Source organism: Schistocerca gregaria, chromosome 11 (genome assembly GCF_023897955.1).
Source record: "Schistocerca gregaria isolate iqSchGreg1 chromosome 11, iqSchGreg1.2, whole genome shotgun sequence".
In the NCBI taxonomy this organism is placed as follows: domain Eukaryota; kingdom Metazoa; phylum Arthropoda; class Insecta; order Orthoptera; family Acrididae; genus Schistocerca; species Schistocerca gregaria.
In genome coordinates, this window is record NC_064930.1 from 5,059,411 (window position 1) to 5,343,506 (window position 284,096).

At 49.4% G+C, this 284,096-nt stretch overlaps 111 non-coding genes across 111 annotated transcripts; all 111 read right to left on the reverse strand.

Moving 5' to 3' along the window:
• Positions 1–3,700: 3,700 nt before the first annotated feature.
• On the reverse strand, positions 3,701–3,774 carry Trnaa-agc (transfer RNA alanine (anticodon AGC)). Its single transcript has one exon. It is a non-coding gene; the product is annotated as a tRNA-Ala (tRNA).
• A 3,080-nt stretch (positions 3,775–6,854) lies between these two features.
• On the reverse strand, positions 6,855–6,928 carry Trnaa-agc (transfer RNA alanine (anticodon AGC)). Its single transcript has one exon. It is a non-coding gene; the product is annotated as a tRNA-Ala (tRNA).
• A 6,227-nt stretch (positions 6,929–13,155) lies between these two features.
• Trnaa-agc (transfer RNA alanine (anticodon AGC)) lies at positions 13,156–13,231 on the reverse strand. Its single transcript has one exon. It is a non-coding gene; the product is annotated as a tRNA-Ala (tRNA).
• Positions 13,232–17,908: 4,677 nt separating this feature from the next.
• Positions 17,909–17,982, reverse strand: Trnaa-agc (transfer RNA alanine (anticodon AGC)). Its single transcript has one exon. It is a non-coding gene; the product is annotated as a tRNA-Ala (tRNA).
• A 1,516-nt stretch (positions 17,983–19,498) lies between these two features.
• Trnaa-agc (transfer RNA alanine (anticodon AGC)) lies at positions 19,499–19,573 on the reverse strand. The gene has a single exon. It is a non-coding gene; the product is annotated as a tRNA-Ala (tRNA).
• A 1,502-nt stretch (positions 19,574–21,075) lies between these two features.
• On the reverse strand, positions 21,076–21,149 carry Trnaa-agc (transfer RNA alanine (anticodon AGC)). Its single transcript has one exon. It is a non-coding gene; the product is annotated as a tRNA-Ala (tRNA).
• Positions 21,150–22,665: 1,516 nt separating this feature from the next.
• Positions 22,666–22,739, reverse strand: Trnaa-agc (transfer RNA alanine (anticodon AGC)). Its single transcript has one exon. It is a non-coding gene; the product is annotated as a tRNA-Ala (tRNA).
• Positions 22,740–24,254: 1,515 nt separating this feature from the next.
• Positions 24,255–24,328, reverse strand: Trnaa-agc (transfer RNA alanine (anticodon AGC)). Its single transcript has one exon. It is a non-coding gene; the product is annotated as a tRNA-Ala (tRNA).
• A 1,514-nt stretch (positions 24,329–25,842) lies between these two features.
• On the reverse strand, positions 25,843–25,916 carry Trnaa-agc (transfer RNA alanine (anticodon AGC)). The gene has a single exon. It is a non-coding gene; the product is annotated as a tRNA-Ala (tRNA).
• A 1,514-nt stretch (positions 25,917–27,430) lies between these two features.
• Positions 27,431–27,504, reverse strand: Trnaa-agc (transfer RNA alanine (anticodon AGC)). Its single transcript has one exon. It is a non-coding gene; the product is annotated as a tRNA-Ala (tRNA).
• A 1,397-nt stretch (positions 27,505–28,901) lies between these two features.
• Positions 28,902–28,975, reverse strand: Trnaa-agc (transfer RNA alanine (anticodon AGC)). The gene has a single exon. It is a non-coding gene; the product is annotated as a tRNA-Ala (tRNA).
• A 3,101-nt stretch (positions 28,976–32,076) lies between these two features.
• Trnaa-agc (transfer RNA alanine (anticodon AGC)) lies at positions 32,077–32,150 on the reverse strand. Its single transcript has one exon. It is a non-coding gene; the product is annotated as a tRNA-Ala (tRNA).
• Positions 32,151–35,241: 3,091 nt separating this feature from the next.
• Positions 35,242–35,315, reverse strand: Trnaa-agc (transfer RNA alanine (anticodon AGC)). Its single transcript has one exon. It is a non-coding gene; the product is annotated as a tRNA-Ala (tRNA).
• A 1,514-nt stretch (positions 35,316–36,829) lies between these two features.
• Trnaa-agc (transfer RNA alanine (anticodon AGC)) lies at positions 36,830–36,903 on the reverse strand. Its single transcript has one exon. It is a non-coding gene; the product is annotated as a tRNA-Ala (tRNA).
• Positions 36,904–38,406: 1,503 nt separating this feature from the next.
• Trnaa-agc (transfer RNA alanine (anticodon AGC)) lies at positions 38,407–38,483 on the reverse strand. The gene has a single exon. It is a non-coding gene; the product is annotated as a tRNA-Ala (tRNA).
• A 1,500-nt stretch (positions 38,484–39,983) lies between these two features.
• Trnaa-agc (transfer RNA alanine (anticodon AGC)) lies at positions 39,984–40,057 on the reverse strand. Its single transcript has one exon. It is a non-coding gene; the product is annotated as a tRNA-Ala (tRNA).
• Positions 40,058–41,560: 1,503 nt separating this feature from the next.
• On the reverse strand, positions 41,561–41,634 carry Trnaa-agc (transfer RNA alanine (anticodon AGC)). Its single transcript has one exon. It is a non-coding gene; the product is annotated as a tRNA-Ala (tRNA).
• A 1,503-nt stretch (positions 41,635–43,137) lies between these two features.
• Positions 43,138–43,211, reverse strand: Trnaa-agc (transfer RNA alanine (anticodon AGC)). The gene has a single exon. It is a non-coding gene; the product is annotated as a tRNA-Ala (tRNA).
• Positions 43,212–44,714: 1,503 nt separating this feature from the next.
• On the reverse strand, positions 44,715–44,788 carry Trnaa-agc (transfer RNA alanine (anticodon AGC)). Its single transcript has one exon. It is a non-coding gene; the product is annotated as a tRNA-Ala (tRNA).
• A 1,503-nt stretch (positions 44,789–46,291) lies between these two features.
• Positions 46,292–46,365, reverse strand: Trnaa-agc (transfer RNA alanine (anticodon AGC)). The gene has a single exon. It is a non-coding gene; the product is annotated as a tRNA-Ala (tRNA).
• A 1,503-nt stretch (positions 46,366–47,868) lies between these two features.
• Positions 47,869–47,942, reverse strand: Trnaa-agc (transfer RNA alanine (anticodon AGC)). The gene has a single exon. It is a non-coding gene; the product is annotated as a tRNA-Ala (tRNA).
• Positions 47,943–49,445: 1,503 nt separating this feature from the next.
• Positions 49,446–49,519, reverse strand: Trnaa-agc (transfer RNA alanine (anticodon AGC)). The gene has a single exon. It is a non-coding gene; the product is annotated as a tRNA-Ala (tRNA).
• Positions 49,520–51,022: 1,503 nt separating this feature from the next.
• Trnaa-agc (transfer RNA alanine (anticodon AGC)) lies at positions 51,023–51,097 on the reverse strand. Its single transcript has one exon. It is a non-coding gene; the product is annotated as a tRNA-Ala (tRNA).
• A 1,502-nt stretch (positions 51,098–52,599) lies between these two features.
• Positions 52,600–52,673, reverse strand: Trnaa-agc (transfer RNA alanine (anticodon AGC)). The gene has a single exon. It is a non-coding gene; the product is annotated as a tRNA-Ala (tRNA).
• Positions 52,674–54,170: 1,497 nt separating this feature from the next.
• Trnaa-agc (transfer RNA alanine (anticodon AGC)) lies at positions 54,171–54,244 on the reverse strand. Its single transcript has one exon. It is a non-coding gene; the product is annotated as a tRNA-Ala (tRNA).
• A 1,503-nt stretch (positions 54,245–55,747) lies between these two features.
• Trnaa-agc (transfer RNA alanine (anticodon AGC)) lies at positions 55,748–55,821 on the reverse strand. Its single transcript has one exon. It is a non-coding gene; the product is annotated as a tRNA-Ala (tRNA).
• Positions 55,822–57,335: 1,514 nt separating this feature from the next.
• Trnaa-agc (transfer RNA alanine (anticodon AGC)) lies at positions 57,336–57,409 on the reverse strand. Its single transcript has one exon. It is a non-coding gene; the product is annotated as a tRNA-Ala (tRNA).
• Positions 57,410–58,912: 1,503 nt separating this feature from the next.
• On the reverse strand, positions 58,913–58,986 carry Trnaa-agc (transfer RNA alanine (anticodon AGC)). The gene has a single exon. It is a non-coding gene; the product is annotated as a tRNA-Ala (tRNA).
• A 1,514-nt stretch (positions 58,987–60,500) lies between these two features.
• Positions 60,501–60,574, reverse strand: Trnaa-agc (transfer RNA alanine (anticodon AGC)). Its single transcript has one exon. It is a non-coding gene; the product is annotated as a tRNA-Ala (tRNA).
• Positions 60,575–62,088: 1,514 nt separating this feature from the next.
• Trnaa-agc (transfer RNA alanine (anticodon AGC)) lies at positions 62,089–62,162 on the reverse strand. Its single transcript has one exon. It is a non-coding gene; the product is annotated as a tRNA-Ala (tRNA).
• A 1,514-nt stretch (positions 62,163–63,676) lies between these two features.
• Trnaa-agc (transfer RNA alanine (anticodon AGC)) lies at positions 63,677–63,750 on the reverse strand. Its single transcript has one exon. It is a non-coding gene; the product is annotated as a tRNA-Ala (tRNA).
• A 4,690-nt stretch (positions 63,751–68,440) lies between these two features.
• Trnaa-agc (transfer RNA alanine (anticodon AGC)) lies at positions 68,441–68,514 on the reverse strand. The gene has a single exon. It is a non-coding gene; the product is annotated as a tRNA-Ala (tRNA).
• Positions 68,515–74,792: 6,278 nt separating this feature from the next.
• On the reverse strand, positions 74,793–74,866 carry Trnaa-agc (transfer RNA alanine (anticodon AGC)). Its single transcript has one exon. It is a non-coding gene; the product is annotated as a tRNA-Ala (tRNA).
• A 3,102-nt stretch (positions 74,867–77,968) lies between these two features.
• Positions 77,969–78,042, reverse strand: Trnaa-agc (transfer RNA alanine (anticodon AGC)). Its single transcript has one exon. It is a non-coding gene; the product is annotated as a tRNA-Ala (tRNA).
• A 1,514-nt stretch (positions 78,043–79,556) lies between these two features.
• Positions 79,557–79,630, reverse strand: Trnaa-agc (transfer RNA alanine (anticodon AGC)). The gene has a single exon. It is a non-coding gene; the product is annotated as a tRNA-Ala (tRNA).
• Positions 79,631–82,732: 3,102 nt separating this feature from the next.
• Trnaa-agc (transfer RNA alanine (anticodon AGC)) lies at positions 82,733–82,806 on the reverse strand. Its single transcript has one exon. It is a non-coding gene; the product is annotated as a tRNA-Ala (tRNA).
• Positions 82,807–89,171: 6,365 nt separating this feature from the next.
• On the reverse strand, positions 89,172–89,245 carry Trnaa-agc (transfer RNA alanine (anticodon AGC)). Its single transcript has one exon. It is a non-coding gene; the product is annotated as a tRNA-Ala (tRNA).
• A 6,279-nt stretch (positions 89,246–95,524) lies between these two features.
• Positions 95,525–95,598, reverse strand: Trnaa-agc (transfer RNA alanine (anticodon AGC)). The gene has a single exon. It is a non-coding gene; the product is annotated as a tRNA-Ala (tRNA).
• A 1,524-nt stretch (positions 95,599–97,122) lies between these two features.
• On the reverse strand, positions 97,123–97,196 carry Trnaa-agc (transfer RNA alanine (anticodon AGC)). The gene has a single exon. It is a non-coding gene; the product is annotated as a tRNA-Ala (tRNA).
• A 1,513-nt stretch (positions 97,197–98,709) lies between these two features.
• Positions 98,710–98,783, reverse strand: Trnaa-agc (transfer RNA alanine (anticodon AGC)). Its single transcript has one exon. It is a non-coding gene; the product is annotated as a tRNA-Ala (tRNA).
• A 1,514-nt stretch (positions 98,784–100,297) lies between these two features.
• On the reverse strand, positions 100,298–100,371 carry Trnaa-agc (transfer RNA alanine (anticodon AGC)). The gene has a single exon. It is a non-coding gene; the product is annotated as a tRNA-Ala (tRNA).
• Positions 100,372–101,884: 1,513 nt separating this feature from the next.
• On the reverse strand, positions 101,885–101,958 carry Trnaa-agc (transfer RNA alanine (anticodon AGC)). The gene has a single exon. It is a non-coding gene; the product is annotated as a tRNA-Ala (tRNA).
• A 1,515-nt stretch (positions 101,959–103,473) lies between these two features.
• Positions 103,474–103,547, reverse strand: Trnaa-agc (transfer RNA alanine (anticodon AGC)). Its single transcript has one exon. It is a non-coding gene; the product is annotated as a tRNA-Ala (tRNA).
• A 1,514-nt stretch (positions 103,548–105,061) lies between these two features.
• Positions 105,062–105,135, reverse strand: Trnaa-agc (transfer RNA alanine (anticodon AGC)). Its single transcript has one exon. It is a non-coding gene; the product is annotated as a tRNA-Ala (tRNA).
• A 1,514-nt stretch (positions 105,136–106,649) lies between these two features.
• On the reverse strand, positions 106,650–106,723 carry Trnaa-agc (transfer RNA alanine (anticodon AGC)). Its single transcript has one exon. It is a non-coding gene; the product is annotated as a tRNA-Ala (tRNA).
• A 1,514-nt stretch (positions 106,724–108,237) lies between these two features.
• On the reverse strand, positions 108,238–108,311 carry Trnaa-agc (transfer RNA alanine (anticodon AGC)). The gene has a single exon. It is a non-coding gene; the product is annotated as a tRNA-Ala (tRNA).
• Positions 108,312–109,825: 1,514 nt separating this feature from the next.
• Positions 109,826–109,899, reverse strand: Trnaa-agc (transfer RNA alanine (anticodon AGC)). The gene has a single exon. It is a non-coding gene; the product is annotated as a tRNA-Ala (tRNA).
• Positions 109,900–111,413: 1,514 nt separating this feature from the next.
• Trnaa-agc (transfer RNA alanine (anticodon AGC)) lies at positions 111,414–111,487 on the reverse strand. Its single transcript has one exon. It is a non-coding gene; the product is annotated as a tRNA-Ala (tRNA).
• A 1,514-nt stretch (positions 111,488–113,001) lies between these two features.
• Positions 113,002–113,075, reverse strand: Trnaa-agc (transfer RNA alanine (anticodon AGC)). Its single transcript has one exon. It is a non-coding gene; the product is annotated as a tRNA-Ala (tRNA).
• Positions 113,076–114,588: 1,513 nt separating this feature from the next.
• On the reverse strand, positions 114,589–114,662 carry Trnaa-agc (transfer RNA alanine (anticodon AGC)). The gene has a single exon. It is a non-coding gene; the product is annotated as a tRNA-Ala (tRNA).
• A 1,513-nt stretch (positions 114,663–116,175) lies between these two features.
• Trnaa-agc (transfer RNA alanine (anticodon AGC)) lies at positions 116,176–116,249 on the reverse strand. Its single transcript has one exon. It is a non-coding gene; the product is annotated as a tRNA-Ala (tRNA).
• A 1,514-nt stretch (positions 116,250–117,763) lies between these two features.
• Positions 117,764–117,837, reverse strand: Trnaa-agc (transfer RNA alanine (anticodon AGC)). Its single transcript has one exon. It is a non-coding gene; the product is annotated as a tRNA-Ala (tRNA).
• A 1,513-nt stretch (positions 117,838–119,350) lies between these two features.
• Positions 119,351–119,424, reverse strand: Trnaa-agc (transfer RNA alanine (anticodon AGC)). The gene has a single exon. It is a non-coding gene; the product is annotated as a tRNA-Ala (tRNA).
• Positions 119,425–120,937: 1,513 nt separating this feature from the next.
• Positions 120,938–121,011, reverse strand: Trnaa-agc (transfer RNA alanine (anticodon AGC)). The gene has a single exon. It is a non-coding gene; the product is annotated as a tRNA-Ala (tRNA).
• Positions 121,012–122,513: 1,502 nt separating this feature from the next.
• Positions 122,514–122,587, reverse strand: Trnaa-agc (transfer RNA alanine (anticodon AGC)). Its single transcript has one exon. It is a non-coding gene; the product is annotated as a tRNA-Ala (tRNA).
• Positions 122,588–124,101: 1,514 nt separating this feature from the next.
• Positions 124,102–124,175, reverse strand: Trnaa-agc (transfer RNA alanine (anticodon AGC)). Its single transcript has one exon. It is a non-coding gene; the product is annotated as a tRNA-Ala (tRNA).
• A 1,503-nt stretch (positions 124,176–125,678) lies between these two features.
• Positions 125,679–125,752, reverse strand: Trnaa-agc (transfer RNA alanine (anticodon AGC)). The gene has a single exon. It is a non-coding gene; the product is annotated as a tRNA-Ala (tRNA).
• Positions 125,753–127,254: 1,502 nt separating this feature from the next.
• Positions 127,255–127,328, reverse strand: Trnaa-agc (transfer RNA alanine (anticodon AGC)). The gene has a single exon. It is a non-coding gene; the product is annotated as a tRNA-Ala (tRNA).
• Positions 127,329–128,842: 1,514 nt separating this feature from the next.
• Trnaa-agc (transfer RNA alanine (anticodon AGC)) lies at positions 128,843–128,916 on the reverse strand. Its single transcript has one exon. It is a non-coding gene; the product is annotated as a tRNA-Ala (tRNA).
• Positions 128,917–130,419: 1,503 nt separating this feature from the next.
• On the reverse strand, positions 130,420–130,493 carry Trnaa-agc (transfer RNA alanine (anticodon AGC)). Its single transcript has one exon. It is a non-coding gene; the product is annotated as a tRNA-Ala (tRNA).
• Positions 130,494–132,007: 1,514 nt separating this feature from the next.
• On the reverse strand, positions 132,008–132,081 carry Trnaa-agc (transfer RNA alanine (anticodon AGC)). Its single transcript has one exon. It is a non-coding gene; the product is annotated as a tRNA-Ala (tRNA).
• Positions 132,082–133,595: 1,514 nt separating this feature from the next.
• Positions 133,596–133,669, reverse strand: Trnaa-agc (transfer RNA alanine (anticodon AGC)). The gene has a single exon. It is a non-coding gene; the product is annotated as a tRNA-Ala (tRNA).
• Positions 133,670–135,172: 1,503 nt separating this feature from the next.
• Trnaa-agc (transfer RNA alanine (anticodon AGC)) lies at positions 135,173–135,246 on the reverse strand. The gene has a single exon. It is a non-coding gene; the product is annotated as a tRNA-Ala (tRNA).
• Positions 135,247–136,772: 1,526 nt separating this feature from the next.
• Trnaa-agc (transfer RNA alanine (anticodon AGC)) lies at positions 136,773–136,846 on the reverse strand. Its single transcript has one exon. It is a non-coding gene; the product is annotated as a tRNA-Ala (tRNA).
• Positions 136,847–138,349: 1,503 nt separating this feature from the next.
• On the reverse strand, positions 138,350–138,423 carry Trnaa-agc (transfer RNA alanine (anticodon AGC)). The gene has a single exon. It is a non-coding gene; the product is annotated as a tRNA-Ala (tRNA).
• A 1,503-nt stretch (positions 138,424–139,926) lies between these two features.
• Trnaa-agc (transfer RNA alanine (anticodon AGC)) lies at positions 139,927–140,000 on the reverse strand. Its single transcript has one exon. It is a non-coding gene; the product is annotated as a tRNA-Ala (tRNA).
• Positions 140,001–141,514: 1,514 nt separating this feature from the next.
• Trnaa-agc (transfer RNA alanine (anticodon AGC)) lies at positions 141,515–141,588 on the reverse strand. The gene has a single exon. It is a non-coding gene; the product is annotated as a tRNA-Ala (tRNA).
• Positions 141,589–143,092: 1,504 nt separating this feature from the next.
• Positions 143,093–143,166, reverse strand: Trnaa-agc (transfer RNA alanine (anticodon AGC)). Its single transcript has one exon. It is a non-coding gene; the product is annotated as a tRNA-Ala (tRNA).
• Positions 143,167–146,268: 3,102 nt separating this feature from the next.
• On the reverse strand, positions 146,269–146,342 carry Trnaa-agc (transfer RNA alanine (anticodon AGC)). The gene has a single exon. It is a non-coding gene; the product is annotated as a tRNA-Ala (tRNA).
• A 1,514-nt stretch (positions 146,343–147,856) lies between these two features.
• Positions 147,857–147,930, reverse strand: Trnaa-agc (transfer RNA alanine (anticodon AGC)). The gene has a single exon. It is a non-coding gene; the product is annotated as a tRNA-Ala (tRNA).
• Positions 147,931–149,444: 1,514 nt separating this feature from the next.
• Positions 149,445–149,518, reverse strand: Trnaa-agc (transfer RNA alanine (anticodon AGC)). The gene has a single exon. It is a non-coding gene; the product is annotated as a tRNA-Ala (tRNA).
• Positions 149,519–151,033: 1,515 nt separating this feature from the next.
• Trnaa-agc (transfer RNA alanine (anticodon AGC)) lies at positions 151,034–151,107 on the reverse strand. The gene has a single exon. It is a non-coding gene; the product is annotated as a tRNA-Ala (tRNA).
• A 1,514-nt stretch (positions 151,108–152,621) lies between these two features.
• On the reverse strand, positions 152,622–152,695 carry Trnaa-agc (transfer RNA alanine (anticodon AGC)). The gene has a single exon. It is a non-coding gene; the product is annotated as a tRNA-Ala (tRNA).
• A 1,514-nt stretch (positions 152,696–154,209) lies between these two features.
• Trnaa-agc (transfer RNA alanine (anticodon AGC)) lies at positions 154,210–154,283 on the reverse strand. Its single transcript has one exon. It is a non-coding gene; the product is annotated as a tRNA-Ala (tRNA).
• Positions 154,284–155,798: 1,515 nt separating this feature from the next.
• On the reverse strand, positions 155,799–155,872 carry Trnaa-agc (transfer RNA alanine (anticodon AGC)). Its single transcript has one exon. It is a non-coding gene; the product is annotated as a tRNA-Ala (tRNA).
• A 3,102-nt stretch (positions 155,873–158,974) lies between these two features.
• On the reverse strand, positions 158,975–159,048 carry Trnaa-agc (transfer RNA alanine (anticodon AGC)). The gene has a single exon. It is a non-coding gene; the product is annotated as a tRNA-Ala (tRNA).
• Positions 159,049–170,082: 11,034 nt separating this feature from the next.
• Positions 170,083–170,156, reverse strand: Trnaa-agc (transfer RNA alanine (anticodon AGC)). Its single transcript has one exon. It is a non-coding gene; the product is annotated as a tRNA-Ala (tRNA).
• Positions 170,157–171,673: 1,517 nt separating this feature from the next.
• Positions 171,674–171,747, reverse strand: Trnaa-agc (transfer RNA alanine (anticodon AGC)). Its single transcript has one exon. It is a non-coding gene; the product is annotated as a tRNA-Ala (tRNA).
• Positions 171,748–174,839: 3,092 nt separating this feature from the next.
• Trnaa-agc (transfer RNA alanine (anticodon AGC)) lies at positions 174,840–174,913 on the reverse strand. The gene has a single exon. It is a non-coding gene; the product is annotated as a tRNA-Ala (tRNA).
• A 4,681-nt stretch (positions 174,914–179,594) lies between these two features.
• Trnaa-agc (transfer RNA alanine (anticodon AGC)) lies at positions 179,595–179,668 on the reverse strand. The gene has a single exon. It is a non-coding gene; the product is annotated as a tRNA-Ala (tRNA).
• A 25,280-nt stretch (positions 179,669–204,948) lies between these two features.
• Trnaa-agc (transfer RNA alanine (anticodon AGC)) lies at positions 204,949–205,022 on the reverse strand. Its single transcript has one exon. It is a non-coding gene; the product is annotated as a tRNA-Ala (tRNA).
• Positions 205,023–206,537: 1,515 nt separating this feature from the next.
• Positions 206,538–206,611, reverse strand: Trnaa-agc (transfer RNA alanine (anticodon AGC)). Its single transcript has one exon. It is a non-coding gene; the product is annotated as a tRNA-Ala (tRNA).
• A 4,671-nt stretch (positions 206,612–211,282) lies between these two features.
• Positions 211,283–211,356, reverse strand: Trnaa-agc (transfer RNA alanine (anticodon AGC)). The gene has a single exon. It is a non-coding gene; the product is annotated as a tRNA-Ala (tRNA).
• Positions 211,357–212,871: 1,515 nt separating this feature from the next.
• Positions 212,872–212,945, reverse strand: Trnaa-agc (transfer RNA alanine (anticodon AGC)). The gene has a single exon. It is a non-coding gene; the product is annotated as a tRNA-Ala (tRNA).
• Positions 212,946–216,030: 3,085 nt separating this feature from the next.
• On the reverse strand, positions 216,031–216,104 carry Trnaa-agc (transfer RNA alanine (anticodon AGC)). Its single transcript has one exon. It is a non-coding gene; the product is annotated as a tRNA-Ala (tRNA).
• A 1,516-nt stretch (positions 216,105–217,620) lies between these two features.
• Positions 217,621–217,694, reverse strand: Trnaa-agc (transfer RNA alanine (anticodon AGC)). The gene has a single exon. It is a non-coding gene; the product is annotated as a tRNA-Ala (tRNA).
• Positions 217,695–219,258: 1,564 nt separating this feature from the next.
• Positions 219,259–219,334, reverse strand: Trnaa-agc (transfer RNA alanine (anticodon AGC)). Its single transcript has one exon. It is a non-coding gene; the product is annotated as a tRNA-Ala (tRNA).
• A 3,080-nt stretch (positions 219,335–222,414) lies between these two features.
• On the reverse strand, positions 222,415–222,488 carry Trnaa-agc (transfer RNA alanine (anticodon AGC)). Its single transcript has one exon. It is a non-coding gene; the product is annotated as a tRNA-Ala (tRNA).
• A 4,662-nt stretch (positions 222,489–227,150) lies between these two features.
• Positions 227,151–227,224, reverse strand: Trnaa-agc (transfer RNA alanine (anticodon AGC)). The gene has a single exon. It is a non-coding gene; the product is annotated as a tRNA-Ala (tRNA).
• A 3,083-nt stretch (positions 227,225–230,307) lies between these two features.
• On the reverse strand, positions 230,308–230,381 carry Trnaa-agc (transfer RNA alanine (anticodon AGC)). The gene has a single exon. It is a non-coding gene; the product is annotated as a tRNA-Ala (tRNA).
• A 1,505-nt stretch (positions 230,382–231,886) lies between these two features.
• Positions 231,887–231,960, reverse strand: Trnaa-agc (transfer RNA alanine (anticodon AGC)). Its single transcript has one exon. It is a non-coding gene; the product is annotated as a tRNA-Ala (tRNA).
• A 1,505-nt stretch (positions 231,961–233,465) lies between these two features.
• Positions 233,466–233,539, reverse strand: Trnaa-agc (transfer RNA alanine (anticodon AGC)). Its single transcript has one exon. It is a non-coding gene; the product is annotated as a tRNA-Ala (tRNA).
• A 1,504-nt stretch (positions 233,540–235,043) lies between these two features.
• Trnaa-agc (transfer RNA alanine (anticodon AGC)) lies at positions 235,044–235,117 on the reverse strand. The gene has a single exon. It is a non-coding gene; the product is annotated as a tRNA-Ala (tRNA).
• A 1,505-nt stretch (positions 235,118–236,622) lies between these two features.
• Positions 236,623–236,696, reverse strand: Trnaa-agc (transfer RNA alanine (anticodon AGC)). Its single transcript has one exon. It is a non-coding gene; the product is annotated as a tRNA-Ala (tRNA).
• Positions 236,697–238,200: 1,504 nt separating this feature from the next.
• On the reverse strand, positions 238,201–238,274 carry Trnaa-agc (transfer RNA alanine (anticodon AGC)). Its single transcript has one exon. It is a non-coding gene; the product is annotated as a tRNA-Ala (tRNA).
• Positions 238,275–239,778: 1,504 nt separating this feature from the next.
• Trnaa-agc (transfer RNA alanine (anticodon AGC)) lies at positions 239,779–239,852 on the reverse strand. The gene has a single exon. It is a non-coding gene; the product is annotated as a tRNA-Ala (tRNA).
• Positions 239,853–246,072: 6,220 nt separating this feature from the next.
• Positions 246,073–246,146, reverse strand: Trnaa-agc (transfer RNA alanine (anticodon AGC)). The gene has a single exon. It is a non-coding gene; the product is annotated as a tRNA-Ala (tRNA).
• Positions 246,147–247,651: 1,505 nt separating this feature from the next.
• On the reverse strand, positions 247,652–247,725 carry Trnaa-agc (transfer RNA alanine (anticodon AGC)). Its single transcript has one exon. It is a non-coding gene; the product is annotated as a tRNA-Ala (tRNA).
• A 1,516-nt stretch (positions 247,726–249,241) lies between these two features.
• Trnaa-agc (transfer RNA alanine (anticodon AGC)) lies at positions 249,242–249,315 on the reverse strand. The gene has a single exon. It is a non-coding gene; the product is annotated as a tRNA-Ala (tRNA).
• Positions 249,316–250,820: 1,505 nt separating this feature from the next.
• Trnaa-agc (transfer RNA alanine (anticodon AGC)) lies at positions 250,821–250,894 on the reverse strand. The gene has a single exon. It is a non-coding gene; the product is annotated as a tRNA-Ala (tRNA).
• Positions 250,895–252,399: 1,505 nt separating this feature from the next.
• On the reverse strand, positions 252,400–252,473 carry Trnaa-agc (transfer RNA alanine (anticodon AGC)). Its single transcript has one exon. It is a non-coding gene; the product is annotated as a tRNA-Ala (tRNA).
• Positions 252,474–253,989: 1,516 nt separating this feature from the next.
• Positions 253,990–254,063, reverse strand: Trnaa-agc (transfer RNA alanine (anticodon AGC)). Its single transcript has one exon. It is a non-coding gene; the product is annotated as a tRNA-Ala (tRNA).
• A 1,516-nt stretch (positions 254,064–255,579) lies between these two features.
• Trnaa-agc (transfer RNA alanine (anticodon AGC)) lies at positions 255,580–255,653 on the reverse strand. Its single transcript has one exon. It is a non-coding gene; the product is annotated as a tRNA-Ala (tRNA).
• Positions 255,654–257,169: 1,516 nt separating this feature from the next.
• Positions 257,170–257,243, reverse strand: Trnaa-agc (transfer RNA alanine (anticodon AGC)). The gene has a single exon. It is a non-coding gene; the product is annotated as a tRNA-Ala (tRNA).
• A 3,095-nt stretch (positions 257,244–260,338) lies between these two features.
• On the reverse strand, positions 260,339–260,412 carry Trnaa-agc (transfer RNA alanine (anticodon AGC)). The gene has a single exon. It is a non-coding gene; the product is annotated as a tRNA-Ala (tRNA).
• Positions 260,413–263,496: 3,084 nt separating this feature from the next.
• Trnaa-agc (transfer RNA alanine (anticodon AGC)) lies at positions 263,497–263,570 on the reverse strand. Its single transcript has one exon. It is a non-coding gene; the product is annotated as a tRNA-Ala (tRNA).
• A 1,505-nt stretch (positions 263,571–265,075) lies between these two features.
• On the reverse strand, positions 265,076–265,149 carry Trnaa-agc (transfer RNA alanine (anticodon AGC)). The gene has a single exon. It is a non-coding gene; the product is annotated as a tRNA-Ala (tRNA).
• A 1,505-nt stretch (positions 265,150–266,654) lies between these two features.
• Positions 266,655–266,728, reverse strand: Trnaa-agc (transfer RNA alanine (anticodon AGC)). Its single transcript has one exon. It is a non-coding gene; the product is annotated as a tRNA-Ala (tRNA).
• A 7,830-nt stretch (positions 266,729–274,558) lies between these two features.
• Trnaa-agc (transfer RNA alanine (anticodon AGC)) lies at positions 274,559–274,632 on the reverse strand. Its single transcript has one exon. It is a non-coding gene; the product is annotated as a tRNA-Ala (tRNA).
• Positions 274,633–279,506: 4,874 nt separating this feature from the next.
• On the reverse strand, positions 279,507–279,580 carry Trnaa-agc (transfer RNA alanine (anticodon AGC)). Its single transcript has one exon. It is a non-coding gene; the product is annotated as a tRNA-Ala (tRNA).
• Positions 279,581–282,685: 3,105 nt separating this feature from the next.
• Positions 282,686–282,759, reverse strand: Trnaa-agc (transfer RNA alanine (anticodon AGC)). Its single transcript has one exon. It is a non-coding gene; the product is annotated as a tRNA-Ala (tRNA).
• Between the last annotated feature and the right edge of the window lie 1,337 nt (positions 282,760–284,096).

Sequence of the window (284,096 nt, forward strand, 5' to 3'; positions counted from 1 at the left end):
ACACGACGCTCACGCTAGTGACAGCCTTATTTACAGTTCGACGTCGCGCCAAAGCGAATGAGCACATTTCGCCTACGGCTTAGGCCGCTCTTCTAGTGTGGCTGCTCTGTGTCTGCAGGCAGCGAGGGGCTGCAAGCTTCCTGTGTTCGCACCTATATCACCTGTGCTTCCTTGTCAGAGACAGACTATCGCAAAACATACAACTCACTCCATGAATTGATTGCTACGGCATCTGTTATCAGCAGTCACAACCAGCAACACCAGTAGCAGCCGACTGACGCAAAGAATGGGAACGTGCAGTGGGATTTACGTGAAATCGGCGCAAGGCAGATCTTTCCGACGTAGGCTTGAGAATCTTATGGGAACATTTGTACTGTTTCTAAATTAAGTGTAGGTGTGGGAGGAGGGTGCTTCCTGCGCACGAATAAAAGCACGCTCGCCAATTGTGGATGCTAATCGTTCGCTTGTATCTGCCTACACACCTCTGCCGGTTGGGAATTATTCCACTTGCATGGCAAGGTGCGCATGTAGGTGTGTTAAAAATTCTGGAGGCGCTGGGTATCGATCCCAGTACCTCTCGCACGCTAAGCGAGCGCTCTACCATCTGAGTTACGCCCACCCCCCCGATAACTTGTAGTGCTACATACAGTCATATCAACGTCACAGACCCTTGCACTCCCATTATTCCGCAGACAAACACTACTCTCTATGTATCAGTGAGGGTGTCTTTCAGGTTTCGTGCATTCTGTATCGAATCGTAGTTGGCCACAATGAAAGTGGCACGCATAACGTCGAAAATAGAGTTCAGACACCGCTCTGAGTAAGACAAACGTGTTGTCCACCTCTAGACTTCAATGACGTTAAGCCGTGATACCTAAGACAGATCTGCACTCGATGACACCACGATAACAGCCGGTCCTCACACTTACATCTTGCTCTCCTTATGACAGTATACATCATATCAGTCTGTGACGCTGGTTTTGCAACTTCTTGCGTGCGTTTATGTTCACCGCGACCAACACTTACCATGCACTGACCACAAAACATGGAGGAGCCGGGGCTTGAACCCGAGACCGTTCACACGCTAAGCGAACGATCTGCCAACTGAGCTACAGCTACACACACGACCAAGCCTGGCTATTCTCCATTCTTTGCGACTCTGATGTGCACGGACACGATGGTTGGTTGGTTTGTAGCGGCGAAGGTACCAGAATACAAAGGCGCGGACACGTTCATATACACAAGAGTTCCAAGTAGTTTCGATGCTCTGGTATTACGAATGCAAATTCCGTCTGTTTTGAACGTCTTAAATTGAAAGGGCGGTCACAAATTGGTCCATTTCACTCCTTGTCGACAATCACACAGCACCTGAGGTAACAAGCACATCTCGAGCCCCATTGTGCTCTCCATTGTTCATGCCAACTCAGTGCCTCGCTCTTTGCTACTGTGTAAAACTCTTGTCGTCCAACTGAAAAACACTGGGACACAACAAGTTTCCGCGTCTCCATTGCACTGATCGTACTACGAAACGCTCCCCAAACTTGGCAATCACCCATGCAGATGACTTTTCCGACTTTACACGACGCTCACGCTAGTGACAGCCTTATTTACAGTTCGACGTCGCGCCAAAGCGAATGAGCACATTTCGCCTACGGCTTAGGCCGCTCTTCTAGTGTGGCTGCTCTGTGTCTGCAGGCAGCGAGGGGCTGCAAGCTTCCTGTGTTCGCACCTATATCACCTGTGCTTCCTTGTCAGAGACAGACTATCGCAAAACATACAACTCACTCCATGAATTGATTGCTACGGCATCTGTTATCAGCAGTCACAACCAGCAACACCAGTAGCAGCCGACTGACGCAAAGAATGGGAACGTGCAGTGGGATTTACGTGAAATCGGCGCAAGGCAGATCTTTCCGACGTAGGCTTGAGAATCTTATGGGAACATTTGTACTGTTTCTAAATTAAGTGTAGGTGTGGGAGGAGGGTGCTTCCTGCGCACGAATAAAAGCACGCTCGCCAATTGTGGATGCTAATCGTTCGCTTGTATCTGCCTACACACCTCTGCCGGTTGGGAATTATTCCACTTGCATGGCAAGGTGCGCATGTAGGTGTGTTAAAAATTCTGGAGGCGCTGGGTATCGATCCCAGTACCTCTCGCACGCTAAGCGAGCGCTCTACCATCTGAGTTACGCCCACCCCCCCGATAACTTGTAGTGCTACATACAGTCATATCAACGTCACAGACCCTTGCACTCCCATTATTCCGCAGACAAACACTACTCTCTATGTATCAGTGAGGGTGTCTTTCAGGTTTCGTGCATTCTGTATCGAATCGTAGTTGGCCACAATGAAAGTGGCACGCATAACGTCGAAAATAGAGTTCAGACACCGCTCTGAGTAAGACAAACGTGTTGTCCACCTCTAGACTTCAATGACGTTAAGCCGTGATACCTAAGACAGATCTGCACTCGATGACACCACGATAACAGCCGGTCCTCACACTTACATCTTGCTCTCCTTATGACAGTATACATCATATCAGTCTGTGACGCTGGTTTTGCAACTTCTTGCGTGCGTTTATGTTCACCGCGACCAACACTTACCATGCACTGACCACAAAACATGGAGGAGCCGGGGCTTGAACCCGAGACCGTTCACACGCTAAGCGAACGATCTGCCAACTGAGCTACAGCTACACACACGACCAAGCCTGGCTATTCTCCATTCTTTGCGACTCTGATGTGCACGGACACGATGGTTGGTTGGTTTGTAGCGGCGAAGGTACCAGAATACAAAGGCGCGGACACGTTCATATACAGAAGAGTTCCTAGTAGTTTCGATGCTCTGGTATTACGAATGCAAATTCCGTCTGTTTTGAACGTCTTAAATTGAAAGGGCGGTCACAAATTGGTCCATTTCACTCCTTGTCGACAATCACACAGCACCTGAGGTAACAAGCACATCTCGAGCCCCATTGTGCTCTCCATTGTTCATGCCAACTCAGTGCCTCGCTCTTTGCTACTGTGTAAAACTCTTGTCGTCCAACTGAAAAACACTGGGACACAACAAGTTTCCGCGTCTCCATTGCACTGATCGTACTACGAAACGCTCCCCAAACTTGGCAATCACCCATGCAGATGACTTTTCCGACTTTACACGACGCTCACGCTAGTGACAGCCTTATTTACAGTTCGACGTCGCGCCAAAGCGAATGAGCACATTTCGCCTACGGCTTAGGCCGCTCTTCTAGTGTGGCTGCTCTGTGTCTGCAGGCAGCGAGGGGCTGCAAGCTTCCTGTGTTCGCACCTATATCACCTGTGCTTCCTTGTCAGAGACAGACTATCGCAAAACATACAACTCACTCCATGAATTGATTGCTACGGCATCTGTTATCAGCAGTCACAACCAGCAACACCAGTAGCAGCCGACTGACGCAAAGAATGGGAACGTGCAGTGGGATTTACGTGAAATCGGCGCAAGGCAGATCTTTCCGACGTAGGCTTGAGAATCTTATGGGAACATTTGTACTGTTTCTAAATTAAGTGTAGGTGTGGGAGGAGGGTGCTTCCTGCGCACGAATAAAAGCACGCTCGCCAATTGTGGATGCTAATCGTTCGCTTGTATCTGCCTACACACCTCTGCCGGTTGGGAATTATTCCACTTGCATGGCAAGGTGCGCATGTAGGTGTGTTAAAAATTCTGGAGGCGCTGGGTATCGATCCCAGTACCTCTCGCACGCTAAGCGAGCGCTCTACCATCTGAGCTACGCCCACCCCCCCGATAACTTGTAGTGCTACATACAGTCATATCAACGTCACAGACCCTAGCACTCCCATTATTCCGCAGACAAACACTACTCTCTATGTATCAGTGAGGGTGTCTTTCAGGTTTCGTGCATTCTGTATCGAATCGTAGTTGGCCACAATGAAAGTGGCACGCATAACGTCGAAAATAGAGTTCAGACACCGCTCTGAGTAAGACGAACGTGTTGTCCACCTCTAGACTTCAATGACGTTAAGCCGTGATACCTAAGACAGATCTGCACACGATGACACCACGATAACAGCCGGTCCTCACACTTACATCTTGCTCTCCTTATGACAGTATACATCATATCAGTCTGTGACGCTGGTTTTGCAACTTCTTGCGTGCGTTTATGTTCGCCGCGACCAACACTTACCATGCACTGATTACAAAACATGGAGGAGCCGGGGCTTGAACCCGAGACCGTTCACACGCTAAGCGAACGATCTGCCAACTGAGCTACAGCTACACACACGACCAAGCCTGGCTATTCTCCATTATTTGCGACTCTGATGTGCACGGACACGATGGTTGGTTGGTTTGTAGCGGCGAAGGTACCAGAATACAAAGGCGCGGACACGTTCATATACACAAGAGTTCCAAGTAGTTTCGATGCTCTGGTATTACGAATGCAAATTCCGTCTGTTTTGAACGTCTTAAATTGAAAGGGCGGTCACAAATTGGTCCATTTCACTCCTTGTCGACAATCACACAGCACCTGAGGTAACAAGCACATCTCGAGCCCCATTGTGCTCTCCATTGTTCATGCCAACTCAGTGCCTCGCTCTTTGCTACTGTGTAAAACTCTTGTCGTCCAACTGAAAAACACTGGGACACAACAAGTTTCCGCGTCTCCATTGCACTGATCGTACTACGAAACGCTCCCCAAACTTGGCAATCACCCATGCAGATGACTTTTCCGACTTTACACGACGCTCACGCTAGTGACAGCCTTATTTACAGTTCGACGTCGCGCCAAAGCGAATGAGCACATTTCGCCTACGGCTTAGGCCGCTCTTCTAGTGTGGCTGCTCTGTGTCTGCAGGCAGCGAGGGGCTGCAAGCATCCTGTGTTCGCACCTATATCACCTGTGCTTCCTTGTCAGAGACAGACTATCGCAAAACATACAACTCACTCCATGAATTGATTGCTACGGCATCTGTTATCAGCAGTCACAACCAGCAACACCAGTAGCAGCCGACTGACGCAAAGAATGGGAACGTGCAGTGGGATTTACGTGAAATCGGCGCAAGGCAGATCTTTCCGACGTAGGCTTGAGAATCTTATGGGAACATTTGTACTGTTTCTAAATTAAGTGTAGGTGTGGGAGGAGGGTGCTTCCTGCGCACGAATAAAAGCACGCTCGCCAATTGTGGATGCTAATCGTTCGCTTGTATCTGCCTACACACCTCTGCCGGTTGGGAATTATTCCACTTGCATGGCAAGGTGCGCATGTGGGTGTGTTAAAAATTCTGGAGGCGCTGGGTATCGATCCCAGTACCTCTCGCACGCTAAGCGAGCGCTCTACCATCTGAGTTACGCCCACCCCCCCGATAACTTGTAGTGCTACATACAGTCATATCAACGTCACAGACCCTTGCACTCCCATTATTCCGCAGACAAACACTACTCTCTATGTATCAGTGAGGGTGTCTTTCAGGTTTCCTGCATTCTGTATCGAATCGTAGTTGGCCACAATGAAAGTGGCACGCATAACGTCGAAAATAGAGTTCAGACACCGCTCTGAGTAAGACAAACGTGTTGTCCACCTCTAGACTTCAATGACGTTAAGCCGTGATACCTAAGACAGATCTGCACTCGATGACACCACGATAACAGCCGGTCCTCACACTTACATCTTGCTCTCCTTATGACAGTATACATCATATCAGTCTGTGACGCTGGTTTTGCAACTTCTTGCGTGCGTTTATGTTCACCGCGACCAACACTTACCATGCACTGACCACAAAACATGGAGGAGCCGGGGCTTGAACCCGAGACCGTTCACACGCTAAGCGAACGATCTGCCAACTGAGCTACAGCTACACACACGACCAAGCCTGGCTATTCTCCATTCTTTGCGACTCTGATGTGCACGGACACGATGGTTGGTTGGTTTGTAGCGGCGAAGGTACCAGAATACAAAGGCGCGGACACGTTCATATACAGAAGAGTTCCTAGTAGTTTCGATGCTCTGGTATTACGAATGCAAATTCCGTCTGTTTTGAACGTCTTAAATTGAAAGGGCGGTCACAAATTGGTCCATTTCACTCCTTGTCGACAATCACACAGCACCTGAGGTAACAAGCACATCTCGAGCCCCATTGTGCTCTCCATTGTTCATGCCAACTCAGTGCCTCGCTCTTTGCTACTGTGTAAAACTCTTGTCGTCCAACTGAAAAACACTGGGACACAACAAGTTTCCGCGTCTCCATTGCACTGATCGTACTACGAAACGCTCCCCAAACTTGGCAATCACCCATGCAGATGACTTTTCCGACTTTACACGACGCTCACGCTAGTGACAGCCTTATTTACAGTTCGACGTCGCGCCAAAGCGAATGAGCACATTTCGCCTACGGCTTAGGCCGCTCTTCTAGTGTGGCTGCTCTGTGTCTGCAGGCAGCGAGGGGCTGCAAGCTTCCTGTGTTCGCACCTATATCACCTGTGCTTCCTTGTCAGAGACAGACTATCGCAAAACATACAACTCACTCCATGAATTGATTGCTACGGCATCTGTTATCAGCAGTCACAACCAGCAACACCAGTAGCAGCCGACTGACGCAAAGAATGGGAACGTGCAGTGGGATTTACGTGAAATCGGCGCAAGGCAGATCTTTCCGACGTAGGCTTGAGAATCTTATGGGAACATTTGTACTGTTTCTAAATTAAGTGTAGGTGTGGGAGGAGGGTGCTTCCTGCGCACGAATAAAAGCACGTTCGCCAATTGTGGATGCTAATCGTTCGCTTGTATCTGCCTACACACCTCTGCCGGTTGGGAATTATTCCACTTGCATGGCAAGGTGCGCATGTAGGTGTGTTAAAAATTCTGGAGGCGCTGGGTATCGATCCCAGTACCTCTCGCACGCTAAGCGAGCGCTCTACCATCTGAGCTACGCCCACCCCCCCGATAACTAGTAGTGCTACATACAGTCATATCAACGTCACAGACCCTTGCACTCCCATTATTCCGCAGACAAACACTACTCTCTATGTATCAGTGTGGGTGTCTTTCAGGTTTCGTGCATTCTGTATCGAATCGTAGTTGGCCACAATGAAAGTGGCACGCATAACGTCGAAAATAGAGTTCAGACACCGCTCTGAGTAAGACGAACGTGTTGTCCACCTCTAGACTTCAATGACGTTAAGCCGTGATACCTAAGACAGATCTGCACTCGATGACACACCAATAACAGCCGGTCCTCACACTTACATCTTGCTCTCCTTATGACAGTATACATCATATCAGTCTGTGACGCTGGTTTTGCAACTTCTTGCGTGCGTTTATGTTCGCCGCGACCAACACTTACCATGCACTGACCACAAAACATGGAGGAGCCGGGCTTGAACCCGAGACCGTTCACACGCTAAGCGAACGATCTGCCAACTGAGCTACAGCTACACACACGACCAAGCCTGGCTATTCTCCATTCTTTGCGACCCTGATGTGCACGGACACGATGGTTGGTTGGTTTGTAGCGGCGAAGGTACCAGAATACAAAGGCGCGGACACGTTCATATACACAAGAGTTCCAAGTAGTTTCGATGCTCTGGTATTACGAATGCAAATTCCGTCTGTTTTGAACGTCTTAAATTGAAAGGGCGGTCACAAATTGGTCCATTTCACTCCTTGTCGACAATCACACAGCACCTGAGGTAACAAGCACATCTCGAGCCCCATTGTGCTCTCCATTGTTCATGCCAACTCAGTGCCTCGCTCTTTGCTACTGTGTAAAACTCTTGTCGTCCAACTGAAGAACACTGGGACACAACAAGTTTCCGCGTCTCCATTGCACTGATCGTACTACGAAACGGTCCCCAAACTTGGCAATCACCCATGCAGATGACTTTTCCGACTTTACACGACGCTCACGCTAGTGACAGCCTTATTTACAGTTCGACGTCGCGCCAAAGCGAATGAGCACATTTCGCCTACGGCTTAGGCCGCTCTTCTAGTGTGGCTGCTCTGTGTCTGCAGGCAGCGAGGGGCTGCAAGCTTCCTGTGTTCGCACCTATATCACCTGTGCTTCCTTGTCAGAGACAGACTATCGCAAAACACACAACTCACTCCATGAATTGATTGCTACGGCATCTGTTATCAGCAGTCACAACCAGCAACACCAGTAGCAGCCGACTGACGCAAAGAATGGGAACGTGCAGTGGGATTTACGTGAAATCGGCGCAAGGCAGATCTTTCCGACGTAGGCTTGACAATCTTATGGGAACATTTGTACTGTTTCTAAATTAAGTGTAGGTGTGGGAGGAGGGTGCTTCCTGCGCACGAATAAAAGCACGCTCGCCAATTGTGGATGCTAATCGTTCGCTTGTATCTGCCTACACACTTCTGCCGGTTGGGAATTATTCCACTTGCATGGCAAGGTGCGCATGTAGGTGTGTTAAAAATTCTGGAGGCGCTCGGTATCGATCCCAGTACCTCTCGCACGCTAAGCGAGCGCTCTACCATCTGAGCTAACTAGTAGTGCTACATACAGTCATATCAACGTCACAGACCCTTGCACTCCCATTATTCCGCAGACAAACACTACTCTCTATGTATCAGTGAGGGTGTCTTTCAGGTTTCGTGCATTCTGTATCGAATCGTAGTTGGCCACAATGAAAGTGGCACGCATAACGTCGAAAATAGAGTTCAGACACCGCTCTGAGTAAGACGAACGTGTTGTCCACCTCTAGACTTCAATGACGTTAAGCCGTGATACCTAAGACAGATCTGCACTCGATGACACCACGATAACAGCCGGTCCTCACACTTACATCTTGCTCTCCTTATGACAGTATACATCATATCAGTCTGTGACGCTGGTTTTGCAACTTCTTGCGTGCGTTTATGTTCGCCGCGACCAACACTTACCATGCACTGACCACAAAACATGGAGGAGCCGGGGCTTGAACCCGAGACCGTTCACACGCTAAGCGAACGATCTGCCAACTGAGCTACAGCTACACACACGACCAAGCCTGGCTATTCTCCATTCTTTGCGACTCTGATGTGCACGGACACGATGGTTGGTTGGTTTGTAGCGGCGAAGGTACCAGAATACAAAGGCGCGGACACGTTCATATACACAAGAGTTCCAAGTAGTTTCGATGCTCTGGTATTACGAATGCAAATTCCGTCTGTTTTGAACGTCTTAAATTGAAAGGGCGGTCACAAATTGGTCCATTTCACTCCTTGTCGACAATCACACAGCACCTGAGGTAACAAGCACATCTCGAGCCCCATTGTGCTCTCCATTGTTCATGCCAACTCAGTGCCTCGCTCTTTGCTACTGTGTAAAACTCTTGTCGTCCAACTGAAAAACACTGGGACACAACAAGTTTCCGCGTCTCCATTGCACTGATCGTACTACGAAACGCTCCCCAAACTTGGCAATCACCCATGCAGATGACTTTTCCGACTTTACACGACGCTCACGCTAGTGACAGCCTTATTTACAGTTCGACGTCGCGCCAAAGCGAATGAGCACATTTCGCCTACGGCTTAGGCCGCTCTTCTAGTGTGGCTGCTCTGTGTCTGCAGGCAGCGAGGGGCTGCAAGCTTCCTGTGTTCGCACCTATATCACCTGTGCTTCCTTGTCAGAGACAGACTATCGCAAAACACACAACTCACTCCATGAATTGATTGCTACGGCATCTGTTATCAGCAGTCACAACCAGCAACACCAGTAGCAGCCGACTGACGCAAAGAATGGGAACGTGCAGTGGGATTTACGTGAAATCGGCGCAAGGCAGATCTTTCCGACGTAGGCTTGACAATCTTATGGGAACATTTGTACTGTTTCTAAATTAAGTGTAGGTGTGGGAGGAGGGTGCTTCCTGCGCACGAATAAAAGCACGCTCGCCAATTGTGGATGCTAATCGTTCGCTTGTATCTGCCTACACACCTCTGCCGGTTGGGAATTATTCCACTTGCATGGCAAGGTGCGCATGTAGGTGTGTTAAAAATTCTGGAGGCGCTCGGTATCGATCCCAGTACCTCTCGCACGCTAAGCGAGCGCTCTACCATCTGAGCTACGCCCACCCCCCCGACAACTAGTAGTGCTACATACAGTCATATCAACGTCACAGACCCTTGCACTCCCATTACTCCGCAGACAAACACTACTCTCTATGTATCAGTGAGGGTGTCTTTCAGGTTTCGTGCATTCTGTATCGAATCGTAGTTGGCCACAATGAAAGTGGCACGCATAACGTCGAAAATAGAGTTCACACACCGCTCTGAGTAAGACGAACGTGTTGTCCACCTCTAGACTTCAATGACGTTAAGCCGTGATACCTAAGACAGATCTGCACTCGATGACACCACGATAACAGCCGGTCCTCACACTTACATCTTGCTCTCCTTATGACAGTATACATCATATCAGTCTGTGACGCTGGTTTTGCAACTTCTTGCGTGCGTTTATGTTCGCCGCGACCAACACTTACCATGCACTGATTACAAAACATGGAGGAGCCGGGGCTTGAACCCGAGACCGTTCACACGCTAAGCGAACGATCTGCCAACTGAGCTACAGCTACACACACGACCAAGCCTGGCTATTCTCCATTATTTGCGACTCTGATGTGCACGGACACGATGGTTGGTTGGTTTGTAGCGGCGAAGGTACCAGAATACAAAGGCGCGGACACGTTCATATACACAAGGGTTCCAAGTAGTTTCGATGCTCTGGTATTACGAATGCAAATTCCGTCTGTTTTGAACGTCTTAAATTGAAAGGGCGGTCACAAATTGGTCCATTTCACTCCTTGTCGACAATCACACAGCACCTGAGGTAACAAGCACATCTCGAGCCCCATTGTGCTCTCCATTGTTCATGCCAACTCAGTGCCTCGCTCTTTGCTACTGTGTAAAACTCTTGTCGTCCAACTGAAAAACCCTGGGACACAACAAGTTTCCGCGTCTCCATTGCACTGATCGTACTACGAAACGCTCCCCAAACTTGGCAATCACCCATGCAGATGACTTTTCCGACTCTACACGACGCTCACGCAACTCTCACGCTAGTGACAGCCTTATTTACAGTTTGACGTCGCGCCAAAGCGAATGAGTACATTTCGCCTACGGCTTAGGCCGCTCTTCTAGTGTGGCTGCTCTGTGTCTGCAGGCAGCGAGGGGCTGCAAGCTTCCTGTGTTCGCACCTATATCACCTGTGCTTCCTTGTCAGAGACAGACTATCGCAAAACATACAACTCACTCCATGAATTGATTGCTACGGCATCTGTTATCAGCAGTCACAACCAGCAACACCAGTAGCAGCCGACTGACGCAAAGAATGGGAACGTGCAGTGGGATTTACGTGAAATCGGCGCAAGGCAGATCTTTCCGACGTAGGCTTGAGAATCTTATGGGAACATTTGTACTGTTTCTAAATTAAGTGTAGGTGTGGGAGGAGGGTGCTTCCTGCGCACGAATAAAAGCACGCTCGCCAATTGTGGATGCTAATCGTTCGCTTGCATCTGCCTACACACCTCTGCCGGTTGGGAATTATTCCACTTGCATGGCAAGGTGCGCGTGTAGGTGTGTTAAAAATTCTGGAGGCGCTGGATATCGATCCCAGTACCTCTCGCACGCTAAGCGAGCGCTATACCATCTGAGCTACGCCCACCCCTCCGATAACTTGTAGTGCTACATACAGTCATATCAACGTCACAGACCCTTGCACTCCCATTATTCCGCAGACAAACACTACTCTCTATGTATCAGTGAGGGTGTCTTTAGGGTTTCGTGCATTCTGTATCGAATCGTAGTTGGCCACAATGAAAGTGGCACGCATAACGTCGAAAATAGAGTTCAGACACCGCTCTGAGTAAGACGAACGTGTTGTCCACCTATAGACTTCAATGACGTTAAGCCGTGATACCTAAGACAGATCTGCACTCGATGACACCACGATCACAGCCGGTCCTCACACTTACATCTTGCTCTCCTTATGACAGTATACATCATATCAGTCTGTGACGCTGGTTTTGCAACTTCTTGCGTGCGTTTATGTTCGCCGCGACCAACACTTACCATGCACTGACCACAAATCATGGAGGAGCCGGGGCTTGAACCCGAGACCGTTCACACGCTAAGCGAACGATCTGCTAACTGAGCTACAGCTACACACACGACCAAGCCTGGCTATTCTCCATTCTTTGCGACTCTGATGTGCACGGACACGATGGTTGGTTGGTTTGTAGCGGCGAAGGTACCAGAATACAAAGGCGCGGACACGTTCATATACACAAGAGTTCCTAGTAGTTTCGATGCTCTGGTATTACGAATGCAAATTCCGTCTGTTTTGAACGTCTTAAATTGAAAGGGCGGTCACAAATTGGTCCATTTCACTCCTTGTCGACAATCACACAGCACCTGAGGTAACAAGCACATCTCGAGCCCCATTGTGCTCTCCATTGTTCATGCCAACTCAGTGCCTCGCTCTTTGCTACTGTGTAAAACTCTTGTCGTCCAACTGAAAAACACTGGGACACAACAAGTTTCCGCGTCTCCATTGCACTGATCGTACTACGAAACGCTCCCCAAACTTGGCAATCACCCATGCAGATTACTTTTCCGACTTTACACGACGCTCACGCTAGTGACAGCCTTATTTACAGTTCGCCGTCGCGCCAAAGCGAATGAGCACATTTCGCCTACGGCTTAGGCCGCTCTTCTAGTGTGGCTGCTCTGTGTCTGCAGGCAGCGAGGGGCTGCAAGCTTCCTGTGTTCGCACCTATATCACCTGTGCTTCCTTGTCAGAGACAGACTATCGCAAAACATACAACTCACTCCATGAATTGATTGCTACGGCATCTGTTATCAGCAGTCACAACCAGCAACACCAGTAGCAGCCGACTGACGCAAAGAATGGGAACGTGCAGTGGGATTTACGTGAAATCGGCGCAAGGCAGATCTTTCCGACGTAGGCTTGAGAATCTTATGGGAACATTTGTACTGTTTCTAAATTAAGTGTAGGTGTGGGAGGAGGGTGCTTCCTGCGCACGAATAAAAGCACGCTCGCCAATTGTGGATGCTAATCGTTCGCTTGTATCTGCCTACACACCTCTGCCGGTTGGGAATTATTCCACTTGCATGGCAAGGTGCGCGTGTAGGTGTGTTAAAAATTCTGGAGGCGCTGGGTATCGATCCCAGTACCTCTCGCACGCTAAGCGAGCGCTCTACCATCTGAGCTACGCCCACTCCCCCGATAACTTGTAGTGCTACATACAGTCATATCAACGTCACAGACCCTTGCACTCCCATTATTCCGCAGACAAACACTACTCTCTATGTATCAGTGAGGGTGTCTTTAGGGTTTCGTGCATTCTGTATCGAATCGTAGTTGGCCACAATGAAAGTGGCACGCATAACGTCGAAAATAGAGTTCAGACACCGCTCTGAGTAAGACGAACGTGTTGTCCACCTCTAGACTTCAATGACGTTAAGCCGTGATACCTAAGACAGATCTGCACTCGATGACACCACGATAACAGCCGGTCCTCACACTTACATCTTGCTCTCCTTATGACAGTATACATCATATCAGTCTGTGACGCTGGTTTTGCAACTTCTTGCGTGCGTTTATGTTCGCCGCGACCAACACTTACCATGCACTGACCACAAAACATGGAGGAGCCGGCGCTTGAACCCGAGACCGTTCACACGCTAAGCGAACGATCTGCCAACTGAGCTACAGCTACACACACGACCAAGCCTGGCTATTCTCCATTGTTTGCGACTCTGATGTGCACGGACACGATGGTTGGTTGGTTTGTAGCGGCGAAGGTACCAGAATACAAAGGCGCGGACACGTTCATATACACAAGAGTTCCTAGTAGTTTCGATGCTCTGGTATCACGAATGCAAATTCCGTCTGTTTTGAACGTCTTAAATTGAAAGGGCGGTCACAAATTGGTCCATTTCACTCCTTGTCGACAATCACACAGCACCTGAGGTAACAAGCACATCTCGAGCCCCATTGTGCTCTCCATTGTTCATGCCAACTCAGTGCCTCGCTCTTTGCTACTGTGTAAAACTCTTGTCGTCCAACTGAAAAACACTGGGACACAACAAGTTTCCGCGTCTCCATTGCACTGATCGTACTACGAAACGCTCCCCAAACTTGGCAATCACCCATGCAGATTACTTTTCCGACTTTACACGACGCTCACGCAACGCTCACGCTAGTGACAGCCTTATTTACAGTTCGACGTCGCGCCAAAGCGAATGAGCACATTTCGCCTACGGCTTAGGCCGCTCTTCTAGTGTGGCTGCTCTGTGTCTGCAGGCAGCGAGGGGCTGCAAGCTTCCTGTGTTCGCACCTATATCACCTGTGCTTCCTTGTCAGAGACAGACTATCGCAAAACATACAACTCACTCCATGAATTGATTGCTACGGCATCTGTTATCAGCAGTCACAACCAGCAACACCAGTAGCAGCCGACTGACGCAAAGAATGGGAACGTGCAGTGGGATTTACGTGAAATCGGCGCAAGGCAGATCTTTCCGACGTAGGCTTGAGAATCTTATGGGAACATTTGTACTGTTTCTAAATTAAGTGTAGGTGTGGGAGGAGGGTGCTTCCTGCGCACGAATAAAAGCACGCTCGCCAATTGTGGATGCTAATCGTTCGCTTGTATCTGCCTACACACCTCTGCCGGTTGGGAATTATTCCACTTGCATGGCAAGGTGCGCGTGTAGGTGTGTTAAAAATTCTGGAGGCGCTCGGTATCGATCCCAGTACTTCTCGCACGCTAAGCGAGCGCTCTACCATCTGAGCTACGCCCACCCCCCCGATAACTTGTAGTGCTACATACAGTCATATCAACGTCACAGACCCTTGCACTCCCATTATTCTGCAGACAAACACTACTCTCTATGTATCAGTGAGGGTGTCTTTCAGGTTTCGTGCATTCTGTATCGAATCGTAGTTGGCCACAATGAAAGTGGCACGCATAACGTCGAAAATAGAGTTCAGACACCGCTCTGAGTAAGACGAACGTGTTGTCCACCTCTAGACTTCAATGACGTTAAGCCGTGATACCTAAGACAGATCTGCACTCGATGACACCACGATAACAGCCGGTCCTCACACTTACATCTTGCTCTCCTTATGACAGTATACATCATATCAGTCTGTGACGCTGGTTTTGCAACTTCTTGCGTGCGTTTATGTTCGCCGCGACCAACACTTACCATGCACTGACCACAAAACATGGAGGAGCCGGCGCTTGAACCCGAGACCGTTCACACGCTAAGCGAACGATCTGCCAACTGAGCTACAGCTACACACACGACCAAGCCTGGCTATTCTCCATTGTTTGCGACTCTGATGTGCACGGACACGATGGTTGGTTGGTTTGTAGCGGCGAAGGTACCAGAATACAAAGGCGCGGACACGTTCATATACACAAGAGTTCCTAGTAGTTTCGATGCTCTGGTATCACGAATGCAAATTCCGTCTGTTTTGAACGTCTTAAATTGAAAGGGCGGTCACAAATTGGTCCATTTCACTCCTTGTCGACAATCACACAGCACCTGAGGTAACAAGCACATCTCGAGCCCCATTGTGCTCTCCATTGTTCATGCCAACTCAGTGCCTCGCTCTTTGCTACTGTGTAAAACTCTTGTCGTCCAACTGAAAAACACTGGGACACAACAAGTTTCCGCGTCTCCATTGCACTGATCGTACTACGAAACGCTCCCCAAACTTGGCAATCACCCATGCAGATTACTTTTCCGACTTTACACGACGCTCACGCAACGCTCACGCTAGTGACAGCCTTATTTACAGTTCGACGTCGCGCCAAAGCGAATGAGCACATTTCGCCTACGGCTTAGGCCGCTCTTCTAGTGTGGCTGCTCTGTGTCTGCAGGCAGCGAGGGGCTGCAAGCTTCCTGTGTTCGCACCTATATCACCTGTGCTTCCTTGTCAGAGACAGACTATCGCAAAACATACAACTCACTCCATGAATTGATTGCTACGGCATCTGTTATCAGCAGTCACAACCAGCAACACCAGTAGCAGCCGACTGACGCAAAGAAGGGGATCGTGCAGTGGGATTTACGTGAAATCGGCGCAAGGCAGATCTTTCCGACGTAGGCTTGAGAATCTTATGGGAACATTTGTACTGTTTCTAAATTAAGTGTAGGTGTGGGAGGAGGGTGCTTCCTGCGCACGAATAAAAGCACGCTCGCCAATTGTGGATGCTAATCGTTCGCTTGTATCTGCCTACACACCTCTGCCGGTTGGGAATTATTCCACTTGCATGGCAAGGTGCGCGTGTAGGTGTGTTAAAATTTCTGGAGGCGCTCGGTATCGATCCCAGTACCTCTCGCACGCTAAGCGTGCGCTCTACTATCTGAGCTACGCCCACCCCCCCGATAACTTGTAGTGCTACATACAGTCATATCAACGTCACAGACCCTTGCACTCCCATTATTCTGCAGACAAACACTACTCTCTATGTATCAGTGAGGGTGTCTTTCAGGTTTCGTGCATTCTGTATCGAATCGTAGTTGGCCACAATGAAAGTGGCACGCATAACGTCGAAAATAGAGTTCAGACACCGCTCTGAGTAAGACGAACGTGTTGTCCACCTCTAGACTTCAATGACGTTAAGCCGTGATACCTAAGACAGATCTGCACACGATGACACCACGATAACAGCCGGTCCTCACACTTACATCTTGCTCTCCTTATGACAGTATACATCATATCAGTCTGTGACGCTGGTTTTGCAACTTCTTGCGTGCGTTTATGTTCGCCGCGACCAACACTTACCATGCACTGACCACAAAACATGGAGGAGCCGGGGCTTGAACCCGAGACCGTTCACACGCTAAGCGAACGATCTGCCAACTGAGCTACAGCTACACACAAAACCAAGCCTGGCTATTCTCCATTCTTTGTGACTCTGATGTGCACGGACACGATGGTTGGTTGGTTTGTAGCGGCGAAGGTACCAGAATACAAAGGCGCGGACACGTTCATATACACAAGAGTTCCAAGTAGTTTCGATGCTCTGGTATTACGAATGCAAATTCCGTCTGTTTTGAACGTCTTAAATTGAAAGGGCGGTCACAAATTGGTCCATTTCACTCCTTGTCGACAATCACACAGCACCTGAGGTAACAAGCACATCTCGAGCCCCATTGTGCTCTCCATTGTTCATGCCAACTCAGTGCCTCGCTCTTTGCTACTGTGTAAAACTCTTGTCGTCCAACTGAAAAACACTGGGACACAACAAGTTTCCGCGTCTCCATTGCACTGATCGTACTACGAAACGCTCCCCAAACTTGGCAATCACCCATGCAGATGACTTTTCCGACTTTACACGACGCTCACGCTAGTGACAGCCTTATTTACAGTTCGACGTCGCGCCAAAGCGAATGAGCACATTTCGCCTACGGCTTAGGCCGCTCTTCTAGTGTGGCTGCTCTGTGTCTGCAGGCAGCGAGGGGCTGCAAGCTTCCTGTGTTCGCACCTATATCACCTGTGCTTCCTTGTCAGAGACAGACTATCGCAAAACATACAACTCACTCCATGAATTGATTGCTACGGCATCTGTTATCAGCAGTCACAACCAGCAACACCAGTAGCAGCCGACTGACGCAAAGAATGGGAACGTGCAGTGGGAATTACGTGAAATCGGCGCAAGGCAGATCTTTCCGACGTAGGCTTGAGAATCTTATGGGAACATTTGTACTGTTTCTAAATTAAGTGTAGGTGTGGGAGGAGGGTGCTTCCTGCGCACGAATAAAAGCACGCTCGCCAATTGTGGATGCTAATCGTTCGCTTGTATCTGCCTACACACCTCTGCCGGATGGGAATTATTCCACTTGCATGGCAAGGTGCGCATGTAGGTGTGTTAAAAATTCTGGAGGCACTGGGTATCGATCCCAGTACCTCTCGCACGCTAAGCGAGCGCTCTACCATCTGAGCTACGCCCACCCCCCCCCGATAACTAGTAGTGCTACATACAGTCATATCAACGTCACAGACCCTTGCACTCCCATTATTCCGCAGACAAACACTACTCTCTATGTATCAGTGAGGGTGTCTTTCAGGTTTCGTGCATTCTGTATCGAATCGTAGTTGGCCACAATGAAAGTGGCACACATAACGTCGAAAATAGAGTTCAGACACCGCTCTGAGTAAGACGAACGTGTTGTCCACCTCTAGACTTCAATGACGTTAAGCCGTGATACCTAAGACAGATCCGCACTCGATGACACCACGATAACAGCCGGTCCTCACACTTACATCTTGCTCTCCTTATGACAGTATACATCATATCAGTCTGTGACGCTGGTTTTGCAACTTCATGCGTGCGTTTATGTTCGCCGCGAACAACACTTACCATGCACTGACCACAAAACATGGAGGAGCCGGGGCTTGAACCCGAGACCGTTCACACGCTAAGCGAACGATCTGCCAACTGAGCTACAGCTACACACACGACCAAGCCTGGCTATTCTCCATTCTTTGCGACTCTGATGTGCACGGACACGATGGTTGGTTGGTTTGTAGCGGCGAAGGTACCAGAATACAAAGGCGCGGACACGTTCATATACACAAGAGTTCCTAGTAGTTTCGATGCTCTGGTATTACGAATGCAAATTCCGTCTGTTTTGAACGTCTTAAATTGAAAGGGCGGTCACAAATTGGTCGATTTCACTCCTTGTCGACAATCACACAGCACCTGAGGTAACAAGCACATCTCGAGCCCCATTGTGCTCTCCATTGTTCATGCCAACTCAGTGCCTCGCTCTTTGCTACTGTGTAAAACTCTTGTCGTCCAACTGAAAAACACTGGGACACAACAAGTTTCCGCGTCTCCATTGCACTGATCGTACTACGAAACGCTCCCCAAACTTGGCAATCACCCATGCAGATGACTTTTCCGACTTTACACGACGCTCACGCAACGCTCACGCTAGTGACAGCCTTATTTACAGTTCGACGTCGCGCCAAAGCGAATGAGCACATTTCGCCTACGGCTTAGGCCGCTCTTCTAGTGTGGCTGCTCTGTGTCTGCAGGCAGCGAGGGGCTGCAAGCTTCCTGTGTTCGCACCTATATCACCTGTGCTTCCTTGTCAGAGACAGACTATCGCAAAACATACAACTCACTCCATGAATTGATTGCTACGGCATCTGTTATCAGCAGTCACAACCAGCAACACCAGTAGCAGCCGACTGACGCAAAGAATGGGAACGTGCAGTGGGATTTACGTGAAATCGGCGCAAGGCAGATCTTTCCGACGTAGGCTTGAGAATCTTATGGGAACATTTGTACTGTTTCTAAATTAAGTGTAGGTGTGGGAGGAGGGTGCTTCCTGCGCACGAATAAAAGCACGCTCGCCAATTGTGGATGCTAATCGTTCGCTTGTATCTGCCTACACACCTCTGCCGGTTGGGAATTATTCCACTTGCATGGCAAGGTGCGCATGTAGGTGTGTTAAAAATTCTGGAGGCACTGGGTATCGATCCCAGTACCTCTCGCACGCTAAGCGAGCGCTCTACCATCTGAGCTACGCCCATCCCCCCGATAACTAGTAGTGCTACATACAGTCATATCAACGTCACAGACCCTTGCACTCCCATTATTCCGCAGACAAACACTACTCTCTATGTATCAGTGAGGGTGTCTTTCAGGTTTCGTGCATTCTGTATCGAATCGTAGTTGGCCACAATGAAAGTGGCACGCATAACGTCGAAAATAGAGTTCAGACACCGCTCTGAGTAAGACGAACGTGTTGTCCACCTCTAGACTTCAATGACGTTAAGCCGTGATACCTAAGACAGATCTGCATTCGATGACACCACGATAACAGCCGGTCCTCACACTTACATCTTGCTCTCCTTATGACAGTATACATCATATCAGTCTGTGACGCTGGTTTTGCAACTTCTTGCGTGCGTTTATGTTCGCCGCGACCAACACTTACCATGCACTGACCACAAAACATGGAGGAGCCGGGGCTTGAACCCGAGACCGTTCACACGCTAAGCGAACGATCTGCCAACTGAGCTACAGCTACACACACGACCAAGCCTGGCTATTCTCCATTCTTTGTGACTCTGATGTGCACGGACACGATGGTTGGTTGGTTTGTAGCGGCGAAGGTACCAGAATACAAAGGCGCGGACACGTTCATATACACAAGAGTTCCTAGTAGTTTCGATGCTCTGGTATTACGAATGCAAATTCCGTCTGTTTTGAACGTCTTAAATTGAAAGGGCGGTCACAAATTGGTCCATTTCACTCCTTGTCGACAATCACACAGCACCTGAGGTAACAAGCACATCTCGAGCCCCATTGTGCTCTCCATTGTTCATGCCAACTCAGTGCCTCGCTCTTTGCTACTGTGTAAAACTCTTGTCGTCCAACTGAAAAACACTGGGACACAACAAGTTTCCGCGTCTCCATTGCACTGATCGTACTACGAAACGCTCCCCAAACTTGGCAATCACCCATGCAGATGACTTTTCCGACTTTACACGACGCTCACGCTAGTGACAGCCTTATTTACAGTTCGACGTCGCGCCAAAGCGAATGAGCACATTTCGCCTACGGCTTAGGCCGCTCTTCTAGTGTGGCTGCTCTGTGTCTGCAGGCAGCGAGGGGCTGCAAGCTTCCTGTGTTCGCACCTATATCACCTGTGCTTCCTTGTCAGAGACAGACTATCGCAAAACATACAACTCACTCCATGAATTGATTGCTACGGCATCTGTTATCAGCAGTCACAACCAGCAACACCAGTAGCAGCCGACTGACGCAAAGAATGGGAACGTGCAGTGGGAATTACGTGAAATCGGCGCAAGGCAGATCTTTCCGACGTAGGCTTGAGAATCTTATGGGAACATTTGTACTGTTTCTAAATTAAGTGTAGGTGTGGGAGGAGGGTGCTTCCTGCGCACGAATAAAAGCACGCTCGCCAATTGTGGATGCTAATCGTTCGCTTGTATCTGCCTACACACCTCTGCCGGATGGGAATTATTCCACTTGCATGGCAAGGTGCGCATGTAGGTGTGTTAAAAATTCTGGAGGCACTGGGTATCGATCCCAGTACCTCTCGCACGCTAAGCGAGCGCTCTACCATCTGAGCTACGCCCACCCCCCCCCGATAACTAGTAGTGCTACATACAGTCATATCAACGTCACAGACCCTTGCACTCCCATTATTCCGCAGACAAACACTACTCTCTATGTATCAGTGAGGGTGTCTTTCAGGTTTCGTGCATTCTGTATCGAATCGTAGTTGGCCACAATGAAAGTGGCACACATAACGTCGAAAATAGAGTTCAGACACCGCTCTGAGTAAGACGAACGTGTTGTCCACCTCTAGACTTCAATGACGTTAAGCCGTGATACCTAAGACAGATCCGCACTCGATGACACCACGATAACAGCCGGTCCTCACACTTACATCTTGCTCTCCTTATGACAGTATACATCATATCAGTCTGTGACGCTGGTTTTGCAACTTCATGCGTGCGTTTATGTTCGCCGCGAACAACACTTACCATGCACTGACCACAAAACATGGAGGAGCCGGGGCTTGAACCCGAGACCGTTCACACGCTAAGCGAACGATCTGCCAACTGAGCTACAGCTACACACACGACCAAGCCTGGCTATTCTCCATTCTTTGCGACTCTGATGTGCACGGACACGATGGTTGGTTGGTTTGTAGCGGCGAAGGTACCAGAATACAAAGGCGCGGACACGTTCATATACACAAGAGTTCCTAGTAGTTTCGATGCTCTGGTATTACGAATGCAAATTCCGTCTGTTTTGAACGTCTTAAATTGAAAGGGCGGTCACAAATTGGTCGATTTCACTCCTTGTCGACAATCACACAGCACCTGAGGTAACAAGCACATCTCGAGCCCCATTGTGCTCTCCATTGTTCATGCCAACTCAGTGCCTCGCTCTTTGCTACTGTGTAAAACTCTTGTCGTCCAACTGAAAAACACTGGGACACAACAAGTTTCCGCGTCTCCATTGCACTGATCGTACTACGAAACGCTCCCCAAACTTGGCAATCACCCATGCAGATGACTTTTCCGACTTTACACGACGCTCACGCAACGCTCACGCTAGTGACAGCCTTATTTACAGTTCGACGTCGCGCCAAAGCGAATGAGCACATTTCGCCTACGGCTTAGGCCGCTCTTCTAGTGTGGCTGCTCTGTGTCTGCAGGCAGCGAGGGGCTGCAAGCTTCCTGTGTTCGCACCTATATCACCTGTGCTTCCTTGTCAGAGACAGACTATCGCAAAACATACAACTCACTCCATGAATTGATTGCTACGGCATCTGTTATCAGCAGTCACAACCAGCAACACCAGTAGCAGCCGACTGACGCAAAGAATGGGAACGTGCAGTGGGATTTACGTGAAATCGGCGCAAGGCAGATCTTTCCGACGTAGGCTTGAGAATCTTATGGGAACATTTGTACTGTTTCTAAATTAAGTGTAGGTGTGGGAGGAGGGTGCTTCCTGCGCACGAATAAAAGCACGCTCGCCAATTGTGGATGCTAATCGTTCGCTTGTATCTGCCTACACACCTCTGCCGGTTGGGAATTATTCCACTTGCATGGCAAGGTGCGCATGTAGGTGTGTTAAAAATTCTGGAGGCGCTGGGTATCGATCCCAGTACCTCTCGCACGCTAAGCGAGTGCTCTACCATCTGAGCTACGCCCACCCTCCCCGATAACTAGTAGTGCTACATACAGTCATATCAACGTCACAGACCCTTGCACTCCCATTATTCCGCAGACAAACACTACTCTCTATGTATCAGTGAGGGTGTCTTTCAGGTTTCGTGCATTCTGTATCGAATCGTAGTTGGCCACAATGAAAGTGGCACGCATAACGTCGAAAATAGAGTTCAGACACCGCTCTGAGTAAGACGAACGTGTTGTCCACCTCTAGACTTCAATGACGTTAAGCCGTGATACCTAAGACAGATCTGCATTCGATGACGCCACGATAACAGCCGGTCCTCACACTTACATCTTGCTCTCCTTATGACAGTATACATCATATCAGTCTGTGACGCTGGTTTTGCAACTTCTTGCGTGCGTTTATGTTCGCCGCGACCAACACTTACCATGCACTGACCACAAAACATGGAGGAGCCGGGGCTTGAACCCGAGACCGTTCACACGCTAAGCGAACGATCTGCCAACTGAGCTGCAGCTACACACACGACCAAGCCTGGCTATTCTCCATTCTTTGCGACTCTGATGTGCACGGACACGATGGTTGGTTGGTTTGTAGCGGCGAAGGTACCAGAATACAAAGGCGCGGACACGTTCATATACACAAGAGTTCCTAGTAGTTTCGATGCTCTGGTATTACGAATGCAAATTCCGTCTGTTTTGAACGTCTTAAATTGAAAGGGCGGTCACAAATTGGTCCATTTCACTCCTTGTCGACAATCACACAGCACCTGAGGTAACAAGCACATCTCGAGCCCCATTGTGCTCTCCATTGTTCATGCCAACTCAGTGCCTCGCTCTTTGCTACTGTGTAAAACTCTTGTCGTCCAACTGAAAAACACTGGGACACAACAAGTTTCCGCGTCTCCATTGCACTGATCGTACTACGAAACGCTCCCCAAACTTGGCAATCACCCATGCAGATGACTTTTCCGACTTTGCACGACGCTCACGCAACGCTCACGCTAGTGACAGCCTTATTTACAGTTCGACGTCGCGCCAAAGCGAATGAGCACATTTCGCCTACGGCTTAGGCCGCTCTTCTAGTGTGGCTGCTCTGTGTCTGCAGGCAGCGAGGGGCTGCAAGCTTCCTGTGTTCGCACCTATATCACCTGTGCTTCCTTGTCAGAGACAGACTATCGCAAAACATACAACTCACTCCATGAATTGATTGCTACGGCATCTGTTATCAGCAGTCACAACCAGCAACACCAGTAGCAGCCGACTGACGCAAAGAATGGGAACGTGCAGTGGGATTTACGTGAAATCGGCGCAAGGCAGATCTTTCCGACGTAGGCTTGAGAATCTTATGGGAACATTTGTACTGTTTCTAAATTAAGTGTAGGTGTGGGAGGAGGGTGCTTCCTGCGCACGAATAAAAGCACGCTCGCCAATTGTGGATGCTAATCGTTCGCTTGTATCTGCCTACACACCTCTGCCGGTTGGGAATTATTCCACTTGCATGGCAAGGTGCGCATGTAGGTGTGTTAAAAATTCTGGAGGCGCTGGGTATCGATCCCAGTACCTCTCGCACGCTAAGCGAGCGCTCTACCATCTGAGCTACGCCCACCCCCCCGATAACTAGTAGTGCTACATACAGTCATATCAACGTCACAGACCCTTGCACTCCCATTATTCCGCAGACAAACACTACTCTCTATGTATCAGTGAGGGTGTCTTTCAGGTTTCGTGCATTCTGTATCGAATCGTAGTTGGCCACAATGAAAGTGGCACGCATAACGTCGAAAATAGAGTTCAGACACCGCTCTGAGTAAGACGAACGTGTTGTCCACCTCTAGACTTCAATGACGTTAAGCCGTGATACCTAAGACAGATCTGCATTCGATGACACCACGATAACAGCCGGTCCTCACACTTACATCTTGCTCTCCTTATGACAGTATACATCATATCAGTCTGTGACGCTGGTTTTGCAACTTCTTGCGTGCGTTTATGTTCGCCGCGACCAACACTTACCATGCACTGACCACAAAACATGGAGGAGCCGGGGCTTGAACCCGAGACCGTTCACACGCTAAGCGAACGATCTGCCAACTGAGCTACAGCTACACACACGACCAAGCCTGGCTATTCTCCATTCTTTGCGACTCTGATGTGCACGGACACGATGGTTGGTTGGTTTGTAGCGGCGAAGGTACCAGAATACAAAGACGCGGACACGTTCATATACACAAGAGTTCCTAGTAGTTTCGATGCTTTGGTATTACGAATGCAAATTCCGTCTGTTTTGAACGTCTTAAATTGAAAGGGCGGTCACAAATTGGTCCATTTCACTCCTTGTCGACAATCACACAGCACCTGAGGTAACAAGCACATCTCGAGCCCCATTGTGCTCTCCATTGTTCATGCCAACTCAGTGCCTCGCTCTTTGGTACTGTGTAAAACTCTTGTCGTCCAACTGAAAAACACTGGGACACAACAAGTTTCCGCGTCTCCATTGCACTGATCGTACTACGAAACGCTCCCCAAACTTGGCAATCACCCATGCAGATGACTTTTCCGACTTTGCACGACGCTCACGCAACGCTCACGCTAGTGACAGCCTTATTTACAGTTCGACGTCGCGCCAAAGCGAATGAGCACATTTCGCCTACGGCTTAGGCCGCTCTTCTAGTGTGGCTGCTCTGTGTCTGCAGGCAGCGAGGGGCTGCAAGCTTCCTGTGTTCGCACCTATATCACCTGTGCTTCCTTGTCAGAGACAGACTATCGCAAAACATACAACTCACTCCAAGAATTGATTGCTACGGCATCTGTTATCAGCAGTCACAACCAGCAACACCAGTAGCAGCCGACTGACGCAAAGAATGGGAACGTGCAGTGGGATTTACGTGAAATCGGCGCAAGGCAGATCTTTCCGACGTAGGCTTGAGAATCTTATGGGAACATTTGTACTGTTTCTAAATTAAGTGTAGGTGTGGGAGGAGGGTGCTTCCTGCGCACGAATAAAAGCACGCTCGCCAATTGTGGATGCTAATCGTTCGCTTGTATCTGCCTACACACCTCTGCCGGTTGGGAATTATTCCACTTGCATGGCAAGGTGCGCATGTAGGTGTGTTAAAAATTCTGGAGGCGCTGGGTATCGATCCCAGTACCTCTCGCACGCTAAGCGAGCGCTCTACCATCTGAGCTACGCCCACCCCCCCGATAACTAGTAGTGCTACATACAGTCATATCAACGTCACAGACCCTTGCACTCCCATTATTCCGCAGACAAACACTACTCTCTATGTATCAGTGAGGGTGTCTTTCAGGTTTCGTGCATTCTGTATCGAATCGTAGTTGGCCACAATGAAAGTGGCACGCATAACGTCGAAAATAGAGTTCAGACACCGCTCTGAGTAAGACGAACGTGTTGTCCACCTCTAGACTTCAATGACGTTAAGCCGTGATACCTAAGACAGATCTGCATTCGATGACACCACGATAACAGCCGGTCCTCACACTTACATCTTGCTCTCCTTATGACAGTATACATCATATCAGTCTGTGACGCTGGTTTTGCAACTTCTTGCGTGCGTTTATGTTCGCCGCGACCAACACTTACCATGCACTGACCACAAAACATGGAGGAGCCGGGGCTTGAACCCGAGACCGTTCACACGCTAAGCGAACGATCTGCCAACTGAGCTACAGCTACACACACGACCAAGCCTGGCTATTCTCCATTCTTTGCGACTCTGATGTGCACGGACACGATGGTTGGTTGGTTTGTAGCGGCGAAGGTACCAGGATACAAAGACGCGGACACGTTCATATACACAAGAGTTCCTAGTAGTTTCGATGCTTTGGTATTACGAATGCAAATTCCGTCTGTTTTGAACGTCTTAAATTGAAAGGGCGGTCACAAATTGGTCCATTTCACTCCTTGTCGACAATCACACAGCACCTGAGGTAACAAGCACATCTCGAGCCCCATTGTGCTCTCCATTGTTCATGCCAACTCAGTGCCTCGCTCTTTGCTACTGTGTAAAACTCTTGTCGTCCAACTGAAAAACACTGGGACACAACAAGTTTCCGCGTCTCCATTGCACTGATCGTACTACGAAACGCTCCCCAAACTTGGCAATCACCCATGGAGATGACTTTTCCGACTTTACATGACGCTCACGCAACGCTCACGCTAGTGACAGCCTTATTTACAGTTCGACGTCGCGCCAAAGCGAATGAGCACATTTCGCCTACGGCTTAGGCCGCTCTTCTAGTGTGGCTGCTCTGTGTCTGCAGGCAGCGAGGGGCTGCAAGCTTCCTGTGTTCGCACCTATATCACCTGTGCTTCCTTGTCAGAGACAGACTATCGCAAAACATACAACTCACTCCATGAATTGATTGCTACGGCATCTGTTATCAGCAGTCACAACCAGCAACACCAGTAGCAGCCGACTGACGCAAAGAATGGGAACGTGCAGTGGGATTTACGTGAAATCGGCGCAAGGCAGATCTTTCCGACGTAGGCTTGAGAATCTTATGGGAACATTTGTACTGTTTCTAAATTAAGTGTAGGCGTGGGAGGAGGGTGCTTCCTGCGCACGAATAAAAGCACGCTCGCCAATTGTGGATGCTAATCGTTCGCTTGTATCTGCCTACACACCTCTGCCGGTTGGGAATTATTCCACTTGCATGGCAAGGTGCGCATGTAGGTGTGTTAAAAATTCTGGAGGCGCTGGGTATCGATCCCAGTACCTCTCGCACGCTAAGCGAGCGCTCTACCATCTGAGCTACGCCCACCCCCCCGATAACTAGTAGTGCTACATACAGTCATATCAACGTCACAGACCCTTGCACTCCCATTATTCCGCAGACAAACACTACTCTCTATGTATCAGTGAGGGTGTCTTTCAGGTTTCGTGCATTCTGTATCGAATCGTAGTTGGCCACAATGAAAGTGGCACGCATAACGTCGAAAATAGAGTTCAGACACCGCTCTGAGTAAGACGAACGTGTTGTCCACCTCTAGACTTCAATGACGTTAAGCCGTGATACCTAAGACAGATCTGCATTCGATGACACCACGATAACAGCCGGTCCTCACACTTACATCTTGCTCTCCTTATGACAGTATACATCATATCAGTCTGTGACGCTGGTTTTGCAACTTCTTGCGTGCGTTTATGTTCGCCGCGACCAACACTTACCATGCACTGACCACAAAACATGGAGGAGCCGGGGCTTGAACCCGAGACCGTTCACACGCTAAGCGAACGATCTGCCAACTGAGCTGCAGCTACACACACGACCAAGCCTGGCTATTCTCCATTCTTTGCGACTCTGATGTGCACGGACACGATGGTTGGTTGGTTTGTAGCGGCGAAGGTACCAGAATACAAAGGCGCGGACACGTTCATATACACAAGAGTTCCTAGTAGTTTCGATGCTCTGGTATTACGAATGCAAATTCCGTCTGTTTTGAACGTCTTAAATTGAAAGGGCGGTCACAAATTGGTCCATTTCACTCCTTGTCGACAATCACACAGCACCTGAGGTAACAAGCACATCTCGAGCCCCATTGTGCTCTCCATTGTTCATGCCAACTCAGTGCCTCGCTCTTTGGTACTGTGTAAAACTCTTGTCGTCCAACTGAAAAACACTGGGACACAACAAGTTTCCGCGTCTCCATTGCACTGATCGTACTACGAAACGCTCCCCAAACTTGGCAATCACCCATGCAGATGACTTTTCCGACTTTGCACGACGCTCACGCAACGCTCACGCTAGTGACAGCCTTATTTACAGTTCGACGTCGCGCCAAAGCGAATGAGCACATTTCGCCTACGGCTTAGGCCGCTCTTCTAGTGTGGCTGCTCTGTGTCTGCAGGCAGCGAGGGGCTGCAAGCTTCCTGTGTTCGCACCTATATCACCTGTGCTTCCTTGTCAGAGACAGACTATCGCAAAACATACAACTCACTCCATGAATTGATTGCTACGGCATCTGTTATCAGCAGTCACAACCAGCAACACCAGTAGCAGCCGACTGACGCAAAGAATGGGAACGTGCAGTGGGATTTACGTGAAATCGGCGCAAGGCAGATCTTTCCGACGTAGGCTTGTATCTGCCTACACACCTCTGCCGGTTGGGAATTATTCCACTTGCATGGCAAGGTGCGCATGTAGGTGTGTTAAAAATTCTGGAGGCGCTGGGTATCGATCCCAGTACCTCTCGCACGCTAAGCGAGCGCTCTACCATCTGAGCTACGCCCACCCCCCCGATAACTAGTAGTGCTACATACAGTCATATCAACGTCACAGACCCTTGCACTCCCATTATTCCGCAGACAAACACTACTCTCTATGTATCAGTGAGGGTGTCTTTCAGGTTTCGTGCATTCTGTATCGAATCGTAGTTGGCCACAATGAAAGTGGCACGCATAACGTCGAAAATAGAGTTCAGACACCGCTCTGAGTAAGACGAACGTGTTGTCCACCTCTAGACTTCAATGACGTTAAGCCGTGATACCTAAGACAGATCTGCATTCGATGACACCACGATAACAGCCGGTCCTCACACTTACATCTTGCTCTCCTTATGACAGTATACATCATATCAGTCTGTGACGCTGGTTTTGCAACTTCTTGCGTGCGTTTATGTTCGCCGCGACCAACACTTACCATGCACTGACCACAAAACATGGAGGAGCCGGGGCTTGAACCCGAGACCGTTCACACGCTAAGCGAACGATCTGCCAACTGAGCTACAGCTACACACACGACCAAGCCTGGCTATTCTCCATTCTTTGCGACTCTGATGTGCACGGACACGATGGTTGGTTGGTTTGTAGCGGCGAAGGTACCAGAATACAAAGACGCGGACACGTTCATATACACAAGAGTTCCTAGTAGTTTCGATGCTTTGGTATTACGAATGCAAATTCCGTCTGTTTTGAACGTCTTAAATTGAAAGGGCGGTCACAAATTGGTCCATTTCACTCCTTGTCGACAATCACACAGCACCTGAGGTAACAAGCACATCTCGAGCCCCATTGTGCTCTCCATTGTTCATGCCAACTCAGTGCCTCGCTCTTTGCTACTGTGTAAAACTCTTGTCGTCCAACTGAAAAACACTGGGACACAACAAGTTTCCGCGTCTCCATTGCACTGATCGTACTACGAAACGCTCCCCAAACTTGGCAATCACCCATGGAGATGACTTTTCCGACTTTACATGACGCTCACGCAACGCTCACGCTAGTGACAGCCTTATTTACAGTTCGACGTCGCGCCAAAGCGAATGAGCACATTTCGCCTACGGCTTAGGCCGCTCTTCTAGTGTGGCTGCTCTGTGTCTGCAGGCAGCGAGGGGCTGCAAGCTTCCTGCGTTCGCACCTATATCACCTGTGCTTCCTTGTCAGAGACAGACTATCGCAAAACATACAACTCACTACATGAATTGATTGCTACGGCATCTGTTATCAGCAGTCACAACCAGCAACACCAGTAGCAGCCGACTGACGCAAAGAATGGGAACGTGCAGTGGGATTTACGTGAAATCGGCGCAAGGCAGATCTTTCCGACGTAGGCTTCAGAATCTTATGGGAACATTTGTACTGTTCCTAAATTAAGGGTAGGTGTGGGAGGAGGGTGCTTCCTGCGCACGAATAAAAGCACGCTCGCCAATTGTGGATGCTAATCGTTCGCTTGTATCTGCCTACACACCTCTGCCGGTTGGGAATTATTCCACTTGCATGGCAAGGTGCGCATGTAGGTGTGTTAAAAATTCTGGAGGCGCTGGGTATCGATCCCAGTACCTCTCGACGCTAAGCGAGCGCTCTACCATCTGAGCTACGCCCACCCCTCCGATAACTAGTAGTGCTACATACAGTCATATCAACGTCACAGACCCTTGCACTCCCATTATTCCGCAGACAAACACTACTCTCTATGTATCAGTGAGGGTGTCTTTCAGGTTTCGTGCATTCTGTATCGAATCGTAGTTGGCCATAATGAAAGTGGCACGCATAACGTCGAAAATAGAGTTCAGACACCGTTCTGAGTAAGACGAACGTGTTGTCCACCTCTAGACTTCAATGACGTTAAGCCGTGATACCTAAGACAGATCTGCATTCGATGACACCACGATAACAGCCGGTCCTCACACTTACATCTTGCTCTCCTTATGACAGTATACATCATATCAGTCTGTGACGCTGGTTTTGCAACTTCATGCGTGCGTTTATGTTCGCCGCGACCAACACTTACCATGCACTGACCACAAAACATGGAGGAGCCGGGGCTTGAACCCGAGACCGTTCATACGCTAAGCGAACGATGTGCCAACTGAGCTGCAGCTACACACACGACCAAGCCTGGCTATTCTCCATTCTTTGCGACTCTGATGTGCACGGACACGATGGTTGGTTGGTTTGTAGCGGCGAAGGTACCAGAATACAAAGGCGCGGACACGTTCATATACACAAGAGTTCCTAGTAGTTTCGATGCTCTGGTATTACGAATGCAAATTCCGTCTGTTTTGAACGTCTTAAATTGAAAGGGCGGTCACAAATTGGTCCATTTCACTCCTTGTCGACAATCACACAGCACCTGAGGTAACAAGCACATCTCGAGCCCCATTGTGCTCTCCATTGTTCATGCCAACTCAGTGCCTCGCTCTTTGCTACTGTGTAAAACTCTTGTCGTCCAACTGAAAAACACTGGGACACAACAAGTTTCCGCGTCTCCATTGCACTGATCGTACTACGAAACGCTCCCCAAACTTGGCAATCACCCATGCAGATGACTTTTCCGACTTTGCACGACGCTCACGCAACGCTCACGCTAGTGACAGCCTTATTTACAGTTCGACGTCGCGCCAAAGCGAATGAGCACATTTCGCCTACGGCTTAGGCCGCTCTTCTAGTGTGGCTGCTCTGTGTCTGCAGGCAGCGAGGGGCTGCAAGCTTCCTGTGTTCGCACCTATATCACCTGTGCTTCCTTGTCAGAGACAGACTATCGCAAAACATACAACTCACTCCATGAATTGATTGCTACGGCATCTGTTATCAGCAGTCACAACCAGCAACACCAGTAGCAGCCGACTGACGCAAAGAATGGGAACGTGCAGTGGGATTTACGTGAAATCGGCGCAAGGCAGATCTTTCCGACGTAGGCTTGAGAATCTTATGGGAACATTTGTACTGTTTCTAAATTAAGTGTAGGTGTGGGAGGAGGGTGCTTCCTGCGCACGAATAAAAGCACGCTCGCCAATTGTGGATGCTAATCGTTCGCTTGTATCTGCCTACACACCTCTGCCGGTTGGGAATTATTCCACTTGCATGGCAAGGTGCGCATGTAGGTGTGTTAAAAATTCTGGAGGCGCTGGGTATCGATCCCAGTACCTCTCGCACGCTAAGCGAGCGCTCTACCATCTGAGCTACGCCCACCCCTCCGATAACTAGTAGTGCTACATACAGTCATATCAACGTCACAGACCCTTGCACTCCCATTATTCCGCAGACAAACACTACTCTCTATGTATCAGTGAGGGTGTCTTTCAGGTTTCGTGCATTCTGTATCGAATCGTAGTTGGCCATAATGAAAGTGGCACGCATAACGTCGAAAATAGAGTTCAGACACCGTTCTGAGTAAGACGAACGTGTTGTCCACCTCTAGACTTCAATGACGTTAAGCCGTGATACCTAAGACAGATCTGCATTCGATGACACCACGATAACAGCCGGTCCTCACACTTACATCTTGCTCTCCTTATGACAGTATACATCATATCAGTCTGTGACGCTGGTTTTGCAACTTCATGCGTGCGTTTATGTTCGCCGCGACCAACACTTACCATGCACTGACCACAAAACATGGAGGAGCCGGGGCTTGAACCCGAGACCGTTCACACGCTAAGCGAACGATCTGCCAACTGAGCTACAGCTACACACACGACCAAGCCTGGCTATTCTCCATTCTTTGCGACTCTGATGTGCACGGACACGATGGTTGGTTGGTTTGTAGCGGCGAAGGTACCAGAATACAAAGGCGCGGACACGTTCATATACACAAGAGTTCCTAGTAGTTTCGATGCTCTGGTATTACGAATGCAAATTCCGTCTGTTTTGAACGTCTTAAATTGAAAGGGCGGTCACAAATTGGTCCATTTCACTCCTTGTCGACAATCACACAGCACCTGAGGTAACAAGCACATCTCGAGCCCCATTGTGCTCTCCATTGTTCATGCCAACTCAGTGCCTCGCTCTTTGGTACTGTGTAAAACTCTTGTCGTCCAACTGAAAAACACTGGGACACAACAAGTTTCCGCGTCTCCATTGCACTGATCGTACTACGAAACGCTCCCCAAACTTGGCAATCACCCATGCAGATGACTTTTCCGACTTTACACGACGCTCACGCAACGCTCACGCTAGTGACAGCCTTATTTACAGTTCGACGTCGCGCCAAAGCGGATGAGCACATTTCGCCTACGGCTTAGGCCGCTCTTCTAGTGTGGCTGCTCTGTGTCTGCAGGCAGCGAGGGGCTGCAAGCTTCCTGTGTTCGCACCTATATCACCTGTGCTTCCTTGTCAGAGACAGACTATCGCAAAACATACAACTCACTCCATGAATTGATTGCTACGGCATCTGTTATCAGCAGTCACAACCAGCAACACCAGTAGCAGCCGACTGACGCAAAGAATGGGAACGTGCAGTGGGATTTACGTGAAATCGGCGCAAGGCAGATCTTTCCGATGTAGGCTTGAGAATCTTATGGGAACATTTGTACTGTTTCTAAATTAAGTGTAGGTGTGGGAGGAGGGTGCTTCCTGCGCACGAATAAAAGCACGCTCGCCAATTGTGGATGCTAATCGTTCGCTTGTATCTGCCTACACACCTCTGCCGGTTGGGAATTATTCCACTTGCATGGCAAGGTGCGCATGTAGGTGTGTTAAAAATTCTGGAGGCGCTGGGTATCGATCCCAGTACCTCTCGCACGCTAAGTGAGCGCTCTACCATCTGAGCTACGCCCACCCCCCCGATAACTTGTAGTGCTACATACAGTCATATCAACGTCACAGACCCTTGCACTCCCATTATTCCGCAGACAAACACTACTCTCTATGTATCAGTGATGGTGTCTTTCAGGTTTCGTGCATTCTGTATCGAATCGTAGTTGGCCACAATGAAAGTGGCACGCATAACGTCGAAAATAGAGTTCAGACACCGCTCTGAGTAAGACGAACGTGTTGTCCACCTCTAGACTTCAATGACGTTAAGCCGTGATACCTAAGACAGATCTGCATTCGATGACACCACGATAACAGCCGGTCCTCACACTTACATCTTGCTCTCCTTATGACAGTATACATCATATCAGTCTGTGACGCTGGTTTTGCAACTTCTTGCGTGCGTTTATGTTCGCCGCGACCAACACTTACCATGCACTGACCACAAAACATGGAGGAGCCGGGGCTTGAACCCGAGACCGTTCACACGCTAAGCGAACGATGTGCCAACTGAGCTACAGCTACACACACGACCAAGCCTGGCTATTCTCCATTCTTTGCGACTCTGATGTGCACGGACACGATGGTTGGTTGGTTTGTAGCGGCGAAGGTACCAGAATACAAAGGCGCGGACACGTTCATATACACAAGAGTTCCTAGTAGTTTCGATGCTCTGGTATTACGAATGCAAATTCCGTCTGTTTTGAACGTCTTAAATTGAAAGGGCGGTCACAAATTGGTCCATTTCACTCCTTGTCGACAATCACACAGCACCTGAGGTAACAAGCACATCTCGAGCCCCATTGTGCTCTCCATTGTTCATGCCAACTCAGTGCCTCGCTCTTTGCTACTGTGTAAAACTCTTGTCGTCCAACTGAAAAACACTGGGACACAACAAGTTTCCGCGTCTCCATTGCACTGATCGTACTACGAAACGCTCCCCAAACTTGGCAATCACCCATGCAGATGACTTTTCCGACCTTACACGACGCTCACGCTAGTGACAGCCTTATTTACAGTTCGACGTCGCGCCAAAGCGAATGAGCACATTTCGCCTACGGCTTAGGCCGCTCTTCTAGTGTGGCTGCTCTGTGTCTGCAGGCAGCGAGGGGCTGCAAGCTTCCTGTGTTCGCACCTATATCACCTGTGCTTCCTTGTCAGAGACAGACTATCGCAAAACATACAACTCACTCCATGAATTGATTGCTACGGCATCTGTTATCAGCAGTCACAACCAGCAACACCAGTAGCAGCCGACTGACGCAAAGAATGGGAACGTGCAGTGGGATTTACGTGAAATCGGCGCAAGGCAGATCTTTCCGATGTAGGCTTGAGAATCTTATGGGAACATTTGTACTGTTTCTAAATTAAGTGTAGGTGTGGGAGGAGGGTGCTTCCTGCGCACGAATAAAAGCACGCTCGCCAATTGTGGATGCTAATCGTTCGCTTGTATCTGCCTACACACCTCTGCCGGTTGGGAATTATTCCACTTGCATGGCAAGGTGCGCATGTAGGTGTGTTAAAAATTCTGGAGGCGCTGGGTATCGATCCCAGTACCTCTCGCACGCTAAGCGAGCGCTCTACCATCTGAGCTACGCCCACCCCCCCGATAACTTGTAGTGCTACATACAGTCATATCAACGTCACAGACCCTTGCACTCCCATTATTCCGCAGACAAACACTACTCTCTATGTATCAGTGAGGGTGTCTTTCAGGTTTCGTGCATTCTGTATCGAATCGTAGTTGGCCACAATGAAAGTGGCACGCATAACGTCGAAAATAGAGTTCAGACACCGCTCTGAGTAAGACGAACGTGTTGTCCACCTCTAGACTTCAATGACGTTAAGCCGTGATACCTAAGACAGATCTGCATTCGATGACACCACGATAACAGCCGGTCCTCACACTTACATCTTGCTCTCCTTATGACAGTATACATCATATCAGTCTGTGACGCTGGTTTTGCAACTTCTTGCGTGCGTTTATGTTCGCCGCGACCAACACTTACCATGCACTGACCACAAAACATGGAGGAGCCGGGGCTTGAACCCGAGACCGTTCACACGCTAAGCGAACGATGTGCCAACTGAGCTACAGCTACACACACGACCAAGCCTGGCTATTCTCCATTCTTTGCGACTCTGATGTGCACGGACACGATGGTTGGTTGGTTTGTAGCGGCGAAGGTACCAGAATACAAAGGCGCGGACACGTTCATATACACAAGAGTTCCTAGTAGTTTCGATGCTCTGGTATTACGAATGCAAATTCCGTCTGTTTTGAACGTCTTAAATTGAAAGGGCGGTCACAAATTGGTCCATTTCACTCCTTGTCGACAATCACACAGCACCTGAGGTAACAAGCACATCTCGAGCCCCATTGTGCTCTCCATTGTTCATGCCAACTCAGTGCCTCGCTCTTTGCTACTGTGTAAAACTCTTGTCGTCCAACTGAAAAACACTGGGACACAACAAGTTTCCGCGTCTCCATTGCACTGATCGTACTACGAAACGCTCCCCAAACTTGGCAATCACCCATGCAGATGACTTTTCCGACTTTACACGACGCTCACGCAACGCTCACGCTAGTGACAGCCTTATTTACAGTTCGACGTCGCGCCAAAGCGAATGAGCACATTTCGCCTACGGCTTAGGCCGCTCTTCTAGTGTGGCTGCTCTGTGTCTGCAGGCAGCGAGGGGCTGCAAGCTTCCTGTGTTCGCACCTATATCACCTGTGCTTCCTTGTCAGAGACAGACTATCGCAAAACATACAACTCACTCCATGAATTGATTGCTACGGCATCTGTTATCAGCAGTCACAACCAGCAACACCAGTAGCAGCCGACTGACGCAAAGAATGGGAACGTGCAGTGGGATTTACGTGAAATCGGCGCAAGGCAGATCTTTCCGACGTAGGCTTGAGAATCTTATGGGAACATTTGTACTGTTTCTAAATTAAGTGTAGGTGTGGGAGGAGGGTGCTTCCTGCGCACGAATAAAAGCACGCTCGCCAATTGTGGATGCTAATCGTTCGCTTGTATCTGCCTACACACCTCTGCCGGTTGGGAATTATTCCACTTGCAGGGCAAGGTGCGCATGTAGGTGTGTTAAAAATTCTGGAGGCGCTGGGTATCGATCCCAGTACCTCTCGCACGCTAAGCGAGCGCTCTACCATCTGAGCTACGCCCACCCCCCCGATAACTGGTAGTGCTACATACAGTCATATCAACGTCACAGACCCTTGCACTCCCATTATTCCGCAGACAAACACTACTCTCTATGTATCAGTGAGGGTGTCTTTCAGGTTTCGTGCATTCTGTATCGAATCGTAGTTGGCCACAATGAAAGTGGCACGCATAACGTCGAAAATAGAGTTCAGACACAGCTCTGAGTAAGACGAACGTGTTGTCCACCTCTAGACTTCAATGACGTTAAGCCGTGATACCTAAGACAGATCTGCATTCGATGACACCACGATAACAGCCGGTCCTCACACTTACATCTTGCTCTCCTTATGACAGTATACATCATATCAGTCTGTGACGCTGGTTTTGCAACTTCATGCGTGCGTTTATGTTCGCCGCGACCAACACTTACCATGCACTGACCACAAAACATGGAGGAGCCGGGGCTTGAACCCGAGACCGTTCACACGCTAAGCGAACGATCTGCCAACTGAGCTACAGCTACACACACGACCAAGCCTGGCTATTCTCCATTCTTTGCGACTCTGATGTGCACGGACACGATGGTTGGTTGGTTTGTAGCGGCGAAGGTACCAGAATACAAAGGCGCGGACACGTTCATATACACAAGAGTTCCTAGTAGTTTCGATGCTCTGGTATTACGAATGCAAATTCCGTCTGTTTTGAACGTCTTAAATTGAAAGGGCGGTCACAAATTGGTCCATTTCACTCCTTGTCGACAATCACACAGCACCTGAGGTAACAAGCACATCTCGAGCCCCATTGTGCTCTCCATTGTTCATGCCAACTCAGTGCCTCGCTCTTTGCTACTGTGTAAAACTCTTGTCGTCCAACTGAAAAACACTGGGACACAACAAGTTTCCGCGTCTCCATTGCACTGATCGTACTACGAAACGCTCCCCAAACTTGGCAATCACCCATGCAGATGACTTTTCCGACCTTACACGACGCTCACGCTAGTGACAGCCTTATTTACAGTTCGACGTCGCGCCAAAGCGAATGAGCACATTTCGCCTACGGCTTAGGCCGCTCTTCTAGTGTGGCTGCTCTGTGTCTGCAGGCAGCGAGGGGCTGCAAGCTTCCTGTGTTCGCACCTATATCACCTGTGCTTCCTTGTCAGAGACAGACTATCGCAAAACATACAACTCACTCCATGAATTGATTGCTACGGCATCTGTTATCAGCAGTCACAACCAGCAACACCAGTAGCAGCCGACTGACGCAAAGAATGGGAACGTGCAGTGGGATTTACGTGAAATCGGCGCAAGGCAGATCTTTCCGACGTAGGCTTGAGAATCTTATGGGAACATTTGTACTGTTTCTAAATTAAGTGTAGGTGTGGGAGGAGGGTGCTTCCTGCGCACGAATAAAAGCACGCTCGCCAATTGTGGATGCTATTCGTTCGCTTGTATCTGCCTACACACCTCTGCCGGTTGGAAATTATTCCACTTGCATGGCAAGGTGCGCATGTAGGTGTGTTAAAAATTCTGGAGGTGCTGGGTATCGATCCCAGTACCTCTCGCACGCTAAGCGAGCGCTCTACCATCTGAGCTACGCCCACCCCCCCGATAACTAGTAGTGCTACATACAGTCATATCAACGTCACACACCCTTGCACTCCCATTATTCCGCAGACAAACACTACTCTCTATGTATCAGTGAGGGTGTCTTTCAGGTTTCGTGCATTCTGTATCGAATCGTAGTTGGCCACAATGAAAGTGGCACGCATAACGTCGAAAATAGAGTTCAGACACCGCTCTGAGTAAGACGAACGTGTTGTCCACCTCTAGACTTCAATGACGTTAAGCCGTGATACCTAAGACAGATCTGCATTCGATGACACCACGATAACAGCCGGTCCTCACACTTACATCTTGCTCTCCTTATGACAGTATACATCATATCAGTCTGTGACGCTGGTTTTGCAACTTCTTGCGTGCGTTTATGTTCGCCGCGACCAACACTTACCATGCACTGACCACAAAACATGGAGGAGCCGGGGCTTGAACCCGAGACCGTTCACACGCTAAGCGAACGATCTGCCAACTGAGCTACAGCTACACACACGACCAAGCCTGGCTATTCTCCATTCTTTGCGACTCTGATGTGCACGGACACGATGGTTGGTTGGTTTGTAGCGGCGAAGGTACCAGAATACAAAGGCGCGGACACGTTCATATACACAAGAGTTCCAAGTAGTTTCGATGCTCTGGTATTACGAATGCAAATTCCGTCTGTTTTGAACGTCTTAAATTGAAAGGGCGGTCACAAATTGGTCCATTTCACTCCTTGTCGACAATCACACAGCACCTGAGGTAACAAGCACATCTCGAGCCCCATTGTGCTCTCCATTGTTCATGCCAACTCAGTGCCTCGCTCTTTGCTACTGTGTAAAACTCTTGTCGTCCAACTGAAAAACACTGGGACACAACAAGTTTCCGCGTCTCCATTGCACTGATCGTACTACGAAACGCTCCCCAAACTTGGCAATCACCCATGCAGATGACTTTTCCGACTTTACACGACGCTCACGCTAGTGACAGCCTTATTTACAGTTCGACGTCGCGCCAAAGCGAATGAGCACATTTCGCCTACGGCTTAGGCCGCTCTTCTAGTGTGGCTGCTCTGTGTCTGCAGGCAGCGAGGGGCTGCAAGCTTCCTGTGTTCGCACCTATATCACCTGTGCTTCCTTGTCAGAGACAGACTATCGCAAAACATACAACTCACTCCATGAATTGATTGCTACGGCATCTGTTATCAGCAGTGACAACCAGCAACACCAGTAGCAGCCGACTGACGCAAAGAATGGGAACGTGCAGTGGGATTTACGTGAAATCGGCGCAAGGCAGATCTTTCCGACGTAGGCTTCAGAATCTTATGGGAACATTTGTACTGTTTCTAAATTAAGTGTAGGTGTGGGAGGAGGGTGCTTCCTGCGCACGAATAAAAGCACGCTCGCCAATTGTGGATGCTAATCGTTCGCTTGTATCTGCCTACACACCTCTGCCGGTTGGGAATTATTCCACTTGCATGGCAAGGTGCGCATGTAGGTGTGTTAAAAATTCTGGAGGCGCTGGGTATCGATCCCAGTACCTCTCGCACGCTAAGCGAGCGCTCTACCATCTGAGCTACGCCCACCCCCCCGATAACTAGTAGTGCTACATACAGTCATATCAACGTCACACACCCTTGCACTCCCATTATTCCGCAGACAAACACTACTCTCTATGTATCAGTGAGGGTGTCTTTCAGGTTTCGTGCATTCTGTATCGAATCGTAGTTGGCCACAATGAAAGTGGCACGCATAACGTCGAAAATAGAGTTCAGACACCGCTCTGAGTAAGACGAACGTGTTGTTCACCTCTAGACTTCAATGACGTTAAGCCGTGATACCTAAGACAGATCCGCACTCGATGACACCACGATAACAGCCGGTCCTCACACTTACATCTTGCTCTCCTTATGACAGTATACATCATATCAGTCTGTGACGCTGGTTTTGCAACTTCTTGCGTGCGTTTATGTTCGCCGCGACCAACACTTACCATGCACTGACCACAAAACATGGAGGAGCCGGGGCTTGAACCCGAGACCGTTCACACGCTAAGCGAACGATCTGCCAACTGAGCTACAGCTACACACACGACCAAGCCTGGCTATTCTCCATTCTTTGCGACTCTGATGTGCACGGACACGATGGTTGGTTGGTTTGTAGCGGCGAAGGTACCAGAATACAAAGGCGCGGACACGTTCATATACACAAGAGTTCCAAGTAGTTTCGATGCTCTGGTATTACGAATGCAAATTCCGTCTGTTTTGAACGTCTTAAATTGAAAGGGCGGTCACAAATTGGTCCATTTCACTCCTTGTCGACAATCACACAGCACCTGAGGTAACAAGCACATCTCGAGCCCCATTGTGCTCTCCATTGTTCATGCCAACTCAGTGCCTCGCTCTTTGCTACTGTGTAAAACTCTTGTCGTCCAACTGAAAAACACTGGGACACAACAAGTTTCCGCGTCTCCATTGCACTGATCGTACTACGAAACGCTCCCCAAACTTGGCAATCACCCATGCAGATGACTTTTCCGACTTTACACGACGCTCACGCTAGTGACAGCCTTATTTACAGTTCGACGTCGCGCCAAAGCGAATGAGCACATTTCGCCTACGGCTTAGGCCGCTCTTCTAGTGTGGCTGCTCTGTGTCTGCAGGCAGCGAGGGGCTGCAAGCTTCCTGTGTTCGCACCTATATCACCTGTGCTTCCTTGTCAGAGACAGACTATCGCAAAACATACAACTCACTCCATGAATTGATTGCTACGGCATCTGTTATCAGCAGTGACAACCAGCAACACCAGTAGCAGCCGACTGACGCAAAGAATGGGAACGTGCAGTGGGATTTACGTGAAATCGGCGCAAGGCAGATCTTTCCGACGTAGGCTTCAGAATCTTATGGGAACATTTGTACTGTTTCTAAATTAAGTGTAGGTGTGGGAGGAGGGTGCTTCCTGCGCACGAATAAAAGCACGCTCGCCAATTGTGGATGCTAATCGTTCGCTTGTATCTGCCTACACACCTCTGCCGGTTGGGAATTATTCCACTTGCATGGCAAGGTGCGCATGTAGGTGTGTTAAAAATTCTGGAGGCGCTGGGTATCGATCCCAGTACCTCTCGCACGCTAAGCGAGCGCTCTACCATCTGAGCTACGCCCACCCCCCCGATAACTAGTAGTGCTACATACAGTCATATCAACGTCACACACCCTTGCACTCCCATTATTCCGCAGACAAACACTACTCTCTATGTATCAGTGAGGGTGTCTTTCAGGTTTCGTGCATTCTGTATCGAATCGTAGTTGGCCACAATGAAAGTGGCACGCATAACGTCGAAAATAGAGTTCAGACACCGCTCTGAGTAAGACGAACGTGTTGTCCACCTCTAGACTTCAATGACGTTAAGCCGTGATACCTAAGACAGATCCGCACTCGATGACACCACGATAACAGCCGGTCCTCACACTTACATCTTGCTCTCCTTATGACAGTATACATCATATCAGTCTGTGACGCTGGTTTTGCAACTTCATGCGTGCGTTTATGTTCGCCGCGACCAACACTTACCATGCACTGACCACAAAACATGGAGGAGCCGGGGCTTGAACCCGAGACCGTTCACACGCTAAGCGAACGATCTGCCAACTGAGCTACAGCTACACACACGACCAAGCCTGGCTATTCTCCATTCTTTGCGACTCTGATGTGCACGGACACGATGGTTGGTTGGTTTGTAGCGGCGAAGGTACCAGAATACAAAGGCGCGGACACGTTCATATACACAAGAGTTCCTAGTAGTTTCGATGCTCTGGTATTACGAATGCAAATTCCGTCTGTTTTGAACGTCTTAAATTGAAAGGGCGGTCACAAATTGGTCCATTTCACTCCTTGTCGACAATCACACAGCACCTGAGGTAACAAGCACATCTCGAGCCCCATTGTGCTCTCCATTGTTCATGCCAACTCAGTGCCTCGCTCTTTGCTACTGTGTAAAACTCTTGTCGTCCAACTGAAAAACACTGGGACACAACAAGTTTCCGCGTCTCCATTGCACTGATCGTACTACGAAACGCTCCCCAAACTTGGCAATCACCCATGCAGATGACTTTTCCGACTTTACACGACGCTCACGCTAGTGACAGCCTTATTTACAGTTCGACGTCGCGCCAAAGCGAATGAGCACATTTCGCCTACGGCTTAGGCCGCTCTTCTAGTGTGGCTGCTCTGTGTCTGCAGGCAGCGAGGGGCTGCAAGCTTCCTGTGTTCGCACCTATATCACCTGTGCTTCCTTGTCAGAGACAGACTATCGCAAAACATACAACTCACTCCATGAATTGATTGCTACGGCATCTGTTATCAGCAGTCACAACCAGCAACACCAGTAGCAGCCGACTGACGCAAAGAATGGGAACGTGCAGTGGGATTTACGTGAAATCGGCGCAAGGCAGATCTTTCCGACGTAGGCTTGACAATCTTATGGGAACATTTGTACTGTTTCTAAATTAAGTGTAGGTGTGGGAGGAGGGTGCTTCCTGCGCACGAATAAAAGCACGCTCGCCAATTGTGGATGCTAATCGTTCGCTTGTATCTGCCTACACACCTCTGCCGGTTGGGAATTATTCCACTTGCATGGCAAGGTGCGCATGTAGGTGTGTTAAAAATTCTGGAGGCGCTGGGTATCGATCCCAGTACCTCTCGCACGCTAAGCGAGCGCTCTACCATCTGAGCTACGCCCACCCCCCCGATAACTAGTAGTGCTACATACAGTCATATCAACGTCACACACCCTTGCACTCCCATTATTCCGCAGACAAACACTACTCTCTATGTATCAGTGAGGGTGTCTTTCAGGTTTCGTGCATTCTGTATCGAATCGTAGTTGGCCACAATTAAAGTGGCACGCATAACGTCGAAAATAGAGTTCAGACACCGCTCTGAGTAAGACGAACGTGTTGTCCACCTCTAGACTTCAATGACGTTAAGCCGTGATACCTAAGACAGATCCGCACTCGATGACACCACGATAACAGCCGGTCCTCACACTTACATCTTGCTCTCCTTATGACAGTATACATCATATCAGTCTGTGACGCTGGTTTTGCAACTTCATGCGTGCGTTTATGTTCGCCGCGACCAACACTTACCATGCACTGACCACAAAACATGGAGGAGCCGGGGCTTGAACCCGAGACCGTTCACACGCTAAGCGAACGATCTGCCAACTGAGCTACAGCTACACACACGACCAAGCCTGGCTATTCTCCATTCTTTGCGACTCTGATGTGCACGGACACGATGGTTGGTTGGTTTGTAGCGGCGAAGGTACCAGAATACAAAGGCGCGGACACGTTCATATACACAAGAGTTCCTAGTAGTTTCGATGCTCTGGTATTACGAATGCAAATTCCGTCTGTTTTGAACGTCTTAAATTGAAAGGGCGGTCACAAATTGGTCCATTTCACTCCTTGTCGACAATCACACAGCACCTGAGGTAACAAGCACATCTCGAGACCCATTGTGCTCTCCATTGTTCATGCCAACTCAGTGCCTCGCTCTTTGCTACTGTGTAAAACTCTTGTCGTCCAACTGAAAAACACTGGGACACAACAAGTTTCCGCGTCTCCATTGCACTGATCGTACTACGAAACGCTCCCCAAACTTGGCAATCACCCATGCAGATGACTTTTCCGACTTTACACGACGCTCACGCTAGTGACAGCCTTATTTACAGTTCGACGTCGCGCCAAAGCGAATGAGCACATTTCGCCTACGGCTTAGGCCGCTCTTCTAGTGTGGCTGCTCTGTGTCTGCAGGCAGCGAGGGGCTGCAAGCTTCCTGTGTTCGCACCTATATCACCTGTGCTTCCTTGTCAGAGACAGACTATCGCAAAACATACAACTCACTCCATGAATTGATTGCTACGGCATCTGTTATCAGCAGTGACAACCAGCAACACCAGTAGCAGCCGACTGGCGCAAAGAATGGGAACGTGCAGTGGGATTTACGTGAAATCGGCGCAAGGCAGATCTTTCCGACGTAGGCTTCAGAATCTTATGGGAACATTTGTACTGTTTCTAAATTAAGTGTAGGTGTGGGAGGAGGGTGCTTCCTGCGCACGAATAAAAGCACGCTCGCCAATTGTGGATGCTAATCGTTCGCTTGTATCTGCCTACACACCTCTGCCGGTTGGGAATTATTCCACTTGCATGGCAAGGTGCGCATGTAGGTGTGTTAAAAATTCTGGAGGCGCTGGGTATCGATCCCAGTACCTCTCGCACGCTAAGCGAGCGCTCTACCATCTGAGCTACGCCCACCCCCCCGATAACTAGTAGTGCTACATACAGTCATATCAACGTCACACACCCTTGCACTCCCATTATTCCGCAGACAAACACTACTCTCTATGTATCAGTGAGGGTGTCTTTCAGGTTTCGTGCATTCTGTATCGAATCGTAGTTGGCCACAATGAAAGTGGCACGCATAACGTCGAAAATAGAGTTCAGACACCGCTCTGAGTAAGACGAACGTGTTGTCCACCTCTAGACTTCAATGACGTTAAGCCGTGATACCTAAGACAGATCCGCACTCGATGACACCACGATAACAGCCGGTCCTCACACTTACATCTTGCTCTCCTTATGACAGTATACATCATATCAGTCTGTGACGCTGGTTTTGCAACTTCATGCGTGCGTTTATGTTCGCCGCGACCAACACTTACCATGCACTGACCACAAAACATGGAGGAGCCGGGGCTTGAACCCGAGACCGTTCACACGCTAAGCGAACGATCTGCCAACTGAGCTACAGCTACAGACACGACCAAGCCTGGCTATTCTCCATTCTTTGCGACTCTGATGTGCACGGACACGATGGTTGGTTGGTTTGTAGCGGCGAAGGTACCAGAATACAAAGGCGCGGACACGTTCATATACACAAGAGTTCCTAGTAGTTTCGATGCTCTGGTATTACGAATGCAAATTCCGTCTGTTTTGAACGTCTTAAATTGAAAGGGCGGTCACAAATTGGTCCATTTCACTCCTTGTCGACAATCACACAGCACCTGAGGTAACAAGCACATCTCGAGCCCCATTGTGCTCTCCATTGTTCATGCCAACTCAGTGCCTCGCTCTTTTCTACTGTGTAAAACTCTTGTCGTCCAACTGAAAAACACTGGGACACAACAAGTTTCCGCGTCTCCATTGCACTGATCGTACTACGAAACGCTCCCCAAACTTGGCAATCACCCATGCAGATGACTTTTCCGACTTTACACGACGCTCACGCTAGTGACAGCCTTATTTACAGTTCGACGTCGCGCCAAAGCGAATGAGCACATTTCGCCTACGGCTTAGGCCGCTCTTCTAGTGTGGCTGCTCTGTGTCTGCAGGCAGCGAGGGGCTGCAAGCTTCCTGTGTTCGCACCTATATCACCTGTGCTTCCTTGTCAGAGACAGACTATCGCAAAACATACAACTCACTCCATGAATTGATTGCTACGGCATCTGTTATCAGCAGTGACAACCAGCAACACCAGTAGCAGCCGACTGACGCAAAGAATGGGAACGTGCAGTGGGATTTACGTGAAATCGGCGCAAGGCAGATCTTTCCGACGTAGGCTTCAGAATCTTATGGGAACATTTGTACTGTTTCTAAATTAAGTGTAGGTGTGGGAGGAGGGTGCTTCCTGCGCACGAATAAAAGCACGCTCGCCAATTGTGGATGCTAATCGTTCGCTTGTATCTGCCTACACACCTCTGCCGGTTGGGAATTATTCCACTTGCATGGCAAGGTGCGCATGTAGGTGTGTTAAAAATTCTGGAAGCGCTGGGTATCGATCCCAGTACCTCTCGCACGCTAAGCGAGCGCTCTACCATCTGAGCTACGCCCACCCCCCCGATAACTAGTAGTGCTACATACAGTCATATCAACGTCACACACCCTTGCACTCCCATTATTCCGCAGACAAACACTACTCTCTATGTATCAGTGAGGGTGTCTTTCAGGTTTCGTGCATTCTGTATCGAATCGTAGTTGGCCACAATGAAAGTGGCACGCATAACGTCGAAAATAGAGTTCAGACACCGCTCTGAGTAAGACGAACGTGTTGTCCACCTCTAGACTTCAATGACGTTAAGCCGTGATACCTAAGACAGATCCGCACTCGATGACACCACGATAACAGCCGGTCCTCACACTTACATCTTGCTCTCCTTATGACAGTATACATCATATCAGTCTGTGACGCTGGTTTTGCAACTTCATGCGTGCGTTTATGTTCGCCGCGACCAACACTTACCATGCACTGACCACAAAACATGGAGGAGCCGGGGCTTGAACCCGAGACCGTTCACACGCTAAGCGAACGATCTGCCAACTGAGCTACAGCTACACACACGACCAAGCCTGGCTATTCTCCATTCTTTGCGACTCTGATGTGCACGGACACGATGGTTGGTTGGTTTGTAGCGGCGAAGGTACCAGAATACAAAGGCGCGGACACGTTCATATACACAAGAGTTCCTAGTAGTTTCGATGCTCTGGTATTACGAATGCAAATTCCGTCTGTTTTGAACGTCTTAAATTGAAAGGGCGGTCACAAATTGGTCCATTTCACTCCTTGTCGACAATCACACAGCACCTGAGGTAACAAGCACATCTCGAGCCCCATTGTGCTCTCCATTGTTCATGCCAACTCAGTGCCTCGCTCTTTGCTACTGTGTAAAACTCTTGTCGTCCAACTGAAAAACACTGGGACACAACAAGTTTCCGCATCTCCATTGCACTGATCGTACTACGAAACGCTCCCCAAACTTGGCAATCACCCATGCAGATGACTTTTCCGACTTTACACGACGCTCACGCTAGTGACAGCCTTATTTACAGTTCGACGTCGCGCCAAAGCGAATGAGCACATTTCGCCTACGGCTTAGGCCGCTCTTCTAGTGTGGCTGCTCTGTGTCTGCAGGCAGCGAGGGGCTGCAAGCTTCCTGTGTTCGCACCTATATCACCTGTGCTTCCTTGTCAGAGACAGACTATCGCAAAACATACAACTCACTCCATGAATTGATTGCTACGGCATCTGTTATCAGCAGTGACAACCAGCAACACCAGTAGCAGCCGACTGACGCAAAGAATGGGAACGTGCAGTGGGATTTACGTGAAATCGGCGCAAGGCAGATCTTTCCGACGTAGGCTTCAGAATCTTATGGGAACATTTGTACTGTTTCTAAATTAAGTGTAGGTGTGGGAGGAGGGTGCTTCCTGCGCACGAATAAAAGCACGCTCGCCAATTGTGGATGCTAATCGTTCGCTTGTATCTGCCTACACACCTCTGCCGGTTGGGAATTATTCCACTTGCATGGCAAGGTGCGCATGTAGGTGTGTTAAAAATTCTGGAGGCGCTGGGTATCGATCCCAGTACCTCTCGCACGCTAAGCGAGCGCTCTACCATCTGAGCTACGCCCACCCCCCCGATAACTAGTAGTGCTACATACAGTCATATCAACGTCACACACCCTTGCACTCCCATTATTCCGCAGACAAACACTACTCTCTATGTATCAGTGAGGGTGTCTTTCAGGTTTCGTGCATTCTGTATCGAATCGTAGTTGGCCACAATGAAAGTGGCACGCATAACGTCGAAAATAGAGTTCAGACACCGCTCTGAGTAAGACGAACGTGTTGTCCACCTCTAGACTTCAATGACGTTAAGCCGTGATACCTAAGACAGATCCGCACTCGATGACACCACGATAACAGCCGGTCCTCACACTTACATCTTGCTCTCCTTATGACAGTATACATCATATCAGTCTGTGACGCTGGTTTTGCAACTTCATGCGTGCGTTTATGTTCGCCGCGACCAACACTTACCATGCACTGACCACAAAACATGGAGGAGCCGGGGCTTGAACCCGAGACCGTTCACACGCTAAGCGAACGATCTGCCAACTGAGCTACAGCTACACACACGACCAAGCCTGGCTATTCTCCATTGTTTGCGACTCTGATGTGCACGGACACGATGGTTGGTTGGTTTGTAGCGGCGAAGGTACCAGAATACAAAGGCGCGGACACGTTCATATACACAAGAGTTCCTAGTAGTTTCGATGCTCTGGTATTACGAATGCAAATTCCGTCTGTTTTGAACGTCTTAAATTGAAAGGGCGGTCACAAATTGGTCCATTTCACTCCTTGTCGACAATCACACAGCACCTGAGGTAACAAGCACATCTCGAGCCCCATTGTGCTCTCCATTGTTCATGCCAACTCAGTGCCTCGCTCTTTGCTACTGTGTAAAACTCTTGTCGTCCAACTGAAAAACACTGGGACACAACAAGTTTCCGCGTCTCCATTGCACTGATCGTACTACGAAACGCTCCCCAAACTTGGCAATCACCCATGCAGATGACTTTTCCGACTTTACACGACGCTCACGCTAGTGACAGCCTTATTTACAGTTCGACGTCGCGCCAAAGCGAATGAGCACATTTCGCCTACGGCTTAGGCCGCTCTTCTAGTGTGGCTGCTCTGTGTCTGCAGGCAGCGAGGGGCTGCAAGCTTCCTGTGTTCGCACCTATATCACCTGTGCTTCCTTGTCAGAGACAGACTATCGCAAAACATACAACTCACTCCATGTATTGATTGCTACGGCATCTGTTATCAGCAGTCACAACCAGCAACACCAGTAGCAGCCGACTGACGCAAAGAATGGGAACGTGCAGTGGGATTTACGTGAAATCGGCGCAAGGCAGATCTTTCCGACGTAGGCTTGACAATCTTATGGGAACATTTGTACTGTTTCTAAATTAAGTGTAGGTGTGGGAGGAGGGTGCTTCCTGCGCACGAATAAAAGCACGCTCGCCAATTGTGGATGCTAATCGTTCGCTTGTATCTGCCTACACACCTCTGCCGGTTGGGAATTATTCCACTTGCATGGCAAGGTGCGCATGTAGGTGTGTTAAAAATTCTGGAGGCGCTGGGTATCGATCCCAGTACCTCTCGCACGCTAAGCGAGCGCTCTACCATCTGAGCTACGCCCACCCCCCCGGTAACTAGTAGTGCTACATACAGTCATATCAACGTCACACACCCTTGCACTCCCATTATTCCGCAGACAAACACTACTCTCTATGTATCAGTGAGGGTGTCTTTCAGGTTTCGTGCATTCTGTATCGAATCGTAGTTGGCCACAATGAAAGTGGCACGCATAACGTCGAAAATAGAGTTCAGACACCGCTCTGAGTAAGACAAACGTGTTGTCCACCTCTAGACTTCAATGACGTTAAGCCGTGATACCTAAGACAGATCTGCATTCGATGACACCACGATAACAGCCGGTCCTCACACTTACATCTTGCTCTCCTTATGACAGTATACATCATATCAGTCTGTGACGCTGGTTTTGCAACTTCTTGCGTGCGTTTATGTTCGCCGCGACCAACACTTACCATGCACTGACCACAAAACATGGAGGAGCCGGGGCTTGAACACGAGACCGTTCACACGCTAAGCGAACGATCTGCCAACTGAGCTACAGCTACACACACGACCAAGCCTGGCTATTCTCCATTGTTTGCGACTCTGATGTGCACGGACACGATGGTTGGTTGGTTTGTAGCGGCGAAGGTACCAGAATACAAAGGCGCGGACACGTTCATATACACAAGAGTTCCTAGTAGTTTCGATGCTCTGGTATTACGAATGCAAATTCCGTCTGTTTTGAACGTCTTAAATTGAAAGGGCGGTCACAAATTGGTCCATTTCACTCCTTGTCGACAATCACACAGCACCTGAGGTAACAAGCACATCTCGAGCCCCATTGTGCTCTCCATTGTTCATGCCAACTCAGTGCCTCGCTCTTTGCTACTGTGTAAAACTCTTGTCGTCCAACTGAAAAACACTGGGACACAACAAGTTTCCGCGTCTCCATTGCACTGATCGTACTACGAAACGCTCCCCAAACTTGGCAATCACCCATGCAGATGACTTTTCCGACTTTACACGACGCTCACGCTAGTGACAGCCTTATTTACAGTTCGACGTCGCGCCAAAGCGAATGAGCACATTTCGCCTACGGCTTAGGCCGCTCTTCTAGTGTGGCTGCTCTGTGTCTGCAGGCAGCGAGGGGCTGCAAGCTTCCTGTGTTCGCACCTATATCACCTGTGCTTCCTTGTCAGAGACAGACTATCGCAAAACATACAACTCACTCCATGAATTGATTGCTACGGCATCTGTTATCAGCAGTCACAACCAGCAACACCAGTAGCAGCCGACTGACGCAAAGAATGGGAACGTGCAGTGGGATTTACGTGAAATCGGCGCAAGGCAGATCTTTCCGACGTAGGCTTGACAATCTTATGGGAACATTTGTACTGTTTCTAAATTAAGTGTAGGTGTGGGAGGAGGGTGCTTCCTGCGCACGAATAAAAGCACGCTCGCCAATTGTGGATGCTAATCGTTCGCTTGTATCTGCCTACACACCTCTGCCGGTTGGGAATTATTCCACTTGCATGGCAAGGTGCGCATGTAGGTGTGTTAAAAATTCTGGAGGCGCTGGGTATCGATCCCAGTACCTCTCGCACGCTAAGCGAGCGCTCTACCATCTGAGCTACGCCCATCCCCCCGGTAACTAGTAGTGCTACATACAGTCATATCAACGTCACAGACCCTTGCACTCCCATTATTCCGCAGACAAACACTACTCTCTATGTATCAGTGAGGGTGTCTTTCAGGTTTCGTGCATTCTGTATCGAATCGTAGTTGGCCACAATGAAAGTGGCACGCATAACGTCGAAAATAGAGTTCAGACACCGCTCTGAGTAAGACAAACGTGTTGTCCACCTCTAGACTTCAATGACGTTAAGCCGTGATACCTAAGACAGATCTGCATTCGATGACACCACGATAACAGCCGGTCCTCACACTTACATCTTGCTCTCCTTATGACAGTATACATCATATCAGTCTGTGACGCTGGTTTTGCAACTTCTTGCGTGCGTTTATGTTCGCCGCGACCAACACTTACCATGCACTGACCACAAAACATGGAAGAGCCGGGGCTTGAACCCGAGACCGTTCACACGCTAAGCGAACGATCTGCCAACTGAGCTACAGCTACAGACACGACCAAGCCTGGCTATTCTCCATTCTTTGCGACTCTGATGTGCACGGACACGATGGTTGGTTGGTTTGTAGCGGCGAAGGTACCAGAATACAAAGGCGCGGACACGTTCATATACACAAGAGTTCCTAGTAGTTTCGATGCTCTGGTATTACGAATGCAAATTCCGTCTGTTTTGAACGTCTTAAATTGAAAGGGCGGTCACAAATTGGTCCATTTCACTCCTTGTCGACAATCACACAGCACCTGAGGTAACAAGCACATCTCGAGCCCCATTGTGCTCTCCATTGTTCATGCCAACTCAGTGCCTCGCTCTTTGCTACTGTGTAAAACTCTTGTCGTCCAACTGAAAAACACTGGGACACAACAAGTTTCCGCGTCTCCATTGCACTGATCGTACTACGAAACGCTCCCCAAACTTGGCAATCACCCATGCAGATGACTTTTCCGACTTTACACGACGCTCACGCTAGTGACAGCCTTATTTACAGTTCGACGTCGCGCCAAAGCGAATGAGCACATTTCGCCTACGGCTTAGGCCGCTCTTCTAGTGTGGCTGCTCTGTGTCTGCAGGCAGCGAGGGGCTGCAAGCTTCCTGTGTTCGCACCTATATCACCTGTGCTTCCTTGTCAGAGACAGACTATCGCAAAACATACAACTCACTCCATGAATTGATTGCTACGGCATCTGTTATCAGCAGTCACAACCAGCAACACCAGTAGCAGCCGACTGACGCAAAGAATGGGAACGTGCAGTGGGATTTACGTGAAATCGGCGCAAGGCAGATCTTTCCGACGTAGGCTTGAGAATCTTATGGGAACATTTGTACTGTTTCTAAATTAAGTGTAGGTGTGGGAGGAGGGTGCTTCCTGCGCACGAATAAAAGCACGCTCGCCAATTGTGGATGCTAATCGTTCGCTTGTATCTGCCTACACACCTCTGCCGGTTGGGAATTATTCCACTTGCATGGCAAGGTGCGCATGTAGGTGTGTTAAAAATTCTGGAGGCGCTGGGTATCGATCCCAGTACCTCTCGCACGCTAAGCGAGCGCTCTACCATCTGAGCTACGCCCACCCCCCCGGTAACTAGTAGTGCTACATACAGTCATATCAACGTCACAGACCCTTGCACTCCCATTATTCCGCAGACAAACACTACTCTCTATGTATCAGTGAGGGTGTCTTTCAGGTTTCGTGCATTCTGTATCGAATCGTAGTTGGCCACAATGAAAGTGGCACGCATAACGTCGAAAATAGAGTTCAGACACCGCTCTGAGTAAGACAAACGTGTTGTCCACCTCTAGACTTCAATGACGTTAAGCCGTGATACCTAAGACAGATCTGCATTCGATGACACCACGATAACAGCCGGTCCTCACACTTACATCTTGCTCTCCTTATGACAGTATACATCATATCAGTCTGTGACGCTGGTTTTGCAACTTCTTGCGTGCGTTTATGTTCGCCGCGACCAACACTTACCATGCACTGACCACAAAACATGGAGGAGCCGGGGCTTGAACCCGAGACCGTTCACACGCTAAGCGAACGATCTGCCAACTGAGCTACAGCTACACACACGACCAAGCCTGGCTATTCTCCATTGTTTGCGACTCTGATGTGCACGGACACGATGGTTGGTTGGTTTGTAGCGGCGAAGGTACCAGAATACAAAGGCGCGGACACGTTCATATACACAAGAGTTCCTAGTAGTTTCGATGCTCTGGTATTACGAATGCAAATTCCGTCTGTTTTGAACGTCTTAAATTGAAAGGGCGGTCACAAATTGGTCCATTTCACTCCTTGTCGACAATCACACAGCACCTGAGGTAACAAGCACATCTCGAGCCCCATTGTGCTCTCCATTGTTCATGCCAACTCAGTGCCTCGCTCTTTGCTACTGTGTAAAACTCTTGTCGTCCAACTGAAAAACACTGGGACACAACAAGTTTCCGCGTCTCCATTGCACTGATCGTACTACGAAACGCTCCCCAAACTTGGCAATCACCCATGCAGATGACTTTTCCGACTTTACACGACGCTCACGCTAGTGACAGCCTTATTTACAGTTCGACGTCGCGCCAAAGCGAATGAGCACATTTCGCCTACGGCTTAGGCCGCTCTTCTAGTGTGGCTGCTCTGTGTCTGCAGGCAGCGAGGGGCTGCAAGCTTCCTGTGTTCGCACCTATATCACCTGTGCTTCCTTGTCAGAGACAGACTATCGCAAAACATACAACTCACTCCATGAATTGATTGCTACGGCATCTGTTATCAGCAGTCACAACCAGCAACACCAGTAGCAGCCGACTGACGCAAAGAATGGGAACGTGCAGTGGGATTTACGTGAAATCGGCGCAAGGCAGATCTTTCCGACGTAGGCTTGACAATCTTATGGGAACATTTGTACTGTTTCTAAATTAAGTGTAGGTGTGGGAGGAGGGTGCTTCCTGCGCACGAATAAAAGCACGCTCGCCAATTGTGGATCGTTCGCTTGTATCTGCCTACACACCTCTGCCGGTTGGGAATTATTCCACTTGCATGGCAAGGTGCGCATGTAGGTGTGTTAAAAATTCTGGAGGCGCTGGGTATCGATCCCAGTACCTCTCGCACGCTAAGCGAGCGCTCTACCATCTGAGCTACGCCCACCCCCCCGGTAACTAGTAGTGCTACATACAGTCATATCAACGTCACACACCCTTGCACTCCCATTATTCCGCAGACAAACACTACTCTCTATGTATCAGTGAGGGTGTCTTTCAGGTTTCGTGCATTCTGTATCGAATCGTAGTTGGCCACAATGAAAGTGGCACGCATAACGTCGAAAATAGAGTTCAGACACCGCTCTGAGTAAGACAAACGTGTTGTCCACCTCTAGACTTCAATGACGTTAAGCCGTGATACCTAAGACAGATCTGCACTCGATGACACCACGATAACAGCCGGTCCTCACACTTACATCTTGCTCTCCTTATGACAGTATACATCATATCAGTCTGTGACGCTGGTTTTGCAACTTCTTGCGTGCGTTTATGTTCGCCGCGACCAACACTTACCATGCACTGACCACAAAACATGGAGGAGCCGGGGCTTGAACACGAGACCGTTCACACGCTAAGCGAACGATCTGCCAACTGAGCTACAGCTACACACACGACCAAGCCTGGCTATTCTCCATTCTTTGCGACTCTGATGTGCACGGACACGATGGTTGGTTGGTTTGTAGCGGCGAAGGTACCAGAATACAAAGGCGCGGACACGTTCATATACACAAGAGTTCCTAGTAGTTTCGATGCTCTGGTATTACGAATGCAAATTCCGTCTGTTTTGAACGTCTTAAATTGAAAGGGCGGTCACAGATTGGTCCATTTCACTCCTTGTCGACAATCACACAGCACCTGAGGTAACAAGCACATCTCGAGCCCCATTGTGCTCTCCATTGTTCATGCCAACTCAGTGCCTCGCTCTTTGCTACTGTGTAAAACTCTTGTCGTCCAACTGAAAAACACTGGGACACAACAAGTTTCCGCGTCTCCATTGCACTGATCGTACTACGAAACGCTCCCCAAACTTGGCAATCACCCATGCAGATGACTTTTCCGACTTTACACGACGCTCACGCTAGTGACAGCCTTATTTACAGTTCGACGTCGCGCCAAAGCGAATGAGCACATTTCGCCTACGGCTTAGGCCGCTCTTCTAGTGTGGCTGCTCTGTGTCTGCAGGCAGCGAGGGGCTGCAAGCTTCCTGTGTTCGCACCTATATCACCTGTGCTTCCTTGTCAGAGACAGACTATCGCAAAACATACAACTCACTCCATGAATTGATTGCTACGGCATCTGTTATCAGCAGTCACAACCAGCAACACCAGTAGCAGCCGACTGACGCAAAGAATGGGAACGTGCAGTGGGATTTACGTGAAATCGGCGCAAGGCAGATCTTTCCGACGTAGGCTTGACAATCTTATGGGAACATTTGTACTGTTTCTAAATTAAGTGTAGGTGTGGGAGGAGGGTGCTTCCTGCGCACGAATAAAAGCACGCTCGCCAATTGTGGATGCTAATCGTTCGCTTGTATCTGCCTACACACCTCTGCCGGTTGGGAATTATTCCACTTGCATGGCAAGGTGCGCATGTAGGTGTGTTAAAAATTCTGGAGGCGCTGGGTATCGATCCCAGTACCTCTCGCACGCTAAGCGAGCGCTCTACCATCTGAGCTACGCCCACCCCCCCGGTAACTAGTAGTGCTACATACAGTCATATCAACGTCACACACCCTTGCACTCCCATTATGCCGCAGACAAACACTACTCTCTATGTATCAGTGAGGGTGTCTTTCAGGTTTCGTGCATTCTGTATCGAATCGTAGTTGGCCACAATGAAAGTGGCACGCATAACGTCGAAAATAGAGTTCAGACACCGCTCTGAGTAAGACAAACGTGTTGTCCACCTCTAGACTTCAATGACGTTAAGCCGTGATACCTAAGACAGATCTGCACTCGATGACACCACGATAACAGCCGGTCCTCACACTTACATCTTGCTCTCCTTATGACAGTATACATCATATCAGTCTGTGACGCTGGTTTTGCAACTTCTTGCGTGCGTTTATGTTCGCCGCGACCAACACTTACCATGCACTGACCACAAAACATGGAGGAGCCGGGGCTTGAACCCGAGACCGTTCACACGCTAAGCGAACGATCTGCCAACTGAGCTACAGCTACACACACTACCAAGCCTGGCTATTCTCCATTCTTTGCGACTCTGATGTGCACGGACACGATGGTTGGTTGGTTTGTAGCGGCGAAGGTACCAGAATACAAAGGCGCGGACACGTTCATATACACAAGAGTTCCTAGTAGTTTCGATGCTCTGGTATTACGAATGCAAATTCCGTCTGTTTTGAACGTCTTAAATTGAAAGGGCGGTCACAAATTGGTCCATTTCACTCCTTGTCGACAATCACACAGCACCTGAGGTAACAAGCACATCTCGAGCCCCATTGTGCTCTCCATTGTTCATGCCAACTCAGTGCCTCGCTCTTTGCTACTGTGTAAAACTCTTGTCGTCCAACTGAAAAACACTGGGACACAACAAGTTTCCGCGTCTCCATTGCACTGATCGTAGTACGAAACGCTCCCCAAACTTGGCAATCACCCATGCAGATGACTTTTCCGACTTTACACGACGCTCACGCAACGCTCACGCTAGTGACAGCCTTATTTACAGTTCGACGTCGCGCCAAAGCGAATGAGCACATTTCGCCTACGGCTTAGGCCGCTCTTCTAGTGTGGCTGCTCTGTGTCTGCAGGCAGCGAGGGGCTGCAAGCTTCCTGTGTTCGCACCTATATCACCTGTGCTTCCTTGTCAGAGACAGACTATCGCAAAACATACAACTCACTCCATGAATTGATTGCTACGGCATCTGTTATCAGCAGTGACAACCAGCAACACCAGTAGCAGCCGACTGACGCAAAGAATGGGAACGTGCAGTGGGATTTACGTGAAATCGGCGCAAGGCAGATCTTTCCGACGTAGGCTTCAGAATCTTATGGGAACATTTGTACTGTTTCTAAATTAAGTGTAGGTGTGGGAGGAGGGTGCTTCCTGCGCACGAATAAAAGCACGCTCGCCAATTGTGGATGCTAATCGTTCGCTTGTATCTGCCTACACACCTCTGCCGGTTGGGAATTATTCCACTTGCATGGCAAGGTGCGCATGTAGGTGTGTTAAAAATTCTGGAGGCGCTGGGTATCGATCCCAGTACCTCTCGCACGCTAAGCGAGCGCTCTACCATCTGAGCTACGTCCACCACCCCGGTAACTAGTAGTGCTACATACAGTCATATCAACGTCACAGACCCTTGCACTCCCATTATTCCGCAGACAAACACTACTCTCTATGTATCAGTGAGGGTGTCTTTCAGGTTTCGTGCATTCTGTATCGAATCGTAGTTGGCCACAATGAAAGTGGCACGCATAACGTCGAAAATAGAGTTCAGACACCGCTCTGAGTAAGACAAACGTGTTGTCCACCTCTAGACTTCAATGACGTTAAGCCGTGATACCTAAGACAGATCTGCATTCGATGACACCACGATAACAGCCGGTCCTCACACTTACATCTTGCTCTCCTTATGACAGTATACATCATATCAGTCTGTGACGCTGGTTTTGCAACTTCTTGCGTGCGTTTATGTTCGCCGCGACCAACACTTACCATGCACTGACCACAAAACATGGAGGAGCCGGGGCTTGAACCCGAGACCGTTCACACGCTAAGCGAACGATCTGCCAACTGAGCTACAGCTACACACACGACCAAGCCTGGCTATTCTCCATTCTTTGCGACTCTGATGTGCACGGACACGATGGTTGGTTGGTTTGTAGCGGCGAAGGTACCAGAATACAAAGGCGCGGACACGTTCATATACACAAGAGTTCCTAGTAGTTTCGATGCTCTGGTATTACGAATGCAAATTCCGTCTGTTTTGAACGTCTTAAATTGAAAGGGCGGTCACAAATTGGTCCATTTCACTCCTTGTCGACAATCACACAGCACCTGAGGTAACAAGCACATCTCGAGCCCCATTGTGCTCTCCATTGTTCATGCCAACTCAGTGCCTCGCTCTTTGCTACTGTGTAAAACTCTTGTCGTCCAACTGAAAAACACTGGGACACAACAAGTTTCCGCGTCTCCATTGCACTGATCGTACTACGAAACGCTCCCCAAACTTGGCAATCACCCATGCAGATGACTTTTCCGACTTTACACGACGCTCACGCTAGTGACAGCCTTATTTACAGTTCGACGTCGCGCCAAAGCGAATGAGCACATTTCGCCTACGGCTTAGGCCGCTCTTCTAGTGTGGCTGCTCTGTGTCTGCAGGCAGCGAGGGGCTGCAAGCTTCCTGTGTTCGCACCTATATCACCTGTGCTTCCTTGTCAGAGACAGACTATCGCAAAACATACAACTCACTCCATGAATTGATTGCTACGGCATCTGTTATCAGCAGTCACAACCAGCAACACCAGTAGCAGCCGACTGACGCAAAGAATGGGAACGTGCAGTGGGATTTACGTGAAATCGGCGCAAGGCAGATCTTTCCGACGTAGGCTTGACAATCTTATGGGAACATTTGTACTGTTTCTAAATTAAGTGTAGGTGTGGGAGGAGGGTGCTTCCTGCGCACGAATAAAAGCACGCTCGCCAATTGTGGATGCTAATCGTTCGCTTGTATCTGCCTACACACCTCTGCCGGATGGGAATTATTCCACTTGCATGGCAAGGTGCGCATGTAGGTGTGTTAAAAATTCTGGAGGCGCTGGGTATCGATCCCAGTACCTCTCGCACGCTAAGCGAGCGCTCTACCATCTGAGCTACGCCCACCCCCCCGGTAACTAGTAGTGCTACATACAGTCATATCAACGTCACAGACCCTTGCACTCCCATTATTCCGCAGACAAACACTACTCTCTATGTATCAGTGAGGGTGTCTTTCAGGTTTCGTGCATTCTGTATCGAAGCGTAGTTGGCCACAATGAAAGTGGCACGCATAACGTCGAAAATAGAGTTCAGACACCGCTCTGAGTAAGACGAACGTGTTGTCCACCTCTAGACTTCAATGACGTTAAGCCGTGATACCTAAGACAGATCTGCACACGATGACACCACGATAACAGCCGGTCCTCACACTTACATCTTGCTCTCCTTATGACAGTATACATCATATCAGTCTGTGACGCTGGTTTTGCAACTTCTTGCGTGCGTTTATGTTCGCCGCGACCAACACTTACCATGCACTGACCACAAAACATGGAGGAGCCGGGGCTTGAACCCGAGACCGTTCACACGCTAAGCGAACGATCTGCCAACTGAGCTACAGCTACACACACGACCAAGCCTGGCTATTCTCCATTCTTTGCGACTCTGATGTGCACGGACACGATGGTTGGTTGGTTTGTAGCGGCGAATGTACCAGAATACAAAGGCGCGGACACGTTCATATACACAAGAGTTCCTAGTAGTTTCGATGCTCTGGTATTACGAATGCAAATTCCGTCTGTTTTGAACGTCTTAAATTGAAAGGGCGGTCACAAATTGGTCCATTTCACTCCTTGTCGACAATCACACAGCACCTGAGGTAACAAGCACATCTCGAGCCCCATTGTGCTCTCCATTGTTCATGCCAACTCAGGGCCTCGCTCTTTGCTACTGTGTAAAACTCTTGTCGTCCAACTGAAAAACACTGGGACACAACAAGTTTCCGCGTCTCCATTGCACTGATCGTACTACGAAACGCTCCCCAAACTTGGCAATCACCCATGCAGATGACTTTTCCGACTTTACACGACGCTCACGCAACGCTCACGCTAGTGACAGCCTTATTTACAGTTCGACGTCGCGCCAAAGCGAATGAGCACATTTCGCCTACGGCTTAGGCCGCTCTTCTAGTGTGGCTGCTCTGTGTCTGCAGGCAGCGAGGGGCTGCAAGCTTCCTGTGTTCGCACCTATATCACCTGTGCTTCCTTGTCAGAGACAGACTATCGCAAAACATACAACTCACTCCATGAATTGATTGCTACGGCATCTGTTATCAGCAGTCACAACCAGCAACACCAGTAGCAGCCGACTGACGCAAAGAATGGGAACGTGCAGTGGGATTTACGTGAAATCGGCGCAAGGCAGATCTTTCCGACGTAGGCTTGAGAATCTTATGGGAACATTTGTACTGTTTCTAAATTAAGTGTAGGTGTGGGAGGAGGGTGCTTCCTGCGCACGAATAAAAGCACGCTCGCCAATTGTGGATGCTAATCGTTCGCTTGTATCTGCCTACACACCTCTGCCGGTTGGGAATTATTCCACTTGCATGGCAAGGTGCGCATGTAGGTGTGTTAAAAATTCTGGAGGCGCTGGGTATCGATCCCAGCACCTCTCGCACGCTAAGCGAGCGCTCTACCATCTGAGCTACGCCCACCCCCCCGATAACTAGTAGTGCTACATACAGTCATATCAACGTCACAGACCCTTGCACTCCCATTATTACGCAGACAAACACTACTCTCTATGTATCAGTGAGGGAGTCTTTCAGGTTTCGTGCATTCTGTATCGAATCGTAGTTGGCCACAATGAAAGTGGCACGCATAACGTCGAAAATAGAGTTCAGACACCGCTCTGAGTAAGACGAACGTGTTGTCCACCTCTAGACTTCAATGACGTTAAGCCGTGATACCTAAGACAGATCCGCACTCGATGACACCACGATAACAGCCGGTCCTCACACTTACATCTTGCTCTCCTTATGACAGTATACATCATATCAGTCTGTGACGCTGGTTTTGCAACTTCTTGCGTGCGTTTATGTTCGCCGCGACCAACACTTACCATGCACTGACCACAAAACATGGAGGAGCCGGGGCTTGAACCCGAGACCGTTCATACGCTAAGCGAACGGTCTGCCAACTGAGCTACAGCTACACACACGACCAAGCCTGGCTATTCTCCATTCTTTGCGACTCTGATGTGCACGGACACGATGGTTGGTTGGTTTGTAGCGGCGAATGTACCAGAATACAATGGCGCGGACACGTTCATATACACAAGAGTTCCTAGTAGTTTCGATGCTCTGGTATTACGAATGCAAATTCCGTCTGTTTTGAACGTCTTAAATTGAAAGGGCGGTCACAAATTGGTCCATTTCACTCCTTGTCGACAATCACACAGCACCTGAGGTAACAAGCACATCTCGAGCCCCATTGTGCTCTCCATTGTTCATGCCAACTCAGGGCCTCGCTCTTTGCTACTGTGTAAAACTCTTGTCGTCCAACTGAAAAACACTGGGACACAACAAGTTTCCGCGTCTCCATTGCACTGATCGTACTACGAAACGCTCCCCAAACTTGGCAATCACCCATGCAGATGACTTTTCCGACTTTACACGACGCTCACGCAACGCTCACGCTAGTGACAGCCTTATTTACAGTTCGACGTCGCGCCAAAGCGAATGAGCACATTTCGCCTACGGCTTAGGCCGCTCTTCTAGTGTGGCTGCTCTGTGTCTGCAGGCAGCGAGGGGCTGCAAGCTTCCTGTGTTCGCACCTATATCACCTGTGCTTCCTTGTCAGAGACAGACTATCGCAAAACATACAACTCACTCCATGAATTGATTGCTACGGCATCTGTTATCAGCAGTCACAACCAGCAACACCAGTAGCAGCCGACTGACGCAAAGAATGGGAACGTGCAGTGGGATTTACGTGAAATCGGCGCAAGGCAGATCTTTCCGACGTAGGCTTGAGAATCTTATGGGAACATTTGTACTGTTTCTAAATTAAGTGTAGGTGTGGGAGGAGGGTGCTTCCTGCGCACGAATAAAAGCACGCTCGCCAATTGTGGATGCTAATCGTTCGCTTGTATCTGCCTACACACCTCTGCCGGTTGGGAATTATTCCACTTGCATGGCAAGGTGCGCATGTAGGTGTGTTAAAAATTCTGGAGGCGCTGGGTATCGATCCCAGCACCTCTCGCACGCTAAGCGAGCGCTCTACCATCTGAGCTACGCCCACCCCCCCGATAACTAGTAGTGCTACATACAGTCATATCAACGTCACAGACCCTTGCACTCCCATTATTCCGCAGACAAACACTACTCTCTATGTATCAGTGAGGGAGTCTTTCAGGTTTCGTGCATTCTGTATCGAATCGTAGTTGGCCACAATGAAAGTGGCACGCATAACGTCGAAAATAGAGTTCAGACACCGCTCTGAGTAAGACGAACGTGTTGTCCACCTCTAGACTTCAATGACGTTAAGCCGTGATACCTAAGACAGATCCGCACTCGATGACACCACGATAACAGCCGGTCCTCACACTTACATCTTGCTCTCCTTATGACAGTATACATCATATCAGTCTGTGACGCTGGTTTTGCAACTTCTTGCGTGCGTTTATGTTCGCCGCGACCAACACTTACCATGCACTGACCACAAAACATGGAGGAGCCGGGGCTTGAACCCGAGACCGTTCATACGCTAAGCGAACGGTCTGCCAACTGAGCTACAGCTACACACACGACCAAGCCTGGCTATTCTCCATTCTTTGCGACTCTGATGTGCACGGACACGATGGTTGGTTGGTTTGTAGCGGCGAATGTACCAGAATACAAAGGCGCGGACACGTTCATATACACAAGAGTTCCTAGTAGTTTCGATGCTCTGGTATTACGAATGCAAATTCCGTCTGTTTTGAACGTCTTAAATTGAAAGGGCGGTCACAAATTGGTCCATTTCACTCCTTGTCGACAATCACACAGCACCTGAGGTAACAAGCACGTCTCGAGCCCCATTGTGCTCTCCATTGTTCATGCCAACTCAGGGCCTCGCTCTTTGCTACTGTGTAAAACTCTTGTCGTCCAACTGAAAAACACTGGGACACAACAAGTTTCCGCGTCTCCATTGCACTGATCGTACTACGAAACGCTCCCCAAACTTGGCAATCACCCATGCAGATGACTTTTCCGACTTTACACGACGCTCACGCAACGCTCACGCTAGTGACAGCCTTATTTACAGTTCGACGTCGCGCCAAAGCGAATGAGCACATTTCGCCTACGGCTTAGGCCGCTCTTCTAGTGTGGCTGCTCTGTGTCTGCAGGCAGCGAGGGGCTGCAAGCTTCCTGTGTTCGCACCTATATCACCTGTGCTTCCTTGTCAGAGACAGACTATCGCAAAACATACAACTCACTCCATGAATTGATTGCTACGGCATCTGTTATCAGCAGTCACAACCAGCAACACCAGTAGCAGCCGACTGACGCAAAGAATGGGAACGTGCAGTGGGATTTACGTGAAATCGGCGCAAGGCAGATCTTTCCGACGTAGGCTTGAAAATCTTATGGGAACATTTGTACTGTTTCTAAATTAAGTGTAGGTGTGGGAGGAGGGTGCTTCCTGCGCACGAATAAAAGCACGCTCGCCAATTGTGGATGCTAATCGTTCGCTTGTATCTGCCTACACACCTCTGCCGGTTGGGAATTATTCCACTTGCATGGCAAGGTGCGCATGTAGGTGTGTTAAAAATTCTGGAGGCGCTGGGTATCGATCCCAGCACCTCTCGCACGCTAAGCGAGCGCTCTACCATCTGAGCTACGCCCACCCCCCCGATAACTAGTAGTGCTACATACAGTCATATCAACGTCACAGACCCTTGCACTCCCATTATTCCGCAGACAAACACTACTCTCTATGTATCAGTGAGGGAGTCTTTCAGGTTTCGTGCATTCTGTATCGAATCGTAGTTGGCCACAATGAAAGTGGCACGCATAACGTCGAAAATAGAGTTCAGACACCGCTCTGAGTAAGACGAACGTGTTGTCCACCTCTAGACTTCAATGACGTTAAGCCGTGATACCTAAGACAGATCCGCACTCGATGACACCACGATAACAGCCGGTCCTCACACTTACATCTTGCTCTCCTTATGACAGTATGCATCATATCAGTCTGTGATGCTGGTTTTGCAACTTCTTGCGTGCGTTTATGTTCGCCGCGACCAACACTTACCATGCACTGACCACAAAACATGGAGGAGCCGGGGCTTGAACCCGAGACCGTTCACACGCTAAGCGAACGATCTGCCAACTGAGCTACAGCTACACACACGACCAAGCCTGGCTATTCTCCATTCTTTGCGACTCTGATGTGCACGGACACGATGGTTGGTTGGTTTGTAGCGGCGAAGGTACCAGAATACAAAGGCGCGGACACGTTCATATACACAAGAGTTCCTAGTAGTTTCGATGCTCTGGTATTACGAATGCAAATTCCGTCTGTTTTGAACGTCTTAAATTGAAAGGGCGGTCACAAATTGGTCCATTTCACTCCTTGTCGACAATCACACAGCACCTGAGGTAACAAGCACATCTCGAGCCCCATTGTGCTCTCCATTGTTCATGCCAACTCAGTGCCTCGCTCTTTGCTACTGTGTAAAACTCTTGTCGTCCAACTGAAAAACACTGGGACACAACAAGTTTCCGCGTCTCCATTGCACTGATCGTACTACGAAACGCTCCCCAAACTTGGCAATCACCCATGCAGATGACTGTTCCGACTTTACACGACGCTCACGCAACGCTCACGCTAGTGACAGCCTTATTTACAGTTCGACGTCGCGCCAAAGCGAATGAGCCCATTTCGCCTACGGCTTAGGCCGCTCTTCTAGTGTGGCTGCTCTGTGTCTGCAGGCAGCGAGGGGCTGCAAGCTTCCTGTGTTCGCACCTATATCACCTGTGCTTCCTTGTCAGAGACAGACTATCGCAAAACATACAACTCACTCCATGAATTGATTGCTACGGCATCTGTTATCAGCAGTCACAACCAGCAACACCAGTAGCAGCCGACTGACGCAAAGAATGGGAACGTGCAGTGGGATTTACGTGAAATCGGCGCAAGGCAGATCTTTCCGACGTAGGCTTGAAAATCTTATGGGAACATTTGTACTGTTTCTAAATTAAGTGTAGGTGTGGGAGGAGGGTGCTTCCTGCGCACGAATAAAAGCACGCTCGCCAATTGTGGATGCTAATCGTTCGCTTGTATCTGCCTACACACCTCTGCCGGTTGGGAATTATTCCACTTGCATGGCAAGGTGCGCATGTAGGTGTGTTAAAAATTCTGGAGGCGCTGGGTATCGATCCCAGCACCTCTCGCACGCTAAGCAAGCGCTCTACCATCTGAGCTACGCCCACCCCCCCGATAACTAGTAGTGCTACATACAGTCATATCAACGTCACAGACCCTTGCACTCCCATTATTCCGCAGACAAACACTACTCTCTATGTATCAGTGAGGGAGTCTTTCAGGTTTCGTGCATTCTGTATCGAATCGTAGTTGGCCACAATGAAAGTGGCACGCATAACGTCGAAAATAGAGTTCAGACACCGCTCTGAGTAAGACGAACGTGTTGTCCACCTCTAGACTTCAATGACGTTAAGCCGTGATACCTAAGACAGATCCGCACTCGATGACACCACGATAACAGCCGGTCCTCACACTTACATCTTGCTCTCCTTATGACAGTATGCATCATATCAGTCTGTGATGCTGGTTTTGCAACTTCTTGCGTGCGTTTATGTTCGCCGCGACCAACACTTACCATGCACTGACCACAAAACATGGAGGAGCCGGGGCTTGAACCCGAGACCGTTCACACGCTAAGCGAACGATCTGCCAACTGAGCTACAGCTACACACACGACCAAGCCTGGCTATTCTCCATTCTTTGCGACTCTGATGTGCACGGACACGATGGTTGGTTGGTTTGTAGCGGCGAAGGTACCAGAATACAAAGGCGCGGACACGTTCATATACACAAGAGTTCCTAGTAGTTTCGATGCTCTGGTATTACGAATGCAAATTCCGTCTGTTTTGAACGTCTTAAATTGAAAGGGCGGTCACAAATTGGTCCATTTCACTCCTTGTCGACAATCACACAGCACCTGAGGTAACAAGCACATCTCGAGCCCCATTGTGCTCTCCATTGTTCATGCCAACTCAGTGCCTCGCTCTTTGCTACTGTGTAAAACTCTTGTCGTCCAACTGAAAAACACTGGGACACAACAAGTTTCCGCGTCTCCATTGCACTGATCGTACTACGAAACGCTCCCCAAACTTGGCAATCACCCATGCAGATGACTGTTCCGACTTTACACGACGCTCACGCAACGCTCACGCTAGTGACAGCCTTATTTACAGTTCGACGTCGCGCCAAAGCGAATGAGCCCATTTCGCCTACGGCTTAGGCCGCTCTTCTAGTGTGGCTGCTCTGTGTCTGCAGGCAGCGAGGGGCTGCAAGCTTCCTGTGTTCGCACCTATATCACCTGTGCTTCCTTGTCAGAGACAGACTATCGCAAAACATACAACTCACTCCATGAATTGATTGCTACGGCATCTGTTATCAGCAGTCACAACCAGCAACACCAGTAGCAGCCTACTGACGCAAAGAATGGGAACGTGCAGTGGGATTTACGTGAAATCGGCGCAAGGCAGATCTTTCCGACGTAGGCTTGAGAATCTTATGGGAACATTTGTACTGTTTCTAAATTAAGTGTAGGTGTGGGAGGAGGGTGCTTCCTGCGCACGAATAAAAGCACGCTCGCCAATTGTGGATGCTAATCGTTCGCTTGTATCTGCCTACACACCTCTGCCGGTTGGGAATTATTCCACTTGCATGGCAAGGTGCGCATGTAGGTGTGTTAAAAATTCTGGAGGCGCTGGGTATCGATCCCAGTACCTCTCGCACGCTAAGCGAGCGCTCTATCATCTGAGCTACGCCCACCCCCCCGATAACTAGTAGTGCTACATACAGTCATATCAACGTCACAGACCCTTGCACTCCCATTATTCCGCAGACAAACACTACTCTCTATGTATCAGTGAGGGTGTCTTTCAGGTTTCGTGCATTCTGTATCGAATCGTAGTTGGCCACAATGAAAGTGGCACGCATAACGTCGAAAATAGAGTTCAGACACCGCTCTGAGTAAGACGAACGTGTTGTCCACCTCTAGACTTCAATGACGTTAAGCCGTGATACCTAAGACAGATCTGCACTCGATGACACCACGATAACAGCCGGTCCTCACACTTACATCTTGCTCTCCTTATGACAGTATACATCATATCAGTCTGTGACGCTGGTTTTGCAACTTCTTGCGTGCGTTTATGTTCGCCGCGACCAACACTTACCATGCACTGACCACAAAACATGGAGGAGCCGGGGCTTGAACCCGAGACCGTTCACACGCTAAGCGAACGATCTGCCAACTGAGCTACAGCTACACACACGACCAAGCCTGGCTATTCTCCATTCTTTGCGACTCTGATGTGCACGGACACGATGGTTGGTTGGTTTGTAGCGGCGAAGGTACCAGAATACAAAGGCGCGGACACGTTCATATACACAAGAGTTCCAAGTAGTTTCGATGCTCTGGTATTACGAATGCAAATTCCGTCTGTTTTGAACGTCTTAAATTGAAAGGGCGGTCACAAATTGGTCCATTTCACTCCTTGTCGACAATCACACAGCACCTGAGGTAACAAGCACGTCTCGAGCCCCATTGTGCTCTCCATTGTTCATGCCAACTCAGGGCCTCGCTCTTTGCTACTGTGTAAAACTCTTGTCGTCCAACTGAAAAACACTGGGACACAACAAGTTTCCGCGTCTCCATTGCACTGATCGTACTACGAAACGCTCCCCAAACTTGGCAATCACCCATGCAGATGACTTTTCCGACTTTACACGACGCTCACGCAACGCTCACGCTAGTGACAGCCTTATTTACAGTTCGACGTCGCGCCAAAGCGAATGAGCACATTTCGCCTACGGCTTAGGCCGCTCTTCTAGTGTGGCTGCTCTGTGTCTGCAGGCAGCGAGGGGCTGCAAGCTTCCTGTGTTCGCACCTATATCACCTGTGCTTCCTTGTCAGAGACAGACTATCGTAAAACATACAACTCACTCCATGAATTGATTGCTACGGCATCTGTTATCAGCAGTCACAACCAGCAACACCAGTAGCAGCCGACTGACGCAAAGAATGGGAACGTGCAGTGGGATTTACGTGAAATCGGCGCAAGGCAGATCTTTCCGACGTAGGCTTGAAAATCTTATGGGAACATTTGTACTGTTTCTAAATTAAGTGTAGGTGTGGGAGGAGGGTGCTTCCTGCGCACGAATAAAAGCACGCTCGCCAATTGTGGATGCTAATCGTTCGCTTGTATCTGCCTACACACCTCTGCCGGTTGGGAATTATTCCACTTGCATGGCAAGGTGCGCATGTAGGTGTGTTAAAAATTCTGGAGGCGCTGGGTATCGATCCCAGCACCTCTCGCACGCTAAGCGATCGCTCTACCATCTGAGCTACGCCCACCCCCCCGATAACTAGTAGTGCTACATACAGTCATATCAACGTCACAGACCCTTGCACTCCCATTATTCCGCAGACAAACACTACTCTCTATGTATCAGTGAGGGAGTCTTTCAGGTTTCGTGCATTCTGTATCGAATCGTAGTTGGCCACAATGAAAGTGGCACGCATAACGTCGAAAATAGAGTTCAGACACCGCTCTGAGTAAGACGAACGTGTTGTCCACCTCTAGACTTCAATGACGTTAAGCCGTGATACCTAAGACAGATCCGCACTCGATGACACCACGATAACAGCCGGTCCTCACACTTACATCTTGCTCTCCTTATGACAGTATGCATCATATCAGTCTGTGATGCTGGTTTTGCAACTTCTTGCGTGCGTTTATGTTCGCCGCGACCAACACTTACCATGCACTGACCACAAAACATGGAGGAGCCGGGGCTTGAACCCGAGACCGTTCACACGCTAAGCGAACGATCTGCCAACTGAGCTACAGCTACACACACGACCAAGCCTGGCTATTCTCCATTCTTTGCGACTCTGATGTGCACGGACACGATGGTTGGTTGGTTTGTAGCGGCGAAGGTACCAGAATACAAAGGCGCGGACACGTTCATATACACAAGAGTTCCTAGTAGTTTCGATGCTCTGGTATTACGAATGCAAATTCCGTCTGTTTTGAACGTCTTAAATTGAAAGGGCGGTCACAAATTGGTCCATTTCACTCCTTGTCGACAATCACACAGCACCTGAGGTAACAAGCACATCTCGAGCCCCATTGTGCTCTCCATTGTTCATGCCAACTCAGTGCCTCGCTCTTTGCTACTGTGTAAAACTCTTGTCGTCCAACTGAAAAACACTGGGACACAACAAGTTTCCGCGTCTCCATTGCACTGATCGTACTACGAAACGCTCCCCAAACTTGGCAATCACCCATGCAGATGACTGTTCCGACTTTACACGACGCTCACGCAACGCTCACGCTAGTGACAGCCTTATTTACAGTTCGACGTCGCGCCAAAGCGAATGAGCCCATTTCGCCTACGGCTTAGGCCGCTCTTCTAGTGTGGCTGCTCTGTGTCTGCAGGCAGCGAGGGGCTGCAAGCTTCCTGTGTTCGCACCTATATCACCTGTGCTTCCTTGTCAGAGACAGACTATCGCAAAACATACAACTCACTCCATGAATTGATTGCTACGGCATCTGTTATCAGCAGTCACAACCAGCAACACCAGTAGCAGCCTACTGACGCAAAGAATGGGAACGTGCAGTGGGATTTACGTGAAATCGGCGCAAGGCAGATCTTTCCGACGTAGGCTTGAGAATCTTATGGGAACATTTGTACTGTTTCTAAATTAAGTGTAGGTGTGGGAGGAGGGTGCTTCCTGCGCACGAATAAAAGCACGCTCGCCAATTGTGGATGCTAATCGTTCGCTTGTATCTGCCTACACACCTCTGCCGGTTGGGAATTATTCCACTTGCATGGCAAGGTGCGCATGTAGGTGTGTTAAAAATTCTGGAGGCGCTGGGTATCGATCCCAGTACCTCTCGCACGCTAAGCGAGCGCTCTATCATCTGAGCTACGCCCACCCCCCCGATAACTAGTAGTGCTACATACAGTCATATCAACGTCACAGACCCTTGCACTCCCATTATTCCGCAGACAGACACTACTCTCTATGTATCAGTGAGGGTGTCTTTCAGGTTTCGTGCATTCTGTATCGAATCGTAGTTGGCCACAATGAAAGTGGCACGCATAACGTCGAAAATAGAGTTCAGACACCGCTCTGAGTAAGACGAACGTGTTGTCCACCTCTAGACTTCAATGACGTTAAGCCGTGATACCTAAGACAGATCTGCACTCGATGACACCACGATAACAGCCGGTCCTCACACTTACATCTTGCTCTCCTTATGACAGTATACATCATATCAGTCTGTGACGCTGGTTTTGCAACTTCTTGCGTGCGTTTATGTTCGCCGCGACCAACACTTACCATGCACTGACCACAAAACATGGAGGAGCCGGGGCTTGAACCCGAGACCGTTCACACGCTAAGCGAACGATCTGCCAACTGAGCTACAGCTACACACACGACCAAGCCTGGCTATTCTCCATTCTTTGCGACTCTGATGTGCACGGACACGATGGTTGGTTGGTTTGTAGCGGCGAAGGTACCAGAATACAAAGGCGCGGACACGTTCATATACACAAGAGTTCCTAGTAGTTTCGATGCTCTGGTATTACGAATGCAAATTCCGTCTGTTTTGAACGTCTTAAATTGAAAGGGCGGTCACAAATTGGTCCATTTCACTCCTTGTCGACAATCACACAGCACCTGAGGTAACAAGCACATCTCGAGCCCCATTGTGCTCTCCATTGTTCATGCCAACTCAGTGCCTCGCTCTTTGCTACTGTGTAAAACTCTTGTCGTCCAACTGAAAAACACTGGGACACAACAAGTTTCCGCGTCTCCATTGCACTGATCGTACTACGAAACGCTCCCCAAACTTGGCAATCACCCATGCAGATGACTGTTCCGACTTTACACGACGCTCACGCAACGCTCACGCTAGTGACAGCCTTATTTACAGTTCGACGTCGCGCCAAAGCGAATGAGCCCATTTCGCCTACGGCTTAGGCCGCTCTTCTAGTGTGGCTGCTCTGTGTCTGCAGGCAGCGAGGGGCTGCAAGCTTCCTGTGTTCGCACCTATATCACCTGTGCTTCCTTGTCAGAGACAGACTATCGCAAAACATACAACTCACTCCATGAATTGATTGCTACGGCATCTGTTATCAGCAGTCACAACCAGCAACACCAGTAGCAGCCTACTGACGCAAAGAATGGGAACGTGCAGTGGGATTTACGTGAAATCGGCGCAAGGCAGATCTTTCCGACGTAGGCTTGAGAATCTTATGGGAACATTTGTACTGTTTCTAAATTAAGTGTAGGTGTGGGAGGAGGGTGCTTCCTGCGCACGAATAAAAGCACGCTCGCCAATTGTGGATGCTAATCGTTCGCTTGTATCTGCCTACACACCTCTGCCGGTTGGGAATTATTCCACTTGCATGGCAAGGTGCGCATGTAGGTGTGTTAAAAATTCTGGAGGCGCTGGGTATCGATCCCAGTACCTCTCGCACGCTAAGCGAGCGCTCTATCATCTGAGCTACGCCCACCCCCCCGATAACTAGTAGTGCTACATACAGTCATATCAACGTCACAGACCCTTGCACTCCCATTATTCCGCAGACAAACACTACTCTCTATGTATCAGTGAGGGTGTCTTTCAGGTTTCGTGCATTCTGTATCGAATCGTAGTTGGCCACAATGAAAGTGGCACGCATAACGTCGAAAATAGAGTTCAGACACCGCTCTGAGTAAGACGAACGTGTTGTCCACCTCTAGACTTCAATGACGTTAAGCCGTGATACCTAAGACAGATCTGCACTCGATGACACCACGATAACAGCCGGTCCTCACACTTACATCTTGCTCTCCTTATGACAGTATACATCATATCAGTCTGTGACGCTGGTTTTGCAACTTCTTGCGTGCGTTTATGTTCGCCGCGACCAACACTTACCATGCACTGACCACAAAACATGGAGGAGCCGGGGCTTGAACCCGAGACCGTTCACACGCTAAGCGAACGATCTGCCAACTGAGCTACAGCTACACACACGACCAAGCCTGGCTATTCTCCATTCTTTGCGACTCTGATGTGCACGGACACGATGGTTGGTTGGTTTGTAGCGGCGAAGGTACCAGAATACAAAGGCGCGGACACGTTCATATACACAAGAGTTCCAAGTAGTTTCGATGCTCTGGTATTACGAATGCAAATTCCGTCTGTTTTGAACGTCTTAAATTGAAAGGGCGGTCACAAATTGGTCCATTTCACTCCTTGTCGACAATCACACAGCACCTGAGGTAACAAGCACGTCTCGAGCCCCATTGTGCTCTCCATTGTTCATGCCAACTCAGGGCCTCGCTCTTTGCTACTGTGTAAAACTCTTGTCGTCCAACTGAAAAACACTGGGACACAACAAGTTTCCGCGTCTCCATTGCACTGATCGTACTACGAAACGCTCCCCAAACTTGGCAATCACCCATGCAGATGACTGTTCCGACTTTACACGACGCTCACGCAACGCTCACGCTAGTGACAGCCTTATTTACAGTTCGACGTCGCGCCAAAGCGAATGAGCCCATTTCGCCTACGGCTTAGGCCGCTCTTCTAGTGTGGCTGCTCTGTGTCTGCAGGCAGCGAGGGGCTGCAAGCTTCCTGTGTTCGCACCTATATCACCTGTGCTTCCTTGTCAGAGACAGACTATCGCAAAACATACAACTCACTCCATGAATTGATTGCTACGGCATCTGTTATCAGCAGTCACAACCAGCAACACCAGTAGCAGCCTACTGACGCAAAGAATGGGAACGTGCAGTGGGATTTACGTGAAATCGGCGCAAGGCAGATCTTTCCGACGTAGGCTTGAGAATCTTATGGGAACATTTGTACTGTTTCTAAATTAAGTGTAGGTGTGGGAGGAGGGTGCTTCCAGCGCACGAATAAAAGCACGCTCGCCAATTGTGGATGCTAATCGTTCGCTTGTATCTGCCTACACACCTCTGCCGGTTGGGAATTATTCCACTTGCATGGCAAGGTGCGCATGTAGGTGTGTTAAAAATTCTGGAGGCGCTGGGTATCGATCCCAGTACCTCTCGCACGCTAAGCGAGCGCTCTATCATCTGAGCTACGCCCACCCCCCCGATAACTAGTAGTGCTACATACAGTCATATCAACGTCACAGACCCTTGCACTCCCATTATTCCGCAGACAAACACTACTCTCTATGTATCAGTGAGGGTGTCTTTCAGATTTCGTGCATTCTGTATCGAATCGTAGTTGGCCACAATGAAAGTGGCACGCATAACGTCGAAAATAGAGTTCAGACACCGCTCTGAGTAAGACGAACGTGTTGTCCACCTCTAGACTTCAATGACGTTAAGCCGTGATACCTAAGACAGATCTGCACTCGATGACACCACGATAACAGCCGGTCCTCACACTTACATCTTGCTCTCCTTATGACAGTATACATCATATCAGTCTGTGACGCTGGTTTTGCAACTTCTTGCGTGCGTTTATGTTCGCCGCGACCAACACTTACCATGCACTGACCACAAAACATGGAGGAGCCGGGGCTTGAACCCGAGACCGTTCACACGCTAAGCGAACGATCTGCCAACTGAGCTACAGCTACACACACGACCAAGCCTGGCTATTCTCCATTCTTTGCGACTCTGATGTGCACGGACACGATGGTTGGTTGGTTTGTAGCGGCGAAGGTACCAGAATACAAAGGCGCGGACACGTTCATATACACAAGAGTTCCAAGTAGTTTCGATGCTCTGGTATTACGAATGCAAATTCCGTCTGTTTTGAACGTCTTAAATTGAAAGGGCGGTCACAAATTGGTCCATTTCACTCCTTGTCGACAATCACACAGCACCTGAGGTAACAAGCACGTCTCGAGCCCCATTGTGCTCTCCATTGTTCATGCCAACTCAGGGCCTCGCTCTTTGCTACTGTGTAAAACTCTTGTCGTCCAACTGAAAAACACTGGGACACAACAAGTTTCCGCGTCTCCATTGCACTGATCGTACTACGAAACGCTCCCCAAACTTGGCAATCACCCATGCAGATGACTTTTCCGACTTTACACGACGCTCACGCAACGCTCACGCTAGTGACAGCCTTATTTACAGTTCGACGTCGCGCCAAAGCGAATGAGCACATTTCGCCTACGGCTTAGGCCGCTCTTCTAGTGTGGCTGCTCTGTGTCTGCAGGCAGCGAGGGGCTGCAAGCTTCCTGTGTTCGCACCTATATCACCTGTGCTTCCTTGTCAGAGACAGACTATCGCAAAACATACAACTCACTCCATGAATTGATTGCTACGGCATCTGTTATCAGCAGTCACAACCAGCAACACCAGTAGCAGCCGACTGACGCAAAGAATGGGAACGTGCAGTGGGATTTACGTGAAATCGGCGCAAGGCAGATCTTTCCGACGTAGGCTTGAAAATCTTATGGGAACATTTGTACTGTTTCTAAATTAAGTGTAGGTGTGGGAGGAGGGTGCTTCCTGCGCACGAATAAAAGCACGCTCGCCAATTGTGGATGCTAATCGTTCGCTTGTATCTGCCTACACACCTCTGCCGGTTGGGAATTATTCCACTTGCATGGCAAGGTGCGCATGTAGGTGTGTTAAAAATTCTGGAGGCGCTGGGTATCGATCCCAGCACCTCTCGCACGCTAAGCGAGCGCTCTACCATCTGAGCTACGCCCACCCCCCCGATAACTAGTAGTGCTACATACAGTCATATCAACGTCACAGACCCTTGCACTCCCATTATTCCGCAGACAAACACTACTCTCTATGTATCAGTGAGGGAGTCTTTCAGGTTTCGTGCATTCTGTATCGAATCGTAGTTGGCCACAATGAAAGTGGCACGCATAACGTCGAAAATAGAGTTCAGACACCGCTCTGAGTAAGACGAACGTGTTGTCCACCTCTAGACTTCAATGACGTTAAGCCGTGATACCTAAGACAGATCCGCACTCGATGACACCACGATAACAGCCGGTCCTCACACTTACATCTTGCTCTCCTTATGACAGTATGCATCATATCAGTCTGTGATGCTGGTTTTGCAACTTCTTGCGTGCGTTTATGTTCGCCGCGACCAACACTTACCATGCACTGACCACAAAACATGGAGGAGCCGGGGCTTGAACCCGAGACCGTTCACACGCTAAGCGAACGATCTGCCAACTGAGCTACAGCTACACACACGACCAAGCCTGGCTATTCTCCATTCTTTGCGACTCTGATGTGCACGGACACGATGGTTGGTTGGTTTGTAGCGGCGAAGGTACCAGAATACAAAGGCGCGGACACGTTCATATACACAAGAGTTCCTAGTAGTTTCGATGCTCTGGTATTACGAATGCAAATTCCGTCTGTTTTGAACGTCTTAAATTGAAAGGGCGGTCACAAATTGGTCCATTTCACTCCTTGTCGACAATCACACAGCACCTGAGGTAACAAGCACATCTCGAGCCCCATTGTGCTCTCCATTGTTCATGCCAACTCAGTGCCTCGCTCTTTGCTACTGTGTAAAACTCTTGTCGTCCAACTGAAAAACACTGGGACACAACAAGTTTCCGCGTCTCCATTGCACTGATCGTACTACGAAACGCTCCCCAAACTTGGCAATCACCCATGCAGATGACTGTTCCGACTTTACACGACGCTCACGCAACGCTCACGCTAGTGACAGCCTTATTTACAGTTCGACGTCGCGCCAAAGCGAATGAGCCCATTTCGCCTACGGCTTAGGCCGCTCTTCTAGTGTGGCTGCTCTGTGTCTGCAGGCAGCGAGGGGCTGCAAGCTTCCTGTGTTCGCACCTATATCACCTGTGCTTCCTTGTCAGAGACAGACTATCGCAAAACATACAACTCACTCCATGAATTGATTGCTACGGCATCTGTTATCAGCAGTCACAACCAGCAACACCAGTAGCAGCCTACTGACGCAAAGAATGGGAACGTGCAGTGGGATTTACGTGAAATCGGCGCAAGGCAGATCTTTCCGACGTAGGCTTGAGAATCTTATGGGAACATTTGTACTGTTTCTAAATTAAGTGTAGGTGTGGGAGGAGGGTGCTTCCTGCGCACGAATAAAAGCACGCTCGCCAATTGTGGATGCTAATCGTTCGCTTGTATCTGCCTACACACCTCTGCCGGTTGGGAATTATTCCACTTGCATGGCAAGGTGCGCATGTAGGTGTGTTAAAAATTCTGGAGGCGCTGGGTATCGATCCCAGTACCTCTCGCACGCTAAGCGAGCGCTCTATCATCTGAGCTACGCCCACCCCCCCGATAACTAGTAGTGCTACATACAGTCATATCAACGTCACAGACCCTTGCACTCCCATTATTCCGCAGACAGACACTACTCTCTATGTATCAGTGAGGGTGTCTTTCAGGTTTCGTGCATTCTGTATCGAATCGTAGTTGGCCACAATGAAAGTGGCACGCATAACGTCGAAAATAGAGTTCAGACACCGCTCTGAGTAAGACGAACGTGTTGTCCACCTCTAGACTTCAATGACGTTAAGCCGTGATACCTAAGACAGATCTGCACTCGATGACACCACGATAACAGCCGGTCCTCACACTTACATCTTGCTCTCCTTATGACAGTATACATCATATCAGTCTGTGACGCTGGTTTTGCAACTTCTTGCGTGCGTTTATGTTCGCCGCGACCAACACTTACCATGCACTGACCACAAAACATGGAGGAGCCGGGGCTTGAACCCGAGACCGTTCACACGCTAAGCGAACGATCTGCCAACTGAGCTACAGCTACACACACGACCAAGCCTGGCTATTCTCCATTCTTTGCGACTCTGATGTGCACGGACACGATGGTTGGTTGGTTTGTAGCGGCGAAGGTACCAGAATACAAAGGCGCGGACACGTTCATATACACAAGAGTTCCTAGTAGTTTCGATGCTCTGGTATTACGAATGCAAATTCCGTCTGTTTTGAACGTCTTAAATTGAAAGGGCGGTCACAAATTGGTCCATTTCACTCCTTGTCGACAATCACACAGCACCTGAGGTAACAAGCACATCTCGAGCCCCATTGTGCTCTCCATTGTTCATGCCAACTCAGTGCCTCGCTCTTTGCTACTGTGTAAAACTCTTGTCGTCCAACTGAAAAACACTGGGACACAACAAGTTTCCGCGTCTCCATTGCACTGATCGTACTACGAAACGCTCCCCAAACTTGGCAATCACCCATGCAGATGACTGTTCCGACTTTACACGACGCTCACGCAACGCTCACGCTAGTGACAGCCTTATTTACAGTTCGACGTCGCGCCAAAGCGAATGAGCCCATTTCGCCTACGGCTTAGGCCGCTCTTCTAGTGTGGCTGCTCTGTGTCTGCAGGCAGCGAGGGGCTGCAAGCTTCCTGTGTTCGCACCTATATCACCTGTGCTTCCTTGTCAGAGACAGACTATCGCAAAACATACAACTCACTCCATGAATTGATTGCTACGGCATCTGTTATCAGCAGTCACAACCAGCAACACCAGTAGCAGCCTACTGACGCAAAGAATGGGAACGTGCAGTGGGATTTACGTGAAATCGGCGCAAGGCAGATCTTTCCGACGTAGGCTTGAGAATCTTATGGGAACATTTGTACTGTTTCTAAATTAAGTGTAGGTGTGGGAGGAGGGTGCTTCCTGCGCACGAATAAAAGCACGCTCGCCAATTGCGGATGCTAATCGTTCGCATGTATCTGCCTACACACCTCTGCCGGTTGGGAATTATTCCACTTGCATGGCAAGGTGCGCATGTAGGTGTGTTAAAAACTCTGGAGGCGCTGGGTATCGATCCCAGCACCTCTCGCACGCTAAGCGAGCGCTCTACCATCTGAGCTACGCCCACCCCCCCGATAACTAGTAGTGCTACATACAGTCATATCAACGTCACAGACCCTTGCACTCCCATTATTCCGCAGACAAACACTACTCTCTATGTATCAGTGAGGGAGTCTTTCAGGTTTCGTGCATTCTGTATCGAATCGTAGTTGGCCACAATGAAAGTGGCACGCATAACGTCGAAAATAGAGTTCAGACACCGCTCTGAGTAAGACGAACGTGTTGTCCACCTCTAGACTTCAATGACGTTAAGCCGTGATACCTAAGACAGATCCGCACTCGATGACACCACGATAACAGCCGGTCCTCACACTTACATCTTGCTCTCCTTATGACAGTATGCATCATATCAGTCTGTGATGCTGGTTTTGCAACTTCTTGCGTGCGTTTATGTTCGCCGCGACCAACACTTACCATGCACTGACCACAAAACATGGAGGAGCCGGGGCTTGAACCCGAGACCGTTCACACGCTAAGCGAACGATCTGCCAACTGAGCTACAGCTACACACACGACCAAGCCTGGCTATTCTCCATTCTTTGCGACTCTGATGTGCACGGACACGATGGTTGGTTGGTTTGTAGCGCCGAAGGTACCAGAATACAAAGGCGCGGACACGTTCATATACACAAGAGTTCCTAGTAGTTTCGATGCTCTGGTATTACGAATGCAAATTCCGTCTGTTTTGAACGTCTTAAATTGAAAGGGCGGTCACAAATTGGTCCATTTCACTCCTTGTCGACAATCACACAGCACCTGAGGTAACAAGCACATCTCGAGCCCCATTGTGCTCTCCATTGTTCATGCCAACTCAGTGCCTCGCTCTTTGCTACTGTGTAAAACTCTTGTCGTCCAACTGAAAAACACTGGGACACAACAAGTTTCCGCGTCTCCATTGCACTGATCGTACTACGAAACGCTCCCCAAACTTGGCAATCACCCATGCAGATGACTGTTCCGACTTTACACGACGCTCACGCAACGCTCACGCTAGTGACAGCCTTATTTACAGTTCGACGTCGCGCCAAAGCGAATGAGCACATTTCGCCTACGGCTTAGGCCGCTCTTCTAGTGTGGCTGCTCTGTGTCTGCAGGCAGCGAGGGGCTGCAAGCTTCCTGTGTTCGCACCTATATCACCTGTGCTTCCTTGTCAGAGACAGACTATCGCAAAACATACAACTCACTCCATGAATTGATTGCTACGGCATCTGTTATCAGCAGTCACAACCAGCAACACCAGTAGCAGCCGACTGACGCAAAGAATGGGAACGTGCAGTGGGATTTACGTGAAATCGGCGCAAGGCAGATCTTTCCGACGTAGGCTTGAAAATCTTATGGGAACATTTGTACTGTTTCTAAATTAAGTGTAGGTGTGGGAGGAGGGTGCTTCCTGCGCACGAATAAAAGCACGCTCGCCAATTGTGGATGCTAATCGTTCGCTTGTATCTGCCTACACACCTCTGCCGGTTGGGAATTATTCCACTTGCATGGCAAGGTGCGCATGTAGGTGTGTTAAAAATTCTGGAGGCGCTGGGTATCGATCCCAGCACCTCTCGCACGCTAAGCGAGCGCTCTACCATCTGAGCTACGCCCACCCCCCCGATAACTAGTAGTGCTACATACAGTCATATCAACGTCACAGACCCTTGCACTCCCATTATTCCGCAGACAAACACTACTCTCTATGTATCAGTGAGGGAGTCTTTCAGGTTTCGTGCATTCTGTATCGAATCGTAGTTGGCCACAATGAAAGTGGCACGCATAACGTCGAAAATAGAGTTCAGACACCGCTCTGAGTAAGACGAACGTGTTGTCCACCTCTAGACTTCAATGACGTTAAGCCGTGATACCTAAGACAGATCCGCACTCGATGACACCACGATAACAGCCGGTCCTCACACTTACATCTTGCTCTCCTTATGACAGTATGCATCATATCAGTCTGTGATGCTGGTTTTGCAACTTCTTGCGTGCGTTTATGTTCGCCGCGACCAACACTTACCATGCACTGACCACAAAACATGGAGGAGCCGGGGCTTGAACCCGAGACCGTTCACACGCTAAGCGAACGATCTGCCAACTGAGCTACAGCTACACACACGACCAAGCCTGGCTATTCTCCATTCTTTGCGACTCTGATGTGCACGGACACGATGGTTGGTTGGTTTGTAGCGGCGAAGGTACCAGAATACAAAGGCGCGGACACGTTCATATACACAAGAGTTCCTAGTAGTTTCGATGCTCTGGTATTACGAATGCAAATTCCGTCTGTTTTGAACGTCTTAAATTGAAAGGGCGGTCACAAATTGGTCCATTTCACTCCTTGTCGACAATCACACAGCACCTGAGGTAACAAGCACATCTCGAGCCCCATTGTGCTCTCCATTGTTCATGCCAACTCAGTGCCTCGCTCTTTGCTACTGTGTAAAACTCTTGTCGTCCAACTGAAAAACACTGGGACACAACAAGTTTCCGCGTCTCCATTGCACTGATCGTACTACGAAACGCTCCCCAAACTTGGCAATCACCCATGCAGATGACTGTTCCGACTTTACACGACGCTCACGCAACGCTCACGCTAGTGACAGCCTTATTTACAGTTCGACGTCGCGCCAAAGCGAATGAGCCCATTTCGCCTACGGCTTAGGCCGCTCTTCTAGTGTGGCTGCTCTGTGTCTGCAGGCAGCGAGGGGCTGCAAGCTTCCTGTGTTCGCACCTATATCACCTGTGCTTCCTTGTCAGAGACAGACTATCGCAAAACATACAACTCACTCCATGAATTGATTGCTACGGCATCTGTTATCAGCAGTCACAACCAGCAACACCAGTAGCAGCCTACTGACGCAAAGAATGGGAACGTGCAGTGGGATTTACGTGAAATCGGCGCAAGGCAGATCTTTCCGACGTAGGCTTGAGAATCTTATGGGAACATTTGTACTGTTTCTAAATTAAGTGTAGGTGTGGGAGGAGGGTGCTTCCTGCGCACGAATAAAAGCACGCTCGCCAATTGTGGATGCTAATCGTTCGCTTGTATCTGCCTACACACCTCTGCCGGTTGGGAATTATTCCACTTGCATGGCAAGGTGCGCATGTAGGTGTGTTAAAAATTCTGGAGGCGCTGGGTATCGATCCCAGTACCTCTCGCACGCTAAGCGAGCGCTCTATCATCTGAGCTACGCCCACCCCCCCGATAACTAGTAGTGCTACATACAGTCATATCAACGTCACAGACCCTTGCACTCCCATTATTCCGCAGACAGACACTACTCTCTATGTATCAGTGAGGGTGTCTTTCAGGTTTCGTGCATTCTGTATCGAATCGTAGTTGGCCACAATGAAAGTGGCACGCATAACGTCGAAAATAGAGTTCAGACACCGCTCTGAGTAAGACGAACGTGTTGTCCACCTCTAGACTTCAATGACGTTAAGCCGTGATACCTAAGACAGATCTGCACTCGATGACACCACGATAACAGCCGGTCCTCACACTTACATCTTGCTCTCCTTATGACAGTATACATCATATCAGTCTGTGACGCTGGTTTTGCAACTTCTTGCGTGCGTTTATGTTCGCCGCGACCAACACTTACCATGCACTGACCACAAAACATGGAGGAGCCGGGGCTTGAACCCGAGACCGTTCACACGCTAAGCGAACGATCTGCCAACTGAGCTACAGCTACACACACGACCAAGCCTGGCTATTCTCCATTCTTTGCGACTCTGATGTGCACGGACACGATGGTTGGTTGGTTTGTAGCGGCGAAGGTACCAGAATACAAAGGCGCGGACACGTTCATATACACAAGAGTTCCTAGTAGTTTCGATGCTCTGGTATTACGAATGCAAATTCCGTCTGTTTTGAACGTCTTAAATTGAAAGGGCGGTCACAAATTGGTCCATTTCACTCCTTGTCGACAATCACACAGCACCTGAGGTAACAAGCACATCTCGAGCCCCATTGTGCTCTCCATTGTTCATGCCAACTCAGTGCCTCGCTCTTTGCTACTGTGTAAAACTCTTGTCGTCCAACTGAAAAACACTGGGACACAACAAGTTTCCGCGTCTCCATTGCACTGATCGTACTACGAAACGCTCCCCAAACTTGGCAATCACCCATGCAGATGACTGTTCCGACTTTACACGACGCTCACGCAACGCTCACGCTAGTGACAGCCTTATTTACAGTTCGACGTCGCGCCAAAGCGAATGAGCCCATTTCGCCTACGGCTTAGGCCGCTCTTCTAGTGTGGCTGCTCTGTGTCTGCAGGCAGCGAGGGGCTGCAAGCTTCCTGTGTTCGCACCTATATCACCTGTGCTTCCTTGTCAGAGACAGACTATCGCAAAACATACAACTCACTCCATGAATTGATTGCTACGGCATCTGTTATCAGCAGTCACAACCAGCAACACCAGTAGCAGCCTACTGACGCAAAGAATGGGAACGTGCAGTGGGATTTACGTGAAATCGGCGCAAGGCAGATCTTTCCGACGTAGGCTTGAGAATCTTATGGGAACATTTGTACTGTTTCTAAATTAAGTGTAGGTGTGGGAGGAGGGTGCTTCCTGCGCACGAATAAAAGCACGCTCGCCAATTGTGGATGCTAATCGTTCGCTTGTATCTGCCTACACACCTCTGCCGGTTGGGAATTATTCCACTTGCATGGCAAGGTGCGCATGTAGGTGTGTTAAAAATTCTGGAGGCGCTGGGTATCGATCCCAGCACCTCTCGCACGCTAAGCGAGCGCTCTACCATCTGAGCTACGCCCACCCCCCCGATAACTAGTAGTGCTACATACAGTCATATCAACGTCACAGACCCTTGCACTCCCATTATTCCGCAGACAAACACTACTCTCTATGTATCAGTGAGGGAGTCTTTCAGGTTTCGTGCATTCTGTATCGAATCGTAGTTGGCCACAATGAAAGTGGCACGCATAACGTCGAAAATAGAGTTCAGACACCGCTCTGAGTAAGACGAACGTGTTGTCCACCTCTAGACTTCAATGACGTTAAGCCGTGATACCTAAGACAGATCCGCACTCGATGACACCACGATAACAGCCGGTCCTCACACTTACATCTTGCTCTCCTTATGACAGTATGCATCATATCAGTCTGTGATGCTGGTTTTGCAACTTCTTGCGTGCGTTTATGTTCGCCGCGACCAACACTTACCATGCACTGACCACAAAACATGGAGGAGCCGGGGCTTGAACCCGAGACCGTTCACACGCTAAGCGAACGATCTGCCAACTGAGCTACAGCTACACACACGACCAAGCCTGGCTATTCTCCATTCTTTGCGACTCTGATGTGCACGGACACGATGGTTGGTTGGTTTGTAGCGGCGAAGGTACCAGAATACAAAGGCGCGGACACGTTCATATACACAAGAGTTCCTAGTAGTTTCGATGCTCTGGTATTACGAATGCAAATTCCGTCTGTTTTGAACGTCTTAAATTGAAAGGGCGGTCACAAATTGGTCCATTTCACTCCTTGTCGACAATCACACAGCACCTGAGGTAACAAGCACATCTCGAGCCCCATTGTGCTCTCCATTGTTCATGCCAACTCAGTGCCTCGCTCTTTGCTACTGTGTAAAACTCTTGTCGTCCAACTGAAAAACACTGGGACACAACAAGTTTCCGCGTCTCCATTGCACTGATCGTACTACGAAACGCTCCCCAAACTTGGCAATCACCCATGCAGATGACTGTTCCGACTTTACACGACGCTCACGCAACGCTCACGCTAGTGACAGCCTTATTTACAGTTCGACGTCGCGCCAAAGCGAATGAGCCCATTTCGCCTACGGCTTAGGCCGCTCTTCTAGTGTGGCTGCTCTGTGTCTGCAGGCAGCGAGGGGCTGCAAGCTTCCTGTGTTCGCACCTATATCACCTGTGCTTCCTTGTCAGAGACAGACTATCGCAAAACATACAACTCACTCCATGAATTGATTGCTACGGCATCTGTTATCAGCAGTCACAACCAGCAACACCAGTAGCAGCCGACTGACGCAAAGAATGGGAACGTGCAGTGGGATTTACGTGAAATCGGCGCAAGGCAGATCTTTCCGACGTAGGCTTGAGAATCTTATGGGAACATTTGTACTGTTTCTAAATTAAGTGTAGGTGTGGGAGGAGGGTGCTTCCTGCGCACGAATAAAAGCACGCTCGCCAATTGTGGATGCTAATCGTTCGCTTGTATCTGCCTACACACCTCTGCCGGTTGGGAATTATTCCACTTGCATGGCAAGGTGCGCATGTAGGTGTGTTAAAAATTCTGGAGGCGCTGGGTATCGATCCCAGTACCTCTCGCACGCTAAGCGAGCGCTCTATCATCTGAGCTACGCCCAGATGTGTTAAAAATTCTGGAGGCGCTGGGTATCGATCCCAGTACCTCTCGCACGCTAAGCGAGCGCTCTATCATCTGAGCTACGCCCACCCCCCCGATAACTAGTAGTGCTACATACAGTCATATCAACGTCACAGACCCTTGCACTCCCATTATTCCGCAGACAGACACTACTCTCTATGTATCAGTGAGGGTGTCTTTCAGGTTTCGTGCATTCTGTATCGAATCGTAGTTGGCCACAATGAAAGTGGCACGCATAACGTCGAAAATAGAGTTCAGACACCGCTCTGAGTAAGACGAACGTGTTGTCCACCTCTAGACTTCAATGACGTTAAGCCGTGATACCTAAGACAGATCTGCACTCGATGACACCACGATAACAGCCGGTCCTCACACTTACATCTTGCTCTCCTTATGACAGTATACATCATATCAGTCTGTGACGCTGGTTTTGCAACTTCTTGCGTGCGTTTATGTTCGCCGCGACCAACACTTACCATGCACTGACCACAAAACATGGAGGAGCCGGGGCTTGAACCCGAGACCGTTCACACGCTAAGCGAACGATCTGCCAACTGAGCTACAGCTACACACACGACCAAGCCTGGCTATTCTCCATTCTTTGCGACTCTGATGTGCACGGACACGATGGTTGGTTGGTTTGTAGCGGCGAAGGTACCAGAATACAAAGGCGCGGACACGTTCATATACACAAAAGTTCCTAGTAGTTTCGATGCTCTGGTATTACGAATGCAAATTCCGTCTGTTTTGAACGTCTTAAATTGAAAGGGCGGTCACAAATTGGTCCATTTCACTCCTTGTCGACAATCACACAGCACCTGAGGTAACAAGCACATCTCGAGCCCCATTGTGCTCTCCATTGTTCATGCCAACTCAGTGCCTCGCTCTTTGCTACTGTGTAAAACTCTTGTCGTCCAACTGAAAAACACTGGGACACAACAAGTTTCCGCGTCTCCATTGCACTGATCGTACTACGAAACGCTCCCCAAACTTGGCAATCACCCATGCAGATGACTGTTCCGACTTTACACGACGCTCACGCAACGCTCACGCTAGTGACAGCCTTATTTACAGTTCGACGTCGCGCCAAAGCGAATGAGCCCATTTCGCCTACGGCTTAGGCCGCTCTTCTAGTGTGGCTGCTCTGTGTCTGCAGGCAGCGAGGGGCTGCAAGCTTCCTGTGTTCGCACCTATATCACCTGTGCTTCCTTGTCAGAGACAGACTATCGCAAAACATACAACTCACTCCATGAACTGATTGCTACGGCATCTGTTATCAGCAGTCACAACCAGCAACACCAGTAGCAGCCTACTGACGCAAAGAATGGGAACGTGCAGTGTGATTTACGTGAAATCGGCGCAAGGCAGATCTTTCCGACGTAGGCTTGAGAATCTTATGGGAACATTTGTACTGTTTCTAAATTAAGTGTAGGTGTGGGAGGAGGGTGCTTCCTGCGCACGAATAAAAGCACGCTCGCCAATTGTGGATGCTAATCGTTCGCTTGTATCTGCCTACACACCTCTGCCGGTTGGGAATTATTCCACTTGCATGGCAAGGTGCGCATGTAGGTGTGTTAAAAATTCTGGAGGCGCTGGGTATCGATCCCAGTACCTCTCGCACGCTAAGCGAGCGCTCTATCATCTGAGCTACGCCCACCCCCCCGATAACTAGTAGTGCTACATACAGTCATATCAACGTCACAGACCCTTGCACTCCCATTATTCCGCAGACAAACACTACTCTCTATGTATCAGTGAGGGTGTCTTTCAGGTTTCGTGCATTCTGTATCGAATCGTAGTTGGCCACAATGAAAGTGGCACGCATAACGTCGAAAATAGAGTTCAGACACCGCTCTGAGTAAGACGAACGTGTTGTCCACCTCTAGACTTCAATGACGTTAAGCCGTGATACCTAAGACAGATCTGCACTCGATGACACCACGATAACAGCCGGTCCTCACACTTACATCTTGCTCTCCTTATGACAGTATACATCATATCAGTCTGTGACGCTGGTTTTGCAACTTCTTGCGTGCGTTTATGTTCGCCGCGACCAACACTTACCATGCACTGACCACAAAACATGGAGGAGCCGGGGCTTGAACCCGAGACCGTTCACACGCTAAGCGAACGATCTGCCAACTGAGCTACAGCTACACACACGACCAAGCCTGGCTATTCTCCATTCTTTGCGACTCTGATGTGCACGGACACGATGGTTGGTTGGTTTGTAGCGGCGAAGGTACCAGAATACAAAGGCGCGGACACGTTCATATACACAAGAGTTCCAAGTAGTTTCGATGCTCTGGTATTACGAATGCAAATTCCGTCTGTTTTGAACGTCTTAAATTGAAAGGGCGGTCACAAATTGGTCCATTTCACTCCTTGTCGACAATCACACAGCACCTGAGGTAACAAGCACATCTCGAGCCCCATTGTGCTCTCCATTGTTCATGCCAACTCAGTGCCTCGCTCTTTGCTACTGTGTAAAACTCTTGTCGTCCAACTGAAAAACACTGGGACACAACAAGTTTCCGCGTCTCCATTGCACTGATCGTACTACGAAACGCTCCCCAAACTTGGCAATCACCCATGCAGATGACTGTTCCGACTTTACACGACGCTCACGCAACGCTCACGCTAGTGACAGCCTTATTTACAGTTCGACGTCGCGCCAAAGCGAATGAGCCCATTTCGCCTACGGCTTAGGCCGCTCTTCTAGTGTGGCTGCTCTGTGTCTGCAGCAGCGAGGGGCTGCAAGCTTCCTGTGTTCGCACCTATATCACCTGTGCTTCCTTGTCAGAGACAGACTATCGCAAAACATACAACTCACTCCATGAATTGATTGCTACGGCATCTGTTATCAGCAGTCACAACCAGCAACACCAGTAGCAGCCTACTGACGCAAAGAATGGGAACGTGCAGTGGGATTTACGTGAAATCGGCGCAAGGCAGATCTTTCCGACGTAGGCTTGAGAATCTTATGGGAACATTTGTACTGTTTCTAAATTAAGTGTAGGTGTGGGAGGAGGGTGCTTCCTGCGCACGAATAAAAGCACGCTCGCCAATTGTGGATGCTAATCGTTCGCTTGTATCTGCCTACACACCTCTGCCGGTTGGGAATTATTCCACTTGCATGGCAAGGTGCGCATGTAGGTGTGTTAAAAATTCTGGAGGCGCTGGGTATCGATCCCAGTACCTCTCGCACGCTAAGCGAGCGCTCTATCATCTGAGCTACGCCCACCCCCCCGATAACTAGTAGTGCTACATACAGTCATATCAACGTCACAGACCCTTGCACTCCCATTATTCCGCAGACAGACACTACTCTCTATGTATCAGTGAGGGTGTCTTTCAGGTTTCGTGCATTCTGTATCGAATCGTAGTTGGCCACAATGAAAGTGGCACGCATAACGTCGAAAATAGAGTTCAGACACCGCTCTGAGTAAGACGAACGTGTTGTCCACCTCTAGACTTCAATGACGTTAAGCCGTGATACCTAAGACAGATCTGCACTCGATGACACCACGATAACAGCCGGTCCTCACACTTACATCTTGCTCTCCTTATGACAGTATACATCATATCAGTCTGTGACGCTGGTTTTGCAACTTCTTGCGTGCGTTTATGTTCGCCGCGACCAACACTTACCATACACTGACCACAAAACATGGAGGAGCCGGGGCTTGAACCCGAGACCGTTCACACGCTAAGCGAACGATCTGCCAACTGAGCTACAGCTACACACACGACCAAGCCTGGCTATTCTCCATTCTTTGCGACTCTGATGTGCACGGACACGATGGTTGGTTGGTTTGTAGCGGCGAAGGTACCAGAATACAAAGGCGCGGACACGTTCATATACACAAGAGTTCCTAGTAGTTTCGATGCTCTGGTATTATGAATGCAGATTCCGTCTGTTTTGAACGTCTTAAATTGAAAGGGCGGTCACAAATTGGTCCATTTCACTCCTTGTCGACAATCACACAGCACCTGAGGTAACAAGCACATCTCGAGCCCCATTGTGCTCTCCATTGTTCATGCCAACTCAGTGCCTCTCTCTTTGCTACTGTGTAAAACTCTTGTCGTCCAACTGAAAAACACTGGGACACAACAAGTTTCCGCGTCTCCATTGCACTGATCGTACTACGAAACGCTCCCCAAACTTGGCAATCACCCATGCAGATGACTGTTCCGACTTTACACGACGCTCACGCAACGCTCACGCTAGTGACAGCCTTATTTACAGTTCGACGTCGCGCCAAAGCGAATGAGCCCATTTCGCCTACGGCTTAGGCCGCTCTTCTAGTGTGGCTGCTCTGTGTCTGCAGGCAGCGAGGGGCTGCAAGCTTCCTGTGTTCGCACCTATATCACCTGTGCTTCCTTGTCAGAGACAGACTATCGCAAAACATACAACTCACTCCATGAATTGATTGCTACGGCATCTGTTATCAGCAGTCACAACCAGCAACACCAGTAGCAGCCTACTGACGCAAAGAATGGGAACGTGCAGTGGGATTTACGTGAAATCGGCGCAAGGCAGATCTTTCCGACGTAGGCTTGAGAATCTTATGGGAACATTTGTACTGTTTCTAAATTAAGTGTAGGTGTGGGAGGAGGGTGCTTCCTGCGCACGAATAAAAGCACGCTCGCCAATTGTGGATGCTAATCGTTCGCTTGTATCTGCCTACACACCTCTGCCGGTTGGGAATTATTCCACTTGCATGGCAAGGTGCGCATGTAGGTGTGTTAAAAATTCTGGAGGCGCTGGGTATCGATCCCAGGACCTCTCGCACGCTAAGCGAGCGCTCTATCATCTGAGCTACGCCCACCCCCCCGATAACTAGTAGTGCTACATACAGTCATATCAACGTCACAGACCCTTGCACTCCCATTATTCCGCAGACAAACACTACTCTCTATGTATCAGTGAGGGTGTCTTTCAGGTTTCGTGCATTCTGTATCGAATCGTAGTTGGCCACAATGAAAGTGGCACGCATAACGTCGAAAATAGAGTTCAGACACCGCTCTGAGTAAGACGAACGTGTTGTCCACCTCTAGACTTCAATGACGTTAAGCCGTGATACCTAAGACAGATCTGCACTCGATGACACCACGATAACAGCCGGTCCTCACACTTACATCTTGCTCTCCTTATGACAGTATACATCATATCAGTCTGTGACGCTGGTTTTGCAACTTCTTGCGTGCGTTTATGTTCGCCGCGACCAACACTTACCCATACACTGACCACAAAACATGGAGGAGCCGGGGCTTGAACCCGAGACCGTTCACACGCTAAGCGAACGATCTGCCAACTGAGCTACAGCTACACACACGACCAAGCCTGGCTATTCTCCATTCTTTGCGACTCTGATGTGCACGGACACGATGGTTGGTTGGTTTGTAGCGGCGAAGGTACCAGAGTACAAAGGCGCGGACACGTTCATATACACAAGAGTTCCTAGTAGTTTCGATGCTCTGGTATTATGAATGCAAATTCCGTCTGTTTTGAACGTCTTAAATTGAAAGGGCGGTCACAAATTGGTCCATTTCACTCCTTGTCGACAATCACACAGCACCTGAGGTAACAAGCACATCTCGAGCCCCATTGTGCTCTCCATTGTTCATGCCAACTCAGTGCCTCGCTCTTTGCTACTGTGTAAAACTCTTGTCGTCCAACTGAAAAACACTGGGACACAACAAGTTTCCGCGTCTCCATTGCACTGATCGTACTACGAAACGCTCCCCAAACTTGGCAATCACCCATGCAGATGACTTTTCCGACTTTACACGACGCTCACGCAACGCTCACGCTAGTGACAGCCTTATTTACAGTTCGACGTCGCGCCAAAGCGAATGAGCACATTTCGCCTACGGCTTAGGCCGCTCTTCTAGTGTGGCTGCTCTGTGTCTGCAGGCAGCGAGGGGCTGCAAGCTTCCTGTGTTCGCACCTATATCACCTGTGCTTCCTTGTCAGAGACAGACTATCGCAAAACATACAACTCACTCCATGAATTGATTGCTACGGCATCTGTTATCAGCAGTCACAACCAGCAACACCAGTAGCAGCCGACTGACGCAAAGAATGGGAACGTGCAGTGGGATTTACATGAAATCGGCGCAAGGCAGATCTTTCCGACGTAGGCTTGAGAATCTTATGGGAACATTTGTACTGTTTCTAAATTAAGTGTAGGTGTGGGAGGAGGGTGCTTCCTGCGCACGAATAAAAGCACGCTCGCCAATTGTGGATGCTAATCGTTCGCTTGTATCTGCCTACACACCTCTGCCGGTTGGGAATTATTCCACTTGCATGGCAAGGTGCGCGTGTAGGTGTGTTAAAAATTCTGGAGGCGCTGGGTATCGATCCCAGTACCTCCCGCACGCTAAGCGAGCGCTCTACCATCTGAGCTACGCCCACCCCCCCGATAACTTGTAGTGCTACATACAGTCATATCAACGTCACAGACCCTTGCACTCCCATTATTCCGCAGACAAACACTACTCTCTATGTATCAGTGAGGGTGTCTTTCAGGTTTCGTGCATTCTGTATCGAATCGTAGTTGGCCACAATGAAAGTGGCACGCATAACGTCGAAAATAGAGTTCAGACACCGCTCTGAGTAAGACGAACGTGTTGTCCACCTCTAGACTTCAATGACGTTAAGCCGTGATACCTAAGACAGATCCGCACTCGATGACACCACGATAACAGCCGGTCCTCACACTTACATCTTGCTCTCCTTATGACAGTATACATCATATCAGTCTGTGACGCTGGTTTTGCAACTTCTTGCGTGCGTTTATGTTCGCCGCGACCAACACTTACCATGCACTGACCACAAAACATGGAGGAGCCGGGGCTTGAACCCGAGACCGTTCACACGCTAAGCGAACGATCTGCCAACTGAGCTACAGCTACACACACGACCAAGCCTGGCTATTCTCCATTCTTTGCGACTCTGATGTGCACGGACACGATGGTTGGTTGGTTTGTAGCGGCGAAGGTACCAGAATACAAAGGCGCGGACACGTTCATATACACAAGAGTTCCTAGTAGTTTCGATGCTCTGGTATTACGAATGCAAATTCCGTCTGTTTTGAACGTCTTAAATTGAAAGGGCGGTCACAAATTGGTCCATTTCACTCCTTGTCGACAATCACACAGCACCTGAGGTAACAAGCACATCTCGAGCCCCATTGTGCTCTCCATTGTTCATGCCAACTCAGTGCCTCGCTCTTTGCTACTGTGTAAAACTCTTGTCGTCCAACTGAAAAACACTGGGACACAACAAGTTTCCGCGTCTCCATTGCACTGATCGTACTACGAAACGCTCCCCAAACTTGGCAATCACCCATGCAGATGACTGTTCCGACTTTACACGACGCTCACGCAACGCTCACGCTAGTGACAGCCTTATTTACAGTTCGACGTCGCGCCAAAGCGAATGAGCCCATTTCGCCTACGGCTTAGGCCGCTCTTCTAGTGTGGCTGCTCTGTGTCTGCAGGCAGCGAGGGGCTGCAAGCTTCCTGTGTTCGCACCTATATCACCTGTGCTTCCTTGTCAGAGACAGACTATCGCAAAACATACAACTCACTCCATGAATTGATTGCTACGGCATCTGTTATCAGCAGTCACAACCAGCAACACCAGTAGCAGCCTACTGACGCAAAGAATGGGAACGTGCAGTGGGATTTACGTGAAATCGGCGCAAGGCAGATCTTTCCGACGTAGGCTTGAGAATCTTATGGGAACATTTGTACTGTTTCTAAATTAAGTGTAGGTGTGGGAGGAGGGTGCTTCCTGCGCACGAATAAAAGCACGCTCGCCAATTGTGGATGCTAATCGTTCGCTTGTATCTGCCTACACACCTCTGCCGGTTGGGAATTATTCCACTTGCATGGCAAGGTGCGCATGTAGGTGTGTTAAAAATTCTGGAGGCGCTGGGTATAGATCCCAGTACCTCTCGCACGCTAAGCGAGCGCTCTATCATCTGAGCTACGCCCACCCCCCCGATAACTAGTAGTGCTACATACAGTCATATCAACGTCACAGACCCTTGCACTCCCATTATTCCGCAGACAAACACTACTCTCTATGTATCAGTGAGGGTGTCTTTCAGGTTTCGTGCATTCTGTATCGAATCGTAGTTGGCCACAATGAAAGTGGCACGCATAACGTCGAAAATAGAGTTCAGACACCGCTCTGAGTAAGACGAACGTGTTGTCCACCTCTAGACTTCAATGACGTTAAGCCGTGATACCTAAGACAGATCTGCACTCGATGACACCACGATAACAGCCGGTCCTCACACTTACATCTTGCTCTCCTTATGACAGTATACATCATATCAGTCTGTGACGCTGGTTTTGCAACTTCTTGCGTGCGTTTATGTTCGCCGCGACCAACACTTACCATACACTGACCACAAAACATGGAGGAGCCGGGGCTTGAACCCGAGACCGTTCACACGCTAAGCGAACGATCTGCCAACTGAGCTACAGCTACACACACGACCAAGCCTGGCTATTCTCCATTCTTTGCGACTCTGATGTGCACGGACACGATGGTTGGTTGGTTTGTAGCGCCGAAGGTACCAGAATACAAAGGCGCGGACACGTTCATATACACAAGAGTTCCAAGTAGTTTCGATGCTCTGGTATTATGAATGCAAATTCCGTCTGTTTTGAACGTCTTAAATTGAAAGGGCGGTCACAAATTGGTCCATTTCACTCCTTGTCGACAATCACACAGCACCTGAGGTAACAAGCACATCTCGAGCCCCATTGTGCTCTCCATTGTTCATGCCAACTCAGTGCCTCGCTCTTTGCTACTGTGTAAAACTCTTGTCGTCCAACTGAAAAACACTGGGACACAACAAGTTTCCGCGTCTCCATTGCACTGATCGTACTACGAAACGCTCCCCAAACTTGGCAATCACCCATGCAGATGACTGTTCCGACTTTACACGACGCTCACGCAACGCTCACGCTAGTGACAGCCTTATTTACAGTTCGACGTCGCGCCAAAGCGAATGAGCCCATTTCGCCTACGGCTTAGGCCGCTCTTCTAGTGTGGCTGCTCTGTGTCTGCAGGCAGCGAGGGGCTGCAAGCTTCCTGTGTTCGCACCTATATCACCTGTGCTTCCTTGTCAGAGACAGACTATCGCAAAACATACAACTCACTCCATGAATTGATTGCTACGGCATCTGTTATCAGCAGTCACAACCAGCAACACCAGTAGCAGCCTACTGACGCAAAGAATGGGAACGTGCAGTGGGATTTACGTGAAATCGGCGCAAGGCAGATCTTTCCGACGTAGGCTTGAGAATCTTATGGGAACATTTGTACTGTTTCTAAATTAAGTGTAGGTGTGGGAGGAGGGTGCTTCCTGCGCACGAATAAAAGCACGCTCGCCAATTGTGGATGCTAATCGTTCGCTTGTATCTGCCTACACACCTCTGCCGGTTGGGAATTATTCCACTTGCATGGCAAGGTGCGCATGTAGGTGTGTTAAAAATTCTGGAGGCGCTGGGTATAGATCCCAGTACCTCTCGCACGCTAAGCGAGCGCTCTATCATCTGAGCTACGCCCACCCCCCCGATAACTAGTAGTGCTACATACAGTCATATCAACGTCACAGACCCTTGCACTCCCATTATTCCGCAGACAAACACTACTCTCTATGTATCAGTGAGGGTGTCTTTCAGGTTTCGTGCATTCTGTATCGAATCGTAGTTGGCCACAATGAAAGTGGCACGCATAACGTCGAAAATAGAGTTCAGACACCGCTCTGAGTAAGACGAACGTGTTGTCCACCTCTAGACTTCAATGACGTTAAGCCGTGATACCTAAGACAGATCTGCACTCGATGACACCACGATAACAGCCGGTCCTCACACTTACATCTTGCTCTCCTTATGACAGTATACATCATATCAGTCTGTGACGCTGGTTTTGCAACTTCTTGCGTGCGTTTATGTTCGCCGCGACCAACACTTACCATACACTGACCACAAAACATGGAGGAGCCGGGGCTTGAACCCGAGACCGTTCACACGCTAAGCGAACGATCTGCCAACTGAGCTACAGCTACACACACGACCAAGCCTGGCTATTCTCCATTCTTTGCGACTCTGATGTGCACGGACACGATGGTTGGTTGGTTTGTAGCGCCGAAGGTACCAGAATACAAAGGCGCGGACACGTTCATATACACAAGAGTTCCAAGTAGTTTCGATGCTCTGGTATTATGAATGCAAATTCCGTCTGTTTTGAACGTCTTAAATTGAAAGGGCGGTCACAAATTGGTCCATTTCACTCCTTGTCGACAATCACACAGCACCTGAGGTAACAAGCACATCTCGAGCCCCATTGTGCTCTCCATTGTTCATGCCAACTCAGTGCCTCGCTCTTTGCTACTGTGTAAAATTCTTGTCGTCCAACTGAAAAACACTGGGACACAACAAGTTTCCGCGTCTCCATTGCACTGATCGTACTACGAAACGCTCCCCAAACTTGGCAATCACCCATGCAGATGACTTTTCCGACTTTACACGACGCTCACGCAACGCTCACGCTAGTGACAGCCTTATTTACAGTTCGACGTCGCGCCAAAGCGAATGAGCACATTTCGCCTACGGCTTAGGCCGCTCTTCTAGTGTGGCTGCTCTGTGTCTGCAGGCAGCGAGGGGCTGCAAGCTTCCTGTGTTCGCACCTATATCACCTGTGCTTCCTTGTCAGAGACAGACTATCGCAAAACATACAACTCACTCCATGAATTGATTGCTACGGCATCTGTTATCAGCAGTCACAACCAGCAACACCAGTAGCAGCCGACTGACGCAAAGAATGGGAACGTGCAGTGGGATTTACGTGAAATCGGCGCAAGGCAGATCTTTCCGACGTAGGCTTGAGAATCTTATGGGAACATTTGTACTGTTTCTAAATTAAGTGTAGGTGTGGGAGGAGGGTGCTTCCTGCGCACGAATAAAAGCACGCTCGCCAATTGTGGATGCTAATCGTTCGCTTGTATCTGCCTACACACCTCTGCCGGTTGGGAATTATTCCACTTGCATGGCAAGGTGCGCGTGTAGGTGTGTTAAAAATTCTGGAGGCGCTGGGTATCGATCCCAGTACCTCTCGCACGCTAAGCGAGCGCTCTACCATCTGAGCTACGCCCACCCCCCCCCCCCCCCCCGATAACTTGTAGTGCTACATACAGTCATATCAACGTCACAGACCCTTGCACGCCCATTATTCCGCAGACAAACACTACTCCCTATGTATCAGTGAGGGTGTCTTTCAGGTTTCGTGCATTCTGTATCGAATCGTAGTTGGCCACAATGAAAGTGGCACGCATAACGTCGAAAATAGAGTTCAGACACCGCTCTGAGTAAGACGAACGTGTTGTCCACCTCTAGACTTCAATGACGTTAAGCCGTGATACCTAAGACAGATCTGCACACGATGACACCACGATAACAGCCGGTCCTCACACTTACATCTTGCTCTCCTTGAGACAGTATACATCATATCAGTCTGTGACGCTGGTTTTGCAACTTCTTGCGTGCGTTTATGTTCGCCGCGACCAACACTTACCATGCACTGACCACAAAACATGGAGGAGCCGGGGCTTGAACCCGAGACCGTTCACACGCTAAGCGAACGATCTGCCAACTGAGCTACAGCTACACACACGACCAAGCCTGGCTATTCTCCATTCTTTGCGACTCTGATGTGCACGGACACGATGATTGGTTGGTTTGTAGCGGCGAAGGTACCAGAATACAAAGGCGCGGACACGTTCATATACACAAGAGTTCCTAGTAGTTTCGATGCTCTGGTATTACGAATGCAAATTCCGTCTGTTTTGAACGTCTTAAATTGAAAGGGCGGTCACAAATTGGTCCATTTCACTCCTTGTCGACAATCACACAGCACCTGAGGTAACAAGCACATCTCGAGCCCCATTGTGCTCTCCATTGTTCATGCCAACTCAGTGCCTCGCTCTTTGCTACTGTGTAAAACTCTTGTCGTCCAACTGAAAAACACTGGGACACAACAAGTTTCCGCGTCTCCATTGCACTGATCGTACTACGAAACGCTCCCCAAACTTGGCAATCACCCATGCAGATGACTTTTCCGACTTTACACGACGCTCACGCAACGCTCACGCTAGTGACAGCCTTATTTACAGTTCGACGTCGCGCCAAAGCGAATGAGCACATTTCGCCTACGGCTTAGGCCGCTCTTCTAGTGTGGCTGCTCTGTGTCTGCAGGCAGCGAGGGGCTGCAAGCTTCCTGTGTTCGCACCTATATCACCTGTGCTTCCTTGTCAGAGACAGACTATCGCAAAACATACAACTCACTCCATGAATTGATTGCTACGGCATCTGTTATCAGCAGTCACAACCAGCAACACCAGTAGCAGACGACTGACGCAAAGAATGGGAACGTGCAGTGGGATTTACGTGAAATCGGCGCAAGGCAGATCTTTCCGACGTAGGCTTGAGAATCTTATGGGAACATTTGTACTGTTTCTAAATTAAGTGTAGGTGTGGGAGGAGGGTGCTTCCTGCGCACGAATAAAAGCACGCTCGCCAATTGTGGATGCTAATCGTTCGCTTGTATCTGCCTACACACCTCTGCCGGTTGGGAATTATTCCACTTGCATGGCAAGGTGCGCGTGTAGGTGTGTTAAAAATTCTGGAGGCGCTGGGTATCGATCCCAGTACCTCTCGCACGCTAAGCGAGCGCTCTACCATCTGAGCTACGCCCACCCCCCGATAACTTGTAGTGCTACATACAGTCATATCAACGTCACAGACCCTTGCACTCCCATTATTCCGCAGACAAACACTACTCCCTATGTATCAGTGAGGGTGTCTTTCAGGTTTCGTGCATTCTGTATCGAATCGTAGTTGGCCACAATGAAAGTGGCACGCATAACGTCGAAAATAGAGTTAAGACACCGCTCTGAGTAAGACGAACGTGTTGTCCACCTCTAGACTTCAATGACGTTAAGCCGTGATACCTAAGACAGATCTGCACACGATGACACCACGATAACAGCCGGTCCTCACACTTACATCTTGCTCTCCTTGAGACAGTATACATCATATCAGTCTGTGACGCTGGTTTTGCAACTTCTTGCGTGCGTTTATGTTCGCCGCGACCAACACTTACCATGCACTGACCACAAAACATGGAGGAGCCGGGGCTTGAACCCGAGACCGTTCACACGCTAAGCGAACGATCTGCCAACTGAGCTACAGCTACACACACGACCAAGCCTGGCTATTCTCCATTCTTTGCGACTCTGATGTGCACGGACACGATGATTGGTTGGTTTGTAGCGGCGAAGGTACCAGAATACAAAGGCGCGGACACGTTCATATACACAAGAGTTCCTAGTAGTTTCGATGCTCTGGTATTACGAATGCAAATTCCGTCTGTTTTGAACGTCTTAAATTGAAAGGGCGGTCACAAATTGGTCCATTTCACTCCTTGTCGACAATCACACAGCACCTGAGGTAACAAGCACATCTCGAGCCCCATTGTGCTCTCCATTGTTCATGCCAACTCAGTGCCTCGCTCTTTGCTACTGTGTAAAACTCTTGTCGTCCAACTGAAAAACACTGGGACACAACAAGTTTCCGCGTCTCCATTGCACTGATCGTACTACGAAACGCTCCCCAAACTTGGCAATCACCCATGCAGATGACTTTTCCGACTTTACACGACGCTCACGCAACGCTCACGCTAGTGACAGCCTTATTTACAGTTCGACGTCGCGCCAAAGCGAATGAGCACATTTCGCCTACGGCTTAGGCCGCTCTTCTAGTGTGGCTGCTCTGTGTCTGCAGGCAGCGAGGGGCTGCAAGCTTCCTGTGTTCGCACCTATATCACCTGTGCTTCCTTGTCAGAGACAGACTATCGCAAAACATACAACTCACTCCATGAATTGATTGCTACGGCATCTGTTATCAGCAGTCACAACCAGCAACACCAGTAGCAGCCGACTGACGCAAAGAATGGGAACGTGCAGTGGGATTTACGTGAAATCGGCGCAAGGCAGATCTTTCCGACGTAGGCTTGAGAATCTTATGGGAACATTTGTACTGTTTCTAAATTAAGTGTAGGTGTGGGAGGAGGGTGCTTCCTGCGCACGAATAAAAGCACGCTCGCCAATTGTGGATGCTAATCGTTCGCTTGTATCTGCCTACACACCTCTGCCGGTTGGGAATTATTCCACTTGCATGGCAAGGTGCGCGTGTAGGTGTGTTAAAAATTCTGGAGGCGCTGGGTATCGATCCCAGTTCCTCTCGCACGCTAAGCGAGCGCTCTACCATCTGAGCTACGCCCACCCCCCCGATAACTTGTAGTGCTACATACAGTCATATCAACGTCACAGACCCTTGCACTCCCATTATTCCGCAGACAAACACTACTCCCTATGTATCAGTGAGGGTGTCTTTCAGGTTTCGTGCATTCTGTATCGAATCGTAGTTGGCCACAATGAAAGTGGCACGCATAACGTCGAAAATAGAGTTCAGACACCGCTCTGAGTAAGACGAACGTGTTGTCCACCTCTAGACTTCAATGACGTTAAGCCGTGATACCTAAGACAGATCTGCACACGATGACACCACGATAACAGCCGGTCCTCACACTTACATCTTGCTCTCCTTGTGACAGTATACATCATATCAGTCTGTGACGCTGGTTTTGCAACTTCTTGCGTGCGTTTATGTTCGCCGCGACCAACACTTACCATGCACTGACCACAAAACATGGAGGAGCCGGGGCTTGAACCCGAGACCGTTCACACGCTAAGCGAACGATCTGCCAACTGAGCTACAGCTACACACACGACCAAGCCTGGCTATTCTCCATTCTTTGCGACTCTGATGTGCACGGACACGATGATTGGTTGGTTTGTAGCGGCGAAGGTACCAGAATACAAAGGCGCGGACACGTTCATATACACAAGAGTTCCTAGTAGTTTCGATGCTCTGGTATTACGAATGCAAATTCCGTCTGTTTTGAACGTCTTAAATTGAAAGGGCGGTCACAAATTGGTCCATTTCACTCCTTGTCGACAATCACACAGCACCTGAGGTAACAAGCACATCTCGAGCCCCATTGTGCTCTCCATTGTTCATGCCAACTCAGTGCCTCGCTCTTTGCTACTGTGTAAAACTCTTGTCGTCCAACTGAAAAACACTGGGACACAACAAGTTTCCGCGTCTCCATTGCACTGATCGTACTACGAAACGCTCCCCAAACTTGGCAATCACCCATGCAGATGACTTTTCCGACTTTACACGACGCTCACGCAACGCTCACGCTAGTGACAGCCTTATTTACAGTTCGACGTCGCGCCAAAGCGAATGAGCACATTTCGCCTACGGCTTAGGCCGCTCTTCTAGTGTGGCTGCTCTGTGTCTGCAGGCAGCGAGGGGCTGCAAGCTTCCTGTGTTCGCACCTATATCACCTGTGCTTCCTTGTCAGAGACAGACTATCGCAAAACATACAACTCACTCCATGAATTGATTGCTACGGCATCTGTTATCAGCAGTCACAACCAGCAACACCAGTAGCAGCCGACTGACGCAAAGAATGGGAACGTGCAGTGGGATTTACGTGAAATCGGCGCAAGGCAGATCTTTCCGACGTAGGCTTGAGAATCTTATGGGAACATTTGTACTGTTTCTAAATTAAGTGTAGGTGTGGGAGGAGGGTGCTTCCTGCGCACGAATAAAAGCACGCTCGCCAATTGTGGATGCTAATCGTTCGCTTGTATCTGCCTACACACCTCTGCCGGTTGGGAATTATTCCACTTGCATGGCAAGGTGCGCGTGTAGGTGTGTTAAAAATTCTGGAGGCGCTGGGTATCGATCCCAGTTCCTCTCGCACGCTAAGCGAGCGCTCTACCATCTGAGCTACGCCCACCCCCCCGATAACTTGTAGTGCTACATACAGTCATATCAACGTCACAGACCCTTGCACTCCCATTATTCCGCAGACAAACACTACTCCCTATGTATCAGTGAGGGTGTCTTTCAGGTTTCGTGCATTCTGTATCGAATCGTAGTTGGCCACAATGAAAGTGGCACGCATAACGTCGAAAATAGAGTTCAGACACCGCTCTGAGTAAGACGAACGTGTTGTCCACCTCTAGACTTCAATGACGTTAAGCCGTGATACCTAAGACAGATCTGCACACGATGACACCACGATAACAGCCGGTCCTCACACTTACATCTTGCTCTCCTTGTGACAGTATACATCATATCAGTCTGTGACGCTGGTTTTGCAACTTCACACTAGATCGCGTGTTCGCCGCGACCAACACTTACCATGCACTGACCACAAAACATGGAGGAGCCGGGGCTTGAACCCGAGACCGTTCACACGCTAAGCGAACGATCTGCCAACTGAGCTACAGCTACACACACGACCAAGCCTGGCTATTCTCCATTCTTTGCGACTCTGATGTGCACGGACACGATGATTGGTTGGTTTGTAGCGGCGAAGGTACCAGAATACAAAGGCGCGGACACGTTCATATACACAAGAGTTCCTAGTAGTTTCGATGCTCTGGTATTACGAATGCAAATTCCGTCTGTTTTGAACGTCTTAAATTGAAAGGGCGGTCACAAATTGGTCCATTTCACTCCTTGTCGACAATCACACAGCACCTGAGGTAACAAGCACATCTCGAGCCCCATTGTGCTCTCCATTGTTCATGCCAACTCAGTGCCTCGCTCTTTGCTACTGTGTAAAACTCTTGTCGTCCAACTGAAAAACACTGGGACACAACAAGTTTCCGCGTCTCCATTGCACTGATCGTACTACGAAACGCTCCCCAAACTTGGCAATCACCCATGCAGATGACTTTTCCGACTTTACACGACGCTCACGCAACGCTCACGCTAGTGACAGCCTTATTTACAGTTCGACGTCGCGCCAAAGCGAATGAGCACATTTCGCCTACGGCTTAGGCCGCTCTTCTAGTGTGGCTGCTCTGTGTCTGCAGGCAGCGAGGGGCTGCAAGCTTCCTGTGTTCGCACCTATATCACCTGTGCTTCCTTGTCAGAGACAGACTATCGCAAAACATACAACTCACTCCATGAATTGATTGCTACGGCATCTGTTATCAGCAGTCACAACCAGCAACACCAGTAGCAGCCGACTGACGCAAAGAATGGGAACGTGCAGTGGGATTTACGTGAAATCGGCGCAAGGCAGATCTTTCCGACGTAGGCTTGAGAATCTTATGGGAACATTTGTACTGTTTCTAAATTAGTGTAGGTGTGGGAGGAGGGTGCTTCCTGCGCACGAATAAAAGCACGCTCGCCAATTGTGGATGCTAATCGTTCGCTTGTATCTGCCTACACACCTCTGCCGGTTGGGAATTATTCCACTTGCATGGCAAGGTGCGCGTGTAGGTGTGTTAAAAATTCTGGAGGCGCTGGGTATCGATCCCAGTTCCTCTCGCACGCTAAGCGAGCGCTCTACCATCTGAGCTACGCCCACCCCCCCGATAACTTGTAGTGCTACATACAGTCATATCAACGTCACAGACCCTTGCACTCCCATTATTCCGCAGACAAACACTACTCCCTATGTATCAGTGAGGGTGTCTTTCAGGTTTCGTGCATTCTGTATCGAATCGTAGTTGGCCACAATGAAAGTGGCACGCATAACGTCGAAAATAGAGTTCAGACACCGCTCTGAGTAAGACGACGTGTTGTCCACCTCTAGACTTCAATGACGTTAAGCCGTGATACCTAAGACAGATCTGCACACGATGACACCACGATAAACAGCCGGTCCTCACACTTACATCTTGCTCTCCTTGTGACAGTATACATCATATCAGTCTGTGACGCTGGTTTTGCAACTTCTTGCGTGCGTTTATGTTCGCCGCGACCAACACTTACCATGCACTGACCACAAAACATGGAGGAGCCGGGGCTTGAACCCGAGACCGTTCACACGCTAAGCGAACGATCTGCCAACTGAGCTACAGCTACACACACGACCAAGCCTGGCTATTCTCCATTCTTTGCGACTCTGATGTGCACGGACACGATGATTGGTTGGTTTTGTAGCGGCGAAGGTACCAGAATACAAAGGCGCGGACACGTTCATATACACAAGAGTTCCTAGTAGTTTCGATGCTCTGGTATTACGAATGCAAATTCCGTCTGTTTTGAACGTCTTAAATTGAAAGGGCGGTCACAAATTGGTCCATTTCACTCCTTGTCGACAATCACACAGCACCTGAGGTAACAAGCACATCTCGAGCCCCATTGTGCTCTCCATTGTTCATGCCAACTCAGTGCCTCGCTCTTTGCTACTGTGTAAAACTCTTGTCGTCCAACTGAAAAACACTGGGACACAACAAGTTTCCGCGTCTCCATTGCACTGATCGTACTACGAAACGCTCCCCAAACTTGGCAATCACCCATGCAGATGACTTTTCCGACTTTACACGACGCTCACGCAACGCTCACGCTAGTGACAGCCTTATTTACAGTTCGACGTCGCGCCAAAGCGAATGAGCACATTTCGCCTACGGCTTAGGCCGCTCTTCTAGTGTGGCTGCTCTGTGTCTGCAGGCAGCGAGGGGCTGCAAGCTTCCTGTGTTCGCACCTATATCACCTGTGCTTCCTTGTCAGAGACAGACTATCGCAAAACATACAACTCACTCCATGAATTGATTGCTACGGCATCTGTTATCAGCAGTCACAACCAGCAACACCAGTAGCAGCCGACTGACGCAAAGAATGGGAACGTGCAGTGGGATTTACGTGAAATCGGCGCAAGGCAGATCTTTCCGACGTAGGCTTGAGAATCTTATGGGAACATTTGTACTGTTTCTAAATTAAGTGTAGGTGTGGGAGGAGGGTGCTTCCTGCGCACGAATAAAAGCACGCTCGCCAATTGTGGATGCTAATCGTTCGCTTGTATCTGCCTACACACCTCTGCCGGTTGGGAATTATTCCACTTGCATGGCAAGGTGCGCGTGTAGGTGTGTTAAAAATTCTGGAGGCGCTGGGTATCGATCCCAGTTCCTCTCGCACGCTAAGCGAGCGCTCTACCATCTGAGCTACGCCCACCCCCCCGATAACTTGTAGTGCTACATACAGTCATATCAACGTCACAGACCCTTGCACTCCCATTATTCCGCAGACAAACACTACTCCCTATGTATCAGTGAGGGTGTCTTTCAGGTTTCGTGCATTCTGTATCGAATCGTAGTTGGCCACAATGAAAGTGGCACGCATAACGTCGAAAATAGAGTTCAGACACCGCTCTGAGTAAGACGAACGTGTTGTCCACCTCTAGACTTCAATGACGTTAAGCCGTGATACCTAAGACAGATCTGCACACGATGACACCACGATAACAGCCGGTCCTCACACTTACATCTTGCTCTCCTTGTGACAGTATACATCATATCAGTCTGTGACGCTGGTTTTGCAACTTCTTGCGTGCGTTTATGTTCGCCGCGACCAACACTTACCATGCACTGACCACAAAACATGGAGGAGCCGGGGCTTGAACCCGAGACCGTTCACACGCTAAGCGAACGATCTGCCAACTGAGCTACAGCTACACACACGACCAAGCCTGGCTATTCTCCATTCTTTGCGACTCTGATGTGCACGGACACGATGATTGGTTGGTTTGTAGCGGCGAAGGTACCAGAATACAAAGGCGCGGACACGTTCATATACACAAGAGTTCCTAGTAGTTTCGATGCTCTGGTATTACGAATGCAAATTCCGTCTGTTTTGAACGTCTTAAATTGAAAGGGCGGTCACAAATTGGTCCATTTCACTCCTTGTCGACAATCACACAGCACCTGAGGTAACAAGCACATCTCGAGCCCCATTGTGCTCTCCATTGTTCATGCCAACTCAGTGCCTCGCTCTTTGCTACTGTGTAAAACTCTTGTCGTCCAACTGAAAAACACTGGGACACAACAAGTTTCCGCGTCTCCATTGCACTGATCGTACTACGAAACGCTCCCCAAACTTGGCAATCACCCATGCAGATGACTTTTCCGACTTTACACGACGCTCACGCAACGCTCACGCTAGTGACAGCCTTATTTACAGTTCGACGTCGCGCCAAAGCGAATGAGCACATTTCGCCTACGGCTTAGGCCGCTCTTCTAGTGTGGCTGCTCTGTGTCTGCAGGCAGCGAGGGGCTGCAAGCTTCCTGTGTTCGCACCTATATCACCTGTGCTTCCTTGTCAGAGACAGACTATCGCAAAACATACAACTCACTCCATGAATTGATTGCTACGGCATCTGTTATCAGCAGTCACAACCAGCAACACCAGTAGCAGCCGACTGACGCAAAGAATGGGAACGTGCAGTGGGATTTACGTGAAATCGGCGCAAGGCAGATCTTTCCGACGTAGGCTTGAGAATCTTATGGGAACATTTGTACTGTTTCTAAATTAAGTGTAGGTGTGGGAGGAGGGTGCTTCCTGCGCACGAATAAAAGCACGCTCGCCAATTGTGGATGCTAATCGTTCGCTTGTATCTGCCTACACACCTCTGCCGGTTGGGAATTATTCCACTTGCATGGCAAGGTGCGCGTGTAGGTGTGTTAAAAATTCTGGAGGCGCTGGGTATCGATCCCAGTTCCTCTCGCACGCTAAGCGAGCGCTCTACCATCTGAGCTACGCCCACCCCCCCGATAACTTGTAGTGCTACATACAGTCATATCAACGTCACAGACCCTTGCACTCCCATTATTCCGCAGACAAACACTACTCCCTATGTATCAGTGAGGGTGTCTTTCAGGTTTCGTGCATTCTGTATCGAATCGTAGTTGGCCACAATGAAAGTGGCACGCATAACGTCGAAAATAGAGTTCAGACACCGCTCTGAGTAAGACGAACGTGTTGTCCACCTCTAGACTTCAATGACGTTAAGCCGTGATACCTAAGACAGATCTGCACACGATGACACCACGATAACAGCCGGTCCTCACACTTACATCTTGCTCTCCTTGTGACAGTATACATCATATCAGTCTGTGACGCTGGTTTTGCAACTTCTTGCGTGCGTTTATGTTCGCCGCGACCAACACTTACCATGCACTGACCACAAAACATGGAGGAGCCGGGGCTTGAACCCGAGACCGTTCACACGCTAAGCGAACGATCTGCCAACTGAGCTACAGCTACACACACGACCAAGCCTGGCTATTCTCCATTCTTTGCGACTCTGATGTGCACGGACACGATGATTGGTTGGTTTGTAGCGGCGAAGGTACCAGAATACAAAGGCGCGGACACGTTCATATACACAAGAGTTCCTAGTAGTTTCGATGCTCTGGTATTACGAATGCAAATTCCGTCTGTTTTGAACGTCTTAAATTGAAAGGGCGGTCACAAATTGGTCCATTTCACTCCTTGTCGACAATCACACAGCACCTGAGGTAACAAGCACATCTCGAGCCCCATTGTGCTCTCCATTGTTCATGCCAACTCAGTGCCTCGCTCTTTGCTACTGTGTAAAACTCTTGTCGTCCAACTGAAAAACACTGGGACACAACAAGTTTCCGCGTCTCCATTGCACTGATCGTACTACGAAACGCTCCCCAAACTTGGCAATCACCCATGCAGATGACTTTTCCGACTTTACACGACGCTCACGCAACGCTCACGCTAGTGACAGCCTTATTTACAGTTCGACGTCGCGCCAAAGCGAATGAGCACATTTCGCCTACGGCTTAGGCCGCTCTTCTAGTGTGGCTGCTCTGTGTCTGCAGGCAGCGAGGGGCTGCAAGCTTCCTGTGTTCGCACCTATATCACCTGTGCTTCCTTGTCAGAGACAGACTATCGCAAAACATACAACTCACTCCATGAATTGATTGCTACGGCATCTGTTATCAGCAGTCACAACCAGCAACACCAGTAGCAGCCGACTGACGCAAAGAATGGGAACGTGCAGTGGGATTTACGTGAAATCGGCGCAAGGCAGATCTTTCCGACGTAGGCTTGAGAATCTTATGGGAACATTTGTACTGTTTCTAAATTAAGTGTAGGTGTGGGAGGAGGGTGCTTCCTGCGCACGAATAAAAGCACGCTCGCCAATTGTGGATGCTAATCGTTCGCTTGTATCTGCCTACACACCTCTGCCGGTTGGGAATTATTCCACTTGCATGGCAAGGTGCGCGTGTAGGTGTGTTAAAAATTCTGGAGGCGCTGGGTATCGATCCCAGTTCCTCTCGCACGCTAAGCGAGCGCTCTACCATCTGAGCTACGCCCACCCCCCCGATAACTTGTAGTGCTACATACAGTCATATCAACGTCACAGACCCTTGCACTCCCATTATTCCGCAGACAAACACTACTCCCTATGTATCAGTGAGGGTGTCTTTCAGGTTTCGTGCATTCTGTATCGAATCGTAGTTGGCCACAATGAAAGTGGCACGCATAACGTCGAAAATAGAGTTCAGACACCGCTCTGAGTAAGACGAACGTGTTGTCCACCTCTAGACTTCAATGACGTTAAGCCGTGATACCTAAGACAGATCTGCACACGATGACACCACGATAACAGCCGGTCCTCACACTTACATCTTGCTCTCCTTGTGACAGTATACATCATATCAGTCTGTGACGCTGGTTTTGCAACTTCTTGCGTGCGTTTATGTTCGCCGCGACCAACACTTACCATGCACTGACCACAAAACATGGAGGAGCCGGGGCTTGAACCCGAGACCGTTCACACGCTAAGCGAACGATCTGCCAACTGAGCTACAGCTACACACACGACCAAGCCTGGCTATTCTCCATTCTTTGCGACTCTGATGTGCACGGACACGATGATTGGTTGGTTTGTAGCGGCGAAGGTACCAGAATACAAAGGCGCGGACACGTTCATATACACAAGAGTTCCTAGTAGTTTCGATGCTCTGGTATTACGAATGCAAATTCCGTCTGTTTTGAACGTCTTAAATTGAAAGGGCGGTCACAAATTGGTCCATTTCACTCCTTGTCGACAATCACACAGCACCTGAGGTAACAAGCACATCTCGAGCCCCATTGTGCTCTCCATTGTTCATGCCAACTCAGTGCCTCGCTCTTTGCTACTGTGTAAAACTCTTGTCGTCCAACTGAAAAACACTGGGACACAACAAGTTTCCGCGTCTCCATTGCACTGATCGTACTACGAAACGCTCCCCAAACTTGGCAATCACCCATGCAGATGACTTTTCCGACTTTACACGACGCTCACGCAACGCTCACGCTAGTGACAGCCTTATTTACAGTTCGACGTCGCGCCAAAGCGAATGAGCACATTTCGCCTACGGCTTAGGCCGCTCTTCTAGTGTGGCTGCTCTGTGTCTGCAGGCAGCGAGGGGCTGCAAGCTTCCTGTGTTCGCACCTATATCACCTGTGCTTCCTTGTCAGAGACAGACTATCGCAAAACATACAACTCACTCCATGAATTGATTGCTACGGCATCTGTTATCAGCAGTCACAACCAGCAACACCAGTAGCAGCCGACTGACGCAAAGAATGGGAACGTGCAGTGGGATTTACGTGAAATCGGCGCAAGGCAGATCTTTCCGACGTAGGCTTGAGAATCTTATGGGAACATTTGTACTGTTTCTAAATTAAGTGTAGGTGTGGGAGGAGGGTGCTTCCTGCGCACGAATAAAAGCACGCTCGCCAATTGTGGATGCTAATCGTTCGCTTGTATCTGCCTACACACCTCTGCCGGTTGGGAATTATTCCACTTGCATGGCAAGGTGCGCGTGTAGGTGTGTTAAAAATTCTGGAGGCGCTGGGTATCGATCCCAGTTCCTCTCGCACGCTAAGCGAGCGCTCTACCATCTGAGCTACGCCCACCCCCCCGATAACTTGTAGTGCTACATACAGTCATATCAACGTCACAGACCCTTGCACTCCCATTATTCCGCAGACAAACACTACTCCCTATGTATCAGTGAGGGTGTCTTTCAGGTTTCGTGCATTCTGTATCGAATCGTAGTTGGCCACAATGAAAGTGGCACGCATAACGTCGAAAATAGAGTTCAGACACCGCTCTGAGTAAGACGAACGTGTTGTCCACCTCTAGACTTCAATGACGTTAAGCCGTGATACCTAAGACAGATCTGCACACGATGACACCACGATAACAGCCGGTCCTCACACTTACATCTTGCTCTCCTTGTGACAGTATACATCATATCAGTCTGTGACGCTGGTTTTGCAACTTCTTGCGTGCGTTTATGTTCGCCGCGACCAACACTTACCATGCACTGACCACAAAACATGGAGGAGCCGGGGCTTGAACCCGAGACCGTTCACACGCTAAGCGAACGATCTGCCAACTGAGCTACAGCTACACACACGACCAAGCCTGGCTATTCTCCATTCTTTGCGACTCTGATGTGCACGGACACGATGATTGGTTGGTTTGTAGCGGCGAAGGTACCAGAATACAAAGGCGCGGACACGTTCATATACACAAGAGTTCCTAGTAGTTTCGATGCTCTGGTATTACGAATGCAAATTCCGTCTGTTTTGAACGTCTTAAATTGAAAGGGCGGTCACAAATTGGTCCATTTCACTCCTTGTCGACAATCACACAGCACCTGAGGTAACAAGCACATCTCGAGCCCCATTGTGCTCTCCATTGTTCATGCCAACTCAGTGCCTCGCTCTTTGCTACTGTGTAAAACTCTTGTCGTCCAACTGAAAAACACTGGGACACAACAAGTTTCCGCGTCTCCATTGCACTGATCGTACTACGAAACGCTCCCCAAACTTGGCAATCACCCATGCAGATGACTTTTCCGACTTTACACGACGCTCACGCAACGCTCACGCTAGTGACAGCCTTATTTACAGTTCGACGTCGCGCCAAAGCGAATGAGCACATTTCGCCTACGGCTTAGGCCGCTCTTCTAGTGTGGCTGCTCTGTGTCTGCAGGCAGCGAGGGGCTGCAAGCTTCCTGTGTTCGCACCTATATCACCTGTGCTTCCTTGTCAGAGACAGACTATCGCAAAACATACAACTCACTCCATGAATTGATTGCTACGGCATCTGTTATCAGCAGTCACAACCAGCAACACCAGTAGCAGCCGACTGACGCAAAGAATGGGAACGTGCAGTGGGATTTACGTGAAATCGGCGCAAGGCAGATCTTTCCGACGTAGGCTTGAGAATCTTATGGGAACATTTGTACTGTTTCTAAATTAAGTGTAGGTGTGGGAGGAGGGTGCTTCCTGCGCACGAATAAAAGCACGCTCGCCAATTGTGGATGCTAATCGTTCGCTTGTATCTGCCTACACACCTCTGCCGGTTGGGAATTATTCCACTTGCATGGCAAGGTGCGCGTGTAGGTGTGTTAAAAATTCTGGAGGCGCTGGGTATCGATCCCAGTTCCTCTCGCACGCTAAGCGAGCGCTCTACCATCTGAGCTACGCCCACCCCCCCGATAACTTGTAGTGCTACATACAGTCATATCAACGTCACAGACCCTTGCACTCCCATTATTCCGCAGACAAACACTACTCCCTATGTATCAGTGAGGGTGTCTTTCAGGTTTCGTGCATTCTGTATCGAATCGTAGTTGGCCACAATGAAAGTGGCACGCATAACGTCGAAAATAGAGTTCAGACACCGCTCTGAGTAAGACGAACGTGTTGTCCACCTCTAGACTTCAATGACGTTAAGCCGTGATACCTAAGACAGATCTGCACACGATGACACCACGATAACAGCCGGTCCTCACACTTACATCTTGCTCTCCTTGTGACAGTATACATCATATCAGTCTGTGACGCTGGTTTTGCAACTTCTTGCGTGCGTTTATGTTCGCCGCGACCAACACTTACCATGCACTGACCACAAAACATGGAGGAGCCGGGGCTTGAACCCGAGACCGTTCACACGCTAAGCGAACGATCTGCCAACTGAGCTACAGCTACACACACGACCAAGCCTGGCTATTCTCCATTCTTTGCGACTCTGATGTGCACGGACACGATGATTGGTTGGTTTGTAGCGGCGAAGGTACCAGAATACAAAGGCGCGGACACGTTCATATACACAAGAGTTCCTAGTAGTTTCGATGCTCTGGTATTACGAATGCAAATTCCGTCTGTTTTGAACGTCTTAAATTGAAAGGGCGGTCACAAATTGGTCCATTTCACTCCTTGTCGACAATCACACAGCACCTGAGGTAACAAGCACATCTCGAGCCCCATTGTGCTCTCCATTGTTCATGCCAACTCAGTGCCTCGCTCTTTGCTACTGTGTAAAACTCTTGTCGTCCAACTGAAAAACACTGGGACACAACAAGTTTCCGCGTCTCCATTGCACTGATCGTACTACGAAACGCTCCCCAAACTTGGCAATCACCCATGCAGATGACTTTTCCGACTTTACACGACGCTCACGCAACGCTCACGCTAGTGACAGCCTTATTTACAGTTCGACGTCGCGCCAAAGCGAATGAGCACATTTCGCCTACGGCTTAGGCCGCTCTTCTAGTGTGGCTGCTCTGTGTCTGCAGGCAGCGAGGGGCTGCAAGCTTCCTGTGTTCGCACCTATATCACCTGTGCTTCCTTGTCAGAGACAGACTATCGCAAAACATACAACTCACTCCATGAATTGATTGCTACGGCATCTGTTATCAGCAGTCACAACCAGCAACACCAGTAGCAGCCGACTGACGCAAAGAATGGGAACGTGCAGTGGGATTTACGTGAAATCGGCGCAAGGCAGATCTTTCCGACGTAGGCTTGAGAATCTTATGGGAACATTTGTACTGTTTCTAAATTAAGTGTAGGTGTGGGAGGAGGGTGCTTCCTGCGCACGAATAAAAGCACGCTCGCCAATTGTGGATGCTAATCGTTCGCTTGTATCTGCCTACACACCTCTGCCGGTTGGGAATTATTCCACTTGCATGGCAAGGTGCGCGTGTAGGTGTGTTAAAAATTCTGGAGGCGCTGGGTATCGATCCCAGTTCCTCTCGCACGCTAAGCGAGCGCTCTACCATCTGAGCTACGCCCACCCCCCCGATAACTTGTAGTGCTACATACAGTCATATCAACGTCACAGACCCTTGCACTCCCATTATTCCGCAGACAAACACTACTCCCTATGTATCAGTGAGGGTGTCTTTCAGGTTTCGTGCATTCTGTATCGAATCGTAGTTGGCCACAATGAAAGTGGCACGCATAACGTCGAAAATAGAGTTCAGACACCGCTCTGAGTAAGACGAACGTGTTGTCCACCTCTAGACTTCAATGACGTTAAGCCGTGATACCTAAGACAGATCTGCACACGATGACACCACGATAACAGCCGGTCCTCACACTTACATCTTGCTCTCCTTGTGACAGTATACATCATATCAGTCTGTGACGCTGGTTTTGCAACTTCTTGCGTGCGTTTATGTTCGCCGCGACCAACACTTACCATGCACTGACCACAAAACATGGAGGAGCCGGGGCTTGAACCCGAGACCGTTCACACGCTAAGCGAACGATCTGCCAACTGAGCTACAGCTACACACACGACCAAGCCTGGCTATTCTCCATTCTTTGCGACTCTGATGTGCACGGACACGATGATTGGTTGGTTTGTAGCGGCGAAGGTACCAGAATACAAAGGCGCGGACACGTTCATATACACAAGAGTTCCTAGTAGTTTCGATGCTCTGGTATTACGAATGCAAATTCCGTCTGTTTTGAACGTCTTAAATTGAAAGGGCGGTCACAAATTGGTCCATTTCACTCCTTGTCGACAATCACACAGCACCTGAGGTAACAAGCACATCTCGAGCCCCATTGTGCTCTCCATTGTTCATGCCAACTCAGTGCCTCGCTCTTTGCTACTGTGTAAAACTCTTGTCGTCCAACTGAAAAACACTGGGACACAACAAGTTTCCGCGTCTCCATTGCACTGATCGTACTACGAAACGCTCCCCAAACTTGGCAATCACCCATGCAGATGACTTTTCCGACTTTACACGACGCTCACGCAACGCTCACGCTAGTGACAGCCTTATTTACAGTTCGACGTCGCGCCAAAGCGAATGAGCACATTTCGCCTACGGCTTAGGCCGCTCTTCTAGTGTGGCTGCTCTGTGTCTGCAGGCAGCGAGGGGCTGCAAGCTTCCTGTGTTCGCACCTATATCACCTGTGCTTCCTTGTCAGAGACAGACTATCGCAAAACATACAACTCACTCCATGAATTGATTGCTACGGCATCTGTTATCAGCAGTCACAACCAGCAACACCAGTAGCAGCCGACTGACGCAAAGAATGGGAACGTGCAGTGGGATTTACGTGAAATCGGCGCAAGGCAGATCTTTCCGACGTAGGCTTGAGAATCTTATGGGAACATTTGTACTGTTTCTAAATTAAGTGTAGGTGTGGGAGGAGGGTGCTTCCTGCGCACGAATAAAAGCACGCTCGCCAATTGTGGATGCTAATCGTTCGCTTGTATCTGCCTACACACCTCTGCCGGTTGGGAATTATTCCACTTGCATGGCAAGGTGCGCGTGTAGGTGTGTTAAAAATTCTGGAGGCGCTGGGTATCGATCCCAGTACCTCTCGCACGCTAAGCGAGCGCTCTACCATCTGAGCTACGCCCACCCCCCGATAACTTGTTGTGCTACATACAGTCATATCAACGTCACAGACCCTTGCACTCCCATTATTCCGCAGACAAACACTACTCCCTATGTATCAGTGAGGGTGTCTTTCAGGTTTCGTGCATTCTGTATCGAATCGTAGTTGGCCACAATGAAAGTGGCACGCATAACGTCGAAAATAGAGTTCAGACACCGCTCTGAGTAAGACGAACGTGTTGTCCACCTCTAGACTTCAATGACGTTAAGCCGTGATACCTAAGACAGATCTGCACACGATGACACCACGATAACAGCCGGTCCTCACACTTACAACTTGCTCTCCTTGAGACAGTATACATCATATCAGTCTGTGACGCTGGTTTTGCAACTTCTTGCGTGCGTTTATGTTCGCCGCGACCAACACTTACCATGCACTGACCACAAAACATGGAGGAGCCGGGGCTTGAACCCGAGACCGTTCACACGCTAAGCGAACGATCTGCCAACTGAGCTACAGCTACACACACGACCAAGCCTGGCTATTCTCCATTCTTTGCGACTCTGATGTGCACGGACACGATGATTGGTTGGTTTGTAGCGGCGAAGGTACCAGAATACAAAGGCGCGGACACGTTCATATACACAAGAGTTCCTAGTAGTTTCGATGCTCTGGTATTACGAATGCAAATTCCGTCTGTTTTGAACGTCTTAAATTGAAAGGGCGGTCACAAATTGGTCCATTTCACTCCTTGTCGACAATCACACAGCACCTGAGGTAACAAGCACATCTCGAGCCCCATTGTGCTCTCCATTGTTCATGCCAACTCAGTGCCTCGCTCTTTGCTACTGTGTAAAACTCTTGTCGTCCAACTGAAAAACACTGGGACACAACAAGTTTCCGCGTCTCCATTGCACTGATCGTACTACGAAACGCTCCCCAAACTTGGCAATCACCCATGCAGATGACTTTTCCGACTTTACACGACGCTCACGCAACGCTCACGCTAGTGACAGCCTTATTTACAGTTCGACGTCGCGCCAAAGCGAATGAGCACATTTCGCCTACGGCTTAGGCCGCTCTTCTAGTGTGGCTGCTCTGTGTCTGCAGGCAGCGAGGGGCTGCAAGCTTCCTGTGTTCGCACCTATATCACCTGTGCTTCCTTGTCAGAGACAGACTATCGCAAAACATACAACTCACTCCATGAATTGATTGCTACGGCATCTGTTATCAGCAGTCACAACCAGCAACACCAGTAGCAGACGACTGACGCAAAGAATGGGAACGTGCAGTGGGATTTACGTGAAATCGGCGCAAGGCAGATCTTTCCGACGTAGGCTTGAGAATCTTATGGGAACATTTGTACTGTTTCTAAATTAAGTGTAGGTGTGGGAGGAGGGTGCTTCCTGCGCACGAATAAAAGCACGCTCGCCAATTGTGGATGCTAATCGTTCGCTTGTATCTGCCTACACACCTCTGCCGGTTGGGAATTATTCCACTTGCATGGCAAGGTGCGCGTGTAGGTGTGTTAAAAATTCTGGAGGCGCTGGGTATCGATCCCAGTACCTCTCGCACGCTAAGCGAGCGCTCTACCATCTGAGCTACGCCCACCCCCCGATAACTTGTAGTGCTACATACAGTCATATCAACGTCACAGACCCTTGCACTCCCATTATTCCGCAGACAAACACTACTCCCTATGTATCAGTGAGGGTGTCTTTCAGGTTTCGTGCATTCTGTATCGAATCGTAGTTGGCCACAATGAAAGTGGCACGCATAACGTCGAAAATAGAGTTAAGACACCGCTCTGAGTAAGACGAACGTGTTGTCCACCTCTAGACTTCAATGACGTTAAGCCGTGATACCTAAGACAGATCTGCACACGATGACACCACGATAACAGCCGGTCCTCACACTTACATCTTGCTCTCCTTGAGACAGTATACATCATATCAGTCTGTGACGCTGGTTTTGCAACTTCTTGCGTGCGTTTATGTTCGCCGCGACCAACACTTACCATGCACTGACCACAAAACATGGAGGAGCCGGGGCTTGAACCCGAGACCGTTCACACGCTAAGCGAACGATCTGCCAACTGAGCTACAGCTACACACACGACCAAGCCTGGCTATTCTCCATTCTTTGCGACTCTGATGTGCACGGACACGATGATTGGTTGGTTTGTAGCGGCGAAGGTACCAGAATACAAAGGCGCGGACACGTTCATATACACAAGAGTTCCTAGTAGTTTCGATGCTCTGGTATTACGAATGCAAATTCCGTCTGTTTTGAACGTCTTAAATTGAAAGGGCGGTCACAAATTGGTCCATTTCACTCCTTGTCGACAATCACACAGCACCTGAGGTAACAAGCACATCTCGAGCCCCATTGTGCTCTCCATTGTTCATGCCAACTCAGTGCCTCGCTCTTTGCTACTGTGTAAAACTCTTGTCGTCCAACTGAAAAACACTGGGACACAACAAGTTTCCGCGTCTCCATTGCACTGATCGTACTACGAAACGCTCCCCAAACTTGGCAATCACCCATGCAGATGACTTTTCCGACTTTACACGACGCTCACGCAACGCTCACGCTAGTGACAGCCTTATTTACAGTTCGACGTCGCGCCAAAGCGAATGAGCACATTTCGCCTACGGCTTAGGCCGCTCTTCTAGTGTGGCTGCTCTGTGTCTGCAGGCAGCGAGGGGCTGCAAGCTTCCTGTGTTCGCACCTATATCACCTGTGCTTCCTTGTCAGAGACAGACTATCGCAAAACATACAACTCACTCCATGAATTGATTGCTACGGCATCTGTTATCAGCAGTCACAACCACCAACACCAGTAGCAGCCGACTGACGCAAAGAATGGGAACGTGCAGTGGGATTTACGTGAAATCGGCGCAAGGCAGATCTTTCCGACGTAGGCTTGAGAATCTTATGGGAACATTTGTACTGTTTCTAAATTAAGTGTAGGTGTGGGAGGAGGGTGCTTCCTGCGCACGAATAAAAGCACGCTCGCCAATTGTGGATGCTAATCGTTCGCTTGTATCTGCCTACACACCTCTGCCGGTTGGGAATTATTCCACTTGCATGGCAAGGTGCGCGTGTAGGTGTGTTAAAAATTCTGGAGGCGCTGGGTATCGATCCCAGTTCCTCTCGCACGCTAAGCGAGCGCTCTACCATCTGAGCTACGCCCACCCCCCCGATAACTTGTAGTGCTACATACAGTCATATCAACGTCACAGACCCTTGCACTCCCATTATTCCGCAGACAAACACTACTCCCTATGTATCAGTGAGGGTGTCTTTCAGGTTTCGTGCATTCTGTATCGAATCGTAGTTGGCCACAATGAAAGTGGCACGCATAACGTCGAAAATAGAGTTCAGACACCGCTCTGAGTAAGACGAACGTGTTGTCCACCTCTAGACTTCAATGACGTTAAGCCGTGATACCTAAGACAGATCTGCACACGATGACACCACGATAACAGCCGGTCCTCACACTTACATCTTGCTCTCCTTGTGACAGTATACATCATATCAGTCTGTGACGCTGGTTTTGCAACTTCTTGCGTGCGTTTATGTTCGCCGCGACCAACACTTACCATGCACTGACCACAAAACATGGAGGAGCCGGGGCTTGAACCCGAGACCGTTCACACGCTAAGCGAACGATCTGCCAACTGAGCTACAGCTACACACACGACCAAGCCTGGCTATTCTCCATTCTTTGCGACTCTGATGTGCACGGACACGATGATTGGTTGGTTTGTAGCGGCGAAGGTACCAGAATACAAAGGCGCGGACACGTTCATATACACAAGAGTTCCTAGTAGTTTCGATGCTCTGGTATTACGAATGCAAATTCCGTCTGTTTTGAACGTCTTAAATTGAAAGGGCGGTCACAAATTGGTCCATTTCACTCCTTGTCGACAATCACACAGCACCTGAGGTAACAAGCACATCTCGAGCCCCATTGTGCTCTCCATTGTTCATGCCAACTCAGTGCCTCGCTCTTTGCTACTGTGTAAAACTCTTGTCGTCCAACTGAAAAACACTGGGACACAACAAGTTTCCGCGTCTCCATTGCACTGATCGTACTACGAAACGCTCCCCAAACTTGGCAATCACCCATGCAGATGACTTTTCCGACTTTACACGACGCTCACGCAACGCTCACGCTAGTGACAGCCTTATTTACAGTTCGACGTCGCGCCAAAGCGAATGAGCACATTTCGCCTACGGCTTAGGCCGCTCTTCTAGTGTGGCTGCTCTGTGTCTGCAGGCAGCGAGGGGCTGCAAGCTTCCTGTGTTCGCACCTATATCACCTGTGCTTCCTTGTCAGAGACAGACTATCGCAAAACATACAACTCACTCCATGAATTGATTGCTACGGCATCTGTTATCAGCAGTCACAACCAGCAACACCAGTAGCAGCCGACTGACGCAAAGAATGGGAACGTGCAGTGGGATTTACGTGAAATCGGCGCAAGGCAGATCTTTCCGACGTAGGCTTGAGAATCTTATGGGAACATTTGTACTGTTTCTAAATTAAGTGTAGGTGTGGGAGGAGGGTGCTTCCTGCGCACGAATAAAAGCACGCTCGCCAATTGTGGATGCTAATCGTTCGCTTGTATCTGCCTACACACCTCTGCCGGTTGGGAATTATTCCACTTGCATGGCAAGGTGCGCGTGTAGGTGTGTTAAAAATTCTGGAGGCGCTGGGTATCGATCCCAGTACCTCTCGCACGCTAAGCGAGCGCTCTACCATCTGAGCTACGCCCACCCCCCGATAACTTGTTGTGCTACATACAGTCATATCAACGTCACAGACCCTTGCACTCCCATTATTCCGCAGACAAACACTACTCCCTATGTATCAGTGAGGGTGTCTTTCAGGTTTCGTGCATTCTGTATCGAATCGTAGTTGGCCACAATGAAAGTGGCACGCATAACGTCGAAAATAGAGTTCAGACACCGCTCTGAGTAAGACGAACGTGTTGTCCACCTCTAGACTTCAATGACGTTAAGCCGTGATACCTAAGACAGATCTGCACACGATGACACCACGATAACAGCCGGTCCTCACACTTACATCTTGCTCTCCTTGAGACAGTATACATCATATCAGTCTGTGACGCTGGTTTTGCAACTTCTTGCGTGCGTTTATGTTCGCCGCGACCAACACTTACCATGCACTGACCACAAAACATGGAGGAGCCGGGGCTTGAACCCGAGACCGTTCACACGCTAAGCGAACGATCTGCCAACTGAGCTACAGCTACACACACGACCAAGCCTGGCTATTCTCCATTCTTTGCGACTCTGATGTGCACGGACACGATGATTGGTTGGTTTGTAGCGGCGAAGGTACCAGAATACAAAGGCGCGGACACGTTCATATACACAAGAGTTCCTAGTAGTTTCGATGCTCTGGTATTACGAATGCAAATTCCGTCTGTTTTGAACGTCTTAAATTGAAAGGGCGGTCACAAATTGGTCCATTTCACTCCTTGTCGACAATCACACAGCACCTGAGGTAACAAGCACATCTCGAGCCCCATTGTGCTCTCCATTGTTCATGCCAACTCAGTGCCTCGCTCTTTGCTACTGTGTAAAACTCTTGTCGTCCAACTGAAAAACACTGGGACACAACAAGTTTCCGCGTCTCCATTGCACTGATCGTACTACGAAACGCTCCCCAAACTTGGCAATCACCCATGCAGATGACTTTTCCGACTTTACACGACGCTCACGCAACGCTCACGCTAGTGACAGCCTTATTTACAGTTCGACGTCGCGCCAAAGCGAATGAGCACATTTCGCCTACGGCTTAGGCCGCTCTTCTAGTGTGGCTGCTCTGTGTCTGCAGGCAGCGAGGGGCTGCAAGCTTCCTGTGTTCGCACCTATATCACCTGTGCTTCCTTGTCAGAGACAGACTATCGCAAAACATACAACTCACTCCATGAATTGATTGCTACGGCATCTGTTATCAGCAGTCACAACCAGCAACACCAGTAGCAGACGACTGACGCAAAGAATGGGAACGTGCAGTGGGATTTACGTGAAATCGGCGCAAGGCAGATCTTTCCGACGTAGGCTTGAGAATCTTATGGGAACATTTGTACTGTTTCTAAATTAAGTGTAGGTGTGGGAGGAGGGTGCTTCCTGCGCACGAATAAAAGCACGCTCGCCAATTGTGGATGCTAATCGTTCGCTTGTATATGCCTACACACCTCTGCCGGTTGGGAATTATTCCACTTGCATGGCAAGGTGCGCGTGTAGGTGTGTTAAAAATTCTGGAGGCGCTGGGTATCGATCCCAGTACCTCTCGCACGCTAAGCGAGCGCTCTACCATCTGAGCTACGCCCACCCCCCGATAACTTGTAGTGCTACATACAGTCATATCAACGTCACAGACCCTTGCACTCCCATTATTCCGCAGACAAACACTACTCCCTATGTATCAGTGAGGGTGTCTTTCAGGTTTCGTGCATTCTGTATCGAATCGTAGTTGGCCACAATGAAAGTGGCACGCATAACGTCGAAAATAGAGTTAAGACACCGCTCTGAGTAAGACGAACGTGTTGTCCACCTCTAGACTTCAATGACGTTAAGCCGTGATACCTAAGACAGATCTGCACACGATGACACCACGATAACAGCCGGTCCTCACACTTACATCTTGCTCTCCTTGAGACAGTATACATCATATCAGTCTGTGACGCTGGTTTTGCAACTTCTTGCGTGCGTTTATGTTCGCCGCGACCAACACTTACCATGCACTGACCACAAAACATGGAGGAGCCGGGGCTTGAACCCGAGACCGTTCACACGCTAAGCGAACGATCTGCCAACTGAGCTACAGCTACACACACGACCAAGCCTGGCTATTCTCCATTCTTTGCGACTCTGATGTGCACGGACACGATGATTGGTTGGTTTGTAGCGGCGAAGGTACCAGAATACAAAGGCGCGGACACGTTCATATACACAAGAGTTCCTAGTAGTTTCGATGCTCTGGTATTACGAATGCAAATTCCGTCTGTTTTGAACGTCTTAAATTGAAAGGGCGGTCACAAATTGGTCCATTTCACTCCTTGTCGACAATCACACAGCACCTGAGGTAACAAGCACATCTCGAGCCCCATTGTGCTCTCCATTGTTCATGCCAACTCAGTGCCTCGCTCTTTGCTACTGTGTAAAACTCTTGTCGTCCAACTGAAAAACACTGGGACACAACAAGTTTCCGCGTCTCCATTGCACTGATCGTACTACGAAACGCTCCCCAAACTTGGCAATCACCCATGCAGATGACTTTTCCGACTTTACACGACGCTCACGCAACGCTCACGCTAGTGACAGCCTTATTTACAGTTCGACGTCGCGCCAAAGCGAATGAGCACATTTCGCCTACGGCTTAGGCCGCTCTTCTAGTGTGGCTGCTCTGTGTCTGCAGGCAGCGAGGGGCTGCAAGCTTCCTGTGTTCGCACCTATATCACCTGTGCTTCCTTGTCAGAGACAGACTATCGCAAAACATACAACTCACTCCATGAATTGATTGCTACGGCATCTGTTATCAGCAGTCACAACCAGCAACACCAGTAGCAGCCGACTGACGCAAAGAATGGGAACGTGCAGTGGGATTTACGTGAAATCGGCGCAAGGCAGATCTTTCCGACGTAGGCTTGAGAATCTTATGGGAACATTTGTACTGTTTCTAAATTAAGTGTAGGTGTGGGAGGAGGGTGCTTCCTGCGCACGAATAAAAGCACGCTCGCCAATTGTGGATGCTAATCGTTCGCTTGTATCTGCCTACACACCTCTGCCGGTTGGGAATTATTCCACTTGCATGGCAAGGTGCGCGTGTAGGTGTGTTAAAAATTCTGGAGGCGCTGGGTATCGATCCCAGTTCCTCTCGCACGCTAAGCGAGCGCTCTACCATCTGAGCTACGCCCACCCCCCCGATAACTTGTAGTGCTACATACAGTCATATCAACGTCACAGACCCTTGCACTCCCATTATTCCGCAGACAAACACTACTCCCTATGTATCAGTGAGGGTGTCTTTCAGGTTTCGTGCATTCTGTATCGAATCGTAGTTGGCCACAATGAAAGTGGCACGCATAACGTCGAAAATAGAGTTCAGACACCGCTCTGAGTAAGACGAACGTGTTGTCCACCTCTAGACTTCAATGACGTTAAGCCGTGATACCTAAGACAGATCTGCACACGATGACACCACGATAACAGCCGGTCCTCACACTTACATCTTGCTCTCCTTGTGACAGTATACATCATATCAGTCTGTGACGCTGGTTTTGCAACTTCTTGCGTGCGTTTATGTTCGCCGCGACCAACACTTACCATGCACTGACCACAAAACATGGAGGAGCCGGGGCTTGAACCCGAGACCGTTCACACGCTAAGCGAACGATCTGCCAACTGAGCTACAGCTACACACACGACCAAGCCTGGCTATTCTCCATTCTTTGCGACTCTGATGTGCACGGACACGATGATTGGTTGGTTTGTAGCGGCGAAGGTACCAGAATACAAAGGCGCGGACACGTTCATATACACAAGAGTTCCTAGTAGTTTCGATGCTCTGGTATTACGAATGCAAATTCCGTCTGTTTTGAACGTCTTAAATTGAAAGGGCGGTCACAAATTGGTCCATTTCACTCCTTGTCGACAATCACACAGCACCTGAGGTAACAAGCACATCTCGAGCCCCATTGTGCTCTCCATTGTTCATGCCAACTCAGTGCCTCGCTCTTTGCTACTGTGTAAAACTCTTGTCGTCCAACTGAAAAACACTGGGACACAACAAGTTTCCGCGTCTCCATTGCACTGATCGTACTACGAAACGCTCCCCAAACTTGGCAATCACCCATGCAGATGACTTTTCCGACTTTACACGACGCTCACGCTAGTGACAGCCTTATTTATAGTTCGACGTCGCGCCAAAGCGAATGAGCACATTTCGCCTACGGCTTAGGCCGCTCTTCTAGTGTGGCTGCTCTGTGTCTGCAGGCAGCGAGGGGCTGCAAGCTTCCTGTGTTCGCACCTATATCACCTGTGCTTCCTTGTCAGAGACAGACTATCGCAAAACATACAACTCACTCCATGAATTGATTGCTACGGCATCTGTTATCAGCAGTCACAACCAGCAACACCAGTAGCAGCCGACTGCACGCAAAGAATGGGAACGTGCAGTGGGATTTACGTGAAATCGGCGCAAGGCAGATCTTTCCGACGTAGGCTTGAGAATCTTATGGGAACATTTGTACTGTTTCTAAATTAAGTGTCGGTGTGGGAGGAGGGTGCTTCCTGCGCACGAATAAACACGCTCGCCAATTGTGGATGCTAATCGTTCGCTTGTATCTGCCTACACACCTCTGCCGGTTGGGAATTATTCCACTTGCATGGCAAGGTGCGCGTGTAGGTGTGTTAAAAATTCTGGAGGCGCTGGGTATCGATCCCAGTACCTCTCGCACGCTAAGCGAGCGCTCTACCATCTGAGCTACGCCCACCCCCCCGATAACTTGTTGTGCTACATACAGTCATATCAACGTCACAGACCCTTGCACTCCCATTATTCCGCAGACAAACACTACTCCCTATGTATCAGTGAGGGTGTCTTTCAGGTTTCGTGCATTCTGTATCGAATCGTAGTTGGCCACAATGAAAGTGGCACGCATAACGTCGAAAATAGAGTTCAGACACCGCTCTGAGTAAGACGAACGTGTTGTCCACCTCTAGACTTCAATGACGTTAAGCCGTGATACCTAAGACAGATCTGCACACGATGACACCACGATAACAGCCGGTCCTCACACTTACATCTTGCTCTCCTTGTGACAGTATACATCATATCAGTCTGTGACGCTGGTTTTGCAACTTCTTGCGTGCGTTTATGTTCGCCGCGACCAACACTTACCATGCACTGACCACAAAACATGGAGGAGCCGGGGCTTGAACCCGAGACCGTTCACACGCTAAGCGAACGATCTGCCAACTGAGCTACAGCTACACACACGACCAAGCCTGGCTATTCTCCATTCTTTGCGACTCTGATGTGCACGGACACGATGATTGGTTGGTTTGTAGCGGCGAAGGTACCAGAATACAAAGGCGCGGACACGTTCATATACACAAGAGTTCCTAGTAGTTTCGATGCTCTGGTATTACGAATGCAAATTCCGTCTGTTTTGAACGTCTTAAATTGAAAGGGCGGTCACAAATTGGTCCATTTCACTCCTTGTCGACAATCACACAGCACCTGAGGTAACAAGCACATCTCGAGCCCCATTGTGCTCTCCATTGTTCATGCCAACTCAGTGCCTCGCTCTTTGCTACTGTGTAAAACTCTTGTCGTCCAACTGAAAAACACTGGGACACAACAAGTTTCCGCGTCTCCATTGCACTGATCGTACTACGAAACGCTCCCCAAACTTGGCAATCACCCATGCAGATGACTTTTCCGACTTTACACGACGCTCACGCAACGCTCACGCTAGTGACAGCCTTATTTACAGTTCGACGTCGCGCCAAAGCGAATGAGCACATTTCGCCTACGGCTTAGGCCGCTCTTCTAGTGTGGCTGCTCTGTGTCTGCAGGCAGCGAGGGGCTGCAAGCTTCCTGTGTTCGCACCTATATCACCTGTGCTTCCTTGTCAGAGACAGACTATCGCAAAACATACAACTCACTCCATGAATTGATTGCTACGGCATCTGTTATCAGCAGTCACAACCAGCAACACCAGTAGCAGCCGACTGACGCAAAGAATGGGAACGTGCAGTGGGATTTACGTGAAATCGGCGCAAGGCAGATCTTTCCGACGTAGGCTTGAGAATCTTATGGGAACATTTGTACTGTTTCTAAATTAAGTGTAGGTGTGGGAGGAGGGTGCTTCCTGCGCACGAATAAAAGCACGCTCGCCAATTGTGGATGCTAATCGTTCGCTTGTATCTGCCTACACACCTCTGCCGGTTGGGAATTATTCCACTTGCATGGCAAGGTGCGCGTGTAGGTGTGTTAAAAATTCTGGAGGCGCTGGGTATCGATCCCAGTACCTCTCGCACGCTAAGCGAGCGCTCTACCATCTGAGCTACGCCCACCCCTCCGATAACTTGTAGTGCTACATACAGTCATATCAACGTCACAGACCCTTGCACTCCCATTATTCCGCAGACAAACACTACTCCCTATGTATCAGTGAGGGTGTCTTTCAGGTTTCGTGCATTCTGTATCGAATCGTAGTTGGCCACAATGAAAGTGGCACGCATAACGTCGAAAATAGAGTTCAGACACCGCTCTGAGTAAGACGAACGTGTTGTCCACCTCTAGACTTCAATGACGTTAAGCCGTGATACCTAAGACAGATCTGCACACGATGACACCACGATAACAGCCGGTCCTCACACTTACATCTTGCTCTCCTTATGACAGTATACATCATATCAGTCTGTGACGCTGGTTTTGCAACTTCTTGCGTGCGTTTATGTTCGCCGCGACCAACACTTACCATGCACTGACCACAAAACATGGAGGAGCCGGGGCTTGAACCCGAGACCGTTCACACGCTAAGCGAACGATCTGCCAACTGAGCTACAGCTACACACACGACCAAGCCTGGCTATTCTCCATTCTTTGCGACTCTGATGTGCACGGACACGATGATTGGTTGGTTTGTAGCGGCGAAGGTACCAGAATACAAAGGCGCGGACACGTTCATATACACAAGAGTTCCTAGTAGTTTCGATGCTCTGGTATTACGAATGCAAATTCCGTCTGTTTTGAACGTCTTAAATTGAAAGGGCGGTCACAAATTGGTCCATTTCACTCCTTGTCGACAATCACACAGCACCTGAGGTAACAAGCACATCTCGAGCCCCATTGTGCTCTCCATTGTTCATGCCAACTCAGTGCCTCGCTCTTTGCTACTGTGTAAAACTCTTGTCGTCCAACTGAAAAACACTGGGACACAACAAGTTTCCGCGTCTCCATTGCACTGATCGTACTACGAAACGCTCCCCAAACTTGGCAATCACCCATGCAGATGACTTTTCCGACTTTACACGACGCTCACGCTAGTGACAGCCTTATTTACAGTTCGACGTCGCGCCAAAGCGAATGAGCACATTTCGCCTACGGCTTAGGCCGCTCTTCTAGTGTGGCTGCTCTGTGTCTGCAGGCAGCGAGGGGCTGCAAGCTTCCTGTGTTCGCACCTATATCACCTGTGCTTCCTTGTCAGAGACAGACTATCGCAAAACATACAACTCACTCCATGAATTGATTGCTACGGCATCTGTTATCAGCAGTCACAACCAGCAACACCAGTAGCAGCCGACTGACGCAAAGAATGGGAACGTGCAGTGGGATTTACGTGAAATCGGCGCAAGGCAGATCTTTCCGACGTAGGCTTGAGAATCTTATGGGAACATTTGTACTGTTTCTAAATTAAGTGTAGGTGTGGGAGGAGGGTGCTTCCTGCGCACGAATAAAAGCACGCTCGCCAATTGTGGATGCTAATCGTTCGCTTGTATCTGCCTACACACCTCTGCCGGTTGGGAATTATTCCACTTGCATGGCAAGGTGCGCGTGTAGGTGTGTTAAAAATTCTGGAGGCGCTGGGTATCGATCCCAGTACCTCTCGCACGCTAAGCGAGCGCTCTACCATCTGAGCTACGCCCACCCCCCCGATAACTTGTAGTGCTACATACAGTCATATCAACGTCACAGACCCTTGCACTCCCATTATTCCGCAGACAAACACTACTCCCTATGTATCAGTGAGGGTGTCTTTCAGGTTTCGTGCATTCTGTATCGAATCGTAGTTGGCCACAATGAAAGTGGCACGCATAACGTCGAAAATAGAGTTCAGACACCGCTCTGAGTAAGACGAACGTGTTGTCCACCTCTAGACTTCAATGACGTTAAGCCGTGATACCTAAGACAGATCTGCACACGATGACACCACGATAACAGCCGGTCCTCACACTTACATCTTGCTCTCCTTATGACAGTATACATCATATCAGTCTGTGACGCTGGTTTTGCAACTTCTTGCGTGCGTTTATGTTCGCCGCGACCAACACTTACCATGCACTGACCACAAAACATGGAGGAGCCGGGGCTTGAACCCGAGACCGTTCACACGCTAAGCGAACGATCTGCCAACTGAGCTACAGCTACACACACGACCAAGCCTGGCTATTCTCCATTCTTTGCGACTCTGATGTGCACGGACACGATGATTGGTTGGTTTGTAGCGGCGAAGGTACCAGAATACAAAGGCGCGGACACGTTCATATACACAAGAGTTCCTAGTAGTTTCGATGCTCTGGTATTACGAATGCAAATTCCGTCTGTTTTGAACGTCTTAAATTGAAAGGGCGGTCACAAATTGGTCCATTTCACTCCTTGTCGACAATCACACAGCACCTGAGGTAACAAGCACATCTCGAGCCCCATTGTGCTCTCCATTGTTCATGCCAACTACACACGCGAGACAGATCTACTGTGTAAAACTCTTGTCGTCCAACTGAAAAACACTGGGACACAACAAGTTTCCGCGTCTCCATTGCACTGATCGTACTACGAAACGCTCCCCAAACTTGGCAATCACCCATGCAGATGACTTTTCCGACTTTACACGACGCTCACGCTAGTGACAGCCTTATTTATAGTTCGACGTCGCGCCAAAGCGAATGAGCACATTTCGCCTACGGCTTAGGCCGCTCTTCTAGTGTGGCTGCTCTGTGTCTGCAGGCAGCGAGGGGCTGCAAGCTTCCTGTGTTCGCACCTATATCACCTGTGCTTCCTTGTCAGAGACAGACTATCGCAAAACATACAACTCACTCCATGAATTGATTGCTACGGCATCTGTTATCAGCAGTCACAACCAGCAACACCAGTAGCAGCCGACTGCACGCAAAGAATGGGAACGTGCAGTGGGATTTACGTGAAATCGGCGCAAGGCAGATCTTTCCGACGTAGGCTTGAGAATCTTATGGGAACATTTGTACTGTTTCTAAATTAAGTGTAGGTGTGGGAGGAGGGTGCTTCCTGCGCACGAATAAACACGCTCGCCAATTGTGGATGCTAATCGTTCGCTTGTATCTGCCTACACACCTCTGCCGGTTGGGAATTATTCCACTTGCATGGCAAGGTGCGCGTGTAGGTGTGTTAAAAATTCTGGAGGCGCTGGGTATCGATCCCAGTACCTCTCGCACGCTAAGCGAGCGCTCTACCATCTGAGCTACGCCCACCCCCCCGATAACTTGTAGTGCTACATACAGTCATATCAACGTCACAGACCCTTGCACTCCCATTATTCCGCAGACAAACACTACTCCCTATGTATCAGTGAGGGTGTCTTTCAGGTTTCGTGCATTCTGTATCGAATCGTAGTTGGCCACAATGAAAGTGGCACGCATAACGTCGAAAATAGAGTTCAGACACCGCTCTGAGTAAGACGAACGTGTTGTCCACCTCTAGACTTCAATGACGTTAAGCCGTGATACCTAAGACAGATCTGCACACGATGACACCACGATAACAGCCGGTCCTCACACTTACATCTTGCTCTCCTTGTGACAGTATACATCATATCAGTCTGTGACGCTGGTTTTGCAACTTCTTGCGTGCGTTTATGTTCGCCGCGACCAACACTTACCATGCACTGACCACAAAACATGGAGGAGCCGGGGCTTGAACCCGAGACCGTTCACACGCTAAGCGAACGATCTGCCAACTGAGCTACAGCTACACACACGACCAAGCCTGGCTATTCTCCATTCTTTGCGACTCTGATGTGCACGGACACGATGATTGGTTGGTTTGTAGCGGCGAAGGTACCAGAATACAAAGGCGCGGACACGTTCATATACACAAGAGTTCCTAGTAGTTTCGATGCTCTGGTATTACGAATGCAAATTCCGTCTGTTTTGAACGTCTTAAATTGAAAGGGCGGTCACAAATTGGTCCATTTCACTCCTTGTCGACAATCACACAGCACCTGAGGTAACAAGCACATCTCGAGCCCCATTGTGCTCTCCATTGTTCATGCCAACTCAGTGCCTCGCTCTTTGCTACTGTGTAAAACTCTTGTCGTCCAACTGAAAAACACTGGGACACAACAAGTTTCCGCGTCTCCATTGCACTGATCGTACTACGAAACGCTCCCCAAACTTGGCAATCACCCATGCAGATGACTTTTCCGACTTTACACGACGCTCACGCAACGCTCACGCTAGTGACAGCCTTATTTACAGTTCGACGTCGCGCCAAAGCGAATGAGCACATTTCGCCTACGGCTTAGGCCGCTCTTCTAGTGTGGCTGCTCTGTGTCTGCAGGCAGCGAGGGGCTGCAAGCTTCCTGTGTTCGCACCTATATCACCTGTGCTTCCTTGTCAGAGACAGACTATCGCAAAACATACAACTCACTCCATGAATTGATTGCTACGGCATCTGTTATCAGCAGTCACAACCAGCAACACCAGTAGCAGCCGACTGACGCAAAGAATGGGAACGTGCAGTGGGATTTACGTGAAATCGGCGCAAGGCAGATCTTTCCGACGTAGGCTTGAGAATCTTATGGGAACATTTGTACTGTTTCTAAATTAAGTGTAGGTGTGGGAGGAGGGTGCTTCCTGCGCACGAATAAAAGCACGCTCGCCAATTGTGGATGCTAATCGTTCGCTTGTATCTGCCTACACACCTCTGCCGGTTGGGAATTATTCCACTTGCATGGCAAGGTGCGCGTGTAGGTGTGTTAAAAATTCTGGAGGCGCTGGGTATCGATCCCAGTACCTCTCGCACGCTAAGCGAGCGCTCTACCATCTGAGCTACGCCCACCCCCCCGATAACTTGTAGTGCTACATACAGTCATATCAACGTCACAGACCCTTGCACTCCCATTATTCCGCAGACAAACACTACTCCCTATGTATCAGTGAGGGTGTCTTTCAGGTTTCGTGCATTCTGTATCGAATCGTAGTTGGCCACAATGAAAGTGGCACGCATAACGTCGAAAATAGAGTTCAGACACCGCTCTGAGTAAGACGAACGTGTTGTCCACCTCTAGACTTCAATGACGTTAAGCCGTGATACCTAAGACAGATCTGCACACGATGACACCACGATAACAGCCGGTCCTCACACTTACATCTTGCTCTCCTTATGACAGTATACATCATATCAGTCTGTGACGCTGGTTTTGCAACTTCTTGCGTGCGTTTATGTTCGCCGCGACCAACACTTACCATGCACTGACCACAAAACATGGAGGAGCCGGGGCTTGAACCCGAGACCGTTCACACGCTAAGCGAACGATCTGCCAACTGAGCTACAGCTACACACACGACCAAGCCTGGCTATTCTCCATTCTTTGCGACTCTGATGTGCACGGACACGATGATTGGTTGGTTTGTAGCGGCGAAGGTACCAGAATACAAAGGCGCGGACACGTTCATATACACAAGAGTTCCTAGTAGTTTCGATGCTCTGGTATTACGAATGCAAATTCCGTCTGTTTTGAACGTCTTAAATTGAAAGGGCGGTCACAAATTGGTCCATTTCACTCCTTGTCGACAATCACACAGCACCTGAGGTAACAAGCACATCTCGAGCCCCATTGTGCTCTCCATTGTTCATGCCAACTCAGTGCCTCGCTCTTTGCTACTGTGTAAAACTCTTGTCGTCCAACTGAAAAACACTGGGACACAACAAGTTTCCGCGTCTCCATTGCACTGATCGTACTACGAAACGCTCCCCAAACTTGGCAATCACCCATGCAGATGACTTTTCCGACTTTACACGACGCTCACGCTAGTGACAGCCTTATTTACAGTTCGACGTCGCGCCAAAGCGAATGAGCACATTTCGCCTACGGCTTAGGCCGCTCTTCTAGTGTGGCTGCTCTGTGTCTGCAGGCAGCGAGGGGCTGCAAGCTTCCTGTGTTCGCACCTATATCACCTGTGCTTCCTTGTCAGAGACAGACTATCGCAAAACATACAACTCACTCCATGAATTGATTGCTACGGCATCTGTTATCAGCAGTCACAACCAGCAACACCAGTAGCAGCCGACTGACGCAAAGAATGGGAACGTGCAGTGGGATTTACGTGAAATCGGCGCAAGGCAGATCTTTCCGACGTAGGCTTGAGAATCTTATGGGAACATTTGTACTGTTTCTAAATTAAGTGTAGGTGTGGGAGGAGGGTGCTTCCTGCGCACGAATAAAAGCACGCTCGCCAATTGTGGATGCTAATCGTTCGCTTGTATCTGCCTACACACCTCTGCCGGTTGGGAATTATTCCACTTGCATGGCAAGGTGCGCGTGTAGGTGTGTTAAAAATTCTGGAGGCGCTGGGTATCGATCCCAGTACCTCTCGCACGCTAAGCGAGCGCTCTACCATCTGAGCTACGCCCACCCCCCCGATAACTTGTAGTGCTACATACAGTCATATCAACGTCACAGACCCTTGCACTCCCATTATTCCGCAGACAAACACTACTCCCTATGTATCAGTGAGGGTGTCTTTCAGGTTTCGTGCATTCTGTATCGAATCGTAGTTGGCCACAATGAAAGTGGCACGCATAACGTCGAAAATAGAGTTCAGACACCGCTCTGAGTAAGACGAACGTGTTGTCCACCTCTAGACTTCAATGACGTTAAGCCGTGATACCTAAGACAGATCTGCACACGATGACACCACGATAACAGCCGGTCCTCACACTTACATCTTGCTCTCCTTATGACAGTATACATCATATCAGTCTGTGACGCTGGTTTTGCAACTTCTTGCGTGCGTTTATGTTCGCCGCGACCAACACTTACCATGCACTGACCACAAAACATGGAGGAGCCGGGGCTTGAACCCGAGACCGTTCACACGCTAAGCGAACGATCTGCCAACTGAGCTACAGCTACACACACGACCAAGCCTGGCTATTCTCCATTCTTTGCGACTCTGATGTGCACGGACACGATGATTGGTTGGTTTGTAGCGGCGAAGGTACCAGAATACAAAGGCGCGGACACGTTCATATACACAAGAGTTCCTAGTAGTTTCGATGCTCTGGTATTACGAATGCAAATTCCGTCTGTTTTGAACGTCTTAAATTGAAAGGGCGGTCACAAATTGGTCCATTTCACTCCTTGTCGACAATCACACAGCACCTGAGGTAACAAGCACATCTCGAGCCCCATTGTGCTCTCCATTGTTCATGCCAACTCAGTGCCTCGCTCTTTGCTACTGTGTAAAACTCTTGTCGTCCAACTGAAAAACACTGGGACACAACAAGTTTCCGCGTCTCCATTGCACTGATCGTACTACGAAACGCTCCCCAAACTTGGCAATCACCCATGCAGATGACTTTTCCGACTTTACACGACGCTCACGCAACGCTCACGCTAGTGACAGCCTTATTTACAGTTCGACGTCGCGCCAAAGCGAATGAGCACATTTCGCCTACGGCTTAGGCCGCTCTTCTAGTGTGGCTGCTCTGTGTCTGCAGGCAGCGAGGGGCTGCAAGCTTCCTGTGTTCGCACCTATATCACCTGTGCTTCCTTGTCAGAGACAGACTATCGCAAAACATACAACTCACTCCATGAATTGATTGCTACGGCATCTGTTATCAGCAGTCACAACCAGCAACACCAGTAGCAGCCGACTGACGCAAAGAATGGGAACGTGCAGTGGGATTTACGTGAAATCGGCGCAAGGCAGATCTTTCCGACGTAGGCTTGAGAATCTTATGGGAACATTTGTACTGTTTCTAAATTAAGTGTAGGTGTGGGAGGAGGGTGCTTCCTGCGCACGAATAAAAGCACGCTCGCCAATTGTGGATGCTAATCGTTCGCTTGTATCTGCCTACACACCTCTGCCGGTTGGGAATTATTCCACTTGCATGGCAAGGTGCGCGTGTAGGTGTGTTAAAAATTCTGGAGGCGCTGGGTATCGATCCCAGTACCTCTCGCACGCTAAGCGAGCGCTCTACCATCTGAGCTACGCCCACCCCCCCGATAACTTGTAGTGCTACATACAGTCATATCAACGTCACAGACCCTTGCACTCCCATTATTCCGCAGACAAACACTACTCCCTATGTATCAGTGAGGGTGTCTTTCAGGTTTCGTGCATTCTGTATCGAATCGTAGTTGGCCACAATGAAAGTGGCACGCATAACGTCGAAAATAGAGTTCAGACACCGCTCTGAGTAAGACGAACGTGTTGTCCACCTCTAGACTTCAATGACGTTAAGCCGTGATACCTAAGACAGATCTGCACACGATGACACCACGATAACAGCCGGTCCTCACACTTACATCTTGCTCTCCTTATGACAGTATACATCATATCAGTCTGTGACGCTGGTTTTGCAACTTCTTGCGTGCGTTTATGTTCGCCGCGACCAACACTTACCATGCACTGACCACAAAACATGGAGGAGCCGGGGCTTGAACCCGAGACCGTTCACACGCTAAGCGAACGATCTGCCAACTGAGCTACAGCTACACACACGACCAAGCCTGGCTATTCTCCATTCTTTGCGACTCTGATGTGCACGGACACGATGATTGGTTGGTTTGTAGCGGCGAAGGTACCAGAATACAAAGGCGCGGACACGTTCATATACACAAGAGTTCCTAGTAGTTTCGATGCTCTGGTATTACGAATGCAAATTCCGTCTGTTTTGAACGTCTTAAATTGAAAGGGCGGTCACAAATTGGTCCATTTCACTCCTTGTCGACAATCACACAGCACCTGAGGTAACAAGCACATCTCGAGCCCCATTGTGCTCTCCATTGTTCATGCCAACTCAGTGCCTCGCTCTTTGCTACTGTGTAAAACTCTTGTCGTCCAACTGAAAAACACTGGGACACAACAAGTTTCCGCGTCTCCATTGCACTGATCGTACTACGAAACGCTCCCCAAACTTGGCAATCACCCATGCAGATGACTTTTCCGACTTTACACGACGCTCACGCAACGCTCACGCTAGTGACAGCCTTATTTACAGTTCGACGTCGCGCCAAAGCGAATGAGCACATTTCGCCTACGGCTTAGGCCGCTCTTCTAGTGTGGCTGCTCTGTGTCTGCAGGCAGCGAGGGGCTGCAAGCTTCCTGTGTTCGCACCTATATCACCTGTGCTTCCTTGTCAGAGACAGACTATCGCAAAACATACAACTCACTCCATGAATTGATTGCTACGGCATCTGTTATCAGCAGTCACAACCAGCAACACCAGTAGCAGCCGACTGACGCAAAGAATGGGAACGTGCAGTGGGATTTACGTGAAATCGGCGCAAGGCAGATCTTTCCGACGTAGGCTTGAGAATCTTATGGGAACATTTGTACTGTTTCTAAATTAAGTGTAGGTGTGGGAGGAGGGTGCTTCCTGCGCACGAATAAAAGCACGCTCGCCAATTGTGGATGCTAATCGTTCGCTTGTATCTGCCTACACACCTCTGCCGGTTGGGAATTATTCCACTTGCATGGCAAGGTGGGCGTGTAGGTGTGTTAAAAATTCTGGAGGCGCTGGGTATCGATCCCAGTACCTCTCGCACGCTAAGCGAGCGCTCTACCATCTGAGCTACGCCCACCCCCCCGATAACTTGTAGTGCTACATACAGTCATATCAACGTCACAGACCCTTGCACTCCCATTATTCCGCAGACAAACACTACTCCCTATGTATCAGTGAGGGTGTCTTTCAGGTTTCGTGCATTCTGTATCGAATCGTAGTTGGCCACAATGAAAGTGGCACGCATAACGTCGAAAATAGAGTTCAGACACCGCTCTGAGTAAGACGAACGTGTTGTCCACCTCTAGACTTCAATGACGTTAAGCCGTGATACCTAAGACAGATCTGCACACGATGACACCACGATAACAGCCGGTCCTCACACTTACATCTTGCTCTCCTTATGACAGTATACATCATATCAGTCTGTGACGCTGGTTTTGCAACTTCTTGCGTGCGTTTATGTTCGCCGCGACCAACACTTACCATGCACTGACCACAAAACATGGAGGAGCCGGGGCTTGAACCCGAGACCGTTCACACGCTAAGCGAACGATCTGCCAACTGAGCTACAGCTACACACACGACCAAGCCTGGCTATTCTCCATTCTTTGCGACTCTGATGTGCACGGACACGATGATTGGTTGGTTTGTAGCGGCGAAGGTACCAGAATACAAAGGCGCGGACACGTTCATATACACAAGAGTTCCTAGTAGTTTCGATGCTCTGGTATTACGAATGCAAATTCCGTCTGTTTTGAACGTCTTAAATTGAAAGGGCGGTCACAAATTGGTCCATTTCACTCCTTGTCGACAATCACACAGCACCTGAGGTAACAAGCACATCTCGAGCCCCATTGTGCTCTCCATTGTTCATGCCAACTCAGTGCCTCGCTCTTTGCTACTGTGTAAAACTCTTGTCGTCCAACTGAAAAACACTGGGACACAACAAGTTTCCGCGTCTCCATTGCACTGATCGTACTACGAAACGCTCCCCAAACTTGGCAATCACCCATGCAGATGACTTTTCCGACTTTACACGACGCTCACGCTAGTGACAGCCTTATTTACAGTTCGACGTCGCGCCAAAGCGAATGAGCACATTTCGCCTACGGCTTAGGCCGCTCTTCTAGTGTGGCTGCTCTGTGTCTGCAGGCAGCGAGGGGCTGCAAGCTTCCTGTGTTCGCACCTATATCACCTGTGCTTCCTTGTCAGAGACAGACTATCGCAAAACATACAACTCACTCCATGAATTGATTGCTACGGCATCTGTTATCAGCAGTCACAACCAGCAACACCAGTAGCAGCCGACTGACGCAAAGAATGGGAACGTGCAGTGGGATTTACGTGAAATCGGCGCAAGGCAGATCTTTCCGACGTAGGCTTGAGAATCTTATGGGAACATTTGTACTGTTTCTAAATTAAGTGTAGGTGTGGGAGGAGGGTGCTTCCTGCGCACGAATAAAAGCACGCTCGCCAATTGTGGATGCTAATCGTTCGCTTGTATCTGCCTACACACCTCTGCCGGTTGGGAATTATTCCACTTGCATGGCAAGGTGCGCGTGTAGGTGTGTTAAAAATTCTGGAGGCGCTGGGTATCGATCCCAGTACCTCTCGCACGCTAAGCGAGCGCTCTACCATCTGAGCTACGCCCACCCCCCCGATAACTTGTAGTGCTACATACAGTCATATCAACGTCACAGACCCTTGCACTCCCATTATTCCGCAGACAAACACTACTCCCTATGTATCAGTGAGGGTGTCTTTCAGGTTTCGTGCATTCTGTATCGAATCGTAGTTGGCCACAATGAAAGTGGCACGCATAACGTCGAAAATAGAGTTCAGACACCGCTCTGAGTAAGACGAACGTGTTGTCCACCTCTAGACTTCAATGACGTTAAGCCGTGATACCTAAGACAGACCTGCACACGATGACACCACGATAACAGCCGGTCCTCACACTTACATCTTGCTCTCCTTATGACAGTATACATCATATCAGTCTGTGACGCTGGTTTTGCAACTTCTTGCGTGCGTTTATGTTCGCCGCGACCAACACTTACCATGCACTGACCACAAAACATGGAGGAGCCGGGGCTTGAACCCGAGCTTGAACCCGAGACCGTTCACACGCTAAGCGAACGATCTGCCAACTGAGCTACAGCTACACACACGACCAAGCCTGGCTATTCTCCATTCTTTGCGACTCTGATGTGCACGGACACGATGGTTGGTTGGTTTGTAGCGGCGAAGGTACCAGAATACAAAGGCGCGGACACGTTCATATACACAAGAGTTCCTAGTAGTTTCGATGCTCTGGTATTACGAATGCAAATTCCGTCTGTTTTGAACGTCTTAAATTGAAAGGGCGGTCACAAATTGGTCCATTTCACTCCTTGTCGACAATCACACAGCACCTGAGGTAACAAGCACATCTCGAGCCCCATTGTGCTCTCCATTGTTCATGCCAACTCAGTGCCTCGCTCTTTGCTACTGTGTAAAACTCTTGTCGTCCAACTGAAAAACACTGGGACACAACAAGTTTCCGCGTCTCCATTGCACTGATCGTACTACGAAACGCTCCCCAAACTTGGCAATCACCCATGCAGATGACTTTTCCGACTTTACACGACGCTCACGCAACGCTCACGCTAGTGACAGCCTTATTTACAGTTCGACGTCGCGCCAAAGCGAATGAGCACATTTCGCCTACGGCTTAGGCCGCTCTTCTAGTGTGGCTGCTCTGTGTCTGCAGGCAGCGAGGGGCTGCAAGCTTCCTGTGTTCGCACCTATATCACCTGTGCTTCCTTGTCAGAGACAGACTATCGCAAAACATACAACTCACTCCATGAATTGATTGCTACGGCATCTGTTATCAGCAGTCACAACCAGCAACACCAGTAGCAGCCGACTGACGCAAAGAATGGGAACGTGCAGTGGGATTTACGTGAAATCGGCGCAAGGCAGATCTTTCCGACGTAGGCTTGAGAATCTTATGGGAACATTTGTACTGTTTCTAAATTAAGTGTAGGTGTGGGAGGAGGGTGCTTCCTGCGCACGAATAAAAGCACGCTCGCCAATTGTGGATGCTAATCGTTCGCTTGTATCTGCCTACACACCTCTGCCGGTTGGGAATTATTCCACTTGCATGGCAAGGTGCGCGTGTAGGTGTGTTAAAAATTCTGGAGGCGCTGGGTATCGATCCCAGTACCTCTCGCACGCTAAGCGAGCGCTCTACCATCTGAGCTACGCCCACCCCCCCGATAACTTGTAGTGCTACATACAGTCATATCAACGTCACAGACCCTTGCACTCCCATTATTCCGCAGACAAACACTACTCCCTATGTATCAGTGAGGGTGTCTTTCAGGTTTCGTGCATTCTGTATCGAATCGTAGTTGGCCACAATGAAAGTGGCACGCATAACGTCGAAAATAGAGTTCAGACACCGCTCTGAGTAAGACGAACGTGTTGTCCACCTCTAGACTTCAATGACGTTAAGCCGTGATACCTAAGACAGATCTGCACACGATGACACCACGATAACAGCCGGTCCTCACACTTACATCTTGCTCTCCTTATGACAGTATACATCATATCAGTCTGTGACGCTGGTTTTGCAACTTCTTGCGTGCGTTTATGTTCGCCGCGACCAACACTTACCATGCACTGACCACAAAACATGGAGGAGCCGGGGCTTGAACCCGAGACCGTTCACACGCTAAGCGAACGATCTGCCAACTGAGCTACAGCTACACACACGACCAAGCCTGGCTATTCTCCATTCTTTGCGACTCTGATGTGCACGGACACGATGATTGGTTGGTTTGTAGCGGCGAAGGTACCAGAATACAAAGGCGCGGACACGTTCATATACACAAGAGTTCCTAGTAGTTTCGATGCTCTGGTATTACGAATGCAAATTCCGTCTGTTTTGAACGTCTTAAATTGAAAGGGCGGTCACAAATTGGTCCATTTCACTCCTTGTCGACAATCACACAGCACCTGAGGTAACAAGCACATCTCGAGCCCCATTGTGCTCTCCATTGTTCATGCCAACTCAGTGCCTCGCTCTTTGCTACTGTGTAAAACTCTTGTCGTCCAACTGAAAAACACTGGGACACAACAAGTTTCCGCGTCTCCATTGCACTGATCGTACTACGAAACGCTCCCCAAACTTGGCAATCACCCATGCAGATGACTTTTCCGACTTTACACGACGCTCACGCTAGTGACAGCCTTATTTACAGTTCGACGTCGCGCCAAAGCGAATGAGCACATTTCGCCTACGGCTTAGGCCGCTCTTCTAGTGTGGCTGCTCTGTGTCTGCAGGCAGCGAGGGGCTGCAAGCTTCCTGTGTTCGCACCTATATCACCTGTGCTTCCTTGTCAGAGACAGACTATCGCAAAACATACAACTCACTCCATGAATTGATTGCTACGGCATCTGTTATCAGCAGTCACAACCAGCAACACCAGTAGCAGCCGACTGACGCAAAGAATGGGAACGTGCAGTGGGATTTACGTGAAATCGGCGCAAGGCAGATCTTTCCGACGTAGGCTTGAGAATCTTATGGGAACATTTGTACTGTTTCTAAATTAAGTGTAGGTGTGGGAGGAGGGTGCTTCCTGCGCACGAATAAAAGCACGCTCGCCAATTGTGGATGCTAATCGTTCGCTTGTATCTGCCTACACACCTCTGCCGGTTGGGAATTATTCCACTTGCATGGCAAGGTGCGCGTGTAGGTGTGTTAAAAATTCTGGAGGCGCTGGGTATCGATCCCAGTACCTCTCGCACGCTAAGCGAGCGCTCTACCATCTGAGCTACGCCCACCCCCCCGATAACTTGTAGTGCTACATACAGTCATATCAACGTCACAGACCCTTGCACTCCCATTATTCCGCAGACAAACACTACTCCCTATGTATCAGTGAGGGTGTCTTTCAGGTTTCGTGCATTCTGTATCGAATCGTAGTTGGCCACAATGAAAGTGGCACGCATAACGTCGAAAATAGAGTTCAGACACCGCTCTGAGTAAGACGAACGTGTTGTCCACCTCTAGACTTCAATGACGTTAAGCCGTGATACCTAAGACAGATCTGCACACGATGACACCACGATAACAGCCGGTCCTCACACTTACATCTTGCTCTCCTTATGACAGTATACATCATATCAGTCTGTGACGCTGGTTTTGCAACTTCTTGCGTGCGTTTATGTTCGCCGCGACCAACACTTACCATGCACTGACCACAAAACATGGAGGAGCCGGGGCTTGAACCCGAGACCGTTCACACGCTAAGCGAACGATCTGCCAACTGAGCTACAGCTACACACACGACCAAGCCTGGCTATTCTCCATTCTTTGCGACTCTGATGTGCACGGACACGATGATTGGTTGGTTTGTAGCGGCGAAGGTACCAGAATACAAAGGCGCGGACACGTTCATATACACAAGAGTTCCTAGTAGTTTCGATGCTCTGGTATTACGAATGCAAATTCCGTCTGTTTTGAACGTCTTAAATTGAAAGGGCGGTCACAAATTGGTCCATTTCACTCCTTGTCGACAATCACACAGCACCTGAGGTAACAAGCACATCTCGAGCCCCATTGTGCTCTCCATTGTTCATGCCAACTCAGTGCCTCGCTCTTTGCTACTGTGTAAAACTCTTGTCGTCCAACTGAAAAACACTGGGACACAACAAGTTTCCGCGTCTCCATTGCACTGATCGTACTACGAAACGCTCCCCAAACTTGGCAATCACCCATGCAGATGACTTTTCCGACTTTACACGACGCTCACGCTAGTGACAGCCTTATTTACAGTTCGACGTCGCGCCAAAGCGAATGAGCACATTTCGCCTACGGCTTAGGCCGCTCTTCTAGTGTGGCTGCTCTGTGTCTGCAGGCAGCGAGGGGCTGCAAGCTTCCTGTGTTCGCACCTATATCACCTGTGCTTCCTTGTCAGAGACAGACTATCGCAAAACATACAACTCACTCCATGAATTGATTGCTACGGCATCTGTTATCAGCAGTCACAACCAGCAACACCAGTAGCAGCCGACTGACGCAAAGAATGGGAACGTGCAGTGGGATTTACGTGAAATCGGCGCAAGGCAGATCTTTCCGACGTAGGCTTGAGAATCTTATGGGAACATTTGTACTGTTTCTAAATTAAGTGTAGGTGTGGGAGGAGGGTGCTTCCTGCGCACGAATAAAAGCACGCTCGCCAATTGTGGATGCTAATCGTTCGCTTGTATCTGCCTACACACCTCTGCCGGTTGGGAATTATTCCACTTGCATGGCAAGGTGCGCGTGTAGGTGTGTTAAAAATTCTGGAGGCGCTGGGTATCGATCCCAGTACCTCTCGCACGCTAAGCGAGCGCTCTACCATCTGAGCTACGCCCACCCCCCCGATAACTTGTAGTGCTACATACAGTCATATCAACGTCACAGACCCTTGCACTCCCATTATTCCGCAGACAAACACTACTCCCTATGTATCAGTGAGGGTGTCTTTCAGGTTTCGTGCATTCTGTATCGAATCGTAGTTGGCCACAATGAAAGTGGCACGCATAACGTCGAAAATAGAGTTCAGACACCGCTCTGAGTAAGACGAACGTGTTGTCCACCTCTAGACTTCAATGACGTTAAGCCGTGATACCTAAGACAGATCTGCACACGATGACACCACGATAACAGCCGGTCCTCACACTTACATCTTGCTCTCCTTATGACAGTATACATCATATCAGTCTGTGACGCTGGTTTTGCAACTTCTTGCGTGCGTTTATGTTCGCCGCGACCAACACTTACCATGCACTGACCACAAAACATGGAGGAGCCGGGGCTTGAACCCGAGACCGTTCACACGCTAAGCGAACGATCTGCCAACTGAGCTACAGCTACACACACGACCAAGCCTGGCTATTCTCCATTCTTTGCGACTCTGATGTGCACGGACACGATGATTGGTTGGTTTGTAGCGGCGAAGGTACCAGAATACAAAGGCGCGGACACGTTCATATACACAAGAGTTCCTAGTAGTTTCGATGCTCTGGTATTACGAATGCAAATTCCGTCTGTTTTGAACGTCTTAAATTGAAAGGGCGGTCACAAATTGGTCCATTTCACTCCTTGTCGACAATCACACAGCACCTGAGGTAACAAGCACATCTCGAGCCCCATTGTGCTCTCCATTGTTCATGCCAACTCAGTGCCTCGCTCTTTGCTACTGTGTAAAACTCTTGTCGTCCAACTGAAAAACACTGGGACACAACAAGTTTCCGCGTCTCCATTGCACTGATCGTACTACGAAACGCTCCCCAAACTTGGCAATCACCCATGCAGATGACTTTTCCGACTTTACACGACGCTCACGCAACGCTCACGCTAGTGACAGCCTTATTTACAGTTCGACGTCGCGCCAAAGCGAATGAGCACATTTCGCCTACGGCTTAGGCCGCTCTTCTAGTGTGGCTGCTCTGTGTCTGCAGGCAGCGAGGGGCTGCAAGCTTCCTGTGTTCGCACCTATATCACCTGTGCTTCCTTGTCAGAGACAGACTATCGCAAAACATACAACTCACTCCATGAATTGATTGCTACGGCATCTGTTATCAGCAGTCACAACCAGCAACACCAGTAGCAGCCGACTGACGCAAAGAATGGGAACGTGCAGTGGGATTTACGTGAAATCGGCGCAAGGCAGATCTTTCCGACGTAGGCTTGAGAATCTTATGGGAACATTTGTACTGTTTCTAAATTAAGTGTAGGTGTGGGAGGAGGGTGCTTCCTGCGCACGAATAAAAGCACGCTCGCCAATTGTGGATGATAATCGTTCGCTTGTATCTGCCTACACACCTCTGCCGGTTGGGAATTATTCCACTTGCATGGCAAGGTGCGCGTGTAGGTGTGTTAAAAATTCTGGAGGCGCTGGGTATCGATCCCAGTACCTCTCGCACGCTAAGCGAGCGCTCTACCATCTGAGCTACGCCCACCCCCCCTATAACTTGTAGTGCTACATACAGTCATATCAACGTCACAGACCCTTGCACTCCCATTATTCCGCAGACAAACACTACTCCCTATGTATCAGTGAGGGTGTCTTTCAGGTTTCGTGCATTCTGTATCGAATCGTAGTTGGCCACAATGAAAGTGGCACGCATAACGTCGAAAATAGAGTTCAGACACCGCTCTGAGTAAGACGAACGTGTTGTCCACCTCTAGACTTCAATGACGTTAAGCCGTGATACCTAAGACAGATCTGCACACGATGACACCACGATAACAGCCGGTCCTCACACTTACATCTTGCTCTCCTTATGACAGTATACATCATATCAGTCTGTGACGCTGGTTTTGCAACTTCTTGCGTGCGTTTATGTTCGCCGCGACCAACACTTACCATGCACTGACCACAAAACATGGAGGAGCCGGGGCTTGAACCCGAGACCGTTCACACGCTAAGCGAACGATCTGCCAACTGAGCTACGGCTACACACACGACCAAGCCTGGCTATTCTCCATTCTTTGCGACTCTGATGTGCACGGACACGATGATTGGTTGGTTTGTAGCGGCGAAGGTACCAGAATACAAAGGCGCGGACACGTTCATATACACAAGAGTTCCTAGTAGTTTCGATGCTCTGGTATTACGAATGCAAATTCCGTCTGTTTTGAACGTCTTAAATTGAAAGGGCGGTCACAAATTGGTCCATTTCACTCCTTGTCGACAATCACACAGCACCTGAGGTAACAAGCACATCTCGAGCCCCATTGTGCTCTCCATTGTTCATGCCAACTCAGTGCCTCGCTCTTTGCTACTGTGTAAAACTCTTGTCGTCCAACTGAAAAACACTGGGACACAACAAGTTTCCGCGTCTCCATTGCACTGATCGTACTACGAAACGCTCCCCAAACTTGGCAATCACCCATGCAGATGACTTTTCCGACTTTACACGACGCTCACGCTAGTGACAGCCTTATTTATAGTTCGACGTCGCGCCAAAGCGAATGAGCACATTTCGCCTACGGCTTAGGCCGCTCTTCTAGTGTGGCTGCTCTGTGTCTGCAGGCAGCGAGGGGCTGCAAGCTTCCTGTGTTCGCACCTATATCACCTGTGCTTCCTTGTCAGAGACAGACTATCGCAAAACATACAACTCACTCCATGAATTGATTGCTACGGCATCTGTTATCAGCAGTCACAACCAGCAACACCAGTAGCAGCCGACTGCACGCAAAGAATGGGAACGTGCAGTGGGATTTACGTGAAATCGGCGCAAGGCAGATCTTTCCGACGTAGGCTTGAGAATCTTATGGGAACATTTGTACTGTTTCTAAATTAAGTGTAGGTGTGGGAGGAGGGTGCTTCCTGCGCACGAATAAAAGCACGCTCGCCAATTGTGGATGCTAATCGTTCGCTTGTATCTGCCTACACACCTCTGCCGGTTGGGAATTATTCCACTTGCATGGCAAGGTGCGCGTGTAGGTGTGTTAAAAATTCTGGAGGCGCTGGGTATCGATCCCAGTACCTCTCGCACGCTAAGCGAGCGCTCTACCATCTGAGCTACGCCCACCCCCCCGATAACTTGTAGTGCTACATACAGTCATATCAACGTCACAGACCCTTGCACTCCCATTATTCCGCAGACAAACACTACTCTCTATGTATCAGTGAGGGTGTCTTTCAGGTTTCGTGCATTCTGTATCGAATCGTAGTTGGCCACAATGAAAGTGGCACGCATAACGTAGAAAATAGAGTTCAGACACCGCTCTGAGTAAGACGAACGTGTTGTCCACCTCTAGACTTCAATGACGTTAAGCCGTGATACCTAAGACAGATCTGCACACGATGACACCACGATAACAGCCGGTCCTCACACTTACATCTTGCTCTCCTTATGACAGTATACATCATATCAGTCTGTGACGCTGGTTTTGCAACTTCTTGCGTGCGTTTATGTTCGCCGCGACCAACACTTACCATGCACTGACCACAAAACATGGAGGAGCCGGGGCTTGAACCCGAGACCGTTCACACGCTAAGCGAACGATCTGCCAACTGAGCTACAGCTACACACACGACCAAGCCTGGCTATTCTCCATTCTTTGCGACTCTGATGTGCACGGACACTATGGTTGGTTGGTTTGTAGCGGCGAAGGTACCAGAATACAAAGGCGCGGACACGTTCATATACACAAGAGTTCCTAGTAGTTTCGATGCTCTGGTATTACGAATGCAAATTCCGTCTGTTTTGAACGTCTTAAATTGAAAGGGCGGTCACAAATTGGTCCATTTCACTCCTTGTCGACAATCACACAGCACCTGAGGTAACAAGCACATCTCGAGCCCCATTGTGCTCTCCATTGTTCATGCCAACTCAGTGCCTCGCTCTTTGCTACTGTGTAAAACTCTTGTCGTCCAACTGAAAAACACTGGGACACAACAAGTTTCCGCGTCTCCATTGCACTGATCGTACTACGAAACGCTCCCCAAACTTGGCAATCACCCATGCAGATGACTTTTCCGACTTTACACGACGCTCACGCAACGCTCACGCTAGTGACAGCCTTATTTACAGTTCGACGTCGCGCCAAAGCGAATGAGCACATTTCGCCTACGGCTTAGGCCGCTCTTCTAGTGTGGCTGCTCTGTGTCTGCAGGCAGCGAGGGGCTGCAAGCTTCCTGTGTTCGCACCTATATCACCTGTGCTTCCTTGTCAGAGACAGACTATCGCAAAACATACAACTCACTCCATGAATTGATTGCTACGGCATCTGTTATCAGCAGTCACAACCAGCAACACCAGTAGCAGCCGACTGACGCAAAGAATGGGAACGTGCAGTGGGATTTACGTGAAATCGGCGCAAGGCAGATCTTTCCGACGTAGGCTTGAGAATCTTATGGGAACATTTGTACTGTTTCTAAATTAAGTGTAGGTGTGGGAGGAGGGTGCTTCCTGCGCACGAATAAAAGCACGCTCGCCAATTGTGGATGCTACTCGTTCGCTTGTATCTGCCTACACACCTCTGCCGGTTGGGAATTATTCCACTTGCATGGCAAGGTGCGCGTGTAGGTGTGTTAAAAATTCTGGAGGCGCTGGGTATCGATCCCAGTACCTCTCGCACGCTAAGCGAGCGCTCTACCATCTGAGTTACGCCCACGCCCCCGATAACTTGTAGTGCTACATACAGTCATATCAACGTCACAGACCCTTGCACTCCCATTATTCCGCAGACAAACACTACTCTCTATGTATCAGTGAGGGTGTCTTTCAGGTTTCGTGCATTCTGTATCGAATCGTAGTTGGCCACAATGAAAGTGGCACGCATAACGTCAAAAATAGAGTTCAGACACCGCTCTGAGTAAGACGAACGTGTTGTCCACCTCTAGACTTCAATGACGTTAAGCCGTGATACCTAAGACAGATCTGCACACGATGACACCACGATAACAGCCGGTCCTCACACTTACATCTTGCTCTCCTTATGACAGTATACATCATATCAGTCTGTGACGCTGGTTTTGCAACTTCTTGCGTGCGTTTATGTTCGCCGCGACCAACACTTACCATGCACTGACCACAAAACATGGAGGAGCCGGGGCTTGAACCCGAGACCGTTCACACGCTAAGCGAACGATCTGCCAACTGAGCTACAGCTACACACACGACCAAGCCTGGCTATTCTCCATTCTTTGCGACTCTGATGTGCACGGACACGATGGTTGGTTGGTTTGTAGCGGCGAAGGTACCAGAATACAAAGGCGCGGACACGTTCATATACACAAGAGTTCCTAGTAGTTTCGATGCTCTGGTATTACGAATGCAAATTCCGTCTGTTTTGAACGTCTTAAATTGAAAGGGCGGTCACAAATTGGTCCATTTCACTCCTTGTCGACAATCACACAGCACCTGAGGTAACAAGCACATCTCGAGCCCCATTGTGCTCTCCATTGTTCATGCCAACTCAGTGCCTCGCTCTTTGCTACTGTGTAAAACTCTTGTCGTCCAACTGAAAAACACTGGGACACAACAAGTTTCCGCGTCTCCATTGCACTGATCGTACTACGAAACGCTCCCCAAACTTGGCAATCACCCATGCAGATGACTTTTCCGACTTTACACGACGCTCACGCAACGCTCACGCTAGTGACAGCCTTATTTACAGTTCGACGTCGCGCCAAAGCGAATGAGCACATTTCGCCTACGGCTTAGGCCGCTCTTCTAGTGTGGCTGCTCTGTGTCTGCAGGCAGCGAGGGGCTGCAAGCTTCCTGTGTTCGCACCTATATCACCTGTGCTTCCTTGTCAGAGACAGACTATCGCAAAACATACAACTCACTCCATGAATTGATTGCTACGGCATCTGTTATCAGCAGTCACAACCAGCAACACCAGTAGCAGCCGACTGACGCAAAGAATGGGAACGTGCAGTGGGATTTACGTGAAATCGGCGCAAGGCAGATCTTTCCGACGTAGGCTTGAGAATCTTATGGGAACATTTGTACTGTTTCTAAATTAAGTGTAGGTGTGGGAGGAGGGTGCTTCCTGCGCACGAATAAAAGCACGCTCGCCAATTGTGGATGCTAATCGTTCGCTTGTATCTGCCTACACACCTCTGCCGGTTGGGAATTATTCCACTTGCATGGCAAGGTGCGCGTGTAGGTGTGTTAAAAATTCTGGAGGCGCTGGGTATCGATCCCAGTACCTCTCGCACGCTAAGCGAGCGCTCTACCATCTGAGCTACGCCCACCCCCCCGATAACTTGTAGTGCTACATACAGTCATATCAACGTCACAGACCCTTGCACTCCCATTATTCCGCAGACAAACACTACTCTCTATGTATCAGTGAGGGTGTCTTTCAGGTTTCGTGCATTCTGTATCGAATCGTAGTTGGCCACAATGAAAGTGGCACGCATAACGTCGAAAATAGAGTTCAGACACCGCTCTGAGTAAGACGAACGTGTTGTCCACCTCTAGACTTCAATGACGTTAAGCCGTGATACCTAAGACAGATCTGCACACGATGACACCACGATAACAGCCGGTCCTCACACTTACATCTTGCTCTCCTTATGACAGTATACATCGTATCGTCTGTGACGCTGGTTTTGCAACTTCTTGCGTGCGTTTATGTTCGCCGCGACCAACACTTACCATGCACTGACCACAAAACATGGAGGAGCCGGGGCTTGAACCCGAGACCGTTCACACGCCAAGCGAACGATCTGCCAACTGAGCTACAGCTACACACACGACCAAGCCTGGCTATTCTCCATTCTTTGCGACTCTGATGTGCACGGACACTATGGTTGGTTGGTTTGTAGCGGCGAAGGTACCAGAATACAAAGGCGCGGACACGTTCATATACACAAGAGTTCCTAGTAGTTTCGATGCTCTGGTATTACGAATGCAAATTCCGTCTGTTTTGAACGTCTTAAATTGAAAGGGCGGTCACAAATTGGTCCATTTCACTCCTTGTCGACAATCACACAGCACCTGAGGTAACAAGCACATCTCGAGCCCCATTGTGCTCTCCATTGTTCATGCCAACTCAGTGCCTCGCTCTTTGCTACTGTGTAAAACTCTTGTCGTCCAACTGAAAAACACTGGGACACAACAAGTTTCCGCGTCTCCATTGCACTGATCGTACTACGAAACGCTCCCCAAACTTGGCAATCACCCATGCAGATGACTTTTCCGACTTTACACGACGCTCACGCAACGCTCACGCTAGTGACAGCCTTATTTATAGTTCGACGTCGCGCCAAAGCGAATGAGCACATTTCGCCTACGGCTTAGGCCGCTCTTCTAGTGTGGCTGCTCTGTGTCTGCAGGCAGCGAGGGGCTGCAAGCTTCCTGTGTTCGCACCTATATCACCTGTGCTTCCTTGTCAGAGACAGACTATCGCAAAACATACAACTCACTCCATGAATTGATTGCTACGGCATCTGTTATCAGCAGTCACAACCAGCAACACCAGTAGCAGCCGACTGCACGCAAAGAATGGGAACGTGCAGTGGGATTTACGTGAAATCGGCGCAAGGCAGATCTTTCCGACGTAGGCTTCAGAATCTTATGGGAACATTTGTACTGTTTCTAAATTAAGTGTAGGTGTGGGAGGAGGGTGCTTCCTGCGCACGAATAAAAGCACGCTCGCCAATTGTGGATGCTAATCGTTCGCTTGTATCTGCCTACACACCTCTGCCGGTTGGGAATTATTCCACTTGCATGGCAAGGTGCGCGTGTAGGTGTGTTAAAAATTCTGGAGGCGCTGGGTATCGATCCCAGTACCTCTCGCACGCTAAGCGAGCGCTCTACCATCTGAGCTACGCCCACCCCCCCGATAACTTGTAGTGCTACATACAGTCATATCAACGTCACAGACCCTTGCACTCCCATTATTCCGCAGACAAACACTACTCCCTATGTATCAGTGAGGGTGTCTTTCAGGTTTCGTGCATTCTGTATCGAATCGTAGTTGGCCACAATGAAAGTGGCACGCATAACGTCGAAAATAGAGTTCAGACACCGCTCTGAGTAAGACGAACGTGTTGTCCACCTCTAGACTTCAATGACGTTAAGCCGTGATACCTAAGACAGATCTGCACACGATGACACCACGATAACAGCCGGTCCTCACACTTACATCTTGCTCTCCTTATGACAGTATACATCATATCAGTCTGTGACGCTGGTTTTGCAACTTCTTGCGTGCGTTTATGTTCGCCGCGACCAACACTTACCATGCACTGACCACAAAACATGGAGGAGCCGGGGCTTGAACCCGAGACCGTTCACACGCTAAGCGAACGATCTGCCAACTGAGCTACAGCTACACACACGACCAAGCCTGGCTATTCTCCATTCTTTGCGACTCTGATGTGCACGGACACGATGATTGGTTGGTTTGTAGCGGCGAAGGTACCAGAATACAAAGGCGCGGACACGTTCATATACACAAGAGTTCCTAGTAGTTTCGATGCTCTGGTATTACGAATGCAAATTCCGTCTGTTTTGAACGTCTTAAATTGAAAGGGCGGTCACAAATTGGTCCATTTCACTCCTTGTCGACAATCACACAGCACCTGAGGTAACAAGCACATCTCGAGCCCCATTGTGCTCTCCATTGTTCATGCCAACTCAGTGCCTCGCTCTTTGCTACTGTGTAAAACTCTTGTCGTCCAACTGAAAAACACTGGGACACAACAAGTTTCCGCGTCTCCATTGCACTGATCGTACTACGAAACGCTCCCCAAACTTGGCAATCACCCATGCAGATGACTTTTCCGACTTTACACGACGCTCACGCAACGCTCACGCTAGTGACAGCCTTATTTACAGTTCGACGTCGCGCCAAAGCGAATGAGCACATTTCGCCTACGGCTTAGGCCGCTCTTCTAGTGTGGCTGCTCTGTGTCTGCAGGCAGCGAGGGGCTGCAAGCTTCCTGTGTTCGCACCTATATCACCTGTGCTTCCTTGTCAGAGACAGACTATCGCAAAACATACAACTCACTCCATGAATTGATTGCTACGGCATCTGTTATCAGCAGTCACAACCAGCAACACCAGTAGCAGCCGACTGACGCAAAGAATGGGAACGTGCAGTGGGATTTACGTGAAATCGGCGCAAGGCAGATCTTTCCGACGTAGGCTTGAGAATCTTATGGGAACATTTGTACTGTTTCTAAATTAAGTGTAGGTGTGGGAGGAGGGTGCTTCCTGCGCACGAATAAAAGCACGCTCGCCAATTGTGGATGATAATCGTTCGCTTGTATCTGCCTACACACCTCTGCCGGTTGGGAATTATTCCACTTGCATGGCAAGGTGCGCGTGTAGGTGTGTTAAAAATTCTGGAGGCGCTGGGTATCGATCCCAGTACCTCTCGCACGCTAAGCGAGCGCTCTACCATCTGAGCTACGCCCACCCCCCCTATAACTTGTAGTGCTACATACAGTCATATCAACGTCACAGACCCTTGCACTCCCATTATTCCGCAGACAAACACTACTCCCTATGTATCAGTGAGGGTGTCTTTCAGGTTTCGTGCATTCTGTATCGAATCGTAGTTGGCCACAATGAAAGTGGCACGCATAACGTCGAAAATAGAGTTCAGACACCGCTCTGAGTAAGACGAACGTGTTGTCCACCTCTAGACTTCAATGACGTTAAGCCGTGATACCTAAGACAGATCTGCACACGATGACACCACGATAACAGCCGGTCCTCACACTTACATCTTGCTCTCCTTATGACAGTATACATCATATCAGTCTGTGACGCTGGTTTTGCAACTTCTTGCGTGCGTTTATGTTCGCCGCGACCAACACTTACCATGCACTGACCACAAAACATGGAGGAGCCGGGGCTTGAACCCGAGACCGTTCACACGCTAAGCGAACGATCTGCCAACTGAGCTACGGCTACACACACGACCAAGCCTGGCTATTCTCCATTCTTTGCGACTCTGATGTGCACGGACACGATGATTGGTTGGTTTGTAGCGGCGAAGGTACCAGAATACAAAGGCGCGGACACGTTCATATACACAAGAGTTCCTAGTAGTTTCGATGCTCTGGTATTACGAATGCAAATTCCGTCTGTTTTGAACGTCTTAAATTGAAAGGGCGGTCACAAATTGGTCCATTTCACTCCTTGTCGACAATCACACAGCACCTGAGGTAACAAGCACATCTCGAGCCCCATTGTGCTCTCCATTGTTCATGCCAACTCAGTGCCTCGCTCTTTGCTACTGTGTAAAACTCTTGTCGTCCAACTGAAAAACACTGGGACACAACAAGTTTCCGCGTCTCCATTGCACTGATCGTACTACGAAACGCTCCCCAAACTTGGCAATCACCCATGCAGATGACTTTTCCGACTTTACACGACGCTCACGCAACGCTCACGCTAGTGACAGCCTTATTTATAGTTCGACGTCGCGCCAAAGCGAATGAGCACATTTCGCCTACGGCTTAGGCCGCTCTTCTAGTGTGGCTGCTCTGTGTCTGCAGGCAGCGAGGGGCTGCAAGCTTCCTGTGTTCGCACCTATATCACCTGTGCTTCCTTGTCAGAGACAGACTATCGCAAAACATACAACTCACTCCATGAATTGATTGCTACGGCATCTGTTATCAGCAGTCACAACCAGCAACACCAGTAGCAGCCGACTGCACGCAAAGAATGGGAACGTGCAGTGGGATTTACGTGAAATCGGCGCAAGGCAGATCTTTCCGACGTAGGCTTGAGAATCTTATGGGAACATTTGTACTGTTTCTAAATTAAGTGTAGGTGTGGGAGGAGGGTGCTTCCTGCGCACGAATAAAAGCACGCTCGCCAATTGTGGATGCTAATCGTTCGCTTGTATCTGCCTACACACCTCTGCCGGTTGGGAATTATTCCACTTGCATGGCAAGGTGCGCGTGTAGGTGTGTTAAAAATTCTGGAGGCGCTGGGTATCGATCCCAGTACCTCTCGCACGCTAAGCGAGCGCTCTACCATCTGAGCTACGCCCACCCCCCCGATAACTTGTAGTGCTACATACAGTCGTATCAACGTCACAGACCCTTGCACTCCCATTATTCCGCAGACAAACACTACTCTCTATGTATCAGTGAGGGTGTCTTTCAGGTTTCGTGCATTCTGTATCGAATCGTAGTTGGCCACAATGAAAGTGGCACGCATAACGTAGAAAATAGAGTTCAGACACCGCTCTGAGTAAGACGAACGTGTTGTCCACCTCTAGACTTCAATGACGTTAAGCCGTGATACCTAAGACAGATCTGCACACGATGACACCACGATAACAGCCGGTCCTCACACTTACATCTTGCTCTCCTTATGACAGTATACATCATATCAGTCTGTGACGCTGGTTTTGCAACTTCTTGCGTGCGTTTATGTTCGCCGCGACCAACACTTACCATGCACTGACCACAAAACATGGAGGAGCCGGGGCTTGAACCCGAGACCGTTCACACGCTAAGCGAACGATCTGCCAACTGAGCTACAGCTACACACACGACCAAGCCTGGCTATTCTCCATTCTTTGCGACTCTGATGTGCACGGACACTATGGTTGGTTGGTTTGTAGCGGCGAAGGTACCAGAATACAAAGGCGCGGACACGTTCATATACACAAGAGTTCCTAGTAGTTTCGATGCTCTGGTATTACGAATGCAAATTCCGTCTGTTTTGAACGTCTTAAATTGAAAGGGCGGTCACAAATTGGTCCATTTCACTCCTTGTCGACAATCACACAGCACCTGAGGTAACAAGCACATCTCGAGCCCCATTGTGCTCTCCATTGTTCATGCCAACTCAGTGCCTCGCTCTTTGCTACTGTGTAAAACTCTTGTCGTCCAACTGAAAAACACTGGGACACAACAAGTTTCCGCGTCTCCATTGCACTGATCGTACTACGAAACGCTCCCCAAACTTGGCAATCACCCATGCAGATGACTTTTCCGACTTTACACGACGCTCACGCAACGCTCACGCTAGTGACAGCCTTATTTACAGTTCGACGTCGCGCCAAAGCGAATGAGCACATTTCGCCTACGGCTTAGGCCGCTCTTCTAGTGTGGCTGCTCTGTGTCTGCAGGCAGCGAGGGGCTGCAAGCTTCCTGTGTTCGCACCTATATCACCTGTGCTTCCTTGTCAGAGACAGACTATCGCAAAACATACAACTCACTCCATGAATTGATTGCTACGGCATCTGTTATCAGCAGTCACAACCAGCAACACCAGTAGCAGCCGACTGACGCAAAGAATGGGAACGTGCAGTGGGATTTACGTGAAATCGGCGCAAGGCAGATCTTTCCGACGTAGGCTTGAGAATCTTATGGGAACATTTGTACTGTTTCTAAATTAAGTGTAGGTGTGGGAGGAGGGTGCTTCCTGCGCACGAATAAAAGCACGCTCGCCAATTGTGGATGATAATCGTTCGCTTGTATCTGCCTACACACCTCTGCCGGTTGGGAATTATTCCACTTGCATGGCAAGGTGCGCGTGTAGGTGTGTTAAAAATTCTGGAGGCGCTGGGTATCGATCCCAGTACCTCTCGCACGCTAAGCGAGCGCTCTACCATCTGAGCTACGCCCACCCCCCCTATAACTTGTAGTGCTACATACAGTCATATCAACGTCACAGACCCTTGCACTCCCATTATTCCGCAGACAAACACTACTCCCTATGTATCAGTGAGGGTGTCTTTCAGGTTTCGTGCATTCTGTATCGAATCGTAGTTGGCCACAATGAAAGTGGCACGCATAACGTCGAAAATAGAGTTCAGACACCGCTCTGAGTAAGACGAACGTGTTGTCCACCTCTAGACTTCAATGACGTTAAGCCGTGATACCTAAGACAGATCTGCACACGATGACACCACGATAACAGCCGGTCCTCACACTTACATCTTGCTCTCCTTATGACAGTATACATCATATCAGTCTGTGACGCTGGTTTTGCAACTTCTTGCGTGCGTTTATGTTCGCCGCGACCAACACTTACCATGCACTGACCACAAAACATGGAGGAGCCGGGGCTTGAACCCGAGACCGTTCACACGCTAAGCGAACGATCTGCCAACTGAGCTACGGCTACACACACGACCAAGCCTGGCTATTCTCCATTCTTTGCGACTCTGATGTGCACGGACACGATGATTGGTTGGTTTGTAGCGGCGAAGGTACCAGAATACAAAGGCGCGGACACGTTCATATACACAAGAGTTCCTAGTAGTTTCGATGCTCTGGTATTACGAATGCAAATTCCGTCTGTTTTGAACGTCTTAAATTGAAAGGGCGGTCACAAATTGGTCCATTTCACTCCTTGTCGACAATCACACAGCACCTGAGGTAACAAGCACATCTCGAGCCCCATTGTGCTCTCCATTGTTCATGCCAACTCAGTGCCTCGCTCTTTGCTACTGTGTAAAACTCTTGTCGTCCAACTGAAAAACACTGGGACACAACAAGTTTCCGCGTCTCCATTGCACTGATCGTACTACGAAACGCTCCCCAAACTTGGCAATCACCCATGCAGATGACTTTTCCGACTTTACACGACGCTCACGCAACGCTCACGCTAGTGACAGCCTTATTTACAGTTCGACGTCGCGCCAAAGCGAATGAGCACATTTCGCCTACGGCTTAGGCCGCTCTTCTAGTGTGGCTGCTCTGTGTCTGCAGGCAGCGAGGGGCTGCAAGCTTCCTGTGTTCGCACCTATATCACCTGTGCTTCCTTGTCAGAGACAGACTATCGCAAAACATACAACTCACTCCATGAATTGATTGCTACGGCATCTGTTATCAGCAGTCACAACCAGCAACACCAGTAGCAGCCGACTGACGCAAAGAATGGGAACGTGCAGTGGGATTTACGTGAAATCGGCGCAAGGCAGATCTTTCCGACGTAGGCTTGAGAATCTTATGGGAACATTTGTACTGTTTCTAAATTAAGTGTAGGTGTGGGAGGAGGGTGCTTCCTGCGCACGAATAAAAGCACGCTCGCCAATTGTGGATGATAATCGTTCGCTTGTATCTGCCTACACACCTCTGCCGGTTGGGAATTATTCCACTTGCATGGCAAGGTGCGCGTGTAGGTGTGTTAAAAATTCTGGAGGCGCTGGGTATCGATCCCAGTACCTCTCGCACGCTAAGCGAGCGCTCTACCATCTGAGCTACGCCCACCCCCCCTATAACTTGTAGTGCTACATACAGTCATATCAACGTCACAGACCCTTGCACTCCCATTATTCCGCAGACAAACACTACTCCCTATGTATCAGTGAGGGTGTCTTTCAGGTTTCGTGCATTCTGTATCGAATCGTAGTTGGCCACAATGAAAGTGGCACGCATAACGTCGAAAATAGAGTTCAGACACCGCTCTGAGTAAGACGAACGTGTTGTCCACCTCTAGACTTCAATGACGTTAAGCCGTGATACCTAAGACAGATCTGCACACGATGACACCACGATAACAGCCGGTCCTCACACTTACATCTTGCTCTCCTTATGACAGTATACATCATATCAGTCTGTGACGCTGGTTTTGCAACTTCTTGCGTGCGTTTATGTTCGCCGCGACCAACACTTACCATGCACTGACCACAAAACATGGAGGAGCCGGGGCTTGAACCCGAGACCGTTCACACGCTAAGCGAACGATCTGCCAACTGAGCTACGGCTACACACACGACCAAGCCTGGCTATTCTCCATTCTTTGCGACTCTGATGTGCACGGACACGATGATTGGTTGGTTTGTAGCGGCGAAGGTACCAGAATACAAAGGCGCGGACACGTTCATATACACAAGAGTTCCTAGTAGTTTCGATGCTCTGGTATTACGAATGCAAATTCCGTCTGTTTTGAACGTCTTAAATTGAAAGGGCGGTCACAAATTGGTCCATTTCACTCCTTGTCGACAATCACACAGCACCTGAGGTAACAAGCACATCTCGAGCCCCATTGTGCTCTCCATTGTTCATGCCAACTCAGTGCCTCGCTCTTTGCTACTGTGTAAAACTCTTGTCGTCCAACTGAAAAACACTGGGACACAACAAGTTTCCGCGTCTCCATTGCACTGATCGTACTACGAAACGCTCCCCAAACTTGGCAATCACCCATGCAGATGACTTTTCCGACTTTACACGACGCTCACGCAACGCTCACGCTAGTGACAGCCTTATTTATAGTTCGACGTCGCGCCAAAGCGAATGAGCACATTTCGCCTACGGCTTAGGCCGCTCTTCTAGTGTGGCTGCTCTGTGTCTGCAGGCAGCGAGGGGCTGCAAGCTTCCTGTGTTCGCACCTATATCACCTGTGCTTCCTTGTCAGAGACAGACTATCGCAAAACATACAACTCACTCCATGAATTGATTGCTACGGCATCTGTTATCAGCAGTCACAACCAGCAACACCAGTAGCAGCCGACTGCACGCAAAGAATGGGAACGTGCAGTGGGATTTACGTGAAATCGGCGCAAGGCAGATCTTTCCGACGTAGGCTTGAGAATCTTATGGGAACATTTGTACTGTTTCTAAATTAAGTGTAGGTGTGGGAGGAGGGTGCTTCCTGCGCACGAATAAAAGCACGCTCGCCAATTGTGGATGCTAATCGTTCGCTTGTATCTGCCTACACACCTCTGCCGGTTGGGAATTATTCCACTTGCATGGCAAGGTGCGCGTGTAGGTGTGTTAAAAATTCTGGAGGCGCTGGGTATCGATCCCAGTACCTCTCGCACGCTAAGCGAGCGCTCTACCATCTGAGCTACGCCCACCCCCCCGATAACTTGTAGTGCTACATACAGTCATATCAACGTCACAGACCCTTGCACTCCCATTATTCCGCAGACAAACACTACTCTCTATGTATCAGTGAGGGTGTCTTTCAGGTTTCGTGCATTCTGTATCGAATCGTAGTTGGCCACAATGAAAGTGGCACGCATAACGTAGAAAATAGAGTTCAGACACCGCTCTGAGTAAGACGAACGTGTTGTCCACCTCTAGACTTCAATGACGTTAAGCCGTGATACCTAAGACAGATCTGCACACGATGACACCACGATAACAGCCGGTCCTCACACTTACATCTTGCTCTCCTTATGACAGTATACATCATATCAGTCTGTGACGCTGGTTTTGCAACTTCTTGCGTGCGTTTATGTTCGCCGCGACCAACACTTACCATGCACTGACCACAAAACATGGAGGAGCCGGGGCTTGAACCCGAGACCGTTCACACGCTAAGCGAACGATCTGCCAACTGAGCTACAGCTACACACACGACCAAGCCTGGCTATTCTCCATTCTTTGCGACTCTGATGTGCACGGACACTATGGTTGGTTGGTTTGTAGCGGCGAAGGTACCAGAATACAAAGGCGCGGACACGTTCATATACACAAGAGTTCCTAGTAGTTTCGATGCTCTGGTATTACGAATGCAAATTCCGTCTGTTTTGAACGTCTTAAATTGAAAGGGCGGTCACAAATTGGTCCATTTCACTCCTTGTCGACAATCACACAGCACCTGAGGTAACAAGCACATCTCGAGCCCCATTGTGCTCTCCATTGTTCATGCCAACTCAGTGCCTCGCTCTTTGCTACTGTGTAAAACTCTTGTCGTCCAACTGAAAAACACTGGGACACAACAAGTTTCCGCGTCTCCATTGCACTGATCGTACTACGAAACGCTCCCCAAACTTGGCAATCACCCATGCAGATGACTTTTCCGACTTTACACGACGCTCACGCAACGCTCACGCTAGTGACAGCCTTATTTACAGTTCGACGTCGCGCCAAAGCGAATGAGCACATTTCGCCTACGGCTTAGGCCGCTCTTCTAGTGTGGCTGCTCTGTGTCTGCAGGCAGCGAGGGGCTGCAAGCTTCCTGTGTTCGCACCTATATCACCTGTGCTTCCTTGTCAGAGACAGACTATCGCAAAACATACAACTCACTCCATGAATTGATTGCTACGGCATCTGTTATCAGCAGTCACAACCAGCAACACCAGTAGCAGCCGACTGACGCAAAGAATGGGAACGTGCAGTGGGATTTACGTGAAATCGGCGCAAGGCAGATCTTTCCGACGTAGGCTTGAGAATCTTATGGGAACATTTGTACTGTTTCTAAATTAAGTGTAGGTGTGGGAGGAGGGTGCTTCCTGCGCACGAATAAAAGCACGCTCGCCAATTGTGGATGCTACTCGTTCGCTTGTATCTGCCTACACACCTCTGCCGGTTGGGAATTATTCCACTTGCATGGCAAGGTGCGCGTGTAGGTGTGTTAAAAATTCTGGAGGCGCTGGGTATCGATCCCAGTACCTCTCGCACGCTAAGCGAGCGCTCTACCATCTGAGTTACGCCCACGCCCCCGATAACTTGTAGTGCTACATACAGTCATATCAACGTCACAGACCCTTGCACTCCCATTATTCCGCAGACAAACACTACTCTCTATGTATCAGTGAGGGTGTCTTTCAGGTTTCGTGCATTCTGTATCGAATCGTAGTTGGCCACAATGAAAGTGGCACGCATAACGTCGAAAATAGAGTTCAGACACCGCTCTGAGTAAGACGAACGTGTTGTCCACCTCTAGACTTCAATGACGTTAAGCCGTGATACCTAAGACAGATCTGCACACGATGACACCACGATAACAGCCGGTCCTCACACTTACATCTTGCTCTCCTTATGACAGTATACATCATATCAGTCTGTGACGCTGGTTTTGCAACTTCTTGCGTGCGTTTATGTTCGCCGCGACCAACACTTACCATGCACTGACCACAAAACATGGAGGAGCCGGGGCTTGAACCCGAGACCGTTCACACGCTAAGCGAACGATCTGCCAACTGAGCTACAGCTACACACACGACCAAGCCTGGCTATTCTCCATTCTTTGCGACTCTGATGTGCACGGACACGATGGTTGGTTGGTTTGTAGCGGCGAAGGTACCAGAATACAAAGGCGCGGACACGTTCATATACACAAGAGTTCCTAGTAGTTTCGATGCTCTGGTATTACGAATGCAAATTCCGTCTGTTTTGAACGTCTTAAATTGAAAGGGCGGTCACAAATTGGTCCATTTCACTCCTTGTCGACAATCACACAGCACCTGAGGTAACAAGCACATCTCGAGCCCCATTGTGCTCTCCATTGTTCATGCCAACTCAGTGCCTCGCTCTTTGCTACTGTGTAAAACTCTTGTCGTCCAACTGAAAAACACTGGGACACAACAAGTTTCCGCGTCTCCATTGCACTGATCGTACTACGAAACGCTCCCCAAACTTGGCAATCACCCATGCAGATGACTTTTCCGACTTTACACGACGCTCACGCAACGCTCACGCTAGTGACAGCCTTATTTACAGTTCGACGTCGCGCCAAAGCGAATGAGCACATTTCGCCTACGGCTTAGGCCGCTCTTCTAGTGTGGCTGCTCTGTGTCTGCAGGCAGCGAGGGGCTGCAAGCTTCCTGTGTTCGCACCTATATCACCTGTGCTTCCTTGTCAGAGACAGACTATCGCAAAACATACAACTCACTCCATGAATTGATTGCTACGGCATCTGTTATCAGCAGTCACAACCAGCAACACCAGTAGCAGCCGACTGACGCAAAGAATGGGAACGTGCAGTGGGATTTACGTGAAATCGGCGCAAGGCAGATCTTTCCGACGTAGGCTTGAGAATCTTATGGGAACATTTGTACTGTTTCTAAATTAAGTGTAGGTGTGGGAGGAGGGTGCTTCCTGCGCACGAATAAAAGCACGCTCGCCAATTGTGGATGCTAATCGTTCGCTTGTATCTGCCTACACACCTCTGCCGGTTGGGAATTATTCCACTTGCATGGCAAGGTGCGCGTGTAGGTGTGTTAAAAATTCTGGAGGCGCTGGGTATCGATCCCAGTACCTCTCGCACGCTAAGCGAGCGCTCTACCATCTGAGCTACGCCCACCCCCCCGATAACTTGTAGTGCTACATACAGTCATATCAACGTCACAGACCCTTGCACTCCCATTATTCCGCAGACAAACACTACTCTCTATGTATCAGTGAGGGTGTCTTTCAGGTTTCGTGCATTCTGTATCGAATCGTAGTTGGCCACAATGAAAGTGGCACGCATAACGTCGAAAATAGAGTTCAGACACCGCTCTGAGTAAGACGAACGTGTTGTCCACCTCTAGACTTCAATGACGTTAAGCCGTGATACCTAAGACAGATCTGCACACGATGACACCACGATAACAGCCGGTCCTCACACTTACATCTTGCTCTCCTTATGACAGTATACATCGTATCAGTCTGTGACGCTGGTTTTGCAACTTCTTGCGTGCGTTTATGTTCGCCGCGACCAACACTTACCATGCACTGACCACAAAACATGGAGGAGCCGGGGCTTGAACCCGAGACCGTTCACACGCCAAGCGAACGATCTGCCAACTGAGCTACAGCTACACACACGACCAAGCCTGGCTATTCTCCATTCTTTGCGACTCTGATGTGCACGGACACTATGGTTGGTTGGTTTGTAGCGGCGAAGGTACCAGAATACAAAGGCGCGGACACGTTCATATACACAAGAGTTCCTAGTAGTTTCGATGCTCTGGTATTACGAATGCAAATTCCGTCTGTTTTGAACGTCTTAAATTGAAAGGGCGGTCACAAATTGGTCCATTTCACTCCTTGTCGACAATCACACAGCACCTGAGGTAACAAGCACATCTCGAGCCCCATTGTGCTCTCCATTGTTCATGCCAACTCAGTGCCTCGCTCTTTGCTACTGTGTAAAACTCTTGTCGTCCAACTGAAAAACACTGGGACACAACAAGTTTCCGCGTCTCCATTGCACTGATCGTACTACGAAACGCTCCCCAAACTTGGCAATCACCCATGCAGATGACTTTTCCGACTTTACACGACGCTCACGCAACGCTCACGCTAGTGACAGCCTTATTTACAGTTCGACGTCGCGCCAAAGCGAATGAGCACATTTCGCCTACGGCTTAGGCCGCTCTTCTAGTGTGGCTGCTCTGTGTCTGCAGGCAGCGAGGGGCTGCAAGCTTCCTGTGTTCGCACCTATATCACCTGTGCTTCCTTGTCAGAGACAGACTATCGCAAAACATACAACTCACTCCATGAATTGATTGCTACGGCATCTGTTATCAGCAGTCACAACCAGCAACACCAGTAGCAGCCGACTGCACGCAAAGAATGGGAACGTGCAGTGGGATTTACGTGAAATCGGCGCAAGGCAGATCTTTCCGACGTAGGCTTGAGAATCTTATGGGAACATTTGTACTGTTTCTAAATTAAGTGTAGGTGTGGGAGGAGGGTGCTTCCTGCGCACGAATAAAAGCACGCTCGCCAATTGTGGATGCTAATCGTTCGCTTGTATCTGCCTACACAACTCTGCCGGTTGGGAATTATTCCACTTGCATGGCAAGGTGCGCGTGTAGGTGTGTTAAAAATTCTGGAGGCGCTGGGTATCGATCCCAGTACCTCTCGCACGCTAAGCGAGCGCTCTACCATCTGAGTTACGCCCACGCCCCCGATAACTTGTAGTGCTACATACAGTCATATCAACGTCACAGACCCTTGCACTCCCATTATTCCGCAGACAAACACTACTCTCTATGTATCAGTGAGGGTGTCTTTCAGGTTTCGTGCATTCTGTATCGAATCGTAGTTGGCCACAATGAAAGTGGCACGCATAACGTCGAAAATAGAGTTCAGACACCGCTCTGAGTAAGACGAACGTGTTGTCCACCTCTAGACTTCAATGACGTTAAGCCGTGATACCTAAGACAGATCTGCACACGATGACACCACGATAACAGCCGGTCCTCACACTTACATCTTGCTCTCCTTATGACAGTATACATCATATCAGTCTGTGACGCTGGTTTTGCAACTTCTTGCGTGCGTTTATGTTCGCCGCGACCAACACTTACCATGCACTGACCACAAAACATGGAGGAGCCGGGGCTTGAACCCGAGACCGTTCACACGCTAAGCGAACGATCTGCCAACTGAGCTACAGCTACACACACGACCAAGCCTGGCTATTCTCCATTCTTTGCGACTCTGATGTGCACGGACACGATGGTTGGTTGGTTTGTAGCGGCGAAGGTACCAGAATACAAAGGCGCGGACACGTTCATATACACAAGAGTTCCTAGTAGTTTCGATGCTCTGGTATTACGAATGCAAATTCCGTCTGTTTTGAACGTCTTAAATTGAAAGGGCGGTCACAAATTGGTCCATTTCACTCCTTGTCGACAATCACACAGCACCTGAGGTAACAAGCACATCTCGAGCCCCATTGTGCTCTCCATTGTTCATGCCAACTCAGTGCCTCGCTCTTTGCTACTGTGTAAAACTCTTGTCGTCCAACTGAAAAACACTGGGACACAACAAGTTTCCGCGTCTCCATTGCACTGATCGTACTACGAAACGCTCCCCAAACTTGGCAATCACCCATGCAGATGACATTTCCGACTTTACACGACGCTCACGCAACGCTCACGCTAGTGACAGCCTTATTTACAGTTCGACGTCGCGCCAAAGCGAATGAGCACATTTCGCCTACGGCTTAGGCCGCTCTTCTAGTGTGGCTGCTCTGTGTCTGCAGGCAGCGAGGGGCTGCAAGCTTCCTGTGTTCGCACCTATATCACCTGTGCTTCCTTGTCAGAGACAGACTATCGCAAAACATACAACTCACTCCATGAATTGATTGCTACGGCATCTGTTATCAGCAGTCACAACCAGCAACACCAGTAGCAGCCGACTGCACGCAAAGAATGGGAACGTGCAGTGGGATTTACGTGAAATCGGCGCAAGGCAGATCTTTCCGACGTAGGCTTGAGAATCTTATGGGAACATTTGTACTGTTTCTAAATTAAGTGTAGGTGTGGGAGGAGGGTGCTTCCTGCGCACGAATAAAAGCACGCTCGCCAATTGTGGATGCTAATCGTTCGCTTGTATCTGCCTACACAACTCTGCCGGTTGGGAATTATTCCACTTGCATGGCAAGGTGCGCGTGTAGGTGTGTTAAAAATTCTGGAGGCGCTGGGTATCGATCCCAGTACCTCTCGCACGCTAAGCGAGCGCTCTACCATCTGAGTTACGCCCACGCCCCCGATAACTTGTAGTGCTACATACAGTCATATCAACGTCACAGACCCTTGCACTCCCATTATTCCGCAGACAAACACTACTCTCTATGTATCAGTGAGGGTGTCTTTCAGGTTTCGTGCATTCTGTATCGAATCGTAGTTGGCCACAATGAAAGTGGCACGCATAACGTCGAAAATAGAGTTCAGACACCGCTCTGAGTAAGACGAACGTGTTGTCCACCTCTAGACTTCAATGACGTTAAGCCGTGATACCTAAGACAGATCTGCACACGATGACACCACGATAACAGCCGGTCCTCACACTTACATCTTGCTCTCCTTATGACAGTATACATCATATCAGTCTGTGACGCTGGTTTTGCAACTTCTTGCGTGCGTTTATGTTCGCCGCGACCAACACTTACCATGCACTGACCACAAAACATGGAGGAGCCGGGGCTTGAACCCGAGACCGTTCACACGCTAAGCGAACGATCTGCCAACTGAGCTACAGCTACACACACGACCAAGCCTGGCTATTCTCCATTCTTTGCGACTCTGATGTGCACGGACACGATGGTTGGTTGGTTTGTAGCGGCGAAGGTACCAGAATACAAAGGCGCGGACACGTTCATATACACAAGAGTTCCTAGTAGTTTCGATGCTCTGGTATTACGAATGCAAATTCCGTCTGTTTTGAACGTCTTAAATTGAAAGGGCGGTCACAAATTGGTCCATTTCACTCCTTGTCGACAATCACACAGCACCTGAGGTAACAAGCACATCTCGAGCCCCATTGTGCTCTCCATTGTTCATGCCAACTCAGTGCCTCGCTCTTTGCTACTGTGTAAAACTCTTGTCGTCCAACTGAAAAACACTGGGACACAACAAGTTTCCGCGTCTCCATTGCACTGATCGTACTACGAAACGCTCCCCAAACTTGGCAATCACCCATGCAGATGACTTTTCCGACTTTACACGACGCTCACGCAACGCTAACGCTAGTGACAGCCTTATTTATAGTTCGACGTCGCGCCAAAGCGAATGAGCACATTTCGCCTACGGCTTAGGCCGCTCTTCTAGTGTGGCTGCTCTGTGTCTGCAGGCAGCGAGGGGCTGCAAGCTTCCTGTGTTCGCACCTATATCACCTGTGCTTCCTTGTCAGAGACAGACTATCGCAAAACATACAACTCACTCCATGAATTGATTGCTACGGCATCTGTTATCAGCAGTCACAACCAGCAACACCAGTAGCAGCCGACTGCACGCAAAGAATGGGAACGTGCAGTGGGATTTACGTGAAATCGGCGCAAGGCAGATCTTTCCGACGTAGGCTTGAGAATCTTATGGGAACATTTGTACTGTTTCTAAATTAAGTGTAGGTGTGGGAGGAGGGTGCTTCCTGCGCACGAATAAAAGCACGCTCGCCAATTGTGGATGCTAATCGTTCGCTTGTATCTGCCTACACACCTCTGCCGGTTGGGAATTATTCCACTTGCATGGCAAGGTGCGCGTGTAGGTGTGTTAAAAATTCTGGAGGCGCTGGGTATCGATCCCAGTACCTCTCGCAAGCTAAGCGAGCGCTCTACCATCTGAGCTACGCCCACCCCCCCGATAACTTGTGGTGCTACATACAGTCATATCAACGTCACAGACCCTTGCACTCCCATTATTCCGCAGACAAACACTACTCTCTATGTATCAGTGAGGGTGTCTTTCAGGTTTCGTGCATTCTGTATCGAATCGTAGTTGGCCACAATGAAAGTGGCACGCATAACGTCGAAAATAGAGTTCAGACACCGCTCTGAGTAAGACGAACGTGTTGTCCACCTCTAGACTTCAATGACGTTAAGCCGTGATACCTAAGACAGATCTGCACACGATGACACCACGATAACAGCCGGTCCTCACACTTACATCTTGCTCTCCTTATGACAGTATACATCATATCAGTCTGTGACGCTGGTTTTGCAACTTCTTGCGTGCGTTTATGTTCGCCGCGACCAACACTTACCATGCACTGACCACAAAACATGGAGGAGCCGGGGCTTGAACCCGAGACCGTTCACACGCTAAGCGAACGATCTGCCAACTGAGCTACAGCTACACACACGACCAAGCCTGGCTATTCTCCATTCTTTGCGACTCTGATGTGCACGGACACGATGGTTGGTTGGTTTGTAGCGGCGAAGGTACCAGAATACAAAGGCGCGGACACGTTCATATACACAAGAGTTCCTAGTAGTTTCGATGCTCTGGTATTACGAATGCAAATTCCGTCTGTTTTGAACGTCTTAAATTGAAAGGGCGGTCACAAATTGGTCCATTTCACTCCTTGTCGACAATCACACAGCACCTGAGGTAACAAGCACATCTCGAGCCCCATTGTGCTCTCCATTGTTCATGCCAACTCAGTGCCTCGCTCTTTGCTACTGTGTAAAACTCTTGTCGTCCAACTGAAAAACACTGGGACACAACAAGTTTCCGCGTCTCCATTGCACTGATCGTACTACGAAACGCTCCCCAAACTTGGCAATCACCCATGCAGATGACTTTTCCGACTTTACACGACGCTCACGCTAGTGACAGCCTTATTTACAGTTCGACGTCGCGCCAAAGCGAATGAGCACATTTCGCCTACGGCTTAGGCCGCTCTTCTAGTGTGGCTGCTCTGTGTCTGCAGGCAGCGAGGGGCTGCAAGCTTCCTGTGTTCGCACCTATATCACCTGTGCTTCCTTGTCAGAGACAGACTATCGCAAAACATACAACTCACTCCATGAATTGATTGCTACGGCATCTGTTATCAGCAGTCACAACCAGCAACACCAGTAGCAGCCGACTGACGCAAAGAATGGGAACGTGCAGTGGGATTTACGTGAAATCGGCGCAAGGCAGATCTTTCCGACGTAGGCTTGAGAATCTTATGGGAACATTTGTACTGTTTCTAAATTAAGTGTAGGTGTGGGAGGAGGGTGCTTCCTGCGCACGAATAAAAGCACGCTCGCCAATTGTGGATGCTAATCGTTCGCTTGTATCTGCCTACACACCTCTGCCGGTTGGGAATTATTCCACTTGCATGGCAAGGTGCGCGTGTAGGTGTGTTAAAAATTCTGGAGGCGCTGGGTATCGATCCCAGTACCTCTCGCAAGCTAAGCGAGCGCTCTACCATCTGAGTTACGCCCACCCCCCCGATAACTTGTAGTGCTACATACAGTCATATCAACGTCACAGACCCTTGCACTCCCATTATTCCGCAGACAAACACTACTCTCTATGTATCAGTGAGGGTGTCTTTCAGGTTTCGTGCATTCTGTATCGAATCGTAGTTGGCCACAATGAAAGTGGCACGCATAACGTCGAAAATAGAGTTCAGACACCGCTCTGAGTAAGACGAACGTGTTGTCCACCTCTAGACTTCAATGACGTTAAGCCGTGATACCTAAGACAGATCTGCACACGATGACACCACGATAACAGCCGGTCCTCACACTTACATCTTGCTCTCCTTACGACAGTATACATCATATCAGTCTGTGACGCTGGTTTTGCAACTTCTTGCGTGCGTTTATGTTCGCCGCGACCAACACTTACCATGCACTGACCACAAAACATGGAGGAGCCGGGGCTTGAACCCGAGACCGTTCACACGCTAAGCGAACGATCTGCCAACTGAGCTACAGCTACACACACGACCAAGCCTGGCTATTCTCCATTCTTTGCGACTCTGATGTGCACGGACACGATGGTTGGTTGGTTTGTAGCGGCGAAGGTACCAGAATACAAAGGCGCGGACACGTTCATATACACAAGAGTTCCTAGTAGTTTCGATGCTCTGGTATTACGAATGCAAATTCCGTCTGTTTTGAACGTCTTAAATTGAAAGGGCGGTCACAAATTGGTCCATTTCACTCCTTGTCGACAATCACACAGCACCTGAGGTAACAAGCACATCTCGAGCCCCATTGTGCTCTCCATTGTTCATGCCAACTCAGTGCCTCGCTCTTTGCTACTGTGTAAAACTCTTGTCGTCCAACTGAAAAACACTGGGACACAACAAGTTTCCGCGTCTCCATTGCACTGATCGTACTACGAAACGCTCCCCAAACTTGGCAATCACCCATGCAGATGACTTTTCCGACTTTACACGACGCTCACGCAACGCTCACGCTAGTGACAGCCTTATTTACAGTTCGACGTCGCGCCAAAGCGAATGAGCACATTTCGCCTACGGCTTAGGCCGCTCTTCTAGTGTGGCTGCTCTGTGTCTGCAGGCAGCGAGGGGCTGCAAGCTTCCTGTGTTCGCACCTATATCACCTGTGCTTCCTTGTCAGAGACAGACTATCGCAAAACATACAACTCACTCCATGAATTGATTGCTACGGCATCTGTTATCAGCAGTCACAACCAGCAACACCAGTAGCAGCCGACTGACGCAAAGAATGGGAACGTGCAGTGGGATTTACGTGAAATCGGCGCAAGGCAGATCTTTCCGACGTAGGCTTGAGAATCTTATGGGAACATTTGTACTGTTTCTAAATTAAGTGTAGGTGTGGGAGGAGGGTGCTTCCTGCGCACGAATAAAAGCACGCTCGCCAATTGTGGATGCTAATCGTTCGCTTGTATCTGCCTACACACCTCTGCCGGTTGGGAATTATTCCACTTGCATGGCAAGGTGCGCGTGTAGGTGTGTTAAAAATTCTGGAGGCGCTGGGTATCGATCCCAGTACCTCTCGCAAGCTAAGCGAGCGCTCTACCATCTGAGTTACGCCCACCCCCCCGATAACTTGTAGTGCTACATACAGTCATATCAACGTCACAGACCCTTGCACTCCCATTATTCCGCAGACAAACACTACTCTCTATGTATCAGTGAGGGTGTCTTTCAGGTTTCGTGCATTCTGTATCGAATCGTAGTTGGCCACAATGAAAGTGGCACGCATAACGTCGAAAATAGAGTTCAGACACCGCTCTGAGTAAGACGAACGTGTTGTCCACCTCTAGACTTCAATGACGTTAAGCCGTGATACCTAAGACAGATCTGCACACGATGACACCACGATAACAGCCGGTCCTCACACTTACATCTTGCTCTCCTTATGACAGTATACATCATATCAGTCTGTGACGCTGGTTTTGCAACTTCTTGCGTGCGTTTATGTTCGCCGCGACCAACACTTACCATGCACTGACCACAAAACATGGAGGAGCCGGGGCTTGAACCCGAGACCGTTCACACGCTAAGCGAACGATCTGCCAACTGAGCTACAGCTACACACACGACCAAGCCTGGCTATTCTCCATTCTTTGCGACTCTGATGTGCACGGACACGATGGTTGGTTGGTTTGTAGCGGCGAAGGTACCAGAATACAAAGGCGCGGACACGTTCATATACACAAGAGTTCCTAGTAGTTTCGATGCTCTGGTATTACGAATGCAAATTCCGTCTGTTTTGAACGTCTTAAATTGAAAGGGCGGTCACAAATTGGTCCATTTCACTCCTTGTCGACAATCACACAGCACCTGAGGTAACAAGCACATCTCGAGCCCCATTGTGCTCTCCATTGTTCATGCCAACTCAGTGCCTCGCTCTTTGCTACTGTGTAAAACTCTTGTCGTCCAACTGAAAAACACTGGGACACAACAAGTTTCCGCGTCTCCATTGCACTGATCGTACTACGAAACGCTCCCCAAACTTGGCAATCACCCATGCAGATGACTTTTCCGACTTTACACGACGCTCACGCAACGCTCACGCTAGTGACAGCCTTATTTACAGTTCGACGTCGCGCCAAAGCGAATGAGCACATTTCGCCTACGGCTTAGGCCGCTCTTCTAGTGTGGCTGCTCTGTGTCTGCAGGCAGCGAGGGGCTGCAAGCTTCCTGTGTTCGCACCTATATCACCTGTGCTTCCTTGTCAGAGACAGACTATCGCAAAACATACAACTCACTCCATGAATTGATTGCTACGGCATCTGTTATCAGCAGTCACAACCAGCAACACCAGTAGCAGCCGACTGACGCAAAGAATGGGAACGTGCAGTGGGATTTACGTGAAATCGGCGCAAGGCAGATCTTTCCGACGTAGGCTTGAGAATCTTATGGGAACATTTGTACTGTTTCTAAATTAAGTGTAGGTGTGGGAGGAGGGTGCTTCCTGCGCACGAATAAAAGCACGCTCGCCAATTGTGGATGCTAATCGTTCGCTTGTATCTGCCTACACACCTCTGCCGGTTGGGAATTATTCCACTTGCATGGCAAGGTGCGCGTGTAGGTGTGTTAAAAATTCTGGAGGCGCTGGGTATCGATCCCAGTACCTCTCGCACGCTAAGCGAGCGCTCTACCATCTGAGTTACGCCCACCCCCCCGATAACTTGTAGTGCTACATACAGTCATATCAACGTCACAGACCCTTGCACTCCCATTATTCCGCAGACAAACACTACTCTCTATGTATCAGTGAGGGTGTCTTTCAGGTTTCGTGCATTCTGTATCGAATCGTAGTTGGCCACAATGAAAGTGGCACGCATAACGTCGAAAATAGAGTTCAGACACCGCTCTGAGTAAGACGAACGTGTTGTCCACCTCTAGACTTCAATGACGTTAAGCCGTGATACCTAAGACAGATCTGCACACGATGACACCACGATAACAGCCGGTCCTCACACTTACATCTTGCTCTCCTTATGACAGTATACATCATATCAGTCTGTGACGCTGGTTTTGCAACTTCTTGCGTGCGTTTATGTTCGCCGCGACCAACACTTACCATGCACTGACCACAAAACATGGAGGAGCCGGGGCTTGAACCCGAGACCGTTCACACGCTAAGCGAACGATCTGCCAACTGAGCTACAGCTACACACACGACCAAGCCTGGCTATTCTCCATTCTTTGCGACTCTGATGTGCACGGACACGATGGTTGGTTGGTTTGTAGCGGCGAAGGTACCAGAATACAAAGGCGCGGACACGTTCATATACACAAGAGTTCCTAGTAGTTTCGATGCTCTGGTATTACGAATGCAAATTCCGTCTGTTTTGAACGTCTTAAATTGAAAGGGCGGTCACAAATTGGTCCATTTCACTCCTTGTCGACAATCACACAGCACCTGAGGTAACAAGCACATCTCGAGCCCCATTGTGCTCTCCATTGTTCATACCAACTCAGTGCCTCGCTCTTTGCTACTGTGTAAAACTCTTGTCGTCCAACTGAAAAACACTGGGACACAACAAGTTTCCGCGTCTCCATTGCACTGATCGTACTACGAAACGCTCCCCAAACTTGGCAATCACCCATGCAGATGACTTTTCCGACTTTACACGACGCTCACGCAACGCTCACGCTAGTGACAGCCTTATTTACAGTTCGACGTCGCGCCAAAGCGAATGAGCACATTTCGCCTACGGCTTAGGCCGCTCTTCTAGTGTGGCTGCTCTGTGTCTGCAGGCAGCGAGGGGCTGCAAGCTTCCTGTGTTCACACCTATATCACCTGTGCTTCCTTGTCAGAGACAGACTATCGCAAAACATACAACTCACTCCATGAATTGATTGCTACGGCATCTGTTATCAGCAGTCACAACCAGCAACACCAGTAGCAGCCGACTGACGCAAAGAATGGGAACGTGCAGTGGGATTTACGTGAAATCGGCGCAAGGCAGATCTTTCCGACGTAGGCTTGAGAATCTTATGGGAACATTTGTACTGTTTCTAAATTAAGTGTAGGTGTGGGAGGAGGGTGCTTCCTGCGCACGAATAAAAGCACGCTCGCCAATTGTGGATGCTAATCGTTCGCTTGTATCTGCCTACACACCTCTGCCGGTTGGGAATTATTCCACTTGCATGGCAAGGTGCGCGTGTAGGTGTGTTAAAAATTCTGGAGGCGCTGGGTATCGATCCCAGTACCTCTCGCACGCTAAGCGAGCGCTCTACCATCTGAGCTACGCCCACCCCCCCCCGATAACTTGTAGTGCTACATACAGTCATATCAACGTCACAGACCCTTGCACTCCCATTATTCCGCAGACAAACACTACTCTCTATGTATCAGTGAAGGTGTCTTTCAGGTTTCGTGCATTCTGTATCGAATCGTAGTTGGCCACAATGAAAGTGGCACGCATAACGTCGAAAATAGAGTTCAGACACCGCTCTGAGTAAGACGAACGTGTTGTCCACCTCTAGACTTCAATGACGTTAAGCCGTGATACCTAAGACAGATCTGCACACGATGACACCACGATAACAGCCGGTCCTCACACTTACATCTTGCTCTCCTTATGACAGTATACATCATATCAGTCTGTGACGCTGGTTTTGCAACTTCTTGCGTGCGTTTATGTTCGCCGCGACCAACACTTACCATGCACTGACCACAAAACATGGAGGAGCCGGGGCTTGAACCCGAGACCGTTCACACGCTAAGCGAACGATCTGCCAACTGAGCTACAGCTACACACACGACCAAGCCTGGCTATTCTCCATTCTTTGCGACTCTGATGTGCACGGACACGATGGTTGGTTGGTTTGTAGCGGCGAAGGTACCAGAATACAAAGGCGCGGACACGTTCATATACACAAGAGTTCCTAGTAGTTTCGATGCTCTGGTATTACGAATGCAAATTCCGTCTGTTTTGAACGTCTTAAATTGAAAGGGCGGTCACAAATTGGTCCATTTCACTCCTTGTCGACAATCACACAGCACCTGAGGTAACAAGCACATCTCGAGCCCCATTGTGCTCTCCATTGTTCATACCAACTCAGTGCCTCGCTCTTTGCTACTGTGTAAAACTCTTGTCGTCCAACTGAAAAACACTGGGACACAACAAGTTTCCGCGTCTCCATTGCACTGATCGTACTACGAAACGCTCCCCAAACTTGGCAATCACCCATGCAGATGACTTTTCCGACTTTACACGACGCTCACGCAACGCTCACGCTAGTGACAGCCTTATTTACAGTTCGACGTCGCGCCAAAGCGAATGAGCACATTTCGCCTACGGCTTAGGCCGCTCTTCTAGTGTGGCTGCTCTGTGTCTGCAGGCAGCGAGGGGCTGCAAGCTTCCTGTGTTCACACCTATATCACCTGTGCTTCCTTGTCAGAGACAGACTATCGCAAAACATACAACTCACTCCATGAATTGATTGCTACGGCATCTGTTATCAGCAGTCACAACCAGCAACACCAGTAGCAGCCGACTGCACGCAAAGAATGGGAACGTGCAGTGGGATTTACGTGAAATCGGCGCAAGGCAGATCTTTCCGACGTAGGCTTGAGAATCTTATGGGAACATTTGTACTGTTTCTAAATTAAGTGTAGGTGTGGGAGGAGGGTGCTTCCTGCGCACGAATAAAAGCACGCTCGCCAATTGTGGATGCTAATCGTTCGCTTGTATCTGCCTACACAACTCTGCCGGTTGGGAATTATTCCACTTGCATGGCAAGGTGCGCGTGTAGGTGTGTTAAAAATTCTGGAGGCGCTGGGTATCGATCCCAGTACCTCTCGCACGCTAAGCGAGCGCTCTACCATCTGAGCTACGCCCACCCCCCCCGATAACTTGTAGTGCTACATACAGTCATATCAACGTCACAGACCCTTGCACTCCCATTATTCCGCAGACAAACACTACTCTCTATGTATCAGTGAAGGTGTCTTTCAGGTTTCGTGCATTCTGTATCGAATCGTAGTTGGCCACAATGAAAGTGGCACGCATAACGTCGAAAATAGAGTTCAGACACCGCTCTGAGTAAGACGAACGTGTTGTCCACCTCTAGACTTCAATGACGTTAAGCCGTGATACCTAAGACAGATCTGCACACGATGACACCACGATAACAGCCGGTCCTCACACTTACATCTTGCTCTCCTTATGACAGTATACATCATATCAGTCTGTGTCGCTGGTTTTGCAACTTCTTGCGTGCGTTTATGTTCGCCGCGACCAACACTTACCATGCACTGACCACAAAACATGGAGGAGCCGGGGCTTGAACCCGAGACCGTTCACACGCTAAGCGAACGATCTGCCAACTGAGCTACAGCTACACACACGACCAAGCCTGGCTATTCTCCATTCTTTGCGACTCTGATGTGCACGGACACGATGGTTGGTTGGTTTGTAGCGGCGAAGGTACCAGAATACAAAGGCGCGGACACGTTCATATACACAAGAGTTCCTAGTAGTTTCGATGCTCTGGTATTACGAATGCAAATTCCGTCTGTTTTGAACGTCTTAAATTGAAAGGGCGGTCACAAATTGGTCCATTTCACTCCTTGTCGACAATCACACAGCACCTGAGGTAACAAGCACATCTCGAGCCCCATTGTGCTCTCCATTGTTCATGCCAACTCAGTGCCTCGCTCTTTGCTACTGTGTAAAACTCTTGTCGTCCAACTGAAAAACACTGGGACACAACAAGTTTCCGCGTCTCCATTGCACTGATCGTACTACGAAACGCTCCCCAAACTTGGCAATCACCCATGCAGATGACTTTTCCGACTTTACACGACGCTCACGCAACGCTCACGCTAGTGACAGCCTTATTTACAGTTCGACGTCGCGCCAAAGCGAATGAGCACATTTCGCCTACGGCTTAGGCCGCTCTTCTAGTGTGGCTGCTCTGTGTCTGCAGGCAGCGAGGGGCTGCAAGCTTCCTGTGTTCGCACCTATATCACCTGTGCTTCCTTGTCAGAGACAGACTATCGCAAAACATACAACTCACTCCATGAATTGATTGCTACGGCATCTGTTATCAGCAGTCACAACCAGCAACACCAGTAGCAGCCGACTGACGCAAAGAATGGGAACGTGCAGTGGGATTTACGTGAAATCGGCGCAAGGCAGATCTTTCCGACGTAGGCTTGAGAATCTTATGGGAACATTTGTACTGTTTCTAAATTAAGTGTAGGTGTGGGAGGAGGGTGCTTCCTGCGCACGAATAAAAGCACGCTCGCCAATTGTGGATGCTAATCGTTCGCTTGTATCTGCCTACACACCTCTGCCGGTTGGGAATTATTCCACTTGCATGGCAAGGTGCGCGTGTAGGTGTGTTAAAAATTCTGGAGGCGCTGGGTATCGATCCCAGTACCTCTCGCAAGCTAAGCGAGCGCTCTACCATCTGAGCTACGCCCACCCCCCCGATAACTTGTGGTGCTACATACAGTCATATCAACGTCACAGACCCTTGCACTCCCATTATTCCGCAGACAAACACTACTCTCTATGTATCAGTGAGGGTGTCTTTCAGGTTTCGTGCATTCTGTATCGAATCGTAGTTGGCCACAATGAAAGTGGCACGCATAACGTCGAAAATAGAGTTCAGACACCGCTCTGAGTAAGACGAACGTGTTGTCCACCTCTAGACTTCAATGACGTTAAGCCGTGATACCTAAGACAGATCTGCACACGATGACACCACGATAACAGCCGGTCCTCACACTTACATCTTGCTCTCCTTATGACAGTATACATCATATCAGTCTGTGACGCTGGTTTTGCAACTTCTTGCGTGCGTTTATGTTCGCCGCGACCAACACTTACCATGCACTGACCACAAAACATGGAGGAGCCGGGGCTTGAACCCGAGACCGTTCACACGCTAAGCGAACGATCTGCCAACTGAGCTACAGCTACACACACGACCAAGCCTGGCTATTCTCCATTCTTTGCGACTCTGATGTGCACGGACACGATGGTTGGTTGGTTTGTAGCGGCGAAGGTACCAGAATACAAAGGCGCGGACACGTTCATATACACAAGAGTTCCTAGTAGTTTCGATGCTCTGGTATTACGAATGCAAATTCCGTCTGTTTTGAACGTCTTAAATTGAAAGGGCGGTCACAAATTGGTCCATTTCACTCCTTGTCGACAATCACACAGCACCTGAGGTAACAAGCACATCTCGAGCCCCATTGTGCTCTCCATTGTTCATGCCAACTCAGTGCCTCGCTCTTTGCTACTGTGTAAAACTCTTGTCGTCCAACTGAAAAACACTGGGACACAACAAGTTTCCGCGTCTCCATTGCACTGATCGTACTACGAAACGCTCCCCAAACTTGGCAATCACCCATGCAGATGACTTTTCCGACTTTACACGACGCTCACGCTAGTGACAGCCTTATTTACAGTTCGACGTCGCGCCAAAGCGAATGAGCACATTTCGCCTACGGCTTAGGCCGCTCTTCTAGTGTGGCTGCTCTGTGTCTGCAGGCAGCGAGGGGCTGCAAGCTTCCTGTGTTCGCACCTATATCACCTGTGCTTCCTTGTCAGAGACAGACTATCGCAAAACATACAACTCACTCCATGAATTGATTGCTACGGCATCTGTTATCAGCAGTCACAACCAGCAACACCAGTAGCAGCCGACTGACGCAAAGAATGGGAACGTGCAGTGGGATTTACGTGAAATCGGCGCAAGGCAGATCTTTCCGACGTAGGCTTGAGAATCTTATGGGAACATTTGTACTGTTTCTAAATTAAGTGTAGGTGTGGGAGGAGGGTGCTTCCTGCGCACGAATAAAAGCACGCTCGCCAATTGTGGATGCTAATCGTTCGCTTGTATCTGCCTACACACCTCTGCCGGTTGGGAATTATTCCACTTGCATGGCAAGGTGCGCGTGTAGGTGTGTTAAAAATTCTGGAGGCGCTGGGTATCGATCCCAGTACCTCTCGCACGCTAAGCGAGCGCTCTACCATCTGAGCTACGCCCACCCCCCCGATAACTTGTAGTGCTACATACAGTCATATCAACGTCACAGACCCTTGCACTCCCATTATTCCGCAGACAAACACTACTCCCTATGTATCAGTGAGGGTGTCTTTCAGGTTTCGTGCATTCTGTATCGAATCGTAGTTGGCCACAATGAAAGTGGCACGCATAACGTCGAAAATAGAGTTCAGACACCGCTCTGAGTAAGACGAACGTGTTGTCCACCTCTAGACTTCAATGACGTTAAGCCGTGATACCTAAGACAGATCTGCACACGATGACACCACGATAACAGCCGGTCCTCACACTTACATCTAGCTCTCCTTATGACAGTATACATCATATCAGTCTGTGACGCTGGTTTTGCAACTTCTTGCGTGCGTTTATGTTCGCCGCGACCAACACTTACCATGCACTGACCACAAAACATGGAGGAGCCGGGGCTTGAACCCGAGACCGTTCACACGCTAAGCGAACGATCTGCCAACTGAGCTACAGCTACACACACGACCAAGCCTGGCTATTCTCCATTCTTTGCGACTCTGATGTGCACGGACACGATGATTGGTTGGTTTGTAGCGGCGAAGGTACCAGAATACAAAGGCGCGGACACGTTCATATACACAAGAGTTCCTAGTAGTTTCGATGCTCTGGTATTACGAATGCAAATTCCGTCTGTTTTGAACGTCTTAAATTGAAAGGGCGGTCACAAATTGGTCCATTTCACTCCTTGTCGACAATCACACAGCACCTGAGGTAACAAGCACATCTCGAGCCCCATTGTGCTCTCCATTGTTCATGCCAACTCAGTGCCTCGCTCTTTGCTACTGTGTAAAACTCTTGTCGTCCAACTGAAAAACACTGGGACACAACAAGTTTCCGCGTCTCCATTGCACTGATCGTACTACGAAACGCTCCCCAAACTTGGCAATCACCCATGCAGATGACTTTTCCGACTTTACACGACGCTCACGCAACGCTCACGCTAGTGACAGCCTTATTTATAGTTCGACGTCGCGCCAAAGCGAATGAGCACATTTCGCCTACGGCTTAGGCCGCTCTTCTAGTGTGGCTGCTCTGTGTCTGCAGGCAGCGAGGGGCTGCAAGCTTCCTGTGTTCGCACCTATATCACCTGTGCTTCCTTGTCAGAGACAGACTATCGCAAAACATACAACTCACTCCATGAATTGATTGCTACGGCATCTGTTATCAGCAGTCACAACCAGCAACATCAGTAGCAGCCGACTGCACGCAAAGAATGGGAACGTGCAGTGGGATTTACGTGAAATCGGCGCAAGGCAGATCTTTCCGACGTAGGCTTCAGAATCTTATGGGAACATTTGTACTGTTTCTAAATTAAGTGTAGGTGTGGGAGGAGGGTTCTTCCTGCGCACGAATAAAAGCACGCTCGCCAATTGTGGATGCTAATCGTTCGCTTGTATCTGCCTACACACCTCTGCCGGTTGGGAATTATTCCACTTGCATGGCAAGGTGGGCGTGTAGGTGTGTTAAAAATTCTGGAGGCGCTGGGTATCGATCCCAGTACGTCTCGCAAGCTAAGCGAGCGCTCTACCATCTGAGCTACGCCCACCCCCCCGATAACTTGTGGTGCTACATACAGTCATATCAACGTCACAGACCCTTGCACTCCCATTATTCCGCAGACAAACACTACTCTCTATGTATCAGTGAGGGTGTCTTTCAGGTTTCGTGCATTCTGTATCGAATCGTAGTTGGCCACAATGAAAGTGGCACGCATAACGTCGAAAATAGAGTTCAGACACCGCTCTGAGTAAGACGAACGTGTTGTCCACCTCTAGACTTCAATGACGTTAAGCCGTGATACCTAAGACAGATCTGCACACGATGACACCACGATAACAGCCGGTCCTCACACTTACATCTTGCTCTCCTTATGACAGTATACATCATATCAGTCTGTGACGCTGGTTTTGCAACTTCTTGCGTGCGTTTATGTTCGCCGCGACCAACACTTACCATGCACTGACCACAAAACATAGAGGAGCCGGGGCTTGAACCCGAGACCGTTCACACGCTAAGCGAACGATCTGCCAACTGAGCTACAGCTACACACACGACCAAGCCTGGCTATTCTCCATTCTTTGCGACTCTGATGTGCACGGACACGATGGTTGGTTGGTTTGTAGCGGCGAAGGTACCAGAATACAAAGGCGCGGACACGTTCATATACACAAGAGTTCCTAGTAGTTTCGATGCTCTGGTATTACGAATGCAAATTCCGTCTGTTTTGAACGTCTTAAATTGAAAGGGCGGTCACAAATTGGTCCATTTCACTCCTTGTCGACAATCACACAGCACCTGAGGTAACAAGCACATCTCGAGCCCCATTGTGCTCTCCATTGTTCATGCCAACTCAGTGCCTCGCTCTTTGCTACTGTGTAAAACTCTTGTCGTCCAACTGAAAAACACTGGGACACAACAAGTTTCCGCGTCTCCATTGCACTGATCGTACTACGAAACGCTCCCCAAACTTGGCAATCACCCATGCAGATGACTTTTCCGACTTTACACGACGCTCACGCTAGTGACAGCTTTATTTACAGTTCGACGTCGCGCCAAAGCGAATGAGCACATTTCGCCTACGGCTTAGGCCGCTCTTCTAGTGTGGCTGCTCTGTGTCTGCAGGCAGCGAGGGGCTGCAAGCTTCCTGTGTTCGCACCTATATCACCTGTGCTTCCTTGTCAGAGACAGACTATCGCAAAACATACAACTCACTCCATGAATTGATTGCTACGGCATCTGTTATCAGCAGTCACAACCAGCAACACCAGTAGCAGCCGACTGCACGCAAAGAATGGGAACGTGCAGTGGGATTTACGTGAAATCGGCGCAAGGCAGATCTTTCCGACGTAGGCTTCAGAATCTTATGGGAACATTTGTACTGTTTCTAAATTAAGTGTAGGTGTGGGAGGAGGGTGCTTCCTGCGCACGAATAAAAGCACGCTCGCCAATTGTGGATGCTAATCGTTCGCTTGTATCTGCCTACACACCTCTGCCGGTTGGGAATTATTCCACTTGCATGGCAAGGTGGGCGTGTAGGTGTGTTAAAAATTCTGGAGGCGCTGGGTATCGATCCCAGTACCTCTCGCAAGCTAAGCGAGCGCTCTACCATCTGAGCTACGCCCACCCCCCCGATAACTTGTGGTGCTACATACAGTCATATCAACGTCACAGACCCTTGCACTCCCATTATTCCGCAGACAAACACTACTCTCTATGTATCAGTGAGGGTGTCTTTCAGGTTTCGTGCATTCTGTATCGAATCGTAGTTGGCCACAATGAAAGTGGCACGCATAACGTCGAAAATAGAGTTCAGACACCGCTCTGAGTAAGACGAACGTGTTGTCCACCTCTAGACTTCAATGACGTTAAGCCGTGATACCTAAGACAGATCTGCACACGATGACACCACGATAACAGCCGGTCCTCACACTTACATCTTGCTCTCCTTATGACAGTATACATCATATCAGTCTGTGACGCTGGTTTTGCAACTTCTTGCGTGCGTTTATGTTCGCCGCGACCAACACTTACCATGCACTGACCACAAAACATGGAGGAGCCGGGGCTTGAACCCGAGACCGTTCACACGCTAAGCGAACGATCTGCCAACTGAGCTACAGCTACACACACGACCAAGCCTGGCTATTCTCCATTCTTTGCGACTCTGATGTGCACGGACACGATGGTTGGTTGGTTTGTAGCGGCGAAGGTACCAGAATACAAAGGCGCGGACACGTTCATATACACAAGAGTTCCTAGTAGTTTCGATGCTCTGGTATTACGAATGCAAATTCCGTCTGTTTTGAACGTCTTAAATTGAAAGGGCGGTCACAAATTGGTCCATTTCACTCCTTGTCGACAATCACACAGCACCTGAGGTAACAAGCACATCTCGAGCCCCATTGTGCTCTCCATTGTTCATGCCAACTCAGTGCCTCGCTCTTTGCTACTGTGTAAAACTCTTGTCGTCCAACTGAAAAACACTGGGACACAACAAGTTTCCGCGTCTCCATTGCACTGATCGTACTACGAAACGCTCCCCAAACTTGGCAATCACCCATGCAGATGACTTTTCCGACTTTACACGACGCTCACGCAACGCTCACGCTAGTGACAGCCTTATTTACAGTTCGACGTCGCGCCAAAGCGAATGAGCACATTTCGCCTACGGCTTAGGCCGCTCTTCTAGTGTGGCTGCTCTGTGTCTGCAGGCAGCGAGGGGCTGCAAGCTTCCTGTGTTCGCACCTATATCACCTGTGCTTCCTTGTCAGAGACAGACTATCGCAAAACATACAACTCACTCCATGAATTGATTGCTACGGCATCTGTTATCAGCAGTCACAACCAGCAACACCAGTAGCAGCCGACTGACGCAAAGAATGGGAACGTGCAGTGGGATTTACGTGAAATCGGCGCAAGGCAGATCTTTCCGACGTAGGCTTGAGAATCTTATGGGAACATTTGTACTGTTTCTAAATTAAGTGTAGGTGTGGGAGGAGGGTGCTTCCTGCGCACGAATAAAAGCACGCTCGCCAATTGTGGATGCTAATCGTTCGCTTGTATCTGCCTACACACCTCTGCCGGTTGGGAATTATTCCACTTGCATGGCAAGGTGCGCGTGTAGGTGTGTTAAAAATTCTGGAGGCGCTGGGTATCGATCCCAGTACCTCTCGCACGCTAAGCGAGCGCTCTACCATCTGAGCTACGCCCACCCCCCCGATAACTTGTAGTGCTACATACAGTCATATCAACGTCACAGACCCTTGCACTCCCATTATTCCGCAGACAAACACTACTCTCTATGTATCAGTGAGGGTGTCTTTCAGGTTTCGTGCATTCTGTATCGAATCGTAGTTGGCCACAATGAAAGTGGCACGCATAACGTCGAAAATAGAGTTCAGACACCGCTCTGAGTAAGACGAACGTGTTGTCCACCTCTAGACTTCAATGACGTTAAGCCGTGATACCTAAGACAGATCTGCACACGATGACACCACGATAACAGCCGGTCCTCACACTTACATCTTGCTCTCCTTATGACAGTATACATCATATCAGTCTGTGACGCTGGTTTTGCAACTTCTTGCGTGCGTTTATGTTCGCCGCGACCAACACTTACCATGCACTGACCACAAAACATGGAGGAGCCGGGGCTTGAACCCGAGACCGTTCACACGCTAAGCGAACGATCTGCCAACTGAGCTACAGCTACACACACGACCAAGCCTGGCTATTCTCCATTCTTTGCGACTCTGATGTGCACGGACACGATGGTTGGTTGGTTTGTAGCGGCGAAGGTACCAGAATACAAAGGCGCGGACACGTTCATATACACAAGAGTTCCTAGTAGTTTCGATGCTCTGGTATTACGAATGCAAATTCCGTCTGTTTTGAACGTCTTAAATTGAAAGGGCGGTCACAAATTGGTCCATTTCACTCCTTGTCGACAATCACACAGCACCTGAGGTAACAAGCACATCTCGAGCCCCATTGTGCTCTTCCATTGTTCATGCCAACTCAGTGCCTCGCTCTTTGCTACTGTGTAAAACTCTTGTCGTCCAACTGAAAAACACTGGGACACAACAAGTTTCCGCGTCTCCATTGCACTGATCGTACTACGAAACGCTCCCCAAACTTGGCAATCACCCATGCAGATGACTTTTCCGACTTTACACGACGCTCACGCTAGTGACAGCTTTATTTACAGTTCGACGTCGCGCCAAAGCGAATGAGCACATTTCGCCTACGGCTTAGGCCGCTCTTCTAGTGTGGCTGCTCTGTGTCTGCAGGCAGCGAGGGGCTGCAAGCTTCCTGTGTTCGCACCTATATCACCTGTGCTTCCTTGTCAGAGACAGACTATCGCAAAACATACAACTCACTCCATGAATTGATTGCTACGGCATCTGTTATCAGCAGTCACAACCAGCAACACCAGTAGCAGCCGACTGCACGCAAAGAATGGGAACGTGCAGTGGGATTTACGTGAAATCGGCGCAAGGCAGATCTTTCCGACGTAGGCTTGAGAATCTTATGGGAACATTTGTACTGTTTCTAAATTAAGTGTAGGTGTGGGAGGAGGGTGCTTCCTGCGCACGAATAAAAGCACGCTCGCCAATTGTGGATGCTAATCGTTCGCTTGTATCTGCCTACACACCTCTGCCGGTTGGGAATTATTCCACTTGCATGGCAAGGTGGGCGTGTAGGTGTGTTAAAAATTCTGGAGGCGCTGGGTATCGATCCCAGTACCTCTCGCAAGCTAAGCGAGCGCTCTACCATCTGAGCTACGCCCACCCCCCCGATAACTTGTGGTGCTACATACAGTCATATCAACGTCACAGACCCTTGCACTCCCATTATTCCGCAGACAAACACTACTCTCTATGTATCAGTGAGGGTGTCTTTCAGGTTTCGTGCATTCTGTATCGAATCGTAGTTGGCCACAATGAAAGTGGCACGCATAACGTCGAAAATAGAGTTCAGACACCGCTCTGAGTAAGACGAACGTGTTGTCCACCTCTAGACTTCAATGACGTTAAGCCGTGATACCTAAGACAGATCTGCACACGATGACACCACGATAACAGCCGGTCCTCACACTTACATCTTGCTCTCCTTATGACAGTATACATCATATCAGTCTGTGACGCTGGTTTTGCAACTTCTTGCGTGCGTTTATGTTCGCCGCGACCAACACTTACCATGCACTGACCACAAAACATGGAGGAGCCGGGGCTTGAACCCGAGACCGTTCACACGCTAAGCGAACGATCTGCCAACTGAGCTACAGCTACACACACGACCAAGCCTGGCTATTCTCCATTCTTTGCGACTCTGATGTGCACGGACACGATGGTTGGTTGGTTTGTAGCGGCGAAGGTACCAGAATACAAAGGCGCGGACACGTTCATATACACAAGAGTTCCTAGTAGTTTCGATGCTCTGGTATTACGAATGCAAATTCCGTCTGTTTTGAACGTCTTAAATTGAAAGGGCGGTCACAAATTGGTCCATTTCACTCCTTGTCGACAATCACACAGCACCTGAGGTAACAAGCACATCTCGAGCCCTATTGTGCTCTCCATTGTTCATGCCAACTCAGTGCCTCGCTCTTTGCTACTGTGTAAAACTCTTGTCGTCCAACTGAAAAACACTGGGACACAACAAGTTTCCGCGTCTCCATTGCACTGATCGTACTACGAAACGCTCCCCAAACTTGGCAATCACCCATGCAGATGACTTTTCCGACTTTACACGACGCTCACGCAACGCTCACGCTAGTGACAGCCTTATTTACAGTTCGACGTCGCGCCAAAGCGAATGAGCACATTTCGCCTACGGCTTAGGCCGCTCTTCTAGTGTGGCTGCTCTGTGTCTGCAGGCAGCGAGGGGCTGCAAGCTTCCTGTGTTCGCACCTATATCACCTGTGCTTCCTTGTCAGAGACAGACTATCGCAAAACATACAACTCACTCCATGAATTGATTGCTACGGCATCTGTTATCAGCAGTCACAACCAGCAACACCAGTAGCAGCCGACTGACGCAAAGAATGGGAACGTGCAGTGGGATTTACGTGAAATCGGCGCAAGGCAGATCTTTCCGACGTAGGCTTGAGAATCTTATGGGAACATTTGTACTGTTTCTAAATTAAGTGTAGGTGTGGGAGGAGGGTGCTTCCTGCGCACGAATAAAAGCACGCTCGCCAATTGTGGATGCTAATCGTTCGCTTGTATCTGCCTACACACCTCTGCCGGTTGGGAATTATTCCACTTGCATGGCAAGGTGCGCGTGTAGGTGTGTTAAAAATTCTGGAGGCGCTGGGTATCGATCCCAGTACCTCTCGCACGCTAAGCGAGCGCTCTACCATCTGAGTTACGCCCACCCCCCCGATAACTTGTAGTGCTACATACAGTCATATCAACGTCACAGACCCTTGCACTCCCATTATTCCGCAGACAAACACTACTCTCTATGTATCAGTGAGGGTGTCTTTCAGGTTTCGTGCATTCTGTATCGAATCGTAGTTGGCCACAATGAAAGTGGCACGCATAACGTCGAAAATAGAGTTCAGACACCGCTCTGAGTAAGACGAACGTGTTGTCCACCTCTAGACTTCAATGACGTTAAGCCGTGATACCTAAGACAGATCTGCACACGATGACACCACGATAACAGCCGGTCCTCACACTTACATCTTGCTCTCCTTATGACAGTATACATCATATCAGTCTGTGACGCTGGTTTTGCAACTTCTTGCGTGCGTTTATGTTCGCCGCGACCAACACTTACCATGCACTGACCACAAAACATGGAGGAGCCGGGGCTTGAACCCGAGACCGTTCACACGCTAAGCGAACGATCTGCCAACTGAGCTACAGCTACACACACGACCAAGCCTGGCTATTCTCCATTCTTTGCGACTCTGATGTGCACGGACACGATGGTTGGTTGGTTTGTAGCGGCGAAGGTACCAGAATACAAAGGCGCGGACACGTTCATATACACAAGAGTTCCTAGTAGTTTCGATGCTCTGGTATTACGAATGCAAATTCCGTCTGTTTTGAACGTCTTAAATTGAAAGGGCGGTCACAAATTGGTCCATTTCACTCCTTGTCGACAATCACACAGCACCTGAGGTAACAAGCACATCTCGAGCCCCATTGTGCTCTCCATTGTTCATGCCAACTCAGTGCCTCGCTCTTTGCTACTGTGTAAAACTCTTGTCGTCCAACTGAAAAACACTGGGACACAACAAGTTTCCGCGTCTCCATTGCACTGATCGTACTACGAAACGCTCCCCAAACTTGGCAATCACCCATGCAGATGACTTTTCCGACTTTACACGACGCTCACGCTAGTGACAGCCTTATTTATAGTTCGACGTCGCGCCAAAGCGAATGAGCACATTTCGCCTACGGCTTAGGCCGCTCTTCTAGTGTGGCTGCTCTGTGTCTGCAGGCAGCGAGGGGCTGCAAGCTTCCTGTGTTCGCACCTATATCACCTGTGCTTCCTTGTCAGAGACAGACTATCGCAAAACATACAACTCACTCCATGAATTGATTGCTACGGCATCTGTTATCAGCAGTCACAACCAGCAACATCAGTAGCAGCCGACTGCACGCAAAGAATGGGAACGTGCAGTGGGATTTACGTGAAATCGGCGCAAGGCAGATCTTTCCGACGTAGGCTTGAGAATCTTATGGGAACATTTGTACTGTTTCTAAATTAAGTGTAGGTGTGGGAGGAGGGTGCTTCCTGCGCACGAATAAAAGCACGCTCGCCAATTGTGGATGCTAATCGTTCGCTTGTATCTGCCTACACACCTCTACCGGTTGGGAATTATTCCACTTGCATGGCAAGGTGCGCGTGTAGGTGTGTTAAAAATTCTGGAGGCGCTGGGTATCGATCCCAGTACCTCTCGCAAGCTAAGCGAGCGCTCTACCATCTGAGCTACGCCCACCCCCCCGATAACTTGTGGTGCTACATACAGTCATATCAACGTCACAGACCCTTGCACTCCCATTATTCCGCAGACAAACACTACTCTCTATGTATCAGTGAGGGTGTCTTTCAGGTTTCGTGCATTCTGTATCGAATCGTAGTTGGCCACAATGAAAGTGGCACGCATAACGTCGAAAATAGAGTTCAGACACCGCTCTGAGTAAGACGAACGTGTTGTCCACCTCTAGACTTCAATGACGTTAAGCCGTGATACCTAAGACAGATCTGCACACGATGACACCACGATAACAGCCGGTCCTCACACTTACATCTTGCTCTCCTTATGACAGTATACATCATATCAGTCTGTGACGCTGGTTTTGCAACTTCTTGCGTGCGTTTATGTTCGCCGCGACCAACACTTACCATGCACTGACCACAAAACATGGAGGAGCCGGGGCTTGAACCCGAGACCGTTCACACGCTAAGCGAACGATCTGCCAACTGAGCTACAGCTACACACACGACCAAGCCTGGCTATTCTCCATTCTTTGCGACTCTGATGTGCACGGACACGATGGTTGGTTGGTTTGTAGCGGCGAAGGTACCAGAATACAAAGGCGCGGACACGTTCATATACACAAGAGTTCCTAGTAGTTTCGATGCTCTGGTATTACGAATGCAAATTCCGTCTGTTTTGAACGTCTTAAATTGAAAGGGCGGTCACAAATTGGTCCATTTCACTCCTTGTCGACAATCACACAGCACCTGAGGTAACAAGCACATCTCGAGCCCCATTGTGCTCTCCATTGTTCATGCCAACTCAGTGCCTCGCTCTTTGCTACTGTGTAAAACTCTTGTCGTCCAACTGAAAAACACTGGGACACAACAAGTTTCCGCGTCTCCATTGCACTGATCGTACTACGAAACGCTCCCCAAACTTGGCAATCACCCATGCAGATGACTTTTCCGACTTTACACGACGCTCACGCAACGCTCACGCTAGTGACAGCCTTATTTACAGTTCGACGTCGCGCCAAAGCGAATGAGCACATTTCGCCTACGGCTTAGGCCGCTCTTCTAGTGTGGCTGCTCTGTGTCTGCAGGCAGCGAGGGGCTGCAAGCTTCCTGTGTTCGCACCTATATCACCTGTGCTTCCTTGTCAGAGACAGACTATCGCAAAACATACAACTCACTCCATGAATTGATTGCTACGGCATCTGTTATCAGCAGTCACAACCAGCAACACCAGTAGCAGCCGACTGACGCAAAGAATGGGAACGTGCAGTGGGATTTACGTGAAATCGGCGCAAGGCAGATCTTTCCGACGTAGGCTTGAGAATCTTATGGGAACATTTGTACTGTTTCTAAATTAAGTGTAGGTGTGGGAGGAGGGTGCTTCCTGCGCACGAATAAAAGCACGCTCGCCAATTGTGGATGCTAATCGTTCGCTTGTATCTGCCTACACACCTCTGCCGGTTGGGAATTATTCCACTTGCATGGCAAGGTGCGCGTGTAGGTGTGTTAAAAATTCTAGAGGCGCTGGGTATCGATCCCAGTACCTCTCGCAAGCTAAGCGAGCGCTCTACCATCTGAGCTACGCCCACCCCCCCGATAACTTGTGGTGCTACATACAGTCATATCAACGTCACAGACCCTTGCACTCCCATTATTCCGCAGACAAACACTACTCTCTATGTATCAGTGAGGGTGTCTTTCAGGTTTCGTGCATTCTGTATCGAATCGTAGTTGGCCACAATGAAAGTGGCACGCATAACGTCGAAAATAGAGTTCAGACACCGCTCTGAGTAAGACGAACGTGTTGTCCACCTCTAGACTTCAATGACGTTAAGCCGTGATACCTAAGACAGATCTGCACACGATGACACCACGATAACAGCCGGTCCTCACACTTACATCTTGCTCTCCTTATGACAGTATACATCATATCAGTCTGTGACGCTGGTTTTGCAACTTCTTGCGTGCGTTTATGTTCGCCGCGACCAACACTTACCATGCACTGACCACAAAACATGGAGGAGCCGGGGCTTGAACCCGAGACCGTTCACACGCTAAGCGAACGATCTGCCAACTGAGCTACAGCTACACACACGACCAAGCCTGGCTATTCTCCATTCTTTGCGACTCTGATGTGCACGGACACGATGGTTGGTTGGTTTGTAGCGGCGAAGGTACCAGAATACAAAGGCGCGGACACGTTCATATACACAAGAGTTCCTAGTAGTTTCGATGCTCTGGTATTACGAATGCAAATTCCGTCTGTTTTGAACGTCTTAAATTGAAAGGGCGGTCACAAATTGGTCCATTTCACTCCTTGTCGACAATCACACAGCACCTGAGGTAACAAGCACATCTCGAGCCCCATTGTGCTCTCCATTGTTCATGCCAACTCAGTGCCTCGCTCTTTGCTACTGTGTAAAACTCTTGTCGTCCAACTGAAAAACACTGGGACACAACAAGTTTCCGCGTCTCCATTGCACTGATCGTACTACGAAACGCTCCCCAAACTTGGCAATCACCCATGCAGATGACTTTTCCGACTTTACACGACGCTCACGCTAGTGACAGCCTTATTTATAGTTCGACGTCGCGCCAAAGCGAATGAGCACATTTCGCCTACGGCTTAGGCCGCTCTTCTAGTGTGGCTGCTCTGTGTCTGCAGGCAGCGAGGGGCTGCAAGCTTCCTGTGTTCGCACCTATATCACCTGTGCTTCCTTGTCAGAGACAGACTATCGCAAAACATACAACTCACTCCATGAATTGATTGCTACGGCATCTGTTATCAGCAGTCACAACCAGCAACATCAGTAGCAGCCGACTGCACGCAAAGAATGGGAACGTGCAGTGGGATTTACGTGAAATCGGCGCAAGGCAGATCTTTCCGACGTAGGCTTGAGAATCTTATGGGAACATTTGTACTGTTTCTAAATTAAGTGTAGGTGTGGGAGGAGGGTGCTTCCTGCGCACGAATAAAAGCACGCTCGCCAATTGTGGATGCTAATCGTTCGCTTGTATCTGCCTACACACCTCTACCGGTTGGGAATTATTCCACTTGCATGGCAAGGTGCGCGTGTAGGTGTGTTAAAAATTCTGGAGGCGCTGGGTATCGATCCCAGTACCTCTCGCAAGCTAAGCGAGCGCTCTACCATCTGAGCTACGCCCACCCCCCCGATAACTTGTGGTGCTACATACAGTCATATCAACGTCACAGACCCTTGCACTCCCATTATTCCGCAGACAAACACTACTCTCTATGTATCAGTGAGGGTGTCTTTCAGGTTTCGTGCATTCTGTATCGAATCGTAGTTGGCCACAATGAAAGTGGCACGCATAACGTCGAAAATAGAGTTCAGACACCGCTCTGAGTAAGACGAACGTGTTGTCCACCTCTAGACTTCAATGACGTTAAGCCGTGATACCTAAGACAGATCTGCACACGATGACACCACGATAACAGCCGGTCCTCACACTTACATCTTGCTCTCCTTATGACAGTATACATCATATCAGTCTGTGACGCTGGTTTTGCAACTTCTTGCGTGCGTTTATGTTCGCCGCGACCAACACTTACCATGCACTGACCACAAAACATGGAGGAGCCGGGGCTTGAACCCGAGACCGTTCACACGCTAAGCGAACGATCTGCCAACTGAGCTACAGCTACACACACGACCAAGCCTGGCTATTCTCCATTCTTTGCGACTCTGATGTGCACGGACACGATGGTTGGTTGGTTTGTAGCGGCGAAGGTACCAGAATACAAAGGCGCGGACACGTTCATATACACAAGAGTTCCTAGTAGTTTCGATGCTCTGGTATTACGAATGCAAATTCCGTCTGTTTTGAACGTCTTAAATTGAAAGGGCGGTCACAAATTGGTCCATTTCACTCCTTGTCGACAATCACACAGCACCTGAGGTAACAAGCACATCTCGAGCCCCATTGTGCTCTCCATTGTTCATGCCAACTCAGTGCCTCGCTCTTTGCTACTGTGTAAAACTCTTGTCGTCCAACTGAAAAACACTGGGACACAACAAGTTTCCGCGTCTCCATTGCACTGATCGTACTACGAAACGCTCCCCAAACTTGGCAATCACCCATGCAGATGACTTTTCCGACTTTACACGACGCTCACGCAACGCTCACGCTAGTGACAGCCTTATTTACAGTTCGACGTCGCGCCAAAGCGAATGAGCACATTTCGCCTACGGCTTAGGCCGCTCTTCTAGTGTGGCTGCTCTGTGTCTGCAGGCAGCGAGGGGCTGCAAGCTTCCTGTGTTCGCACCTATATCACCTGTGCTTCCTTGTCAGAGACAGACTATCGCAAAACATACAACTCACTCCATGAATTGATTGCTACGGCATCTGTTATCAGCAGTCACAACCAGCAACACCAGTAGCAGCCGACTGACGCAAAGAATGGGAACGTGCAGTGGGATTTACGTGAAATCGGCGCAAGGCAGATCTTTCCGACGTAGGCTTGAGAATCTTATGGGAACATTTGTACTGTTTCTAAATTAAGTGTAGGTGTGGGAGGAGGGTGCTTCCTGCGCACGAATAAAAGCACGCTCGCCAATTGTGGATGCTAATCGTTCGCTTGTATCTGCCTACACACCTCTGCCGGTTGGGAATTATTCCACTTGCATGGCAAGGTGCGCGTGTAGGTGTGTTAAAAATTCTAGAGGCGCTGGGTATCGATCCCAGTACCTCTCGCAAGCTAAGCGAGCGCTCTACCATCTGAGCTACGCCCACCCCCCCGATAACTTGTGGTGCTACATACAGTCATATCAACGTCACAGACCCTTGCACTCCCATTATTCCGCAGACAAACACTACTCTCTATGTATCAGTGAGGGTGTCTTTCAGGTTTCGTGCATTCTGTATCGAATCGTAGTTGGCCACAATGAAAGTGGCCCGCATAACGTCGAAAATAGAGTTCAGACACCGCTCTGAGTAAGACGAACGTGTTGTCCACCTCTAGACTTCAATGACGTTAAGCCGTGATACCTAAGACAGATCTGCACACGATGACACCACGATAACAGCCGGTCCTCACACTTACATCTTGCTCTCCTTATGACAGTATACATCATATCAGTCTGTGACGCTGGTTTTGCAACTTCTTGCGTGCGTTTATGTTCGCCGCGACCAACACTTACCATGCACTGACCACAAAACATGGAGGAGCCGGGGCTTGAACCCGAGACCGTTCACACGCTAAGCGAACGATCTGCCAACTGAGCTACAGCTACACACACGACCAAGCCTGGCTATTCTCCATTCTTTGCGACTCTGATGTGCACGGACACGATGGTTGGTTGGTTTGTAGCGGCGAAGGTACCAGAATACAAAGGCGCGGACACGTTCATATACACAAGAGTTCCTAGTAGTTTCGATGCTCTGGTATTACGAATGCAAATTCCGTCTGTTTTGAACGTCTTAAATTGAAAGGGCGGTCACAAATTGGTCCATTTCACTCCTTGTCGACAATCACACAGCACCTGAGGTAACAAGCACATCTCGAGCCCCATTGTGCTCTCCATTGTTCATGCCAACTCAGTGCCTCGCTCTTTGCTACTGTGTAAAACTCTTGTCGTCCAACTGAAGAACACTGGGACACAACAAGTTTCCGCGTCTCCATTGCACTGATCGTACTACGAAACGCTCCCCAAACTTGGCAATCACCCATGCAGATGACTTTTCCGACTTTACACGACGCTCACGCAACGCTCACGCTAGTGACAGCCTTATTTATAGTTCGACGTCGCGCCAAAGCGAATGAGCACATTTCGCCTACGGCTTAGGCCGCTCTTCTAGTGTGGCTGCTCTGTGTCTGCAGGCAGCGAGGGGCTGCAAGCTTCCTGTGTTCGCACCTATATCACCTGTGCTTCCTTGTCAGAGACAGACTATCGCAAAACATACAACTCACTCCATGAATTGATTGCTACGGCATCTGTTATCAGCAGTCACAACCAGCAACATCAGTAGCAGCCGACTGCACGCAAAGAATGGGAACGTGCAGTGGGATTTACGTGAAATCGGCGCAAGGCAGATCTTTCCGACGTAGGCTTGAGAATCTTATGGGAACATTTGTACTGTTTCTAAATTAAGTGTAGGTGTGGGAGGAGGGTGCTTCCTGCGCACGAATAAAAGCACGCTCGCCAATTGTGGATGCTAATCGTTCGCTTGTATCTGCCTACACACCTCTGCCGGTTGGGAATTATTCCACTTGCATGGCAAGGTGCGCGTGTAGGTGTGTTAAAAATTCTGGAGGCGCTGGGTATCGATCCCAGTACCTCTCGCAAGCTAAGCGAGCGCTCTACCATCTGAGCTACGCCCACCCCCCCGATAACTTGTGGTGCTACATACAGTCATATCAACGTCACAGACCCTTGCACTCCCATTATTCCGCAGACAAACACTACTCTCTATGTATCAGTGAGGGTGTCTTTCAGGTTTCGTGCATTCTGTATCGAATCGTAGTTGGCCACAATGAAAGTGGCACGCATAACGTCGAAAATAGAGTTCAGACACCGCTCTGAGTAAGACGAACGTGTTGTCCACCTCTAGACTTCAATGACGTTAAGCCGTGATACCTAAGACAGATCTGCACACGATGACACCACGATAACAGCCGGTCCTCACACTTACATCTTGCTCTCCTTATGACAGTATACATCATATCAGTCTGTGACGCTGGTTTTGCAACTTCTTGCGTGCGTTTATGTTCGCCGCGACCAACACTTACCATGCACTGACCACAAAACATGGAGGAGCCGGGGCTTGAACCCGAGACCGTTCACACGCTAAGCGAACGATCTGCCAACTGAGCTACAGCTACACACACGACCAAGCCTGGCTATTCTCCATTCTTTGCGACTCTGATGTGCACGGACACGATGGTTGGTTGGTTTGTAGCGGCGAAGGTACCAGAATACAAAGGCGCGGACACGTTCATATACACAAGAGTTCCTAGTAGTTTCGATGCTCTGGTATTACGAATGCAAATTCCGTCTGTTTTGAACGTCTTAAATTGAAAGGGCGGTCACAAATTGGTCCATTTCACTCCTTGTCGACAATCACACAGCACCTGAGGTAACAAGCACATCTCGAGCCCCATTGTGCTCTCCATTGTTCATGCCAACTCAGTGCCTCGCTCTTTGCTACTGTGTAAAACTCTTGTCGTCCAACTGAAAAACACTGGGACACAACAAGTTTCCGCGTCTCCATTGCACTGATCGTACTACGAAACGCTCCCCAAACTTGGCAATCACCCATGCAGATGACTTTTCCGACTTTACACGACGCTCACGCAACGCTCACGCTAGTGACAGCCTTATTTACAGTTCGACGTCGCGCCAAAGCGAATGAGCACATTTCGCCTACGGCTTAGGCCGCTCTTCTAGTGTGGCTGCTCTGTGTCTGCAGGCAGCGAGGGGCTGCAAGCTTCCTGTGTTCGCACCTATATCACCTGTGCTTCCTTGTCAGAGACAGACTATCGCAAAACATACAACTCACTCCATGAATTGATTGCTACGGCATCTGTTATCAGCAGTCACAACCAGCAACACCAGTAGCAGCCGACTGACGCAAAGAATGGGAACGTGCAGTGGGATTTACGTGAAATCGGCGCAAGGCAGATCTTTCCGACGTAGGCTTGAGAATCTTATGGGAACATTTGTACTGTTTCTAAATTAAGTGTAGGTGTGGGAGGAGGGTGCTTCCTGCGCACGAATAAAAGCACGCTCGCCAATTGTGGATGCTAATCGTTCGCTTGTATCTGCCTACACACCTCTGCCGGTTGGGAATTATTCCACTTGCATGGCAAGGTGCGCGTGTAGGTGTGTTAAAAATTCTAGAGGCGCTGGGTATCGATCCCAGTACCTCTCGCAAGCTAAGCGAGCGCTCTACCATCTGAGCTACGCCCACCCCCCCGATAACTTGTGGTGCTACATACAGTCATATCAACGTCACAGACCCTTGCACTCCCATTATTCCGCAGACAAACACTACTCTCTATGTATCAGTGAGGGTGTCTTTCAGGTTTCGTGCATTCTGTATCGAATCGTAGTTGGCCACAATGAAAGTGGCACGCATAACGTCGAAAATAGAGTTCAGACACCGCTCTGAGTAAGACGAACGTGTTGTCCACCTCTAGACTTCAATGACGTTAAGCCGTGATACCTAAGACAGATCTGCACACGATGACACCACGATAACAGCCGGTCCTCACACTTACATCTTGCTCTCCTTATGACAGTATACATCATATCAGTCTGTGACGCTGGTTTTGCAACTTCTTGCGTGCGTTTATGTTCGCCGCGACCAACACTTACCATGCACTGACCACAAAACATGGAGGAGCCGGGGCTTGAACCCGAGACCGTTCACACGCTAAGCGAACGATCTGCCAACTGAGCTACAGCTACACACACGACCAAGCCTGGCTATTCTCCATTCTTTGCGACTCTGATGTGCACGGACACGATGGTTGGTTGGTTTGTAGCGGCGAAGGTACCAGAATACAAAGGCGCGGACACGTTCATATACACAAGAGTTCCTAGTAGTTTCGATGCTCTGGTATTACGAATGCAAATTCCGTCTGTTTTGAACGTCTTAAATTGAAAGGGCGGTCACAAATTGGTCCATTTCACTCCTTGTCGACAATCACACAGCACCTGAGGTAACAAGCACATCTCGAGCCCCATTGTGCTCTCCATTGTTCATGCCAACTCAGTGCCTCGCTCTTTGCTACTGTGTAAAACTCTTGTCGTCCAACTGAAAAACACTGGGACACAACAAGTTTCCGCGTCTCCATTGCACTGATCGTACTACGAAACGCTCCCCAAACTTGGCAATCACCCATGCAGATGACTTTTCCGACTTTACACGACGCTCACGCAACGCTCACGCTAGTGACAGCCTTATTTATAGTTCGACGTCGCGCCAAAGCGAATGAGCACATTTCGCCTACGGCTTAGGCCGCTCTTCTAGTGTGGCTGCTCTGTGTCTGCAGGCAGCGAGGGGCTGCAAGCTTCCTGTGTTCGCACCTATATCACCTGTGCTTCCTTGTCAGAGACAGACTATCGCAAAACATACAACTCACTCCATGAATTGATTGCTACGGCATCTGTTATCAGCAGTCACAACCAGCAACATCAGTAGCAGCCGACTGCACGCAAAGAATGGGAACGTGCAGTGGGATTTACGTGAAATCGGCGCAAGGCAGATCTTTCCGACGTAGGCTTGAGAATCTTATGGGAACATTTGTACTGTTTCTAAATTAAGTGTAGGTGTGGGAGGAGGGTGCTTCCTGCGCACGAATAAAAGCACGCTCGCCAATTGTGGATGCTAATCGTTCGCTTGTATCTGCCTACACACCTCTGCCGGTTGGGAATTATTCCACTTGCATGGCAAGGTGCGCGTGTAGGTGTGTTAAAAATTCTGGAGGCGCTGGGTATCGACCCCAGTACCTCTCGCAAGCTAAGCGAGCGCTCTACCATCTGAGCTACGCCCACCCCCCCGATAACTTGTGGTGCTACATACAGTCATATCAACGTCACAGACCCTTGCACTCCCATTATTCCGCAGACAAACACTACTCTCTATGTATCAGTGAGGGTGTCTTTCAGGTTTCGTGCATTCTGTATCGAATCGTAGTTGGCCACAATGAAAGTGGCACGCATAACGTCGAAAATAGAGTTCAGACACCGCTCTGAGTAAGACGAACGTGTTGTCCACCTCTAGACTTCAATGACGTTAAGCCGTGATACCTAAGACAGATCTGCACACGATGACACCACGATAACAGCCGGTCCTCACACTTACATCTTGCTCTCCTTATGACAGTATACATCATATCAGTCTGTGACGCTGGTTTTGCAACTTCTTGCGTGCGTTTATGTTCGCCGCGACCAACACTTACCATGCACTGACCACAAAACATGGAGGAGCCGGGGCTTGAACCCGAGACCGTTCACACGCTAAGCGAACGATCTGCCAACTGAGCTACAGCTACACACACGACCAAGCCTGGCTATTCTCCATTCTTTGCGACTCTGATGTGCACGGACACGATGGTTGGTTGGTTTGTAGCGGCGAAGGTACCAGAATACAAAGGCGCGGACACGTTCATATACACAAGAGTTCCTAGTAGTTTCGATGCTCTGGTATTACGAATGCAAATTCCGTCTGTTTTGAACGTCTTAAATTGAAAGGGCGGTCACAAATTAATCCATTTCACTCCTTGTCGACAATCACACAGCACCTGAGGTAACAAGCACATCTCGAGCCCCATTGTGCTCTCCATTGTTCATGCCAACACAGTGCCTCGCTCTTTGCTACTGTGTAAAACTCTTGTCGTCCAACTGAAAAACACTGGGACACAACAAGTTTCCGCGTCTCCATTGCACTGATCGTACTACGAAACGCTCCCCAAACTTGGCAATCACCCATGCAGATGACTTTTCCGACTTTACACGACGCTCACGCAACGCTCACGCTAGTGACAGCCTTATTTACAGTTCGACGTCGCGCCAAAGCGAATGAGCACATTTCGCCTACGGCTTAGGCCGCTCTTCTAGTGTGGCTGCTCTGTGTCTGCAGGCAGCGAGGGGCTGCAAGCTTCCTGTGTTCGCACCTATATCACCTGTGCTTCCTTGTCAGAGACAGACTATCGCAAAACATACAACTCACTCCATGAATTGATTGCTACGGCATCTGTTATCAGCAGTCACAACCAGCAACACCAGTAGCAGCCGACTGACGCAAAGAATGGGAACGTGCAGTGGGATTTACGTGAAATCGGCGCAAGGCAGATCTTTCCGACGTAGGCTTGAGAATCTTATGGGAACATTTGTACTGTTTCTAAATTAAGTGTAGGTGTGGGAGGAGGGTGCTTCCTGCGCACGAATAAAAGCACGCTCGCCAATTGTGGATGCTAATCGTTCGCTTGTATCTGCCTACACACCTCTGCCGGTTGGGAATTATTCCACTTGCATGGCAAGGTGCGCGTGTAGGTGTGTTAAAAATTCTGGAGGCGCTGGGTATCGATCCCAGTACCTCTCGCACGCTAAGCGAGCGCTCTACCATCTGAGTTACGCCCACCCCCCCGATAACTTGTAGTGCTACATACAGTCATATCAACGTCACAGACCCTTGCACTCCCATTATTCCGCAGACAAACACTACTCTCTATGTATCAGTGAGGGTGTCTTTCAGGTTTCGTGCATTCTGTATCGAATCGTAGTTGGCCACAATGAAAGTGGCACGCATAACGTCGAAAATAGAGTTCAGACACCGCTCTGAGTAAGACGAACGTGTTGTCCACCTCTAGACTTCAATGACGTTAAGCCGTGATACCTAAGACAGATCTGCACACGATGACACCACGATAACAGCCGGTCCTCACACTTACATCTTGCTCTCCTTATGACAGTATACATCATATCAGTTCTGTGACGCTGGTTTTGCAACTTCTTGCGTGCGTTTATGTTCGCCGCGACCAACACTTACCATGCACTGACCACAAAACATGGAGGAGCCGGGGCTTGAACCCGAGACCGTTCACACGCTAAGCGAACGATCTGCCAACTGAGCTACAGCTACAGACACGACCAAGCCTGGCTATTCTCCATTCTTTGCGACTCTGATGTGCACGGACACGATGGTTGGTTGGTTTGTAGCGGCGAAGGTACCAGAATACAAAGGCGCGGACACGTTCATATACACAAGAGTTCCTAGTAGTTTCGATGCTCTGGTATTACGAATGCAAATTCCGTCTGTTTTGAACGTCTTAAATTGAAAGGGCGGTCACAAATTGGTCCATTTCACTCCTTGTCGACAATCACACAGCACCTGAGGTAACAAGCACATCTCGAGCCCCATTGTGCTCTCCATTGTTCATGCCAACTCAGTGCCTCGCTCTTTGCTACTGTGTAAAACTCTTGTCCAACTGAAAAACACTGGGACACAACAAGTTTCCGCGTCTCCATTGCACTGATCGTACTACGAAACGCTCCCCAAACTTGGCAATCACCCATGCAGATGACTTTTCCGACTTTACACGACGCTCACGCAACGCTCACGCTAGTGACAGCCTTATTTATAGTTCGACGTCGCGCCAATGCGAATGAGCACATTTCGCCTACGGCTTAGGCCGCTCTTCTAGTGTGGCTGCTCTGTGTCTGCAGGCAGCGAGGGGCTGCAAGCTTCCTGTGTTCGCACCTATATCACCTGTGCTTCCTTGTCAGAGACAGACTATCGCAAAACATACAACTCACTCCATGAATTGATTGCTACGGCATCTGTTATCAGCAGTCACAACCAGCAACATCAGTAGCAGCCGACTGCACGCAAAGAATGGGAACGTGCAGTGGGATTTACGTGAAATCGGCGCAAGGCAGATCTTTCCGACGTAGGCTTGAGAATCTTATGGGAACATTTGTACTGTTTCTAAATTAAGTGTAGGTGTGGGAGGAGGGTGCTTCCTGCGCACGAATAAAAGCACGCTCGCCAATTGTGGATGCTAATCGTTCGCTTGTATCTGCCTACACACCTCTGCCGGTTGGGAATTATTCCACTTGCATGGCAAGGTGCGCGTGTAGGTGTGTTAAAAATTCTGGAGGCGCTGGGTATCGATCCCAGTACCTCTCGCAAGCTAAGCGAGCGCTCTACCATCTGAGCTACGCCCACCCCCCCGATAACTTGTGGTGCTACATACAGTCATATCAACGTCACAGACCCTTGCACTCCCATTATTCCGCAGACAAACACTACTCTCTATGTATCAGTGAGGGTGTCTTTCAGGTTTCGTGCATTCTGTATCGAATCGTAGTTGGCCACAATGAAAGTGGCACGCATAACGTCGAAAATAGAGTTCAGACACCGCTCTGAGTAAGACGAACGTGTTGTCCACCTCTAGACTTCAATGACGTTAAGCCGTGATACCTAAGACAGATCTGCACACGATGACACCACGATAACAGCCGGTCCTCACACTTACATCTTGCTCTCCTTATGACAGTATACATCATATCAGTCTGTGACGCTGGTTTTGCAACTTCTTGCGTGCGTTTATGTTCGCCGCGACCAACACTTACCATGCACTGACCACAAAACATGGAGGAGCCGGGGCTTGAACCCGAGACCGTTCACACGCTAAGCGAACGATCTGCCAACTGAGCTACAGCTACACACACGACCAAGCCTGGCTATTCTCCATTCTTTGCGACTCTGATGTGCACGGACACGATGGTTGGTTGGTTTGTAGCGGCGAAGGTACCAGAATACAAAGGCGCGGACACGTTCATATACACAAGAGTTCCTAGTAGTTTCGATGCTCTGGTATTACGAATGCAAATTCCGTCTGTTTTGAACGTCTTAAATTGAAAGGGCGGTCACAAATTGGTCCATTTCACTCCTTGTCGACAATCACACAGCACCTGAGGTAACAAGCACATCTCGAGCCCCATTGTGCTCTCCATTGTTCATGCCAACACAGTGCCTCGCTCTTTGCTACTGTGTAAAACTCTTGTCGTCCAACTGAAAAACACTGGGACACAACAAGTTTCCGCGTCTCCATTGCACTGATCGTACTACGAAACGCTCCCCAAACTTGGCAATCACCCATGCAGATGACTTTTCCGACTTTACACGACGCTCACGCAACGCTCACGCTAGTGACAGCCTTATTTACAGTTCGACGTCGCGCCAAAGCGAATGAGCACATTTCGCCTACGGCTTAGGCCGCTCTTCTAGTGTGGCTGCTCTGTGTCTGCAGGCAGCGAGGGGCTGCAAGCTTCCTGTGTTCGCACCTATATCACCTGTGCTTCCTTGTCAGAGACAGACTATCGCAAAACATACAACTCACTCCATGAATTGATTGCTACGGCATCTGTTATCAGCAGTCACAACCAGCAACACCAGTAGCAGCCGACTGACGCAAAGAATGGGAACGTGCAGTGGGATTTACGTGAAATCGGCGCAAGGCAGATCTTTCCGACGTAGGCTTGAGAATCTTATGGGAACATTTGTACTGTTTCTAAATTAAGTGTAGGTGTGGGAGGAGGGTGCTTCCTGCGCACGAATAAAAGCACGCTCGCCAATTGTGGATGCTAATCGTTCGCTTGTATCTGCCTACACACCTCTGCCGGTTGGGAATTATTCCACTTGCATGGCAAGGTGCGCGTGTAGGTGTGTTAAAAATTCTGGAGGCGCTGGGTATCGATCCCAGTACCTCTCGCACGCTAAGCGAGCGCTCTACCATCTGAGTTACGCCCACCCCCCCGATAACTTGTAGTGCTACATACAGTCATATCAACGTCACAGACCCTTGCACTCCCATTATTCCGCAGACAAACACTACTCTCTATGTATCAGTGAGGGTGTCTTTCAGGTTTCGTGCATTCTGTATCGAATCGTAGTTGGCCACAATGAAAGTGGCACGCATAACGTCGAAAATAGAGTTCAGACACCGCTCTGAGTAAGACGAACGTGTTGTCCACCTCTAGACTTCAATGACGTTAAGCCGTGATACCTAAGACAGATCTGCACACGATGACACCACGATAACAGCCGGTCCTCACACTTACATCTTGCTCTCCTTATGACAGTATACATCATATCAGTTCTGTGACGCTGGTTTTGCAACTTCTTGCGTGCGTTTATGTTCGCCGCGACCAACACTTACCATGCACTGACCACAAAACATGGAGGAGCCGGGGCTTGAACCCGAGACCGTTCACACGCTAAGCGAACGATCTGCCAACTGAGCTACAGCTACACACACGACCAAGCCTGGCTATTCTCCATTCTTTGCGACTCTGATGTGCACGGACACGATGGTTGGTTGGTTTGTAGCGGCGAAGGTACCAGAATACAAAGGCGCGGACACGTTCATATACACAAGAGTTCCTAGTAGTTTCGATGCTCTGGTATTACGAATGCAAATTCCGTCTGTTTTGAACGTCTTAAATTGAAAGGGCGGTCACAAATTGGTCCATTTCACTCCTTGTCGACAATCACACAGCACCTGAGGTAACAAGCACATCTCGAGCCCCATTGTGCTCTCCATTGTTCATGCCAACTCAGTGCCTCGCTCTTTGCTACTGTGTAAAACTCTTGTCGTCCAACTGAAAAACACTGGGACACAACAAGTTTCCGCGTCTCCATTGCACTGATCGTACTACGAAACGCTCCCCAAACTTGGCAATCACCCATGCAGATGACTTTTCCGACTTTACACGACGCTCACGCAACGCTCACGCTAGTGACAGCCTTATTTATAGTTCGACGTCGCGCCAAAGCGAATGAGCACATTTCGCCTACGGCTTAGGCCGCTCTTCTAGTGTGGCTGCTCTGTGTCTGCAGGCAGCGAGGGGCTGCAAGCTTCCTGTGTTCGCACCTATATCACCTGTGCTTCCTTGTCAGAGACAGACTATCGCAAAACATACAACTCACTCCATGAATTGATTGCTACGGCATCTGTTATCAGCAGTCACAACCAGCAACATCAGTAGCAGCCGACTGCACGCAAAGAATGGGAACGTGCAGTGGGATTTACGTGAAATCGGCGCAAGGCAGATCTTTCCGACGTAGGCTTGAGAATCTTATGGGAACATTTGTACTGTTTCTAAATTAAGTGTAGGTGTGGGAGGAGGGTGCTTCCTGCGCACGAATAAAAGCACGCTCGCCAATTGTGGATGCTAATCGTTCGCTTGTATCTGCCTACACACCTCTGCCGGTTGGGAATTATTCCACTTGCATGGCAAGGTGCGCGTGTAGGTGTGTTAAAAATTCTGGAGGCGCTGGGTATCGATCCCAGTACCTCTCGCAAGCTAAGCGAGCGCTCTACCATCTGAGCTACGCCCACCCCCCCGATAACTTGTGGTGCTACATACAGTCATATCAACGTCACAGACCCTTGCACTCCCATTATTCCGCAGACAAACACTACTCTCTATGTATCAGTGAGGGTGTCTTTCAGGTTTCGTGCATTCTGTATCGAATCGTAGTTGGCCACAATGAAAGTGGCACGCATAACGTCGAAAATAGAGTTCAGACACCGCTCTGAGTAAGACGAACGTGTTGTCCACCTCTAGACTTCAATGACGTTAAGCCGTGATACCTAAGACAGATCTGCACACGATGACACCACGATAACAGCCGGTCCTCACACTTACATCTTGCTCTCCTTATGACAGTATACATCATATCAGTCTGTGACGCTGGTTTTGCAACTTCTTGCGTGCGTTTATGTTCGCCGCGACCAACACTTACCATGCACTGACCACAAAACATGGAGGAGCCGGGGCTTGAACCCGAGACCGTTCACACGCTAAGCGAACGATCTGCCAACTGAGCTACAGCTACACACACGACCAAGCCTGGCTATTCTCCATTCTTTGCGACTCTGATGTGCACGGACACGATGGTTGGTTGGTTTGTAGCGGCGAAGGTACCAGAATACAAAGGCGCGGACACGTTCATATACACAAGAGTTCCTAGTAGTTTCGATGCTCTGGTATTACGAATGCAAATTCCGTCTGTTTTGAACGTCTTAAATTGAAAGGGCGGTCACAAATTGGTCCATTTCACTCCTTGTCGACAATCACACAGCACCTGAGGTAACAAGCACATCTCGAGCCCCATTGTGCTCTCCATTGTTCATGCCAACTCAGTGCCTCGCTCTTTGCTACTGTGTAAAACTCTTGTCGTCCAACTGAAAAACACTGGGACACAACAAGTTTCCGCGTCTCCATTGCACTGATCGTACTACGAAACGCTCCCCAAACTTGGCAATCACCCATGCAGATGACTTTACACGACGCTCACGCAACGCTCACGCTAGTGACAGCCTTATTTACAGTTCGACGTCGCGCCAAAGCGAATGAGCACATTTCGCCTACGGCTTAGGCCGCTCTTCTAGTGTGGCTGCTCTGTGTCTGCAGGCAGCGAGGGGCTGCAAGCTTCCTGTGTTCGCACCTATATCACCTGTGCTTCCTTGTCAGAGACAGACTATCGCAAAACATACAACTCACTCCATGAATTGATTGCTACGGCATCTGTTATCAGCAGTCACAACCAGCAACACCAGTAGCAGCCGACTGACGCAAAGAATGGGAACGTGCAGTGGGATTTACGTGAAATCGGCGCAAGGCAGATCTTTCCGACGTAGGCTTGAGAATCTTATGGGAACATTTGTACTGTTTCTAAATTAAGTGTAGGTGTGGGAGGAGGGTGCTTCCTGCGCACGAATAAAAGCACGCTCGCCAATTGTGGATGCTAATCGTTCGCTTGTATCTGCCTACACACCTCTGCCGGTTGGGAATTATTCCACTTGCATGGCAAGGTGCGCGTGTAGGTGTGTTAAAAATTCTAGAGGCGCTGGGTATCGATCCCAGTACCTCTCGCACGCTAAGCGAGCGCTCTACCATCTGAGTTACGCCCACCCCCCCGATAACTTGTAGTGCTACATACAGTCATATCAACGTCACAGACCCTTGCACTCCCATTATTCCGCAGACAAACACTACTCTCTATGTATCAGTGAGGGTGTCTTTCAGGTTTCGTGCATTCTGTATCGAATCGTAGTTGGCCACAATGAAAGTGGCACGCATAACGTCGAAAATAGAGTTCAGACACCGCTCTGAGTAAGACGAACGTGTTGTCCACCTCTAGACTTCAATGACGTTAAGCCGTGATACCTAAGACAGATCTGCACACGATGACACCACGATAACAGCCGGTCCTCACACTTACATCTTGCTCTCCTTATGACAGTATACATCATATCAGTCTGTGACGCTGGTTTTGCAACTTCTTGCGTGCGTTTATGTTCGCCGCGACCAACACTTACCATGCACTGACCACAAAACATGGAGGAGCCGGGGCTTGAACCCGAGACCGTTCACACGCTAAGCGAACGATCTGCCAACTGAGCTACAGCTACACACACGACCAAGCCTGGCTATTCTCCATTCTTTGCGACTCTGATGTGCACGGACACGATGGTTGGTTGGTTTGTAGCGGCGAAGGTACCAGAATACAAAGGCGCGGACACGTTCATATACACAAGAGTTCCTAGTAGTTTCGATGCTCTGGTATTACGAATGCAAATTCCGTCTGTTTTGAACGTCTTAAATTGAAAGGGCGGTCACAAATTGGTCCATTTCACTCCTTGTCGACAATCACACAGCACCTGAGGTAACAAGCACATCTCGAGCCCCATTGTGCTCTCCATTGTTCATGCCAACTCAGTGCCTCGCTCTTTGCTACTGTGTAAAACTCTTGTCGTCCAACTGAAAAACACTGGGACACAACAAGTTTCCGCGTCTCCATTGCACTGATCGTACTACGAAACGCTCCCCAAACTTGGCAATCACCCATGCAGATGACTTTTCCGACTTTACACGACGCTCACGCTAGTGACAGCCTTATTTACAGTTCGACGTCGCGCCAAAGCGAATGAGCACATTTCGCCTACGGCTTAGGCCGCTCTTCTAGTGTGGCTGCTCTGTGTCTGCAGGCAGCGAGGGGCTGCAAGCTTCCTGTGTTCGCACCTATATCACCTGTGCTTCCTTGTCAGAGACAGACTATCGCAAAACATACAACTCACTCCATGAATTGATTGCTACGGCATCTGTTATCAGCAGTCACAACCAGCAACACCAGTAGCAGCCGACTGACGCAAAGAATGGGAACGTGCAGTGGGATTTACGTGAAATCGGCGCAAGGCAGATCTTTCCGACGTAGGCTTGAGAATCTTATGGGAACATTTGTACTGTTTCTAAATTAAGTGTAGGTGTGGGAGGAGGGTGCTTCCTGCGCACGAATAAAAGCACGCTCGCCAATTGTGGATGCTAATCGTTCGCTTGTATCTGCCTACACACCTCTGCCGGTTGGGAATTATTCCACTTGCATGGCAAGGTGCGCGTGTAGGTGTGTTAAAAATTCTGGAGGCGCTGGGTATCGATCCCAGTACCTCTCGCACGCTAAGCGAGCGCTCTACCATCTGAGTTACGCCCACCCCCCCGATAACTTGTAGTGCTACATACAGTCATATCAACGTCACAGACCCTTGCACTCCCATTATTCCGCAGACAAACACTACTCTCTATGTATCAGTGAGGGTGTCTTTCAGGTTTCGTGCATTCTGTATCGAATCGTAGTTGGCCACAATGAAAGTGGCACGCATAACGTCGAAAATAGAGTTCAGACACCGCTCTGAGTAAGACGAACGTGTTGTCCACCTCTAGACTTCAATGACGTTAAGCCGTGATACCTAAGACAGATCTGCACACGATGACACCACGATAACAGCCGGTCCTCACACTTACATCTTGCTCTCCTTATGACAGTATACATCATATCAGTCTGTGACGCTGGTTTTGCAACTTCTTGCGTGCGTTTATGTTCGCCGCGACCAACACTTACCATGCACTGACCACAAAACATGGAGGAGCCGGGGCTTGAACCCGAGACCGTTCACACGCTAAGCGAACGATCTGCCAACTGAGCTACAGCTACACACACGACCAAGCCTGCCTATTCTCCATTCTTTGCGACTCTGATGTGCACGGACACGATGGTTGGTTGGTTTGTAGCGGCGAAGGTACCAGAATACAAAGGCGCGGACACGTTCATATACACAAGAGTTCCTAGTAGTTTCGATGCTCTGGTATTACGAATGCAAATTCCGTCTGTTTTGAACGTCTTAAATTGAAAGGGCGGTCACAAATTGGTCCATTTCACTCCTTGTCGACAATCACACAGCACCTGAGGTAACAAGCACATCTCGAGCCCCATTGTGCTCTCCATTGTTCATGCCAACTCAGTGCCTCGCTCTTTGCTACTGTGTAAAACTCTTGTCGTCCAACTGAAAAACACTGGGACACAACAAGTTTCCGCGTCTCCATTGCACTGATCGTACTACGAAACGCTCCCCAAACTTGGCAATCACCCATGCAGATGACTTTACACGACGCTCACGCAACGCTCACGCTAGTGACAGCCTTATTTACAGTTCGACGTCGCGCCAAAGCGAATGAGCACATTTCGCCTACGGCTTAGGCCGCTCTTCTAGTGTGGCTGCTCTGTGTCTGCAGGCAGCGAGGGGCTGCAAGCTTCCTGTGTTCGCACCTATATAACCTGTGCTTCCTTGTCAGAGACAGACTATCGCAAAACATACAACTCACTCCATGAATTGATTGCTACGGCATCTGTTATCAGCAGTCACAACCAGCAACACCAGTAGCAGCCGACTGCACGCAAAGAATGGGAACGGGCAGTGGGATTTACGTGAAATCGGCGCAAGGCAGATCTTTCCGACGTAGGCTTGAGAATCTTATGGGAACATTTGTACTGTTTCTAAATTAAGTGTAGGTGTGGGAGGAGGGTGCTTCCTGCCCACGAATAAAAGCACGCTCGCCAATTGTGGATGCTAATCGTTCGCTTGTATCTGCCTACACACCTCTGCCGGTTGGGAATTATTCCACTTGCATGGCAAGGTGCGCGTGTAGGTGTGTTAAAAATTCTGGAGGCGCTGGGTATCGATCCCAGTACCTCTCGCACGCTAAGCGAGCGCTCTACCATCTGAGCTACGCCCACCCCCCCGATAACTTGTAGTGCTACATACAGTCATATCAACGTCACAGACCCTTGCACTCCCATTATTCCGCAGACAAACACTACTCTCTATGTATCAGTGAGGGTGTCTTTCAGGTTTCGTGCATTCTGTATCGAATCGTAGTTGGCCACAATGAAAGTGGCACGCATAACGTCGAAAATAGAGTTCAGACACCGCTCTGAGTAAGACGAACGTGTTGTCCACCTCTAGACTTCAATGACGTTAAGCCGTGATACCTAAGACAGATCTGCACACGATGACACCACGATAACAGCCGGTCCTCACACTTACATCTTGCTCTCCTTATGACAGTATACATCATATCAGTCTGTGACGCTGGTTTTGCAACTTCTTGCGTGCGTTTATGTTCGCCGCGACCAACACTTACCATGCACTGACCACAAAACATGGAGGAGCCGGGGCTTGAACCCGAGACCGTTCACACGCTAAGCGAACGATCTGCCAACTGAGCTACAGCTACACACACGACCAAGCCTGGCTATTCTCCATTCTTTGCGACTCTGATGTGCACGGACACGATGGTTGGTTGGTTTGTAGCGGCGAAGGTACCAGAATACAAAGGCGCGGACACGTTCATATACACAAGAGTTCCTAGTAGTTTCGATGCTCTGGTATTACGAATGCAAATTCCGTCTGTTTTGAACGTCTTAAATTGAAAGGGCGGTCACAAATTGGTCCATTTCACTCCTTGTCGACAATCACACAGCACCTGAGGTAACAAGCACATCTCGAGCCCCATTGTGCTCTCCATTGTTCATGCCAACTCAGTGCCTCGCTCTTTGCTACTGTGTAAAACTCTTGTCGTCCAACTGAAAAACACTGGGACACAACAAGTTTCCGCGTCTCCATTGCACTGATCGTACTACGAAACGCTCCCCAAACTTGGCAATCACCCATGCAGATGACTTTTCCGACTTTACACGACGCTCACGCAACGCTCACGCTAGTGACAGCCTTATTTATAGTTCGACGTCGCGCCAAAGCGAATGAGCACATTTCGCCTACGGCTTAGGCCGCTCTTCTAGTGTGGCTGCTCTGTGTCTGCAGGCAGCGAGGGGCTGCAAGCTTCCTGTGTTCGCACCTATATCACCTGTGCTTCCTTGTCAGAGACAGACTATCGCAAAACATACAACTCACTCCATGAATTGATTGCTACGGCATCTGTTATCAGCAGTCACAACCAGCAACACCAGTAGCAGCCGACTGCACGCAAAGAATGGGAACGTGCAGTGGGATTTACGTGAAATCGGCGCAAGGCAGATCTTTCCGACGTAGGCTTGAGAATCTTATGGGAACATTTGTACTGTTTCTAAATTAAGTGTAGGTGTGGGAGGAGGGTGCTTCCTGCCCACGAATAAAAGCACGCTCGCCAATTGTGGATGCTAATCGTTCGCTTGTATCTGCCTACACACCTCTGCCGGTTGGGAATTATTCCACTTGCATGGCAAGGTGCGCGTGTAGGTGTGTTAATAATTCTGGAGGCGCTGGGTATCGATCCCAGTACCTCTCGCACGCTAAGCGAGCGCTCTACCATCTGAGCTACGCCCACCCCCCCGATAACTTGTAGTGCTACATACAGTCATATCAACGTCACAGACCCTTGCACTCCCATTATTCCGCAGACAAACACTACTCTCTATGTATCAGTGAGGGTGTCTTTCAGGTTTCGTGCATTCTGTATCGAATCGTAGTTGGCCACAATGAAAGTGGCACGCATAACGTCGAAAATAGAGTTCAGACACCGCTCTGAGTAAGACGAACGTGTTGTCCACCTCTAGACTTCAATGACGTTAAGCCGTGATACCTAAGACAGATCTGCACACGATGACACCACGATAACAGCCGGTCCTCACACTTACATCTTGCTCTCCTTATGACAGTATACATCATATCAGTCTGTGACGCTGGTTTTGCAACTTCTTGCGTGCGTTTATGTTCGCCGCGACCAACACTTACCATGCACTGACCACAAAACATGGAGGAGCCGGGGCTTGAACCCGAGACCGTTCACACGCTAAGCGAACGATCTGCCAACTGAGCTACAGCTACACACACGACCAAGCCTGGCTATTCTCCATTCTTTGCGACTCTGATGTGCACGGACACGATGGTTGGTTGGTTTGTAGCGGCGAAGGTACCAGAATACAAAGGCGCGGACACGTTCATATACACAAGAGTTCCTAGTAGTTTCGATGCTCTGGTATTACGAATGCAAATTCCGTCTGTTTTGAACGTCTTAAATTGAAAGGGCGGTCACAAATTGGTCCATTTCACTCCTTGTCGACAATCACACAGCACCTGAGGTAACAAGCACATCTCGAGCCCCATTGTGCTCTCCACTGTTCATGCCAACTCAGTGCCTCGCTCTTTGCTACTGTGTAAAACTCTTGTCGTCCAACTGAAAAACACTGGGACACAACAAGTTTCCGCGTCTCCATTGCACTGATCGTACTACGAAACGCTCCCCAAACTGGGCAATCACCCATGCAGATGACTTTTCCGACTTTACACGACGCTCACGCTAGTGACAGCCTTATTTATAGTTCGACGTCGCGCCAAAGCGAATGAGCACATTTCGCCTACGGCTTAGGCCGCTCTTCTAGTGTGGCTGCTCTGTGTCTGCAGGCAGCGAGGGGCTGCAAGCTTCCTGTGTTCGCACCTATATCACCTGTGCTTCCTTGTCAGAGACAGACTATCGCAAAACATACAACTCACTCCATGAATTGATTGCTACGGCATCTGTTATCAGCAGTCACAACCAGCAACACCAGTAGCAGCCGACTGCACGCAAAGAATGGGAACGTGCAGTGGGATTTACGTGAAATCGGCGCAAGGCAGATCTTTCCGACGTAGGCTTGAGAATCTTATGGGAACATTTGTACTGTTTCTAAATTAAGTGTAGGTGTGGGAGGAGGGTGCTTCCTGCGCACGAATAAAAGCACGCTCGCCAATTGTGGATGCTAATCGTTCGCTTGTATCTGCCTACACACCTCTGCCGGTTGGGAATTATTCCACTTGCATGGCAAGGTGCGCGTGTAGGTGTGTTAAAAATTCTGGAGGCGCTGGGTATCGATCCCAGTACCTCTCGCACGCTAAGCGAGCGCTCTACCATCTGAGACTACGCCCACCCCCCCGATAACTTGTAGTGCTACATACAGTCATATCAACGTCACAGACCCTTGCACTCCCATTATTCCGCAGACAAACACTACTCTCTATGTATCAGTGAGGGTGTCTTTCAGGTTTCGTGCATTCTGTATCGAATCGTAGTTGGCCACAATGAAAGTGGCACGGGTAACGTCGAAGATAGAGTTAAGACACCGCTCTGAGTAAAACGAACGTGTTGTCCCTTCTCTAGACTTCAATGACGTTAAGCCGTGATACCTAAGACAGATCTGCACTCGATGACAACACGATAACAGCCGGTCCCCACACTTACATCTTGCTCTCCTTATGACAGTATACATCATATCAGTCTGTGACGCTGGTTTTGCGACTTCTTGCGTGCGTTTATGTTCGCCGCGACCAACACTTACCATGCACTGACCACAAAACATGGAGGAGCCGGGGCTTGAACCCGAGACCGTTCACACGCTAAGCGAACGATCTGCCAACTGAGCTACAGCTACACACACGACCAAGCCTGGCTATTCTCCATTCTTTGCGACTCTGATGTTCACGGACACGATGGTTGGTTGGTTTGTAGCGGCGAAGGTACCAGAATACAAAGGCGCGGACACGTTCATATACACAAGAGTTCCAAGTAGTTTCGATGCTCTGGTATTACGAATGCAAATTCCGTCTGTTTTGAACGTCTTAAATTGAAAGGGCGGTCACAAATTGGTCCATTTCACTCCTTGTCGACAATCACACAGCACCTGAGGTAACAAGCACATCTCGAGCCCCATTGTGCTCTCCATTGTTCATGCCAACTCAGTGCCTCGCTCTTTGCTACTGTGTAAAACTCTTGTCGTCCAACTGCAAAACACTGGGACACAACAAGTTTCCGCGTATCCATTGCACTGATAGTACTACGAAACGCTCCCCAAACTTGGCAATCACCCATGCAGATGACTTTTCCGACTTTACACGACGCTCACGCTAGTGACAGGCTTATTTACAGTTCGACGTCGCGCCAAAGCGAATGAGCACATTTCGCCTACGGCTTAGGCCGCTCTTCTAGTGTGGCTGCTCTGTGTCTGCAGGCAGCGAGGGGCTGCAAGCTTCCTGTGTTCGCACCTATATCACCTGTGCTTCCTTGTCAGAGACAGACTATCGCAAAACATACAACTCACTCCATGAATTGATTGCTACGGCATCTGTTATCAGCAGTCACAACCAGCAACACCAGTAGCAGCCGACTGCACGCAAAGAATGGGAACGTGCAGTGGGATTTACGTGAAATCGGCGCAAGGCAGATCTTTCCGACGTAGGCTTGAGAATCTTATGGGAACATTTGTACTGTTTCTAAATTAAGTGTAGGTGTGGGAGGAGGGTGCTTCCTGCGCACGAATAAAAGCACGCTCGCCAATTGTGGATGCTAATCGTTCGCTTGTATCTGCCTACACACCTCTGCCGGTTGGGAATTATTCCACTTGCATGGCAAGGTGGGCGTGTAGGTGTGTTAAAAATTCTGGAGGCGCTGGGTATCGATCCCAGTACCTCTCGCAAGCTAAGCGAGCGCTCTACCATCTGAGCTACGCCCACCCCCCGATAACTTGTGGTGCTACATACAGTCATATCAACGTCACAGACCCTTGCACTCCCATTATTCCGCAGACAAACACTACTCTCTATGTATCAGTGAGGGTGTCTTTCAGGTTTCGTGCATTCTGTATCGAATCGTAGTTGGCCACAATGAAAGTGGCACGCATAACGTCGAAAATAGAGTTCAGACACCGCTCTGAGTAAGACGAACGTGTTGTCCACCTCTAGACTTCAATGACGTTAAGCCGTGATACCTAAGACAGATCTGCACACGATGACACCACGATACCAGCCGGTCCTCACACTTACATCTTGCTCTCCTTATGACAGTATACATCATATCAGTCTGTGACGCTGGTTTTGCAACTTCTTGCGTGCGTTTATGTTCGCCGCGACCAACACTTACCATGCACTGACCACAAAACATGGAGGAGCCGGGGCTTGAACCCGAGACCGTTCACACGCTAAGCGAACGATCTGCCAACTGAGCTACAGCTACACACACGACCAAGCCTGGCTATTCTCCATTCTTTGCGACTCTGATGTGCACGGACACGATGGTTGGTTGGTTTGTAGCGGCGAAGGTACCAGAATACAAAGGCGCGGACACGTTCATATACACAAGAGTTCCTAGTAGTTTCGATGCTCTGGTATTACGAATGCAAATTCCGTCTGTTTTGAACGTCTTAAATTGAAAGGGCGGTCACAAATTGGTCCATTTCACTCCTTGTCGACAATCACACAGCACCTGAGGTAACAAGCACATCTCGAGCCCCATTGTGCTCTCCATTGTTCATGCCAACTCAGTGCCTCGCTCTTTGCTACTGTGTAAAACTCTTGTCGTCCAACTGAAAAACACTGGGACACAACAAGTTTCCGCGTCTCCATTGCACTGATCGTACTACGAAACGCTCCCCAAACTTGGCAATCACCCATGCAGATGACTTTTCCGACTTAACACGACGCTCACGCAACGCTCACGCTAGTGACAGCCTTATTTACAGTTCGACGTCGCGCCAAAGCGAATGAGCACATTTCGCCTACGGCTTAGGCCGCTCTTCTAGTGTGGCTGCTCTGTGTCTGCAGGCAGCGAGGGGCTGCAAGCTTCCTGTGTTCACACCTATATCACCTGTGCTTCCTTGTCAGAGACAGACTATCGCAAAACATACAACTCACTCCATGAATTGATTGCTACGGCATCTGTTATCAGCAGTCACAACCAGCAACACCAGTAGCAGCCGACTGACGCAAAGAATGGGAACGTGCAGTGGGATTTACGTGAAATCGGCGCAAGGCAGATCTTTCCGACGTAGGCTTGAGAATCTTATGGGAACATTTGTACTGTTTCTAAATTAAGTGTAGGTGTGGGAGGAGGGTGCTTCCTGCGCACGAATAAAAGCACGCTCGCCAATTGTGGATGCTAATCGTTCGCTTGTATCTGCCTACACACCTCTGCCGGTTGGGAATTATTCCACTTGCATGGCAAGGTGCGCGTGTAGGTGTGTTAAAAATTCTGGAGGCGCTGGGTATCGATCCCAGTACCTCTCGCACGCTAAGCGAGCGCTCTACCATCTGAGCTACGCCCACCCCCCCGATAACTTGTAGTGCTACATACAGTCATATCAACGTCACAGACCCTTGCACTCCCATTATTCCGCAGACAAACACTACTCTCTATGTATCAGTGAGGGTGTCTTTCAGGTTTCGTGCATTCTGTATCGAATCGTAGTTGGCCACAATGAAAGTGGCACGCATAACGTCGAAAATAGAGTTCAGACACCGCTCTGAGTAAGACGAACGTGTTGTCCACCTCTAGACTTCAATGACGTTAAGCCGTGATACCTAAGACAGATCTGCACACGATGACACCACGATAACAGCCGGTCCTCACACTTACATCTTGCTCTCCTTATGACAGTATACATCATATCAGTCTGTGACGCTGGTTTTGCAACTTCTTGCGTGCGTTTATGTTCGCCGCGACCAACACTTACCATGCACTGACCACAAAACATGGAGGAGCCGGGGCTTGAACCCGAGACCGTTCACACGCTAAGCGAACGATCTGCCAACTGAGCTACAGCTACACACACGACCAAGCCTGGCTATTCTCCATTCTTTGCGACTCTGATGTGCACGGACACGATGGTTGGTTGGTTTGTAGCGGCGAAGGTACCAGAATACAAAGGCGCGGACACGTTCATATACACAAGAGTTCCTAGTAGTTTCGATGCTCTGGTATTACGAATGCAAATTCCGTCTGTTTTGAACGTCTTAAATTGAAAGGGCGGTCACAAATTGGTCCATTTCACTCCTTGTCGACAATCACACAGCACCTGAGGTAACAAGCACATCTCGAGCCCCATTGTGCTCTCCATTGTTCATGCCAACTCAGTGCCTCGCTCTTTGCTACTGTGTAAAACTCTTGTCGTCCAACTGAAAAACACTGGGACACAACAAGTTTCCGCGTCTCCATTGCACTGATCGTACTACGAAACGCTCCCCAAACTTGGCAATCACCCATGCAGATGACTTTTCCGACTTTACACGACGCTCACGCAACGCTCACGCTAGTGACAGCCTTATTTATAGTTCGACGTCGCGCCAAAGCGAATGAGCACATTTCGCCTACGGCTTAGGCCGCTCTTCTAGTGTGGCTGCTCTGTGTCTGCAGGCAGCGAGGGGCTGCAAGCTTCCTGTGTTCGCACCTATATCACCTGTGCTTCCTTGTCAGAGACAGACTATCGCAAAACATACAACTCACTCCATGAATTGATTGCTACAGCATCTGTTATCAGCAGTCACAACCAGCAACACCAGTAGCAGCCGACTGCACGCAAAGAATGGGAACGTGCAGTGGGATTTACGTGAAATCGGCGCAAGGCAGATCTTTCCGACGTAGGCTTGAGAATCTTATGGGAACATTTGTACTGTTTCTAAATTAAGTGTAGGTGTGGGAGGAGGGTGCTTCCTGCGCACGAATAAAAGCACGCTCGCCAATTGTGGATGCTAATCGTTCGCTTGTATCTGCCTACACACCTCTGCCGGTTGGGAATTATTCCACTTGCATGGCAAGGTGCGCGTGTAGGTGTGTTAATAATTCTGGAGGCGCTGGGTATCGATCCCAGTACCTCTCGCACGCTAAGCGAGCGCTCTACCATCTGAGCTACGCCCACCCCCCCGATAACTTGTAGTGCTACATACAGTCATATCAACGTCACAGACCCTTGCACTCCCATTATTCCGCAGACAAACACTACTCTCTATGTATCAGTGAGGGTGTCTTTCAGGTTTCGTGCATTCTGTATCGAATCGTAGTTGGCCACAATGAAAGTGGCACGCATAACGTCGAAAATAGAGTTCAGACACCGCTCTGAGTAAGACGAACGTGTTGTCCCTTCTCTAGACTTCAATGACGTTAAGCCGTGATACCTAAGACAGATCTGCACTCGATGACACCACGATAACAGCCGGTCCCCACACTTACATCTTGCTCTCCTTATGACAGTATACATCATATCAGTCTGTGACGCTGGTTTTGCAACTTCTTGCGTGCGTTTATGTTCGCCGCGACCAACACTTACCATGCACTGACCACAAAACATGGAGGAGCCGGGGCTTGAACCCGAGACCTTTCACACGCTAAGCGAACGATCTGCCAACTGAGCTACGGCTGCACACACGACCAAGCCTGGCTATTCTCCATTCTTTGCGACTCTGATGTGCACGGACACGATGGTTTGTTGGTTTGTAGCGGCGAAGGTACCAGAATACAAAGGCGCGGACACGTTCATATACACAAGAGTTCCAAGTAGTTTCGATGCTATGGTATTAGGAATGCAAATTCCGTCTGTTTTGAACGTCTTAAATTGAAAGGGCGGTCACAAATTGGTCCATTTCACTCCTTGTCGACAATCACACAGCACCTGAGGTAACAAGCACATCTCGAGCCCCATTGTGCCCTCCATTGTTCATGCCAACTCAGTGCCTCGCTCTTTGCTACTGTGTAAAACTCTTGTCGTCCAACTGCAAAACACTGGGACACAACAAGTTTCCGCGTCTCCATTGCACTGATCGTACTACGAAACGCTCCCCAAACTTGGCAATCACCCATGCAGATGACTTTTCCGACTTTACACGACGCTCACACTAGTGACAGCCTTATTTACAGTTCGACGTCGCGCCAAAGCGAATGAGCACATTTCGCCTACGGCTTAGGCCGCTCTTCTAGTATGGCTGCTCTGTGTCTGCAGGCAGCGAGGGGCTGCAAGCTTCCTGTGTTCGCACCTATATCACCTGTGCTTCCTTGTCAGAGACAGACTATCGCAAAACATACAACTCACTCCATGAATTGATTGCTACGGCATCTGTTATCAGCAGTCACAACCAGCAACACCAGTAGCAGCCGACTGCACGCAAAGAATGGGAACGTGCAGTGGGATTTACGTGAAATCGGCGCAAGGCAGATCTTTCCGACGTAGGCTTGAGAATCTTATGGGAACATTTGTACTGTTTCTAAATTAAGTGTAGGTGTGGGAGGATGGTGCTTCCTGCGCACGAATAAAAGCACGCTCGCCAATTGTGGATGCTAATCGTTCGCTTGTATCTGCCTACACACCTCTGCCGGTTGGGAATTATTCCACTTGCATGGCAAGGTGCGCATGTAGGTGTGTTAAAAACTCTGGAGGCGCTGGGTATCGATCCCAGTACCTCTCGCACGCTAAGTTAGCGCTCTACCATCTGAGTTACGCCCACCTCCCCGATAACTAGTAGTGCTACATACAGTCATATCAACGTCACAGACCCTTGCACTCCCATTATTCCGCAGACAAACACTACTCTCTATGTATCAGTGAGGGTGTCTTTCAGGTTTCGTGCATTCTGTATCGAATCGTAGTTGGCCACAATGAAAGTGGCACGCATAACGTCGAAAATAGAGTTCAGACACCGCTCTGAGTAAGACGAACGTGTTGTCCCTTCTCTAGACTTCAATGACGTTAAGCCGTGATACCTAAGACAGATCTGCACTCGATGACACCACGATAACAGCCGGTCCCCACACTTACATCTTGCTCTCCTTATGACAGTATACATCATATCAGTCTGTGACGCTGGTTTTGCAACTTCTTGCGTGCGTTTATGTTCGCCGCGACCAACACTTACCATGCACTGACCACAAAACATGGAGGAGCCGGGGCTTGAACCCGAGACCGTTCACACGCTAAGCGAACGGTCTGCCAACTGAGCTACAGCCACACACACGACCAAGCCTGGCTATTCTCCATTCTTTTCAACACTGATGTGCACGGATACGATGGTTGGTTGGTTTGTAGCGGCGAAGGTACCAGAATACAAAGGCGCGGCCACGTTCATATACACAAGAGTTCCAAGTAGTTTCGATGCTCTGGTATTACGAATGCAAATTCCGTCTGTTTTGAACGTCTTAAATTGAAAGGGCGGTCACAAATTGGTCCATTTCACTCCTTGTCGACAATCACACGGCACCTGAGGTAACAAGCACATCTCGAGCCCCATTGTGCTCTCCATTGTTCATGCCAACTCAGTGCCTCGCTCTTTGCTACTGTGTAAAACTCTTGTCGTCCAACTGCAAAACACTAGGACACAACAAGTTTCCGCGTCTCCATTGCACTGATCGTACTACGAAACGCTCCCCAAACTTGGCAATCACCCATGCAGATGACTTTACACGACGCTCACGCAACGCTCACGCTAGTGACAGCCTTATTTACAGTTCGACGTCGCGCCAAAGCGAATGAGCACATTTCGCCTACGGCTTAGGCCGCTCTTCTAGTGTGGCTGCTCTGTGTCTGCAGGCAGCGAGGGGCTGCAAGCTTCCTGTGTTCGCACCTATATCACCTGTGCTTCCTTGTCAGAGACAGACTATCGCAAAACATACAACTCACTCCATGAATTGATTGCTACGGCATCTGTTATCAGCAGTCACAACCAGCAACACCAGTAGCAGCCGACTGACGCAAAGAATGGGAACGTGCAGTGGGATTTACGTGAAATCGGCGCAAGGCAGATCTTTCCGACGTAGGCTTGAGAATCTTATGGGAACATTTGTACTGTTTCTAAATTAAGTGTAGGTGTGGGAGGAGGGTGCTTCCTGCGCACGAATAAAAGCACGCTCGCCAATTGTGGATGCTAATCGTTCGCTTGTATCTGCCTACACACCTCTGCCGGTTGGGAATTATTCCACTTGCATGGTAAGGTGCGCGTGTAGGTGTGTTAAAAATTCTGGAGGCGCTGGGTATCGATCCCAGTACCTCTCGCACGCTAAGCGAGCGCTCTACCATCTGAGCTACGCCCACCCCCCCCGATAACTTGTAGTGCTACATACAGTCATATCAACGTCACAGACCCTTGCACTCCCATTATTCCGCAGACAAACACTACTCTCTATGTATCAGTGAAGGTGTCTTTCAGGTTTCGTGCATTCTGTATCGAATCGTAGTTGGCCACAATGAAAGTGGCACGCATAACGTCGAAAATAGAGTTCAGACACCGCTCTGAGTAAGACGAACGTGTTGTCCACCTCTAGACTTCAATGACGTTAAGCCGTGATACCTAAGACAGATCTGCACACGATGACACCACGATAACAGCCGGTCCTCACACTTACATCTTGCTCTCCTTATGACAGTATACATCATATCAGTCTGTGACGCTGGTTTTGCAACTTCTTGCGTGCGTTTATGTTCGCCGCGACCAACACTTACCATGCACTGACCACAAAACATGGAGGAGCCGGGGCCTGAACCCGAGACCGTTCACACGCTAAGCGAACGATCTGCCAACTGAGCTACAGCTACACACACGACCAAGCCTGGCTATTCTCCATTCTTTGCGACTCTGATGTGCACGGACACGATGGTTGGTTGGTTTGTAGCGGCGAAGGTACCAGAATACAAAGGCGCGGACACGTTCATATACACAAGAGTTCCTAGTAGTTTCGATGCTCTGGTATTACGAATGCAAATTCCGTCTGTTTTGAACGTCTTAAATTGAAAGGGCGGTCACAAATTGGTCCATTTCACTCCTTGTCGACAATCACACAGCACCTGAGGTAACAAGCACATCTCGAGCCCCATTGTGCTCTCCATTGTTCATGCCAACTCAGTGCCTCGCTCTTTGCTACTGTGTAAAACTCTTGTCGTCCAACTGAAAAACACTGGGACACAACAAGTTTCCGCGTCTCCATTGCACTGATCGTACTACGAAACGCTCCCCAAACTTGGCAATCACCCATGCAGATGACTTTTCCGACTTTACACGACGCTCACGCAACGCTCACGCTAGTGACAGCCTTATTTATAGTTCGACGTCGCGCCAAAGCGAATGAGCACATTTCGCCTACGGCTTAGGCCGCTCTTCTAGTGTGGCTGCTCTGTGTCTGCAGGCAGCGAGGGGCTGCAAGCTTCCTGTGTTCGCACCTATATCACCTGTGCTTCCTTGTCAGAGACAGACTATCGCAAAACATACAACTCACTCCATGAATTGATTGCTACAGCATCTGTTATCAGCAGTCACAACCAGCAACACCAGTAGCAGCCGACTGCACGCAAAGAATGGGAACGTGCAGTGGGATTTACGTGAAATCGGCGCAAGGCAGATCTTTCCGACGTAGGCTTGAGAATCTTATGGGAACATTTGTACTGTTTCTAAATTAAGTGTAGGTGTGGGAGGAGGGTGCTTCCTGCGCACGAATAAAAGCACGCTCGCCAATTGTGGATGCTAATCGTTCGCTTGTATCTGCCTACACACCTCTGCCGGTTGGGAATTATTCCACTTGCATGGCAAGGTGCGCGTGTAGGTGTGTTAATAATTCTGGAGGCGCTGGGTATCGATCCCAGTACCTCTCGCACGCTAAGCGAGCGCTCTACCATCTGAGCTACGCCCACCCCCCCGATAACTTGTAGTGCTACATACAGTCATATCAACGTCACAGACCCTTGCACTCCCATTATTCCGCAGACAAACACTACTCTCTATGTATCAGTGAGGGTGTCTTTCAGGTTTCGTGCATTCTGTATCGAATCGTAGTTGGCCACAATGAAAGTGGCACGCATAACGTCGAAAATAGAGTTCAGACACCGCTCTGAGTAAGACGAACGTGTTGTCCACCTCTAGACTTCAATGACGTTAAGCCGTGATACCTAAGACAGATCTGCACTCGATGACACCACGATAACAGCCGGTCCTCACACTTACATCTTGCTCTCCTTATGACAGTATACATCATATCAATCTGTGACGCTGGTTTTGCAACTTCTTGCGTGCGTTTATGTTCGCCGCGACCAACACTTACCATGCACTGACCACAAAACATGGAGGAGCCGGGGCTTGAACCCGAGACCGTTCACACGCTAAGCGAACGATCTGCCAACTGAGCTACAGCTACACACACGACCAAGCCTGGCTATTCTCCATTCTTTGCGACTCTGATGTGCACGGACACGATGGTTGGTTGGTTTGTAGCGGCGAAGGTACCAGAATACAAAGGCGCAGACACGTTCATATACACAAGAGTTCCTAGTAGTTTCGATGCTCTGGTATTACGAATGCAAATTCCGTCTGTTTTGAACGTCTTAAATTGAAAGGGCGGTCACAAATTGGTCCATTTCACTCCTTGTCGACAATCACACAGCACCTGAGGTAACAAGCACATCTCGAGCCCCATTGTGCTCTCCACTGTTCATGCCAACTCAGTGCCTCGCTCTTTGCTACTGTGTAAAACTCTTGTCGTCCAACTGAAAAACACTGGGACACAACAAGTTTCCGCGTCTCCATTGCACTGATCGTACTACGAAACGCTCCCCAAACTTGGCAATCACCCATGCAGATGACTTTTCCGACTTTACACGACGCTCACGCTAGTGACAGCCTTATTTATAGTTCGACGTCGCGCCAAAGCGAATGAGCACATTTCGCCTACGGCTTAGGCCGCTCTTCTAGTGTGGCTGCTCTGTGTCTGCAGGCAGCGAGGGGCTGCAAGCTTCCTGTGTTCGCACCTATATCACCTGTGCTTCCTTGTCAGAGACAGACTATCGCAAAACATACAACTCACTCCATGAATTGATTGCTACGGCATCTGTTATCAGCAGTCACAACCAGCAACACCAGTAGCAGCCGACTGCACGCAAAGAATGGGAACGTGCAGTGGGATTTACGTGAAATCGGCGCAAGGCAGATCTTTCCGACGTAGGCTTGAGAATCTTATGGGAACATTTGTACTGTTTCTAAAGTTAGTGTAGGTGTGGGAGGAGGGTGCTTCCTGCGCACGAATAAAAGCACGCTAGCCAATTGTGGATGCTAATCGTTCGCTTGTATCTGCCTACACACCTCAGCCGGTTGGGAATTATTCCACTTGCATGGCAAGGTGCGCATGTAGGTGTGTTAAAAATTCTGGAGGCGCTGGGTATCGATCCCAGTACCTCTCGCACGCTAAGCGAGCGCTCTACCATTCTGGAGGCGCTGGGTATCGATCCCAGTACCTCTCGCACGCTAAGCGAGCGCTCTACCATCTGAGCTACGCACACCCCCCCGATAACTAGTAGTGCTACATACAGTCGTATCAACGTCACAGACCCTTGCACTCCCATTTTTCCGCAGACAAACACTACTCTCTATGTATCAGTGAGGGTGTCTTTCAGGTTTCGTGCATTCTGTATCGAATCGTAGTTGGCCACAATGTAAGTGGCACGCATAACGTCGAAAATAGAGTTCAGACACCGCTCTGAGTAAGACGAACGTGTTGTCCCTTCTCTAGACTTCAATGACGTTAAGCCGTGATACCTAAGACAGATCTGCACTCGATGACACCACGATAACAGCCGGTCCCCACACTTACATCTTGCTCTCCTTATGACAGTATACATCATATCAGTCTGTGACGCTGGTTTTGCAACTTCTTGCGTGCGTTTATGTTCGCCGCGACCAACACTTACCATGCACTGACCACAAAACATGGAGGAGCCGGGGCTTGAACCCGAGACCTTTCACACGCTAAGCGAACGATCTGCCAACTGAGCTACGGCTGCACACACGACCAAGCCTGGCTATTCTCCATTCTTTGCGACTCTGATGTGCACGGACACGATGGTTTGTTGGTTTGTAGCGGCGAAGGTACCAGAATACAAAGGCGCGGACACGTTCATATACACAAGAGTTCCAAGTAGTTTCGATGCTATGGTATTAGGAATGCAAATTCCGTCTGTTTTGAACGTCTTAAATTGAAAGGGCGGTCACAAATTGGTCCATTTCACTCCTTGTCGACAATCACACAGCACCTGAGGTAACAAGCACATCTCGAGCCCCATTGTGCCCTCCATTGTTCATGCCAACTCAGTGCCTCGCTCTTTGCTACTGTGTAAAACTCTTGTCGTCCAACTGCAAAACACTGGGACACAACAAGTTTCCGCGTCTCCATTGCACTGATCGTACTACGAAACGCTCCCCAAACTTGGCAATCACCCATGCAGATGACTTTTCCGACTTTACACGACGCTCACACTAGTGACAGCCTTATTTACAGTTCGACGTCGCGCCAAAGCGAATGAGCACATTTCGCCTACGGCTTAGGCCGCTCTTCTAGTGTGGCTGCTCTGTGTCTGCAGGCAGCGAGGGGCTGCAAGCTTCCTGTGTTCGCACCTATATCACCTGTGCTTCCTTGTCAGAGACAGACTATCGCAAAACATACAACTCACTCCATGAATTGATTGCTACGGCATCTGTTATCAGCAGTCACAACCAGCAACACCAGTAGCAGCCGACTGCACGCAAAGAATGGGAACGTGCAGTGGGATTTACGTGAAATCGGCGCAAGGCAGATCTTTCCGACGTAGGCTTGAGAATCTTATGGGAACATTTGTACTGTTTCTAAATTAAGTGTAGGTGTGGGAGGATGGTGCTTCCTGCGCACGAATAAAAGCACGCTCGCCAATTGTGGATGCTAATCGTTCGCTTGTATCTGCCTACACACCTCTGCCGGTTGGGAATTATTCCACTTGCATGGCAAGGTGCGCATGTAGGTGTGTTAAAAACTCTGGAGGCGCTGGGTATCGATCCCAGTACCTCTCGCACGCTAAGCTAGCGCTCTACCATCTGAGTTACGCCCACCTCCCCGATAACTAGTAGTGCTACATACAGTCATATCAACGTCACAGACCCTTGCACTCCCATTATTCCGCAGACAAACACTACTCTCTATGTATCAGTGAGGGTGTCTTTCAGGTTTCGTGCATTCTGTATCGAATCGTAGTTGGCCACAATGAAAGTGGCACGCATAACGTCGAAAATAGAGTTCAGACACCGCTCTGAGTAAGACGAACGTGTTGTCCCTTCTCTAGACTTCAATGACGTTAAGCCGTGATACCTAAGACAGATCTGCACTCGATGACACCACGATAACAGCCGGTCCCCACACTTACATCTTGCTCTCCTTATGACAGTATACATCATATCAGTCTGTGACGCTGGTTTTGCAACTTCTTGCGTGCGTTTATGTTCGCCGCGACCAACACTTACCATGCACTGACCACAAAACATGGAGGAGCCGGGGCTTGAACCCGAGACCGTTCACACGCTAAGCGAACGGTCTGCCAACTGAGCTACAGCCACACACACGACCAAGCCTGGCTATTCTCCATTCTTTTCAACACTGATGTGCACGGATACGATGGTTGGTTTGTAGCGGCGAAGGTACCAGAATACAAAGGCGCGGCCACGTTCATATACACAAGAGTTCCAAGTAGTTTCGATGCTCTGGTATTACGAATGCAAATTCCGTCTGTTTTGAACGTCTTAAATTGAAAGGGCGGTCACAAATTGGTCCATTTCACTCCTTGTCGACAATCACACGGCACCTGAGGTAACAAGCACATCTCGAGCCCCATTGTGCTCTCCATTGTTCATGCCAACTCAGTGCCTCGCTCTTTGCTACTGTGTAAAACTCTTGTCGTCCAACTGCAAAACACTAGGACACAACAAGTTTCCGCGTCTCCATTGCACTGATCGTACTACGAAACGCTCCCCAAACTTGGCAATCACCCATGCAGATGACTTTACACGACGCTCACGCAACGCTCACGCTAGTGACAGCCTTATTTACAGTTCGACGTCGCGCCAAAGCGAATGAGCACATTTCGCCTACGGCTTAGGCCGCTCTTCTAGTGTGGCTGCTCTGTGTCTGCAGGCAGCGAGGGGCTGCAAGCTTCCTGTGTTCGCACCTATATCACCTGTGCTTCCTTGTCAGAGACAGACTATCGCAAAACATACAACTCACTCCATGAATTGATTGCTACGGCATCTGTTATCAGCAGTCACAACCAGCAACACCAGTAGCAGCCGACTGCACGCAAAGAATGGGAACGTGCAGTGGGATTTACGTGAAATCGGCGCAAGGCAGATCTTTCCGACGTAGGCTTGAGAATCTTATGGGAACATTTGTACTGTTTCTAAATTAAGTGTAGGTGTGGGAGGAAGGTGCTTCCTGCGCACGAATAAAAGCACGCTCGCCAATTGTGGATGCTAATCGTTCGCTTGTATCTGCCTACACACCTCTGCCGGTTGCGAATTATTCCACTTGCATGGCAAGGTGCGCATGTAGGTGTGTTAAAAACTCTGGAGGCGCTGGGTATCGATCCCAGTACCTCTCGCACGCTAAGCGAGCGCTCTACCATCTGAGCTACGCCCACCTCCCCGATAACTAGTAGTGCTACATACAGTCATATCAACGTCACAGACCCTTGCACTCCCATTATTCCGCAGACAAACACTACTCTCTATGTATCAGTGAGGGTGTCTTTCAGGTTTCGTGCATTCTGTATCGAATCGTAGTTGGCCACAATGAAAGTGGCACGCATAACGTCGAAAATAGAGTTCAGACACCGCTCTGAGTAAGACGAACGTGTTGTCCCTTCTCTAGACTTCAATGACGTTAAGCCGTGATACCTAAGACAGATCTGCACTCGATGACACCACGATAACAGCCGGTCCCCACACTTACATCTTGCTCTCCTTATGACAGTATACATCATATCAGTCTGTGACGCTGGTTTTGCAACTTCTTGCGTGCGTTTATGTTCGCCGCGACCAACACTTACCATGCACTGACCACAAAACATGGAGGAGCCGGGGCTTGAACCCGAGACCGTTCACACGCTAAGCGAACGGTCTGCCAACTGAGCTACAGCCACACACACGACCAAGCCTGGCTATTCTCCATTCTTTTCAACACTGATGTGCACGGATACGATGGTTGGTTTGTAGCGGCGAAGGTACCAGAATACAAAGGCGCGGCCACGTTCATATACACAAGAGTTCCAAGTAGTTTCGATGCTCTGGTATTACGAATGCAAATTCCGTCTGTTTTGAACGTCTTAAATTGAAAGGGCGGTCACAAATTGGTCCATTTCACTCCTTGTCGACAATCACACGGCACCTGAGGTAACAAGCACATCTCGAACCCCATTGTGCTCTCCATTGTTCATGCCAACTCAGTGCCTCGCTCTTTGCTACTGTGTAAAACTCTTGTCGTCCAACTGCAAAACACTGGGACACAACAAGTTTCCGCGTCTCCATTGCACTGATCGTACTACGAAACGCTCCCCAAACTTGGCAATCACCCATGCAGATGACTTTACACGACGCTCACGCAACGCTCACGCTAGTGACAGCCTTATTTACAGTTCGACGTCGCGCCAAAGCGAATGAGCACATTTCGCCTACGGCTTAGGCCGCTCTTCTAGTGTGGCTGCTCTGTGTCTGCAGGCAGCGAGGGGCTGCAAGCTTCCTGTGTTCGCACCTATATAACCTGTGCTTCCTTGTCAGAGACAGACTATCGCAAAACATACAACTCACTCCATGAATTGATTGCTACGGCATCTGTTATCAGCAGTCACAACCAGCAACACCAGTAGCAGCCGACTGCACGCAAAGAATGGGAACGGGCAGTGGGATTTACGTGAAATCGGCGCAAGGCAGATCTTTCCGACGTAGGCTTGAGAATCTTATGGGAACATTTGTACTGTTTCTAAATTAAGTGTAGGTGTGGGAGGAGGGTGCTTCCTGCGCACGAATAAAAGCAAACTCGCCAATTGAGGATGCTAATCGTTCGCTTGTATCTGCCTACACACCTCTGCCGGTTGGGAATTATTCCACTTGCATGGCAAGGTGCGCATGTAGGTGTGTTAAAAACTCTGGAGGCGCTGGGTATCGATCCCAGTACCTCTCGCACACTAAGCGAGCGCTCTACCATCTGAGCTACGCCCACCCCCCCGATAACTAGTAGTGCTACATACAGTCATATCAACGTCACAGACCCTTGCACTCCCATTATTCCGCAGACAAACACTACTCTCTATGTATCAGTGAGGGTGTCTTTCAGGTTTTGTGCCTTCTGCATCGAATCGTAGTTGGCCACAATGAAAGTGGCACGCATAACGTCGAAAGTAGAGTTCAGACACCGCTCTGAGTAAGACGAACGTGTTGTCCCTTCTCTAGACTTCAATGACGTTAAGCCGTGATACCTAAGACAGATCTGCACTCGATGACACCACGATAACAGCCGGTCCCCACACTTACATCTTGCTCTCCTTATGACAGTATACATCATATCAGTCTGTGACGCTGGTTTTGCAACTTCTTGCGTGCGTTTATGTTCGCCGCGACCAACACTTACCATGCACTGACCACAAAACATGGAGGAGCCGGGGCTTGTACCCGAGACCGTTCACACGCTAAGCGAACGGTCTGCCAACTGAGCTACAGCTACACACAGGACCAAGCCTGGCTATTCTCCATTCTTTGCAACCCTGATGTGCACGGACACGATGGTTGGTTGGTTTGTAGCGGCGAAGGTACCAGAATACAAAGGCGCGGACACGTTCATATACACAAGAGTTCCAAGTAGTTTCGATGCTCTGGTATTACGAATGCAAATTCCGTCTGTTTTGAACGTCTTAAATTGAAAGGGCGGTCACAAATTGGTCCATTTCACTCCTTGTCGACAATCACACGGCACCTGAGGTAACAAGCACATCTCGAGCCCCATTGTGCTCTCCATTGTTCATGCCAACTCAGTGCCTCGCTCTTTGCTACTGTGTAAAACTCTTGTCGTCCAACTGCAAAACACTGGGACACAACAAGTTTCCGCGTCTCCATTGCACTGATCGTACTACGAAACGCTCCCCAAACTTGGCAATCACCCATGCAGATGACTTTTCCGACTTTACACGACGCTCACGCTAGTGACAGGCTTATTTACAGTTCGACGTCGCGCCAAAGCGAATGAGCACATTTCGCCTACGGCTTAGGCCGCTCTTCTAGTGTGGCTGCTCTGTGTCTGCAGGCAGCGAGGGGCTGCAAGCTTCCTGTGTTCGCACCTATATCACCTGTGCTTCCTTGTCAGAGACAGACTATCGCAAAACATACAACTCACTCCATGAATTGATTGCTACGGCATCTGTTATCAGCAGTCACAACCAGCAACACCAGTAGCAGCCGACTGCACGCAAAGAATGGGAACGTGCAGTGGGATTTACGTGAAATCGGCGCAAGGCAGATCTTTCCGACGTAGGCTTGAGAATCTTATGGGAACATTTGTACTGTTTCTAAAGTAAGTGTAGGTGTGGGAGGAGGGTGCTTCCTGCGCACGAATAAAAGCACGCTCGCCAATTGTGGATGCTAATCGTTCGCTTGTATCTGCCTACACACCTCTGCCGGTTGGGAATTATTCCACTTGCATGGCAAGGTGCGCATGTAGGTGTGTTAAAAACTCTGGAGGCGCTGGCTATCGATCCCAGTACCTCTCGCACGCTAAGCGAGCGCTCTACCATCTGAGCTACGCCCACCCCCACGATAACTAGTAGTGCTACATACAGTCATATCAACGTCACAGACCCTTGCACTCACATTTTTCCGCAGACAAACACTACTCTCTATGTATCAGTGAGGGTGTCTTTCAGGTTTCGTGCATTCTGTATCGAATCGTAGTTGGCCACAATGAAAGTGGCACGCATAACGTCGAAAATAGAGTTCAGACACCGCTCTGAGTAAAACGAACGTGTTGTCCCTTCTCTAGACTTCAATGACGTTAAGCCGTGATACCTAAGACAGATCTGCACTCGATGACACCACGATAACAGCCGGTCCCCACACTTACATCTTGCTCTCCTTTTGACAGTATACATCATATCAGTCTGTGACGCTGGTTTTGCAACTTCTTGCGTGCGTTTATGTTCGCCGCGACCAACACTTACCATGCACTGACCACAAAACATGGAGGAGCCGGGGCTTGAACCCGAGACCGTTCACACGCTAAGCGAACGATCTGCAAACTGAGCTACAGCTACACACACGACCAAGCCTGGCTATTCTCCATTCTTTGCGACTCTGATGTGCACGGACACGATGGTTGGTTGGTTTGTAGCGGCGAAGGTACCAGAATACAAAGGCGCGGACACGTTCATATACGCAAGAGTTCCAAGTAGTTTCGATGCTCTGGTATTACGAATGCAAATTCCGTCTGTTTTGAACGTCTTAAATTGAAAGGGCGGTCACAAATTGGTCCATTTCACTCCTTGTCGACAATCACACAGCACCTGAGGTAACAAGCACATCTCGAGCCCCATTGTGCTCTCCATTGCTCATGCCAACTCAGTGCCTCGCTCTTTGCTACTGTGTAAAACTCTTGTCGTCCAACTGCAAAACACTGGGACACAACAAGTTTCTGCGTCTCCATTGCACTGATCGTACTACGAAACGCTCCCCAAACCTGGCAATCACCCATGCAGATGACTTTTCCGAATTTTACACGACGCTCACGCTAGTGACAGCCTTATTTACAGTTCGACGTCGCGCCAAAGCGAATGAGCACATTTCGCCTACGGCTTAGGCCGCTCTTCTAGTGTGGCTGCTCTGTGTCTGCAGGCAGCGAGAGGCTGCAAGCTTCCTGTGTTCGCACCTATATCACCTGTGCTTCCTTGTCAGAGACAGACTATCGCAAAACATACAACTCACTCCATGAATTGATTGCTACGGCATCTGTTATCAGCAGTCACAACCAGCAACACCAGTAGCAGACGACTGCACGCAAAGAATGGGAACGTGCAGTGGGATTTACGTGAAATCGGCGCAAGGCAGATCTTTCCGACGTAGGCTTGAGAATCTTATGGGAACATTTGTACTGTTTCTAAATTAAGTGTAGGTGTGGGAGGAGGGTGCTTCCTGCGCACGAATAAAAGCACGCTCGCCAATTGTGGATGCTAATCGTTCGCTTGTATCTGCCTACACACCTCTGCCGGTTGGGAATTATTCCGCTTGCATGGCAAGGTGCGCATGTAGGTGTGTTAAAAACTCTGGAGGCGCTGGGTATCGATCCCAGTACCTCTCGCACGCTAAGCGAGCGCTCTACCATCTGAGCTACGCCCACCTCCCCGATAACTACTAGTTCTACATACAGTCATATCAACGTCACAGACCCTTGCACTCCCATTATTCCGCAGACAAACACTACTCTCTATGTATCAGTGAGGGTGTCTTTCAGGTTTCGTGCATTCTGTATCGAATCGTAGTTGGCCACAATGAAAGTGGCACGCATAACGTCGAAAATAGAGTTCAGACACCGCTCTGAGTAAGACGAACGTGTTGTCCCTTCTCTAGACCTCAATGACGTTAAGCCGTGATACCTAAGACAGATCTGCACTCGATGACACCACGATAACAGCCGGTCCCCACACTTACATCTTGCTCTCCTTATGACAGTATACATCATATCAGTCTGTGACGCTGGTTTTGCAACTTCTTGCGTGCGTTTATGTTCGCCGCGACCAACACTTACCATGCACTGACCACAAAACATGGAGGAGCCGGGACTTGAACCCGAGACCGTTCACACGCTAAGCGAACGGTCTGCCAACTGAGCTATAGCTACACACACGACCAAGCCTGATATTCTCCATTCTTTGCAACTCTGATGCGCACGGACACGATGGTTGGTTGGTTTGTGGCGGCGAAGGTACCAGAATACAAAGGCGCGGACACGTTCATATACACAAGAGTTCCAAGTAGTTTCGATGCTCTGGTATTACGAATGCAAATTCCGTCTGTTTTGAACGTCTTAAATTGAAAGGGCGGTCACAAATTGGTCCATTTCACTCCTTGTCGACAATCACACAGCACCTGAGGTAACAAGCACATCTCGAGCCCCATTGTGCTCTCCATTGTTCATGCCAACTCAGTGCCTCGCTCTTTGCTACTGTGTAAAACTCTTGTCGTCCAACTGCAAAACACTGGGACACAACAAGTTTCCGCGTCTCCATTGCACTGATCGTACTACGAAACGCTCCCCAAACTTGGCAATCACCCATGCAGATGACTTTTCCGACTTTACACGACGCTCACGCTAGTGACAGCCTTATTTACAGTTCGACGTCGCGCCAAAGCGAATGAGCACATTTCGCCTACGGCTTAGGCCGCTCTTCTAGTGTGGCTGCTCTGTGTCTGCAGGCAGCGAGGGGCTGCAAGCTTCCTGTGTTCGCACCTATATCACCTGTGCTTCCTTGTCAGAGACAGACTATCGCAAAACATACAGCTCACTCCATGAATTGATTGCTACGGCATCTGTTATCAGCAGTCACAACCAGCAACACCAGTAGCAGCCGACTGCACGCAAAGAATGGGAACGTGCAGTGGGATTTACGTGAAATCGGCGCAAGGCAGATCTTTCCGACGTAGGCTTGAGAATCTTATGGGAACATTTGTACTGTTTCTAAAGTAAGTGTAGGTGTGGGAGGAGGGTGCTTCCTGCGCACGAATAAAAGCACGCTCGCCAATTGTGGATGCTAATCGTTCGCTTGTATCTGCCTACACACCTCTGCCGGTTGGGAATTATTCCACTTGCATGGCAAGGTGCGCATGTAGGTGTGTTAAAAACTCTGGAGGCGCTGGCTATCGATCCCATTACCTCTCGCACGCTAAGCGAGCGCTCTACCATCTGAGCTACGCCCACCTCACCGATAACTAGTAGTGCTACATACAGTCATATCAACGTCACAGACCCTTGCACTCCCATTATTCCGCAGACAAACACTACTCTCTATGTATCAGTGAGGGTGTCTTTCAGGTTTCGTGCATTCTGTATCGAATCGTAGTTGGCCACAATGAAAGTGGCACGCATAACGTCGAAAATAGAGTTCAGACACCGCTCTGAGTAAAACGAACGTGTTGTCCCTTCTCTAGACTTCAATGACGTTAAGCCATGATACCTAAGACAGATCTGCACTCGATGACACCACGATAACTGCCGGTCCCCACACTTACATCTTGCTCTCCTCATGACAGTATACATCATATCAGTCTGTGACGCTGGTTTTGCAACTTCTTGCGTGCGTTTATGTTCGCCGCGACCAACACTTACCATGCACTGACCACAAAACATGGAGGAGCCGGGGCTTGAACCCGAGACCGTTCACACGCTAAGCGAACGGTCTGCCAACTGAGCTACAGCTTCACACACGACCAAGCCTGGCTATTCTCCATTCTCTGCAACTCTGATGTGCACGGACACGATGGTTGGTTGGTTTGTAGCGGCGAAGGTACCAGAATACAAAGGCGCGGACACGTTCATATACACAAGAGTTCCAAGTAGTTTCGATGCTCTGGTATTACGAATGCAAATTCCGTCTGTTTTGAACGTCTTAAATTGAAAGGGCGGTCACAAATTGGTCCATTTCACTCCTTGTCGACAATCACACAGCACCTGAGGTAACAAGCACATCTCGAGCCCCATTGTGCTCTCCATTGTTCATGCCAACTCAGTGCCTCGCTCTTTGCTACTGTGTAAAACTCTTGTCGTCCTACTGCAAAACACTGGGACACAACAAGTTTCCGCGTCTCCATTGCACTGATCGTACTACGAAACGCTCCCCAAACTTGGCAATCACCCATGCAGATGACTTTTCCGACTTTACACGACGCTCACGCTAGTGACAGCCTTATTTACAGTTCGACGTCGCGCCAAAGCGAATGAGCACATTTCGCCTACGGCTTAGGCCGCTCTTCTAGTGTGGCTGCTCTGTGTCTGCAGGCAGCGAGGGGCTGCAAGCTTCCGGTGTTCGCACCTATATCACCTGTGCTTCCTTGTCAGAGACAGACTATCGCAAAACATACAACTCACTCCATGAATTGATTGCTACGGCATCTGTTATCAGCAGTCACAACCAGCAACACCAGTAGCAGCCGACTGCACGCAAAGAATGGGAACGTGCAGTGGGATTTACGTGAAATCGGCGCAAGGCAGATCTTTCCGACGTAGGCTTGAGAATCTTATGGGAACATTTGTACTGTTTCTAAATTAAGTGTAGGTGTGGGAGGAGGGTGCTTCCTGCGCACGAATAAAAGCACGCTCGCCAATTGTGGATGCTAATCGTTCGCTTGTATCTGCCTACACACCTCTGCCGGTTGGGAATTATTCCACTTGCATGGCAAGGTGCGCATGTAGGTGTGTTAAAAATTCTGGAGGCGCTGGGTATCGATCCCAGTACCTCTCGCACGCTAAGCGAGCGCTCTACCATCTGAGCTACGCCCACCCCCCCGATAACTAGTAGTGCTACATACAGTCGTGTCAACGTCACAGACCCTTGCACTCCCATTATTCCGCAGACAAACACTACTCTCTATGTATCAGTGAGGTTGTCTTTCAGGTTTCGTGCATTCTGTATCGAATCGTAGTTTGCCACAATGAAAGTGGCACGCATAACGTCGAAAAAAGAGTTCAGACACCGCTCTGAGTAAGACGAACGTGTTGTCCCTTCTCTAGACTTCAATGACGTTAAGCCGTGATACCTAAGACAGATCTGCACTCGATGACACCACGATAACAGCCGGTCCCCACACTTACATCTTGCTCTCCTTATGACAGTATACATCAATTCAGTCTGTGACGCTAGTTTTGCAACTTCTTGCGTGCGTTTATGTTCGCCGCGACCAACACTTACCATGCACTGACCACAAAACATGGAAGAGCCGGGGCTTGAACCCGAGACCGTTCACACGCTAAGCGAACGTTCTGCCAACTGAGCTACAACTACACACACGACCAAGCCTGGCTATTCTCCATTCTCTGCAACTCTGATGTGCACGGACACGATGGTTGGTTGGTTTGTAGCGGCGAAGGTACCAGAATACAAAGGCGCGGACACGTTCATATACACAAGAGTTCCAAGTAGTTTCGATGCTCTGGTATTACGAATGCAAATTCCGTCTGTTTTGAACGTCTTAAATTGAAAGGGCGGTCACAAATTGGTCCATTTCACTCCTTGTCGACAATCACACAGCACCTGAGGTAACAAGCACATCTCGAGCCCCATTGTGCTCTCCATTGTTCATGCCAACTCAGTGCCTCGCTCTTTGCTACTGTGTAAAACTCTTGTCGTCCAACTGCAAAACACTGGGACACAACAAGTTTCCGCGTCTCCATTGCACTGATCGTACTACGAAACGCTCCCCAAACTTGGCAATCACCCATGCAGATGACTTTTCCGACTTTACACGACGCTCACGCTAGTGACAGCCTTATTTACAGTTCGACGTCGCGCCAAAGCGAATGAGCACATTTCGCCTACGGCTTAGGCCGCTCTTCTAGTGTGGCTGCTCTGTGTCTGCAGGCAGCGAGGGGCTGCAAGCTTCCGGTGTTCGCACCTATATCACCTGTGCTTCCTTGTCAGAGACAGACTATCGCAAAACATACAACTCACTCCATGAATTGATTGCTACGGCATCTGTTATCAGCAGTCACAACCAGCAACACCAGTAGCAGCCGACTGCACGCAAAGAATGGGAACGTGCAGTGGGATTTACGTGAAATCGGCGCAAGGCAGATCTTTCCGACGTAGGCTTGAGAATCTTATGGGAACATTTGTACTGTTTCTAAATTAAGTGTAGGTGTGGGAGGAGGGTGCTTCCTGCGCACGAATAAAAGCACGCTCGCCAATTGTGGATGCTAATCGTTCGCTTGTATCTGCCTACACACCTCTGCCGGTTGGGAATTATTCCACTTGCATGGCAAGGTGCGCATGTAGGTGTGTTAAAAACTCTGGAGGCGCTGGGTATCGATCCCAGTACCTCTCGCACGCTAAGCGAGCGCTCTACCATCTGAGCTACGCCCACCTCCCCGATAACTACTAGTTCTACATACAGTCATATCAACGTCACAGACCCTTGCACTCCCATTATTCCGCAGACAAACACTACTCTCTATGTATCAGTGAGGTTGTCTTTCAGGTTTCGTGCATTCTGTATCGAATCGTAGTTTGCCACAATGAAAGTGGCACGCATAACGTCGAAAAAAGAGTTCAGACACCGCTCTGAGTAAGACGAACGTGTTGTCCCTTCTCTAGACTTCAATGACGTTAAGCCGTGATACCTAAGACAGATCTGCACTCGATGACACCACGATAACAGCCGGTCCCCACACTTACATCTTGCTCTCCTTATGACAGTATACATCAATTCAGTCTGTGACGCTAGTTTTGCAACTTCTTGCGTGCGTTTATGTTCGCCGCGACCAACACTTACCATGCACTGACCACAAAACATGGAAGAGCCGGGGCTTGAACCCGAGACCGTTCACACGCTAAGCGAACGTTCTGCCAACTGAGCTACAACTACACACACGACCAAGCCTGGCTATTCTCCATTCTCTGCAACTCTGATGTGCACGGACACGATGGTTGGTTGGTTTGTAGCGGCGAAGGTACCAGAATACAAAGGCGCGGACACGTTCATATACACAAGAGTTCCAAGTAGTTTCGATGCTCTGGTATTACGAATGCAAATTCCGTCTGTTTTGAACGTCTTAAATTGAAAGGGCGGTCACAAATTGGTCCATTTCACTCCTTGTCGACAATCACACAGCACCTGAGGTAACAAGCACATCTCGAGCCCCATTGTGCTCTCCATTGTTCATGCCAACTCAGTGCCTCGCTCTTTGCTACTGTGTAAAACTCTTGTCGTCCAACTGCAAAACACTGGGACACAACAAGTTTCCGCGTCTCCATTGCACTGATCGTACTACGAAACGCTCCCCAAACTTGGCAATCACCCATGCAGATGACTTTTCCGACTTTACACGACGCTCACGCTAGTGACAGCCTTATTTACAGTTCGACGTCGCGCCAAAGCGAATGAGCACATTTCGCCTACGGCTTAGGCCGCTCTTCTAGTGTGGCTGCTCTGTGTCTGCAGGCAGCGAGGGGCTGCAAGCTTCCGGTGTTCGCACCTATATCACCTGTGCTTCCTTGTCAGAGACAGACTATCGCAAAACATACAACTCACTCCATGAATTGATTGCTACGGCATCTGTTATCAGCAGTCACAACCAGCAACACCAGTAGCAGCCGACTGCACGCAAAGAATGGGAACGTGCAGTGGGATTTACGTGAAATCGGCGCAAGGCAGATCTTTCCGACGTAGGCTTGAGAATCTTATGGGAACATTTGTACTGTTTCTAAATTAAGTGTAGGTGTGGGAGGAGGGTGCTTCCTGCGCACGAATAAAAGCACGCTCGCCAATTGTGGATGCTAATCGTTCGCTTGTATCTGCCTACACACCTCTGCCGGTTGGGAATTATTCCACTTGCATGGCAAGGTGCGCATGTAGGTGTGTTAAAAACTCTGGAGGCGCTGGGTATCGATCCCAGTACCTCTCGCACGCTAAGCGAGCGCTCTACCATCTGAGCTACGCCCACCTCCCCGATAACTACTAGTTCTACATACAGTCATATCAACGTCACAGACCCTTGCACTCCCATTATTCCGCAGACAAACACTACTCTCTATGTATCAGTGAGGGTGTCTTTCAGGTTTCGTGCATTCTGTATCGAATCGTAGTTGGCCACAATGAAAGTGGCACGCATAACGTCGAAAATAGAGTTCAGACACCGCTCTGAGTAAGACGAACGTGTTGTCCCTTCTCTAGACTTCAATGACGTTAAGCCGTGATACCTAAGACAGATCTGCACTCGATGACACCACGATAACAGCCGGTCCCCACACTTACATCTTGCTCTCCTTATGACAGTATACATCATATCAGTCTGTGACGCTGGTTTTGCAACTTCTTGCGTGCGCTTATGTTCGCCGCGACCAACACTTACCATGCACTGACCACAAAACATGGAGGAGCCGGGACTTGAACCCGAGACCGTTCACACGCTAAGCGAACGGTCTGCCAACTGAGCTACAGCTACACACACGACCAAGCCTGATATTCTCCATTCTTTGCAACTCTGATGCGCACGGACACGATGGTTGGTTGGTTTGTGGCGGCGAAGGTACCAGAATACAAAGGCGCGGACACGTTCATATACACAAGAGTTCCAAGTAGTTTCGATGCTCTGGTATTACGAATGCAAATTCCGTCTGTTTTGAACGTCTTAAATTGAAAGGGCGGTCACAAATTGGTCCATTTCACTCCTTGTCGACAATCACACAGCACCTGAGGTAACAAGCACATCTCGAGCCCCATTGTGCTCTCCATTGTTCATGCCAACTCAGTGCCTCGCTCTTTGCTACTGTGTAAAACTCTTGTCGTCCAACTGCAAAACACTGGGACACAACAAGTTTCCGCGTCTCCATTGCACTGATCGTACTACGAAACGCTCCCCAAACTTGGCAATCACCCATGCAGATGACTTTTCCGACTTTACACGACGCTCACGCTAGTGACAGCCTTATTTACAGTTCGACGTCGCGCCAAAGCGAATGAGCACATTTCGCCTACGGCTTAGGCCGCTCTTCTAGTGTGGCTGCTCTGTGTCTGCAGGCAGCGAGGGGCTGCAAGCTTCCTGTGTTCGCACCTATATCACCTGTGCTTCCTTGTCAGAGACAGACTATCGCAAAACATACAACTCACTCCATGAATTGATTGCTACGGCATCTGTTATCAGCAGTCACAACCAGCAACACCTGTAGCAGCCGACTGCACGCAAAGAATGGGAACGTGCAGTGGGATTTACGTGAAATCGGCGCAATGCAGATCTTTCCGACGTAGGCTTGAGAATCTTATGGGAACATTTGTACTGTTTCTAAATTAAGTGTAGGTGTGGGAGGAGGGTGCTTCCTGCGCACGAATAAAAGCACGCTCGCCAATTGTGGATGCTAATCGTTCGCTTGTATCTGCCTACACACCTCTGCCGGTTGGGAATTATTCCACTTGCATGGCAAGGTGCGCATGTAGGTGTGTTAAAAACTCTGGAGGCGCTGGGTATCGATCCCAGTACCTCTCGCACGCTAAGCGAGCGCTCTACCATCTGAGCTACGCCCACCTCACCGATAACTAGTAGTGCTACATACAGTCATATCAACGTCACAGACCCTAGCACTCCCATTATTCCGCAGACAAACACTACTCTCTATGTATCAGTGAGGGTGTCTTTCAGGTTTCGTGCATTCTGTATCGAATCGTAGTTGGCCACAATGAAAGTGGCACGCATAACGTCGAAAATAGAGATCAGACACCGCTCTGAGTAAAACGAACGTGTTGTCCCTTCTCTAGACTTCAATGACGTTAAGCCGTGATACCTAAGACAGATCTGCACTCGATGACACCACGATAACAGCCGGTCCCCACACTTACATCTTGCTCTCCTTATGACAGTATACATCATATCAGTCTGTGACGCTGGTTTTGCAACTTCTTGCGTGCGTTTATGTTCGCCGCGACCAACACTTACCATGCACTGACCACAAAACATGGAGGAGCCGGGGCTTGAACCCGAGACCGTTCACACGCTAAGCGAACGTTCTGCCAACTGAGCTACAACTACACACACGACCAAGCCTGGCTATTCTCCATTCTCTGCAACTCTGATGTGCACGGACACGATGGTTGGTTGGTTTGTAGCGGCGAAGGTACCAGAATACAAAGGCGCGGACACGTTCATATACACAAGAGTTCCAAGTAGTTTCGATGCTCTGGTATTACGAATGCAAATTCCGTCTGTTTTGAACGTCTTAAATTGAAAGGGCGGTCACAAATTGGTCCATTTCACTCCTTGTCGACAATCACACAGCACCTGAGGTAACAAGCACATCTCGAGCCCCATTGTGCTCTCCATTGTTCATGCCAACTCAGTGCCTCGCTCTTTGCTACTGTGTAAAACTCTTGTCGTCCAACTGCAAAACACTGGGACACAACAAGTTTCCGCGTCTCCATTGCACTGATCGTACTACGAAACGCTCCCCAAACTTGGCAATCACCCATGCAGATGACTTTTCCGACTTTACACGACGCTCACGCTAGTGACAGCCTTATTTACAGTTCGACGTCGCGCCAAAGCGAATGAGCACATTTCGCCTACGGCTTAGGCCGCTCATCTAGTGTGGCTGCTCTGTGTCTGCAGGCAGCGAGGGGCTGCAAGCTTCCGGTGTTCGCACCTATATCACCTGTGCTTCCTTGTCAGAGACAGACTATCGCAAAACATACAACTCACTCCATGAATTGATTGCTACGGCATCTGTTATCAGCAGTCACAACCAGCAACACCAGTAGCAGCCGACTGCACGCAAAGAATGGGAACGTGCAGTGGGATTTACGTGAAATCGGCGCAAGGCAGATCTTTCCGACGTAGGCTTGAGAATCTTATGGGAACATTTGTACTGTTTCTAAATTAAGTGTAGGTGTGGGAGGAGGGTGCTTCCTGCGCACGAATAAAAGCACGCTCGCCAATTGTGGATGCTAATCGTTCGCTTGTATCTGCCTACACACCTCTGCCGGTTGGGAATTATTCCACTTGCATGGCAAGGTGCGCATGTAGGTGTGTTAAAAACTCTGGAGGCGCTGGGTATCGATCCCAGTACCTCTCGCACGCTAAGCGAGCGCTCTACCATCTGAGCTACGCCCACCTCCCCGATAACTACTAGTTCTACATACAGTCATATCAACGTCACAGACCCTTGCACTCCCATTATTCCGCAGACAAACACTACTCTCTATGTATCAGTGAGGGTGTCTTTCAGGTTTCGTGCATTCTGTATCGAATCGTAGTTGGCCACAATGAAAGTGGCACGCATAACGTCGAAAATAGAGTTCAGACACCGCTCTGAGTAAGACGAACGTGTTGTCCCTTCTCTAGACTTCAATGACGTTAAGCCGTGATACCTAAGACAGATCTGCACTCGATGACACCACGATAACAGCCGGTCCCCACACTTACATCTTGCTCTCCTTATGACAGTATACATCATATCAGTCTGTGACGCTGGTTTTGCAACTTCTTGCGTGCGCTTATGTTCGCCGCGACCAACACTTACCATGCACTGACCACAAAACATGGAGGAGCCGGGACTTGAACCCGAGACCGTTCACACGCTAAGCGAACGGTCTGCCAACTGAGCTACAGCTACACACACGACCAAGCCTGATATTCTCCATTCTTTGCAACTCTGATGCGCACGGACACGATGGTTGGTTGGTTTGTGGCGGCGAAGGTACCAGAATACAAAGGCGCGGACACGTTCATATACACAAGAGTTCCAAGTAGTTTCGATGCTCTGGTATTACGAATGCAAATTCCGTCTGTTTTGAACGTCTTAAATTGAAAGGGCGGTCACAAATTGGTCCATTTCACTCCTTGTCGACAATCACACAGCACCTGAGGTAACAAGCACATCTCGAGCCCCATTGTGCTCTCCATTGTTCATGCCAACTCAGTGCCTCGCTCTTTGCTACTGTGTAAAACTCTTGTCGTCCAACTGCAAAACACTGGGACACAACAAGTTTCCGCGTCTCCATTGCACAGATCGTACTACGAAACGCTCCCCAAACTTGGCAATCACCCATGCCGATGACTTTTCCGACTTTACACGACGCTCACGCTAGTGACAGGCTTATTTACAGTTCGACGTCGCGCCAAAGCGAATGAGCACATTTCGCCTACGGCTTAGGCCGCTCTTCTAGTGTGGCTGCTCTGTGTCTGCAGGCAGCGAGGGGCTGCAAGCTTCCTGTGTTCGCACCTATATCACCTGTGCTTCCTTGTCAGAGACAGACTATCGCAAAACATACAACTCACTCCATGAATTGATTGCTACGGCATCTGTTATCAGCAGTCACAACCAGCAACACCTGTAGCAGCCGACTGCACGCAAAGAATGGGAACGTGCAGTGGGATTTACGTGAAATCGGCGCAATGCAGATCTTTCCGACGTAGGCTTGAGAATCTTATGGGAACATTTGTACTGTTTCTAAATTAAGTGTAGGTGTGGGAGGAGGGTGCTTCCTGCGCACGAATAAAAGCACGCTCGCCAATTGTGGATGCTAATCGTTCGCTTGTATCTGCCTACACACCTCTGCCGGTTGGGAATTATTCCACTTGCATGGCAAGGTGCGCATGTAGGTGTGTTAAAAACTCTGGAGGCGCTGGGTATCGATCCCAGTACCTCTCGCACGCTAAGCGAGCGCTCTACCATCTGAGCTACGCCCACCTCCCCGATAACTACTAGTTCTACATACAGTCATATCAACGTCACAGACCCTTGCACTCCCATTATTCCGCAGACAAACACTACTCTCTATGTATCAGTGAGGGTGTCTTTCAGGTTTCGTGCATTCTGTATCGAATCGTAGTTGGCCACAATGAAAGTGGCACGCATAACGTCGAAAATAGAGTTCAGACACCGCTCTGAGTAAGACGAACGTGTTGTCCCTTCTCTAGACTTCAATGACGTTAAGCCGTGATACCTAAGACAGATCTGCACTCGATGACACCACGATAACAGCCGGTCCCCACACTTACATCTTGCTCTCCTTATGACAGTATACATCATATCAGTCTGTGACGCTGGTTTTGCAACTTCTTGCGTGCGTTTATGTTCGCCGCGACCAACACTTACCATGCACTGACCACAAAACATGGAGGAGCCGGGGCTTGAACCCGAGACCGTTCACACGCTAAGCGAACGGTCTGCCAACTGAGCTACAGCTACACACACGACCAAGCCTGATATTCTCCATTCTTTGCAACTCTGATGCGCACGGACACGATGGTTGGTTGGTTTGTGGCGGCGAAGGTACCAGAATACAAAGGCGCGGACACGTTCATATACACAAGAGTTCCTAGTAGTTTCGATGCTCTGGTATTACGAATGCAAATTCCGTCTGTTTTGAACGTCTTAAATTGAAAGGGCGGTCACAAATTGGTCCATTTCACTCCTTGTCCACAATCACACAGCACCTGAGGTAACAAGCACATCTCGAGCCCCATTGTGCTCTCCATTGTTCATGCCAACTCAGTGCCTCGCTCTTTGCTACTGTGTAAAACTCTTGTCGTCCAACTGCAAAACACTGGGACACAACAAGTTTCCGCGTCTCCATTGCACTGATCGTACTACGAAACGCTCCCCAAACTTGGCAATCACCCATGCAGATGACTTTTCCGACTTTACACGACGCTCACGCTAGTGACAGGCTTATTTACAGTTCGACGTCGCGCCAAAGCGAATGAGCACATTTCGCCTACGGCTTAGGCCGCTCTTCTAGTGTGGCTGCTCTGTGTCTGCAGGCAGCGAGGGGCTGCAAGCTTCCTGTGTTCGCACCTATATCACCTGTGCTTCCTTGTCAGAGACAGACTATCGCAAAACATACAACTCACTCCATGAATTGATTGCTACGGCATCTGTTATCAGCAGTCACAACCGGCAACACCTGTAGCAGCCGACTGCACGCAAAGAATGGGAACGTGCAGTGGGATTTACGTGAAATCGGCGCAATGCAGATCTTTCCGACGTAGGCTTGAGAATCTTATGGGAACATTTGTACTGTTTCTAAATTAAGTGTAGGTGTGGGAGGAGGGTGCTTCCTGCGCACGAATAAAAGCACGCTCGCCAATTGTGGATGCTAATCGTTCGCTTGTATCTGCCTACACACCTCTGCCGGTTGGGAATTATTCCACTTGCATGGCAAGGTGCGCATGTAGGTGTGTTAAAAACTCTGGAGGCGCTGGGTATCGATCCCAGTACCTCTCGCACGCTAAGCGAGCGCTCTACCATCTGAGCTACGCCCACCTCCCCGATAACTACTAGTTCTACATACAGTCATATCAACGTCACAGACCCTTGCACTCCCATTATTCCGCAGACAAACACTACTCTCTATGTATCAGTGAGGGTGTCTTTCAGGTTTCGTGCATTCTGTATCGAATCGTAGTTGGCCACAATGAAAGTGGCACGCATAACGTCGAAAATAGAGTTCAGACACCGCTCTGAGTAAGACGAACGTGTTGTCCTTCTCTAGACTTCAATGACGTTAAGCCGTGATACCTAAGACAGATCTGCACTCGATGACACCACGATAACAGCCGGTCCCCACACTTACATCTTGCTCTCCTCATGACAGTATACATCATATCAGTCTGTGACGCTGGTTTTGCAACTTCTTGCGTGCGTTTATGTTCGCCGCGACCAACACTTACCATGCACTGACCACAAAACATGGAGGAGCCGGGGCTTGAACCCGAGACCGTTCACACGCTAAGCGAACGGTCTGCCAACTGAGCTACAGCTTCACACACGACCAAGCCTGGCTATTCTCCATTCTCTGCAACTCTGATGTGCACGGGCACGATGGTTGGTTGGTTTGTAGCGGCGAAGGTACCAGAATACAAAGGCGCGGACACGTTCATATACACAAGAGTTCCATGTAGTTTCGATGCTCTGGTATTACGAATGCAAATTCCGGCTGTTTTGAACGTCTTAAATTGAAAGGGCGGTCACAAATTGGTCCATTTCACTCCTTGTCGACAATCACACAGCACCTGAGGTAACAAGCACATCTCGAGCCCCATTGTGCTCTCCATTGTTCATGCCAACTCAGTGCCTCGCTCTTTGCTACTGTGTAAAACTCTTGTCGTCCAACTGCAAAACACTGGGACACAACAAGTTTCCGCGTCTCCATTGCACTGATCGTACTACGAAACGCTCCCCAAACTTGGCAATCACCCATGCAGATGACTTTTCCGACTTTACACGACGCTCACGCTAGTGACAGCTTTATTTACAGTTCGACGTCGCGCCAAAGCGAATGAGCACATTTCGCCTACGGCTTAGGCCGCTCTTCTAGTGTGGCTGCTCTGTGTCTGCAGGCAGCGAGGGGCTGCAAGCTTCCGGTGTTCGCACCTATATCACCTGTGCTTCCTTGTCAGAGACAGACTATCGCAAAACATACAACTCACTCCATGAATTTATTGCTACGGCATCTGTTATCAGCAGTCACAACCAGCAACACCAGTAGCAGCCGACTGCACGCAAAGAATGGGAACGTGCAGTGGGATTTACGTGAAATCGGCGCAATGCAGATCTTTCCGACGTAGGCTTGAGAATCTTATGGGAACATTTGTACTGTTTCTAAAGTAAGTGTAGGTGTGGGAGGAGGGTGCTTCCTGCGCACGAATAAAAGCACGCTCGCCAATTGTGGATGCTAATCGTTCGCTTGTATCTGCCTACACACCTCTGCCGGTTGGGAATTATTCCACTTGCATGGCAAGGTGCGCATGTAGGTGTGTTAAAAACTCTGGAGGCGCTTGGTACCGATCCCAGTACCTCTCGCACGCTAAGCGAGCGCTCTACCATCTGAGCTACGCCCACCCCCCCGATAACTAGTAGTGCTACATACAGTCATATCAACGTCACAGACCCTAGCACTCCCATTATTCCGCAGACAAACACTACTCTCTATGTATCAGTGTGGGTGTCTTTCAGGTTTCGTGCATTCTGTATCGAATCGTAGTTGGCCACAATGAAAGTGGCACGCATAACGTCGAAAATAGAGTTCAGACACCGCTCTGAGTAAGACGAACGTGTTGTCCCTTCTCTAGACTTCAATGACGTTAAGCCGTGATACCTAAGACAGATCTGCACTCGATGACACCACGATAACAGCCGGTCCCCACACTTACATCTTGCTCTCCTCATGACAGTATACATCATATCAGTCTGTGACGCTGGTTTTGCAACTTCTTGCGTGCGTTTATGTTCGCCGCGACCAACACTTACCATGCACTGACCACAAAACATGGAGGAGCCGGGGCTTGAACCCGAGACCGTTCACACGCTAAGCGAACGGTCTGCCAACTGAGCTACAGCTTCACACACGACCAAGCCTGGCTATTCTCCATTCTCTGCAACTCTGATGTGCACGGACACGATGGTTGGTTGGTTTGTAGCGGCGAAGGTACCAGAATACAAAGGCGCGGACACGTTCATATACACAAGAGTTCCAAGTAGTTTCGATGCTCTGGTATTACGAATGCAAATTCCGTCTGTTTTGAACGTCTTAAATTGAAAGGGCGGTCACAAATTGGTCCATTTCACACCTTGTCGACAATCACACAGCACCTGAGGTAACAAGCACATCTCGAGCCCCATTGTGCTCTCCATTGTTCATGCCAACTCAGTGCCTCGCTCTTTGCTACTGTGTAAAACTCTTGTCGTCCAACTGCAAAACACTGGGACACAACAAGTTTCCGCGTCTCCATTGCACTGATCGTACTACGAAACGCTCCCCAAACTTGGCAATCACCCATGCAGATGACTTTTCCGACTTTACACGACGCTCACGCTAGTGACAGCCTTATTTACAGTTCGACGTCGCGCCAAAGCGAATGAGCACATTTCGCCTACGGCTTAGGCCGCTCTTCTAGTGTGGCTGCTCTGTGTCTGCAGGCAGCGAGGGGCTGCAAGCTTCCGGTGTTCGCACCTATATCACCTGTGCTTCCTTGTCAGAGACAGACTATCGCAAAACATACAACTCACTCCATGAATTTATTGCTACGGCATCTGTTATCAGCAGTCACAACCAGCAACACCAGTAGCAGCCGACTGCACGCAAAGAATGGGAACGTGCAGTGGGATTTACGTGAAATCGGCGCAATGCAGATCTTTCCGACGTAGGCTTGAGAATCTTATGGGAACATTTGTACTGTTTCTAAATTAAGTGTAGGTGTGGGAGGAGGGTGCTTCCTGCGCACGAATAAAAGCACGCTCGCCAATTGTGGATGCTAATCGTTCGCTTGTATCTGCCTACACACCTCTGCCGGTTGGGAATTATTCCACTTGCATGGCAAGGTGCGCATGTAGGTGTGTTAAAAATTCTGGAGGCGCTGGGTATCGATCCCAGTACCTCTCGCACGCTAAGCGAGCGGTCTACCATCTGAGCTACGCGCACCCCCCCGATAACTAGTAGTGCTACATACAGTCGTGTCAACGTCACAGACCCTTGCACTCCCATTATTCCGCAGACAAACACTACTCTCTATGTATCAGTGAGGTTGTCTTTCAGGTTTCGTGCATTCTGTATCGAATCGTAGTTTGCCACAATGAAAGTGGCACGCATAACGTCGAAAATAGAGTTCAGACACCGCTCTGAGTAAGACGAACGTGTTGTCCCTTCTCTAGACTTCAATGACGTTAAGCCGTGATACCTAAGACAGATCTGCACTCGATGACACCACGATAACAGCCGGTCCCCACACTTACATCTTGCTCTCCTTATGACAGTATACATCATATCAGTCTGTGACGCTGGTTTTGCAACTTCTTGCGTGCGTTTATGTTCGCCGCGACCAACACTTACCATGCACTGACCACAAAACATGGAGGAGCCGGGGCTTGGACCCGAGCCCGTCACACGCTAAGCGAACGATCTGCCAACTGAGCTACAGCTACACACGCGACCAAGCCTGGCCATTCTCCATTCTTTGCGACTCTGATGAGCACGGACACGATGGTTGGTTGGTTTGTAGCGGCGAAGGTACCAGAATACAAAGGCGCGGACACGTTCATATACACAAGAGTTCCAAGTAGTTTCGATGCTCTGGTATTACGAATGCAAATTCCGTCTGTTTTGAACGTCTTAAATTGAGAGGGCGGTCACAAATTGGTCCATTTCACTCCTTGTCGACAATCACACAGCACCTGAGGTAACAAGCACATCTCGAGCCCCATTGTGCTCTCCATTGTTCATGCCAACTCAGTGCCTCGCTCTTTGCTACTGTGTAAAACTCTTGTCGTCCAACTGCAAAACACTGGGACACAACAAGTTTCCGCGTCTCCATTGCACTGATCGTACTACGAAACGCTCCCCAATCTTGGCAATCACCCATGCAGATGACTTTTCCGACTTTACACGACGCTCACGCTAGTGACAGCCTTATTTACAGTTCGACGTCGCGCCAAAGCGAATGAGCACATTTCGCCTACGGCTTAGGCCGCTCTTCTAGTGTGGCTGCTCTGTGTCTGCAGGCAGCGAGGGGCTGCAAGCTTCCTGTGTTCGCACCTATATCACCTGTGCTTCCTTGTCAGAGACAGACTATCGCAAAACATACAACTCACTCCATGAATTGATTGCTACGGCATCTGTTATCAGCAGTCACAACCGGCAACACCAGTAGCAGCCGACTGCACGCAAAGAATGGGAACGTGCAGTGGGATTTACGTGAAATCGGCGCAAGGCAGATCTTTCCGACGTAGGCTTGAGAATCTTATGGGAACATTTGTACTGTTTCTAAATTAAGTGTAGGTGTGGGAGGAGCGTGCTTCCTGCGCACGAATAAAAGCACGCTCGCCAATTGTGGATGCTAATCGTTCGCTTGTATCTGCCTACACACCTCTGCCGGTTGGGAATTATTCCACTTGCATGGCAAGGTGCGCATGTAGGTGTGTTAAAAACTCTGGACGCGCTGGGTATCGATCCCAGTACCTCTCGCACGCTAAGCGAGCGCTCTACCATCTGAGCTACGCCCACCTCCCCGGAGCTTCTAGTGCTACATACAGTCATATCAACGTCACAGACCCTTGCACTCCCATTATTCCGCAGACAAACACTACTCTCTATGTATCAGTGAGGGTGTCTTTCAGGTTTCGTGCATTCTGTATCGAATCGTAGTTGGCCACAATGAAAGTGGCACGCATAACGTCGAAAATAGAGTTCAGACACCGCTCTGAGTAAGACGAACGTGTTGTCCCTTCTCTAGACTTCAATGACGTTAAGCCGTGATACCTACGACAGATCTGCACTCGATGACACCACGATAACAGCCGGTCCCCACACTTACATCTTGCTCTCCTCATGACAGTATACATCATATCAGTCTGTGACGCTGGTTTTGCAACTTCTTGCGTGCGTTTATGTTCGCCGCGACCAACACTTACCATGCACTGACCACAAAACATGGAGGAGCCGGGGCTTGAACCCGAGACCGTTCACACGCTAAGCGAACGGTCTGCCAACTGAGCTACAGCTTCACACACGACCAAGCCTGGCTATTCTCCATTCTCTGCAACTCTGATGTGCACGGACACGATGGTTGGTTGGTTTGTAGCGGCGAAGGTACCAGAATACAAAGGCGCGGACACGTTCATATACACAAGAGTTCCAAGTAGTTTCGATGCTCTGGTATTACGAATGCAAATTCCGGCTGTTTTGAACGTCTTAAATTGAAAGGGCGGTCACAAATTGGTCCATTTCACTCCTTGTCGACAATCACACAGCACCTGAGGTAACAAGCACATCTCGAGCCCCATTGTGCTCTCCATTATTCATGCCAACTCAGTGCCTCGCTCTTTGCTACTGTGTAAAACTCTTGTCGTCCAACTGCAAAACACTGGGACACAACAAGTTTCCGCGTCTCCATTGCACTGATCGTACTACGAAACGCTCCCCAAACTTGGAAATCACCCATGCAGATGACTTTTCCGACTTTTCACGACGCTCACGCTAGTGACAGGCTTATTTACAGTTCGACGTCGCGCCAAAGCGAATGAGCACATTTCGCCTACGGCTTAGGCCGCTCTTCTAGTGTGGCTGCTCTGTGTCTGCAGGCAGCGAGGGGCTGCAAGCTTCCGGTGTTCGCACCTATATCACCTGTGCTTCCTTGTCAGAGACAGACTATCGCAAAACATACAACTCACTCCATGAATTGATTGCTACGGCATCTGTTATCAGCAGTCACAACCAGCAACACCAGTAGCAGCCGACTGCACGCAAAGAATGGGAACGTGCAGTGGGATTTACGTGAAATCGGCGCAAGGCAGATCTTTCCGACGTAGGCTTGAGAATCTTATGGGAACATTTGTACTGTTTCTAAATTAAGTGTAGGTGTGGGAGGAGGGTGCTTCCTGCGCACGAATAAAAGCACGCTCGCCAATTGTGGATGCTAATCGTTCGCTTGTATCTGCCTACACACCTCTGCCGGTTGGGAATTATTCGCATGTAGGTGTGTTAAAAATTCTGGAGGCGCTGGGTATCGATCCCAGCACCTCTCGCACGCTAAGCGAGCGCTCTACCATCTGAGCTACGCCCACCCCCCCGATAACTAGTAGTGCTACATACAGTCGTATCAACGTCACAGACCCTTGCACTCCCATTATTCCGCAGACAAACACTACTCTCTATGTATCAGTGAGGTTGTCTTTCAGGTTTCGTGCATTCTGTATCGAATCGTAGTTGGCCACAATGAAAGTGGCACGCATAACGTCGAAAATAGAGTTCAGACACCGCTCTGAGTAAGACGAACGTGTTGTCCCTTCTCTAGACTTCAATGACGTTAAGCCGTGATACCTAAGACAGATCTGCACTCGATGACACCACGATAACAGCCAGTCCCCACACTTACATCTTGCTCTCCTTATGACAGTATACATCATATCAGTCTGTGACGCTGGTTTTGCAACTTCTTGCGTGCGTTTATGTTCGCCGCGACCAACACTTACCATGCACTGACCACAAAACATGGAGGAGCCGGGGCTTGAACCCGAGACCGTTCATACACTAAGCGAACGGTCTGCCAACTGAGCTACAGCTACACACACGACCAAGCCTGGCTATTCTCCATTCTCTGCAACTCTGATGTGCACGGACACGATGGTTGGTTGGTTTGTAGCGGCGAAGGTACCAGAATACAAAGGCGCGGACACGTTCATATACACAAGAGTTCCAAGTAGTTTCGATGCTCTGGTATTACGAATGCAAATTCCGTCTGTTTTGAACGTCTTAAATTGAAAGGGCGGTAACAAATTGGTCCATTTCACTCCTTGTCGACAATCACACAGCACCTGAGGTAACAAGCACATCTCGAGCCCCATTGTGCTCTCCATTGTTCATGCCAACTCAGTGCCTCGCTCTTTGCTACTGTGTAAAACTCTTGTCGTCCAACTGCAAAACACTGGGACACAACAAGTTTCCGCGTCTCCATTGCACTGATCATACTACGAAACGCTCCCCAAACTTGGCAATCACCCATGCAGATGACTTTTCCGACTTTACACGACGCTCAAGCTAGTGACAGCCTTATTTACAGTTCGACGTCGCGCCAAAGCGAATGAGCACATTTCGCCTACGGCTTAGGCCGCTCTTCTAGTGTGGCTGCTCTGTGTCTGCAGGCAGCGAGGGGCTGCAAGCTTCCTGTGTTCGCACCTATATCACCTGTGCTTCCTTGTCAGAGACAGACTATCGCAAAACATACAACTCACTCCATGAATTGATTGCTACGGCATCTGTTATCAGCAGTCACAACCAGCTACACCAGTAGCAGCCGACTGCACGCAAAGAATGGGAACGTGCAGTGGGATTTACGTGAAATCGGCGCAAGGCAGATCTTTCCGACGTAGGCTTGAGAATCTTATGGGAACATTTGTACTGTTTCTAAATTAAGTGTAGGTGTGGGAGGAGGGTGCTTCCTGCGCACGAATAAAAGCACGCTCGCCAATTGTGGATGCTAATCGTTCGCTTGTATCTGCCTACACACCTCTGCCGGTTGGGAATTATTCCACTTGCATGGCAAGGTGCGCATGTAGGTGTGTTAAAAATTCTGGAGGCGCTGGGTATCGATCCCAGTACCTCTCGCACGCTAAGCGAGCGCTCTACCATCTGAGCTACGCCCACCCCCCGGATATCTAGTAGTGCTACATACAGTCGTATCGACGTCACAGACCCTTGCACTCCCATTATTCCGCAGACAAACACTACTCTCTATGTATCAGTGAGGGTGTCTTTCAGGTTTCGTGCATTCTGTATCGAATCGTAGTTGCCCACAATGAAAGTGGCACGCATAACGTCGAAAATAGAGTTCAGACACCGCTCTGAGTAAGACGAACGTGTTGTCCCTTCTCTAGACTTCAATGACGTTAAGCCGTGATACCTAAGACAGATCTGCACTCGATGACACCACGATAACAGCCGGTCCCCAAACTTACATCTTGCTCTCCTTATGACAGTATACATCATATCAGTCTGTGACGCTGGTTTTGCAACTTCTTGCGTGCGTTTATGTTCGCCGCGACCAACACTTACCATGCACTGACCACAAAACATGGAGGAGCCGGGGCTTGAACCCGAGACCGTTCACACGCTAAGCGAACGGTCTGCAAACTGAGCTACAGCTACACACACGACCAAGCCTGGCTATTCTCCATTCTCTGGAACTCTGATGTGCACGGACACGATGGTTGGTTGGTTTGTAGCGGCGAAGGTACCAGAATACAAAGGCGCGGACACGTTCATATACACAAGAGTTCCAAGTAGTTTCGATGCTCTGGTATTACGAATGCAAATTCCGTCTGTTTTGAACGTCTTAAATTGAAAGGGCGGTCACAAATTGGTCCATTTCACTCCTTGTCGACAATCACACAGCACCTGAGGTAACAAGCACATCTCGAGCCCCATTGTGCTCTCCATTGTTCATGCCAACTCAGTGCCTCGCTCTTTGCTACTGTGTAAAACTCTTGTCGTCCAACTGCAAAACACTGGGACACAACAAGTTTCCGCGTCTCCATTGCACTGATCGTACTACGAAACGCTCCCCAAACTTGGCAATCACCCATGCAGATGACTTTTCCGACTTTACACGACGCTCACGCAACGCTCACGCTAGTGACAGCCTTATTTACAGTTCGACGTCGCGCCAAAGCGAATGAGCACATTTCGCCTACGGCTTAGGCCGCTCTTCTAGTGTGGCTGCTCTGTGTCTGCAGGCAGCGAGGGGCTGCAAGCTTCCTGTGTTCGCACCTATATCACCTGTGCTTCCTTGTCAGAGACAGACTATCGCAAAACATACAACTCACTCCATGAATTGATTGCTACGGCATCTCTTATCAGCAGTCACAACCAGCAACACCAGTAGCAGCCGACTGCACGCAAAGAATGGGAACGTGCAGTGGGATTTACGTGAAATCGGCGCAAGGCAGATCTTTCCGACGTAGGCTTGAGAATCTTATGGGAACATTTGTACTGTTTCTAAATTAAGTGTACGTGTGGGAGGAGGGTGCTTCCTGCGCACGAATAAAAGCACGCTCGCCAATTGTGGATGCTAATCGTTCGCTTGTATCCGCCTACACACCTCTGCCGGTTGGGAATTATTCCACTTGCATGGCAAGGTGCGCATGTAGGTGGGTTAAAAATTCTGGAGGCGCTGGGTATCGATCCCAGTACCTCTCGCACGCTAAGCGAGCGCTCTACCATCTGAGCTACGCCCACCCCCCGGATATCTAGTAGTGCTACATACAGTCGTATCGACGTCACAGACCCTTGCACTCCCATTATTCCGCAGACAAACACTACTCTCTATGTATCAGTGAGGGTGTCTTTCAGGTTTCGTGCATTCTGTATCGAATCGTAGTTGGCCACAATGAAAGTGGCACGCATAACGTCGAAAATAGAGTTCAGACACCGCTCTGAGTAAGACGAACGTGTTGTCCCTTCTCTAGACTTCAATGACGTTAAGCCGTGATACCTAAGACAGATCTGCACTCGATGACACCACGATAACAGCCGGTCCCCACACTTACATCTTGCTCTCCTTATGACAGTATACATCATATCAGTCTGTGACGCTGGTTTTGCAACTTCTTGCGTGCGTTTATGTTCCCCGCGACCAACACTTACCATGCACTGACCACAAAACATGGAGAAGCCGGGGCTTGAACCCGAGACCGTTCACACACTAAGCGAACGGTCTGCAAACTGAGCTACAGCTACACACACGACCAAGCCTGGCTATTCTCCATTCTCTGCAACTCTGATGTGCACGGACACGATGGTTGGTTGGTTTGTAGCGGCGAAGGTACCAGAATACAAAGGCGCGGACACGTTCATATACACAAGAGTTCCAAGTAGTTTCGATGCTCTGGTATTACGAATGCAAATTCCGGCTGTTTTGAACGTCTTAAATTGAAAGGGCGGTCACAAATTGGTCCATTTCACTCCTTGTCGACAATCACACAGCACCTGAGGTAACAAGCACATCTCGAGCCCCATTGTGCTCTCCATTGTTCATGCCAACTCAGTTCCTCGCTCTTTGCTACTGTGTAAAACTCTTGTCGTCCAACTGCAAAACACTGGGACACAACAAGTTTCCGCGTCTCCATTGCACTGATCGTACTACGAAACGCTCCCCAATCTTGGCAATCACCCATGCAGATGACTTTTCCGACTTTACACGACGCTCACGCTAGTGACAGCCTTATTTACAGTTCGACGTCGCGCCAAAGCGAATGAGCACATTTCGCCTACGGCTTAGGCCGCTCTTCTAGTGTGGCTGCTCTGTGTCTGCAGGCAGCGAGGGGCTGCAAGCTTCCTGTGTTCGCACCTATATCACCTGTGCTTCCTTGTCAGAGACAGACTATCGCAAAACATACAACTCACTCCATGAATTGATTGCTACGGCATCTGTTATCAGCAGTCACAACCAGCAACACCAGTAGAAGCCGACTGCACGCAAAGAATGGGAACGTGCAGTGGGATTTACGTGAAATCGGCGCAAGGCAGATCTTTCCGACGTAGGCTTGAGAATCTTATGGGAACATTTGAACTGTTTCTAAATTAAGTGTAGGTGTGGGAGGAGGGTGCTTCCTGCGCACGAATAAAAGCACGCTCGCCAATTGTGGATGCTAATCGTTCGCTTGTATCTGCCTACACACCTCTGCCGGTTGGGAATTGTTCCACTTGCATGGCAAGGTGCGCATGTAGGTGGGTTAAAAATTCTGGAGGCGCTGGGTATCGATCCCAGTACCTCTCGCACGCTAAGCGAGCGCTCTACCATCTGAGCTACGCCCACCCCCCGGATAACTCGTAGTGCTACATACAGTCGTATCAACGTCACAGACCCTTGCACTCCCATTATTCCGCAGACAAACACTACTCTCTATGTATCAGTGAGGGTGTCTTTCAGGTTTCGTGCATTCTGTATCGAATCGTAGTTGGCCACAATGAAAGTGGCACGCATAACGTCGAAAATAGAGTTCAGACACCGCTCTGAGTAAGACGAACGTGTTGTCCCTTCTCTAGACTTCAATGACGTTAAGCCGTGATACCTAAGACAGATCTGCACTCGATGACACCACGATAACAGCCGGTCCCCACACTTACATCTTGCTCTCCTTATGACAGTATACATCATATCAGTCTGTGACGCTGGTTTTGCAACTTCTTGCGTGCGTTTATGTTCGCCGCGAACAACACTTACCATGCACTGACCACAAAACATGGAGGAGCCGGGGCTTGAACCCGAGACCGTTCACACACTAAGCGAACGGTCTGCCAACTGAGCTACAGCTACACACACGACCAAGCCTGGCTATTCTGCATTCTCTGCAACTCTGATGTGCACGGACACGATGGTTGGTTGGTTTGTAGCGGCGAAGGTACCAGAATACAAAGGCGCGGACACGTTCATATACACAAGAGTTCCAAGTAGTTTCGATGCTCTGGTATTACGAATGCAAATTCCGTCTGTTTTGAACGTCTTAAATTGAAAGGGCGGTCACAAATTGGTCCATTTCACTCCTTGTCGACAATCACACAGCACCTGAGGTAACAAGCACATCTCGAGCCCCATTGTGCTCTCCATTGTTCATGCCAACTCAGTGCCTCGCTCTTTGCTACTGTGTAAAACTCTTGTCGTCCAACTGCAAAACACTGGGACACAACAAGTTTCCGCGTCTCCATTGCACTGATCGTACTACGAAACGCTCCCCAAACTTGGCAATCACCCATGCAGATGACTTTTCCGACTTTACACGACGCTCACGCTAGTGACAGCCTTATTTACAGTTCGACGTCGCGCCAAAGCGAATGAGCACATTTCGCCTACGGCTTAGGCCGCTCTTCTAGTGTGGCTACTCTGTGTCTGCAGGCAGCGAGGGGCTGCAAGCTTCCTGTGTTCGCACCTATATCACCTGTGCTTCCTTGTCAGAGACAGACTATCGCAAAACATACAACTCACTCCATGAATTGATTGCTACGGCATCTGTTATCAGCAGTCACAACCAGCAACACCAGTAGCAGCCGACTGCACGCAAAAAATGGGAACGTGCAGTGGGATTTACGTGAAATCGGCGCAAGGCAGATCTTTCCGACGTAGGCTTGAGAATCTTATGGGAACATTTGTACTGTTTCTAAATTAAGTGTAGGTGTGGGAGGAGGGTGCTTCCTGCGCACGAATAAAAGCACGCTCGCCAATTGTGGATGCTAATCGTTCGCTTGTATCTGCCTACACACCTCTGCCGGTTGGGAATTATTCCACTTGCATGGCAAGGTGCGCATGTAGGTGGGTTAAAAATTCTGGAGGCGCTGGGTATCGATCCCAGTACCTCTCGCACGCTAAGCGAGCGCTCTACCATCTGAGCTACGCCCACCCCCCCGATAACTAGTAGTGCTACATACAGTCGTATCAACGTTACAGACCCTTGCACTGCCATTATTCCGCAGACAAACACTACTCTCTATGTATCAGTGAGGGTGTCTTTCAGGTTTCGTGCATTCTGTATCGAATCGTAGTTGGCCACAATGAAAGTGGCACGCATAACGTCGAAAATAGAGTTCAGACACCGCTCTGAGTAAGACGAACGTGTTGTCCCTTCTCTAGACTTCAATGACGTTAAGCCGTGATACCTAAGACAGATCTGCACTCGATGACACCACGATAACAGCCGGTCCCCACACTTACATCTTGCTCTCCTTATGACAGTATACATCATATCAGTCTGTGACGCTGGTTTTGCAACTTCTTGCGTGCGTTTATGTTCGCCGCGACCAACACTTACCATGCACTGACCACAAAACATGGAGGAGCCGGGGCTTGAACCCGAGACCGTTCACACGCTAAGCGAACGGTCTGCAAACTGAGCTACAGCTACACACACGACCAAGCCTGGCTATTCTCCATTCTCTGCAACTCTGATGTGCACGGACACGATGGTTGGTTGGTTTGTAGCGGCGAAGGTACCAGAATACAAAGGCGCGGACACGTTCATACGCACAAGAGTTCCAAGTAGTTTCGATGCTCTGGTATTACGAATGCAAATTCCGTCTGTTTTGAACGTCTTAAATTGAAAGGGCGGTCACAAATTGGTCCATTTCACTCCTTGTCGACAATCACACAGCACCTGAGGTAACAAGCACATCTCGAGCCCCATTGTGCTCTCCATTGTTCATGCCAACTCAGTGCCTCGCTCTTTGCTACTGTGTAAAACTCTTGTCGTCCAACTGCAAAACACTGGGACACAACAAGTTTCCGCGTCTCCATTGCACTGATCGTACTACGAAACGCTCCCCAAACTTGGCAATCACCCATGCAGATGACTTTTCCGACTTTACACGACGCTCACGCAACGCTCACGCTAGTGACAGCCTTATTTACAGTTCGACGTCGCGCCAAAGCGAATGAGCACATTTCGCCTACGGCTTAGGCCGCTCTTCTAGTGTGGCTGCTCTGTGTCTGCAGGCAGCGAGGGGCTGCAAGCTTCCTGTGTTCGCACCTATATCACCTGTGCTTCCTTGTCAGAGACAGACTATCGCAAAACATACAACTCACTCCATGAATTGTTTGCTACGGCATCTGTTATCAGCAGTCACAACCAGCAACACCAGTAGCAGCCGACTGCACGCAAAGAATGGGAACGTGCAGTGGGATTTACGTGAAATCGGCGCAAGGCAGATCTTTCCGACGTAGGCTTGAGAATCTTATGGGAACATTTGTACTGTTTCTAAATTAAGTGTAGGTGTGGGAGGAGGGTGCTTCCTGCGCACGAATAAAAGCACGCTCGCCAATTGTGGATGCTAATCGTTCGCTTGTATCTGCCTACACACCTCTGCCGGTTGGGAATTATTCCACTTGCATGGCAAGGTGCGCATGTAGGTGTGTTAAAAATTCTGGAGGCGCTGGGTATCGATCCCAGTACCTCTCGCACGCTAAGCGAGCGCTCTACCATCTGAGCTACGCCCACCCCCCGGATAACTAGTAGTGCTACATACAGTCGTATCAACGTCACAGACCCTTGCACTCCCATTATTCCGCAGACAAACACTACTCTCTATGTGTCAGTGAGGGTGTCTTTCAGGTTTCGTGCATTCTGTATCGAATCGTAGTTGGCCACAATGAAAGTGGCACGCATAACGTCGAAAATAGAGTTCAGACACCGCTCTGAGTAAGACGAACGTGTTGTCCCTTCTCTAGACTTCAATGACGTTAAGCCGTGATACCTAAGACAGATCTGCACTCGATGACACCACGATAACAGCCGGTCCCCACACTTACATCTTGCTCTCCTTATGACAGTATACATCATATCAGTCTGTGACGCTGGTTTTGCAACTTCTTGCGTGCGTTTATGTTCGCCGCGACCAACACTTACCATGCACTGACCACAAAACATGGAGGAGCCGGGGCTTGAACCCGAGACCGTTCACACGCTAAGCGAACGGTCTGCAAACTGAGCTACAGCTACACACACGACCAAGCCTGGCTATTCTCCATTCTCTGCAACTCTGATGTGCACGGACACGATGGTTGGTTGGTTTGTAGCGGCGAAGGTACCAGAATACAAAGGCGCGGACACGTTCATACGCACAAGAGTTCCAAGTAGTTTCGATGCTCTGGTATTACGAATGCAAATTCCGTCTGTTTTGAACGTCTTAAATTGAAAGGGCGGTCACAAATTGGTCCATTTCACTCCTTGTCGACAATCACACAGCACCTGAGGTAACAAGCACATCTCGAGCCCCATTGTGCTCTCCATTGTTCATGCCAACTCAGTGCCTCGCTCTTTGCTACTGTGTAAAACTCTTGTCGTCCAACTGCAAAACACTGGGACACAACAAGTTTCCGCGTCTCCATTGCACTGATCGTACTACGAAACGCTCCCCAAACTTGGCAATCACCCATGCAGATGACTTTTCCGACTTTACACGACGCTCACGCAACGCTCACGCTAGTGACAGCCTTATTTACAGTTCGACGTCGCGCCAAAGCGAATGAGCACATTTCGCCTACGGCTTAGGCCGCTCTTATAGTGTGGCTGCTCTGTGTCTGCAGGCAGCGAGGGGCTGCAAGCTTCCTGTGTTCGCACCTATATCACCTGTGCTTCCTTGTCAGAGACAGACTATCGCAAAACATACAACTCACTCCATGAATTGTTTGCTACGGCATCTGTTATCAGCAGTCACAACCAGCAACACCAGTAGCAGCCGACTGCACGCAAAGAATGGGAACGTGCAGTGGGATTTACGTGAAATCGGCGCAAGGCAGATCTTTCCGACGTAGGCTTGAGAATCTTATGGGAACATTTGTACTGTTTCTAAATTAAGTGTAGGTGTGGGAGGAGGGTGCTTCCTGCGCACGAATAAAAGCACGCTCGCCAATTGTGGATGCTAATCGTTCGCTTGTATCTGCCTACACACCTCTGCCGGTTGGGAATTATTCCACTTGCATGGCAAGGTGCGCATGTAGGTGTGTTAAAAATTCTGGAGGCGCTGGGTATCGATCCCAGTACCTCTCGCACGCTAAGCGAGCGCTCTACCATCTGAGCTACGCCCACCCCCCGGATAACTAGTAGTGCTACATACAGTCGTATCAACGTCACAGACCCTTGCACTCCCATTATTCCGCAGACAAACACTACTCTCTATGTGTCAGTGAGGGTGTCTTTCAGGTTTCGTGCATTCTGTATCGAATCGTAGTTGGCCACAATGAAAGTGGCACGCATAACGTCGAAAATAGAGTTCAGACACCGCTCTGAGTAAGACGAACGTGTTGTCCCTTCTCTAGACTTCAATGACGTTAAGCCGTGATACCTAAGACAGATCTGCACTCGATGACACCACGATAACAGCCGGTCCCCACACTTACATCTTGCTCTCCTTATGACAGTATACATCATATCAGTCTGTGACGCTGGTTTTGCAACTTCTTGCGTGCGTTTATGTTCGCCGCGACCAACACTTACCATGCACTGACCACAAAACATGGAGGAGCCGGGGCTTGAACCCGAGACCGTTCACACGCTAAGCGAACGGTCTGCAAACTGAGCTACAGCTACACACACGACCAAGCCTGGCTATTCTCCATTCTCTGCAACTCTGATGTGCACGGACACGATGGTTGGTTGGTTTGTAGCGGCGAAGGTACCAGAATACAAAGGCGCGGACACGTTCATACGCACAAGAGTTCCAAGTAGTTTCGATGCTCTGGTATTACGAATGCAAATTCCGTCTGTTTTGAACGTCTTAAATTGAAAGGGCGGTCACAAATTGGTCCATTTCACTCCTTGTCGACAATCACACAGCACCTGAGGTAACAAGCACATCTCGAGCCCCATTGTGCTCTCCATTGTTCATGCCAACTCAGTGCCTCGCTCTTTGCTACTGTGTAAAACTCTTGTCGTCCAACTGCAAAACACTGGGACACAACAAGTTTCCGCGTCTCCATTGCACTGATCGTACTACGAAACGCTCCCCAAACTTGGCAATCACCCATGCAGATGACTTTTCCGACTTTACACGACGCTCACGCAACGCTCACGCTAGTGACAGCCTTATTTACAGTTCGACGTCGCGCCAAAGCGAATGAGCACATTTCGCCTACGGCTTAGGCCGCTCTTCTAGTGTGGCTGCTCTGTGTCTGCAGGCAGCGAGGGGCTGCAAGCTTCCTGTGTTCGCACCTATATCACCTGTGCTTCCTTGTCAGAGACAGACTATCGCAAAACATACAACTCACTCCATGAATTGTTTGCTACGGCATCTGTTATCAGCAGTCACAACCAGCAACACCAGTAGCAGCCGACTGCACGCAAAGAATGGGAACGTGCAGTGGGATTTACGTGAAATCGGCGCAAGGCAGATCTTTCCGACGTAGGCTTGAGAATCTTATGGGAACATTTGTACTGTTTCTAAATTAAGTGTAGGTGTGGGAGGAGGGTGCTTCCTGCGCACGAATAAAAGCACGCTCGCCAATTGTGGATGCTAATCGTTCGCTTGTATCTGCCTACACACCTCTGCCGGTTGGGAATTATTCCACTTGCATGGCAAGGTGCGCATGTAGGTGTGTTAAAAATTCTGGAGGCGCTGGGTATCGATCCCAGTACCTCTCGCACGCTAAGCGAGCGCTCTACCATCTGAGCTACGCCCACCCCCCAGATAACTAGTAGTGCTACATACAGTCGTATCAACGTCACAGACCCTTGCACTCCCATTATTCCGCAGACAAACACTACTCTCTATGTGTCAGTGAGGGTGTCTTTCAGGTTTCGTGCATTCTGTATCGAATCGTAGTTGGCCACAATGAAAGTGGCACGCATAACGTCGAAAATAGAGTTCAGACACCGCTCTGAGTAAGACGAACGTGTTGTCCCTTCTCTAGACTTCAATGACGTTAAGCCGTGATACCTAAGACAGATCTGCACTCGATGACACCACGATAACAGCCGGTCCCCACACTTACATCTTGCTCTCCTTATGACAGTATACATCATATCAGTCTGTGACGCTGGTTTTGCAACTTCTTGCGTGCGTTTATGTTCGCCGCGACCAACACTTACCATGCACTGACCACAAAACATGGAGGAGCCGGGGCTTGAACCCGAGACCGTTCACACGCTAAGCGAACGGTCTGCAAACTGAGCTACAGCTACACACACGACCAAGCCTGGCTATTCTCCATTCTCTGCAACTCTGATGTGCACGGACACGATGGTTGGTTGGTTTGTAGCGGCGAAGGTACCAGAATACAAAGGCGCGGACACGTTCATACGCACAAGAGTTCCAAGTAGTTTCGATGCTCTGGTATTACGAATGCAAATTCCGTCTGTTTTGAACGTCTTAAATTGAAAGGGCGGTCACAAATTGGTCCATTTCACTCCTTGTCGACAATCACACAGCACCTGACGTAACAAGCACATCTCGAGCCCCATTGTGCTCTCCATTGTTCATGCCAACTCAGTGCCTCGCTCTTTGCTACTGTGTAAAACTCTTGTCGTCCAACTGCAAAACACTGGGACACAACAAGTTTCCACGTCTCCATTGCACTGATCGTACTACGAAACGCTCCCCAAACTTGGCAATCACCCATGCAGATGACTTTTCCGACTTTACACGACGCTCACGCAACGCTCACGCTAGTGACAGCCTTATTTACAGTTCGACGTCGCGCCAAAGCGAATGAGCACATTTCGCCTACGGCTTAGGCCGCTCTTCTAGTGTGGCTGCTCTGTGTCTGCAGGCAGCGAGGGGCTGCAAGCTTCCTGTGTTCGCACCTATATCACCTGTGCTTCCTTGTCAGAGACAGACTATCGCAAGACATACAACTCACTCCATGAATTGATTGCTACGACATCTCTTATCAGCAGTCACAACCAGCAACACCAGTAGCAGCCGACTGCACGCAAAGAATGGGAACGTGCAGTGGGATTTACGTGAAATCGGCGCAAGGCAGATCTTTCCGACGTAGGCTTGAGAATCTTATGGGAACATTTGTACTGTTTCTAAATTAAGTGTACGTGTGGGAGGAGGGTGCTTCCTGCGCACGAATAAAAGCACGCTCGCCAATTGTGGATGCTAATCGTTCGCTTGTATCTGCCTACACACCTCTGCCGGTTGGGAATTATTCCACTTGCATGGCAAGGTGCGCATGTAGGTGTGTTAAAAATTCTGGATGCGCTGGGTATCCATCCCAGTACCTCTCACACGCTAAGCGAGCGCTCTACCATCTGAGCTACGCCCACCCCCCCGATAACTAGTAGTGCTACATACAGTCGTATCAACGTCACAGACCCTTGCACTCCCATTATTCCGCAGACAAACACTACTCTCTATGTATCAGTGAGGGTGTCTTTCAGGTTTCGTGCATTCTGTATCGAATCGTAGTTGGCCACAATGAAAGTGGCACGCATAACGTCGAAAATAGAGTTCAGACACCGCTCTGAGCAAGACGAACGTGTTGTCCCTTCTCTAGACTTCAATGACGTTAAGCCGTGATACCTAAGACAGATCTGCACTCGATGACACCACGATAACAGCCGGTCCCCACACTTACATCTTGCTCTCCTTATGACAGTATACATCATATCAGTCTGTGACGCTGGTTTTGCAACTTCTTGCGTGCGTTTATGTTCGCCGCGACCAACACTTACCATGCACTGACCACAAAACATGGAGAAGCCGGGGCTTGAACCCGAGACCGTTCACACGCTAAGCGAACGGTCTGCCAACTGAGCTACAGCTACACACACGACCAAGCCTGGCTATTCTCCATTCTCTGGAACTCTGATGTGCACGGACACGATGGTTGGTTGGTTTGTAGCGGCGAAGGTACCAGAATACAAAGGCGCGGACACGTTCATATACACAAGAGTTCCAAGTAGTTTCGATGCTCTGGTATTACGAATGCAAATTCCGTCTGTTTTGAACGTCTTAAATTGAAAGGGCGGTCACAAATTGGTCCATTTCACTCCTTGTCGACAATCACACAGCACCTGAGGTAACAAGCACATCTCGAGCCCCATTGTGCTCTCCATTGTTCATGCCAACTCAGTGCCTCGCTCTTTGCTACTGTGTAAAACTCTTGTCGTCCAACTGCAAAACACTGGGACACAACAAGTTTCCGCGTCTCCATTGCACTGATCGTACTACGAAACGCTCCCCAAACTTGGCAATCACCCATGCAGATGACTTTTCCGACTTTACACGACGCTCACGCTAGTGACAGCCTTATTTACAGTTCGACGTCGCGCCAAAGCGAATGAGCACATTTCGCCTACGGCTTAGGCCGCTCTTCTAGTGTGGCTGCTCTGTGTCTGCAGGCAGCGAGGGGCTGCAAGCTTCCTGTGTTCGCACCTATATCACCTGTGCTTCCTTGTCAGAGACAGACTATCGCAAAACATACAACTCACTCCATGAATTGATTGCTACGGCATCTCTTATCAGCAGTCACAACCAGCAACACCAGTAGCAGCCGACTGCACGCAAAGAATGGGAACGTGCAGTGGGATTTACGTGAAATCGGCGCAAGGCAGATCTTTCCGACGTAGGCTTGAGAATCTTATGGGAACATTTGTACTGTTTCTAAATTAAGTGTAGGTGTGGGAGGAGGGTGCTTCCTGCGCACGAATAAAAGCACGCTCGCCAATTGTGGATGCTAATCGTTCGCTTGTATCTGCCTACACACCTCTGCCGGTTGGGAATTATTCCACTTGCATGGCAAGGTGCGCATGTAGGTGTGTTAAAAATTCTGGAGGCGCTGGGTATCGATCCCAGTACCTCTCGCACGCTAAGCGAGCGCTCTACCGTCTGAGCTACGCCCACCCCTCCGATAACTAGTAGTGCTACATACAGTCGTATCAACGTCACAGACCCTTGCACTCCCATTATTCCGCAGACAAACACTACTCTCTATGTATCAGTGAGGGTGTCTTTCAGGTTTCGTGCATTCTGTGTCGAATCGTAGTTGGCCACAATGAAAGTGGCACGCATAACGTCGAAAATAGAGTTCAGACACCGCTCTGAGTAAGACGAACGTGTTGTCCCTTCTCTAGACTTCAATGACGTTAAGCCGTGATACCTAAGACAGATCTGCACTCGATGACACCACGATAACAGCCGGTCCCCACACTTACATCTTGCTCTCCTTATGACAGTATACATCCTATCAGTATGTGACGCTGGTTTTGCAACTTCTTGCGTGCGTTTATGTTCGCCGCGACCAACACTTACCATGCACTGACCACAAAACATGGAGGAGCCGGGGCTTGAACCCGAGACCGTTCACACGCTAAGCGAACGGTCTGCCAACTTAGCTACAGCTACACACACGACCAAGCCTGGCTATTCTCCATTCTTTGCAACACTGATGTGCACGGACACGATGGTTGGTTGGTTTGTAGCGGCGAAGGTACCAGAATACAAAGGCGCGGACACGTTCATATACACAAGAGTTCCAAGTAGTTTCGATGCTCTGGTATTACGAATGCAAATTCCGTCTGTTTTGAACGTCTTAAATTGAAAGGGCGGTCACAAATTGGTCCATTTCACTCCTTGTCGACAATCACACAGCACCTGAGGTAACAAGCACATCTCGAGCCCCATTGTGCTCTCCATTGTTCATGCCAACTCAGTGCCTCGCTCTTTGCTACTGTGTAAAACTCTTGTCGTCCAACTGCAAAACACTGGGACACAACAAGTTTCCGCGTCTCCATTGCACTGATCGTACTACGAAACGCTCCCCAAACTTGGCAATCACCCATGCAGATGACTTTTCCGACTTTACACGACGCTCACGCTAGTGACAGCCTTATTTACAGTTCGACGTCGCGCCAAAGCGAATGAGCACATTTCGCCTACGGCTTAGGCCGCTCTTCTAGTGTGGCTGCTCTGTGTCTGCAGGCAGCGAGGGGCTGCAAGCTTCCTGTGTTCGCACCTATATCACCTGTGCTTCCTTGTCAGAGACAGACTATCGCAAGACATACAACTCACTCCATGAATTGATTGCTACGACATCTCTTATCAGCAGTCACAACCAGCAACACCAGTAGCAGCCGACTGCACGCAAAGAATGGGAACGTGCAGTGGGATTTACGTGAAATCGGCGCAAGGCAGATCTTTCCGACGTAGGCTTGAGAATCTTATGGGAACATTTGTACTGTTTCTAAATTAAGTGTACGTGTGGGAGGAGGGTGCTTCCTGCGCACGAATAAAAGCACGCTCGCCAATTGTGGATGCTAATCGTTCGCTTGTATCTGCCTACACACCTCTGCCGGTTGGGAATTATTCCACTTGCATGGCAAGGTGCGCATGTAGGTGTGTTAAAAATTCTGGATGCGCTGGGTATCCATCCCAGTACCTCTCACACGCTAAGCGAGCGCTCTACCATCTGAGCTACGCCCACCCCCCCGATAACTAGTAGTGCTACATACAGTCGTATCAACGTCACAGACCCTTGCACTCCCATTATTCCGCAGACAAACACTACTCTCTATGTATCAGTGAGGGTGTCTTTCAGGTTTCGTGCATTCTGTATCGAATCGTAGTTGGCCACAATGAAAGTGGCACGCATAACGTCGAAAATAGAGTTCAGACACCGCTCTGAGCAAGACGAACGTGTTGTCCCTTCTCTAGACTTCAATGACGTTAAGCCGTGATACCTAAGACAGATCTGCACTCGATGACACCACGATAACAGCCGGTCCCCACACTTACATCTTGCTCTCCTTATGACAGTATACATCATATCAGTCTGTGACGCTGGTTTTGCAACTTCTTGCGTGCGTTTATGTTCGCCGCGACCAACACTTACCATGCACTGACCACAAAACATGGAGAAGCCGGGGCTTGAACCCGAGACCGTTCACACGCTAAGCGAACGGTCTGCCAACTGAGCTACAGCTACACACACGACCAAGCCTGGCTATTCTCCATTCTCTGGAACTCTGATGTGCACGGACACGATGGTTGGTTGGTTTGTAGCGGCGAAGGTACCAGAATACAAAGGCGCGGACACGTTCATATACACAAGAGTTCCAAGTAGTTTCGATGCTCTGGTATTACGAATGCAAATTCCGTCTGTTTTGAACGTCTTAAATTGAAAGGGCGGTCACAAATTGGTCCATTTCACTCCTTGTCGACAATCACACAGCACCTGAGGTAACAAGCACATCTCGAGCCCCATTGTGCTCTCCATTGTTCATGCCAACTCAGTGCCTCGCTCTTTGCTACTGTGTAAAACTCTTGTCGTCCAACTGCAAAACACTGGGACACAACAAGTTTCCGCGTCTCCATTGCACTGATCGTACTACGAAACGCTCCCCAAACTTGGCAATCACCCATGCAGATGACTTTTCCGACTTTACACGACGCTCACGCTAGTGACAGCCTTATTTACAGTTCGACGTCGCGCCAAAGCGAATGAGCACATTTCGCCTACGGCTTAGGCCGCTCTTCTAGTGTGGCTGCTCTGTGTCTGCAGGCAGCGAGGGGCTGCAAGCTTCCTGTGTTCGCACCTATATCACCTGTGCTTCCTTGTCAGAGACAGACTATCGCAAAACATACAACTCACTCCATGAATTGATTGCTACGGCATCTCTTATCAGCAGTCACAACCAGCAACACCAGTAGCAGCCGACTGCACGCAAAGAATGGGAACGTGCAGTGGGATTTACGTGAAATCGGCGCAAGGCAGATCTTTCCGACGTAGGCTTGAGAATCTTATGGGAACATTTGTACTGTTTCTAAATTAAGTGTAGGTGTGGGAGGAGGGTGCTTCCTGCGCACGAATAAAAGCACGCTCGCCAATTGTGGATGCTAATCGTTCGCTTGTATCTGCCTACACACCTCTGCCGGTTGGGAATTATTCCACTTGCATGGCAAGGTGCGCATGTAGGTGTGTTAAAAATTCTGGAGGCGCTGGGTATCGATCCCAGTACCTCTCGCACGCTAAGCGAGCGCTCTACCGTCTGAGCTACGCCCACCCCTCCGATAACTAGTAGTGCTACATACAGTCGTATCAACGTCACAGACCCTTGCACTCCCATTATTCCGCAGACAAACACTACTCTCTATGTATCAGTGAGGGTGTCTTTCAGGTTTCGTGCATTCTGTGTCGAATCGTAGTTGGCCACAATGAAAGTGGCACGCATAACGTCGAAAATAGAGTTCAGACACCGCTCTGAGTAAGACGAACGTGTTGTCCCTTCTCTAGACTTCAATGACGTTAAGCCGTGATACCTAAGACAGATCTGCACTCGATGACACCACGATAACAGCCGGTCCCCACACTTACATCTTGCTCTCCTTATGACAGTATACATCCTATCAGTATGTGACGCTGGTTTTGCAACTTCTTGCGTGCGTTTATGTTCGCCGCGACCAACACTTACCATGCACTGACCACAAAACATGGAGGAGCCGGGGCTTGAACCCGAGACCGTTCACACGCTAAGCGAACGGTCTGCCAACTTAGCTACAGCTACACACACGACCAAGCCTGGCTATTCTCCATTCTTTGCAACACTGATGTGCACGGACACGATGGTTGGTTGGTTTGTAGCGGCGAAGGTACCAGAATACAAAGGCGCGGACACGTTCATATACACAAGAGTTCCAAGTAGTTTCGATGCTCTGGTATTACGAATGCAAATTCCGTCTGTTTTGAACGTCTTAAATTGAAAGGGCGGTCACAAATTGGTCCATTTCACTCCTTGTCGACAATCACACAGCACCTGAGGTAACAAGCACATCTCGAGCCCCATTGTGCTCTCCATTGTTCATGCCAACTCAGTGCCTCGCTCTTTGCTACTGTGTAAAACTCTTGTCGTCCAACTGCAAAACACTGGGACACAACAAGTTTCCGCGTCTCCATTGCACTGATCGTACTACGAAACGCTCCCCAAACTTGGCAATCACCCATGCAGATGACTTTTCCGACTTTACACGACGCTCACGCTAGTGACAGCCTTATTTACAGTTCGACGTCGCGCCAAAGCGAATGAGCACATTTCGCCTACGGCTTAGGCCGCTCTTCTAGTGTGGCTGCTCTGTGTCTGCAGGCAGCGAGGGGCTGCAAGCTTCCTGTGTTCGCACCTATATCACCTGTGCTTCCTTGTCAGAGACAGACTATCGCAAAACACACAACTCACTCCATGAATTGATTGCTACGGCATCTGTTATCAGCAGTCACAACCAGCAACACCAGTAGCAGCCGACTGCACGCAAAGAATGGGAACGTGCAGTGGGATTTACGTGAAATCGGCGCAAGGCAGATCTTTCCGACGTAGGCTTGAGAATCTTACGGGAACATTTGTACTGTTTCTAAATTAAGTGTAGGTGTGGGAGGAGGGTGCTTCCTGCGCACGAATAAAAGCACGCTCGCCAATTGTGGATGCTAATCGTTCGCTTGTATCTGCCTACACACCTCTGCCGGTTGGGAATTATTCCACTTGCATGGCATGGTGCGCATGTAGGTGTGTTAAAAATTCTGGAGGCGCTGGGTATCGATCCCAGTACCTCTCGCACGCTAAGCGAGCGCTCTACCATCTGAGCTACGCCCACCCCTCCGATAACTAGTAGTGCTACATACAGTCGTATCAACGTCACAGACCCTTGCACTCCCATTATTCCGCAGACAAACACTACTCTCTATGTATCAGTGAGGGTGTCTTTCAGGTTTCGTGCATTCTGTGTCGAATCGTAGTTGGCCACAATGAAAGTGGCACGCATAACGTCGAAAATAGAGTTCAGACACCGCTCTGAGTAAGACGAACGTGTTGTCCCTTCTCTAGACTTCAATGACGTTAAGCCGTGATACCTAAGACAGATCTGCACTCGATGACACCACGATAACAGCCGGTCCCCACACTTACATCTTGCTCTCCCTATGACAGTATACATCATATCAGTCTGTGACGCTGGTTTTTCAACTTCTTGCGTGCGTTTATGTTCGCCGCGACCAACACTTACCATGCACTGACCACAAAATATGGAGGAGCCGGGGCTTGAACCCGAGACCGTTCACACGCTAAGCGAACGGTCTGCCAACTGAGCTACAGCTACACACACGACCAAGCCTGGCTATTCTCCATTCTTTGCAACTCTGATGTGCACGGACACGATGGTTGGTTGGTTTGTAGCGGCGAAGGTACCAGAATACAAAGACGCGGACACGTTCATATACACAAGAGTTCCAAGTAGTTTCGATGCTCTGGTATTACGAATGCAAATTCCGTCTGTTTTGAACGTCTTAAATTGAAAGGGCGGTCACAAATTGGTCCATTTCACTCCTTGTCGACAATCACACAGCACCTGAGGTAACAAGCACATCTCGAGCCCCATTGTGCTCTCCATTGTTCATGCCAACTCAGTGCCTCGCTCTTTGCTACTGTGTAAAACTCTTGTCGTCCAACTGCAAAACACTGGGACACAACAAGTTTCCGCGTCTCCATTGCACTGATCGTACTACGAAATGCTCCCCAAACTTGGCAATCACCCATGCAGATGACTTTTCCGACTTTACACGACGCTCACGCTAGTGACAGCCTTATTTACAGTTCGACGTCGCGCCAAAGCGAATGAGCACATTTCGCCTACGGCTTAGGCCGCTCTTCTAGTGTGGCTGCTCTGTGTCTGCAGGCAGCGAGGGGCTGCAAGCTTCCTGTGTTCGCACCTATATCACCTGTGCTTCCTTGTCAGAGACAGACTATCGCAAAACATACAACTCACTCCATGAATTGATTGCTACGGCATCTCTTATCAGCAGTCACAACCAGCAACACCAGTAGCAGCCGACTGCACGCAAAGAATGGGAACGTGCAGTGGGATTTACGTGAAATCGGCGCAAGGCAGATCTTTCCGACGTAGGCTTGAGAATCTTATGGGAACATTTGTACTGTTTCTAAATTAAGTGTAGGTGTGGGAGGAGGGTGCTTCCTGCGCACGAATAAAAGCACGCTCGCCAATTGTGGATGCTAATCGTTCGCTTGTATCTGCCTACACACCTCTGCCGGTTGGGAATTATTCCACTTGCATGGCAAGGTGCGCATGTAGGTGTGTTAAAAATTCTGGAGGCGCTGGGTATCGATCCCAGTACCTCTCGCACGCTAAGCGAGCGCTCTACCATCTGAGCTACGCCCACCCCCCGATAACTAGTAGTGCTACATACAGTCGTATCAACGTCACAGACCCTTGCACTCCCATTATTCCGCAGACAAACACTTCTCTCTATGTATCAGTGAGGGTGTCTTAAAGGTTTCGTGCATTCTGTATCGAATCGTAGTTGGCCACAATGAAAGTGGCACGCATAACGTCGAAAATAGAGTTCAGACACCGCTCTGAGTAAGACGAACGTGTTGTCCCTTCTCTAGACTTCAATGACGTTAAGCCGTGATACCTAAGACAGATCTGCACTCGATGACACCACGATAACAGCCGGTCCCCACACTTACATCTTGCTCTCCTTATGACAGTATACATCCTATCAGTATGTGACGCTGGTTTTGCAACTTCTTGCGTGCGTTTATGTTCGCCGCGACCAACACTTACCATGCACTGACCACAAAACATGGAGGAGCCGGGGCTTGAACCCGAGACCGTTCACACGCTAAGCGAACGGTCTGCCAACTGAGCTACAGCTACACACACGACCAAGCCTGGCTATTCTCCATTCTTTGCAACATTGATGTGCACGGACACGATGGTTGGTTGGTTTGTAGCGGCGAAGGTACCAGAATACAAAGGCGCGGACACGTTCATATACACAAGAGTTCCAAGTAGTTTCGATGCTCTGGTATTACGAATGCAAATTCCGTCTGTTTTGAACGTCTTAAATTGAAAGGGCGGTCACAAATTGGTCCATTTCACTCCTTGTCCACAATCACACAGCACCTGAGGTAACAAGCACATCTCGAGCCCCATTGTGCTCTCCATTGTTCATGCCAACTCAGTGCCTCGCTCTTTGCTACTGTGTAAAACTCTTGTCGTCCAACTGCAAAACACTGGGACACAACAAGTTTCCGCGTCTCCATTGCACTGATCGTACTACGAAACGCTCCCCAAACTTGGCAATCACCCATGCAGATGACTTTTCCGACTTTACACGACGCTCACGCTAGTGACAGCCTTATTTACAGTTCGACGTCGCGCCAAAGCGAATGAGCACATTTCGCCTACGGCTTAGGCCGCTCTTCTAGTGTGGCTGCTCTGTGTCTGCAGGCAGCGAGGGGCTGCAAGCTTCCTGTGTTCGCACCTATATCACCTGTGCTTCCTTGTCAGAGACAGACTATCGCAAAACACACAACTCACTCCATGAATTGATTGCTACGGCATCTGTTATCAGCAGTCACAACCAGCAACACCAGTAGCAGCCGACTGCACGCAAAGAATGGGAACGTGCAGTGGGATTTACGTGAAATCGGCGCAAGGCAGATCTTTCCGACGTAGGCTTGAGAATCTTACGGGAACATTTGTACTGTTTCTAAATTAAGTGTAGGTGTGGGAGGAGGGTGCTTCCTGCGCACGAATAAAAGCACGCTCGCCAATTGTGGATGCTAATCGTTCGCTTGTATCTGCCTATACACCTCTGCCGGTTGGGAATTATTCCACTTGCATGGCATGGTGCGCATGTAGGTGTGTTAAAAATTCTGGAGGCGCTGGGTATCGATCCCAGTACCTCTCGCACACTAAGCGAGCGCTCTACCATCTGAGCTACGCCCACCCCTCCGATCACTAGTAGTGCTACATACAGTCGTATCAACGTCACAGACCCTTGCACTCCCATTATTCCGCAGACAAACACTACTCTCTATGTATCAGTGAGGGTGTCTTCAGGTTTCGTGCATTCTGTGTCGAATCGTAGTTGGCCACAATGAAAGTGGCACGCATAACGTCGAAAATAGAGTTCAGACACCGCTCTGAGTAAGACGAACGTGTTGTCCCTTCTCTAGACTTCAATGACGTTAAGCCGTGATACCTAAGACAGATCTGCACTCGATGACACCACGATAACAGCCGGTCCCCACACTTACATCTTGCTCTCCCTATGACAGTATACATCATATCAGTCTGTGACGCTGGTTTTGCAACTTCTTGCGTGCGTTTATGTTCGCCGCGACCAACACTTACCATGCACTGACCACAAAATATGGAGGAGCCGGGGCTTGAACCCGAGACCGTTCACACGCTAAGCGAACGGTCTGCCAACTGAGCTACAGCTACACACACGACCAAGCCTGGCTATTCTCCATTCTTTGCAACTCTGATGTGCACGGACACGATGGTTGGTTGGTTTGTAGCGGCGAAGGTACCAGAATACAAAGACGCGGACACGTTCATATACACAAGAGTTCCAAGTAGTTTCGATGCTCTGGTGTTACGAATGCAAATTCCGTCTGTTTTGAACGTCTTAAATTGAAAGGGCGGTCACAAATTGGTCCATTTCACTCCTTGTCGACAATCACACAGCACCTGAGGTAACAAGCACATCTCGAGCCCCATTGTGCTCTCCATTGTTCATGCCAACTCAGTGCCTCGCTCTTTGCTACTGTGTAAAACTCTTGTCGTCCAACTGCAAAACACTGGGACACAACAAGTTTCCGCGTCTCCATTGCACTGATCGGACTACGAAATGCTCCCCAAACTTGGCAATCACCCATGCAGATGACTTTTCCGACTTTACACGACGCTCACGCTAGTGACAGCCTTATTTACAGTTCGACGTCGCGCCAAAGCGAATGAGCACATTTCGCCTACGGCTTAGGCCGCTCTTCTAGTGTGGCTGCTCTGTGTCTGCAGGCAGCGAGGGGCTGCAAGCTTCCTGTGTTCGCACCTATATCACCTGTGCTTCCTTGTCAGAGACAGACTATCGCAAAACATACAACTCACTCCATGAATTGATTGCTACGGCATCTGTTATCAGCAGTCACAACCAGCAACACCAGTAGCAGCCGACTGCACGCAAAGAATGGGAACGTGCAGTGGGATTTACGTGAAATCGGCGCAAGGCAGATCTTTCCGACGTAGGCTTGAGAATCTTATGGGAACATTTGTACTGTTTCTAAATTAAGTGTAGGTGTGGGAGGAGGGTGCTTCCTGCGCACGAATAAAAGCACGCTCGCCAATTGTGGATGCTAATCGTTCGCTTGTATCTGCCTACACACCTCTGCCGGTTGGGAATTATTCCACTTGCATGGCAAGGTGCGCATGTAGGTGGGTTAAAAATTCTGGAGGCGCTGGGTATCGATCCCAGTACCTCTCGCACGCTAAGTGAGCGCTCTACCATCTGAGCTACGCCCACCCCCCCGATAACTAGTAGTGCTACATACAGTCGTATCAACGTCACAGACCCTTGCACTCCCATTATTCCGCAGACAAACACTTCTCTCTATGTATCAGTGAGGGTGTCTTAAAGGTTTCGTGCATTCTGTATCGAATCGTAGTTGGCCACAATGAAAGTGGCACGCATAACGTCGAAAATAGAGTTCAGACACCGCTCTGAGTAAGACGAACGTGTTGTCCCTTCTCTAGACTTCAATGACGTTAAGCCGTGATACCTAAGACAGATCTGCACTCGATGACACCACGATAACAGCCGGTCCCCACACTTACATCTTGCTCTCCCTATGACAGTATACATCATATCAGTCTGTGACGCTGGTCTTGCAACTTCTTGCGTGAGATTATGTTCGCCGCGACCAACACTTACCATGCACTGACCACAAAACATGGAGGAGCCGGGGCTTGAACCCGAGACCGTTCACACGCTAAGCGAACGATCTACCAACTGAGCTACAGCTACACACACGACCAAGCCTGGCTATTCTCCATTCTTTGCGACTCTGATGTGCACGGACACGATGGTTGGTTGGTTTGTAGCGGCGAAGGTACCAGAATACAAAGGCGCGGACACGTTCATATACACAAGAGTTCCAAGTAGTTTCGATGCTCTGGTATTACGAATGCAAATTCCGTCTGTTTTGAACGTCTTAAATTGAAAGGGCGGTCACAAATTGGTCCATTTCACTCCTTGTCGACAATCACACAGCACCTGAGGTAACAAGCACATCTCGAGCCCCATCGTGCTCTCCATTGTTCATGCCAACTCAGTGCCTCGCTCTTTGCTACTGTGTAAAACTCTTGTCGTCCAACTGCAAAACACTGGGACACAACAAGTTTCCGCGTCTCCATTGCACTGATCGTACTACGAAACGCTCCCCAAACTTGGCAATCACCCATGCAGATGACTTTTCCGACTTTACACGACGCTCACGCTAGTGACAGCCTTATTTACAGTTCGACGTCGCGCCAAAGCGAATGAGCACATTTCGCCTACGGCTTAGGCCGCTCTTCTAGTGTGGCTGCTCTGTGTCTGCAGGCAGCGAGGGGCTGCAAGCTTCCTGTGTTCGCACCTATATCACCTGTGCTTCCTTGTCAGAGACAGACTATCGCAAAACATACAACTCACTCCATGAATTGATTGCTACGGCATCTGTTATCAGCAGTCACAACCAGCAACACCAGTAGCAGCCGACTGCACGCAAAAAATGGGAACGTGCAGTGGGATTTACGTGAAATCGGCGCAAGGCAGATCTTTCCGACGTAGGCTTGAGAATCTTATGGGAACATTTGTACTGTTTCTAAATTAAGTGTAGGTGTGGGAGGAGGGTGCTTCCTGCGCACGAATAAAAGCACGCTCGCCAATTGTGGATGCTAATCGTTCGCTTGTATCTGCCTACACACCTCTGCCGTTTGGGAATTATTCCACTTGCATGGCAAGGTGCGCATGTAGGTGTGTTAAAAATTCTGGATGCGCTGGGTATCGATCCCAGTACCTCTTGCACGCTAAGCGAGCGCTCTACCATCTGAGCTACGCCCACACCCCCGATAACTAGTAGTGCTACATACAGTCGTATCAACGTCACAGACCCTTGCACTCCCGTTATTCCGCAGACAAACACTACTCTCTATGTATCAGTGAGGGTGTCTTTCAGGTTTCGTGCATTCTGTGTCGAATCGTAGTTGGCCACAATGAAAGTGGCACGCATAACGTCGAAAATAGAGTTCAGACACCGCTCTGAGTAAGACGAACGTGTTGTCCCTTCTCTAGACTTCAATGACGTTAAGCCGTGATACCTAAGACAGATCTGCACTCGATGACACCACGATAACAGCCGGTCCCCACACTTACATCTTGCTCTCCTTATGACAGTATACATCATATCAGTCTGTGACGCTGGTTTTGCAACTTCTTGCGTTCGTTTATGTTCGCCGCGACCAACACTTACCATGCACTAACCACAAAACATGGAGGAGCCGGGGCTTGAACCCGAGACCGTTCACACGCTAAGCGAACGATCTGCCAACTGAGCTACAGCTACACACACGACCAAGCCTGGCTATTCTCCATTCTTTGCGACTCTGATGTGCACGGACACGATGGTTGGTTGGTTTGTAGCGGCGAAGGTACCAGAATACAAAGGCGCGGACACGTTCATATACACAAGAGTTCCAAGCAGTTTCGATGCTCTGGTATTACGAATGCAAATTCCGTCTGTTTTGAACGTCTTAAATTGAAAGGGCGGTCACAAATTGGTCCATTTCACTCCTTGTCGACAATCACACAGCACCTGAGGTAACAAGCACATCTCGAGCCCCACTGTGCTCTCCATTGTTCATGCCAACTCAGTGCCTCGCTCTTTGCTACTGTGTAAAACTCTTGTCGTCCAACTGCAAAACACTGGGACACAACAAGTTTCCGCGTCTCCATTGCACTGATCGTACTACGAAACGTTCCCCAAACTTGGCAATCAGCCATGCAGATGACTTTTCCGACTCTACACGACGCTCACGCAACGCTCACGCTAGTGACAGCCTTATTTACAGTTCGACGTCGCGCCAAAGCGAATGAGCACATTTCGCCTACGGCTTAGGCCGCTCTTCTAGTGTGGCTGCTCTGTGTCTGCAGGCAGCGAGGGGCTGCAAGCTTCCTGTGTTCGCACCTATATCACCTGTGCTTCCTTGTCAGAGACAGACTATCGCAAAACATACAACTCACTCCATGAATTGAGTGCTACGGCATCTGTTATCAGCAGTCACAACCAGCAACACCAGTAGCAGCCGACTGCACGCAAAGACTGGGAACGTGCAGTGGGATTTACGTGAAATCGGCGCAAGGCAGATCTTTCCGACGTAGGCTTGAGAATCTTATGGGAACATTTGTACTGTTTCTAAATTAAGTGTAGGTGTGGGAGGAGGATGCTTCCTGCGCACGAATAAAAGCACGCTCGCCAATTGTGGATGCTAATCGTTCGCTTGTATCTGCCTACACACCTCTGCCGGTTGGGAATTGTTCCACTTGCATGGCAAGGTGCGCATGTAGGTGTGTTAAAAATTCTGGAGGCGCTGGGTATCGATCCCAGTACCTTTCGCAAGTTAACCGAGCGCTCTACCATCTGAGCTACGCCCGCCCCCCCGATAACTAGTAGTGCTACATACAGTCATATCAACGTCACAGACACTTGCACTCCCATTATTCCGCAGACAAACACTACTCTCTATGTATGAGTGAGGGTGTCTTTCAGGTTTCGTGCATTCTGTATCGAATCGTAGTTGGCCACAATGAAAGTGGCACGCATAACGTCGAAAATAGAGTTCAGACACCGCTCTGAGTAAGACGAACGTGTTGTCCCTTCTCTAGACTTCAATGACGTTAAGCCGTGATACCTAAGACAGATCTGCACTCGATGACACCACGATAACAGCCGGTCCCCACACTTACATCTTGCTCTCCCTATGACAGTATACATCATATCAGTCTGTGACGCTGGTCTTGCAACTTCTTGCGTGCGTTTATGTTCGCCGCGACCAACACTTACCATGCACTGACCACAAAACATGGAGGAGCCGGGGCTTGAACCCGAGACCGTTCACACGCTAAGCGAACGATCTGCCAACTGAGCTACAGCTACACACACGACCAAGCCTGGCTATTCTCCATTCTTTGCGACTCTGATGTGCACGGACACGATGGTTGGTTGGTTTGTAGCGGCGAAGGTACCAGAATACAAAGGCGCGGACACGTTCATATACACAAGAGTTCCAAGTAGTTTCGATGCTCTGGTATTACGAATGCAAATTCCGACTGTTTTGAACGTCTTAAATTGAAAGGGCGGTCACAAATTGGTCCATTTCACTCCTTGTCGACAATCACACAGCACCTGAGGTAACAAGCACATCTCGAGCCCCATTGTGCTCTCCATTGTTCATGCCAACTCAGTGCCTCGCTCTTTGCTACTGTGTAAAACTCTTGTCGTCCAACTGCAAAACACTGGGACACAACAAGTTTCCGCGTCTCCATTGCACTGATCGTACTACGAAACGCTCCCCAAACTTGGCAATCACCCATGCAGATGACTTTTCCGACTTTACACGACGCTCACGCTAGTGACAGCCTTATTTACAGTTCGACGTCGCGCCAAAGCGAATGAGCACATTTCGCCTACGGCTTAGGCCGCTCTTGTAGTGTGGCTGCTCTGTGTCTGCAGGCAGCGAGGGGCTGCAAGCTTCCTGTGTTCGCACCTATATCACCTGTGCTTCCTTGTCAGAGACAGACTATCGCAAAACATACAACTCACTCCATGAATTGATTGCTACGGCATCTGTTATCAGCAGTCACAACCAGCAACACCAGTAGCAGCCGACTGCACGCAAAGAATGGGAACGTGCAGTGGGATTTACGTGAAATCGGCGCAAGGCAGATCTTTCCGACGTAGGCTTGAGAATCTTATGGGAACATTTGTACTGTTTCTAAATTAAGTGTAGGTGTGGGAGGAGGGTGCTTCCTGCGCACGAATAAAAGCACGCTCGCCAATTGTGGATGCTAATCGTTCGCTTGTATCTGCCTACACACCTCTGCCGGTTGGGAATTATTCCACTTGCATGGCAAGGTGCGCATGTAGGTGTGTTAAAAATTCTGGAGGCGCTGGGTATCGATCCCAGTACCTCTCGCACGCTAAGCGAGCGCTCTACCATCTGAGCTACGCCCACCCCCCCGATAACTAGTAGTGCTACATACAGTCGTATCAACGTCACAGACCCTTGCACTCCCATTATTCCGCAGACAAACACTTCTCTCTATGTATCAGTGAGGGTGTCTTTCAGGTTTCGTGCATTCTGTGTCGAATCGTAGTTGGCCACAATGAAAGTGGCACGCATAACGTCGAAAATAGAGTTCAGACACCGCTCTGAGTAAGACGAACGTGTTGTCCCTTCTCTAGACTTCAATGACGTTAAGCCGTGATACCTAAGACAGATCTGCACTCGATGACACCACGATAACAGCCGGTCCCCACACTTACATCTTGCTCTCCTTATGACAGTATACATCATATCAGTCTGTGACGCTGGTTTTGCAACTTCTTGCGTGCGTTTATGTTCGCCGCGACCAACACTTACCATGCACTGACAACAGAACATGGAGGACGCGGTTCTAGGCGCGCAGTCCGGAACCGTGCGACTGCTACGGTCGCAGGTTCGAATCCTGCCTCGGGCATGGATGTGTGTGATGTCCTTAGGTTAGTTAGGTTTAAGTAGTTCTAAGTCCTAGGGGACTAATGACCACAGCAGTTGAGTCCCATAGTGCTCAGAGCCATTTGAACCAAGAACATGGAGGAGCCGGGGCTTGAACCCGAGACCGTTCACACGCTAAGCGAACGATCTGCCAACTGAGCTACAGCTACACACACGACCAAGCCTGGCTATTCTCCATTCTTTGCGACTCTGATGTGCACGGACACGATGGTTGGTTGGTTTGTAGCGGCGAAGGTACCAGAATACAAAGGCGCGGACACGTTCATATACACAAGAGTTCCAAGTAGTTTCGATGCTCTGGTATTACGAATGCAAATTCCGTCTGTTTTGAACGTCTTAAATTGAAAGGGCGGTCACAAATTGGTCCATTTCACTCCTTGTCGACAATCACACAGCACCTGAGGTAACAAGCACATCTCGAGCCCCATTGTGCTCTCCATTGTTCATGCCAACTCAGTGCCTCGCTCTTTGCTACTGTGTAAAACTCTTGTCGTCCAACTGCAAAACACTGGGACACAACAAGTTTCCGCGTCTCCATTGCACTGATCGTACTACGAAACGCTCCCCAAACTTGGCAATCACCCATGCAGATGACTTTTCCGACTTTACACGACGCTCACGCTAGTGACAGCCTTATTTACAGTTCGACGTCGCGCCAAAGCGAATGAGCACATTTCGCCTACGGCTTAGGCCGCTCTTCTAGTGTGGCTGCTCTGTGTCTGCAGGCAGCGAGGGGCTGCAAGCTTCCTGTGTTCGCACCTATATCACCTGTGCTTCCTTGTCAGAGACAGACTATCGCAAAACATACAACTTACTCCATGAATTGATTGCTACGGCATCTGTTATCAGCAGTCACAAGCAGCAACACCAGTAGCAGCCGACTGCACGCAAAGACTGGGAACGTGCAGTGGGATTTACGTGAAATCGGCGCAAGGCAGATCTTTCCGACGTAGGCTTGAGAATCTTATGGGAACATTTGTACTGTTTCTAAATTAAGTGTAGGTGTGGGAGGAGGGTGCTTCCTGCGCACGAATAAAAGCACGCTCGCCAATTGTGGATGCTAATCGTTCGCTTGTATCTGCCTACACACCTCTGCCGGTTGGGAATTGTTCCACTTGCATGGCAAGGTGCGCATGTAGGTGTGTTAAAAATTCTGGAGGCGCTGGGTATCGATCCCAGTACCTTTCGCACGCTAAGCGAGCGCTCTACCATCTGAGCTACGCCCGCCCCCCCGATAACTAGTAGTGCTACATACAGTCATATCAACGTCACAGACCCTTGCACTCCCATTATTCCGCAGACAAACACTACTCTCTATGTATCAGTGAGGGTGTCTTTCAGGTTTCGTGCATTCTGTATCGAATCGTAGTTGGCCACAATGAAAGTGGCACGCATAACGTCGAAAATAGAGTTCAGACACCACTCTGAGTAAGACGAACGTGTTGTCCCTTCTCTAGACTTCAATGACGTTAAGCCGTGATACCTAAGACAGATCTGCACTCGATGACACCACGATAACAGCCGGTCCCCACACTTACATCTTGCTCTCCCTATGACAGTATACATCATATCAGTCTGTGACGCTTATCTTGCAACTCCTTGCGTGCGTTTATGTTCGCCGCGACCAACACTTACCATGCACTGACCACAAAACATGGAGGAGCCGGGGCTTGAACCCGAGACCGTTCACACGCTAAGCGGACGATCTGCCAACTGAGCTACAACTACACACACGACCAAGCTTGGCTATTCTCCATTCTTTGCGACTCTGATGTGCACGGACACGATGGTTGGTTGGTTTGTAGCGGCGAAGGTACCAGAATACAAAGGCGCGGACACGTTCATATACACAAGAGTTCCAAGTAGTTTCGATGCTCTGGTATTACGAATGCAAATTCCGTCTGTTTTGAACGTCTTAAATTGAAAGGGCGGTCACAAATTGGTCCATTTCACTCCTTGTCGACAATCACACAGCACCTGAGGTAACAAGCACATCTCGAGCCCCATTGTGCTCTCCATTGTTCATGCCAACTCAGTGCCTCGCTCTTTGCTACTGTGTAAAACTCTTGTCGTCCAACTGCAAAACACTGGGACACAACAAGTTTCCGCGTCTCCATTGCACTGATCGTACTACGAAACGCTCCCCAAACTTGGCAATCACCCATGGAGATGACTTTTCCGACTTTACACGACGCTCACGCAACGCTCACGCTAGTGACAGCCTTATTTACAGTTCGACGTCGCGCCAAAGCGAATGAGCACATTTCGCCTACGGCTTAGGCCGCTCTTGTAGTGTGGCTGCTCTGTGTCTGCAGGCAGCGAGGGGCTGCAAGCTTCCTGTGTTCGCACCTATATCACCTGTGCTTCCTTGTCAGAGACAGACTATCGCAAAACATACAACTCACTACATGAATTGATTGCTACGGCATCTGTTATCAGCAGTGACAACCAGCAACACCAGTAGCAGCCGACTGACGCAAAGAATGGGAACGTGCAGTGGGATTTACGTGAAATCGGCGCAAGGCAGATCTTTCCGACGTAGGCTTCAGAATCTTATGGGAACATTTGTACTGTTCCTAAATTAAGTGTAGGTGTGGGAGGAGGGTGCTTCCTGCGCACGAATAAAAGCACGCTCGCCAATTGTGGATGCTAATCGTTCGCTTGTATCTGCCTACACACCTCTGCCGGTTGGGAATTGTTCCACTTGCATGGCAAGGTGCGCATGTAGGTGTGTTAAAAATTCTGGAGGCGCTGGGTATCGATCCCAGTACCTTTCGCACGCTAAGCGAGCGCTCTACCATCTGAGCTACGCCCGCCCCCCCGATAACTAGTAGTGCTACATACAGTCATATCAACGTCACAGACCCTTGCACTCCCATTATTCCGCAGACAAACACTACTCTCTATGTATCAGTGAGGGTGTCTTTCAGGTTTCGTGCATTCTGTATCGAATCGTAGTTGGCCACAATGAAAGTGGCACGCATAACGTCGAAAATAGAGTTCAGACACCACTCTGAGTAAGACGAACGTGTTGTCCCTTCTCTAGACTTCAATGACGTTAAGCCGTGATACCTAAGACAGATCTGCACTCGATGACACCACGATAACAGCCGGTCCCCACACTTACATCTTGCTCTCCCTATGACAGTATACATCATATCAGTCTGTGACGCTGGTCTTGCAACTTCTTGCGTGCGTTTATGTTCGCCGCGTCCAACACTTACCATGCACTGACCACAAAACATGGAGGAGCCGGGGCTTGAACCCGAGACCGTTCACACGCTAAGCGAACGATCTGCCAACTGAGCTACAGCTACACACACGACCAAGCCTGGCTATTCTCCATTCTTTGCGACTCTGATGTGCACGGACACGATGGTTGGTTGGTTTGTAGCGGCGAAGGTACCAGAATACAAAGGCGCGGACACGTTCATATACACAAGAGTTCCAAGTAGTTTCGATGCTCTGGTATTACGAATGCAAATTCCGTCTGTTTTGAACGTCTTAAATTGAAAGGGCGGTCACAAATTGGTCCATTTCACTCCTTGTCGACAATCACACAGCACCTTAGGTAACAAGCACATCTCGAGCCCCATTGTGCTCTCCATTGTTCATGCCAACTCAGTGCCTCGCCCTTTGCTACTGTGTAAAACTCTTGTCGTCCAACTGCAAAACACTGGGACACAACAAGTTTCCGCGTCTCCATTGCACTGATCGTACTACGAAACGCTCCCCAAACTTGGCAATCACCCATGCAGATGACTTTTCCGACTTTACACGACGCTCACGCAACGCTCACGCTAGTGACAGCCTTATTTACAGTTCGACGTCGCGCCAAAGCGAATGAGCACATTTCGCCTACGGCTTAGGCCGCTCTTGTAGTGTGGCTGCTCTGTGTCTGCAGGCAGCGAGGGGCTGCAAGCTTCCTGTGTTCGCACCTATATCACCTGTGCTTCCTTGTCAGAGACAGACTATCGCAAAACATACAACTCACTACATGAATTGATTGCTACGGCATCTGTTATCAGCAGTGACAACCAGCAACACCAGTAGCAGCCGACTGACGCAAAGAATGGGAACGTGCAGTGGGATTTACGTGAAATCGGCGCAAGGCAGATCTTTCCGACGTAGGCTTCAGAATCTTATGGGAACATTTGTACTGTTCCTAAATTAAGTGTAGGTGTGGGAGGAGGGTGCTTCCTGCGCACGAATAAAAGCACGCTCGCCAATTGTGGATGCTAATCGTTCGCTTGTATCTGCCTACACACCTCTGCCGGTTGGGAATTGTTCCACTTGCATGGCAAGGTGCGCATGTAGGTGTGTTAAAAATTCTGGAGGCGCTGGGTATCGATCCCAGTACCTCTCGCACGCTAAGCGAGCGCTCTACCATCTGAGCTACGCCCACCCCCCCGATAACTAGTAGTGCCACATACAGTCGTATCAACGTCACAGACCCTTGCACTCCCATTATTCCGCAGACAAACACTACTCTCTATGTATCAGTGAGGGTGTCTTTCAGGTTTCGTGCATTCTGTATCGAATCGTAGTTGGCCACAATGAAAGTGGTACGCATAACGTCGAAAATAGAGTTCAGACACCGCTCTGAGTAAGACGAACGTGTTGTCCCTTCTCTAGACTTCAATGACGTTAAGCCGTGATACCTAAGACAGATCTGCACTCGATGACACCACGATAACAGCCGGTCCCCACACTTACATCTTGCTCTCCTTATGACAGTATACATCATACCAGTCTGTGACGCTGGTTTTTCAACTTATTGCGTGCGTTTATGTTCGCCGCGACCAACACTTACCGTGCACTGACCACAAAACATGGAGGAGCCGGGGCTTGAACCCGAGACCGTTCACACGCTAAGCGAACGATCTGCCAACTGAGCTACAGCTACACACACGACCAAGCCTGGCTATTCTCCATTCTTTGCGACTCTGATGTGCACGGACTCGATGGTTGGTTGGTTTGTAGCGGCGAAGGTACCAGAATACAAAGGCGCGGACACGTTCATATACACAAGAGTTCCAAGTAGTTTCGATGCTCTGGTATTACGAATGCAAATTCCGTCTGTTTTGAACGTCTTAAATTGAAAGGGCGGTCACAAATTGGTCCATTTCACTCCTTGTCGACAATCACACAGCACCTGAGGTAACAAGCACATCTCGAGCCCCATTGTGCTCTCCATTGTTCATGCCAACTCAGTGCCTCGCTCTTTGCTACTGTGTAAAACTCTTGTCGTCCAACTGCAAAACACTGGGACACAACAAGTTTCCGCGTCTCCATTGCACTGATCGTACTACGAAACGCTCCCCAAACTTGGCAATCACCCATGGAGATGACTTTTCCGACTTTACACGACGCTCACGCAACGCTCACGCTAGTGACAGCCTTATTTACAGTTCGACGTCGCGCCAAAGCGAATGAGCACATTTCGCCTACGGCTTAGGCCGCTCTTCTAGTGTGGCTGCTCTGTGTCTGCAGGCAGCGAGGGGCTGCAAGCTTCCTGTGTTCGCACCTATATCACCTGTGCTTCCTTGTCAGAGACAGACTATCGCAAAACATACAACTCACTCCATGAATTGATTGCTACGGCATCTGTTATCAGCAGTCACAACCAGCAACACCAGTAGCAGCCGACTGACGCAAAGAATGGGAACGTGCAGTGGGATTTACGTGAAATCGGCGCAAGGCAGATCTTTCCGACGTAGGCTTGAGAATCTTATGGGAACATTTGTACTGTTTCTAAATTAAGTGTAGGTGTGGGAGGAGGGTGCTTCCTGCGCACTAATAAAAGCACGCTCGCCAATTGTGGATGCTAATCGTTCGCTTGTATCTGCCTACACACCTCTGCCGGTTGGGAATTATTCCACTTGCATGGCAAGGTGCGCATGTAGGTGTGTTAAAAATTCTGGAGGCGCTGGGTATCGATCCCAGTACCTCTCGCACGCTAAGCGAGCGCTCCACCATCTGAGCTACGCCCACCCCCCCGATAACTAATAGTGCCACATACAGTCGTATCAACGTCACAGACCCTTGCACTCCCATTATTCCGCAGACAAACACTACTCTCTATGTATCAGTGAGGGTGTCTTTCAGGTTTCGTGCATTCTGTATCGAATCGTAGTTGGCCACAATGAAAGTGGTACGCATAACGTCGAAAATAGAGTTCAGACACCGCTCTGAGTAAGACGAACGTGTTGTCCCTTCTCTAGACTTCAATGACGTTAAGCCGTGATACCTAAGACAGATCTGCACTCGATGACACCACGATAACAGCCGGTCCCCACACTTACATCTTGCTCTCCTTATGACAGTATACATCATATCAGTCTGTGACGCTGGTTTTTCAACTTCTTGCGTGCGTTTATGTTCGCCGCGACCAACACTTACCATGCACTGACCACAAAACATGGAGGAGCCGGGGCTTGAACCCGAGACCGTTCACACGCTAAGCGAACGATCTGCCAACTGAGCTACAGCTACACACACGACCAAGCCTGGCTATTCTCCATTCTTTGCGACTCTGATGTGCACGGACTCGATGGTTGGTTGGTTTGTAGCGGCGAAGGTACCAGAATACAAAGGCGCGGACACGTTCATATACACAAGAGTTCCAAGTAGTTTCGATGCTCTGGTATTACGAATGCAAATTCCGTCTGTTTTGAACGTCTTAAATTGAAAGGGCGGTCACAAATTGGTCCATTTCACTCCTTGTCGACAATCACACAGCACCTGAGGTAACAAGCACATCTCGAGCCCCATTGTGCTCTCCATTGTTCATGCCAACTCAGTGCCTCGCTCTTTGGTACTGTGTGAAACTCTTGTCGTCCAACTGCAAAACACTGGGACACAACAAGTTTCCGCGTCTCCATTGCACTGATCGTACTACGAAACGCTCCCCAAACTTGGCAATCACCCATGCAGATGACTTTTCCGACTTTACACGACGCTCACGCAACGCTCACGCTAGTGACAGCCTTATTTACAGTTCGACGTCGCGCCAAAGCGAATGAGCACATTTCGCCTAAGGCTTAGGCCGCTCTTCTAGTGTGGCTGCTCTGTGTCTGCAGGCAGCGAGGGGCTGCAAGCTTCCTGTGTTCGCACCTATATCACCTGTGCTTCCTTGTCAGAGACAGACTATCGCAAAACATACAACTCACTCCATGAATTGATTGCTACGGCATCTGTTATCAGCAGTCACAACCAGCAACACCAGTAGCAGCCGACTGCACGCAAAGAATGGGAACGTGCAGTGGGATATACGTGAAATCGGCGCAAGGCAGATCTTTCCGACGTAGGCTTGAGAATCTTATGGGAACATTTGTACTGTTTCTAAATTAAGTGTAGGTGTGGGAGGAGGGTGCTTCCTGCGCACGAATAAAAGCACGCTCGCCAATTGTGGATGCTAATCGTTCACTTGTATCTGCCTACACACCTCTGCCGGTTGGGAATTATTCCACTTGCATGGCAATGTGCGCATGTAGGTGTGTTAAAAATTCTGGAGGCGCTGGGTATCGATCCCAGTACCTCTCGCACGCTAAGCGAGCGCTCTACCATCTGAGCTACGCCCACCCCCCCGATAACTAGTAGTGCCACATACAGTCGTATCAACGTCACAGACCCTTGCACTCCCATTATTCCGCAGACAAACACTACTCTCTATGTATCAGTGAGGGTGTCTTTCAGGTTTCGTGCATTCTGTATCGAATCGTAGTTGGCCACAATGAAAGTGGTACGCATAACGTCGAAAATAGAGTTCAGACACCGCTCTGAGTAAGACGAACGTGTTGTCCCTTCTCTAGACTTCAATGACGTTAAGCCGTGATACCTAAGACAGATCTGCACTCGATGACACCACGATAACAGCCGGTCCCCACACTTACATCTTGCTCTCCTTATGACAGTATACATCATATCAGTCTGTGACGCTGGTTTTTCAACTTCTTGCGTGCGTTTATGTTCGCCGCGACCAACACTTACCATGCACTGACCACAAAACATGGAGGAGCCGGGGCTTGAACCCGAGACCGTTCACACGCTAAGCGAACGATCTGCCAACTGAGCTACAGCTACACACACGACCAAGCCTGGCTATTCTCCATTCTTTGCGACTCTGATGTGCACGGACTCGATGGTTGGTTGGTTTGTAGCGGCGAAGGTACCAGAATACAAAGGCGCGGACACGTTCATATACACAAGAGTTCCAAGTAGTTTCGATGCTCTGGTATTACGAATGCAAATTCCGTCTGTTTTGAACGTCTTAAATTGAAAGGGCGGTCACAAATTGGTCCATTTCACTCCTTGTCGACAATCACACAGCACCTTAGGTAACAAGCACATCTCGAGCCCCATTGTGCTCTCCATTGTTCATGCCAACTCAGTGCCTCGCCCTTTGCTACTGTGTAAAACTCTTGTCGTCCAACTGCAAAACACTGGGACACAACAAGTTTCCGCGTCTCCATTGCACTGATCGTACTACGAAACGCTCCCCAAACTTGGCAATCACCCATGCAGATGACTTTTCCGACTTTACACGACGCTCACGCAACGCTCACGCTAGTGACAGCCTTATTTACAGTTCGACGTCGCGCCAAAGCGAATGAGCACATTTCGCCTACGGCTTAGGCCGCTCTTGTAGTGTGGCTGCTCTGTGTCTGCAGGCAGCGAGGGGCTGCAAGCTTCCTGTGTTCGCACCTATATCACCTGTGCTTCCTTGTCAGAGACAGACTATCGCAAAACATACAACTCACTACATGAATTGATTGCTACGGCATCTGTTATCAGCAGTGACAACCAGCAACACCAGTAGCAGCCGACTGACGCAAAGAATGGGAACGTGCAGTGGGATTTACGTGAAATCGGCGCAAGGCAGATCTTTCCGACGTAGGCTTCAGAATCTTATGGGAACAT